The sequence below is a fragment of the Thalassophryne amazonica genome, chromosome 2 (assembly GCF_902500255.1).
Source record: "Thalassophryne amazonica chromosome 2, fThaAma1.1, whole genome shotgun sequence".
Lineage (NCBI taxonomy): Eukaryota > Metazoa > Chordata > Actinopteri > Batrachoidiformes > Batrachoididae > Thalassophryne > Thalassophryne amazonica.
This window is the reverse complement of record NC_047104.1, coordinates 70,177,324-70,430,707: the sequence shown is the minus strand read 5'-3', so window position 1 is coordinate 70,430,707 and position 253,384 is coordinate 70,177,324. Positions and strand designations below refer to the sequence as shown.

Here is a 253,384-nt window from a genome sequence, read left to right as displayed (position 1 = left end):
GGCGGTGGGTACAAGTTGTTGTACCATGGTGAGGACAGGAAGAGAAATGGTGTTGGGGTCATTTTAAAGGAAGATTATGTTAAAAGTGTGTTGGAGGTTAAGCTAGTGTCTGACAGGGTGATGAGTGTGAAGTTGGAAATTGAAGGGGTGATGATGAATATCATCAGTGCATATGCCCCACAGGTAGGTTGTGAGATGAAGGAAAAAGAAGATTTCTGGAGTGTGTTAGATGAGGTGGTGGAGAGTGTGCCCAAGCATGAAAGAGTGGTGATAGGAGCAGACTTCAATGGGCATGTTGGTGAAGGGAACAGAGGTGATGAGGAAGTAATGGGTAGATATGGTATCAAGGATCGGAATGGGGAAGGACAGATGGTAGTTGATTTTACAAAAAGGATGGAAATGGCTGTGGCGAATACCTACTTTAAGAAAAGGGAGGAGCACAAGGTAACATATAAGAGTGGAGAAAGGTGCACACAGGTGGACTACATTCTTTATAGGAGATGCAAGCTAAAAGAAATCATAGACTGTAGGTGGTAGCAGGAGAGAGTGTCACTAGACAGCATAGGATGGTTGTTTGTAGGATGACTTTAGAGGTAAAGAAGAAGAAGAGAGTGAGAGCTCAACAAAGGATCAGATGGTGGAAGCTGAAGGAGGAAGACTGTTGTGTGAAATTTAGCAAGCAGGTGAGAGAGGCACTAGTTGGAGGGGAAGCAATTTTGGACAACTGGAAAAGTACTGCAGATGTGGTGAGGGAGACAGCTAGGGCAGTACTGGGTATGACATCTGGACAGTGGAAGGAAGACAAGGAGACTTGGTGGTGGAATGAAGAGGTCCAGAAAAGCATAAGGAGAAAGAGGTTGGCGAAAAAGTTTTGGGATAGTCGGAGAGATGAAGAAAGTAGACAGGAGTACAAGGAGATGCGGCGTAAGGCGAGAAGAGAAGTGGCAAAAGCAAAGGAAAAGGCATATTGTGAGCTGTTCAAGAAGTTGAATAGTAAGGAAGGAGAAAAGGACTTGTACCGATTGGCCAGACAAAGGGACAGAGCTGGAAAGGATGTGCAGGAGGTTAGGGTGGTAAAAGATGCACATGGTAATGTGCTGACAAGTGAGGAGTGTGTGCTGAGAAGGTGGAGGGAATATTTTGAAGAGTTGATGAATAAAGAAAATGAGCGAGAGAAAAGGCTGGATGATGTGGTGAGAGTAAATCAGGAAGTAAAAGAGATTAGCAAGGAAGAAGTGAGGGCTGCTATGAAGAGGATGAAGAGTGGAAAGGCAGTTGGTCCAGATGACATTCCAATGGAGGCATGAAATGTCTAGGAGAGATGGCAGTAGAGTTTCTAACCAGATTGTTTAATAAAATCTTGGAAAGTGAGAGGATGCCTGAGGAGTGGAGACGAAGTGTGCTGGTTCCTATTTTCAAGAACAAGGGTGATGTGCAGAGCTGCAGTAACTACAGAGGCATAAAGCTGTTCAGCCACAGCATGAAGTTATGGGAAAGAGTAGTAGAAGCTAGGCTTAGAAAACAGGTGAAGATCTGTGAGCAGCAATATGGTTTCATGCCGAGAAAGAGCACTACAGATGCAATGTTTGCTCTGAGAATACTGTTGGAAAAGTACAGAGAAGGACAGAAAGAGTTACATTGTGTGTTTGTGGTCTTAGAAAAAGCTTATGATAGGGTGCCAAGAGAAGAGTTGTGGCATTGTATGAGGAAGTCTGGAGTGGCAGAGAAGTACACTCAACAAAAATATAAACGCAACACTTTTGGTTTTGCTCCCATTTTGTATGAGATGAACTCAAAGATCTAAAACTTTTTCCACATACACAATATCACCATTTCCCTCAAATATTGTTCACAAACCAGTCTAAATCTGTGATAGTGAGCACTTCTCCTTTGCTGAGATAATCCATCCCACCTCACAGGTGTGCCATACCAAGATGCTGATTAGACACCATGATTAGTGCACAGGTGTACCTTAGACTCTCCACAATAAAAGGCCACTCTGAAAGGTGCAGTTTTGTTTTATTGGGGGGGGGGGGGGGGGGATACCAGTCAGTATCTGGTGTGACCACCATTTGCCTCATGCAGTGCAACACATCTCCTTCGCATAGAGTTGATCAGGTTGTCAATTGTGGCCTGTACAATGAACACCACCCTAACTTGAACAAAACTGAAAAGCATACAGGAACGTGATAAGTGAATCATGGGAAATAATACAATAAACCTACTTAGAACAGACAGAAGAACTACAAGAAAACAAAACTGAAAACCAAAACCAGAAATACCCAAATACTTAACAGAAGAGAGAACAGTAACTAAGCAAACAAACACTAAATGCTGAAACATAAAGACAGACTGTGAATAACTAGAATGGAACTAAAACATAGCTGTAAAGTAACAAGAAAAGAAAGTGACAAAGCAATATGAGAACATTGAATAAACGTGAAGAAAGAGGCAATAACAAAACAAGACTAAAACATAAACTGAGGTGAAAGAGTAACAAAGGAAGAAGTGACAAAGCAAAAATCAGAACATGGAAAAAACCCCACATGAAGAAAAAGGTAATTAACAAAACGAGGCTGATGCCAAAGGAACAGAACTAAATGAAGAAGGGACATATGGGCTGAAGCCTGGAAAAGGCCGGGACATGACAGAGCCCAGTGGAATAGTGCAGTTACAAGGAGTAGAAGTGGTGAAAGTAGGTGAGTTTAAATATTTGGGGTCAACTGTTCAAAGTAATGGAGAGTGTGGTAGAGAGGTGAAGAAGAGAGTGCAGGCAGGGTGGAGTGGGTGGAGAAAGGTGGCAGGAGTGATTTGTGACCGAAGAATATCAGCAAGGGTGAAGGGGAAAGTTTACAAAACAGTAGTGAGACCAGCTATGTTGTATGGTTTAGAGACAGTGGCACTAACAAAAAGACAGGAGGCAGAGCTGGAGGTGGCAGAGCTGAAGATGTTGAGATTCTCTTTGGGAGTGACAAGAATGGACAGATTAGGAATGAACATATCAGAGGGACAGCTCAGGTGGGACGGTTTGGAGACAAAGTCAGAGAGGCGAGATTGAGATGGTTTGGACATGTGCAGAGGAGGGACCCAGGGTATATAGGGAGAAGGATGCTGAGGATGGAGCCACCAGGCAGGAGGAGAAGAGGGAGACCAAAGAGGAGTTTCATGGATGTGCTGAGAGAGGACATGCAGGTGGTTGGTGTGACAGAGGAAGATACAGAGGACAGGGTGAAATGGAAATGATTGATCTGCTGTGGCAACCCCTAACGGGAACAGCCGAAAGACAAAGAAGAAGAAAATGTTAGAAAGAATTTAATAGTTACATTTATTAACAATGTAGGTTAGAAATTACAAGTTTTACTGTTACAGTGCTGTCAACAGTTAAATATGAGGTCAAGAAAGAGGTCTTTATTTTACTTTTTATAAAACAAGTATATATTTTCATTTAAGTCAAGAAAGGGTGACTATCAAATGAGTTTTGGCAAAACAAGTATCATTGTCATGTTGAGGTGGCAGAGGGTTGTTGTGGGCAGCTGGGGAAAGTAACTAAAAAGTAGCTAGTAATCTAACTTAGTTACTTTTACATTTGAGTAATCCGTTAAGTAACTAAGTTACTTTTTCAAGAAGTAATCAGTAATCAGTAATTGGATTACTTTTTCAAAGTAACTATCAACACTGGATACCGGTATATAAACCCTCCTATTGGTGCATAAACTGGTAGATCGGCCCTTTAGTCATGATTGATTGTGGCCTGAACCAATGAGGTGAGGGGCAGGCCAATTACCCCTCCATCTTGGGCCTCGGTTGGGCTACACAGTGCGCCAGTGCCGGACAGAGCGATAACGAGCGATATGGATGGTGGCAAGAAGAGGAAAGGTGGCGCTGAAAGAGCCAGGGATCAGAAGAGAGTAGCCCTTCAGGCAGATGCTGCAAAATGTCTTAAAATAACAGACATGTTTGCTTCATGTGGACGCAGAGCATCCACATCTGCGGCAGGCAGCCTCAGCAAGTGGCAGAGAAGAACAGGTGGACGAGGCAGGGACCACTACGGCCATGACGGTAAGTGAAGGTTAACTTCAGCTATTAATTGATGAACAGCAACCTAACTTGTTCATAAATCAGACATCTGTGTGTGAGAGAGACATTCTGATCTTCTGGTCTGAAGTAAAGTGATGTCTAACTGGGTCACTCAGATATGAATTAAGGTTGGATATTATTTTCATTCGTGCTAACTCTGCCAGTCACGTAACCTAGCCTAGCAATGTAACCTGTGCAAATGGTGTGCATGGCTAGCTACCATGCTGCCGCCGCCAGGTTGTTTCTTTATTCTTTATTCTATTTGTGTGACGGTCGTGCGTCGGTCATACGAAGTATGCTGTTTTGCACAGTCTGCGGTGCAGTGGCATGGTAAAATGGCGTCCCTGTCTAAAATGTATTTTCCCAAGTTCTGGCATAATTTCACATACCTGACATTTTACTTTAAATTGAGAGTCATTCTCTAAGTTGATTATCAACACAAACTGGTAATAAAAGAAATCCTTGTTGTTACTTGTAGCTTGTAGTGAGACAGACAACTGTCTCCATCTTGTGGCCTTTTTGTGTACTGCAGTTTCAAAAGTTCAACCTTTGTATCCAGTCATTGGTCCAGTCATCCAGTCATTTCTTGCTTTATATGATGAATTGTATCACACAAGTAATGATATATTATTTATAGTATAGCCTACAGTATTTCTATAACAAATGTTTTTATATAATTTCTATTTCTAAATTTAAGTAACAAGGCTGAATGAAATGACGGCTTATTATGTCTAAAAAGTAATGTGACCTACTGTCAATAGATCGTACTTTTGATAAGCCTATAATAACTGTATTTCGGGAGAACTTTTCATAATGCTTCTTATAGTGTTAAAATGTATGTGTCTCCTGGTGCAGATTGATTGGTTAAGGGACCAAAAAAAAAAAAAAAAAACTGTCACAGCAGGCTTAATTTTTTTTCCCCTTCGATACCCGGTGGTGGCCTGGTCTTGGTTAAAAATGCCTGGCCCAGTCCAGCCCTGCTGATCATGTTGTGTGGGCCGCTGAAGAGGAGGTACTGCTGGCCCACCACCACCAGAGGGCGCCCTGCCTGGAGTGCGGGCTCCAGGCACCAGAGGGCGCTGCCGCCTTATGGGAGTAGCCTGGGTGACAGCTGTCACCCATCACCAGACTCAGCTGTTCCACTCAGCACAGAGGTATATCAGGAGGACGGCGTCTCCACCTCAGTGCCGAGATATCGCCTTACGTTAGAGGTAACGTTCTCTGCATTAATATTCTGATTAACTGGCTAAAAGATTTGTTAACCTTTGCAGGACAGCTGATTATTGTGAGCTAAAATTGCTTGGAGAAGTAACTCACCTTTCTGCAGTATTGACGTGAGGTGGAGTCAGCTTCTTCCTCTCTGTGTACTGGGTGCAGCCGCATCCACACCTGTGTGTTTGTTCTCTTGCCAGCATTACCGGATCCGACGAGCGGAGGCAGTGGCACCTGGGAATTCGGGACTTGGCGGTTCAGTATTTCCAGGGTTCGGTGGCAGGGGAAATCTGGGTGGTTCCGGCTCGACTCGGACGGACGTCTCCTACCTTCGAGCCTGCCCACACGACACCAGTGGAATTCGGTGTAAACCCAAATTGTCAATTGTTGTATTGGTTGTGCATTTTCACGACAGTAAAACTTGTTATTTACTTTCTCCATTGTCCGTTCATTGCGCCCCCTGTTGTGGGTCCGTGTTCCAACACTTTCACAACAGGATATCTCGGCCAGCGTCATGGACCCCGAGGGGCGTCAACCGGCTGTTGAACGGCCATGGAAGACCAAGGCGCGCGGAGGCTTCGTGAGGGGTAATCGGTGAGTTGCAGCGGATTCTCACCGCTTTCACCTCTCGGATCGATTTATGACCGAGCAGCACGTTCTCCTGAACCGCAGGGTGGAGGCTCTCGCAGCGCACAAGTGGAGGCGCGCCCTTCGGGCGCCGCTGCGGTCTCTCCTCCCCAGGACCCTGCGCGCGAAAGTGACGTTCCACTGGTCGTTCAACGGTCCCTTCCTCCGTCCCCAGAAGCATACATAGCCCTCCAGAGCCGTACGGAGGCTGTGTGGAGACGTGCGCGGACTTTCTGATGCAGTGTTCGCTATCGTCTTCGCACAGCGTCCATGATGTACGCGACTGATGCTAGCAACAGTAGCTTATGTGATAAATCTGCTATCGCCGGGGAGGCACGCCTTGGGCTACAGCGCTCTGGGAGCAGAACTCACGGCTCCTTCATACTACGATGGGTTTGTACTGGCAGCTCAGAACGGTGTTCGATCATCCCAATAGAGGAGAGTCCGCTTCAACCGCACTACTGTCAATAAGACAGGGGCGTCGGAGCGCAGCTGCCTAGCAGTCGCCTTCCGCATCGCGGGCGGCGAGATCCGGCTGGAATAGCACTGCCCTCCGGGCTGCCTTTGTAAACGGACTGTCACTGGTCCTAAAAGAGCACCTGGTGGCTAAGGATGAACCGCGGGATTTAGATGGGCTCATCGATCTAGTTATACGACTCGACAACCGGTTAGAAGAATGCCGTCGGGAACGAGGAGAAGGGCGTGGCCAGGCACGCGTCGTCCCTCTCCCTTCCGGGTCCGATCGAGCTCCGCCCTCCCCACGCTCCTCTGTTCCTGCGCTCCGTGCGCCTATGGCTCCCCCTGCTGACGAAGCTATGGACACGAGCAGGGCAACATTTAGGGCACCTGGAGCACAAAGGAGGCGGGCCCACGGAGCTTGTTATGTGTGTGGCTCGAGTGAGCATCTCGCCAACGACTGCCCCGAGCGGTTAAACTCCAACGCCCGCCCCTAGAGACTGGGCCAGGGGTGGGCCAAAATATTCACGTGGGACACACCCACATTGCTACACGACTCCCAGTCACGATCCTGTTTGAGGATTCAACCCTGAAGGCCCCAGCACTGGTGGACACGGGCTCTGAGGGGAATCTGCTTGACAGTAGATGGGCCAGGGAGATAGGGCTCCCTCTGGTGGCTCTTACCTCGCCTGTGCAGGTTCGGGGCCGCTAGATGGCTCCTACTCCCACCAATCACAACATAAGACACCTCCAGTAACTCTGGTGGTGTCAGGTAACCACCGGGAGGTGATCGGATTTCTTGTGACTCAGGCCACCTCCCGTGTGGTTTTGGGGTTTCCATGGATGCTAAAGCACAATCCCCGGAATCGATTGGCCGTCCGGGGTAGTGGTTCAGTGGAGCGAAACCTGCCATCGGGAGTGTCTAGGTTCCTCGTTCCTCCCGCTCCCAAGCTAAGGAGGAGGTCCGAGTCCCCCCATCTGAAGGCGGTGCCGGCGGAGTACCATGACCTCGCTGACGTGCTCAGCAAGGATCTGGCTCTCACGCTTCCTCCCCACCGCCCGTATGATTGTGCCATTGATTTGGTTCCAGGCAGTGAGTTTCCGTCCAGTAGGCTGTACAACCTCTCACCGGCCGGAGCGTGAATCAATGGAGACCTACATCCGGGACTCATTAGCTGCCGGGTTGATCCGGAATTCCACCTCTCCGATGGGTGCTGGTTTCTTTTTTGTGGGTAAAAAAGGATGGCGGGCTTCGTCCATGCATTGATTATAGGGGGTTGAACGAAATCACGGTTCGCAATCGATACCCTTTGCCCCTGTTGGATTCGGTGTTCACCCCCTTGCATGGAGCCAATATCTTCACCAAACTTGATCTTAGGAATGCGTATCATTTGGTTCGGATCCGGAAGGGAGACGAATGGAAGACGGCATTTAACACCCCGTTGGGCCATTTTGAGTACCTGGTCATGCCGTTCGGTCTCACTAATGCTCCCGCGACCTTCCAAGTGTTGGTAAACGATGTCCTGCGGGACTTCCTGCACCGGTTCGTCTTCGTGTATCTGGACGATATACTCATCTTTTCCCCGGATCCTGAGACTCATGTCCGGCATGTCCGTCAGGTTCTGCAGCGGTTGTTGGAGAACCGCCTGTTTGTGAAGGGCGAGAAGTGTGAATTCCACCGCACTTCTTGTCCTTCTTGGGGTTTATCATCTCCTCTAACTCCGTCGCCCCTGATCCGGCCAAGGTTGCGGCGGTGAGAGATTGGCCCCAACCACAAGCCGTAGGAAGCTGCAACAGTTCCTCGGTTTTGCTAATTTCTATAGGAGGTTCATTAAGGGCTATAGTCAGGTAGTTAGCCCCCTGACAGCCCTGACCTCACCAAAAGTTCCCTTCACCTGGTCGGATCGGTGCGAAGCCGCGTTCAAGGAGTTGAAACGGCGCTTCTCGTCTGCACCAGTTCTGGTGCAGCCCGATCCTAGCCGCCAGTTAGTGGTTGAAGTGGATGCCTCGGACTCAGGGATAGGAGCGGTGCTCTCCCAGAGCGGGAAGACCGATAAGGTCCTTCACCCGTGTGCCTATTTTTCTCGCAGGTTGACCCCCGCTGAACGGAACTATGACGTCGGCAATCGGGAACTCCTTGCTGTGAAAGAGGCCCTCGAAGAGTGGAGACATCTGTTGGAGGGAACAGCCGTGCCATTCACGGTTTTCACTGACCATCGGAACCTGGAGTACATCAGGACCGCCAAGCGGCTGAACCCCAGGCAAGCCCGCTGGTCACTGTTCTTTGGCCGTTTTGACTTCCGGATTACCTACCGTCCCGGGACCAAGAATCAGAGGTCGGATGCACTGTCCCGGGTGCACGAAGACGAAGTCAAAACGGAACCGTCGGATCCCCCGGATCCCATCATCCCGGAGTCCGCTATCGTGGCCGCCCTCACCTGGGACGTGGAGAAGACCGTCCGGGAGGCCCTGACCCGTGTCCCGGACCCCGGAAACGGACCAAAGGACAGACTATACGTCCCACCAGAGGCTAGGGCTGCAGTCCTGGACTTCTGTCACGGTTCTAAGCTCGCCTGTCACCCAGGGGTGCGAAGGACCGTGACAGTCGTCCGGCAACGCTTCTGGTGGGCATCCCTGGAGGCCGACGTCCGGGACTACGTCCAGGCCTGTACCACCTGCGCCAGGGGCAAGGCCGACCACAGAAAGACCTCAGGGCAGCTACAGCCACTGCCCGTGCCTCATCGCCCCTGGTCCCACATCGGTCTGGACTTCGTCACGGGTCTCCCGCCGTCCCAGGGAAACACCGTCGTCTTCACGATAGTGGACCGTTTCTCCAAGGCGGCCCACTTCGTGGCCCTCCCGAAGCTCCCAACGGCCCAGGAGACAGCGGACCTCCTGGTCCACCACGTCGTCCGTCTGCATGGCATACCATCAGACATCGTCTCCGATCGCGGTCCCCAGTTCACCTCACATGTCTGGAGGAGCTTCTGCCGGGAACTGGGGGCCACGGTCAGCCTCTCGTCTGGGTACCACCCCCAGACCAACGGGCAGGCAGAGCGGGCGAATCAGGAACTGGAGCAGACACTTCGCTGTGTGACAGCCGCGCACCCGACGGCCTGGAGTACCCACCTGGCCTGGATCGAGTACGCCCACAACAGCCAAGTGTCATCAGCCACCGGCCTCTCCCCGTTGAGGTGTGCTTGGGGTATCAGCCCCCCTTGTTTCCGGTGGTTGAGGGAGAGGTCGGTGTGCCCTCGGTCCAGGCCCACCTACGGAAGTGCCATCGGGTGTGGCGGGCCGCCCGCTCTGCCTTGTTGCAGGCCCGGACGAGGGCGAAGAGACATGCAGACTGGCGGCGAGCCCCGGCCCCCAAGTATCGTCCTGGGCAGGAGGTCTGGTTGTCCACCAAGGACATTCCTCTACAGGTTGACTCACCAAAACTACAAGAACGGTACATCGGACCTTATAAGATCCTCAAGGTCATCAACCCCGCCGCAGTGAGGCTCCAACTTCTGGCCTCACTGCGGATCCATCCAGTTTTTCATGTTTCCCGGATCAAGCCTCTTCACACCTCACCCCTCTGCACCCCGGGTCCGGCGCCACCTCCTGCCCGGATCATCGACGGAGCACCGGCTTGGACTGTCCGCCGGCTCCTTGATGTCCGTCGGATGGGCCGGGGTTTTCAGTATCTGGTGGACTGGGAGGGGTACGGACCCGAGGAGCGCTCCTGGGTGAAGAAGGGCTTCATCCTGGACCCGGCCCTCCTGGCCGACTTCTACCGTCGCCATCCGGACAAGCCCGGTCGTGCGCCAGGAGGCGCCCGTTGAGGGGGGGGTCCTGTTGTGTGGGCCGCTGAAGAGGAAGTACTGCTGGCCCACCACCACCAGAGGGTGCCCTGCCTGGAGTGCGGGCTCCAGGCACCAGAGGGCGCTGCCGCCTTATGGGAGTAGCCTGGGTGACAGCTGTCACCCATCACCAGACTCAGCTGTTCCACTCAGCACAGAGGTATATCAGGAGGACGGCGTCTCCACCTCAGTGCCGAGATATCGCCTTACGTTAGAGGTAACGTTCTCTGCATTAATATTCTGATTAACTGGCTAAAAGATTTGTTAAACCTTTGCAGGACAGCTGATTATTGTGAGCTAAATTGCTTGGATAAGTACTCACCTTTCTGCAGTATTGACGTGAGGTGGAGTCAGCTTCTTCCCTCTCTGTGTACTGGGTGCAGCCGCATCCACACCTGTGTGTTTGTTCTCTTGCCAGCAGTACCGGATCCGACGAGCGGAGGCAGTGGCCACCTGGGAATTCGGGACTTGGCGGTTCCAGTATTTCCAGGGTTCGGTGGCAGGGGAAATCTGGGTGGTTCCGGCTCGACTTGGACGGACGTCTCCTACCTTCGAGCCTGCCCACACGACACCAGTGGAATTCGGTGTAAACCCAAATTGTCAATTGTTGTATTGGTTGTGCATTTTCACGACAGTAAAACTTGTTATTTACTTTCTCCATTGTCCGTTCATTGCGCCCCCTGTTGTGGGTCCGTGTTCCAACACTTTCACAACAGATCAGGAATATCGATGGAGGTTCTCATGAATTTATGATGTGCAGTTGCTGAAAACGAGTGTTTTCCTCTGGTTCATCAAGTGTACTGTGGTCCACAGATCTTCAGATTGATGATTCAAATTATTTGAGAACATTGTGAAGTGCTGCAAGGTCTTTTCTTGCATCTGCAGGGGTGGGGTGGCAAATTTATACCATATATTTGATGAAAAATTATTATTAGCAGGAAATGTATCTAATTTGGAGGGGCAAAGTGAAGTAAACCATGTTGGAAAATAATTATAGATTACAATGTCTAAAAAACCCTCAATGGTAATGCTTAAAAAGCCAGAGGGTTGCTGGGATGAGGTCAATTATTAGATTAGATTAGACAGAACTTTATTGATCGCTTGGGAAGACTCCCTCAGGGAAATTGAGGTTCCAGCATTGTATAACAGCACACAGGGTAAGAAGCACAGAGAGTATCAAAAGTGAAAGTTAAAAATTTTTTTAAAAAATATAAATAAATATCAAATCAAATCAAATCAATTTTATTTATATAGCGCCAAATCACAACAAACAGTTGCCCCAAGGCGATTTATATTCTAAGGCAAAAGCCATACAATAATTACGTAAAAACCCCAACGGTCAAAACGACCCCCTGTGAGCAAGCACTTGGCGACAGTGGGAAGGAAAAACTCCCTTTTAACAGGAAGAAACCTCCAGCAGAACCAGGCTCAGGGAGGGGCAGTCTTCTGCTGGGACTGGTTGGGGCTGAGGGAGAGAACCAGGAAAAAGACATGTTGTGGAAGAGAGCAGAGATCAATCACTAATGATTAAATGCAGAGTGGTGCATACAGAGCAAAAAGAGAAAGAAACACTCAGTGCATCATGGGAACCCCCCAGCAGTCTAAGTCTATAGCAGCATAACTAAGGGATGGTTCAGGGTCACCTGATCCAGCCCTAACTATAAGCTTTAGCAAAAAGGAAAGTTTTAAGCCTAATCTTAAAAGTAGAGGAGGGTGTCTGTCTCCCTGATCCGAATTGGGAGCTGGTTCCACAGGAGAGGAGCCTGAAAGCTGAAGGCTCTGCCTCCCATTCTACTCTTACAAACCCTAGGAACTACAAGTAAGCCTGCAGTCTGAGAGTGAAGCGCTCTATTGGGGTGATATGGTACTATGAGGTCCCTAAGATAAGATGGGACCTGATTATTCAAAACCTTATAAGTAAGAAGAAGAATTTTAAATTCTATTCTAGAATTAACAGGAAGCCAATGAAGAGAGGCCAGTATGGGTGAGATATGCTCTCTCCTTCTAGCCCCTGTCAGTACTCTAGCTGCAGCATTTTGAATTAACTGAAGGCTTTTCAGGGAACTTTTAGGACAACCTGATAATAATGAATTACAAGAGTCCAGCCTAGAGGAAATAAATGCATGAATTAGTTTTTCAGCATCACTCTGAGACAAGACCTTTGTCATTTTAGAGATATTGCGCAAATGCAAAAAAGCAGTCCTACATATTTGCTTAATATGCGCATTGAATGACATATCCTGATCAAAAATGACTCCAAGATTTCTCACAGTATTACTAGAGGTCAGGGTAATGCCATCCAGAGTAAGGATCTGGTTAGACACCATGTTTCTAAGATTTGTGGGGCCAAGTACAATAACTTCAGTTTTATCTGAGTTTAAAAGCAGGAAATTAGAGGTCATCCATGTCTTTATGTCTGTAAGACAATCCTGCAGTTTAGCTAATTGGTGTGTGTCCTCTGGCTTCATGGATAGATAAAGCTGGGTATCATCTGCGTAACACTGAAAATTTAAGCAATGCTGTCTAATAATACTGCCTAAGGGAAGCATGTATAAAGTGAATAAAATTGGTCCTAGCACAGAACCTTGTGGAACTCCATAATTAACCTTAGTCTGTGAAGAAGATTCCCCATTTACATGAACAAATTGTAATCTATTAGATAAATATGATTCAAACCACCGCAGCGCAGTGCCTTTAGTACCTATGGCATGCTCTAATCTCTGTAATAAAATTTTATGGTCAACAGTATCAAAAGCAGCACTGAGGTCTAACAGAACAAGCACAGAGATGAGTCCACTGTCTGAGGCCATAAGAAGCTCATTTGTAACCTTCACTAATGCTGTTTCTGTACTATGATGAATTCTAAACCCTGACTGAAACTCTTCAAATAGACCATTCCTCTGCAGATGATCAGTTAGCTGTTTTACAACTACCCTTTCAAGAATTTTAGAGAGAAAAGGAAGGTTGGAGATTGGCCTATAATTAGCTAAGATAGCTGGGTCAAGTGATGGCTTTTTAAGTAATGGTTTAATTACTGCCACCTTAAAAGCCTGTGGTACATAGCCAACTAATAAAGATAGATTGATCATATTTAAGATTGAAGCATTAATTAATGATAGGGCTTCCTTGAGCAGCCTGGTAGGAATGGGGTCTAATAGACATGTTGATGGTTTGGATGAAGTAACTAATGAAAATAACTCAGACAGAACAATCGGAGAGAAAGAGTCTAACCAAATACCGGCATCACTGAAAGCAGCCAAAGAGAACGATATGTCTTTGGGATGGTTATGAGTAATTTTTTCTCTAATAGTGTTGGGAAAGTGTAGGAACACGGACCCACAACAGGGGGTGCAAATGAACGGACAATGGAGGAAGTGAAATAACAATGCTTTACTGTTGTGAAACACGCACAACAAACACAACCGATTACAATGTCAAAGAATAAGCCGAATTCCAACGGTGTCGTGTGGGCAGGCTCGAAGATAGGAGACGTCTGTCCAAGTCGAACCGGAACCACCCGATTTCCTCCGCCACCGAACCCCGGGAATACTGGAGCCGCCAAGTCCCGAACTCCCAGGTGGCCACTGCCTCCGCTTGTCGGATCCGGTACTGCTGGCGAGGAACAGAAACAGTCAGATGTGGGTGCGTCTGCACCCAGCAACACATAGGGTGGAAACACCACCTCCACCTCTTGTCAGAAAAATACTGTATTGTAGGAATGTGAGTACTTATCCAAAAAAGTCCAATACAGTCTCCAGCTGTCCTACACACAAGCAACAAAGTATTATTGTCAAGACGATAACACAATTGGTTGAGTACGTTACCTCCTTGGTAGAGCGATATCTCGGCAGAGAAGTGGAGATGACGTCTTGCAGATATACCGCGGCGGATCAGAAGATTGGTAACAGCTGTCGTAGGTGACAGCTGTCACCCCGGCTGCTCCTGTGAGATGGCAGCGCCCTCTGGTGCCTGGAGCCCGCACTCTAGGCAAGGTGCCCTCTGGTGGTGCTGGGCCAGCAGTACCTCCTCTTCAGCGGCCCACACAACAAATAGTTAAAATTTTATTAGCAAAGAAAGTCATGAAGTCATTACTAGTTAAAGTTAAAGGAATACTCGGCTCAATAGAGCTCTGACTCTTTGTCAGCCTGTGTTCGGGAAGTGTTGTGACACGGACCCACAACAGGGGGCGTTAATGAAGGGACAATGGAATAGCCAAAAAGTAACAATTTAATGTTGTGAAGGTGCACAACGTAGTACAGACAAATACAAATATGCGGTATATCAATCTGACACAAGGTGACGTGTGGCAGGCTCGAAGATAGGAGACGTCCGGTGCGAGAAGAGCCGGATCCCACACAGCTTCCACCACCAACGGATCTGAAGAACACCGGAGCCGCCAAGCCCTGCGCCCCAGGTGGCCACTGTCTTCAGCAGTCAGACCCGGTACTGCTGGCAGAAAACAGAAACAGTTCTGGATGAGTGTGAGTTCGCACACTCAGTAATCCCACAGTCTGTATACAGTTAGGAGGGAGAACCTCCACCTCCGAATCACACACTCGTGCACCTCCCGAGATAACCACTTATCTGGGTGGGGTGGGAGGCAAAGCCGTCGCAGTCCACACCAAACGCCAACTCAGCAGACAGGGTATCCGTCCCAGGAAAACGGCTGCAAAGAGATCAGACTAATGCTCGGATTAAGGTTCAGCAGAGAATTAATTACCTGTATGGTAGAAGATTTCTCGGCGAGGAGGTGGAGTTGCAGTCCGGCCTTTGTAGTGGTGGTGATGGGTGACAGCTGGTGTTGATAGGTGACAGCTGTCACCTCCAGCGGCTCCGACGCCCTCTCGTGCTTGGAGCCCGCACTCCAAGCAGGGCGCCATCTGGTGGTGGTGGGCCAGCAGTACCTCCTCTTCAGCGGCCCACACAACAAGCCTGGCTACAGTGCTGAAAAGAAACCTGGGGTTGTTCTTATTTTCTTCAATTAGTGATGAGTAGTAAGATGTCCTAGCTTTACGGAGGGCTTTTTTCTAGAGCAACAGACTCTTTTTCCAGGCTAAGTGAAGATCTTCTAAATTAGTGAGACGTCATTTCCTCTCCAACTTACGGGTTATCTGCTTTAAGCTGCGAGTTTGTGAGTTATACCATGGAGTCAGGCACTTCTGATTTAAGGCTCTCTTTTTCAGAGGAGCTACAGCATCCAAAGTTGTCCTCAATGAGGATATAAAACTATTGACGAGATAATCTATCTCACTCACAGAGTTTAGGTAGCTACTCTGCACTGTGTTGGTATATGGCATTGGAGAACATAAAGAAGGAATCATATCCTTAAACCTAGTTACAGCGCTTTCTGAAAGACTTCTACTGTAATGAAACTTATTCCCCACTGCTGGGTAGTCCATCAGAGTAAATGTAAATGTTATTAAGAAATGATCAGACAGAAGGGGGTTTTCAGGGAATACTGTTAAGTCTTCAATTTCCATACCATAAGTCAGAACAAGATCTAAGGTATGATTAAAGTGGTGGGTGGACTCATTTACATTTTGAGCAAAGCCAATCGAGTCTAACAATAGATTAAATGCTGTGTTGAGGCTGTCATTCTCAGCATCTGTGTGGATGTTAAAATCGAGTGCTTTAGTTAAGGCATGTGAAGATTACACTGTGAAACAAATCGTTATCTAGTTAACTAGATCAATCTAACTGCTCTGATTACACAGCTAACAGATACAGCAAAACACCGCTGTGCTCCGGAACAGGAAGTGATACAATACCGCAGTGAGAGCCAACCACCAGTAGAGGCAGTAGAGTCTAGACATACTAATTGCTACTGGTTTACTGGCTACTACTGTTCCTCTCCTTCCCATCCTCTGTCTTCCTGTTACTCCTCCTCCCTCCTGAGTGAGGAGTTGTACAGTCTGATGCCTTGTGTTGTGTGTTGGGGGTTTGGCTGGACATTTTGGTGTTGTTTTCTTTTCTTTGCTCTCCAGGTGGTATGCAAACTGGGTTTTTGTCTGTGGAGAAGGTGCTGGCAGAAGAGTCCTTCACCCTCATCAGCATTATTGGCTGCACTTGTGGAGGATGTTCACATGCAGGCCTAATGACTTGCAGCACCTGTGGATGATGCTCACGTGCAAACTTAAAGACTTTCAGCTGAAGCAGATAATGAGATGGTGTTCTGCATTTAAGCCATGAGTGATTCGAACAGAATTGCCAGGAATTCGACCTTGTGACGTTCGTTTGTGAGACGCTGAGGACCGCGCCAGGGTTTGACACATCGTGCCTGTGAAGGAGGACGGGTGAGGGACACATGCTGTCAGCACACATCAGAGGTGATGATTGTCTGAATAAGTGTTAACAGTAATTTGGTATTTTGTTACGCAGTATATTTGAACAGTGATGAGAATTGTGCAGTTTGCTTCTCACTGCCGTGGCGTACGGAATGATGATCCTCCACCTGTTGTGAGAAGCTGCTCATTTACATAAAGCTTAAATTCAGACCTGAATGTGTTGCTGATAGTGTGTGCCTCTGAAGGATATTTGTTGTAGCTCTGTTGACTTACCTCACCTTTTCCATCCTTCACAGAGTCAATTTGTCGTATCCACCTGGGGGGTGTTCGGCGGTGAGTCTGGGTCCAGAAGCGCCGAGCTTTGATTCATTTGGGCGCTGGAGAGCGTGCCGTCCTTCACCTCACCAGACAACCGCACATTTATGTTGTACACAAAGTATTGCACAAGAGGGAAATAAATTTGTTTTGTTTTTGGAACCGCTTTCTGGTTATTTAGCGTTGGGTTCGGTCAGACGTTGGTCCGCTCCTCAACCTGCGTCTGCACATAACACCCTGAGGGACAAAGGAGTTTTTCAGTCTGTTGGACCTGCATTTGGGAAGGAGTAGTCTGTGGCTGAAGAGGCTCCTCTGGTTGCTGATGACGGTGTGCAGAGGATGACTGGCATTGTCCATAATGTCCAGCAGTTTGTCCAGTGTTCTCTTCTCTGCCACCATCACCAGAGAGTCCAGCTTCATGTCAACCACAGAGCCAGCCTGCCTGATCAGTTTGTCCAGCCTGGATGTGTCCTTGTTGGATGTGCTGCCCCCCAGCACACCATAGTGTAAAAGAGGACACTGGCTACCACGGACTAGAACATCCACAGGAACTCCCTGCAGTTGTTAAACGACCACAACCTCCTCAGAAAGTACAGCCTGCTCTGTCCCTTCCTATACAGGTGGTTTGTGTGGGCTGTCCAGTTTGCTGTCCAGCCACAGACCAAGATAGTTGTAGGAATCCACAGCCTCCACCTCAACTCCCTCAATCAGAAATGATTGCGGACTTGGTCTGGACTTCTCAAAGCCAACAACCAGCTCCTTTGTCTTTGAGGTGTTGAGCTACAGATGGTTTGTGTAGCACCAGGTAGCAAAGTCTTTCACTTGACTCCTGTATTATTGTTATATACCTCCTTTGTATGAAATATAAAGTCCACAAATTTTACAGTATTATGTTTGACAAGACTGATCTATGTTTTACCTATTTGAAATGATCACAACTTCTCTTTGATGCAAGTGTCAGGACCCAAGGATAGGACAAGATCCCAGAACCTGACCCCAGGAGCCTTCCCCAAGGACCCCAGGGAATGGATGAGACCCCAGATTGAACAAGATCTTACAATGCACACAAACGCAAAACGCCAAATTTTCTCCATACTAGATATTTGCTTTTAGGCAGCTGCTACTGAAAAATAATGAAAATGCAATGGATTGAAATTGTAGAAACTGTCCTTTTATGTGCATTGTCATGTAAACAAAAACACAATATGTCTCTAATAATCAACACAGACAAGTTATATTGTTTAATAGTTTCTAATTCTCACCTTTTCATTCATATACAATGAGGTACCGTAGCTTGATCCATTTGGCACGTCCAAACATATTTTTGAATCATAAATTTTCCTAATTCTTTAAGCACCTTCAGTAATTTGGTGGATATGGATGCTGCATATAAAAATCAATTATTCATTGTACATAACCAAATTATTAAAGAATTAGACAAAAGATTTGTAAAAAATATTTTCTGATGTGCCAAATGGTGCGATTCTACAGTATTATATATTGTTTATTGCATTACATGGAACCCAGTTATGAAACATCCACGGGACAAGTAAATCCAATTTTTTATAATATCAGGGCTGCAAAAATAATGAATAATAAAGAATAAATAATCAACACTTGGATGTAAAAGTTACTTTATTTTATGAGGAATTCACTATTGTAATAGACTTCTTTATAACAGGTTTCCGCTGTATCATGTGCCATACAATCAGTTGTAAAGTATTATCAATTGCGCAGTATTATATTTTGCTGAGTAACAATAAATATTCTACAGATAAGTACATGTACAGATACTTGACAATTAACACTTGTATGGTGAAAATTGAGATGTTAATTTAAAAATGTCATATCTCATTATCCCGGACCTTTGTGGCAGAAAAGATTTCCATTTTTGACAAAACGTTTTGACACTCTACAAATTTAATGCAGACATTTTTGTCATAAATTTGATATAAAATAATTGGACAAGAAACATATTACTGTAATCCAACAAGCCCATGACAATCAGCCAGTTTCCTGAAGAAGACTATGCACTTGGGCTTTAAATGGATTCCATAAATATGGAGACCATGAAACGCTAAAAAAAGAATGTGTTATAGATTGGGATCTCAGAACGATATTACGGTGATCGTGATTGGTCTATGTGTCTAATACGATATCGCTGATTGGTTGGGCAATAGTGTTGGCCGTGAATTTTAAAGTGAAAATAATTGCTGAAATGATTCGTTGTCACGCTTTTGTGATCAGCGTTTTGATGTGGAGATACACATTTTCTGAACAATAATAATATTTTTTGAATTTCTGTTCAAGAATAAAGTTGCTCCCCGTGTTGCATCAAACAGAGCTTTAGATGGGCATGTGCTGTGGCCTGTTTCGAGATAAAGGTAAAAGATGAGCATATTTAGATACATATCCAGTTCCAAGTTGTAGACATACATACTCACTCACTCACTCACTCACTCACTCACTCACTCACTCACTCACTCAATGTTTGACTAATTCACTCGCTTGCTAACTCATTCTCACTGACTCACTCCGACAGTGAGTCTCTGCTAACTGACTGACTCACTCTAATTGAAATCTGACACATAACTCTTAAAATGGTGCACAGTCTCGGTTTCGGGCTGTCTGGAGTTAAATGTTTCTAATTTTGTTGAGCATGGAAAGTCAGAGGAAGTGGACTCCGAGGAGGACAACAAAAAAGTCAGCTGACAAGCTGTTTTCCAGCCCGGCAGATGACGGAAGAATGGGATATTTCAAACCGAGTTTGAATCCCAGCTGGTTCTGCTCCAGCTACATGTCACCCTTTTCTCCTCCGTGTCAGACGCCTTCTGGGGCCGATGGACTTCACAAGCCCGTGGCGACGTCTGCTGCTCCGCCTGTGCCGCCGAGGAGGCTGGGGAGCGGCGAGGGGAGGACCGGAGGCGCAGAGAGGCAGGTGAAGTGTGTGCTGGCCGGGGACGGAGCTGTGGGAAAAACCTGCCTGGTTGTCAGCTACACCACCAACGGCTATCCCACCGAATACGTCCCGACAGCGTTTGACAACTTCTCAGGTCAGTGCGCTATTGTTGGCAGAATTTTGACCTTCAACAAACCTGAAACAAAACATATAAGCGGCTATGTCAGGGGTGTAGCCAGAGGGGTGCTGCTGGGGGCAATTCCTACCCCCGTCATAGAATATAGAACACTAGTCTGCAGTTTAGAAACTAAACTTTAGAGCATTTTTATCAAATGCTGAAAACATTTTGGAAATTAACCACATGAGTTTTAAAAGAGGACTTCCCTTTTATTTCTACAACCCAGTCATATTAAAACATTATTAGTCCAGTATACTACACCCGAGTTCAATTACTTGAGATTGGGAAAACTACATTTTGGAAAATGTCATATATTGACAAATTAGGAATCTTTTATTCTTTTGGGTGTTTCCTGTCAGGATCACTAGAGTGGATTATCCATCTCTGTCTCACCCTGTCACCTGCATGCTCTCCCTCACCACATCCACAAACTTCCCCTTTGACCTTTATCTTGTTGCTTTCCAGTCATCAGTTGATAAAAACGATCAAAATGACACTACTTATTTTATAAGGAAAATAATAGATGTAACTATTGAAAATCTCAGAATGGATTTAATGCATCAAAATTGGTGTGATATTTATATTGAGGATATAGACAAATCATATGAATTATTTATTTATATTATTTCCAATTTATATGATAAACATTGTCCATTTGTGTCAAAAATTGGTACTAAGTGAAACATTAAAAACCATGGCTCACAAAGGGACTTCAGAATGCATGTAAAAAGAAAATATTTTTGTACAAGCAGTTTAAAAAAAAAACTCAGACCAAATTAAGCTGAAAGAAAAAAGATATACAAAACCCAATTAACTAACGTTATGAGATCTTGTAAGAAGCAGTACTATAGTGATTTATTGAAAAAAACAAAAACAAAACACAATATTAAAGGCACTTGGAAGCTTTTAAATGAAATCACCAAAAAGAAAAAAAGTTGTTAGACTATCCATCTTATTTTACACAAAGGAAAATAAAGCTATTGCAGATCGTTTTAATCACTATTTTGTTCATGTGGGTAAAAACCCTCAGAAAATTCAGTTGTATCCTCTGAAATGTGTTCTTTGACAACAGTAAAACAATTAATAAAATTCTGGAATCAATGTATATTAAAGATACAGATGAAAATGAAATAATTTATATAGTTCATAACATAAGGGGGAAAAAAAACTGTCAGTTGCAATTTTGTTGTTTTTGATAAAGAACATTATTGATTGCTGTTATGTGTCGGACGCGGTCGGAGCACCGACCCAGCGTTTGACAGGACCCAGCACGAAATAAGCAGAGCACGGTTCAAAAGATAACAGAATTTAATAATCATAAGTGCAGTGATAAACAACCAAAAATGTCCGCGGTCTGGTGAGGTGAAAACACGGCGCGCTCTCAGCAGCGCAAACGGTCCGGAGCCACAGCAGTTCGGACCCAGAGACCCCGCCGACACCCCCCAGGTGGCCGCGACAAACCCAGTCTGTGAAGAAAGAAAACATGAGGTGAGTCCAACACTCTCCACCCAGAGAGACACAGCTCAAAGGTGCACACAATCAGCAAACACTTCCTGGCTTAAATATATATCAGCTTCTCACCCTGCAGGCACGGAACAACTCAGTTCAAAACTCCACTGCAGCAGAAGCTGATTAGACAATTAGCATAACGTGACAGCTCACTAACACAAGGTGTGAGGGACACCAAATCCGCTGTCATTACTTCATAAAAGTCACCAAAACCAAATTACCTCAGGAAGTGTGCTGAAGAGCGTGAGACCTCACCCAATCCTCCTTCACAGACTGTGGCGTCAAACCTGGAGCGGTCTCTGCGTCCGTAATGGTGAGATTGTTCTCCTGACGTCGATCTCACACGTCTGCTCATAAGGTCGAGTCTCTGGCAATCACACACTGTGCATTCAAGGTTTAAATGCAGCAATCTCTGATCAAGACAGAATACACCACAGCTGTGAGTCCTGATGACCTGCACGTGAAAACAAGCCTCAGGTGTTCAGGGTGAGGTCCTAATGCTCAGCCACTCAGTCCTGAATGCATACCACCTGGTGGGAAAAACAGAAAACAAAAACCAAGCCAGCCAAACACCCCAGCACACAACAATTGCATTGTTAAACCTTTAACTTTTATTTGTAATTTGTCGTTAATGACTGGGAAATTTCCTTCCAAAATGAAATTAGATAAAGTGATAACGCTGTTCAAATCTAGTGACAAACATGTCTTTTCAAATTACAGGCCAATATCACGTTACCACAATTTACATTTTTTTTTGAAAAGGTATATGTAAAGACTTCAAATGACTTTATAGCTAACCATCATATACTCAGCAAACAGCAATATAGATTTAGAAAGAATCATACTACTTCATTGACTTTAATTAACTTTGTTGAAAAAAAATTACAAATGGAATCAAGAATAAGCAATACACTGTAGGGGTTTTCTTTGATTTACAAAAAGCATTTGACATTATAGATCATACTTTACTATTGGATAAATTACAGAAGTATGGTATCAGGATTGGCACATGAAGGGATAGCTCGCTATTTACACACCAGGTATCAATGTGTCCACATTGATGGTATAACTTCTGAATTCTTGAAGATTACATGTGGGGTGCCCCAGGGTTCAGTCCTTGGGCCGTTGTTGATTATTTCTCTCACTTTGTCTACAAGTATTCTACCTGTGATGTCCCTCTGATATGCTAATTCAAAATTACATCTGCATGATATTAGTGGAAAAAAAACTGTGATATGAAAAAAACATGGGCATTTTCACCAGATAACATGAATGTCTTTAATGGGAAAGACTGATTTATTCTAGAATAATTAGGGTCATTCTGTAGCGGAATGTATAGAGCTCAACACTGGCCGCCCATTTTTTTAAAGGTTCCAGTTCCGCTGTCGCAGGCTGAACGGTCCCCCTGCCTTCACTGCGCATGCATCAGCGATTAACAGATTATTGCCTTGTTTCTGCTTAAAACTGACTTTAGAATGATTTAAGAGGTTTTACTTTGTCATCTGATGGTTCACATTATTCCCATTGATCACTTTGGGTGTAGACAGTCAGACTCAGATAATCAGTCTCACATGCTCTGGTGTAGCGCTCTGATCAGTCTCCCATCGTTTATTATGAAATAGAGCTGAATTTATGTGGAAATGATTGTTATACAAAAGCTTCAGAGATCTGTCGCTGAGAAAGATGATGACTGGAGTGCAGTTTGAAGGAGAAACAAGGCGATAATGTTGTGAAAGTGTAGTGACACGGACCCACAACAGGGGGCGCAAATGAACGGCCAATAGATGAGCCAAAACGTAACAATTTAATGTTGTGAAACGTGCACAACGAAATGCAGACAATCTCAGAATATGATTACAGTCAAATCACAAAGGTGACGTGTGGGCAGGCCCGAGGATAGAAGACGTCTGTCCTGAGGAGAGCCGGAACCACACGATTTCCGCTGCCACAGAACCTGGTGAATACTGGAGCCGCCAAATCCCGAATTCCCAGGTGATCACCGTCCCCGACTGTCGGACCTGGTACTGCTGGCGAGAACAAAGACAGTCAAGTGTGGGTGTGTGTACACCCAGTAACAACAACGGTGGGAATGCCACCTCTCACTCAATATTCAGTAGAGTACCGCAGTGATTCCTCAGAGGAAAAGAGTGCTGTCCTGCACTCACTCAGCTTCCACAGAAAAAGGAACCGGTACTCCTGCAAACACTCACAATATACAGATATATTGCAAAAGAAACGGCTGAGGATATTACCTCCAAGGAAGTACGATATCTCGGCAACGAGGTGGAGATGACGTCTGGTCTTTATGGAGTGCGATGATGAAGAATGTGTGACAGCTGTCAGGAATTAATGAGTGACAGCTGTCACTCCCGGCTGTGTCCGTGGCGGCAGCGCCCTCTCGTGCCTGAAGCCCGCACTTCAGGCAGGGCGCCCTTTGGTGGTGGGCCAGCAGTACATCCTCTTCTGGCAGCCCACACAACAGATAATCTGTGAATCGCTGATGACAGTCAATTTCTATTTGAATGAATGAATGAATGAATTTATTCGGCACACACAGATCCAAAACAACAAGAAAATTACAAAGAAAGAAAACAATCCAACAACGCACCCATGCGCCTGAAAGCATGTACGCAGAAGCAAATGCCCACCTCTTTAAGAGCCAATTTTTATAAGACTCAGGCAGGCTGTGATAGTGACCAACTCAGATTTTGCTCAAACTTTGGTAACTGGATGCATCATCCACCAAACAAACATACACTAAAAATTTCGGCCAAATTCCCTAAGGTGACCTTGCCAGGGGTCATCAAAGTTCACACCCAGTATGGCCTAAAACTGGAATTTAGTGAACAGGGATGTTTTAGACAGCTCTTACATGAAATGCATTCAATCCCCCAAAGTACTTTTTTTTTACTGAATTTATTATGAAACACAACTATTTTTGCTTTGAAAATGAGTTTTATTTACAAACATCTGGTACAAGCATGGGTACCATTTATGCACCCAATTATGCAAATTTGTATGTTGGATTTTTTGAAAAGAAATTTGTGTTCAATCAGGAAAAAAATCTGTTTATGTGTAATATTCTTAAATGGTTTAGATACATTGATGATATTTTTTGTGTCTTTATTGGCAGCCCACAAGAGGCCAATGAATTTGTTAATTTGTTGAACAGCTTTGAATCAAGTTTATTTTTCACACCACAGTACGGTACTGAACAAGTCAGTTTTTTGGATATGCTGGTTATGAAAGCTAATACAGGAAGGAGACTGATAGAAATACTTTGCTATTAGCTTCTAGTTTTCACCCTACATTGCTCAAAAAGGGTCTCCCCATTAGCCAGTTTTACAGACTTAGGCGCATTTGCCACTCTGATGAAAATTTCATCGAACAGGCAGGGGAAATGAAAAAAATGATTCACAGAAAGGGGTTACCCATCCATTTGGGTCGAGAAGGCATATGATCTGGCTTTGAAGAAAACACGTTCAGAACTGTTTAAAAAGACTTAAACAGAAAAAAGAATTCTCTGTCACCTGCATTACACAGTATTCTCCTCACTCTGCTACCATCAAGGCCATTTTCAAAAAACACTGGCACATCTTCACATCTGATCCTGAGCTCTCTACAATTTTTAGAGACCCTCCCCTTTTTGTGAGTAGGAGGGGTAGGAATCTTACAGACTACCTTGTTCGTGCCAGTGTCCCCAAAATCACATCTATTCAGAGTTTACTAGCATCTATTCCCAATGGAATTTACCAGTGTGGGAATTGTGCACAATGTAATAATACTTATAAAACTACTTTTTTCCAGCACCCCCACAGCGGTAAAAAAAAAAAAAAAAAAAAAAAAATCCATTCGGAATGTAATAACTTGTCCTGTGTGCCAATAGCATTTCTTGTATATTCATTCGTGAATTGTTCTGTGAATTGTTCTGTAATTTTTGTTTTGTAGCATGGCCCAAGCAGAGGGTCACCCCTTTGAGTCTGGTCTGCTTGAGGTTTCTTCCTCAGAGGGAGTTTTTCCTTACCACTGTTGCTCTGGGGGTTGGTAAGGTTAGACCTTACCTGTGTGAAGCGCTTTGAGGCAACTCTGTTGTGATTTGGCGCTATATAAATGAAAATAAATTGAAATTGAAAAAAAAACATGCGCATCCACACATGTGATCTACCTGTTGCGCTGTCCTTGTGGTTTAGCATATGTGGGCAAGAGTATAAGACAATTAAAACAAAAAATAAGTGAACACAAAAGATCAATCTGCAGAAATGGCAGGGATTATCCAGTAGCTGCTCATTTCAACACATCATGACAACACAACATGACGCATATCACAAATGTAAGCACTCTTTGTTTTTGCGGCATTGAACAGGTCCCTCCTCCCTTTAGAGGGGGAGACCATGATAAACTTTTGAAAAAAGAGAGGCCTACTGGATTGAAACATTACGAACTTTGGCACCGAAGGGACTTAGTGATGAACTGATTCTAAACATCTTTCTATGACATTTTTCTATTACAGACCTATAGTACATGCTCCATTTCCTCTGCCTGTTTATTTATAGGTATGCTTATATTGAGGCGGGTCTCTTGATGTGTGTGCATGTGTGTGTGTGTGTGTGTATATATATATATATATATATATATATATATATATATATATATATATTAGGGGTGGGCAAACATAAAAAATCTTAATCGCATTAACTCAATGACTTTCTCTGATTAATCATGATTAATCGCATGGTATATGTGAAACCCAAAAATGAATTCAGAAGCCGCTTAAAAGCAGTTTTATTGAAAATGTGAACATTGCATAAATTTGAAAATGTAAATTTCAACTGAAACACACTAATGAAATCAAATATAAAACCACTGGCAGGTCATTTGTTATCCTGTTTCATATCAAAATAACAATATTCATGTCCATGACTAAATGTACTAAAACAAATACATCACAATTGTACACATATCAAATTGTGGTATGTGTACAATTGTGACGTATTTGTTTTAGTACATTTAGTCACCATTTCCCTCAAATATTGTTCACAAACCAGTCTAAATCTGTGATAGTGAGCACTTCTCCTTTGCTGAGATAATCCATCCCACCTCACAGGTGTGCCATATCAAGATGTTGATTAGACACCATGATTAGTGCACAGGTGTGCCTTAGACTGCCCACAATAAAAGGCCACTCTGAAAGGTGCAGTTTTATCACACAACACAATGCCACAGATGTCGCAAGATTTGAGGGAGCGTGCAATTGGCATGCTGACAGCAGGAATGTCAACCAGAGCTGTTGCTCGTGTATTGAATGTTCATTTCTCTACCAAAAGCCGTCTCCAAAGGCGTTCCTGTTGGGAAAGTGTAGTGACACGGACACACAACAGGGGGCGCAAATGAACGGTCAATAGATGAGCCAAAAAGTAACAATTTAATGTTGTGAAATATGCACAACGAAATACAGACAATCTCAGAATATAATTACAGTCAAATCACAGAGGTGACGTGTGGGCAGGCTCGAGGATAGAAGACGTCTGTCCTGAGAAGAGCCGGAACCACACGATTTCCGCCGCCACCGAACCTGGTGAATACTGGAGCCGCCAAGTCCCGAATTCCCAGGTGATCACCGTCCCCGACTGTCGGATCTGGTACTGCTGGCGAGAACAAAGACAGTCAAGTGTAGGTGTGTGCACACCCAGTAACAACAACGGTGGGAATGCCACCTCCACCTCTCACTCAGAAACTTGCAGCGTACCGCAGTGATTCCTCAGGGGAAAAGAGTGCCTTCCAGCGCTCTCTCAGCTTCCACCGACAGAGGTACCGGTACTCCTGCAAACACTCACAATATACAAATTATATTGTAACACAAACGGCTGAGGATATTACCTCCAATGAAGTACGATATCTCGGCAACGAGGTGGAGATGACGTCTGGTTTTTATGGAGTGAGATGATGTTGAGTAGATGGGTGACAGCTGTCAAGAGATAATGAGTGACAGCTGTCACCCCCGGCTGTGTCCGTGGCGGCAGCGCCCTCTCGTGCCTGAAGCCCGCACTTCAGGCAGGGCGCCCACTGGTGGTGGGCCAGCAGTACCTCCTCTTCTGGCGGCCCACACACACAACAGGACCCCCCCCTCAACGGGCGCCTCCTGGCGCCCGACCAGGCTTGTTCGGGTGACGGTGGTAGAAGTCGGCCAGGAGGGCCGGATCCAGGATGAAGCTCCTCTTCACCCACGAGCGTTCTTCGGATCCATACCCCTCCCAGTCCACCAAGTACTGGAACCCCCGGCCCATCCGACGGACGTCCAGGAGCCGGCGCACCGTCCAAGCCGGCTCCCCGTCGATGATCCGAGCAGGAGGCGGCGCCGGTCCGGGAGCACAGAGGGGTGAGGTGTGGTGAGGCTTGATATGTGACACGTGAAAAACCGGATGGATCCGCAGTGAAGCCGGAAGTTGGAGCTTCACTGCGGCAGGACTGAGGACTTTGAGGATCTTGAATGGTCCGATATATCTGTCCTGAAGTTTCGGGGAGTCCACCTGGAGGGGGATGTCCTTTGTGGAAAGCCACACCTCCTGCCCGGGCTGGTAAGCAGGGGCCGGGGATCGCCGGCGGTCTGCATGGGTCTTCGCCCTCGTCCGGGCCTTCAACAAGGCAGAACGGGCGGAGCGCCACACCCGACGGCACTTCCGCAGGTGGGCCTGGACCGAGGGCACACCGACCTCTCCCTCCACCACGGGAAACAACGGGGGCTGATACCCCAAACACACCTCAAATGGGGAGAGGCCGGTGGCAGAGGACACCTGGCTGTTATGCGCATACTCGATCCAGGCCAGATGTTTACTCCAGGCCGTCGGGTGTGCGGACGTCACACAGCGTAGAGCTTGCTCCAATTCCTGATTGGCCCGTTCTGCCTGTCCATTGGTCTGCGGATGATACCCGGACGAGAGGCTCACAGTAGCCCCCAGTTCCCGGCAGAAGCTCCTCCAGACGTGTGAGGAGAACTGGGGACCACGATCTGAGACGATGTCGGTGGGTATCCCATGCAGACGGACGACGTGGTGGACCAGGAGGTCTGCTGTCTCCTGGGCTGTTGGGAGCTTCGGGAGGGCCACGAAGTGGGCCGCCTTGGAGAATCGGTCCACTATCGTGAAGATGGTGGTGTTGCCCTGGGACAGCAGGAGGCCCGTGACGAAATCCAGGCCGAGGTGGGACCAGGGGCGATGAGGCACAGGTAATGGCTGGAGAAGTCCTTGGGACCTTTTATGGTCTGCCTTGCCCCTGGCACAGGTGGTGCAGGCCTGGATGTACTCCCGGACGTCGGCCTCCATAGACGCCCACCAGAAGCGCTGCCGGACAACTGCCACGGTCCTTCGCACCCCTGGATGACAGGAGAGCTTGGAACCGTGACAGAAGTCCAAGACTGCAGCTCTGGCCTCTGGTGGGACGTACAACCGGTTCTTCGGACCTGTTCCTGGGTCCGGGCTCCGTGCCAGGGCCTCCCGGACGATCTTCTCCACGTCCCAGGTGAGGGTGGCCACGATAGTGGACTCAGGCAGGATGGGCTCCGGTGGATCCGACAGTGCAGTCTTGACCTCCTCTTCGTGTACCCGGGACAAGGCATCCGACCTCTGGTTCTTGGTCCCGGGGCGATAGGTGATCCGGAAGTCAAAACGCCCGAAGAACAGTGACCAGCGGGCTTGCCTGGGGTTCAGCCGCTTGGCGGTCCTGATATACTCCAGGTTCCGATGGTCAGTGAAAACCATGAACGGCACAGACGCTCCCTCCAACAGATGTCTCCACTCCTCAAGGGCCTCTTTCACTGCCAGAAGTTCCCGATTGCCGACGTCATAGTTCCGTTCAGCCCGGGTCAACCTGCGTGAAAAGTAGGCACACGGGTGAAGAACCTTATCGGTCTCTCCGCTCTGGGATAGCACGGCTCCTATCCCTGAGTCAGAGGCGTCCACTTCAACCACGAACTGGCGGCTAGGGTCGGGCTGCACCAAAACTGGCGCAGTAGAGAACCGTCGTTTCAACTGCTTGAACGCAGCTTCGCACCGATCCGACCAGGTGAAGGGGACTTTTGGAGAGGTCAGGGCTGTCAGGGGGCTAACTACCTGACTGTAGCCCTTAATGAACCTCCTATAGAAATTAGCGAAGCCGAGGAACTGTTGCAGCTTCCTACGGCTTGTTGGTTGGGGCCAATGTCTCACCGCCGCATCCTTGGCCGGATCAGGGGCGACGGAGTTAGAGGATATGATTAACCCCAGGAAGGACAAAGACGTGCGGTGAAACTCGCACTTCTCGCCCTTCACAAACAGTCGGTTCTCTAATAACCGCTGCAGGACCTGACGTACATGCTGGACATGGGTCTCAGGATCTGGAGAAAAGATGAGAATATCGTCCAGATATACGAAGACGAATCGGTGCAGGAAGTCCCGCAAGACGTCGTTAACCAAGGCTTGGAACGTCGCGGGGGCGTTGGTGAGGCCGAACGGCATGACCAGGTACTCAAAGTGACCTAACGGGGTGTTAAATGCCGTCTTCCATTCGTCTCCCTTCCGGATCCGAACCAGGTGATACGCATTTTTAAGGTCCAGCTTAGTAAAGATTTTGGCTCCATGCAGGGGGGTGAACACGGAATCCAACAATGGCAACGGGTATCGGTTGCGAACCGTAATCTCATTCAGCCCCCTGTAATCAATGCATGGACGGAGTCCGCCATCTTTCTTGCCCACTAAATAGAAACCTGCCCCCATCGGGGAGGTGGAGTTCCGGATCAGCCCGGCAGCTAATGAGTCCCGGATGTAGGTCTCCATTGATTCGCGCTCAGGTCGTGAGAGGTTGTACAGCCTGCTGGACGGGAACTCAGCGCCTGGAACCAAATCAATGGCACAATCGTACGGACGGTGCGGGGGAAGGGTGAGTGCCAGATCCTTGCTGAAGACGTCAGCAAGATCGTGGTACTCAACCGGCACTGCCGTCAGATTGGGAGGGACTTTGACCTCCTCCTTAGCCTGTAAACCGGGAGGAACCGAGGATCCTAAACACACCCGATGGCAGGTTTCGCTCCACTGAACCACCACCCCAGACGGCCAATCAATCTGAGGATTGTGCTTCAACATCCATGGGAAGCCCAAAATCACACGGGAGGTAGAAGGAGTTACAAAAAACTCAATCTCCTCCTGATGGTTTCCAGACACCACCAGAGTTACTGGTTGTGTCTTGTGTGTGATTAAAGGGAGGAGGGTGCCATCTAGTGCCCGCACCTGCAATGGCGAAGGAAGCGCCACCAGAGGGAGCCCTACCTCCCTTGCCCATCTGCTGTCTAGCAAATTCCCTTCTGACCCCGTGTCCACCAGTGCTGGGGCTTGAAGAGTTAAATCCCCGCTCAGGATTGTAACTGGGAGTCGTGTGGCAATCTGTGTGTGTCTCACTTGAATGTTTTGACCCCCCCTTAGCCCAGTATCTGAGGGCGGTTGTTGTTGTGGCCGTTTGGGGCAGTTTTTCTGTGTGTGCTCCTTTGAGCTGCAGAGAAAACACTCCCCGCGGATCAGCCTCCTCATTTTGGCCCTGTGCGTTTCCCTAACAACGTCAGCAGGGGGAGCTGTTGCCCCACAGAGTGCTGCGGCTGTGGAGCGTGGGGAGGGCGGCCCCTTTTCGAACCCGGAAGGGAGAGGGACGGCGCGTATCCAGCCACGTCCTTCGCCTCGCTCCCGACGGCGTTCCTCCAACCGATTGTCTAACCCAGTGTTTTTCAACCTTTTTTGAGCTGCAGCACCCTTTTTATATTTACAAAATCCTGCGGCACACCACCAACTAAAATAATATTATAATGCTATTACCTGTGGTTTTGCGCAAAACCCAATTATCGCAATAGAAAATTGATACAGAAAACATCGCATTTCGAAAATCCTCAAGCATTTTGCGCTCTGATCTCAAGTAGGGCTGTCACGATTAGGAATTTCTGGAGACGATTAATTGTCAGACAAATAATTGCGATTGACGAACATATTGTCTATTTTTTTTTCTTTTTTTCCCCTTCTTTATATTCTACTATTGTAGTATAATTACACAACTCTGGAAGAACGTTTGGCTTCTGTGAGTGGAGAAACTGGGAATGGTGCAACATTTTTATTTTTATCTTCATTTTACATACAGTCCCAACTTTTTCTGATTTGTGGTTGTTTCTGTTGCATTTCTGAAATTGTTTCTCCTCATCAGTCACGTTTTGTGCTTAAACACTGCATTAAGCTTAAGATTGAACAAATAAATACCTTTGGAAAATAACAGCTGTTAAAGTTCAGCGTTCTCACCTGTTTTTTGTGATCTGTGCGTCTGAACATTTTTTTTTTGTGGCTCTCAGTTCATTCATATATTCTCATTTTTTTAAATATGTTTTTAAATATATTTGACCGTTTATTTCATCTCATGATCTCATAAATTCAGCATACGATGCGCACATGGTGTGAACAGGATGGTAACGGCAGAATCACACCTTTAGAGAAAGTTCAGAGAGAAGTAAAGGCAGCTTCATGTTTCCGTTCACTTGGGTTAAAATCCTCTCTCTGCTCCGCGCTCGCTGCGCACTGAACGTGTCGTGCCTGCATTCAGGAATCTCCCTCACTCACCCCCTCCCTCACCCACCCCCTCCCTCGCAGTCTGCAGCTTGTTAACTCCGCGCGCGCGCGCACAGACAGGCACAGACACACACACCGACAGCTCCGCATTTTAGACGGCTTTTGAAGAAGACGGTACTGTTTTAATGGGCCGTTAGCCTCCTTGTTATTGTCCCGCCTTAAGACGAGAGCGAGGCTGCAGCACAATGACGTCAGATTCTGAGTCGTTTTATGCTTTGTGGATAAAATAAATAATTCACGGTAATCGCGAATATGAAAAATAATCGCGAATATGAAAAATACCCACGGCACCCCTGACGATCGATCACGGCACCCTAGGGTGCCGCGGCACCCCGGTTGAGAATCACTGGTCTAACCGTATAACAAGATCGATAAGCCCATCTAAATCCCGCGGTTCCTCCTTAGCTACCAGATGCTCCTTCAGGACCAACGACAGTTCGTTTATGAAGGCGGCACGGAGCGCAATGTTATTCCAGCCGGACCTTGCAGCCGCGATGTGGAAGTCGACTGCATATTCAGCTGCACACCGGCGCCTCTGTCATTGACAGCAGCATTGTTGAAGCGGTCTCTCCTCTGTTAGGGTGATCAAACACTGTTCTGAACTCCCCCACAAACCCAGTGTATGCTGATAACAACCATGAGTTCTGTTCCCAGAGCGCCGTAGCCCAGGCGCGTGCCTTACCCCGAAGCAGAGCAATCACATAAGCTATTTTACTAGCATCTGACGCGTACATGACGGGACGTTGTGCGAAGACGAGCGAACACTGCATGAGAAAGTCCGCGCACGTCTCCACACAACCTCCGTATGGCTCAGGAGGGCCTATGTATGCTTCAGGGGATGGTGGGAGGGGTTGTTGAACCACCACTGGAACGTTCATATCCTGCACAGGGTCGGCAGGAGGAGGAGCTGCAGCAGCGCCCTGAGCGCTCGCCGCCACCTGCGTGGAGAGAGCCTCCACCCTGCGGTTCAGGAGGATGTTTTGCTCGGTCATTTGATCCAACCGAGCCGTAAAGGCGGTGAGAATGTGCTGCAGCTCACCAATCACGCCTCCTGCAGACGCCTGCGCTCCCTGCTCTCCCATTGGTCGTTCAACAGCCGGGTGACGCCCCTCGGAGTCCATGACGCTGGCCGAGATATCCTGTTGGGAAAGTGTAGTGACACGGACCCACAACAGGGGGCGCAAATGAACGGTCAATAGATGAGCCAAAAAGTAACAATTTAATGTTGTGAAATGTGCACAACGAAATACAGACAATCTCAGAATATAATTACAGTCAAATCACAGAGGTGACGTGTGGGCAGGCTCGAGGATAGAAGACGTCTGTCCTGAGAAGAGCCGGAACCACACGATTTCCGCCGCCACCGAACCTGGTGAATACTGGAGCCACCAAGTCCCGAATTCCCAGGTGATCACCGTCCCCGACTGTCGGATCTGGTACTGCTGGCGAGAACAAAGACAGTCAAGTGTAGGTGTGTGCACACCCAGTAACAACAATGGTGGGAATGCCACCTCCACCTCTCACTCATAAACTTGCAGAGTACCGCAGTGATTCCTCAGGGGAAAAGAGTGCCTTCCAGTGCTCTCTCAGCTTCCACCGACAGAGGTACCGGTACTCCTGCAAACACTCACAATATACAAATTATATTGTAACACAAACGGCTGAGGATATTACCTCCAATGAAGTACGATATCTCGACAACAAGGTGGAGATGACGTCTGGTTTTTATGGAGTGAGATGATGTTGAGTAGATGGGTGACAGCTGTCAAGAGATAATGAGTGACAGCTGTCACCCCCGGCTGTGTCCGTGGCGGCAGCGCTCTCTCGTGCCTGAAGCCCGCACTTCAGGCAGGGCGCCCACTGGTGGTGGGCCAGCAGTACCTCCTCTTCTGGCGGCCCACACACACAACAGTTTCAGAGAATTTGGCAGTACATCCAACCAGCCTCACAACCGCAGACCACGTGTAACCACACCAGCCCAGGACCTCCACATCCAGCATGTTCACCTCCAAGATCGTCTGAGACCAGCCACTCAGACAGCTGCTGAAACAATCGGTTTGCATAACCAAAGAATTTCTGCACAAACTGTCAGAAACCATCTCAGGGAAGCTCATCTGCATGCTCGTCGTCCTCATCGGGGTCTCGACCTGACTCCAGTTCGTCGTCATAACCGACTTGAGTGGGCAAATGCTCACATTCGCTGGTGTTTGGCACGTTGGAGAGGTGTTCTCTTCGTGGATGAATCCCGGTTCACACTGTCCAGGGCAGATGGCAGACAGCGTGTGTGGCGTCGTGTGGGTGAGCGGTTTTCTGATGTCAATGTTGTGGATCGAGTGGCCCATGGTGGCGGTGGGGTTATGGTATGGGCAGGCGTCTGTTATGGACGAAGAACACAGGTGCATTTTATTGATGGCATTTTGAATGCACAGAGATATTGTGACGAGATCCTGAGGCCCATTGTTGTGCCATACATCCAAGAACATCACCTCATGTTGCAGCAGGATAATGCACAGCCCCATGTTGCAAGGATCTGTACACAATTCTTGGAAGCTGAAAATGTCCCAGTCCTTGCATAGCCGGCATACTCACCGGACATGTCACCCATTGAGCATGTTTGGGATGCTCTGGACCGGCGTATACGACAGCGTGTACCAGTTCCTGCCAATATCCAGCAACTTCGCACAGCCATTGAAGAGGAGTGGACCAACATTCCACAGGCCACAATTGACAACCTGATCAACTCTATGCGAAGGAGATGTGTTGCACTGCATGAGGCAAATGGTGGTCACACCAGATACTGACTGGTATCCCCCCCCAATAAACAAACTGCACCTTTCAGAGTGGCCTTTTATTGTGGGCAGTCTAAGGCACACCTGTGCACTAATCATGGTGCCTAATCAGCATCTTGGTATGGCACACCCTGTGAGGTGGGATGGATTATCTCAGCAAAGGAGAAGTGCTCACTATCACAGATTTAGACTGGTTTGTGAACAATATTTGAGGGAAATGGTGATATTGTGTATGTGGAAAAAGTTTTAGATCTTGAGTTCATCTCATACAAATGGGAGCAAAACCAAGTGTTGCGTTTATATTTTTTTTGAGTATAAAAAATGTTTTGTGTGTGTTTTTGCCTTTAAGTAGATGGTAAACAATGTTGAGATTATTAATTACACTTTTTAACAAAAAATAGTAATTTTGGTATTTTGGTAATAATTTATGTTCAAATATTGTAGCATATATGCGACAATAGGCGTTAAGGGGTTAAGATTTTATCAGTATCGATGCCATTATCGATTCGCTTATCGATCCGATTCCTTATCAATGCCTCTTGTAAATTTTCTGTGTACTAAAAGTAGGCTTTACAGATTTCTATGTCAACAACATTTTAAATTGGTCACTGGATCCTTGATCTCTGGACATAAATAAAAATAATAAAATCTGTACTTTTGTCAAAAGTATTTCCTTTCAGACATTTTGGCAAGAATGTCTCTCCGTACGTCTGAGCTGAGCTCAGCCGATCAGCACAGGACATCTTATTTTGGAGGAAAAACGTTTTGATCGATTGTAGTTTGTTTGTATTACAATGTTTGGAAAGAGGTGTCATTTGATTTAAACAGCGTTTCGCTTTGAAGTTATTAATTCCGACTGGACTCTATCGTTCTAACTTGACTCGGCAGAGAGCCGCGCAGCATTTGGAACTGTGTGAACAGAACAGAGGACGATTCTTGTTTCTTTCTCGCAACAAGACAGGAGTCCCAGTTAATCCACACAAAATTGACTCACAGTTGACATATTCAGGGATGAAAGTGGTGAAGAAAAAAAAAGAAGCTGAAACCCAAAATTACCCCTCAACACCACCCCACACACCGCGTTTATATTTTTGTTGAGGGTATCTGAGCTGAGCTTACAGCTGCTGTGCTTCACTTCAGGATGTAATTTGAAAAGAAAACACAGCACGTTTCATTTTGGGAGGAAAAAAAAAACGTTTTAGTCGATTGTGGTTTCTTGTCTGTATTACATTTGGAAAGAGGTGTCATTTTATTTAAAGCGGCGATTCATTTTGAAGTTATTAATTCCGACCGGACACTGTCTCAGCCGTGCAGAGTTTCGAGCTGTGTGAACGGAACGGAGGACGATTCTCGTTTCTTGACAGCAACAAGACAAGAGTCCCAGTTAGTGACTTTAATCCACACAAAAGTGACTGACGATATTTTAATGGCTTTGCGAGGGGTTAAGAAGCGGCTTGCCGTTTCTGAAGAGCAGCGACTTAAAGAACCAACGAGCTACTGGATCGAAGCATTGCTTCAATGGTTCATGGTTTCAAAGTGGAGCCGCGCTGCAGAAATAGTTTATTACAGACCAAACCCTGAATATCCGACTTTATTTGTACGTCCGTATGACTCTGAAACTCGGAAAAATACGTATCATTTACGGACTATAGGTTGACATGAAAACCACCGAAAAGCTGTGTTCACCGCGGGGACACGTTCGGCTATTCGAGATTATTCAAGATTTTTTTTTTTTTTTTTTTTTACCGATGATGAACGATGCGTAAAAAAAAATCCGGGAGGATCCGGGCCTGATCCTGTAGAACTTTGTACCGAAAATGTCCATTCAAAAGTTCAGCGTCTTTTTGCATTTTGTTTTATGGTGCATTGCATAGCCTGTACTTTTCTCGATCCTCGTGTCATTTTCTGTGTGAAGTCAGCTATCAGCAGGAAGCAGCAGCATAAGCTCCGCCCCCAGACTGACGCTTTCAAAATAAAAGGCAACGAGCAACAGTCATAAAAGGCTAAAAAACAAACAAAAAAAAAAAAACGCAGCGCTTAAGGGAGGAACAAAATTGTCGGCGATAATGAACCTCAATAACGCGTTAACGTTGCCCAGCCCTAATATATATATATATATATATATATATGTATATATATATATATGTATGTGTGTGTGTGTGTGTGTATGTATATTGAGCTGTCTTATATATCCATGTCTTTTATGTATATAATACTTTCCACTGTGGTATATAGGTATACGAGGTCTATTAGAAAAGAAAACAACCTTTTTTATTTTTTCAAAAACTATATGGATTTGAATCACGTGTGATTGCGTCAGACAAGCTTGAACCCTCGTACGCATGCGTGAGTTTTTCCACGCCTGTCGGTTGCGTCATTCGCCTGTGAGCAGGCTTTGAGTGAGGAGTGGTCCACCCCCTCGGCGGATTTTCATTGTCAGGAAATGGCGGAATGATTTGGGCTTTTTTTCCATCAGAATTTTTTCAGAAACTGTTAGAGACTGGCAGCTGGAAACCATTAGAAAAAAGCCTCCGCTCCTCTTTCCATGACAAAAACTCCTGTAACAGTGGAATGTGCCGTTCATTTCCAAACTGGACGCTGTGTTTTATCCGGGACGTCGTCTGACTAGCACAGGAATTGTGAAAAGACGTGGACATCAGCACTTTTTCGGCACATTGAGACAGACGTGCGGAGGAATTCCACGCGTCGCGGCGGTGCCGCGTGGCGCAAAGCAACACCGTGATGAAGCCTCACGGGACATGTTCTGGCATGTCCAGGCACATCCACAATTTCTCGGATAATCACTCGATGGAAAAACCACCGACAGCTGTCTGAAAGCCATCTCAAAGCCATCCTGTGAGACCAAAACGGAGGTGTTCCTTTGTCTCGCTCCATCAGCAAATCGGTCGTGACGCGCGAAGCCTCCGCTCGGCTTTCCATGACAAAATCTCTTGTTAAAAGTGAAATCTGCCGGAAAATGGCTGATGTCCAGCTCTTGTGATAACCAGAGAAAGTGCACACGATGGTCTCGGATCCACAGAGCCATCCTTTTAGAAATGATCCGGTGGTTTGTGGCTCTCGATGGCAGCACGGAGCACGGCGCGCCGAGCGTCCTTAAAGCCGTCCTTAAAGCTGTAGTAACAGTCCTTATTCTCTGTGAAGCCCGTAAAATTTTCACCGAAAGCCAGATAAATTTTCTAATGGTTTCCAGCTGCCAGTCTCTAACAGTTTCTGAAAAAATTCTGATGGAAAAAAAAGCCCAAATCATTCCACCATTTCCTGAAATGAAAATCCGCCGAGGGGGTGGACCACTCCTCACTCAAAGCCTGCTCACAGGCGAATGACGCAACCGACAGGCGTGGAAAAACTCACGCATGCGCACGAGGGTTCAAGCTTGTCTTGTCGTGTGGGCCGCTGAAGAGGAGGTACTGCTGGCCCACCACACCAGAGGGCGCCCTGCTTGAAGTGCGGTCTTCAAGCACGAGGGGCGTCAGAGCAACAGAGAGTGCAGCTGTCAACTCATCCAACAGCACCAGCTGTCACTCATCTACTATCATCATCCACATCACCATAAAAGCCGGACTGCAACTCCACTCCCCGCCGAGAAATCAGCTACCACTCAGGTAACCTTCTCTGCTGTGATTTATCGAATATTGTTCTGTGTGCAGCGTTCGCCCTGGTCTTCTACTGGATGGCGTACAGTGTGGGTTGCGACGTCTTCGCCTCTCACTCCTTCCAGAGAAACGACTGACAGGAGCTGCACGGGTGTTTCTGTTTCTGGAGGTGAAGGTTCTCCCTCCCGGAGGAACTGAGTACGGAGAGATTACTGGGTGTGTATCCACACACCCACCATTAACTGTTTCTGTTTCTGCCAGCAGTACCAGGTTTGACTGCTGGAGACGGTGGCCACCTGGGACCCGGGACTTGGCGGCTCCGGTGTTCTTCAGATCCGTTGGCGGTGGAAGCCGTGTGGGATCCGACTCTTCTCTGGACAGACGTCTTCTATCCTCGAGCCTGCCCACACATCACCTTGTGTATGATTGACTGTACTCCTCAACTGCAATTGTCTGTATTCCGTTGTGCAATTCACAACATTAAATTGTTACTTTTTGGCTTAATCCATTGTCCGCTCATTACCGCCCCCTGTTGTGGGTCCGTGTCACTACACTTTCACAACATGTCTGACGCAATCACACATGATTCAAATCCATATGGTTTTTGAAAAAAATAATAAGGTCGGATACTTTTCTAATAGACCTCGTATATCTATTTAGTATACATTATTGTATGCATGAGATTTATGGATATGGATGTGTATATTGTGAAAGGGTTTTTATGTTTTTTCTATGACAACATCCTGTGATGTAACCAGCCACACCGTTGGCCACAAGGGGGCGCCAAAGTTGTATGAAAAACACAAATGTGATCACTTTGGCGCCGCCTGGTGGCCAACGCATACAATCCCTCACTGATTTTTTTTGTTGTTTTAAAGAGGGTAAGTCTTGTCCTTTCTTATACAATAAAAATTTGCTGGGGGATTAAACGCATATTGAGTAATAGCCTTCACAAATATGAGCATTTCTGAAAATTCGTCAACTTGAAGTGCCCCCTATAGTCAACGCGTTCAATTCCCCAACACAGATTAGTGATTATTTTGAATAACTGTCCTGCTATAATACTTAAATCACAACACTACTTTGTGGAATTGAACTCATTTCATGTAAGAGCTGTCCAAATCTTTCCTGTTCACCAAATTTCAGTTTAAGGCCATTCTGGGTGTGAACTTTGATGACCCCTGGTGGAGGTCACCGTATGGAATTTGGTCCAAATTTCTGGTGTATGTTTGTTTGGTGGTGGGTGCATACATTTACCAAAGTTTGAGCTAAATCTGAGTTGGTCACTATCACAGCCCCATGTAAACTGCCTGATTCTTATAAAAATTGGCTCTTAACCAAAAAATTTAAATTATACATATACCCATGATAACTAATGCAAAGTATAAATTAATCCCTGAGCTAAAATTTCAAAAACACAAACATGCAAATTCAAGGAGTCAAGGATTCAAAGGAATTTTATTGTCATATGCACAGAAGAACATGTTCCCTGCACAATGAAATGTGTCTACTGCATTTAACCCATCCTAATTGCCAGTAGGAGCAGAAGTCGCCATTAGGCGCCCGGGGACCAGCTCCAGATGTACATCCCTGCCTTGGTCAACAGCAGGGCTGAGCAAACCAACACCGACCCATAACAAACAACACACACACAACACACAACACATAGGCCGGCCCGGTACATAAACATATATATGAAAAGCAAAACACGAGGGAAAAGGAGAAAAAAAAACCCTCATAGCCGCTGCATTACACAGCAGCAATGAGGAAAAAAATCCTCATCAGCACAGAAAAACAATAATCACACAGACAAAAACAAGGACACAGGACGACAACTGAGATTTGAAAAAGTCCAGTTTATCAGAACACTCCGGAGGCAGCCTGTTTCGCGCCGTCAACGGCCTTGTCCGACAATCCTGGAGGGGGAGGGGCAGCCCTGAGCAGTCCTGAGCACAGTCAACGTCAGAGCTGGAGAAGCTGAGCGGAGGGGGGAAGACCAGGGAGCGAGGCTTAAGTGTTGATCTTCTGAGGAGGTTTTATCACAGCGACCTTGAAGTGCAGCTGTGTTTGGGGAAGCCAAATGAATAACCAGACTAGCAGACGCCTGAAAGATTCCACAGTTCTGAGAACAGAGTGGCTCTCAATGCATCTGAATGTAGAATGTGGTCTTCACAGACGGTCAGAGCGGGTTTCCAGGGCTGCGATTCTATTCGAGATGTTTTCCGACTGCGCAGCCACTGTCTTCCCAATCGAATCAATCATGTAGGGCAGCCTGGAAGGACCAATCAAAGCTGCTTCCACTTTCTTGATTTTCCGGTAAACCAGCACAGTGCCCGCTCCACACAGCAGAAAGCCGGTCACCAAATCAAATCAATTTCATTTATATAGCGCCAAATCACAACAAACAGTTGCCCCAAGGCGCTTCATATTGCAAGGCAAAGCCATACAATAATTACAGAAAAACCCCAACTGTCAAAACGACCCCCTGTGAGCAAGCACTTGGCGACAGTGGGAAGGAAAAACTCCCTTTTAACAGGAAGAAACCTCCAGCAGAACCAGGCTCAGGGAGGGGCAGTCTTCTGCTGGGACTGGTTGGGGCTGAGGGAGAGAACGAGGAAAAGACATGCTGTGGAGGGGAGCAGAGATCAATCATTAATGATTAAATGCAGAGTGGTGCATACAGAGCAAAAAGAGAAAGAAACACTCAGTGCATCATGGGAACCCCCCAGCAGTCTAAGTCTATAGCAGCATAACTAAGGGATGGTTCAGGGTCACCTGATCCAGCCCTAACTATAAGCTTTAGCAAAAAGGAAAGTTTTAAGCCTAATCTTAAAAGTAGAGAGGGTGTCTGTCTCCCTGATCCGAATTGGGAGCTGGTTCCAGAGGAGAGGAGCCTGAAAGCTGAAGGCTCTGCCTCCCATTCTACTCTTACAAACCCTAGGAACTACAAGTAAGCCTGCAGTCTGAGAGTGAAGTGCTCTATTGGGGTGATATGGTACTATGAGGTCCCTAAGATAAGATGGGACCTGATTATTCAAAACCTTATAAGTAAGAAGAAGAATTTTAAATTCTATTCTAGAATTAACAGGAAGCCAATGAAGAGAGGCCAGTATGGGTGAGATATGCTCTCTCCTTCTAGTCCCTGTCAGTACTCTAGCTGCAGCATTTTGAATTAACTGAAGGCTTTTCAGGAAACTTTTAGGACAACCTGATAATAATGAATTACAATAGTCCAGCCTAGAGGAAATAAATGCATGAATTAGTTTTTCAGCATCACTCTGAGACAAGACCTTTCTAATTTTAGAGATATTGCGCAAATGCAAAAAAGCAGTGCTACATATTTGCTTAATATGTGCATTGAAGGACATATCCTGATCAAAAATGACTCCAAGATTTCTCACAGTATTACTAGAGGTCAGGGTAATGCCATCCAGAGTAAGGATCTGGCTAGACACCATGTTTCTAAGATTTGTGGGGCCAAGTACAATAACTTCAGTTTTATCTGAGTTTAAAAGCAGGAATTAGAGGTCATCCATGTCTTTATGTCTGTAAGACAATCCTGCAGTTTAGCTAATTGGTGTGTGTCCTCTGGCTTCATGGATAGATAAAGCTGGGTATCATCTGCGTAACAATGAAAATTTAAGCAATGCTGTCTAATAACACTGCCTAAGGGAAGCATGTATAAAGTGAATAAAATTGGTCCTAGCACAGAACCTTGTGGAACTCCATAATTAACCTTAGTCTGTGAAGAAGATTCCCCATTTACATGAACAAATTGTAATCTATTAGATAAATATGATTCAAACGACCGCAGCGCAGTGCCTTTAATACCTATGGCATGCTCTAATCTCTAATAAAAATGTTATGGTCAACAGTATCAAAAGCAGCACTGAGGTCTAACAGAACAAGCACAGAGATGAGTCCACTGTCTGAGGCCATAAGAAGATCATTTGTAACCTTCACTAATGCTGTTTCTGTACTGTCACCACCAAGCCGAATATGTACACATCTTCGACGTCCTCCACAGAAAGCATGTAAAGGCACATGACCTGCCATCTCCTCCACGAGTCCATCACGTAACCCATCACATGTGTCCCGGCAGGACAGGTCGGGTCCTCCGCCCCCGAATGTCTTGTAGAAAAAATAGTGTCAATTGCATTCAGAGACCACTTTAACAGATCCATTTTTGTCGTTTTCCAGAAGAGCAAAGCTGCAGCCTCACAGACAACACGCCACAGAAGCAGGAAAGATAAGGAGGGAGGGAGAAGAGAAAAGTGCGTCCGTCTCGGCCGAGTGCAAGCTGGCAAAAAAAATAGCAGTGCACCAAAAACAAAACAAAATTGATAAACCTAATTCATCAAGCTATAGCAAGTAATCAAATAATTTTTGTAGAGCCTTTTTTAAGCCAACCAAGTTACAGAGTGATTTTATGTTATCTGAGCAATTATTCCAAATATTAACACCTTTAACAGAAGCACAATGACTTTTTACAGTAGTTCAAATCTTTGACTTCTGAAATAATAATGTTCCTGGCCAAATTATATCTGAAGTCTCATTTTAAACAGGTTTTGGATATGTTGTGGAAAAAGTTTTTTGTTTTACTTTAAACATAATTTGTATTATGATATAATCAATCAAGTCCAAAAATTTTAAAATATGCAAACAGACAAACTATGGATTTGTTGGCTCATGATATGGTTTCTTGCTAATAATTCTTATAGCTTTCTTTTGAAGTAGGATTTATGTTAGTTTTGTATTAGTTTTGTAGGTGTTTCCCAAAACGTCAATACACTAGGTCATGTATGGAACAAGTAATGAATGATAAAAGGCTGGGGTTTTTAAAGTGTGGGAGCGTGAGCCCCCCCTCAGAGAACAAATGAATAGCAGTGCCCCCCAACCGATACACATATACACATACACACATTTTCAATATCTTTGTGTGGTTCTTTTTATTTTTTTTTTACACATCTTAAACACATTTTAAAACTATTTGTGCATTTTTAAGGAACTGTCTATGCATTTACACATTTTACAGCCTTTAAATATTTTAAACATGTTTTTAAAGAACTTTATTCTTTCACACATTTTACACCCTTTTCAAACATTTTAAATGTGTTTTTAAAGAACTTTCTATTCTTCTATTTTTTATCTTTTGTCATATTTTAAACATAATAAAAAAAATGTAAACATCTGTGTATTTTTAAACATTTTTGGCATAACTAACACATTTTAACATAAATAATAAAGGATTCAAAGCGGAGTCGTTACGGAAGTAACCCTGCAGCAGGTCTGTAATCAGTGTAATCAGATCTGCTTATTCACTGCCTGTTGCCAGAGCGCTGCCATCTTGGTTAGCGTCTAACAACCAGACATACAGTAAATAGAAATCAATGGACATGATCAATGTTTTCAAGAGAGAGTTTCACCATAAATCTGCATTTTCTGTGCTGTTTCTGTACTGTTACCTTTATTCAAACTCAGTCCCGCATTTCTACAGCCACTATTTGTCAAAACAAATATAGAAGAAGATCAGACTATTTATATAATAGACTTGCATGAATGTGTTAGTACCAGTCCAGATCTTGTGAAGCAAGATAGAGAATAATAACATCAGTTTGTCAAATGCACTATGTCTGCCACCAGACACTAGATACTAGTCTGATCCTTAATTAATTTCATTGTGAAGTTAAGTTAACGATGGGAAATAATCAGGGGTGAAAGTAAGAGCTTTGCACACTCACATCATATTAAAGATATTAATATTAAAGACTGCTCTTAACTCACTTGCGGTGCCGCTTTTACTGAGCACTTCTCCGCAAAAATTTCAAATAAAATAAATAAAATGAAGCAGCCACGCCAGCCAGGGTGAAAGTAAGATTATTCTATCATTTCTGGACCAAGTTGAAAGAAATCTGAAAACACCTCACTGGAATATGGAGTATATCATAGAGAATTTAATCTCATTCTTGTATGTTCTTAAGCCCCTTTCACACCGGGGGTGCTCCCAGTTGCGCCGTGTGTCATTATGACGACGTCGAATGGAAGCAACTCATTGCTGAGACAATGCAGCTCGGTGCCACAGCAACACGAGAGGCGCAAAGGAGGAAGCAAGTCGGACGCCGAAAAATTAAACCTGTTTAATTTTTTTGGCGTCCTGTGCTCGACGCAGAAAGGAAGTGGTTCCAGTGCAAGTCGGGGCAAAGAGGCTTTACTCGACGTGACTTGGAAGCCACACCCTCACAAGACGATGTTACCTGATGCCAATTTATGATTCCCGCTGTGTTCCATTGTTCCCGCAGTATAAATCACACAGGATTGTTTTTATACCGTGTACTTAATGCAGTAACAACTACACGCTTAATAAAAAAGACCACAGAAAAAAAATGCTGATTGCAGCTCAGCTCCTTCTCTGTGTGGAGCTGTCTGGTGAAGAGAGGCACTGTGAGGCAGCAGCAGCTTCTTCTCTCACAAATGTGTTTAAATAAAATCCATAAATCCTGCTCACAGACTGATTGCCGGAGACATCCAGTAAAAAGTCCGGACATCTCTAGTCCACTCATGGACGGTTTGTTCACGCGTGCACATGTGAACAATTAAAAGAAAAAAAAAGTCTGGCTGCAGGCATTAGTTCCTTGTTCTGTGCTCAAACTCTCTTATCACAGTTAAAAAAGGACAAAAAAGGACATAAGTCCTGCTCACAGACTGATTGCCAGAGACAGGACATGTCAACATCAAGTAGAACTCCAGACATCTCCACATTTGCTTACAGACGGTTCGCTCGCGCATGCACGCGTGCACATCTCACAGTAAAAGGAGGAAAGATAAACATTTAGAACTCAGAGCGCAGCCCTGCAGCTCTGCACAAGAACAAATATAAAGTAGAAGAGAAGTCAGAGTGCACAGTCTGTCTGCAGCCAAACTGTGCACTTTGACTTCTCTGTGTAGAGAACCTAAAGGCTGCGTTCTCACCTCCTCTCTGCCCCCTGCTGCGCGCACCTGACGCAGAAATTCCTGCGTCGTCATGACACCACAGGAAGCAACTGGGAGCAGCCCCGGTGTGAAAGGGGCTTTATGTTAGTAGAATATACCGTGTCTGTCAGGGTTTGAATTTGGTTCTGTTTCTGCTTTTATTTTTTCTAGTCTGTTTGTTATTTTTTCTGTTTCATTGGTTTTCTCGGGGTTCATTTTCTTGTGGGGCTTTTCTGCTTGGGTCTGTCTGTCCCTATCTCTCTTGGTGCTTGGTGGTGGGTGTTTACCTCTCTCTGGCCACGCCCTTATTCTGGTGCTTTCCATGCAAGCCTGTTCATGATTTACTGCTCATCACCTGGGGTTATATAAGTTCACTGGATGTGTTTCTCCTTTGTCAGATTGTTGTGCCTTGTACCACTTTCCGGCTCTGTACCTGGGTTCCTTTGTCCTGCCTGCCTCATAGCGTGTTCCTATTCTCCTGCCTGTTGCAGCGACCACGTCTCAGGCCTGATGATTTTTGTACTGCTGCTTTTTCTGGACTGCCTACTTGTGTACCGACTTCTGCTATCCACCGGAGTAAAAGCCAGAGCTGTTTGTTTGAGCCGTGCATTTGTGTCCAACAATTCCTGATCCAGCCTGATAGTCAAAGTGACTGTCCTGTCACCCACCAAACTCAGAGAAAAAGCATTTCCATTCTTTGAATTTTCTCTTACAGATTATACCTCAAGATGGAACCTGATGTGAAGAAAAAACCCGAGGCTAATTAAAAAGGGATAAATTGAGTCTTACGAAAGTGAGACTTCTAATTGACTTTCTAAACAAATGGTGCAATATTTATCATGACAAAGCATTCAGGCAGTAAAACTGAAGTCACTACTTTACAGAATACAGGTCAACACAAAAAAATATTTTCTAACCTTTATTCAGCAATTTTAGTCATTTCCCCACATCATTAATATTACATATACAGTAATACACACTTATGAAAGCTCAATCCACAGTACTTTGTCAGCTTGTTACTGCACCTGAACGCTGCACAAAACAGCATTTTCAGATCACTTTAACCTAAGCTTAAGTCAGCACATCATCGATTTCTATTTAATCTCATGCTTGATGATAATACAATAACATGCTTTTGGAGGGTGGTATGCATTTTCAGAGGCCCGGCGGCGTTCATGATCAGTCGCACAAAATGACAGATAATATCTGTCATTACAGGTGACGGCATGGACAGAGGGACTCAGAAAATGCATACCGCACGACAACAGCATGCTATTTGCATTATTATCACTCACTGACAGTGGTGGGCACAGATAACCAAAAAATTGACTTTGATAACAGATAATCAGATAACTAAAAAGTTATCTTTGATAAAGATAAAATGATAAACCACCCAGAAATGTATCAGAAGTTACAGATAACCGTTAACTTCCAGTATTGTCTCTGGTACATTTGCAACTACTAATAAACTGAATTTGAGTTTTAACACCACGATCGCTTCTGGTAGCATCAAAAGCGACAACAGACCCAAACAACGAGCCCACACTTCTGTCTTTGAACATCCTGCTCCCTGCTGGAAGCTCTTGTTTACTACACAGCTTCCAGCACAGCCAGCAGCCAAAACCCAGCTCTCTATCCAATTGCAACGCTCCGGTCAGGCGGAGGTCTTGGAAAATAAAGGAGTGCTGACTTATGGTTTTGATGTAGAAATAACATTAATACCGATAGAATGACTCCATTAATGTCAATTCTGTCATTTGTACAAAGTTAAAATATAACATATATATTTTAATGATGAATAATGCACTAATTCTGAGGTTTTGTAACAAACACAGACAGATTGCAAAGGATTCTGGGTAAAATGTGCCTCTGCTAAACACTGATTGGTTCAGTCATTCATTATGTAAACCAACATGTTAATGTGACATGTGTCGTGTGTTGGTGTTTACAGATAAATGTGCTTTTGTAAAATATTCAATTTTTTTATTTGTAAAAACAGGCATTTTTACGGAGCCCTGGAAGTGTCATCGCAAAATGTTTTGCATGTGGAGGGAATGTGCGCTCATGTTATTATATTGTGCCGTGCGCACGTTTTATGATGTTGTGCGCAGGTTTTATTATATTGTAAAACGTGCACTCAATATTGTCTTGACACATAAATGTTGGCTTTACACTGTGTGAGTTTTGGCCCTTTTTCAGATGATTTTTCATTCGTGCGAGAATTTTTTGGACCAAGTTTCAGGTTAATTGCACGTCCTGCATTGTGTAGTGTACATGGAGTAACAAGCTGCGTTTAACATCTCACGACCACCTCCTGATCGCCAATCGTATGGTCAGACGAAAATCAAACTTGTTTGATATTATTCTGGTCGGCCATCGTGAGGGTATCCTGCTGCTGAAGAGCTACAAGCATCCAACCGCTTGCACTGTGCATGTGCAAACATTGCAGACCTGTCTTGTAATGTTTTTTGTTTTGTTTTTTTGTTTTGTTTTTAAACTTTGATGTCTCCCATTGAGAGTTTTTGTAAATTAAGTTTGGAAAAAAAGCTTATGTTTTGCTTCTGGAAACACAAGTCAGACCTCTGGTTTTTGAACGTACAATGTGTGTGAGAACATAAATCGGGCGCTCTGAATTTTTACACCATGCAGTTCTGTGGTACAGTTTGAACTGAAACTGAGTACAGTGATTAAAAATATCATACAGTGTCTGCCCAGCTTCAGGACGAATACTGCCATAAACTGCCATGAACACTACTGGCCAGTGGATGGCAGTAGAGACCGTGAAAACTTGCCAAAACAAAATTCCAGATAATCCGTGCCTGCTACATTTAAGATGCGTGGAATTTAACAAACGCAACAACGTCTATAAACCCAGAGAATATATTCACGAGACTTTTAGGCACTAGAGTTTAATGCTGTTGTCCGTGGAGCCTGAACAGAGTGTCTGAAATGCATTTGTCCTGTAGTGAACGTACTGAGATTACCCTAGCCTACACATAATGCACTGCTGGGCACAGCATGTGCTCACTAAAACCTTAAAAATTAGCGCATTACTTTAAAACTAAAACATATATCTGATATTTTCACTTTATAAAACTTCAGATGTGACAGTAATTTTAAATAACTTGTCTGAAATTAGTTTGGTTAAAATTTGAACCATAAGATAAAAATGTATGCCTCTGGATGACTTGGGTGATATTGCCAGCATATCAGTATGGTGTTAAAGGAAATGATTTGTCTTTCTTTCTTTCTCTTCTGCCTGGTTCTCCTTTGCCTGCAGAGGATAGAGCAGTTTCTCACAGAAGCAGCTCTCTTCTGTTTACAGGGGGTAGAACTATCTGTTAGGAAACTTTTAACAGGTAGGTGCTTAATGATTTTAAATTTTAAAAATGTTTGTTGCTGTACAGCTTTGTTTACTATGTTATCTGTCTAAACGTTATCAGAAGATAATTAGTCCTATAATGCTTTTTAAATTTATCTAATAAGATAATCAGATAATGAAAACATTATCTTTGATAATTATCTGTTATTGGATTATCGGAACTGTGCCAACTACTGCTTACTGAGATACACAACACGTAACACGTACATAAAAAGTTGGCTCACTTTAACTTTTGTCGTGTTGGCTGGTGCGTGCTGCTCTCCAAATCCGCCAGTGCGTCCTCATCTAGCTGGCTGCTTTGGCTGCTGTTCATTGTCGTACTATCCATGAGAAAATCATCTGGAATATCCATATTGGGACCAACACACACTTCTCGCCTTTTTATCTTTTCCTCTGCGGACAGTTTTTTTTTCCCCTCTGCGGACAGTTCTTGGGCTGCGCACTATGATGTCATTTGTTTACGCACAGCGGGTGGGTATAGCCAGGTAGCGTCGATGTAAATCTACGATACCGGCCTAGCAACGCCTCGGTAAAGTGATAATAATGCGCAATAACGCTAAGCAAGGAGGAGGCTGCCTGGCAACATCTCACAGGCTGCATCCGCCATCTCATGGATTAAATAGAAATTGATGCTGTTGATGTTCCGAAATGATACATGCACAGTGAAAGCAGGGGGATGATCTGTAGGGTGCAAAAAATCCCATTTGTTTTTTTCCATTGAGATTTAAAAAAAAAAAAAATCCTTATATAAAGTGTATTAAGCTGTGAACCAAGATGAGATGAATTATAGACATAATTTATTTATTCATAGATTTGAATAAAAAAATAAAATAAAGGAAAAGGGGGGAAAGACAGAGGTACAACACTGAAAATAATTACTTTTTAGTGTGAAGGATCTACTCATCCCATAATGCATTGCAAATCACAGAATCCATAGCAAACGACTTCCAACCTCGTTGATTTTCTTCTCAACCTTCTTCTAATCCTTTTCGTTATTGTTGTGCTTATATGGTTAATAATAGTTTTTTTTTTATATTTTGTAGTTTATGTTGTGTGTATCGTAAAATATGGCCCAGTTAACAATATGGTATGGTGCTGACTACAATCACCACTTGGGTGTACGCCAGTGCTGGTGTTGTACTGGTTTTTCAGGCAGATGATTCCTCATGAACTCACAAAGAAGTTTCTGTTCACTGCCAAGATATACGAGGTCTCTTAGATAATAAACCGACCCTTTTATTTTTTTTTTTAACTATATGGATTTGAATGACATGCGATTACACCAATCATGCTTGAACCCTCGTGCGCATGCGTGAGTTTTTTCACGCGTGTCGGTGACGTCATTTCCCTGTGGGCAGGCCTTGAGTGAGATGTGGTCCCGCCCTCTCGGCTGAATTCCTTTGTTTCACACGCTGCTCGAGACGGCGCGCGTTGCTTTATCAAAATTTTTTCTGGACCTGTGAGGAATATCCCAGTGGACACTATTCGAGAAATTAAGCTGGTTTTCTGTGAAACGTTTAACGGCTGATGAAAGATTATGGGGTGTTTCTGTCGGTGTAAGGACTTCCCACGGAGCGGGACGTCCTGCAGCGCTTCCAGGCGCTGTCGTCGGCCTGTTTCGAGCTGAAAACATCCTAATTTAAGGCTTAATTCACCCAGGACATCGTGAGAGAACAGAGAAGATTCAGAAGAGGCCGGCATGAGGAATTTATGCGGACATTCCACTGTTTAAGGACATTTTTTTAATGAAAGACGTACGCGCAAATTCGCCGAGTCGTTTCCGTGACGACTCGGCAAATCTGTGTGCGCCGCGACAGGAAAAACACCTCCGTGTTGAAAACCATTTGTAGAATTCAGGCGGCTTTTAATGGCTTTCAACAAGTGAGTAACTGAGAAATTGTTTAACAGCTTGGGCATGTTCCAACTTGCCCGTTAAGATTTCCAACGGAGGTGTTTTTCCTGCCGCGACCCCCCGCGGTCGGGTCCAGCCCGACATGCGACTCTGCCCGCACGTTCTTTCATTACAAAATGACCGTTAACAATGGAATGTCCGAATAAACTCCTCATGCCGACTTCTTCTGAAAGTTCTCTGTTCTCTGACGACTTACTGCGTCAACAGAGCCTGAAATGTGGAAGTTTTCAACTTGAAACGGCGAGACGCTGCCGCCTCGAAGCGCAGATCGCCGTCTGGCGCCGTGGACCGTCCTTAAAGCGACACTACCAGACCAAAATCTCTCATCAGCCGTTAAAATTTTTACCGAAAACCAGCTGAATTTATTGAATGGTGTCCACTCAGTTGTGCCTTACAGTTTTGAAAAATTTTTTATCAAACAAAGCAACAGTCTCTGAGCCATTCCTAAACAATGAAAAAAATCGACGAGCGGGTGGACGACTCCTCACTCAAAGACTGCCCACAGGCGAATGACGTAACCGACAGGCGTGAAAAAACTCTCGCATGCCCACGAGGGTTCAAGCATGTCTGATGTAATCACACGTGATTCAAATCCATATGGTTTTTGAAAAAAATAATAAGGTCGGATACTTTTCTAATAGACCTCGTATACCACATTTCCTGCACCTAATATGATTGTTTATAGTGAGTAGTAAATTAAAGCCACCCATGACAAAATATGTCAAAATGAACAAAAGGGCAAAAAAAAAAAAAAAAAAAATACATTAATTAATAATAATTTTTAAAAAAATTCTGTAAACTCCTGTCAAGATGGATTATAATTCAGTGCCGCAAAAACTCATACACACACATTGGGCCTCATGTATCAATGTTGCGCACTTGTGGCATAAATTTATGGCGTAAACTTGAAATACACCAAAGTCGCCGTGACATGTATCAAGCAGTGCGCACCTGCCCATTTCCGGCGTATGCCTGACGTGATCTTGATAAATGTGGCGGGTGGAAACGATCGTAATTATAATAAACACGCCCATAAATATTCAGACTCTGCTTCAGACACACCCTCATTTTACGACATGGAAGCCAGAAAGACGGCAATGAAAAAGAACTCCACCAATCACGACGCGTGCCAATAGAGCGTCAAAAGCGGCCGTCGTATTAATTGTTTTGTAGTATAATCAATAAAGTGTTACAGTGGTCCCTCATTAATCGCTGGAGTTACGTTCTAAAAAATAGCCTGTAATACGCGAAACCGCGACGTAGTCAGCATTATTTTTTACAATTATTATAGATGTTTCAAAGCTGTAAAACCCCTCACTACACAGTTTATACACTTTCTTAATCAGGCATGAACATTTTCTCACTTTTCTCTTGTGTGTAAACACTCTCAAAGTTCAAACCTTAGTAGGAAAATAATACCAAACTGTTTTCAGGCCCAAACATTTGTTTGAGAAATAAAAATAGAATGTTTTCCTATAAATAATTATGATGGCATTTAGAACTAACGAATTAATTTGAACGATTAACGAACGGGGTCGGACACATAAGAAATTATTAATAGTGACTCACCAGTATTTCACAGACTGGGCCTCTGTGTCCTGGCGCTGCACCTTTTTCCACTCACAGCTGGCTGCAGGTGTCTGTTTCCGAGTGACAAACAGTTATGAGTAGTTGTTGGCGCTCTTTTCTCTTCTGGGCAACAAGATTCTTATAAACAGATACGCAAAACACAGAACACTGTAAAAAAAAAGGCATGCAAAATTGGACTAAATACTCCGCGAGACTCCGAGACGACGACAGGTGAACGGCGTTATAGCGAGGGACCACTGTATTCTCTTTTCACATGTCAATAATTCTTGACATGTGGATATTTGCTCACTCAATTAATAAGACACGCCTAATCTGTCAGATTTCTTTATTTTTTAAATGTATTTCTGTATTTATTTTATTGTGACAACCGAATGGAGACGACAAAACCTGGTTGCGGCACGGGCGAATTAAGGGAATGACGAAACTACAGTTGTTATTATCAATTTCATTGTCTAAAACGATCACACCACATGAAGTTAAGCTCAGCGCTGCTCTGGCTCCAGGCTTGAAGTCTGGAGAAAAAGGTGTGCAGCGCTTTCCTTCCTGTCAGCACTGTGGCCACGGATCGTGCTCCATAACAATCCCGCAAAGGCGGGATTTGTATTGATTATTATGTAGTATAATCAGGAAAGTGTTATTTATGTAACATATGCATTGATTTGTATAATGGCACTGTTTATCATGTTGATCATCTTCATTTTTATGTGGATTCCAGCACTGGTTCATTTTGGTGTATAATTTACACCACCTCTCGACCTGGTGTATATTTTCAGCGCAGCGTACGCCAGCGACCACATTGATAAATGCCAAGTAGCGCAGCCGTTTTGGCGTACACCCCATATACGCTCAAATATCACCGTATGCAACGTTGATACATGAGGCCCATTAAGTGTGCTGCTCCACAGTGTGACTCACTGTGCTGCTTACTTCAGGAGCATTTCCCATGTCCTGTTAACTGAGTGGATCACCAGCAGCAAAGCAACTGGTTACCCTACAGTTCACAGGGTTTAGAAAAATGTACCTGGTAACAATGATGTCCACCAGTTACATCACTGGTTGAATGAATAGGGTTTTAAAAAGGAACGGTTTGCACCATGTGTCACGCTTAGTTATCCTGTTACAGGGTAACATATGTCATAGAATCCAATGCATGTCAAAATTGTTTGACCTTTACTTTGGACATCAAACGCTCAACACGGTCAAAACTAATCTATTTATTAATCCTATTAACCAATAATTTGCATCATTTTTTACCAAAAGGAGCAACTTTAACTTTTGACCCCTGTACAAACTGAAATTGACCCCTTTTTTGAAGTTTTTATCCTATAACTCCATAACATTCAGTCATAGATATTCCAATCTATATATTTGTGGAATATTTCTTATCAGACAAATAATGTAGTATACTTTTCAGTATGACTGGAGCATATTTAAATTTTGATCCCGTGTAGTTCTTCATTGACCCCTGCCTGGTAGTGTACTGAAAATTCAAGTGGCCTGTGCGCTTTTCAAGAGTAATGTCTAAGGAGTACTTGTGCTGAGTTTGGTGCTTGTGTCACCATTTGAAAGATTGTTTCATTTATCTGCTGCACTAAAAAAATATACAGTAGCAGTTAGTAGCTTAAGTTAAATGTTTAAGTGGTTTATTGGTTTAGCGTTATCATGGTTAACATTTCAGTTAGTGGATTAGTGGCCAAAGTTAAGTTCTCAGTTAGCTGTGTCTACCTCTGTGTCAGAGCATTATAAAAATCAGAAATTTTATATTATGCCGCAAGATTTTCAGTCTTGAACTTCGAACTGACTCATAAGTTTAAAATGCTTCAGAATAACGAACTGCCATAAGAACAACAGATAGTATATAGATATTTTTTCTTCTTATGGGAACTGGAAAGAAACTACTTTAACAACAACAACAACAACAAAAAAGCATTAAAAAAAATAACCGAGTGTGTGCACAGAGTCAAAATCTGGTCAGCACCTCTCCTTTTTAAAGAATTCTTGGCTACACCCCTTCATGCATGTTCTGGCTGCCATAAATATCTTTTGAGCTTGATATTTATTTAAGTATATCATGAACAGAAGCATCTGAATATCCTCAGTTACTTTAAAAAACACTCTTCCTCTTTTAAGATGATAACAGTGATTATATGTTTTAATAGTACTTTCTGTTGTTATAGGGTTAATCTGTTATTTTCCTATTCATATTAACTTTGTAGTCAAACAGCTGGTGTGACCATGTTTATGACTGTTGTGGTTATGTGTTTAGCAGTGGTATCAGTGGACGGGACACCAGTCAAACTACAGCTCTGTGACACAGCTGGACAGGTCAGTGAACTCATTCAGGCAACATCAGATTAAACATGGGGCCACAGTCCAACGTTGTCCATTGTCTGATTCCACACAAACCACTGCTGCCTCATGCCGTCTGTGTCTTTTTTTCTCTGAGAACAGACAGTAGCCAACTGTTGTACATGTTGTGTACCGCTCAGTTTAGGTTCGTAAGCCTTGAAGAAACAATGTAGCAGCATTGGAACTATTACACATTTCACTTATCAAATAAACAACCATCTTGTCTTACTGCTTGCCCTCTACTTCTGCGATTGTGGCTGAAGCAGCCACAATTTTATGTATTGTGCCTAGCGCCCCTGCAGGAAACCCATGTTACTGCAGTCACAGAATGTTCCAGATACTACAGTCCTCCCCTGTAGATATTAACTGCACTTGTTTTCTTTTCTTTTACATCCATTACATGTGCAGTGTTTTACACAATTATTAATGACTTTTTTTCACAAATCCAAGCATTGTGGTGGACACACATTTCTTCTTGGACGTTTCACACACTGTGTACCCCCAGGAGTGTCCACAGCTTGGTCCATTTTCACCAAAACCTCATATATCATTCTGATGATTTGGAGGACCGATGGGTATCAGTTCACTTTCACTGTCCTTTGACTCATTTCCTGCATCATTCCTTTCAATGTCAAAATCAAAAACACAATGATGATGATGATGATGATGATTATCATCATCATTTACATCATCAGGATTCACATGATTTCTCTTTTCTTTCAATTCAATTCAAGTTTATTACAGCCTCAAAGCCCAACAGATGACAAAACAATGACAATAAAAAAAAATCAATTAACATGATTAAAAATAATTGATTCACGTCATTTTATGCAATTTCCATTTAACGACACCAGGCACGTAACCGGACCTAAAACTTAGGTAATTTCACCATTCACCCATTTTCCCCCTCCCCTGTAGTTTCAAACCAGGACTGCTTGTACCACAGAAAACCTGAGTTTACACTTTGTATCGGACTGTTTCTGTACATGTCGATCCTGGATAGTCTGAGAGGAATTTGGTTTTAGCAAAGACAACCTGGTGCAAACATCTCTTTTCAAAAAGAGTTCTGCTGGTGTCTTCCCAGTTGTCACATGTGGTATATTTCGGTAACCAAACAAGAAATTTGCAATGTAATGTTGCAACGACATACTACCAAGTACTCTGCTTTTGGGTAAGGACATTTTAAAATTTTGCACCAGCCTTTCTACCAAACTATTTGAGGGTGGTGGTACGATGGGGTTTTGATATGCTTCATAACAATCAACTTCAGAAATGTCTCAAATTCACTTGCAGTGAATTGAGGTCAGTTATCAGTTACCTCCTCTTTAGGCAACCCATAAGCAAAAAACAAGTTCCTTAAAAGTTTGATTTATACGTGGTAGTAGTTTGCTTATGTATCTGTACCAATTTTATTCACTTTATACATGCTTCCCTTAGGCAGTATTATTAGACGGCATTGCTTAAATTTTCATTGTTACGCAGATGATACCCAGCTTTATCTATCCATGAAGCCAGAGGACACACACCAATTAGCTAAACTGCAGGATTGTCTTACAGACATAAAGACATGGATGACCTCTAATTTCCTGCTTTTAAACTCAGATAAAACTGAAGTTATTGTACTTGGCCCCACAAATCTTAGAAACATGGTGTCTAACCAGATCCTTACTCTGGATGGCATTACCCTGACCTCTAGTAATACTGTGAGAAATCTTGGAGTCATTTTTGATCAGGATATGTCATTCAAAGCGCATATTAAACAAATATGTAGGACTGCTTTTTTGCATTTACGCAATATCTCTAAAATTAGAAAGGTCTTGTCTCAGAGTGATGCTGAAAAACTAATTCATGCATTTATTTCCTCTAGGCTGGACTATTGTAATTCATTATTATCAGGTTGTCCTAAAAGTTCCCTAAAAAGCCTTCAGTTAATTCAAAGTGCTGCAGCTAGAGTACTAACGGGGACTAGAAGGAGAGAGCATATCTCACCCATATTGGCCTCTCTTCATTGGCTTCCTGTTAATTCTAGAATAGAATTTAAAATTCTTCTTCTTACTTATAAGGTTTTGAATAATCAGGTCCCATCTTATCTTAGGGACCTCGTAGTACCATATCACCCCAATAGAGCGCTTCGCTCTCAGACTGCAGGCTTACTTGTAGTTCCTAGGGTTTGTAAGAGTAGAATGGGAGGCAGAGCCTTCAGCTTTCAGGCTCCTCTCCTGTGGAACCAGCTCCCAATTCAGATCAGGGAGACAGACACCCTCTCTACTTTTAAGATTAGGCTTAAAACTTTCCTTTTTGCTAAAGCTTATAGTTAGGGCTGGATCAGGTGACCCTGAACCTTCCCTTAGTTATGCTGCTATAGACGTAGACTGCTGGGGGGTTCCCATGATGCACTGTTTCTTTCTCTTTTTGCTCTGTATGCACCACTCTGCATTTAATCATTAGTGATTGATCTCTGCTCCCCTCCACAGCATGTCTTTTTCCTGGTTCTCTCCCTCAGCCCCAACCAGTCCCAGCAGAAGACTGCCCCTCCCTGAGCCTGGTTCTGCTGGAGGTTTCTTCCTGTTAAAAGGCAGTTTTTCCTTCCCACTGTAGCCAAGTGCTTGCTCACAGGGGGTCGTTTTGACCGTTGGGGTTTTACATAATTATTGTATGGCCTTGCCTTACAATATAAAGCGCCTTGGGGCAACTGTTTGTTGTGATTTGGCGCTATATAAAAAAAAATTGATTGATTGATTGATTGATTATGTATGATGTCAGGCCATCGGGCGTACATATCCATCACTGCAAGAAACATTTGTTTTTGGACTCTGCAAAATCAAGGTATGTTCTTTCCCATGGACCTGATGCCCACTTCCATGTGTGTATTGGTGTTGTCGCAGGAACACTACACTGATGTTTGCAGATGTCGCAATGGTTTACTTTCTGTTTCAATATCCTGATCTAATGAAGGCCACCACATTAAGCTTCTAGCCAAAGACTTCATTTTTACCATGCCCCAGTGGCTCTCATTTAGCTCTGAAAGTAACCTGTGTTGCAGACTTTCTGGAGTTACTACTCTGAATCCCCAAAGTAGGCAATCATCTTCCACAGTCAAATCAAATTTTTGTCTCACATTGCGGCTGAAAAGCCTCATCTGACAGATGTTTTGGCCAACCTGAGAGAACATATTGTTTCACCTTTGCCAGTGTGGAATCTCTATTGGTTTCACGGGCAATCTGCTGAGTGGTTATAGGCAAACTGTCAAGGTAAGAGACTCGAAAACCTGGGTTTGACCTTGGAAAATCTTTATCTGCTATTGGCAGTCTGGATAACGCATCTGCATTCCCATGTTGTTCTGACGGTTTGTGCTTGATTTTGTAGGAGTATGGAGCTAAAATCAAGGACCATCTCTGCATCTGAGCTGCTGCTAATGGCGGTACTCCTGTCTCTGGACCTAAGATTTTTAACAATGGCTTGTGATCAGTGATCAAAGTAAACTTATGTCCAAACAAATACTCATTAAATTTCATTACTCCAAAAACTAAGCCTAAAGCTTCTTTTTCAATTTGTGAGTAGTTCTTCTTTGCTTTTGTGAGCATTCTAGAAGCAGAAGCAATTAGTTTTTCACTTCCATCTGGCATTTGTTGAGAAATCACTGCCTTGACACCTACTGGTGAAGCATCACATTCCAATAATAGTTTCAGAGCTGGGTTAAAGTGTACTAGCACCTTGTTTGAAATCAGCTTTTTTGCTTCCTCAAAAACCTTTTTACATGATTCTGTCCACTCCCACTTGACATCTTTGTGTAGAAATCCAGTCATTGGTGTGATCAATGTTGACAATTTTGGTATGAACTTTGCATAGTAGCTCAACAGAGAAAGAATTGATCTTAACTCAGTCACATTACTTGAGCTCGCGTTTTTTTGCAGTCGCCTCACATTTCTCTTGCATGGGATGAATTCTCACTGCATCAATCATGTGTCCTAAATATGACACACTGTCTTGAAAAAAAGCGTATTTATCTTTGTTTACTCGCAGATTATGAGTTTGCAGCCTTTTTAGAACTTCTTCCAAGTTTTTCATGTGTTCTTTTCTGTTCCGTCCAGTGATCAATCAGTGCCATCTAAATAACATATAACTGTTATGTGTCGGACGCAGCTCGGAGAACCGACCAGCGTTTGAAGGACCCAGTATGAAATAAGCAGAGCACGGTTCAAAGGCTAACTGAATTTAATACATAACAGTGATAATAACAAAAAGGTGCGGCCTGGCGTGGTGCGCTCCCAGCAGCGCTAACGGTCCGGAGCCAGAAGCTGTTTCGGACCCAAGGACCCCGCCGACACCCCCCAGGTGGCCGCAACAACCGAGTCTGTGAAAGAAGGAACCATTATGTGAGTCCACACTCTACACACAGAACACTTAAAGGTGTACAAACAGCAAACACTTCCTGGCTTGATTACTGATCAGCTTCCCAACCTGCAGGCATGGAACATCCAGTTCACAAAACTCCACCGCAGTGGAAGCTGATACATGACTAACAAACAGCTCAATACAATAAGGTGTGAGGGACACCACATTTACTGACTGTATAACTGTTAGTCACAAAATCTAACGTACCTCAGGAAGTGTGCTGACGAGCGTGAAACCTCACCCCCTCCTCTTTCACAGACTGTGCATCAAACCTGGACGTTCTCAGCATCCGCTGCTGATGAGATGGCTCCCGAGACGACGATCTCACCCGTCTGGTCACAAGGTCGAGTCTCTGGCAAATACACACTGTGCACTCCAGTCTTAAATGCCAACATGTTCCAATCCATCCAGATGCACCACAGCTGTGAGTCCTGACGAGTCGCAGGTGATCAGGGTGAGGTCCTGACAGCCTCAGCAACACAGCCACTCAGTCCCAAATGCACGCCACCTGGGAGGAAAACCAAAAGACAGAAACAAACCGGCAGCCAGGCCCCCCCAGCCATATAACAATAACCATGTAACCCCTGTAGAACTTGATCCATCAGTTTCTGGAAGATGGCATGTGCACTGGCAACTCCCTAAGGCAGTCTGTTAACTTTATACAGGTCTTTGTGTGTGTTAATTGTCAAGTACTGTTTGTACTGTTGATAAGCTTGTGACAAATCTAATTTTGTAAATCTGTCGCCTCCTGCCAAATTTGTGAACAAGTCTTGTGGTTTTGGAATGGGGTACTGATCTACCTTCAACCAAGAATTTATGGAAACTTTGTAATCTCCACATATCCTGACAGAATTATCCATTTTTGGTATGTTCACTGTGAGTGCAGCCCACTCACTATAGCTAACAGGTGTAATAACCCCTTTGGTTCCCATTTTACTTAACTGTGCTACTATTGCATCTTTTAGTGCATACGGCACAGGGTGAGGTTTACAAAATTTAGAAAATTTCCCAAAGCACTGTGCAGCCTTTTAATTTCTCAAGAATTCAAACGTACATTTCAGTAACCATGAACGGATAAAGTCAAGAACCATAAGTCTCTCAAAAATGTGCACACAAACCATCTTTAAACTTGTTTGGGACTGGTATGCATTTGAGAAACTTGGCAAATTTAATGTATGCAGCTAGTCAGCTCTGTGTATTCTAGAGCCTGTCAGTTCTCAGAAGCCAGGCAGAGTAGGTCCTGGCTAGGGTCCTATCTGACTGGGCTGCGGCAACCTGCGAACGGCAATTGCGAGGGGAAATCACTTGATTTTGTGCGATGTTTGCTGGGTGGCGCTCTTCCCTCACTTCACTCGCAGGGTGTCACCATGGTTGCGCCTGGATTCTGAATTTTTCAAAGTTGGCAAGGTGACAAGGCTCTTCCCAGTATGCTCCCAGAGGCATCGCTGGTGGCGTGGGACCCGCTGATTGTACTCGCTGCAACTCCTAACATGAGAGATTTATTAGAGAACTGTGGGAGGGGAGGCAAAGGGGAGCGAGGGGTTGAGCCACACACACAAGGTGTGGGGGAGCACTTCACAATAGCGAGGATGATCACAGAGGAACAACACTTCTGGAAGTGGCCAAGCTGCTGTCAGCCTGGCCACAGTTGCATCAGGACTCCTGTTTGAGCTTTCTGGACTTATGCATTTAATGTATTTTTTATTTGTATTGGGGAGCACAAGTCTACAAGAGCAGAGCTCACAGCCTTGTGTCGTTTTGAATCAATTTTTATTTTGAGCGTTCTCTCTCTCTCGCTCTCTCTCTCTCTCTCTCCTCCTCTCTTTCCTGATCTCTGTTTTTCTCTCTCTCTGAGGACGTACAGTGGGAGTTCTTTGATGTGCTCATTAGACTACATTAAATTAGATTAGATTAGATTAGATAGAACTTTATTGATCTCTTGGGAAGACTTTCTCAGGGAAATTGAGGTTCCAGCAGCATTGTATTGCAGCACACAGGGTAAGAAGCACACAGAGCATCAAAAATGAAAGTAAAAAAGAAAAACACCTTGAAAATAGAAATATAAATACACAATATAAATATCAGAAATACTGCTCAATACTGGTTTACTGGCTACTACTGTTCCTCTCATTCCCATCCTGTTGTGTGGGCTGCTGAAGAGGAGGTACTGCTGGCCAACCACCACCAGATGGCGCCCTGCTTGAAGTGCGGGCTTCAAGCAGGAGAGGGCGTCATAGCAACCGGGAGTGACAGCTATCACTCGTCATCAGCACCAGCTGTCACTCATCCACATCACCACCACCATAAAGGCCGGACTGCAACTCCACCTCCCCACGAGAAATCAGCTACCACTCAGGTAACCTTCTCTGCGATTATTTAGATTAAAATATTGTTCTGTGTGCAGCCGTGTTCCTGCGGGCTACAGTCTGAAGCTGGATTGGCGGAAAGTGTGAGTACGACGTCTTCGCCTCTCACTCCTTCCAGGGAAGTGACTGACAGGAGCTGCATAGGTGACTCTGTTTCTGGAGGTGGAGGTTCTCCCTCCCGGTGGAACTGAGTACGGAGAGATTACTGGGTGTGTATCCACGCACCCACCATTAACTGTTTCTGTTTCTGCCAGCAGTACCAGGTCTGACAGCTGGAGACGGTGGCCACCTGGGACCAGGACTTGGCGGCTCCGGTGTTCTTCAGATCCGTTGGCGGTGGAAGCCGTGTGGGATCCGGCTCTTCTCTGGACAGACGTCTTCTATCCTCGAGCCTGCCCACACGTCACCTTGTGTATGATTGACTGTACTCCTCAACTGCAATTGTCTGTATTCCTTTGTGCAATTCACAACATTAAATTGTTACTTTTTGGCTTAATCCATTGTCCGTTCATTACCGCCCCCTGTTGTGGGTCCGTGTCACTACACTTTCACAACAGGATTTCTCGGCCAGCGTCATGGATCCCGAGGGACGTCAACCATCGCTTGAACAGCCAATGGAAGAGAGAGGTGAACAGGCGTCAGCAGGAGGCGAGTTAGGTGAGCTGCAGCAAATCTTAACCGCTTTCACTGCTCGGTTGGACTTAGTCACTGAGCAGAATGTTATTCTCAATCGGAGGATGGAGGCTCTCACCGCCCAGGTGGAAGCGCGTGCTCAGGGCGCTGCTGCAGCACCACCTCCTGCTGACCGGAGGCCTGAAACAGACATTCCGCTGGTCGTTCAACGACCCCCCCCACCATCCCCTGAAGCTTACATAAGCCCTCCGGAGCTGTACGGAGGCTGTGTCGAGACGTGCGCGGACTTCTTAATGCAGTGCTCGCTCGTCTTTTCACAGCGTCCCGTCATGTACGAGTCAGACGCCAGCCGGGTGGCTTACGTAATAAATTTGCTTCGAGGAGAGGCATGCGCCTGGGCTACGGCGCTCTGGGAGCAGAATTCACGGCTCCTAACGACATATAATGGGTTTGTGAGGGAGTTCAGACAGGTGTTCGACCACCCTCATAGAGGCGAGACCGCTTCAAGCGTGCTGCTGTCGATAAGACAGGGGTGCCGGAGCGCGGCTAAGTATGCAGTTGACTTCCGCATCGCGGCAGCGCGAGCCGGCTGGAATGCTGTTGCGCTCCGCGCCGCCTTCATAAACGGACTGTCTCTGGTCCTTAAGGAGCACCTGGTGGCGAAGGACGAGCCGTGGGATTTAGACGGGCTTATCGACCTGGTTATACGGTTAGACAGCCGATTAACAGAACACCGACGGGAGCGAGACGAAGGGCGTGGTCAGGCACAAGCCGTCCCTCTTCCTCCCGGGTCCGAAAGGGAGCCGTCTTCCCCACGCTCCACAGCCAGGGTACTCCACGTGACGACAGCTCCCCCTGCTGCCGTTGTTAGAGAAACGAGCAGGACCAAAATAAGATCAGATCAGAGACAAAGGAGGCTGGTCCGTGGGGAGTGTTTTCTCTGCAGCTCAACCGAGCACACGCAGAGAAACTGCCCCAAACGGTCAAAACAGCAGCATTCATCCTTAGAGACTGGGCTAAGGGTGGGTTATAATACTCACACTGGGAAACCCCGACGATCTGCACACATCCCAGTTACGATCCTGAGTGGGGATCTAACCCTTCACGCCCCAGCACTGGTGGACACGGGGTCAGAGGGGAATCTGCTGGATAGCAGATGGGCAAAGGAGGTTGGGCACCCTCTAGTGGCCTTACCGTCACCATTGTCGGTACGGGCACTAGATGGCACCCATCTTCCACTAATCACACACCAGACACAGCCAGTGACATTAGTTGCGTCTGGAAATCACAGGGAGGAGATTGTGTTTTATGTAACACCTTCTACCTCCCGAGTGATTTTGGGTTTTCCATGGGTGTTAAAACACAATCCCCGGATTGATTGGCCGTCTGGGGTTGTGGTTCAGTGGAGCGAAACCTGCCATCGGGAATGTTTAGGATCCTCGGTTCCACCCGGTGTGACAGCTAAGGAGGAGGTTTTAGTCCCCCCCAATCTGGCGGCGGTGCCAGCCGAGTACCATGACCTTGCTGACGTCTTCAGCAAGGATCTGGCACTCACGCTGCCCCCGCACCGTCCGTACGATTGTGCCATTGATTTGATACCGGGCGCTGAGTACCCGTCCAGCAGGCTGTACAACCTCTCATGTCCGGAACGCGAATCAATGGAGACCTACATCCGGGACTCGTTAGCTGCCGGGTTGATCCGGAACTCCACCTCCCCGATGGGTGCTGGTTTCTTTTTTGTGGGCAAGAAGGACGGCGGACTCTGTCCATGCATTGATTACAGAGGGCTGAACGAGATCACGGTTCGCAACCGATACCCGTTACCTCTGTTGGATTCAGTGTTCACGTCCTTGCATGGAGCCCAAATTTTCACAAAATTGGATCTTAGGAATGCTTATTACCTGGTTTGGATCCGGGAGGGAGACGAGTGGAAGACGGCATTTAACACCCAGTTAGGTCACTTTGAGTACCTGGTCATGCCGTTCGGCCTCACCAATGCGCCTGCGACGTTCCAAGCGTTGGTTAATGACGTCTTGCGGGACTTCCTGCATCGGTTTGTCTTCGTATATCTGGATGATATACTCATCTTTTCTCTGGATCCTGAGACCCATGTCAAGCATGTACGTCAGGTCCTGCAGCGGTTGTTGGAGAACCGGCTGTTTGTGAAGGGCGAGAAGTGTGAGTTCCACCGCACTTCTTTGTCCTTCCTGGGGTTCATAATCTCCTCCAACTCCGTCGCCCCTGATCCGGCCAAGGTTGCAGAGGTGAGAGATTGGTCCCAACCAACAAACCGTAGGAAACTGCAACAGTTCCTCGGTTTTGCAAATTTCTACCGGAGGTTCATCAAGGGCTACAGTCAGGTAGTTAGCCCCCTGACAGCCTTGACCTCCACAAAAGTCCCCTTCACCTGGTCGGATCGGTGCGAAGCCACGTTTAGGGAGTTGAAACGCCGGTTCTCGATTGCACCAGTTCTGGTGCAGCCCGATCCCAATCGCCAGTTTATAGTTGAAGTGGACGCCTCTGACTCAGGGATAGGAGCGGGGACTCCGACAAGGTTCTCCATCCACGTGCCTACTTTTCCCGCAGGTTCACCCCGGCTGAAAGGAACTATAACGTCGGCAATCGGGAACCTCTTGCGGTGAAGGAGGCTCTTGAGGAGTGGAGACACCTGTTGGAGGGAGCATCGGTACCATTTACGGTTTTCACGGACCATCGGAACCTGGAGTACATGCGGACCGCCAGGCGTCTGAACCCCAGGCAAGCCCGCTGGTCACTGTTCTTCGGGCGTTTTGACTTTAGGATCACCTACCGCCCCGGGACGAAGAACAACGATCTGATGCCCTGTCCCGGGTGCACGAAGAGGAGGTCAAGACCGAGCTGTCAGACCCAACGGAAACCATCATCCTCGAGTCCACTGTCGTGGCCACCCTCACCTGGGACGTGGAGAAGACCATCCGGGAGGCCCTGACACGGAGCCCGGACCCGGGGACAGGTCCGAAGGACAAGTTGTACGTCCCACCAGAGGCCAGGGCTGCGGTCCTAGACTTCTGTCATGGTTCCAAGCTCTCCTGTCATCCAGGGGTGCGAAGGACCGTGGCAGAGGTCCGGCAGCACTTCTGGTGGGCGGCTATGGAAGCCGACGTCCGGGAGTATGTCTAGGCCTGCACCACCTGTGCCAGGGGCAAAGCCGACCACCACAAGACCCAAGGCCTCCTCCAGCCTCTGCCCCTGGTCTCACATCGGCCTGGACTTTGTCACGGGCCTCCCGCCATCCCAGGGCATGACTACCATCCTCACGATAGTGGACCGGTTCTCCAAGGCGGCCCACTTCGTGGCCCTCCCGAAGCTTCCGACGGCCCAGGAGACTGCAGACCTCCTGGTCTACCACGTCGTGTGTCTGCATGGGATTCCATCGGATATTGTCTCAGACCGTGGTCCTCAGTTCTGCTCTCAGGTCTGGAGGAGTTTCTGCAGGGAACTGGGGGCCACCGTGAGTCTCTCGTCCGGGTACCATCCTCAGACAAACGGACAGGCAGAGCGGGTGAACCAGGAATTGGAGCAGGCCCTCCACTGCGTGACCTCCGCGCACCCGACGGCCTGGAGTGGACCATCTGGACTGGATTGAGTACGCTCATAATAGCCAAGTATCTTCTGCTACCGGCCTCTCCCCGTTTGAGGTGTGTTTGGCGTACCAGCCCCCATTGTTCCCGCTAGTGGAGGGAGAGGTCGGGGTGCCCTCAGTCCAGGCCCATCTGAGAAGGTGCCGTCGGGTGTGGCGTTCCGCCCACTCTGCCCTGCTCAAAGCCCGGACGAGGGCCAACAACCATGCAGACCGCCGGCGTGCCCCGGCCCCTACGTATCAGCCTGGGCAGAAGGTTTGGCTTTCCACAAAAGACATTCCCCTGCAAGTGGAATCCCAGACGTTAAAGGACAGATACATTGGCCCTTTCACCATACTCAAAATCCTCAGTCCATACATCTGGTTTTCCATGTGTCACGCATCAAACCTCACCACGTTTCACCCCTCTGTACCCCCGGACAGGCGCCGCCTCCTGCCCGGATCATCAACGGGGAGCCGGCTTAGACAGTGCGCCGGCTCCTGGACGTCCGTCGGAAGGGCCGGGGGTTCCAGTATTTGGTGGACTGGGAGGGGTATGGACCCGAAGAACGCTCCTGGGTGAAGAGGAGCTTCATCCTGGACCCGGCCCTCCTGGCCGACTTCTACAGGCGGCACCTGGACAAGCCTGGGGTCCTGTTGTGTGGGCCGCTGAAGAGGAGGTACTGCTGGCCCACCACCACCAGATGGCGCCCTGCTTGAAGTGCGGGCTTCAAGCATGAGAGGGCGTCATAGCAACCGGGAGTGACAGCTGTCACTCGTCATCAGCACCAGCTGTCACTCATCCACATCACCACCACCATAAAGGCCGGACTGCAACTCCACCTCCCCACCGAGAAATCAGCTACCACTCAGGTAACCTTCTCTGTGATTATTTAGATTAAAATATTGTTCTGTGTGCAGCCGTGTTCCTGCGGGCTACAGTCTGAAGCTGGATTGGCGGAAAGTGTGAGCGCGACGTCTTCGCCTCTCACTCCTTCCAGGGAAGTGACTGACAGGAGCTGCATAGGTGACTCTGTTTCTGGAGGTGGAGGTTCTCCCTCCCGGAGGAACTGAGTACGGAGAGATTACTGGGTGTGTATCCACGCACCCACCATTAACTGTTTCTGTTTCTGCCAGCAGTACCAGGTCTGACAGCTGGAGACGGTGGCCACCTGGGACCAGGACCTGGCGGCTCCGGTGTTTTTCAGATCCGTTGGCGGTGGAAGCCGTTTGGGATCCGGCTCTTCTCTGGACAGACGTCTTCTATCCTCGAGCCTGCCCACACGTCACCTTGTGTATGATTGACTGTACTCCTCAACTGCAATTGTCTGTATTCCGTTGTGCAATTCACAACATTAAATTGTTACTTTTTGGCTTAATCCATTGTCCGTTCATTACCGCCCCCTGTTGTGGGTCTGTGTCACTACACTTTCACAACACATCCTCTGTCTTCCTGTTACTCCTCCTCCCCTGAGTGAGGAGTTGTACAGTCTGATGGCCTGAGAGACAAAGGAGTTTTTCAATCTGTTCTGCACTTGAGAAGGAGCAGTCTGTGGCTGAAGAGGCTCCTCTGGTGGCTGATGACGGTGTGCAGAGGGTGACTGGGATCGTCCATAATGACCAGCAGTTTGTCCAGTGTTCTCTTCTCTGCCACTGTCACCAGTGAGTGCAGCTTCATGCCAACCACGGAGCCAGTCTGATCAGTTTGTCCAGCCTGGATGTGTCCATCTTGGATGTGCTGCCCCACTCAGCACATGACGGTGTAAAAGAGGACGCTGGCTAATACGCACTGGTAGAACATCCACAAGAGTTTCCTGCAATCGACTGCATCCTCCTCAGAAAGTACAGTATGCTCCGTCCCTTCCTCTAAAGGTGGTAGCTGCTCAATCATGAAAACATTTCTTCAAAGGTGTCAAAAAAAAAAAAAAAAAAATCAGAGAGAATCAAAGTCTCAAAACAACAGACAACTTCAAAAAAGAGATAATGGACAAGCATTTTTATACACTTCAGCGGTCAGTAACTCCACCCAAAGTGGGTGGCCTTTCTAAACTTAGCACTTCTTACACCAATAAAAACAGTTATTAATGATATCATTATACAAATTCAAATTAGTTCATTTCTTGGAAATCCCCCAGCCAGTGAGTTTACTCTGTCAGGGTGGAGGTGTTAAAAAAACCTTCGTCATGGGAAATGATCAGGCTAGTGGGTTCATTTCTGGGTCAGCAGGCCCTGAGTCATGAAAATTTACTCCTCTGGTAAATGCCACATTTTTAATCCAATATTCATTTTCTTCACAGATTAAGTGTTTCACTCAAATGATACCTTTAACTCCAATTTCTGGTCTTCTAGTTTCCTTTGAAAAAAAACATACATTTTGTACAAAACATATTTTCTTTTAAACATCTATTCATTGTCATCAGAAATACACAACAAACCCATTTTCTGGCATTACATATTATCATAAGTTTTTCATTAGCACATAATCTTTCTTTAACAAAAAAATTACACGAGAGTATTTGTAGGAATCCACAGCCTCCACCTCAGCTCCCTCGATCAGAACTGGTTGCGGACTTGGTCTGGACTTCCCAAAGTCAATGACCAGGTCCTTTGTCTTCGAGGTGTTGAGCTGTAGATGGTTTGTGTAGCACCATGCAGCAAAGTCCTTCACTAGGCTCCTGTAGTCCTCTCTGTCATCCATGATGCATCCAACAGTGGGTGTGTCATCTGCAAATTTCTGGATGTGACACAGCTCAGAATTGTAGCAGAAGTCAGAGGTATACAGGGTGAAAAGAAGAGGGGCCAGCACCGTGCCCTGGGGTACTCCGGTGCTGCTGATCAGTGTCAGACACGGCAAGGGTCCACTCACATCCTGTTCAGGTTGTCCTGAAGCACATGGGGCTGGATGGTGTTGAAGGTGCTTGAGAAGTCCAGGAAGAGAATCCACACTGTGCCGTTTCTCTTATCCAGGTGCAAGTGGACTTGGTGTAGCAGGTAGAGGATGGCATCCTCCACACCAACATCTGCCCAGTATGCAAACTGCAGACAGTGTTAGGCGTGCTGCACCTGGGGTTTGAAGAAGTTGAGGAATTCAGTTCAATTCAAGTTTATTTATATAGCACATTTAAACACAGCTGCAGCTGACCAAAGTGCTTCACAATAATAGCAATACAAAACTGTAAAATATTGACAAAGGAAAAGAATAATACATCTAAAAATACAGAGCAACATAGCAGAGCAAAGCATATACCACTTAGCCAGTGTTGAAAGCCAGGGAGAAGAGATGGGTTTTCAGTCTGGACTTAAACTATCCCAACGACTCTGAGGACCTGACAGACAGAGGAAGATTGTTCCAGAATCGTGGCGCTGCCAAGGAGACTCTGGAACAGCTCAATGCTGGCGCAGCTCTTCCTCAGCAGAGGAAGAGCTGCATCTTCATCAGATGTGAAGTGACTGTCACTGGTCAGAAGTCATTCAGCTCACTGGGCCGGTTCTTTTTAGGGACTGTAACGATGCATGAAGTCTTCCAGAGGGTGGGCACTCTCCCTAGCTGCAGGATACGGTTGAAGATACATTGTAGTGGCTCTGCCAGTTCAGCTGCACAGGTCTTCAGTAGTTGGGGACCCACAATCATTGAGGAAATATGATGACATTCTTTCATTAAACGACACACTGCTCATATCCATCTCCAACAGCACACATCTGTGTCTTTAAACTGGGAAAATTTTTCTGCTAAATGGTGTAGCACCTGGCCTTGATTCGCCCTAATTAAAAAAATACATTAATGCTGTCTCAACAAAAACCTGAGTTTTGAACTGCAGACAAAGACTGTGCTCACTCACAGTTGAGAAATTCCTAAGTCATCTGGTGAGCTTCAGATAAGCTTGGAGAGATCCCCCCATGGGCCAACGCTGGGCTTCACAGCAAACCAGAATGGTAACTCAAAGTTCTTCAAAGGGAATCCTTTAAATTTCGGTCACTATGAATTGCATGACATTATAATGGCTTCACGTCAGAATCTGAGCTTCTACAGGCCAGGAGAACCCAAATTTTATGACTTCATCCAAGGCCAGAACCTCTCCACACTGCCAGAGGACCTTCCCCATGATAACACGTGGCCATAAAACTTTATCTTGACAATCAGCTTTTATCTTTAGGTCTAAGCAAAGGAAAAGACCTTTTGTTTAAAATAAAAAGAATTAGATCAGTATTCTCTTATCAGTATATATAAAAAACTTCTAATGTTGTCTGTATTGTTTAATCAAACGAAATGCTTTGCATATAATCCTTCCATTTTATTGATATGTGTTCCTTGTAACTGATGTGTGTTTAAGTGTGATCTTTCTCCATTATAAATATGTTGATGGTGAAGTACTGTGTTTATCCAAAGGATGTGTTTAAGTGATGATTAATAATGTGTATCCATTTGAGTGTCTTAGAACGATATTATACCAAAATAGTTAATGACAGGACTGAGCGGAGGCGAGACACAGACAGAGGCTGGACGCAAATGCAGGCTCACCACAGGACGTATGCGTAAAGGATGGTTTAATTCAGACCTGGGTTCAGTAACAGGAAGGCAGTGCGCGGAGCAAAAGTACCGGGCAGGGACAAGACAGAGGACGTGGTCAAAAACAAGCAGGGTCAGTACACGAGCAAACAGAGTTGTCAGGGCTGAGGCAAAAGGCAGGATCCGGTACACAGAGCAGAGTCAAAAAACACGGCAAAACAGGACTGAAACAAAGTGCTGGTGAGTGAATGAATCAACAAACGAGCAGGGAGGAAGTGAACTGAAGCAGTTTAAATAAGAACAGGTGTTAATAAGATAATGAGGTGCACGTGGAGGAGGAAGGGTCTGGAAGGGGGCGTGGTCAGGTGACAACTAAGAGGCAAAAGAGATACAGAAAGGCGGTGGCAAATGGGCAAGTAAATGACAGATGAAGGGGCGTGGCCAACAGTGATGACAAAGTGCAGGTGTGGGACATGAGTGATCAGAAAGAGACTGTGATAACAATGAAACTGGACATGACAACTTAGAGACCTGAGAGGAGTGCAGACAAAGAGAGAATAACAGGCAGGTGCAAGTGAGCGGTGAAGAGAAGAGACTGTGATAACAATGAAAACTGGACATGACAACTAAAGATCATACAAAGAAAACATGAGCACAAATCTAAACTTGATCAGGACTGAAAAGCATACCAGAACATGATAAACAGAATCATGGGAAATAACACATTGTGACAAAACCAAGTGGAACAGACAGACAAAACTATAAGAAAAACAGAAACTAAGTGATAACAAAACCTGGCATAACAGTACTACATAATAGAAATGAGAACAGCAAAAACAATAGGCAAACAATAACCAAATGACAAACCATGAAAACACAGACTGATAGAACAAACCAACATACAACAATGCATACCACCTGGTGGGATGCATTCAGGACTGAGTGGCTGAGCATTAGGACCTCACCCTGAACACCTGAGGCTTGTTTTCACATGCAGGTCATCAGGACTCACAGCTGTGGTGTATTTTGTCTTGATCAGAGATTGCTGCATTTAAACCTTGAATGCACAGTGTGTGATTGCCAGAGACTCGACCTTGTCCCATGTGAGATCAACGTCAGGAGAACAATCTCACCATCACGGACGCAGAGACCGCTCCAGGTTTGACGCCACAGTCTGTGAAGGAGGATTGGGTGAGGTCTCATGCTCTTCAGCACACTTCCTGAGGTAATTTGGTTTTGGTGACTTTTATGAAGTAATGACAGTGGATTTGGTGTCCCTCACACCTTGTGTTATTGAGCTGTCACGTTATGCTAATTGTCTAATCAGCTTCTGCTGCAGTGGAGATTTGAACTGAGTTGTTCTGTGCCTGCAGGGTGAGAAGCTGATGTATAGATTTAAGCCAGGAAGTGTTTGCTGATTGCGTGCACCTTTGAGTTGTGTCTCTCTGTGTGGAGTTGGACTCACCTCCATGTTTTCTTTCTTCACAGACTTGGTTTGTCGCGGCCACCTGGGGGGTGTCGGCGGGGTCCCTGGGTCCGAACTGCTGTGGCTCCAGACCGTTTGCGCTGTTGAGAGCGCGCCGTGTTTCCACCTCACCAGACCGCGGACATTTTAGTTGTTTAGCACGTCACTCACTGTTATGTTTATTAAATTCTGTTATCCTTTGAACTGTGCTCTGCTTATTTTATGCTGGGTCCTTTCAAACGCTGGGTCGGTGCTCCAACCGCGTCTGAAACATAACATGAAGCCTGGAACTGGGCGAGGCATGACAGTTAATGTGTTTAAATAGTTGAATCATTTGGGTCTGCCCTGTGAACACGTGAAGTTTTCTGTGAGATTACACACCCTAAATGGGCGGAGTTCGGTGACATCAGTCCCCCTTAAAAAGTTAGAACAGAGTGCTGCTCTCTCTCTTCACTTCTCTCTTTTGTCTCGCTTAACTCGCTCTCTTCCTTTCTAAAACGCTTAATTATTTTTGGGTCAACAAGGCCCCATGCTAAGCTAACCTAGCTGAAGCTACCACATGGCATTCATTCTTTGTTTTATTCTTGTCTCAATTTTTGAGAATTTGAACCTGACGCATTAAGGTGAGTCAAGTCTTTTGAAATTTTAAGAGAACTTCAGATTTTGAACTTTTCAAAATAATAGAGAATTTACAGAAAAGCGACTTTTCTGTCGGCTAATTTTCCAATGTTCTTAAAGTATTACCTTTTTTCTAAATTCACGAAGACTTTTAATCTGGCTCCAACAAATTTTTAAAGCTACCAGAAACCATTTTCAACAAACGCCTTCCACCTCGGGGGTCCAGCAAGCTGACGACCTGACTGCAAGCAGCCATCTTGTCAGTAAAGCCAGCCGACACAAGCCTTTTGGATCACCCTGGGAGACCACTGAGTTAACCCCTGACCCAAGTGAGCACGCTGCAGAACCTACATCAGTGACGGACGGACGGATCATCTGAACCATCTTTTCAATGGACCAGCTAAGTGACCCAGTTAAAGGTTCCAGAAAAAGGGTTTGCTGTCAATGGATACATAAGTGGCATCTCCTTATTATGCTCCTCCTTATGCTCCTCCTTTTTAACCATATTCATATGTTTGTTTAAAATTTTCTTAAAACAATTGGCTTCAAATTTCATCACTAAATTCTAATCAGATTTATTTACTTAAAGTCTTTAAGCTTCATTTCTCTTTCTTCCAACGTCTCATGAGTTAGTAAGAATTGTCCATAAATGAACTTATTTAATCACTGTCCACAAGAATGCCAGTAAACTGTTTATTTCTTGTACAATTGTAAATAAATTGTAAATATTTCTTCTGTGGTTCATTTTGTGTTCAGAAGGAAACCTTTGGTCAATCGTATCGTAGAATTCGGACTTCCAGACCGAGACTGATTAATCAAATTGTGACTGATTGATTAATTTGAGACTGATACATTAATGAATGTTTAAATTAAAGTACCTATGCTTCAAATAGGTGGTGCCCCGAGTAAATTAAATAATAATTGTTAAACCCTAAAATTGTTAATTATTTTGGTGACCCATTAAATGGTCTAGGCCAATCTAATTCAATTTGGGTACAATACCTAATTACATTTTATTTTGGTGCTCCCCTGTGAGCCAATCTAGAATTGACCAATTTGTTATATCTTTATGGTGCCACCTTGTGAGGTCTAGCAAATATTTGTTACAATGGCGTGCTACAGAAATGTGACGTCATATGTCCATCAGAGCCAAAACGCTGGAGGGCAGAGGAGGACACATCTGTGCCGAATCAGGGTGCGGATGCACCTCGGATCTGCTGTGGAGGCTCCAAGTGAAATACCAAGGGAACAGCCAAAAGGACTTACAATGTTATTGCAGAATTAATCAAATCAAAGAATGCACACCTCCAAAGTGCTGCTGGACATCGCTGCATCATGGAGAAAAGCTGTTCTAGCACATGTATGATCGTTGTCCATGGATCTTGAAGTGAAGGACAAAAGGATCATAAAGAGGTGAATAGGCTGGATGTATATACTGGTCATGAAAGAAAGGACACTAGATCCAGCAGGGACATCATTCTGCACATCGGTGAATGCACTGTATGTGCTTTATTATTATTTTATTTATTATTATTTTATTATTTATTTTATTTTATTTTGCCATTACTGGGAACAGTAATGGCAAACACAGAGCATTCATATGGATAATAGCAGGATAATAAGAGCTTAACACTTTGTCCGCAAACATGTCATTCGGCTTCAGCTGTGAGTGGCCACTTTAAGGCCCATTTACACGAGCATACCTTTGCATCACGCAATAGCATGAACTGGTGCACGTGTGCGCCTAACAAGCTTCAGAAAGCATTTTGAGCTGTCGAAAATGGTAATTATTTGTCTTGTTTACATTGTCATGGCTTGATAAAACAGTTGCGTGTTCTTTGCTTCTTGTGTGCAGCTGTTAAAGTATGTTTATAACAGATTTAACTTCTTGTTCTAATCATTCAGACGAGCTGCGCTCTGATGCGATACGCTGATGTCACCACTCGCTCTGTTCACTTCTCTACTCCACTTGACGAGCTGCACGTTGTGTTGAAGATTAGATCGTGCCACATAGCATGACATTTGTGCGTGAAAGATTTTTTGAACATTTCAAAATTCTCTGTGCACAATAGCACGCACCGGTGCCCCTCTGGTGTCCTGTCTGCACCCGTTAAAGACAAGTTTACTCTCCAGCACGACACATCATGACACAGGTCGTGAAAGCAAAGGAATGTTCGTGTAAATGCCCCTTCAGTGAGATACCAACTGCACCACTGTCGCTCATTCACGTTTGGTCGCTAATTTGTTTCTCCAACTGCTCTCCAACAGTTGCACCCAGTGAGATTGGACCATTAGTACTTGGCTGGGAAACCTCTGTGTGGGTTTCTGTTGTGTGTTGGGGGGGTTTGGCTGGACATTTTGGTGTTCTTTTCTTTTCTTTGCTCTCCAGGTGGTATGCAAACGGGTTTTTGTCTGTGGAGAAGGTGCTGGCAGAAGAGTCCTTCACCCTCATCAGCGTGATATGCAGCACCTGTGGATGATGCTCACGTGCAACCTTAAAGACTTTCAGCTGAAGCAGATAATGAGATGGCGTTCTGCATTTAAGCCATGAGTGATTCAAGCAGAATTGCCGGGAACTCGACCTTGTGATGTTCGTTTGTGAGATGCTGAGGACCGCGCCTGGGTTTGACACATCGTGCCTGTGAAGGAGGACGGGTGAGGGACACATGCTGTCAGCACATATCAGAGGTGATTTGATTGTCTGAATAATTGTTAACAGTAATTTGGTATTTTGTTACGCAGTATATGTGAATATTGATGAGAGTTGTGCAGCTTGCTTCTCACGGCCGTGGAGTGCGGACAGATGATCCTCCACCTGTTGTGAGAAGCTGCTCATTTACATAAAGCTTAAATTCAGACCTGAATGTGTTGCTGATAGTGTGTGCCTTTGAAGGATATTAGTTGTAGCTGCTGACTTACCTCACCTTTTCTATCCTTCACAGAGTCGGTTTGTCGTGTCCACCTGGGGGGTGTTTGGCGGTGAACGTGGGTCCAGAGGCGCCGGGCTTCGATCCCTTTGGGCGCTGGAGAGCGCGCCGTCCTTCACTCTGCCAGACAGACGCGTTTTATGTTTGTACACCGAGTATTGCACAAAAGGGGGAAAATAAATTGTTTTGTTATTGGAACCGCTTTCTAGTTATTTTAGCGCTGGGTTCAGTCAGACGCAGGTCCGCTCCTCAACCCGCGTCGACACATAACAGGTTTCTCCAGGTAAAGCTGGAGTCAGTGGCGGTTCTACACTGAAGTACTCCCGGGCGACTCGCCGTCTGAGCGCCCCCCCACCTAAAAAAACAGACAAGATTTTGCACAAACAGCCATTATTTATTATTATATTATTGATATTTTAGAAGTGCTTCTTCTTCTAAAGTGACTTTAGAAGAAGAATCTAAACTGAAATGTTACTAGTGTTCCCATGCCAATGAAATCAAATATGATTCTTTTTCTCACTTAACGTAGACCTGCATTGAAATAAATGTGGTCAGATCTCAGAAAGAAATAGCTGATATGTATTCATAAGACCCTTATGAATGCTGTAAAGTAAATCTGCAAGTCCAAATTTGTAATTCAGCGGAGAAATCTTCGTTTTAAAATGACAAATTTGCAGCTAAAATTTGGCCCTCCGCGAAAACTGTTTGTACATCCGGGACATTGCCGTGATGTAAGGGAGAAGACAGAGCGCTAGCACCTTCAGTCCGATCCCGCGCTTTGAGTGAATGCAGTACTAGCCATTTCTCAATTGAAATTGATTTTATCTGTTAGTAATGTTACTGTTATACACATCCTGGTTTCAACATCCAAAAGTAAGCTGTAATGAATGCGAAATACAGCTCTGCATGCTCAGATCAGCGGCGACATCGACAGCGGGCGACATTCTTCCCCAACCTTACTGCGCCAGCCCGCACACTAAGCGCAGCATGCGAGCGGGTCGTCGCGGTAACCCCGACCCCAGCCCTGCCCTGTGAGAAAATATTGGCTTGCATGGCGTGCCTCCGTCCGTTCACTCATACTGCAGCTGCATTGATCATGCAGATCCTACTTACTTTGCAAAACGTCCCGAAAATATCATTTTTATGCAGTCCACAAACATTCAGTCTTAGAACAAGACAATATAAAACTCACCAATAATTGTTTTTTACGGGGAAATATGATTGAATATAGATCTAGTCTAAAGGCAAAACAATCATGAACAACATCGAAACGGCTGTAGGCTAAAGACAGTAGATTTTCAATGCAACACCACTCAATCAAATGGGCGTATGAAAAAGTCCCCAAAAATAATTTTCAGGCAAAAATAAAAAATGTATACTCACCAAACGTACTGCAAGACAATATGAAGTTTAAAAAAAAGTTGATTCTTCCGTATAAGACAATAAAAAGGTGCTTTTGTAAGAGATGTAAACTGATGTAAATCCACAAATTACAGTTGGCGCATGCAATGCATGCTGGGATAATGTCTTCTTTCTTATGTCTTGGCAGCATCCCAGATGTGATGACAGTTTTGCAGAGGGCCAAATTTTAGCTGTAAATTTGTCATTTTTAAACAAAGATTTTGCTGTTGAATGACAGATCTGGGCTTGCAGATTTACTTTACTAGATTCAAAAGGATCTTATGTGTAAATATGTCATTTTTTGGTCCAAAGATCTGACTGCATTTATTTCAATGCAGGTCTACTTTAAAGAGACCAGTTAATTATAATAATAAGCCTAATTTTAAATTTCATTATTATTATTATTATTATTATTATTATGACAGTGTATATAACAACAAAAAGAGCTGCCAGTTGCTGGAAAATTGTTGTAAAAACAAACTTGCAGGCACACAAAAAAGGGTCAGATTCAGTCACTTCAGCTTGTAATGTGAACACAGCATAAGTTCTAAGCCGTCTTTACAAATAAGCAGGCTCTCCTTTTTGCAAACTTTTTCCACAAGTGGGCAGATTCAAACCTGTTCTTACACCCTGTCTGTCTGCTTTCAAATGCTTTTTATTTCATAAACTGGCTGCCTGCCTCGTTTGCTGCGTGATCCGCAGAGAAATGTGGCGCAAACTTCTGGTTCTGTGCTGCGTCCTCAGTGGCCAGAGCCAAAGCGGAGCAGACTGCATGGGAGGAGACCGCCTGTTCATGGTTTCCTGCCACACACGGAGGGATTCGGCTGTGCCCAGCTGGGGATAATGGTGAATCCTCTCCGTATGCGGCAGGACATGTTACACAATTCAGAAAGAAATGCAGGAATTATAAGCCTGTATTTACAATTTTATGAATGAGATGTGCGTTATTTGGAAGAAAGTCGAGGTGCAACTGACTTTAGCCCGCGACCCCCCCCCCCCCCCCCAAACTTGTCCCTGTCATTAGACAAACCCAGAGGTGAATTGTCCTCTGTGTGCGGTGCGCCCCTCCCCTTTCTTTCACCATCTCACTGCTTCAGCAAGCAGGGGTGCTTGCACCTGCCTGCAGGGGGTGCCAGTTTGCCAATTCTATACACAGTGACAAGAAAACCATTTATCAGTGGAGATGATTTTTTTTTTTAAGTGCTCGTCCCCACGGTGCCGCCCCTCCATAAATGCCGCCCAGGGTGACTGCCGCATGGCCTGTATCAAAACCCGCTGCTGGCTGGAGTTACATCAGGAAGGGTATTCAGTGTGAAACCTGTGCCATATCCCAACATGGATCTGCTGGGGTGACCCTGCAGAAAAACTGGGGCAGCCAAAGGACAACCGTGTAGTAGCTTGTCCCATATACAGACATCTTAGAAATTATTTTAAGTATTTACAGTAGATGTTGAACAAATGTCACTGTTGCTTTCTAACACTTCTGGGTGATGGGTTAAGTTCAGCCCAGTCTCACGTTTTTTTTTTCATGCTCCCAAATAATGAACAAAAATGATTCACATTTTTGTGAAGTATTTCTAATCCCCTAACCATAAGTTAAGCTTCGCCCTTGTTGGGAAGGTGTCGTAGCACGGACCCACAACAGGGGGCGCAAATGAACGGATAATGAGTAAGCCAAAAGGTAACAATTTAATGTTGTGATATTACACAACGAAACGTGTCTTAATCTCACAGTCAATAAACACCAGGTGAAGTGTGGGCAGGCTCGAAGATAGAAGACGCCCGACGAGAGAGAAGCCGCGTCCCACACGGCCTCCACCACCAACGGTCTGAAGAACACCGGAGCCGCCAAGTCCCGAGTCCCCAGGTGGCCTCTGTCTTCGGCTGTCGACCCTGGTACTGCTGGCAGAAAACAGAAATATGATGTGTGAGTGTGAGTCCGCACACTCAGTAATTTACAGTCCAGACACCGTTAGGAGGAAGCACCTCCACCTCTAAATCACACACACTCGTGCAGCTCCTGATCAACCACTTATCTGGGATGGGGTGTGAGGTGAAGCCGTCACTGTCACACCAAACGCCAATCCTCCAGACAAGGCAACACTTCAGGAAAACGGCTGCAACAGAAGTTCAGATTACTATTCAACGTATAAGTCAGCAGAGAAATTACCTTGGTACTGGTAGTCGATTTCTCGGCGGGGAGGTGGAGTTGCAGTCCGGCTTATATAGTGGTGTAGATGAGTGACAGCTGGAGTGATGAGTGACAGCTGTCACTTCCTCTGGGTCTGGCGCCCTCTCGTGCTTGGAGCCCGCACTCCAAGCAGGGCGCCCTCTGGTGGTAGTGGGCCAGCAGTACCTCCTCTTCAGCGGCCCACACAACAGCCCTAACCCTAACCATAACCCCCACAGACCCCCGCGTCGCCCTGCATTTTGTGATACAGTCACAAAATGAATTTGTGCTCCCGTCATGAAAAGCACCACATTTTCTTGACGGGAACATGAACTAATAGATTACTTTACTTTTCGCGATACCATAATGAAATGACGTGATATTGGGTTGATGAGGTACATTAACCACTGTTTCAGGACGCTCGGCAGTGCTTCAAGTTCTCATTATTGCAGCTGATGAGCCACTCGCCACGTATTTGTTTCACCTTCCAGTGTGTTAGGAAGCATCTCATTGTCTTTAACACTCATGAAGATTTTTTGCTGCCCCATTTCTAGGATGAGTTTGACAAGCTGAGGCCTCTATGCTACACCAGCGCTGACGTTTACCTGTTGTGCTTCAGCGTGGTTAGCCCCGCCTCCTTCCAGAATATTCCTGATAAGTGGATTCAGGAGATCCGTAGACACTCCCCCTTTACTCCGCTTGTCCTCGTTGGAACTCAGTGTGATCTGAGAGAAGATGTTAAGGTATCACTATGTTAAATGTGCTCTGTGCATTACAGTATTTATTGTACATAAATTATTAGGACCATATTTTTTGGAGTATAAGCCGCACCTTTTTTCTGAATTGTCATCTTTTTAATTTGGGATTTTTGTAAATTGTTGTACTGTACTTTTTATTATTATTATAAATAATTTGTTATTATTATATAAATAGTTATTATATTAATAATTATTAATACGGAATGGATGATTTTCATGATGATCAGTATTTAAGTAGTTGCAGGAAATCCCAACTAATAAATTAATAAATAAAAGTGGCATACAGAACATATGGCATGTTGCATCATTGTGAGTGATGAAGTAATTTCATCAATATATTATATGTTGCAATGCATCATATAGCAGATATATCAGTTGCTTTCTTTAACCCAATTTTACAATGTTTTATATCTTTGACTGTATACAGGTTTTGGAGCACTTTCATATAATTTCATTTCATTTTGCAACAAGGGAAAAGTACAGTGTGATCTCCTCTTTTTAGGTCCTCATCGACCTGGCTAAGTACGGGGAACGGCCTGTGGACCCAGCAGATGCCAGGAACTGTGCAATGGAGATTGGAGCTGTAGCCTATGTGGAGTGTTCATCCCTAACCCAAAAAAATCTGAAAGAAGTTTTTGATACTGCCATACTGGCCAGCTTGCAGAACTGCAGCTCCCATAATCCTCAGCAGCAACAAAAAATGCAAAGACAGACCCCAGACAAAATGAAGAGTATATCAAAATCATGGTGGAAAAGGTACTGCTGTGTGGCCTAGACACTGAACTGTGACTCTTTGAGGTCTTGTTGCTGGTCGGGCTTTAGGTTTGAAGCCTCTTTTAACTTTAGCCTGCTCTGGATTAATCTGGGTTCAGGATCTATATATTTGGATTGTTTTGTTTGTTTGTTTGTTTGCTTGTTTTTGCTTTTTTTTTCATGCAGATTCAGTCTGCTATTGGGCAGGGCCATAACCGAAGTAAGACAAATCCAAAACATTTTGCTTTATTTGGTGAGCTGTTAATTTCATCATGAATGAAAAATATATGCAGTGCTCTGAAACTACAGCAGAGGATGTAGTTTCCCTAACAGTGTATTAAAGATATTAGTCCATCGACTTGCAGTAGAAAGAAGATCATTTTAGACTTAAAATAACCTAAACTGAACCTGTTTCTTTTCTACTTAGATTTGTTTCAAAGTCAAAGCTGGCTTTATTGTCAGTTCTTCACATGTACTAGGCATACAAGGAATCAAAATTTTGTTTCTCACCTTCCCTCAGTGATGACAGGACAATACATTTCGACAATAAGGACAGTAAAGTGCACATGTATTTACAGTGTAGTGTCTGAGGTAATAGTAAAAGTGGAAAGTGCAGTAGTGCAAACCATTCAGTATTTGTAGCAGCAGCAGATTTTTGTTAAGACACTGTGCAAGTGGTGTGGTGGTGATAAAGTGAAACAGTGCAGGACATTGGTCATGGGCAACAGATTTATATATATATATATGTGTATATATATATATATATATATATATATATGTATATATATATATATATATATATATATATATATATATATATATATATATATATATATATCCATGTGTGTATGTGTGTGTGTGTGTGTGTGTGGGTGGGTGGGTTCACACACATTTATGTACAAAATAACTCAGAAACAGGTGAACAGTCATCAAATTAAATTATATCATTTTTGTGAAGTGATGCAATGATGATGTCACTATTGCCCAAAAACACATTCATTATGTGCATGTGCAGGGTATGTATTGCTCCGCTACACCTTTTTTATTTGTTTGTTTGCAGCAAGAATTTCGGGGCATACTGGCAATTGCAACTTTATTTTTTCCATTAGCTTTTGTTTATAATTGTGTCTCTGAGACTGTGGCATATTATTTATGTATATATATTCAGTGAAGTCTTTTTATTCCTTTTTGTAGCTTGAAACAGTTTAATTCACTACTTTGTTTCATCGAGATGTTTTTCTTAAGGCCCCTTCACAGATAACACAAAGTTGGGCGAAACAGGCTGAAACTGGCAGAAGGGGCGAAACCCGAAAAATTCCAGCCACAGTTGGAAGGGACAGACGGTCGGACACCCGTGTACAGATGCCATTCAATCCAGCGGTGTCGGTTTTGTGCACGATTGTGTGCATGAGCACAGTGGGACCACGGTGAGAAGTGTGATACCAAATCACTCTCTCACAGCAGCGGAAGCAATTAAATGTTGTACAAATGTTCATACATCGAAGAAAATGTTTAAGGACAAAATAATGAGTTATACGAGGTCTATTAGAAAAGTATCCGACCTTTTTATTTTTTTCAAAAACCTGATGGATTTGAATCACGTGTGCTTGCATGAGCCAACCTTGAACCTTCGTGCACATGCGTGAGTTTTTTCACGCCTGTCGATTGCATCATTTGCTTGTAAGCAGCCTTTGTGTGAGGATGGGTGTAGTCTCTTGTCGTTTTTTCTTTGTAAGGAAATGGCGGAACGACTGGAGCAGCGCGACTGCATCAAATTTTGCCAGAAACTGGACGATAGCCAGGTGGAAACCATTCGGATTATTCAGACGGCTTTTGGTGACGATCCGATGGGCATCACACGGATTAAGGAGCGGTACAGCCGGTTTAAAGACAGCCGCACAACGGTGGAGAGCGAGCCACGCTCCGGTCAGCCATCAACATGCTGAAATGACCAGATCATTTCCAAAGTGAACTCTGTGTGACTATCCGAGAAACTGTGGAAGAGGTGGACATCAGCACTTTTTCGGCACATTCCACTGTGACAGAAGATTTTGCCATGAAAAGAGTTGCAGCGAAATTCATGCCGATGGCTTTGGCATGAAGCTGATTGTGCAGAAAAGCGCCACCGTGTTGAAGACTCACAGGACATGCTGTGACATGCCCAGCTCTTCCACAATTTCTTGGATAGTCACACGACTGAAAAGCCACTGAAAGCCATCTGAATCTTCCGAATGGTGGTGTTTCTGGTTGCTTGGCGTGCACCGTGCCAGACACCATGTCATGTGGACTATAACTTACGTGGTGGATGTGACGTTAGCCTCGCCAGCTGGCTGATCACAAAGATCATTATTATGATCACTTCTGATGGCCCACCCTGGCTGCATGGTCATCGCCGTGTGCACTGAGACACGGCTGGGGGTGATCCAAAGGTAATTTCTTTTGTTTTTATTTTTTCCATGTCGTCATTGTTTGCACACATGCGTGCACCACCGTGCCTTGTACATGGGTGGTTGGAGCACATGTGACAATATGTGTTCCCCAGCTTTGCGCTGCCCTGATGTGGCGGCTGCGATGTGGAGTGGTGCAAAGAGCAGCGGGAATGCAGTCACTGGCCATGGTCAACTCCCTACCTGCTAGATTTTGAAAGACATCCAAACCATGACGCAATTACATGTCAACCATGGTCCCCTGACAAATGTATAACTGTAGTGGATGTGATCACATGAATGGACTCATTGTCACTGTCCACAATAGTACACTCGTGTGTCCAGATGACAGACGGACTGTGTGGACATTATGATCACGTGAGGCGCAAGGTAGGGTTTTTATTTTTTCTCTGTTGCTGCGCCTGGGCACACTGCTGGTCGGTAATTCCACCTCCAGAGGGACATGCTGTATATATCATGATGGGTGTTTGACAGCTCTCATATCCCGCTCAGCTGTGTCTGTTGGCAGCACACCGGCCCTGTCACATGCATCGACTTGCTGTGCGCACTGCACATAACATATTACAGCTGTGATGATCATGATGTCTCATATACATTGTGTAACTCACGGGAGGGAATGACAGTGTATGTGTTAAATGACATTCGTGCATTCGTGCTGACCATGCGAATGGGCCCGCATTTTCTAAGTGCCACGTGACTGTTGTTGGAAGTTTGTGGGTGGGACCTTGACTCTGGACGAGCGTGGGTCAAATTGGCATTCGTTTGCCATTCACCCTAATTTGGCCCCTGGTGTAAAGGCTGGCTTGATCACAACATTCGTCCAGGGTTCAACATGGCCGATCATTTTGTGCAGCCCCGCGACCGTGGTCCGAATGGTCCAACTTGTGTACGACATGCCACACCAAGGTTCCGACCATGGTCCGGTAGCAGTACGACCTCATCTTGACCGCCATTCGACTGAATTTCCAGCAGGAGCGCAATGCGAATGTGGAGTATGTGCTGTGGCGGAATGGTTGTGCTGACTACTGTACGAGGTGTTCAAGTATGGTTCGGATTTTTCACGAGTGCCATTTGAATCCTCCTTTGTGCACCATTCAGCCTGATTCGTGTTATGTGTGAAGGGGCCCTTAGAGGTGCCCAAAACTTAGAGCAACTCTTTAATACAGATGCATGATTCATTTCTACTGTTTTGCATCTGAATTGTTGTGTAAACAATTGGCAGCTGGGTGCTCGTTTTCTGCTAAAGGTTGTTACAATTATGAGTGAATGGTGTCTCTGTGTGGATGTTTTACTGTTGATAACAAATGCATTGTTTCTTACCGAGGGAATAATAAGAGTGTTGTCTTGCTACGTGCACGCTGGTGACAGCCATAGTGCATTTAAGTAGGCCAGAGTTCACAGATTCCCATGATAGCTGCCGTTTTAATTAATAGACTATTTATAATCATTTTAAAAGAGCATCTCTTTCACTTTTTTTAAACGTAGCATATGATATGAACCTAAATTCATACGGAAAAAAATCTTAATTTTCATGAATACGTGCTTAAATACCATAAAACTGTATTTATGATATCTTCACGATGCCCAGAGTGCACTGGCTCAGGGTCACACCTGATAGTTTGCAGCGTGTTGCTCAGCAATGTGTCAGCTACACGTCTTTTGTAAATTGAATCAGATGGACCTCTCTGAAAGTGAACTGTTACGTGTCGTTTGTTTGTTAGGTGCAGTTGACAGATATACGAGGTCTGTGAGAAAAGTAACGGACCTTTTTATTTTTTTCAAAAACTATATGAATTTGATTCATATGTTTTTATGTCAGCCAAGCTTGAACCTTTGTGCGCATGCGTGAGTTTTTCCATGCCTGTCGGTTGCGTCATTTGCCTGTGGGCAGACTTTGAGTGAGCACTGGAATAAGGAGTGTTACTACAGCTTTAAGGACGGCCCACAATGGCGCACAGCGTGCCACGCTCCGAGCTGCCATCGAGAGGCAGAAACCACCACATCATTTCTAAGTTCGGACAAGCCCAGCTCTCCACAATTTCTCTTATACTCACTCGACTGGTAAGCACTGAAAGCCGAGATAGGCATGTCCCAACTTGTCCTCTGGCACTCCGAAACGGAGGTGTTCCTTTGTCTCGCTTCATCAGCGAATCTGTCGTGAAGCGCGAAGCCTCCGCGTGGCTTTCCATGACAAAATCTCTTGTTAAAAGTGAAATCTGCCGGAAAATGGCTGATGTCCAGCTCTTGTGATAACCAGAGAAATTGCACACGACGGTCCCGGCTCCACACAGTGATCCGTTTAGAAATGATGTGGTGGTTTCTGCCTCTCGATGGCGGCTCAGAGCGCAGCGCGCCGTGCGCCATTGTGGGCCGTCCTTAAAGCTGTAGTAACAGTCCTTATTCTCTGTGAAGCCCGTAAAATTTTCACCGAAAGCCAGATACATTTTTCGAATGGTTTCCAGCTGCCTGTCTCTAACAGTTTCTGAAAAAATTCTGATGGAAAAAAAGCCCAAATCATTCTGTCATTTCCTCGCAATGAAACAACGACGACAGGGGTGGACCAGTGCTCACTCAAAGCCTGCCCACAGGTGAATGACGCAACCGACCGGCGTGGAAAAACTCACGCATGCTCACGAAGGTTCAAGCTTGGCTGATGTAAAAACATATTAATCAAATCTATATAGTTTTTGAAAAAAATAAAAAGGTCCATTACTTTTCTCACAGACCTCGTAGTCTTAGGGTCAACACTGATTTGCACGTACACATGGAGCTCGTCACCAACTGTTATGATAATGTCATCATGACAAAATGTGTGCATGGTATATGCTGTATGAATATGATGGAGATCTCAGAAACAGCGTCATTTGTTTCTTCCTTTTTTCTGCTTTGTTGTTTGTGTGGCTGTTCAAAATTGCTTTCTGTGACTTTGTGTATCATACATGATCATGGTTGTCTGCATACTAAGTACAATTTGTCATTGTTGAAGGTTATCAGATGGAAAAGCAGTAATGTTCATGTTGTTTATGTGGGACACGTGCAAATTCTGGATGTGTGCTTCGATTGACCATAAAGGATTTAAAGGACATTGTGGTGAGCTTCAGTTACAGTGATTAACTTGGTGTTGTGTGGACTTCTACAAAGGTAGAAATGTAAAGACCTTGGGCCTCATGTACAAAGACTTGGGTGGATTTCCTACTGAAACACGGCACACGCTAAAACCCAGAAACTGTTGTTTCTGTTGTTTTCACAAAAAGTCAGATGTATCAAAGTGTGCATATGCATGGATCCAAGCACATTCCTTTTGTACATCCCAATCAATGTGGAATTGAGTGCCAGTGGCGGTCCTAGAGTGATTTACTCCCCGGGTGAAAGCCCCTGCGTGCCCCCCCCCCCCGCGCACACTAACGTGGCCACCACCTCCGCCCCACCACCCATGAAAACATTAACTTCGTCCAGAACACCCACAATTCCACAAATTAACTCACAACAGCTGTTTTCAAGAACATATTTCCGGTTTTAATGTCTACTGCAATAACAAACACAAAGATAAACAATAATTACTTCAATAAAGTTTTTGAACATAAAAAAAACAAAAGACTCAGTGACTTCACATTACAACTATGTAGAATACAGGTATTTAAGAAAGCACAACTACACTACAGCACCACCCGATGGTCAAAATATTGCACGTCATTCAGTTTTACCAACAGAGTGCACTTTGCATTATCATAGAGTACCATTCACCATAATGAGCAAGACTTAAACCTCCATTAAAGTCGCACCATATAAATAACAAAAGAAGTTAAACAATCTGTATATTACAGAATACCATGAAGTGACAAAAAATGTACAAAAAAACCCCTATACATTAAAGTGGCAAAAATGGTAAAGCGCAATCATGTATCATAAATAAATGAACTAACGACAGAGGTAAATTCTATATCTATTACTGTACACATAAGAAGAAATAACAAACACTATTGTGTATCATAAGTAACAGGAAGCAACAAGTGAAGAAGTTAACACTCTTTAAAGGCAAAAATGGCAAACCACAATAATTTGTCATAAATAACAAGAAGTGCAAAAGAAGTAAGAGGAAAACAGTCTATATACAAAAGTTTTCAGGAGGGCATCATAATTGTTTGCCACAGTGCTCACTATCCATGATGTGAAATTCCATTGAGTAGGAGCATTTCTGGGCAACCTTGAGCAGCCTGCAGACTCAAGAAAAGACATCCTCTGTGGATTTTGAGAAAAATGTGGCAAACCCAGAGAGTGATGCAAAAAATATTCTGCACTCAGATAAGCATTTAGCCCCCTGAGACAGAACCAGATTCAGTCTGTGTGCATAGCAATGCACAAACATTGCACTGGGGGCTATTGCTTTAACTTTGGCCTGCAAACCATTGAGAGCTGAAGCCATGACAGCAGCCACGGCTTCTTCGTAAGGAAGACTATCAAATGGCTTCGCCAAAATCCGGTCCACAACATTCAAATTGTCTGCCATTATGTGCAGCTTGCTACCTAACTAGCTCGCTAGCTGGGACTGGCGCGAGGCTAGTGTGAAGTTTGTCCGCCTGTGAGTGCTTTGTGACGGTGGAGGAGCTCAGCAGCACCCGCTGCTCGGTAGGGACAGAAACTGCGATAGAAATCAGAAAGAGTGATAGAAGTCAGTCTCCAAACACAAGCAGCTACAAAAAAAACCCCACCAGAAATAGAAGCTCGATTTGTCGCTAGTAGTTTTTAACAAAGAAAATGCCGCTAAGAGGATTAGGAAAGTCTCCCGTTCAACTCAGAACAGAATGAAAATTAAAAAATGCTCCCACGGATGTTTACACCAAAAGATCGCTGATTCGCTCATTTCGCTGTCAATCAAAAAGGGATTCAGCCTCAGACAGATCATCCAATCATCATGCAGAAGCTGAGCGTCCGGGCCGGCTGTGGCCAGCCCACTGCCCCATAGACCCCCAGAGACGCTGAGCGTCCGATGAGCGGGACAAAGCCCAGCATTTATCCAATGACTCGTCTGGTTTCGCTGCACTCTTTGCTTCGCTATTAAACTCTGTGGACGCTCAGCGTCCACACTGTTTAAAGCACTGTGAAGCTGCGGGAATACGTAAATACATACCTTTTTCCTTTGCTCGTTTCTCCTTTTCTTCTTTCTTTTTCTTTCGAAATTGGGCACCTGATGGCTTTGATCGTTTCCTATCCATGATTATGTCTTACTCCGTTTCGACCACCTCCTCATCCAAACATTGAATGATTCCCCCCTCCCCCTGCACAAACTCTGCACTGTACAGCGTTGCTCACCTAACGCGAGAGGTGAGATGGGGAGGGGGGGGGCACTCTGCCGTAATGTAACCACGAACTCCCCCATCAGGACAACCCCCACAGGTTTTTTTTTTTTTTCTGCTCGCTCGTGCCGCCCCCCCCAGGCGATGCCGCCCTGGCTGCCCGGTCGGCCCGCCTCCAGGACCGCCCCTGTTGAGCGCACATGCAGAAGTACTAAACTTGTCCCTGTCCACACCCCCTTTAAATATGCAAATTTATTTAAATTGGCTCTGGGACCTGGGATTCCCCTTTCTGTCTGATCATTCAACATAGAGATAAAAGAAATTTTACAGAGACTATGCTAGAGATACTAGTAAATTTAGGTGGAGACACGCAGGGATATTTTATTTGGTACCCTGTCAACCGGGATGAATGTGAAGCGAAATAGAAGTGAGGGGGAGTGTGTGTGGGAGACCCAGAGCAGCGTGCACACACTGAAGTAAAAAAAAAAGGTCAGACATAAAGGCTGGCCGTTAAGTGGAGGATCATCCTAAAGGTAAATATGTTGAACTTATAAATGTTGTCATTGTACTGGTGATACAATAGGCTGCTCACAATACACATAGCTCATGCGTAAAGATGCCAGGATATTAAACACCGTTGACTCATGCTTAATTACTTCTTTCTTTCTTTTTTGTTTCTGAATAGACAGTGAGCTAGGACAGAGCACAGACTCCTCCGCCGGCTCTGCTGGTCCCAGCAGTGGTATGCCGTGGCGGTGTGCTACGTTGTGGAGGACGCCACAGGCCATCACAATGCAGCACACCTTCTCAGGTCAGTACAGCAGACCCTGACTTGTCCAGGCAGCGCCCCTGTCCCTTCAGCAGGCCAACTACCCTCTCCGCTACTGTCTGAGTGCGGAATGGAGTTCATTGTACCGCCTCTCTTGGTCGGTGTTGGGGTTCGTCAGAGTGGTCATCAGCCACGTTCTTAAGCCCCTGTCACAGTGGTGTGACAGGGGCATTAGCGGGTAGCCATTGTCCCCTGGGGTCAGATGAAAGCAGAATACAATACACCACTTAAATGAATGACACTGTTAATGAATGCTGAAGTGTGCCGTGGCTGATAGTGTGTGACATTCACAACTTTGACACTGAACACAGGAAGACAATCGGGCTTGTCGGGGGGTTGCAGCTCTAGCTTCACCAGAAAAACACACACACACAAAAATAATAAATAGCATATTTGAATGTGCACATGTCCAAATGTGCATCCACTGATTTTCACTCAGGACAATTAAACAAATTAACTATTTACTTACTGATGTGCACATCACTCTGATGACTCCTTGGTTTCACATTATTAACAGTTTCCCAGCCTCATCTCTAAGTGTCACCAAAGGAACAATAGCTGTAGAAAGGTGCGTATGCCAGCCATGAAGTTGGCGTGGGGCACCGCACATTTCCACGGTCATTTCACTTTTGATACATCTGGATGTTAGCGTGGAAAAGGATGTACACCATGTTTTTGTGCGTATGCAATCTCTGTACATGAGGCCTCTTGTGTTTGAATACTATCACATGTCACAGACATGCTGTTTTTTTATGTGCTGCAGAGCTGATGGACAGGTGAATGAGGGCAGAGCACAGACCTCATGATCCCGTCTGAGACATTATTATTCCATGAAGCCGTGCATGTTCAAAGAAGACGGGACAGTGTTAGAAAACAGACAGAAGAGGCCATTTGTGAAATGTAATTGTTTTATTTTGCTGGATGCAGCACATCTGAGCTCAGTCACATGCCCCTCCTCCCCCAGGACCATGTGACACATCACATTTTCATTTTTAATAAATGTCTGTAACACAGGCACAGTGGGCTCACTGAATTCTCTGCTGAAATGAGAGTGTGTCTGTCAGAATGTAAAGTGTCTGTGCAGGTTTAGTATTGTGAGAAATAAAGTACATTTGCTAAAATATGTGCTGCATGTTTGCTCTGTGGGGAGGTTGGAAATATACAGTTAGCTCCATAAGTGTTGTGACAGTCATGCAGTTTTTGTCATTTTGTCTCTGGACACACCACAATAGAGATGAAATGGAAATATCAAAATGTGCTTGTGTAAACTTTAAGATATAACACTATGTAACAAGTTTTTATTTTTGTTTTGTTCCTGGGTACACAGTGTGTTTTCCTAACCTATTATGCCTTAAATAAATAGAAAATAGCTGTTATTCCACAGAAACTTTGCTTCTGTGATCAGGACAATGATATTTTGAAATTTGTTTGTTTTCAAGAATATTCTCAATTCGCCTTCACTACTACTGAGTAGTCTTCTAGAATATTCTTGAACTGCTAGAACTGTCCAGAATTTTCTAGAAGTTTCCAGAATTATCTAGAAATTTCAAGAAACTTTTAGAACTTTCTAGAATGTTAAAAAAAATAAAATCAAAAGTTTGTGCTGAATGTAGTCATTTTTCCATAGACTTTAGACATAAGCAGTTGAAATATAACACTTAGAAGCCAGGAACAAAAATTGTGTTACATAGTGTAATTAAAGGGGTTTAGCAATAATATCGCATTAGCCATTCAGAAATTACAGCCTTTCTGATACAGTCCCTTTATTTTCAGACCCCATAAGTAATCAGACAAATTGTAAGTATTATGCAAACTCTGTTTTGTTTGTGTGTAACTATGACCTCTTTGTCATATATAATGCAAAATCTAGCAAGACAGACTGATTTTGTAACCTGATAACACCTCTGGAAGGATTTACAAAACATTTAGCAGTCGTTAGTATGGTGACATCATAGGCTGGTATCTAGCTGCAAGCTCTGTTTCATTTGTGTGTAAATACAAGGAGTGCCAAAAAAAAAAAAAAATTCCTAAAATTTCATCTTTAACAGAAACTCTTCCTCTCTTTAAGGCATTACAGAAGAGATCCAGGGAATTTGTTTGATGCATGTTACAAGTGATTTGAACCACTATGCCACTTACCACAGAACAAAGAGGGAAACTGGTGGAATTCTACCTTGAGATGACATCAATCATTAAAATGAGATGGGCATATTGTCATCATTTCAAATTACGTCCTACGCGCGTAGCCCTCAACATACTGCTGCGTATTGAGAAAAAAACTCCACGTGAAGTGGGTGGAGAGCTGCTCATTACAGTGTAGACGATACGCTGTAATGAGCAGCTCTACGAATACACCACTGTGACAGGGGCTTAAGGAATGCCCCTGACACATCAGCTGTTTGGAGAATTGCGAAGAACTTCAGAACTGAGAGAACTGTCCATAATGTTAATAAAAGCAGATCTGGTGGGCCTAAGTCAGTCCAAAACCATGACAACATCAATGCGGAACGCCAAAGAAATCAAGTCGACGACGATCACAACAATTGAGTTTCAGCAGGTCTAGCCTCTGCTGCATACTGAAATTGGACCTAAAACTGTTCACATATCACATTCAGGTCAAGCATAAACTGACAGCAGAGGACCAAAGGGCTCGGGTTCGCAGTGAGGCTGAATGAGTGTTTGAACTGTCATGGTGCCCACACTGAGCATGTCTTGTAAAGTGGTTGTAATTCATTAAATAAGACTTTGAAGTGAGAAAGAAAAATACCTAAAAAAAAAAAAAATCTCCTAGGCCTCTGCTTTATGATAGTATGTGACAGATTTCTCTTGGCTTACCAATAACGATCTCAGAGCAAAATGAAAGCGATGCGGTTTTTTGGCCCACTCAGTATAACCTCTGTATCATACATTATGTAAAAGCCAGCGAGAAATAAACACTTCTAAAACTGAAAACACTGTTTTTGGAACCTAATAACACCTCTGGAGTGATTTATAAAACAGTTACCGAATGCTAACGTTCGCTAACTCAAAGCTAACTTCCTATGGAGTCTCATTAATACCTGCAAATGCAGAGGGTGATCTACAAATATTCCTTTATTTGCACTGCTTGATAGAGGGGCGTTATTGCATATGTACAAATTGTACATAAGACAACTCAGCCACATGGGGTGTGCAGCCAATACATTTTGAGTGCTGGTCCCAAGCCCGGATAAATGAGGAGGGTTGTGTCAGGAAGGGCATCTGGCGTAAAACAAGCCAACCCAACTATGCAGACTAAGAATCGAATTTCCATACAGGATCGGTCAAGGCCTGGGTTAACGTCTGCCACTGGTGCTGTTGCCCAACAGGGTGCCAGTGGAAATTGGGCTACTGCTGGGCGAAGACGATGAAGAAGAGGAGGAGAACATTTCCACAAACAGCTGGAGAAGAAGAAAACTAGAAGGGTGGAAATGAGAGTGGGGACTTTGAATGTTGGTAGTATGACTGGTAAAGGGAGAGAGCTGGCTGATATGAGGGAGAGGAGAAAGGTAGAGATATTGTGTGTGCAAGAGACCAAGTGGAAGGGAAGTAAGAGCAGGCGCATCGGCAGTGGGTACAAGTTGTTGTACCATGGTGAGGACAGGAAGAGAAATGGTGTTTGGGTCATTTTAAAGGAAGAGTATGTTAAAAGTGTGTTGGAGGTTCAGCGAGTGTCTGACAGGGTGATGAGTGTGAAGTTGGAAATTGAAGGGGTGATGATGAATATCATCAGTGCATATGCCCCACAGGTAGGTTGTGAGATGAAGGACAAAGAAGATTTCTGGAGTGTGTTAGATGAGGTGGTGGAGAGTGTGCCCAAGCATGAAAGAGTGGTGATAGGAGCAGACTTCAATGGGCATGTTGGTGAAGGGAACAGAGGTGATTCAGAGGACAGGGTGAGATGGAAACGATTGATCTGCTGTGGCAACCCCTAACAGGAACAGTCGAAAGACGAAGAAGAAGAAGAAGACAAATTGTACATAAGACAGTAGGTTCTTAATAATTAAACAGCTGCAAATTATAAAGAACACAATGCTCATACGGCCGAGGATATTTTACCATTGCATTATATTTGTATCTTTCAAACTCGTTCCAGATCAGAGGGTTTGTCTTTATACAAACCCCCGTGTCAAAGGTTGTGATGTGATCTACTTCATATGCGGCCTCTTCTGCTTAGGGTTGTGGTGGTGGGGGGGTAGATGGTGCATGGAAGAACATGCCAGCCCACAGCCTAACGTCCTGTGACAGTATACAATCCAAAAATCACATTTTTCTCAGTAAACCTGAAACTGGAAAAGCTGAAGAATGTCTGAGAGTGCATATAAATCAGATTATTATATGGTATGGGATTTTGCCAACTTCTGATTGGCCCATTCGCCACTTTCTGAGCTGTACCACATGCTGAGTTGACCACTGGTTGAGCAGAGTAGACCATGCATGTGAAACAAGTACATCTCGTGTGCAGCGTAGCACTAGCTAATCGAGCGATGCCGTCTATCAATAACGACCAATCAGATAACACGATACAACTCCTACTTTGACTGTCAGTTGTTGACAAGATGGCAGAAGACAGGTTTGTGTCTGTTAGCGACGCTGACTTAAAACGAATTTTACACGAAAAAGATGCGAAGAACACCCGCAGAAATCACAACAATCCTGCCTCAAGACGCTAAACATGAGTAAGGTCTAACTTACCAACCCCCCCCCCCAAGCAAGCACACAGGTGACAGTGGTAAGGAAAAACTCCCCCCTTATAAGAATTTCTTAAACGGAAGAAACAGAAACAGGAAAAAAAAACAAAAAACAGAAGAGAGAGTCCTTAATTAACCTAAAAAGCAATCCATCTTGGGTCTTTAATCCATCAGTGTCTGTGTCCAGTTTTGGTTAGGTACAGAAGAAGTACGACTTCCTCATCGGAGCAACAGGCAGGACATCCTGAGGTCAGTCCGGCACCCGTGGGTGCAGGGCCAGCATCCATCAGGGGTGTCGTCAGTGTCTCAGACAGAGAAAAAAAGAGCGTAAGCGACTATAAACAAGTATTTCTTGAACTCTCTTCTTTTGATTCTGATTTGTTGTGAACAACTAAACTCATTGCTGCTACTGTGTTTGGAATATTTGCCATCAAGTCTGGTGGGGGGGGCAGAAATATAAAACTCCAGCTTCAGTGAGTAACAGTGAGTCCTACCATGTATTGTTTCTACCAGTGCACCTAAAACAGGCTAATTGGCTCATCAACCTGCCTGAAGAGTCAAACTACTGAGAATCAGCTGGTTTAGTAGCTGGATGGAACAAATATGTGGTAGGATGGTTTTCCATTTCTGGGAGATGGTTAGGGAACTATGATATTCTGAAGCTTAAGTAATGTGTTGGAACTGCACAGTAGACTTTGTGATAACTCGTGTGGCAGCCATACTCTGCTCAGCTGATCTGCATCAGGAACCAGGGGAAGGCAACAAGCACATAAACACACACACACACATTAACACACAGATGCCTTCACCCAGCTTCAGAATGGATCACTGTAAACAGGCTGTTTGCTTTCAGACCTCGTGGTTGTGCAAGACTTTTGTCTCGAAGGCCGTCTGTGACATTTGTTTAGTGGCATGTCTATTCCTGGAGCTCATGTTGGGGAGCGTGCACCGACTTGACTCAGAGTAGCAAAAATGTTTTGCTGGATGTGACGGTGTGAGATGAGTTGGCGTCATTCTGTAAGATCAGCTGCTCTGTGGGTTCGGCGCTGTCAGATCCTACGAAAGTGGACTGGACACTGACAGAGACGGTCAAAGGTTAACTTGTTTATCATTACAGAATTGTTAAATTTATAATCATTTGGAGAAATGAAACAAAGACTCTACAGGATGTGTACATGCTCTGATAATGTAGCCTTATAATTGATGGTCTAACAGAACATCATGGAGTATTTACTAGTGAACCATGCAGTAACACCTCACTAACACACTGACACTGAATACATTGATACAATGTTGTAACTGTTGAAAGCAAATGTTGCAGCAACACTAAAGTTGACACAAGCTGCAATCTGCAAACTTTTGTCCACCAAAAAACAAATGGATACAAATAACTGTAGTTCACATGAAACAGGTTCTGCATATAAACTAGAGTCTACAGCCAGGTCCTTAAGTATTTGGACAGTCGAAAGTTTTGAAATTGTGCCTCCACCATAATGGAACTGGAATGAAACAACCAACATTTGCTTGTGATGTAGACTCTTTAATTCAAGGGAATTAACAAAAGTATCATATTAACCATTTAGGAATTAAAGCCATTTTTTATACACAGTCCCTCCACTTTCAGAGCCTATATGTAGTTGGACAAATACAAAGAATCACTTTTACAGACAGTTTTCTTTTGACAAGTTAGGTGATGGATACATGCACATTTCCAAGTCACTGAATATGCCTTGGACTTCATTTACATCTGCAACTATGTTTACATGTGCAGTCATATTCCAAAAATAACTCAATTAAGACACTTTGAATAAGACACTGCCATGTAAACAGCATTTTTAAACACCATAATCAAATACTGGCTGTGTCCCTGGAACACTACCCCACATCTCACCAGTGCACTGCTGACTCTAGCTGATGCACCAACTGAAATTCCAGAGGAGGCAATGCAAGATATGTGGTCCTCCTCTATGCACCAGCAAACACAGCAAAGTGAACAAAGCCAGAAAAAAGATGTTTGGGAGGACGACTTCAGTGCAACGTATCCCACCCACCTATACTGCCCTGGAACAACATGTCAGAAGGGCAGCCTTCCAGGGTGGTCATGTCTGTGGTCAGATCTTGGCTGCACAGCCGCAGCTACCTCCACTAACAAACTGGGGTTGGACCAGGGATGAAGAAGATGGCTCCTATGAGCCACTCTAGTCTGGACCACACTTCCTGAAGCTGCAGAAACATGCCAGGAGATATCATGTGGCTATAAGAAGGGCTGCAGGCACCGATGCAAGTGCAAGGTAGTAGATTGCCTTCACAGAGGCAGAGTGCACTCAGCCTCTGTGAAGAAGAATGTGTGCAAGACTGACTCCTGAACAAACCACTTGTATATTAACTGCTGTCATTTTGTCACTTAACTGTATTGTAAGGTTTTGCTGCAACATGCTGTTTTCTATGACCTAAGGTGACCGTTTGTGAAGCAACTCTAAAATAACTTTTTTCTTCGTTTGAGCATTGTATGACTTGAAAATGTCAGTTTTGATCATGTAGAACTTCCATTATTATCACTTGTTCTTTATAAGAATACATTTTCCAGAAAAAAAACTTTCTTGTCTATAATTTGCAAATACATATGAAATACTCTGATACATTTCTGGTGAACATTTATCCAGAAAGAGCCTTATTACACACATGCACCGCTATTCCACAAATCTCACCAATGGTATATGGTGGCCATCTTGGAAAATGGCTGCCACAGCTGACACAGCACACTCTCACGAGCGCCACTAGCTTATGACAAGATAAAAGTGGGTGCTCTCGTTATGCCCAAACAACTTTCCACAGTTTCTGGGGATTCTGTGTTAGTACGCGCCCACAGCCGAAGTGCTTGATGAATTCCTGCGCAAAAAGTAGTTCCCAGATAATTGTGATATATTCCTGTGAGATAATGAGTATATCTCATCTAAATCAATTCTAAAATTTACCATCTAATAAAATTATAAAGAGAACAAGTTTTAAGAGTGGCCATAATAAATATTTAAGAAACTTAAAAGTTTATGAACATTGTAAACATTGACACGATGGAGTTTGATGCTTAAGAGTTCAGAAAGATACAATTGGAATGTTTTGATGACCATTTACAGTTGGCGATGAAAGACTTGGGTGTTAACTTCGTGTTAAAGTCAGAACTAGAAGCTGAACTGAAAGAGATCTATCTGGGAAGAGACACATTCTGTGTGTTGTCGCTCCAACGAGAGCGGCACGCTGAGAAGTTTTGCGAAAGTAGTCCGGCGAGCTAAATCTGTGGGCGAGCTATCCCACAATGCCAAAATAACAGAAATGTCGGTCCAATGAGAGCGGCACTTTGAGCAGGGTGCTGACACAGGCATAATCTCAAGTGCCCCAGTATCTGAAAATTTTCACAATATGCAACTCCAAATTTTTATGTGCCAAATTTCATGCTTTTATCTCAAAATGAACAATGTGACTATGCTCCCTGACTAACAGCAGGTAACAGAGCTGAAGGGATTTACAAGGTATTTTACAGATGTTAGCGTGCACACCCAGGGAACACAATTCACACAAGACCATTAAATCAAAGTTCATCTCAAACCCTCATGCATGTGCACATGTTCTTCCTCCTGTAGATGCTGCAAAATATTCTCTATAGAATGATCTGTTATTTCTGCAACATGTTACAAAAATAAACCTACATTATAATGCTCAAATTTCAAGTAGAAACTCATTTTTGTCAGTTTTGTGAAATTTGAAAAGTTGTACAACTTGAATTTTAGCCTTTAATTTTAACATGGCATCAAAGCGGCCAAATCCGTGTTGATCCCCAAAATGTGAATCTGCTGCAAACTGGATTATCCGCAAGCCATTCATGAAAACTTACACAAACCATGAATATCTGTGAACCATTATTAATTTTGCTGTAAACCATGAATAACATATCCCACAAAACGTGAACCCAGGTCTTGCAAAATGTTGCAGAACTTGAATATCATTCATGATATATATATTTTCTTTCAGTTTAAGTAATTTACAGCTTTCAGTTTATGGATGAATTACTTCAGGAAATCTTGATCACAAACCCTATCTCCGCAAAAATATATATATTTTTGGGGAAGGTTCAGTACATCCTGTGAGGCGGGAAGACGAGTCTCGAATGTGCTCTCACTTCTGGTGTCAAGCGCCCAGGCCCGCTGGGCGTGACCTGCTCTGGGGACAGTAACAGGTGGGGAGTTTGACTGGGGTGGTACACCTGTCAAACTGTAAAGCAGGTGTCAGGGAGGACAGAAACCATATATATATATATTATCTAACAATAGTGATGTCACTTTTTGATCCTTCGACATCAACTCTTCCCATCATCATGAAGCAGAATTCACCAAGTGTTGGACTGTTCACCCACTAATAGGAAACGTGAAAGAGCCTAACGCGTGTGCAGGTCGGGGGTGGTGCGAAGCCCTGTGGTGCAATGATCCCACACATGGTGACTTTGCACCACTGGCTCTCAGCCAAGAATATACACCAAATCGTCAAGAAATTCATGTTTTGCGAGATGTGCATTCACGTTTCGGGAGATATTTTTTCAGTATTCACATTTTGCGGATAATTCACGATTTGCAGCTGATTCACGTTTTGGGGGTTAACAACTACATTCAAGCAGAAATTATTTATTTCAATACACAGTAATAATAATAATAAAAAAAACTTACATTTAATTATTCAGTTTTGCAGATGATAATGTGTCACAACGCCACAATTTTTTTTTTTTTTTTTGCTCATGTTCAGAAACTTCAAGACTGGTCACAACATTTTACAACACCAATGTTACCATAGATTACACACTATAGCATGCCCCCATTGCGAAATTTGATTTTTTTATTTATTTTTTGAGTCACAGAAGAATAGAACAATGGAACAACCAGGTGCCAGAAATCAGTTGTGGCAGACTTGCTTCACATGAACTCACCCTGTTGACCTCAGGGAGGTACAAAAACATCTCCTGGGTACTATGGAAACTGTGGGCACTATCAGACAGAGAATTTGAGAAACTGGGGCAGAAAACATACTGTCAGATGTTTAATAGTAAATACATGGAGCAGCTGAGTGAGCTTTATTTCTGTCCCTTCACCTCTTGCACTTTCCCTCACTTCCTTCCTGTGCTTATCATTCTCTCTGAATTTCCCTCCTCTTCTTCCTCTTCCTCTCCTGTGTCATTTATCTGAATGTGTGTGTGTGTGTGTGTGTGTGTGTGTGTGTGTGTGTGTGTGTGTGTGTGTGCACGCACAGCACATCCATTTGCCCTTTTTCCATGTGCAACATTCAAAGTCTACAGACTGTGTTGTGACACATATGCACCTCACTTCCTCCCCACAATCCTCCTCTCTCCAAAGGACTGATGCAGCTGAGAGCTGATAACTGTGTTCACGTAATTACTGCAGATAATCACATTGTTACAGCTGGATCACATCTCTGCAAACAATCATTGCAGCACCACTGCAAAATGTGCCAATTCCACAAAGTGCACTAGTTACAAAATACACAAACGTATCCCAGCAGCCACGTGGGCTACTCGAGGTGAAGACACAAACCTTTTTAATGTTCCTGTAAAGAGGAAATATCACTTTCATATCAAGAATGTTACATCTGCCTTTGCTACAAGGTAGGATTTTTATATTTAGACAAATAATGTTAGACAGCATTTTGTTTTATTACTTACACTCCAAGTTACTGGAAAAGATCAAAATACTCAGGAATGACATCATCACACTGAGAAAGTGAGCAGCAGCAGCAGCAGCTGCTGACACCAGAGCTGGGAATCACCATTCATAGATCACACCAACTGAAGCCACAATAGCCTCACGCTTACTGAAGTAACTCTGCTGCTTATCCAGGCCCAGGTCATGGTGGCAGCACACAAGGCAGCTCTTCCCACACTTTCCTATCTTCTGCCAAGTCTTGTAACTCTTCCACGGGGATCCCAAGTCATTCCCAAGACAGCTGGACAATATAATCCCTCCAGCACCTGGAAGACCTCCCTCAGGAGTCAACCAGGGGACATCCTTACCAGATGCCCGAACCACCTCAACTGGTTCCTTTTGATGTGATGAAGCAGCGGGTCTACCACGAGTACCTCCCGGACAGTCAAGCTTCTCACCCTGTCCGGGAGTGTCAACCCAGATACTTGATGGAGGAATCTCATTCCCGCCGCTTGTATCCGCGGTCTTGGTCATTACCCAAAGTTCATGACCATAGAAGAGGATAGGAGCATACAGGCGCTGGACTGTGGTAGCCCACTGCTCCTCGTAGTTGGATTGTGTCTAACTGTAACTAGGTTTCTGTGTAGGCTCTCAGTTGTCCAGGTGGTTTCCATAGTAGAGAAGCTTGAATCTTTGAATGGACTGGGTTGCTTGACGCGAAAACGTCCTCGCGTCAAGCAACCCAGTCCTGTGTTCCACATTCGGTCCAAATTGGGATGAAATGCAACTTCTTTCATCTTTGCCAAAACCACTCATTTAAGGGGAACATAGGGTCAATGTTCACTGACATACCAAGTTTGGTGTAAATCAGCAAAAGGACCTGGGAGGAGCAGGTCAACAAACAAAGAAGCAGACATGATCTTGGCCCCAATGATTGATCGTTGGCAAATTTGACCTTTGTTAGGCAATTCCAGAACTCACGTCCTTATATGGTGAGGATCACAGTGAGGAAAAAAGCTAAATTTAAACCACTGACTTCAGTAACAATTGCAGTGTTAGTGTGTTTTTTTTTCCAGAGTGAAAGGTTCCTGACTCAAAACCAAATGAGGGTTCGGCTGCTCAGTACCAGAATCCATCATCATATGTGTGCCAAGTATGGTGGACATCAGAGTGGGAAGGGAATAACTTTCACCTTTGACCCCAATGACCTTGACATTTGTCAAAATAAGCCCTTTAAGGACAACTCTGGGCTTGACTGTCATCCACATATCAAGTTTGGTGGAAGTCAACTAAAGGACCTGGGAGGAGGAGAAGGGGAACAGAAAGACAAACATTACTCAAATATTATAATATGATGTTTATTTTTAACCCTGTCATTATTATTCACTTTAATTTAGATTTGTTTAAAGCTTTATTTATCCAGAGAAATTGCTTTCAGAGGGTCCGATGTTTGAGGGTCCCTCAGCTGTGGCAGTAAAAGTCGGACAAGTGCTATTCCTTCATATTCCCCTCCCACATAGATCCAACCACTTTGGGGCTCAAACCAACAACTGCAAATCAAATCAATGCAAATCAATCCCCAGTTTACATCTTGGTAGCCAACTCCTATCCCAGTGAGCTACCTGTTCCTGATCCGCACAAGAAAATCTGCAGTTCTGCATATAACTGCAAGTTTGAAAGCCTCATGAAACACACAGTTCCCAAAAACACTAAATTTGACAAAGTCTGAGTTCCACAGAAAAATTTCAGAAGTGTCAATTTCAATTCAGTTAATTTACATATAGAAACCAAATCACAGCATCAATCAATGAGGCACTTGTTGTCATGGACTGGATTACACTTAGAAATATTACTTTATATTTCCAAACCCAATATGTCTTTTTCTAATGGTGGCTTATGGATTTTTATTTATTTTATTTTTTTTAGGATAGTCAAGCAAAGAAGTGAGTGGAGTCATTTGAATCATATTTGATACAGTCACAGACAAAACAGCCACATTCACAAGCATGCAGGAATGGATTTCTGCAGTGTCCCACAGTGTCACCTTTTCAAAATTGACACTCGTTGAAACTGTTAATTACTCTGCAACAGTAAAAAACATCCTGGATAGTATTTTGAAGAGATTTGGAAATGTGTCTGCTGCTACATTTTTAGATTTCAAGGGCAGCTATTGCTTTCTATTGTTCATGCAGCACCAACGTTCCACGGGGAGCCAGTGACAGGGCAGAACATTTCAGCCCTGAGACTGATGGAAACAACTAAAATGTTTCCAATGGAAGATAAAATACAACTGAGGCATACAGTGGGGGAAATAAGTATTTGATCCACTGTCAATTTTGCAGGTTTTTCCACCTACAAAGAATGGAGAGGTCTGTATTTTTTATTGTAGGTACACTTCAACTGTGAGAGACAGAATCTAAAAAAAAGAAGAAAAAAAATACAGAAAATCACATTGTATGATTTTTAAATAATTCATTTACATTTTATTGCATGAAATAAGTATTTGATCCACTGTCAATTTTGCAGGTTTTTCCACCTACAAAGAATGGAGAGGTCTGTATTTTTTATTGTAGGTACACTTCAACTGTGAGAGACAGAATCTAAAAAAAAAAAAAAAGAAGAAGAAGAAAATCCAGAAAATCACATTGTATGATTTTTAAATAATTAATTTGCATTTTATCACATGAAATAAGTATTTGATCCACTGTCAATTTTGCAGGTTTTCCACCTACAAAGAATGGAGAGGTCTGTATTTTTTATTGTAGGTACACTTCAACTGTGAGAGACAGAATCTAAAAAAAAAAAAAAAAAAAAAGAAAAAAATCCAGAAAATCACATTGTATGATTTTTAAATAATTAATTTGCATTTTATCGCATGAAAAAAGTATTTGACCCCCTAGAAAAACAGACCTTAACAATTGGTACAGAAACATTTGTCTGCCATTACAGGGGTCAGATGTTTCCTGCAGATCTTGACCAAGTTTTCACACACTGCAGCAGGGATTTTGGTCCACTCCATCTTCTCCAGATGTTCCAGGTTTTGAGTTTCAGTTCCCTCCAAAGATTTTCTATTGAGTTCAGGTCTGGAGACTGGCTCAGCCACTCCAGGACCTTGAAATGCTTCTTATGGAGCCCCTCCTTAGTTGCCCTGGCTGTGTGTTTGGGGTCATTGTCATGCTGGAAGACCCAGTCACGACCCATCTTCAATGCTCTTACTTGCCAAAATCTTGCAATACACGACCCCATCCATCCTCCCTTCAATACGGTGCAGTCGTCCTGTCCCCTTTGCAGAAGAGCACCCCCAGAGTATGATGTTTCCACCCCCATGCTTCACGGTTGGGACGATGTTCTTGGGGTTGTTCTCATCCTCCAAACACAGCGAGTGGAGTTGATACCAAAAAGCTCTATTTGGTCTCATCTGACCACATAACCTTCTCCCGTGCCTCCTCTGGATCATCCAGATGGTCACTGGTGAACTTCAAACGGGCCTGGACATGTGCTGGCTTGAGCAGGGGGACCTTGCTGCTAGAGATGGGCGATACCGGGAATTTTGGTATTGAGCCGATACCAAGTAAATACAAGCCCAGTATCGCCGATATTGATACCGATACGTTTTCATATTTAAGCTTCATAGATCCAAAGAATACAAAAGACCTAGGATAGAATTTCACCAGACATTGTACATGACAACAAAATACTTTATTATCACAATCAACATTTTTGTTTAAAAAAATATCACTCAACACAACTTAAAACAAAATCTCCCGTGGTAGAGGACTGACAAACCACAAGGGTGCGCTGCTCTGTGTTGTGTGACACAGCGCAGCGCTGCTCTTACAGAGAGGAGACTTTGATGAATCCGCGTGCGCAGCACTCAGTGCGTGCAGGAGAGAGGAAAAAAAGCTTGAGTATCCATCTTTTTACACGAGGATTGTTCAATATCAATACCAGCTTTGGTATCGATATTAGGATCGATCCACCCACCTCTACTTGCTGCCCTGCAGGATTTTAAACCATGACAGCATCATGTGTTACTAATGTAATCTTTGTGACTGTGGTCCCAGCTCTCTTCAGGTCATTGACCGGGTCCTCCTGTGTAGTTCTGAGATTTCTCAGACTCATCCTTACCCCACAAAGTGAGAGCTTGCATGGAATCCCAGACCGAGGGAGATTGACAGTCACCTTGTGTTTCTTCCACTTTCTAATAAATAATCTTAACATTTGTTTTCTTCTCACCGAGCTGCTTGCCTGTTGTCCTGTAGTCCATCCCAGCCTTGTGCAGGTCTACAGTTTTGTCCTTGATGTCCTTGGACAGCTCTTTGGTCTTGGCTATGGTGGACAAGTTGGACTGTGATTGCTCGATTGTGTGGATGGGTGTATGTTATACAGGTAACAAGTTCAAACAGGTGCAATTAATACAGGTAAAGAGTGCAGAATAAGAGGGCTTCTTAAAGAAAAATTAACAGGTCTGTGAGAGCCAGAATTCTTGCAGGTTGGTCTTCTTTTTCTTCTTTGTCTTTCGGCTGTTCCCGTTAGGGGTCGCCACAGCAGATCAATCGTTTCCATCTCACCCTGTCCTCTGTATCTTCCTCTGTCACACCAACCACCTGCATGTCCTCTCTCAGCACATCCATGAACCTCCTCTTTGGTCTCCCTCTTCTCCTCCTGCCTGGTGGCTCCATCCTCAGCATCCTTCTCCCTATATACCCTGGGTGCCTCCTCTGCACATGTCCAAACCATCTCAATCTCGCCTCTCTGACTTTGTCTCCAAACCGTCCCACCTGAGCTGTCCCTCTGATATGTTCATTCCTAATGTTGTCCATTCTTGTCACTCCCAAAGAGAATCTCAACATCTTCAGCTCTACCACCTCCAGCTCTGCCTCCTGTCTTTTTGTTAGTGCCACTGTCTCTAAACCACACAACATAGCTGGTCTCACTACTGTTTTGTAAAGTTTCCCCTTCACCCTTGCTGATATTCTTCGGTCACAAATCACTCCTGCCACCTTTCTCCACCCACTCCACCCTGCCTGCACTCTCTTCTTCACCTCTCTACCACACTCTCCATTACTTTGAACAGTTGACCCCAAATATTTAAACTCATCTACTTTCACCACTTCTACTCCTTGTAACTGCACTATTCCACTGGGCTCCCTCCCATTCACACATGTACTCAGTCTTGCTTCTACTGACTTTCATTCCCCTTCTCTCCAAAACATATCTCCACTTCTCCAGACTAGACTCAACTTGCTCTCTACTCTCACTACAGATCACAATGTCATCTGCAAACATCATAGTCCATGGGGACTCCTGTCTGATCTCATCCGTCAACCTGTCCATCACCACTGCAAACAAGAAAGGACTCGGAGCTGATCCTTGGTGTAATCCCACCTCCACCTTGAATGAGTCTGTCATTCCGACTGCGCATCTCACTGCTGTCACACTATTCTTGTACATGTCCTGCACTACCCTAACATACTTCTCTGCCACTCCAGACTTCCTCATACAATACCACAACTCTTCTCTTGGCACCCTATCATAAGCTTTTTCTAAGTCCACAAACACACAATGTAACTCTTTCTGTCCTTCTCTGTACTTTTCAAACAGTATTCTCAGAGCAAACATTGCATCTGTAGTGCTCTTTCTCGGCATGAAACCATATTGCTGCTCACAGATCTTCACCTGTTTTCTAAGCCAAGCTTCTACTACTCTTTCCCATAACTTCATGCTGTGGCTGATCAGCTTTATGCCTCTGTAGTTACTGCAGCTCTGCACATCACCCTTGTTCTTGAAAATAGGAACCAGCACACTTCGTCGCCACTCCTCAGGCATGCTCTCACTTTCCAAGATTTTATTAAACAATCTGGTTAGAAACTCTACTGCCATCTCTCCTAGACATTTCCATGCCTCCACTGGAATGTCATCTGGACCGACTGCCTTTCCACTCTTCATCCTCTTCATAGCAGCCCTCACTTCTTCCTTGCTAATCTCTTGTACTTCCTGATTTACTCTCACCACATCATCCAGCCTTTTCTCTCGCTCATTTTCTTTATTCATCAACTCTTCAAAATATTCCCTCCACCTTCTCAGCACACACTCCTCACTCGTCAGCACATTACCATGTGCATCTTTTACCACCCTAACCTCCTGCACATCCTTTCCAGCTCTGTCCCTTTGTCTGGCCAATCGGTACAAGTCCTTTTCTCCTTCCTTACTATTCAACTTCTTGTACAGCTCGCAATATGCCTTTTACTTTGCTTTTGCCACTTCTCTTCTCGCCTTACGCAACATCTCCTTGTACTCCTGTCTACTTTCTTCATCTCTCCGACTATCCCAAAACTTTTTCGCCAACCTCTTTCTCCTTATGCTTTCCTGGACCTCTTCATTCCACCACCAAGTCTCCTTGTCTTCCTTCCACTGTTCAGATGTCATACCCAGTACTGCCCTAGCTGTCTCCCTCACCACATCTGCAGTACTTTTCCAGTTGTCCAAAATTGCTTTCCCTCCAACTAGTGCCTCTCTCACCTGCTTGCTAAATTTCACACAACAGTCTTCCTCCTTCAGCTTCCACCATCTGATCCTTTGTTGAGCTCTCACTCTCTTCTTCTTTACCTCTAAAGTCATCCTACAAACAACCATCCTATGCTGTCTAGTGACACTCTCTCCTGCTACCACCTTACAGTCTGTGATTTCTTTTAGCTTGCATCTCCTATAAAGAATGTAGTCCACCTGTGTGCACCTTCCTCCACTCTTATATGTTACCCTGTGCTCCTCCCTTTTCTTAAAGTAGGTATTCACCACAGCCATTTCCATCCTTTTTGCAAAATCAACTACCATCTGTCCTTCCCCATTCCTATCCTTGATACCATATCTACCCATTACTTCCTCATCACCTCTGTTCCCTTCACCAACATGCCCATTGAAGTCTGCTCCTATCACCACTCTTTCATGCTTGGGCACACTCTCCACCACCTCATCTAACACACTCCAGAAATCTTCTTTCTCCTTCATCTCACAACCTACTTGTGGGGCATATGCACTGATGATATTCATCATCACCCCTTCAATTTCCAACTTCACACTCATCACCCTGTCAGACACTCGCTTAACCTCCAACACACTTTTAACATACTCTTCCTTTAAAATGACCCCAACACCATTTCTCTTCCTGTCCTCACCATGGTACAACAACTTGTACCCACCGCCGATGCTCCTGCTCTTACTTCCCTTCCACTTGGTCTCTTGCACAAACAATATCTCTACCTTTCTCCTCTCCATCATATCAGCCAGCTCTCTCCCTTTACCAGTCATACTACCAACATTCAAAGTCCCCACTCTCATTTCCACCCTTCTAGTTTTCTTCTTCTCCCGCTGTTCGTGGCAACGTTTTCCTCCTCTTCTTCGTTGTCTTGGTAGGTGTTCAAATACTAATTTGCAGCAGTAACATACAAATAAATTATTAAAAAAAAAATCATACATTGTTATTTCCGGATTTTTTTTTAAATTACAGACCTCTCCATTCTTTGTAGGTGGGAAAACCTGCAAAACTGACAGTAGATCAAATACTTATTTCCCCCACTGCATCTCGTCTGTGGTTGTTGTGATCATGTGTGGAGGTTTAATTCAGTGATTTCACTGATGATCTTGTCCATTCATTTGGATTAAATCTTACAGACTGAATCTTTGTTGTTTTCAACAAATCTGTCTCCATCTGCTTTACTGTAGGATACTTGACCAGAAGTGTTACCAGCACAAATGTATTTGCTGCCATCTGCAGACAAACCTGCAAAATTAAGGCTCTAGACATTTGTTCACAGAGCTTGAGCAAAGAAATGGGAACCTCTTCTGCAGAAAAAGGCATCAGGATGTTCTCCAAACTGGCAGCTTCACTTTGGGGTAAAAATAAATTCCAAATCCATGAGCTAAAGCCACAAGGAAACATATCTGTTAGTTGATGAGTGTGAGACCTCTCTTTGACAACAGTAGCTAATAGATCTCAAAACACACTTTAAACAGTGAGATGCACCTTTGGTATCAGAAAAAGTGCATTTCCCTCAAACTTGTACCGTTTATCTCTATTCTGAGCATATGGTAGTATTCTTAAAAACGTCACTTCATTATGATTCATACGCTTATTTTGTTGGTGTCCGCAGCGGGAAAAGCCACATAGTGTCTGGTTACTGTCAGCATAGTGAAGGTTACAGTCAGCACATTGGCCTCAGTCATGTATAAATACAGAGTTGTAATTTAAAGAAGTAGAAATACTTTGTTATGTGGTTAAGTAGAATTTTTAAGTACTGTATTTGTACTTTATTTCGTTATTTACATTTCTGGCGACTTTCACTTTTACTCCACTACTTTTCCTCAATAAAATATACACTTTTACTCCGATACATTTTCTTTAACCACCTTCGTTACTACAATATGAAAGTAGAAGGAATTTAGAGGTGAAAGCAGCAGTGCGCCGTACTGGGAAGAGATAAAGTCCTCTTCAGCTGTGGCGGAGGTGTGTCCACCTTTCACCCCTGCAGCAATTGCAGTGTTGACATAAAACAAGTTTAAAAGACAAAAAATAAAAAATAAAGGTGACAGGTTGAATCTGGGCCCCCGCTGTGGAAGAGGAGACTGGAGGGTGAAAAGGGGGCCATCTGCGCTTTGGACTCCAATCCGTGCACACATGCACGGATTGGCTCCCGTTGGGCAAAACTGGCCGGCGTGGCTGTTTCGTCTCATTTATTTTATTTAGAAATTTCTGCAGAGATGCTGTGTGTGAAAGCAGCACGTTTTGGATTTGAGAGCACAAAGAGCGCTGCGTTTGGTTGCTTTGCAGTGGTTGGTGGTGATGACGCTTGCATTGTTTTTTTTTCCTACTTTTCTTTAAATTTGGCACAACTGTGTAGCTATAAATGATGGTTCTGTTTCACAAGAGCCTGGCTTTTGTGTTTAACGGAAAAGTGTGTGGGTCTTCCAGGAAAAAGAATGGCAGCTTTCTGTACATCTATCCACCTGTTGCTTACTCATCCTGTCACCAAGACCAACTGCTCCGTCAGAGGTGGATCCAGGCTTTTATAGGGGCTGAGGCCCCCTTCCTGGATTGTCCAGACACCACACAGACTTTCTTTTCGTGTCGCTGTTTCACGCTCCACTCGTTTTGGATTTTACTTTTACTCAATTGTTGAATATTGATATTAATCAGCGTTGTTATTTTGAATAGTGCTTCATCCACTCACATACTCCGGTGAGAGAGTAAATATGGGCACATGGTTCACAGTACAGCTCTTTTTATCTCTCTCTTCATAACAGCATTACAGCAACAGCAGGAGTGAAACAGTCACTGGTCAGCCTCTCAAATGTATGGGTTGAAAGTGTATGGTATTTTTCTTCATGAACGCATCACAGCCAACTTAAAAGATGTATTAATCTCTTTGAAATATTTGCAGTAAAACTCTGCTCTCATATGAGGTAAAGTCCACTCTCAGCCTATTAGGACCCGGGCTGCCCACTAAGGTGCCTGAACAAAACTACCTAGCTGCTTTTAGCAGTTTAGGGTTTAGGGTAAATTTCCTATGTAAATAAACATAGGAAATTTATAACAGCCGCCCCCAGAATAGTATGGCTATTATGTAAGAAACCATAAATTTCCTCAGGTCTTGTAAAGTCCCTGAGTCAGTTCAGTCATCCAGAAGAGCCGGTAACTGGGCCAGACGTGCCACTGGTCGCAGATAGGTCTTGTCTCCAACCTGGACCTCAGCTAAACGAATACATCCATCAGCACTTGCGTTCAGCTTCACAACTCTACCGACAGGCCAGTGAGCTCTTGGCAGCTGAGGGTCCACATTCATCACTACAGTGTTCTGAGTAATATTATCAGTAGATTGTTGCCACTTCTGACGTACTTGAAGAGATGGCAGGTAGTGCCGAAGAAACCGCGCCCAAAAGTGGTCCACCATCACTTGGCAGTGACACCAGAGTCTCTTTGTGAGCGTGTCCGCAGCATAAGACACTTGCGGGAGGGAGGCATCCCGCCGCCCCATCAAAAACATACTTGGCGTCACGGGGTCCGGGTCAGCGACATCTGACGACACATACCCCAAAGGTTTGGCACTGAGGTTGCCTTCCACCTCCATCAAGAGGATCAACAAGACTTCTTCAGGGAGGGGCAGTGCACCGATGACTACCTGCGGAGCATGCTTAACAGATCGGATCTCACGCTCCCAGGCGCCACTGAAATGAGGTGCTGCTGGTGGATTAAACCGAAACTTGATTTGCTGCTGCGCAAGTCTGTCTTGAAGCTGTGTCTCCATAGCAGCGAAGGCCTCACGGAGCTCCCTCTCTGAGCCTCAAAAATTTGTCCCTTGGTCTGAGAGAATCTCTGAGGGGGTTCCACGGCGAGCAATAAATCTTCTGAGTGCCAAAAGGAAGGAGTCTGCATCCAAGTTGACCAGTAAGTTCAGATGGATGCACCGTATTATGAGACATTTGAAGATGACTCTCCAACATTTCTCACTGTGCCAACCAACCTTAACGATATATGGTCCAAAACAATCAACGCCAGTAGAGAAAAGTGGAGGTTTAAGGATCCGCAGGCGGGCAAGAGGCAGGTTTGCCATCTTGGGCACAACTGGCTTCCCCCTCCACTTCCTACATTCAGTGCAAGATCTCTGATGATGTTTAATGGCCTGTCTCCCTTGCAGGACCCAATAATGCCGTCTGACCTCTGCATAGACCCTGTCAGGCCCTGGGTGGTGTAGGCGTCTGTCAAAATCCCCGATGAGGAGTCCTGTCACTGCATGGCAAGGATCAAGGACTATGGGGTGGATTTCCATGTCATAGGAGTCATTCATTTTCCAGAAATGTCCACCAACTCGGATGAGACCTGTGGTAGAATCCATCTCTGGGGACAGCATATGGAGCTTACTGCTAGGTGGCACCAACTTACCCACCTTGAGACATTTAATCTCCTCTTGAAAGCAGTCCTCTTGGCTGGCCTTAAGCAGGAGAATCTCTGCCTCACTGGGTTCAGGCTTAGGTGAGGCAGGGTCAACCACTGCTTCTTGAGTAGCTTTAACCAGGTTGGACCAACTACTGAACTTTGTGACATCTGGAATCTGGGGTCCTTGGCTTGTCTGTGAGAGACCACAGAAGATACTTTGCTTTAGCTCAGAAACATCTTCCGGCTCTGCCAAGGAAGTGACGGCCACCTGTCAGGTGAAGTATGCAGGAATGGTGGTTCCTGAATCCATCTACTTGACGCTGTCAGCTCAGCCAAAGTCTTGCCGCGGGTAAGATCGTCAGCAGGGTTGTTAGCAGTGTCAACATACCACCAGGTGTGCATGGCTGTCAACTCTTGGATCTCAGAGACCCACGTATCCACAAAGACCTTGAACCTGTATGACTCAGATGTCATCCAGGTAAGGACCGTAGTAGAGTCAGTCCATAGGAAGGTCTGGGTGATATTGAGGGTGAGTTCTTGATGGATGAGAGAGGACAACTGGGCTCCAGTCAATGCTGCACAGAGCTCCAGCTGTGGCATTGACTGCTGGCGCTTTGGGGCCATTCTAGACCTGGCCATCACAAATGAGATATGGACTTCATCATCAACCTCTGTGCTGAGGTAAGCAACTGAAGATGTGTAGAGTGTATTTTGTGATTTCAGTGGTGACCTCTGGTGGTGCATAAGCTCGTGGTAAAGTGATGTTCCCTAGCTCAGGAAGCTCTCGTTCCCAGCTAGACCACGCATCAATGATGCTGGGGGGAAGGTTTGGGTCATCCCAACCTCTCCTTTTTGCCCACAGCTTCTGGACAAGAATCTTAGCTTGTGTTGTGTAAGGGATAATCACTCCAAGAGGATCATACTGCCGGGCTAGTACCTTATATATGTGTCGCATAGTGGGGGTCTTACTCTCCATAACCTTGGATCGGAAACCAAGTCGATCAGTTGGACAATGCCACCTCAAACCCAGAGCTGACTCCTGAGGGTCGGTCTGCCTTTCGGCCAACCACAGTTCTGCACTCTCTGATCTGGCAATGGATGGTAGATGGGAGACAACCACTGGGATATTGCTCGCCCACTGCCTGATCTCAAATCCTCCAGATGCTAGGCACCACCTCATCTTATCCACGAATAGTTGGGCAGCTTCAGGTGAGGACAAACTCTGTAGGCAGTTGTCTACATAGAATGATTGCTCCAAGGACTGTAGGATGTCCTCATTGCCTTCTTTATTGTCTTTGACGTGTTTTTGCACTGCAAAGGTGGCACAGCAGGGGCTGCTGGTTATGCCAAAAGGTAAGACTTGCCACTGGTATACATCGGGCTCAGAATCTCGTTGTAGATTCCTCCAGATGAGCCTCATCAATGGCTGATCCTCTGGAAGTAGACAAACCTGATGGAACATTGCCCAAATATCTCCACTGATGGCAACTGGATACTGCCTGAACCGCAGAAGGACACCAATGAGTGAGGGTCCAAGGGTTGTGTTAGAAATTGTAAATATATGTTACCAATTATAATCTCTCTATCCTGATTTTTCATATACATATGTACATTTGTGTGATTTTACTTTCTAAATGAACCAATGAGCATTTCACACAGTAAAATGCCCTCTTGCTGCCTTGAGAAATGTCTGAAAGTGTAAAGCTTGCTTACTGAGCACAGTAGTAGCTGCAATCTCACTTTGGGCGAGTTGATGAGGCTGTCCATATTGGCGTTGGAGGGCCTGCATAGCAGCAGTGTAGGGCTGTGCATTGTGTCTGCAGGCTTGGGCTGTTAGCTTAGTCTCATCCAGGATCAAGTGTTCCATAAGAACACTGTATTTGTAATCAAATCAAATCAAATCAATTTTATTTATATAGTGCCAAATCACAACAACAGTTGCCCCAAGGCACTTTATATTGTAAGGCAAAAGCCATACAATAATCACAGAAAAACCCCAACGGTCAAAACCACCCCCTATGAGCAAGCACTTGGCGAGAGTGGGAAGGAAAAACTCCCTTTTAACAGGAAGAAACCTCCAGAAGAACCAGGCTCAGGGAGGGGCAGTCTTCTGCTGGGACTGGTTGGGGCTGAGGGGAGAGAATCAGGAAAAAGACATGCTGTGGAAGACAGCAGAGATCAATCACTAATGATTAAATGCAGAGTGGTGCATACAGAGCAAAAAGAGAAAGAAACACTCAGTGCATCATGGGAACCCCCCAGCAGTCTAAGTCTATAGCAGCATAACTAAGGGATGGTTCAGGGTCACCTGATCCAGCCCTAACTATAAGCTTTAGCAAAACGGAAAGTTTTAAGCCTAATCTTAAAAGTATAGAGGGTGTCTGTCTCCCTGATCTGAATTGGGAGCTGGTTCCACAGGAGAGGAGCCTGAAAGCTGAAGGCTCTGCCTTCGTAATGCTCAGAGAGTTCAGTGTGGGGGTCTAGTAGGTGGTCTAGTGCCATCTTAAGGTCAGCAAACTCTCTCTTGCTGTCGTGGACCAATTTAGGGAGCTCTGGTACCGGGACTGGCTGTCTTGGAGGCTGTGGATCTGGTAGTAGCTGTGGGGGTGTATACTGAGACTGAGCAGTATACTGTGTCTGCAGGGTTTGTGCAGGCTGATGTGCTGCTGGACCAGATGATGAAGGCACCAGCTGGTAGACTGGCTGAGTCAGTGGAGGTGGCTGAGGCTGGTGCAGTACCTGTGGTTGATGGCTCCATGGATATGCTGGTGGATGATATGCTGGCTGTGCAGAGACAACAGGTGGGGGTTGATGCACACTGACAGCTGGTAGTTGGTGTTTGAGATACGGAGCTGTTTGGGGGTGATATGTTGGTGGCAGCACAGCCGGAGGAAGCAGGTAAGTTTGATGTGCAGGTATCGTTGGTGCAGGCTGATATTGAGTCTGTATAACTGCAGGCATATTGCTGTGTATGGGACTCATATACAATAGCAGAGGCTGGTTTGGCAAATAGACAAGCCGGTACACAGGTACTGCCTGCTTTTGCTGGCCCATGTGGTTTACTACCTGTGTCGCCTAAAGACTAGTCTGTGGTGGGCTCACACTTGTCACTGTTGGAGGTGGCAGCCTTGAAGCTCCAGATAGTGTTGCTGATGCTAATGTTGCTGGTAAAGACTGTCAGCACATAGCTCTCCTGCCTCCTGCCTGGCATATAAGCTAGGGTTGTCTGTGACTGGAACACTGCAGTTGTTGTTTGTGATGACATTAGAGGCAGATTATCTTGGGGTTGGGAAGGGGATTCCCATTGGTGAGAGTGACAGCTGCTGCAGCAGAATGCTGGCATCTGTTGGGAAATTCAGACAAGGTGCGTGTTTCAACTGGGAACTCAAGTCGGTATGAGCCAGGCCATGGGGTGTAACGGGCCTCTCTCATTTATGCTGAAGCTATGTTCTGTTAGACACTGACTGTGACAGCTCTGTTGAGACCGGGTCGATGACTGAGGCTCCACACATATGGTTAGCAAACCAGGCTGGTGAATGTTGTGTCCCGTTGACTCACCCTATTGACTGCACCTAAGGAGGGGCAGGGATTGGACCCAAGCACAGTGTATGGTTAGTCATCTTTATCAGCAAACTCGGTCCACTGGTGGGAAGACTGCAGCCATTGCGCACTGGCACTTTCAATATCATCGTGGAGTTGGCCGAATAAGGCATGAGTGTTGGTGGCAAGCTTACATGGTAGCCTTGCAGGTGTGTTGGAAGCTGTCAGTCTTATGTCTCTTAAAGCTCTGCTTTCAGATGCTGTTGTTCACTGTGTATCCATGGCACTGTAGTGAGTGAAGTAATCCGGCTCGAAGGACCAGTGTTGAATATTGCAGGAGTGAAACAGTCACTGGTCAGCCTCTCAAATGTATGGGTTGACAGTGTATGGTATTTTTCTTCATGAACACATCACGGCCAACTTAAAAGATGTATTAATTTCTTCGAAACATTTGCAGTAAAACTCTGCTCTCATATGAGGTAAACACCACTCTCAGACTATTAGGACCCAGGCTCCCCACTAAGGTGCCTGAACAAAACTACCCAAACTGCTTTTATAGCAACAATGTAAATAAACATAGGAAATTTATAACATCAATAATTTTACTTAAAGTACATTTTATATGAGAAATTTACTTTTGATAATTAAGTACAGTAAATGTTAGATACTTTGACTTTTACTAGGGTAATTTCATTTTTTTAACCAAAGTAATTTTATGGTAAGATACTTCTACTTTCACTCAAGTATCACTTTGAGGTACTTCATACAACACTGCATAAATCGAAAAAGTTCAGATCCACCAGGACTCTTCCTAGAGCTGGCTGCCTGTCTAAACTCAGTGATCGGGGGAGAAGGGCCTTAGTCGGAATTTACCAAAGGGGCCCTGAAGGACTCTCACACCATGAGAAACAAAATTCTTTGGTTTGATGAGACAAAGATTGAACTCTTTGGTGTGAATGCCAGGCATCATGTTTGGAGGAAACCAGGCACTATCCCTACAGTGAAACATCGTGGTGGCAGCATCATGCTGTGGGGATGTTTTTCAGCAGCAGGAACTGGGAGACTAGTCAGGATAGAGGGAAAAATTAATACAGCAATGTACAGAGACATCCTGGATGAAAACCTGCTCCAGAGCGCTCTTGACCTTAGACTGGAGCAACAGTTCATCTTTCAGCAGGACAATGACCCTAAACACACAGACAAGATATCAAAGGCATGGGTGGTTTCAGGACAACTCTGTGAATGTCGTTGAGTGGACCAGCCAGAACCCGGACCTGAATGCAATTGAACATCTCTGGAGAGATCTGAAAAGTTAAATCTTCAAGCATTTTACAGTTTATGTGGTAAAAGTTTGTTTGTAAAGAAAAATGCAGACACTGCTATTTTTTGAACAGCCTAATATTCATTTTTCTTCACTTTCTGAAAAGTAATAAAAATGAAATTTTAGGGTTTTGAGCTTTACTCACAGTGAGTTACTTGTGTTAAACAAGTAACAGTAATAGTTGGGCCTTACACCCAAGAAGTCAACCATTATCCGCATTCTAACTTTCCAAGTAGCACAAGCACAAGTATCGCTGCTTCTTCGTCAGCTATGCAAATTTTTGCAAGGCATTTGATTCAGTTGATTAGGCTGCTTTCTGAGAGCCTGAGAATTTGTGGAGTCTCCAATACGTTGCTGGACATCATAACCAGACTGTACACAGGTGACTGCTGTGCAAAGAGGGGCAGAATCTCTGACTTCTTCCCGGTGAATTCTGGTGTTATTCAGGGATGTCTTCTGCCTGTACTCTGTTCAGTGCTCACATGGACTGGGTACTGGGTTGTGGAGACTTTGTTGGTGAGGAAAGGTTTCAGAATGGGACAGATGCTTAAAATAATACATAGTAGAATTGTTACACATATCTGCCCTGCTACCCTGGACTTCACTTTGTAGACATTTCTGTGATCTTTTCAGAATCAATGGATAGATACAGCACCTAAGAAAGTTGGTCATCAGAAGTGTATGAAGTCAAAGTGTGGGACTGCAGGTATTCTCTTATATTGTGAAATACATGTGACATCACTGCCTCTACTGGTGGTTGGCTCTCACTGCGGTATTGTATCACTTCCTGTTCCGGAGCACAGCGGTGTTTTGCTGTATCTGTTAGCTGTTTAATCTGCGCAGTTAGATTGATCTAGTTAACTAGATAACGATTTGTTTCACAGTGTAATCTTCACCTGTCTTAACTAAAGCACTCCCTCTGCTGAATCACCTCTAAATTATTTACACATTATTCACTTTGTGTGTTTTTAGGAATCTGCTAGCTTAGCGCAGCTACTAGCTCTTAGCCGGTTTAGCATGGTGGCTTCTCCTGTCTCTCCCGCACTTTTCTGCTCTGGGTGTGAAATGTTTAGTTAGTCCTCGGCCTCCTTTAGCAGTAATGGTACTTGTAATAAGTGTAGCTTATTCGTAGCTTTGGAGGCCAGGCTGGGCGAATTGGAGACTTGGCTCCGCACCTTGGAAAATCCTACAGCTAGCCAGGCCCCTGTAGTCGGTGCGGACCAAGGTAGCTTAGCCGCCGTTAGTTCCCCTCTAGCAGATCCTGAGCAGCCGGGAAAGCAGGCCGACTGGGTGACTGTGAGGAAGAAGCGTAGTTCTAAACAGAAGCCCTCTGTACACCGCCAACCTGTTCACATCTCTAACTGTTTTTCCCCACTCGGCGACACACCCGCCGAGGAACAAACTCTGGTTATTGGCGACTCTGTTTTGAGAAATGTGAAGTTAGCGACACCAGCAACCATAGTCAATTGTCTTCCGGGGGCCAGAGCAGGCAACATTGAAGGAAATTTGAAACTGCTGACTAAGGCTAAGCGTAAATTTGGTAAGATTGTAATTCACGTCGGCAGTAATGACACCCGGTTACGCCAATTGGAGGTCACTAAAATTAATATTGAATCGGTGTGTAACTTTGCAAAAACAATGTCGGACTCTGTAGTTTTCTCTGGGCCCCTCCCCAATCGGACTGGGAGTGACATGTTTAGCCGCATGTTCTCCCTGAATTGCTGGCTGTCTGAGTGGTGTCCAAAAAATGAGGTGGGCTTCATAGATAATTGGCAAAGCTTCTGGGGAAAACCTGGTCTTGTTAGGAGAGACGGCATCCATCCCACATTGGATGGAGCAGCTTTCATTTCTAGAAATCTGGCCAATTTTCTTAAATCCTCCAAACCGTGACTATCCAGGGTTGGGACCAGGAAGCAGAGTTGTAGTCTTACACACCTCTCTGCAGCTTCTCTCCCCCGCCATCCCCTCATTACCCCATCCCGGTAGAGACGGTGCCTGCTCCCAGACCACGAATAACCAGCAAAAATCTATTTAAGCATAAAAATTCAAAAAGAAAAAATAATATAGCACCTTCAACTGCACCACAGACTAAGTTAAATGTCATCTATTAAACATTAGATCTCTAAGTCCCTGTTAGTAAATGATATAATAATTGATCAACATATTGATTTATTCTGCCTTACAGAAACCTGGTTACAGCAGGATGAATATGTTAGTTTAAATGAGTCATCACCCCCGAGTCACACTAACTGCCAGAACGCTCGTAGCACGGGCCGAGGCGAAGGATTAACAGCAATCTTCCACTCCAGCTTATTAATTAATCAAAAACCCAGACAGAGCTTTAATTCATTTGAAAGCTTGACTCTGAGTCTTGTCCATCCAAATTGGAAGTCCCAAAAAACAGTTTTATTTGTTGTTATCTATCGTCCACCTGGTCGTTACTGTGAGTTTCTCTGTGAATTTTCGGACCTTTTGTCTGACTTAGTGCTTAGCTCATATAAGTAGTAGAGAAGCTTGAATCTTCGACTGGACTGGGTTGCTTAACGTGAGGATGTTTCGCTTCAAATCACAGAAGCTTCCTCAGCTAAAATTCTTGCTCTGGTAGTCTGAATTCTGTCTTGACTCTTGTAGAGAGACGGTTTATTCTTCTCTACAAGAGTCAAGACAGAATTCAGACTACCAGAGCAAGAATTTTAGCTGAGGAAGCTTCTGTGATTTGAAGTGAAACGTCCTCACGGCAAGCAACCCAGTCCAGTCGAAGATTCAAGCTTCTCTACTATGGAAACCACCTGGACAACTGAGAGCCTACACAGAAACATAGCTCAGATAAGATAATTATAGTGGGCGATTTTAACATCCACACAGATGCTGAGAATGACAGCCTCAACACTGCATTTAATCTATTGTTAGACTCGATTGACTTTGCTCAAAATGTAAATGAGTCCACCCACCACTTTAATCATACCTTAGATCTTGTTCTGACTTATGGTATGGAAATTGAAGACTTAACAGTATTCCCTGAAAACCCCCTTCTGTCTGATCATTTCTTAATAACATTTACATTTACTCTGATGGACTACCCAGCAGTGGGGAATAAGTTTCATTACAGTAGAAGTCTTTCAGAAAGCGCTGTAACTAGGTTTAAGGATATGATTCCTTCTTTATGTTCTCCAATGCCATATACCAACACAGGGCAGAGTAGCTACCTAAACTCTGTGAGTGAGATAGATTATCTCGTCAATAGTTTTATATCCTCATTGAGGGCAACTTTGGATGCTGTAGCTCCTCTGAAAAAGAGAGCCTTAAATCAGAAGTGCCTGACTCCGTGGTATAACTCACAAACCCGCAGCTTAAAGCAGATAACCCGTAAGTTGGAGAAGAAATGGTGTCTCACTAATTTAGAAGATCTTCACTTAGCCTGGAAAAAGAGTCTGTTGCTCTATAAAAAAAAGCCCTCTGTAAAGCTAGGACATCTTACTACTCATCACTAATTGAAGAAAATAAGAACAACCCCAGGTTTCTTTTCAGCACCGTAGCCAGGCTGACAAAGAGTCAGAGCTCTGCTGAACTTTGTTGGCAGTGAAGCTTCAAAATCCCCCAAAAAAGAAGAAGCGGTGTGCCAAAGCTTCACTCCAACTGATGCAGCCATTCCTGTGTAATAGATATGCAGCTCAATGCAACTCTACACAGTGTAAAAAGGGGCTTTTGCTGTAATATTACCAAGGTGCCAAAAATCACCACCAAATCTAAGACCAAATCTTAAATCTTTACAAAAAACAAAAAACAAGTGCTTTGGACTGTATAAAGGCACGCACACACACACAATAAAGGAAAATGCAGCGCAGTAATGGATGTTTACATGTTCTTATTTACATTTTCCTTCAGGTCCATAATAGTGGCACACATGGATTTACTTTTGGATTCTTCCTGCTGCATCAGTGGTCCCTCCCAACCCCCCACCACACCCCCTGCTGTGTTTCTTCCACTCCTAGGTGGCATTCCTGTGTTAATTCATGAATCATGACACTGACTGTTTTTTTTTCTTTTGCTCTTTTTCAAAGTGCTCCCTTTCTCACTCATCCTCTCATCTTCTGTCGTCTGCTCTCTCCCTTGTTCAGTAACGGTTTAATCATCCACATGTGAGCTTCTGTGGGGACTTCCTCTGAAGTGCTGATGGGTCACATGCATGACGACCAGGTTAATGGATCCCAAGACAGTGAGCGGCAGCACCAAAATGCTTGTCCCTTCATAAAGTCAGTGCACGAGTGGCTGGTTCTGTCTGTCTTTGTCCCTGCTGGCTATCAAAGTGTTGTAATTTGCTAAATAAATCTGCTGCCCATCACTTTTTGTAGAATCAAGCGTGGACACAATCAACATCTACTTCAATAAATTACAGAGAAACATGACACATTTGTATTCTTTTACATATTTTAATTTTTATGGCATTAACTTTCCGCCAGAAGCACTGGGAAAGAAACACAATGGATGTTTCTATGTTAAAACTCACAGTGAAAACAAATGTCCTCAGTATTTTATAAATTAAATAAAACCATCAAGGCCAAAATAGTGGAATGCATAAATATGGGCACAGATAAGTTACTAAATTTTCACTTTTACAGCCAATTTCCTACAAGTCAGGGCACGGATGCACGAATATGTTCAAGGTACTCAATATGTCTTTGGTTTTACTTACATCAATCATAAGAAAAATAAATATTATGGTTCTGTAGGGTAAATCTATCTAGCACAAGCAGTTCTCACCAGCTGAGTGACTGTGCAAGAATGAGACAGTAAGGGAAGCCACCAAATCAGGCACCCAAAACAAATCTGAAGGAGTTATAACCTTATGTGCCTGTAATTATAAAAACTAGTGCAACTTTTGTTTGTTGCTCACAGGAGCTAAAATCTGTAGTTATACAACTTCATGGCAGAATGGAACCAAGCAGGAGTGAAATTTCATTTAAGTTTTTTTAAGTTTCGAGCCCATATGTTTTATTTATTTTCTAGTGACAGTCTTTCTCTCTTCTATTTAACTATGAAACTAGAACTGGTGATGCAACAAACAAAAGTTGCATTATCATAGTTTCTACAATCACAACCACAAAAGCCTATAATTCCTTCAGAGTTGTCTCGAGTATCTTGGCGGCTTCCCTCATTAGTCTCTTTCTTACACAGTCATTCAGTTTTTGAGAACTGCCTCCTCCTCTTTCCAGTAACTTGGAAATGTTTATGTATCCATCCCCTGATTTGTGGAAAGAAAATTGGCTGTAAAAGTGATGACATATTTGTCAGTACCCATATTTATGCTTTGTATTATTTTCTTTGATGTTTTTATTTAATTTATTGCAAAGATTTATTATCTTGTGCATTGACAAAGTGTGTGTGTGTGTGTGTGTGTGTGTGTGTGTGTGTGTGTGTGTGTGTGTGTGTGTGTGTGTGTGTGTGTGTGTGTGTGTGTGTACGTGTACATACAAGATTGCTCAAATGCTGCTGGATGGATTAACTCCAAACTTAATGGAAATATTACACCAATAGATAGATTAGATAGATTAATATCTATAGGACTTACAGGTCTATAGTAGAGCTGGTTAGATTTTGGAGTAGGTTGACAAAGGTCATGTTTTCCTTGACACAATTGCATGTCATAACACAAAAATTCAGGTCCAAAAAAAACACACCTTTTTTGTATATCTCAACAACCAAGAAGGATAGATAGCTCAAACATGCTAAGAATATTACTTTGACAGATATTTTAGTGAGTAGATTTTGGAGCAGTTTACTCAAAGGTCAAAGTTGAGGAAAACATGGTCCATAAAACAGCTATTTGTGTATCTATCAACAACAAAAAAAACCCTAGAGAGATTATCTAAAACCAGCTCAGTCTCAGCTAATCAGAGCGTGCGTAGCATCACAGCCATATAAAATTAGGTTTTACTATAGAGCTGCAATGTTACACGCGCTCTGATTGGCTGATTTCCGGTCTGATAGTTTCTCATATCAGAACAGTTACCATGACAATCGGTCCAGAACAGGTATCACATTTGTTACAAGCGAAAAAGGTAAAAACATGATTAGAAAAACCAAGTAGGATATGAACACACTCCATAAACATCTAAACAGCATCAGAAAAAACTTACCAGCTAACGACGGGACCATCTGTCAGCAAGTTCTTCATGGAGCTGAAGCGAGCAGGTCATGTCTGACACTGTGATTAGCAGCACTGGAGCACCCCAGGGGCACAGTGCTGGCCCTTCTTCTCTTCACCCTATACACCTCTAACTTCTGCTGAGCTGTGTCACATCCAGAAGTTTGCAGATGACACAGCCATTGTTGGATGCATCAGAGATGACAGAGAGGAGGACTACAGGAGCCTATTGAAGGACTTTGATGCCTGGTGCCACACAAACCATCTACAGCTCAACACGCCTCAAAGACAAAGGAGCTGGTCATTGACTTTGGGAAGTCAAGACCAAGTCTTCGACCAGTTCTGATCGAGGGAGCTGTGGTGGAGGCTGTGAATTCATACAAGTACCTTGGGCTGTGGCTGGACAGCAAACTCCAGTCCTAACTATAAGCTTTTTCAAAAAGGAAAGTTTTAAGCCTAATCTTAAAAGTAGAGAGGGTGTCTGTCTCCCTAATCCGAATTGGGAGCTGGTTCCAGAGGAGAGGAGCCTGAAAGCTGAAGGCTCTGCCTCCCATTCTACTCTTACAAACCCTAGGAACTACAAGTAAGCCTGCAGTCTGAGAGCGAAGCTCTGTATTGGGGTGATATGGTACTATGAGGTCCCTAAGATAAGATGGGACCTGATTATTCAAAACCTTGTAAGTAAGAAGAAGAATTTTAAATTCTATTCTAGAATTAACAGGAAGCCAATGAAGAGAAGCCAGTATGGGTGAAATATGCTCTCTTCTTCTAGTGCCTGTCAGTACTCTAGCTGCAGCATTTTGAATTATCTGAAGGCCTCTCAGGGAACTTTTAGGACAACCTGATAATAATGAATTACAATAGTCCAGCCTAGAGGAAATAAATGTATGAATTAGCTTTTCAGCATCACTCTGAGACAAGACCTTTCTAATTTTAGAGATATTGCGCAAATGCAAAAAAGCAGTCCTACATATTTGCTTAATATGCACATTGAAGGACATATCCTGATCAAAAATGACTCCAAGATTTCTCACAGTATTACTAGAGGTCAGGGCAATGCCATCCAGAGTAAGGATCTGGTTAGACACCATGTTTCTAAGATTTGTGGGGCCAAGTACAATAACTTCAGTTTTATCTGAATTTAAAAGCAGGAAATTAGAGGTCATCCATGTCTTTATGTCTGAAAGACATTCCTACAGTTTAACTAATTGGTGTGTGTCCTCTGGCTTCATGGATAGATAAAGCTGGGTATCATCTGCGTAACAATGAAAATTTAAGCAATGCCATCTAATAATACTGCCTAAGGGAAACATGTATAAAGTGAATAAAATTGGTCCTAGCACAGAACCTTGTGGAACTCCATAATTAACCTTAGTCTGTGAAGAAGATTCCCCATTTACACGAACAAATTGTAATCTATTAGATAAATATGATATATGACAAGGTTCTGTGCTAGATGGGGAATCTTCTTCACAGACTAAGGTTAATTATGGAGTTCCACAAGGTTCTGTGCTAGGACCAATTTTATTCACTTTATACATGCTTCCCTTAGGCAGTATTATTAGACAGCATTGCTTAAATTTTCATTGTTACGCAGATGATACCCAGCTTTATCTATCCATGAAGCCAGAGGACACACACCAATTAGCTAAACTGCAGGATTGTCTTACAGACATAAAGACATGGATGACCTCTAATTTCCTGCTTTCAAACTCAGATAAAACTGAAGTTATTGTACTTGGCCCCACAAATCTTAGAAACATGGTGTCTAACCAGATCCTTACTCTGGATGGCATTACCCTGACCTCTAGTAATACTGTGAGAAATCTTGGAGTCATTTTTGATCAGGATATGTCATTCAATGTGCATATTAAACAAATATGTATGACTGCTTTTTTGCATTTGCACAATATCTCTAAAATTAGAAAGGTCTTGTCTCAGAGTGATGCTGAAAAACTAATTCATGCATTTATTTCCTCTAGGCTGGACTATTGTAATTCATTATTATTAGGTTGTCCTAAAAGTTCCCTGAAAAGCCTTCAGTTAATTCAAAATGCTGCAGCTACAGTACAGACAGGGACTAGAAGGAGAGAGCATATCTCACCCATACTGGCTTCTCTTCATTGGCTTCCTGTTAATTGTAGAATAGAATTTAAAATTCTTCTTCTTACTTATAAGGTTTTGAATAATCAGGTCCCATCTTATCTTAGGGACCTCATAGTTCCATATTACCCCAATAGAGTGCTTCGCTCTCAGACTGCAGGCTTACTTGTAGTTCCTAGGGTTTGTAAGAGTAGAATGGGGGGCAGAGCCTTCAGCTTTCAGGCTCCTCTCCTCTGGAACCAGCTCCCAATTCGGATCAGGGAGACAGACACCCTCTCTACTTTTAAGATTAGGCTTAAAACTTTCCTTTTTGCTAAAGCTTATAGTTAGGGCTGGATCAGGTGACCCTGAACCATCCCTTAGTTATGCTGCTATAGACGTAGACTGCTGGGGGGTTCCCATGATGTTTCTTTCTCTTTTTGCACCACTCTGCATTTAATCATTAGTGATTGCTCTCTGCTCCCCTCCACAGCATGTCTTTTTCCTGGTTCTCTCCCTCAGCCCCAACCAGTCCCAGCAGAAGACTGCCCCTCCCTGAGCCTGGTTCTGCTGGAGGTTTCTTCCTGTTAAAAGGGAGTTTTTCCTTCCCAGTCGCCAAGTGCTTGCTCACAGGGGGTCGTTTTGACCGCTGGGGTTTTTCCGTAATTATTGTATGGCTTTGCCTTACAATATATATATATATATAAAACGCATTGGGGCAACTGTTTGTTGTGATTTTGCGCTATATAAATAAAATTGATTTGATCTGGGTTCCTCGACCTTTGAGCTTCAGACGTTATGTACTGCTAATCCACTATTGTCTGACACCGCCCCCCGCCACACACACTTGTTTACTACAAGGAGTTTCTTGGAATGTTTCCCTAAATTTGTGATCGACCTTGTGGTCTGCTGAAGAAAGCCCTGAAAGTGATTTTATTCTCATTACTTGTACCTGTCTTCATCTAGTAGGTGCACATCCCCAACCTGTCCAACTTTCAACATATTACGCACAATGCACCGAGCAAAGCTATATCAAGCCTCACTTTTTCTTTAATGTTGGACTTCTGAATTCTCCTGCTGTGAAACAGCCCCAGAATTCCCCAAATAACTGAAACACTCATGAACCCCCAATTTTCTGGTTTGAAAATTGAAAATCTGATAAAACCACATTTAGCATTTGTAACTCCTTCCTCAGCCAGTAAATTGCAGCATACAACCTAAGGGCATAATTTAAACCCAAGTGTCAGAAGACTGTGCTTTACTGAGGTGCTAGCATTACTGTTCAAGAATCAGAGAGAATATACAGGTTTGTTATTTATAAAAATGTATTTGTATGTACTTACATACTGGTGTCAAAAGAGTATGCACCAAAAACGTCACACTGACTCACAATTACAAAGAAAGCATTTTCTTCATTACAATTTCTGAAAAAACTATGTACAGAAAAAAGGGTGTGGCAATATGATAGTACACTAGAAACAAAGTTACAGTCACAACCATTGTTTAAATGAGGCTTCAGCAAAAAGAAAATCTTTTCTAAACAGTTACACTGTCTCACTGATCTGAAGGTCTAATTGTATTTCCACTCAAAAATATCTTCCTCTCCCTCAGTCTGACACAAAAATTTACAATGCGGTCACAAAGACAATTCAATAAGATACCCAGATGTCTGAGTTATCAACAAATGAAAAGATAAGTGGAAACAGTCTTTATGTAAGACACAGATAACCTTAAAATATGCTACCATGGAAACAACTGGACAGACAGGGAGAAGGGTGGAGGAAGATTTAATAAAACTCAAGATGGACAAACAGCACCATGACTGTGTTTAAAAAAAAAAAAAAAAAAAGAAAAACTGGATGATATGGGTTAATCCATGCTGTCAAATTTGCCCAGTGACCAACAACAAAAAAGTCAGCTGCCCAGGCTTTAAATGCCACACACAGTCCAGCTTTATTCTTTTAAAAATACTTTGTGAAATTTCATATCTGCCCAGTGGGGGAACATTTTTAGTGTGATGCCATTACAATGTAAAGTTGACAGAGTGCTCAATGATACCAGGAGGTGTGGAACAAATGAAAGAGTGTATGGGACCACACGTGAAAACAAGCCAGAAAGTGGGCCGGTGGAGGGATTTAGCTTCTGTGCTGAAATTCAGAAGGTGTTATCTTAGGGTCTAATATGCAGTTTAAAAAAAACAAAACAAAACAAAAACACCAAAACAACAACAAAAAAACAAAACAAAAAACACCACCACCACCTGTTAAATCCCTCCCTACCTGGAAAATATGACTTAATGGCTGCAACAAAACCAAGCAGGAATGGAGAGAAAAGGCAGCAGATGTGATTTGTAGTTAAGGAATGCTTGTGGGAGGGCAAAAAGTGCAACTGGACTAGTACCCCAAATCCTTCAGTTCTTTCTTTTAGTTGTAGTCAAGTCCACTGTGACTCATTCATACGGCCCCTGAAAGAAACTCATACAGTGAACATCTGTTTTCACTGTGTTATGATTACTGTTTCAGATTCCTGGGACAACAGCACCTCCTCGTATTCACTCCCTTGATATACAGCGCTGTGAAAAGTTAGTGCCCCCTTGAACTTTGACATTTTTTTTTAGGACATCAAGGAAAAAAAAAAAAAAAAAATCCAGGCTTTATTAAAATTTCTAAAATGATGCCCTTTAATCTCACAGTGAAACGTAATCTCTACATTAATAAAAATCTAAAAGCCAAAATGATGGGTTGCAAAAGTTACGGGCCCCTTTGGTATAATACTTGTAAATAATCAATTTTATTCAGTTATCAGTTTTCTTCAGACAAGTCAGGGGATGGATACATGAACATTTCTAAGACACTGATTATGTCTTGTACTTTATTTACAGCAATTATGAAGAAATACAAACAGTATGTGGAGCAGATAGTTCTCAAAAACTAAGGGACCATGCAAGGAGGAGACAAGTAAGAAAAGTCACCAAGACAACCCTGAAGAAGTTAGAGGATTCTGTGGCTGCAAGTGGATAAATTGTGCATAGTGTGGAGTGGAGCAGAGAAGAATTTTCTTTCAAAAAACAAAACAAAAAACAACAAAAACAGATCAAACCTAGGATTGCATCTCTGATGTGCCTTCTGGCAAATTGTAGCTGAACTTTCAAGTTTTCTTTTTTTAATCCCTCTCAATACCACTTAATCATGAAACTGTATAGACGGTGATGTAAAATTCAAAACTGCACTACACACAATTTCTTCAATCACAGCCACAGAAGCCCATAACGTCTTCAGGGTTGTCTGCGCGTCTTTCGTCACTCTTCTCCTTGTATGGTCCCTTAGTTTTTGAGAACTGTCTGCTCCACACAGATTTACCATAGAGTACCATACTACTTGTATTTCTTAATAATTGGTGTACGTAAAGCCCAAGACATAATACATGTCTTGGAAATGTTCATGTATTCATCCCAACTTGTCTGAAGAAAACTGGATGTAAAAGAGATTGTTTGTATGTGTTATACTAAAGGGTGCACTTATTCACACCATTTTGGCTTTTAGATTTTTTTTTCCTTTTAATTCATAACGTAGAGATTACGTTTCACTGTGAGTTTAAAGGGCAAAATTTTAGATATTTTAATATAAAAAGCCTGGATTTTTGTTGTTTTGTGATGTCCTACAAAAAATTTCAAACATGTACAAGCTCAAGTGGGTTTTTCACAGTACTGTATGGATCAGGATTTCTAATGTTGCCCTTAAACCCGTGTTTGTCAGCCGTGAACCTCAGGGACCTGCAGCACTATATGATTTCCACATCTCCCTGCTTCTCATAGTTAATATAGTCAGGCGTGTTAAGTCAGTCAGGAGTTGGGAGATAGTACACTCTGCCCAATCAGGTGGAGGCAGAACAGTCAAGAAACACAGCAGGCTTAATGAAGCTTTTACAAGTTAAAATGTCACAGCAGAAAAACAAAATAATTCATAATTTTGTGGACTGGAACACTTGAGTGCAACTGTGTGTTACTTTTCCTGCTGTGACAAGTCAAAATGTTTTCTGTCAATAAGAATAACTAATTTGCAGAAGTGAACCAGTGTCTGGGAAAAGAACTGTTCTGCTTGTATGGCACTTCGAGTCAGTACACTGAATGCCTTCAAATGTGCTTAAGATACCCAGAAAGCATTGTGCAGTTTTCTCATGGAACGCAACACTAAATCCTCTAAAATCTTCAGGGGAAAATGCAAAGAAATGCTTTGAAATATGATCAGCAGTGAGACACTTGTCAGTACTATAGTTCTGCAAACCCCCACCCACGCTCCAAAAAGTAATTAACTTTTTGAAAACATAATGGAATGAAGCATGTGCAACAATGGCGACATCTTAAATCTGTTGAAAAATACTTTTGGTTTAAAGTAATGTCTACATCTTTCCTGCATCATCTTAGTTACCATCACACATGGTACTTATACTTGTGACTAGTCAGCCTCCTATGGATTTACCGTGCAGGTTCTTTCCAACAACACCAAACAAAAGAGAGGGGCCTTTAAGTGAAAATGAATCCAAAATAGAAAAACAACCTCATTAACTTAGTCTGACTGATCTTTTACCATATGTATACCATTTGAGAGGAAGGAGAAAAGAAAAGTTTTGAGAGAAATGTTTGTGAGGTAAAGAATCGATTTTGAGCAGAATGCGTCTCTGGTGTTTTGTGGGGTAGCTTGGGACCAGTTGCTTTCTCCACGACAGTTCCTTTCCTTCCCTTTAGTCACTTTTTGCCTTTTTGCTGTCATTTCCATTCTTTTCCACCTCTATCCCTTCATCCTCTTCCTGGTGCTTCCTCTTTTTTGTGTCATCAGATTGGCTCTGAGCAGGAGAGAGGTGTGGCCGGAAGGTAACTATGATGCAAGTCATGTTGTCGCATCCTGTTCCGTCTCCCGATGTATCAGGGGCCAAGCAGTGGTCCAAAAGCTGCTCACAAGACACATGATACTGCAGGTTAAAATAATGTAGGGTGCACATTATCATGTGCAGTTAAACACAACTAAACTGCACATAAAACAGTACTAATGAAATACAACATTTTGGAGACTTCTACAGCTTCAGGACACTTTACCACTGTTCCAATAATGCTAACCTAATTTTAAGGCACAAATTAAGATCCAAACAGGAAAAAATTATATACTTGGATTACTGAAGGACATGTACAAAAGAGCATATTTAAATTGTCTGAAATTCATTAGTCTGAAATTCATTCTTTCAAATTGTGTAGAATATACCCATTGTTTGATGATTTTCTTTTTAACCCCCGCTAAAGCAGCTATGTTTTTATTGCAGTTTGTCTCTGTCAGGACATTATAAAAGCTCATGAACATATGAATGAAACTTGGTGACGAGGGAGTCCTCGAGTCAAGTAAGAACCTCTTACATGTTGGTGCTGATTCAGATCAAGAGGCAGAAATTGCCATTGACCCTGATTTGAGCCTTTATACAGGATGAAACCAATCAAAAATCAGGACCCAACTTCAGCAATCAAGACTGAAGGTAAGAATCTGCCTCTTGATCCCGATTACGATTACAGGATCAAAGCTATCAGCAGTTCAGGATCAATCAGGATCTTTGGTTCTAATCGGGGATGAGTGATGAGGCTTAAATGACAGCAATCTGATCCAAGTTCAGCGATCAGGATCTAAGGTAAGTGTTCAGGATTTCATCACGACCTAAACACAGGTATCCTTTGATCTTGGTCCAGATAATGAGCCAGATCTGGTAGACAAAAATGTATTTTTAGACACAGGTAACTAGACTAGACTGATGAGTGGAATTAGATTTTTTGTTCAGCTCTGGGTGCCCTGTTATTTCATTAATATGCATATGTCGCGGACATGAATGAGCGAAGCTCGTCAGCATCTCACCATGTCATTTAGGTTCTTCAGACTTTATTTTGCGTAAATGCTTCAGAGGAGCATTAGCATGGCAAAAAACTTTCAGCTTCTGGGGGGCTCTGCTCCCCCAGATGCCCCGCCTTTTTAAGCATTTTTCTTTATTTGCCTCTCACATACTTTGAAAAGCTCCTCACCATCTAACCATGTCCTTTAGGTCCTTCAGACTTTTTTCAGTAAAATGGTTCTTGGGAGCATGAGCATGACTAAAACCTTTTAGCTTCTGGGGGAGTTCCCCCCCCCAAGATATACTTTACTGAATTTTCATATCAATACGATATACGATATGACTGTGATTTGACACAAGCTGCAGCAACAGTGAAAATTAAACATTCTTAAACAAAACAGTAATAATACCACTCATCATAAGGTTAGGATACTGTGCCCTCCAAAATGATTGGAACACTCGGAATTTCACACATTTTAATTTGTTTATGCCATTTTAAATACAAGAAATATATATATATAAAAATTAAAGTTTCAAAAATTATCTTCCTCAAACTCAAACTGAAAGCAAATCTCTAAAACTTGATAAAAACCTGTAAATAATAATCAGTTTTATTGCCAGTTTTCTTTAGACAAGTCAGGGGATGGAAACATGAACATTTCCAAGTCACTGAATATGTCTTGGACTTTATTTACATCAATTATGAAGAAATACAAAAGTTTCTTTCACCAAAACATCAAATCTTGGCTTTCATCTCAAATGTGCTTTCTGTCAAATTGTAGCTGAACTTTCAGGTTTTCTTTTAAAGAAAATCCTCCTTTACACCACTTCATCAGGAAGCTGGATTTTAGATTTTTACATAATTTATATCAAGTTGTAGAGATCTGCTTTCAGTATGAGTTAAGATAATTTTATAAAAAATGTATTTGAAGTGGAATAAACAAATTAAAATGTGTGAAATACCAAGTGTTTCAATACTTTTGAGGGCAATTGAGAAACAGTGAGGAGTAGCATCTTACATCTCATACGAGGTCTATTAGAAAAGTATCCGACCTTATTATTTTTTTCTAAAACCATATGGATTTGAATCACGTGTGATTGCGTCAGACAAGCTTGAACCCTCGTGCGCATGCATGAGTTTTTCCACGCCTGTCGGTTGCGTCATTTGCCTGTGAGCAGACTTTGAGTGAGGAGTGGTCCAGGCCCCTCTGCGGATTTTCATTGTCAGGAAATGGCAGAATGATTTGGGCTTTTTTTTCCCCATCAGATTTTTTTCAGAAACTGTTAGAGACTGGCAGCTGGAAACCATTCGAAAAATTTATCTGGCTTTCGGTGAAAATTTTACAGGCTTCACAGAGAATAAGGACTGTTACTACAGCTTTAAGGATGCTCGGCGCGCCGCGCTCCGTGCCGCCATCGAGAGCCACAAACCACCGGATCATTTCTAAACGGATGGCTCTGTGGAGCTGGACCATCGTGTGCACTTTCTCTGGTTATCACAAGAGCTGGACATCAACCATTTTCCGGCAGATTTCACTTTTAACAAGAGATTTTGTCATGGAAAGCCAAGCGGAGGCTTCGCGCGTCACGACCGATTTGCTGATGGAGCGAGACAAAGGAACACCTCCGTTTTGGTCTCACAGGACGGCTTTGAGATGGCGTTCAGACAGCTGTCGGTGGTTTTTCCATCGAGTGATTATCCGAGAAATTGTGGATGTGCCTGGACATGCCAGAACATGTCCCATGAGGCTTCATCACGGCGTTGCTGTGCGCCATGCGGCACCGCCGCAACGCACGAAGCCTCCGCTCCTCTTTCCATGACAAAAACTCCTGTAACTGTGGAATGTGCCGTTCATTTCCAAACTGGACGCTGTGTTTTATCCGGGACGTCGTCTGACTAGCACAGGAATTGTGAAAAGACGTGGACATCAGCACTTTTTCGGCACATTGAGACAGACGTGCGGAGGAATTCCGCGCGTCGCGGCGGTGCCACATGGCGCAAAGCAACGCCGTGATGAAGCCTCACGGGACATGTTCTGGCATGTCCAGGCACATCCACAATTTCTCGGATAATCACTCGATGGAAAAAACCACCGACAGCTGTCTGAACGCCATCTCAAAGCCGTCCTGTGAGACCAAAACGGAGGTGTTCCTTTGTCTCGCTCCATCAGCAAATCGGTCGTGACGCGTGAAGCCTCCGCTCGGCTTTCCATGACAAAATCTCTTGTTAAAAGTGAAATCTGCCGGAAAATGGCTGATGTCCAGCTCTTGTGATAACCAGAGAAAGTGCACACGACAGTCTCGGATCCACAGCCATCCGTTTAGAAATGATCCGGTGGTTTGTGGCTCTCGATGGCGGCACGGAGCGCGGCACGCCGAGCGTCAAAGCTGTAGTGACAGTCCTTATTCTCTGTGAAGCCCGTAAAATTTTCACCGAAAGCCAGATAAATTTTTCAAATGGTTTCCAGGTGCCAGTCTCTAACAGTTTATGAAAAAATTCTGATGGAAAAAAAAAAAGCCCAAATCATTCCGCCATTTCCTGACAATGAAAATCCGCCGAGGGGGTGGACCACTCTTCACTCAAAGCCTGCTCACAGGCGAATGACACAACCGACAGGCTTGGAAAAACGCATGCGCATGAGGGTTCAAGCTTGTCTGACGCAATCACACGTGATTCAAATCCATATGGTTTTTGAAAAAAATAAGAAGGTTGGATACTTTTTGTGTGCATGCGTGAGTTTTTTCACGCCTGTCGGTTGCGTCATTCGCCTGTGAGCAGGCTTTGTGTGAGCAGTGGTCCACCCCTCTTGTCGGATTTTTATTGTGAATAAATGTCTGAACGATTTGGAGCTTTGCTGCATCAAATTTTTCCAGAAACTGTGAGAGACCTCCAGGTGGACACCGTTCGGAAAATTCAGATGGCTTTCAAGGACGATTTTATGGGGATTACACAGATTAAGGAGTGCTCCAGCCGGTTTAAAGACCGCCCACAGCGTCTGAGAGCGCAGTGCACTCCGAGCGCCGATCGACAGGCTGAAACAACCAGAGCATTTCCAACGTGAAGGCTTTGTTGATCCGGGACGTCGTCTGACTTCCACAAAAGTGGCAGAAGACGTGGACGTCAAGACTTTTTCGGCACATTCCACTGTTACAGGAGTTTTTTTCATGGAAAGAGAAGCGGAGGGATGCGCCACGGAGCCGCTCATGGCGCGGGACAAAAGCACCTCCGTGTTGGTCTCACAGGACGGCTTTCGGTGGCTTTTCAGTCGTGTGACTATCCGAGAAATTGTGCATGAGCTGGACATGCCAGAACATGTCCTGTGAGGCTTCATCACGGCGTCGCTTTGCACCATGCGGCTCCACCGTGATGCGCGGAATTCCTCCGCTCCTCTTTCCATGACAAAAACTCCTGTAACAGTGAAATGTGCCGTTCATTTCCACACTGGACGCGGTGTTGATCCGGGACTTCGTCTGACTTCCACAGGAATTGCGGAAGACGTGGACATCTGCACTTTTTCAGCACACAGACAGATGTGCGGAGGAGTTCCGCGCGTCGCGGTGGAGCTGCATGGCGCAAAGCAATGCCGTGATGAAGCCTCACAGGACATGTTCTGGCATGTCCAGCTCATGCACAATTTCTCGGATAGTCACACGACTGAAAAGCCACCGAAAGCCGTCTGAAAGCCATCTGAAAGCCGTCCTGTGAGACCAACACGGAGGTGCTTTTGTCCCGCGCCATGAGCGGTTCTGTGGCGCATCCATCCGCTCCTCTTTCCATGAAAAAAACTCCTGTAACAGTGGAATGTGCCGAAAAAGTCTTGATGCCCACGTCTTCTGCCATTTTTGTGGAAGTCAGACGATGTCCCGGATCAACAAAGCCTTCACGTTGGAAATGATCTGGTTGTTTCAGCGGGTTGTCAGCCTGTTGATTGGCGCTCGGAGTGCGCCGCGCTCTCAGACGCTGTGGGTGGTCTTTAAACCGGCTGGAGCACTCCTTAATCTGTGTAATCTCCATAAAATCGTCCCTGAAAGCCATCTGAATTTTCCGAACGGTGTCCACCTGGAGGTCTCTCACAATTTCTGGAAAAATTTGATGCAGCAAAGCTCCAAATCGTTCAGACATTTATTCGCAATAAAAATCCGACGAGAGGGGTGGACCAGTGCCCACACAAAGCCTGCTCACAGGCGAATGACGCAACCGACAGGCATGAAAAAACTCACGCATGCGCACGAATGTTCAAGCTTGGCTGATGCAATCACACGTGATTCAAATCCATATGGTTTTTGCAAAAAATAAAAAGGTTGGATACTTTTCTAACAGACCTTGTACGAGGTCTGTCAATAAAGTAACGGTCCTTTTTATTTTTTCAAAAACAATATCGATTTGATTCATATGTTTTTACGTCAGACAAGCTTGAACCCTCATGCGCATGCGTGAGTTTTTCCACGCCTGTCGGTGACGTCATTCGCCTGTGAGCACGCCTTGTGGAAGGAGTGGTCCCGCCCCCTCATCGGATTTTCATTGTCTGGAAATGGCGGAATGATTTGGACTTTTTTTCCCCATCAGAATTTTTTCAGAAGCTGTTAGAGACTGGCACCTGGAAACCATTTGAAAAATTTATCTGGCTTTCAGTGAAAATTTTACGGGCTTCACAGAGAATAAGGACTGTTACTACAGCTTTAAGGACGGCTTTAGGGACGCTCGGCGCGCCGCGCTCCGACGACGAGGCAGAAAACGGCAGATCATTTCTAAGCTGATGGCCCTGTGGATATGAGACCGTCGTGTGCACTTTCTCTGGTTATCAAAAGAGCTGGACATCAGCCATATTCCGGCAGATTTCACTTTTAACAAGAGATTTTGTCATGGAAAGCCGCGCGGAGGCTTTGTGCATAACGACCGATTCACTGTTTGAGCAAGAGAAAGAACACCTCCGTTTCGGCGTGTCATGGGACAAGTTGGGACATGCCTATCCCGGCTTTCAATGCTTACCAGTCCAGTAAGTATCAGAGAAATTGTGGAGAGCTGGGCATGTCCTAACTTGTCCCATGACACGCCGAAACGGAGGTGTTCCTTTGTCTCGCTCAAACAGCGAATCGGTCTTTACGCACGAAGCCTCCGCAGCGGATTTCCATGACAAAATCTCTTGTTAAAAGTGAAATCTGCCAGAAAATGGCTTACATCCAGCTCTTGTGATAACCAGAGAAAGTGCACACGACGGTCTCGTATCCACAGAGCCATCAGCTTAGAAATGATCTGGCGTTTTCTGCCTCGTCGTCGCAGCTCGTAGCGCCGAGCGTCCTTAAAGCCGTCCTTAAAGCTGTAGTAACAGTCCTTATTGTCTGTGAAGCCTGTAAAATTTTCACCGAAAACCCGATAAATTTTTCAAATGGTTTCCAGGTGCCAGCCTCTAACAGCTTCTGAAAAAATTCTGATGGAAAAAAGTCCAAATCATTCCGCCATTTCCAGACAACGAAAATCTGATGAGGGGGCAGGACCACTCCTTCCACAAGGCGTGTTCACAGGCGAATGACGTCACCGACAGGCGTGGAAAAACTCACGCATGCGCACGAGGGTTCAAGCTTGTCTGATGTAAAAACATATGAATCAAATCCATATAGTTTAAAAAAAAATAATAAAAAGGGCCGTTACTTTACTGACAGACCTCGTATAGTGCAGCAGATAAGAGAATATTTAGAGTGGAATCCTGCAAATGGACATACAAACATCAAATTTAGCACAAATAATCCATAGACATTAACTCTTTAAAAAAACTGATTGGCCACTTGAATTTTCAAGAGGCAGCCAGGTAGGGGTCAACTGAAGAATTACACAGGGGTCTAAATCAGCGATGGGCAACTTGTTCCAGAAAGGACCAAGAGGGTGCAGGTTTTCATTGCAGGAACTGATTCCACCAGGTGATTTCATTGATTAATATCACTTTGAGCAGACAGAATCAGTTAATCAGGGAAATTACCTGGTGGAATCAGTGGCTGCAAAGAAATCTGCACCCTCTTGGCCCTTTCTGGAAGAAGTTGCCCACCCCTGGTCTAAATTAAAAGATGCTCCAATCATATAGAAAACTACACCACATTATTTGCCTGATCATAAAGATTCCAAAAAACTTATAGTTTGGATGATCTGTGACTGAATGTTATGGAGTTATGAGGTAAAAGCAGCAAGAATTGTGACAAAGGTCAGTTTCAGTTTGTACAGGGGTCGAAAGTTAAAGTTGCTCCATTAATTTTGCTCCAGCTGTATTTGTGCTGAATTTGATGCTTGTATCACCATTTGAAGGATAGTTTCAGTTATCTGCTGCACTAATAAGCCAACAACAATAAGCCACCCGAATTAAACAAGAAATGCCGCTTTTAACAACCTGGACCTCATTTCTGGCATAAAATAAGGTCGTTTACTCACTAATATAAGTTTGGTGTGATGAGAAGTTCATAGTTTAAACAACGTGTTCAGATCAAATCTGGAGCAAACATTTTTCTAAGGTGGATTAGAACTTTTTGTGGTACACAGCACAAACTACTGGACAGGAGGAACCGAGCAGTCAATGTGACTCACTGATTCGAAAACGCAGCTCTTTCAACCAGATGTGTGGTGCTGTGACATGTCAATCATCTGTGTCCAATCAGATTTCAGGAGAGTTCAGTGAAACCCCGGCCTCCGCTCTAGCTCCACCCATGCCAGGAAGTGTTTGACATTTGAACATTTCCTGTTTCACTGATTGAGAAATTGGCACTTCTGTTTAAGTGTGAGCTTGCCACTGAGTTCCCGCGAGATTCCATGGGATCTCGTCTGTCAATCCAGGAAGTGTTTGAATTTTCCTGTTTTACTGTGGATTTGAAAATTGGCACTTCCTGTTTAGGACGCCCTGTACCATGAGTGATACCTTTAATTGTCTACATAGAGACTTCCATGCTGCTTCGAATATAAGCAACACAATTTGGCTAAATATTTTGTCTGGTGCTGCAGTCTCATGCTTGAACACATATCATACATATGATGTGGGTGTTCCTTAAATTTCTGAGATTTAGCATTGCACTTCACATCTTCTTACTGCTTGTTCAGTGTCGTCTTGTTATGAAGTTTAGAGTGTCCATGGCAACACCACTCACCTCTTCCACTATGGATGACAGAGGTCTGGCTGTACTGCTATGATCTGGTTTGACCCTTTCAGTAATGAAATCCACCACTTCCTGGCTGCTTAACACATTCCTGCACAAACACACATGCATGGAAACAGCACATATAAAGTGGTTAAACAGTGATTAAGAAACAACCATCTACTAACACAGCATTTTCTCGATGTTTCATAGTTTCAATATTTTTCACTTCTTAAATTCCAAATATTACTGAAAGATTTTAAAGCATAAAATATTTTGATTACGAGCTATACTAAATTAACCCAATCAAAAGATCACAGACAACAACATAAGATTTCATGAGGTAGGGAAGGAGATGGCTATTAATGTTTTTAAAACCCTGTTATTAAAGTATGCGATGCAAGCAGCCAGTGCCTAAACTCGTCTGTTTGAGAACTTTGCTTGTGCACTGCAATCTCTGCTTTCACACTCTATGCTTGTGAGCAACTACCAGCATGGGGAGTAAATATAACAATAAGCTAATTAATATAACTAGAGCACTGCCCATGGTGTTCCACCACCACTAGATTGGTTAGTCTATAAAATAGATAGCTGACATTTTTTCCAAGGGTGGTAATAAATTATGCAAATTTTCTATAATGAGCTGGAATGTTATGTGAGTCCAGAATGGTTTTAGAACCTTCAGGTGTCCTGACACTTGCACGCACTTTGTTGTGACGATCCCACCTGCTGCGTTCCCAGATGGACGCCCTGCTTTGTTCCGCTGGATGCCACGGGTTGTGCACTGGACATTGCATATATAAAATAATTATTTCAGAGTGGATTAATGATTTTTCTCTCAAAGGTGGCTGTTGAAAACACCTCTAACTACTCACAGAGCTGCAGCTTTTCTCTCTCTCTCTCATGCACGCATTTAATGAGGCGGAGAACGTATTTGGAACTGTCTAAAAGGTAATTATTTGTAATGTTTATATTGTAATAGCTTGGTAAACAGTTGCATGTTCATTCCTTCTTATAAGTAGCTGTAAAAGTACATTTATGATAGATTTAATATCTCGTCATAATCGTTCAGACGAGCTGCGTTCTGATGCGGCGCACTGACGCAATCACTCGCTCTAACATGCAGTGTTTTTGAATTGTTTGCACAATGTTCACTTGAAGTTCACGTAATTAATGCGTGATGGAGATTTTGAACATTTTCTTTGCACACTTGCACAAAGCTGTGCAGAGTTTACAGCGGTTTACAATGAGTTTGAGATGAGTTTACTCCCCTGCACGGCATAGTGCGTGCAAGTGCACGGATCAAAGTCTTGCAAGTGTCAAGGCACCTTTTGACCTCAACAGCTTTGAGAAGAACTCATACATTTTTTCCCTGTCATTTTTTACATTAATTTACTGTCTTAACGTAATTGTAAATTGTTTAGGTTCTTGTTATCATATGCACAATTTTAATATTATCATTAGCTTTATTATTACCAGTATTATTATTGTTATTTTATTACTACTTCTATCTTATCATCTGATTTTAAATGGACCACAATGGAAATAAGTGTTTTCACTTCCTTATGCCATGCATGTATTATATGTATATTATAATATATATTATATGTACTTACAATCGGCATACTAAATAAACTCCCGCACGCACATGTGCCTTTAATATGTAGATAATCAGCATGTGAATAACGTATGTTCAAACATTTACAAGCTGTTTAACAAATAATTTAATTTTGCTGAGTTTCATCATCATGACATTAAGTTATCCTCACGATTACATGTCTTAGGGCCCCTTCACACATAACACGAAGTTGGGCGAAAGAAGCAGAAACTGGCCAAAAAACTGCAAACAAAATACGAAATGGGGAAATGTGAAACAAGCTGAAGCGAAGGATGGTGAGAACAGTCACAGTCAACCCACAGACCTGCTCCAAAGACCTACAACATGATCTTTCTGCAGATAGTGTCTCTGTGCATCATTCAACTATACAGCGCACTTTGCACAAGGAGATGCTGTATGATACTGTAATGCAGATGAAGCCTTTTCTGCGTACATGCCACAGAGTCAATTGGGGTATGCTAAAGCACATTTAGACAAGCCAGCTTCATTTTGCTGTGAACTGATGAAACTAAACTGAATTATTTGAACATAAGGGGTGGCGTGGCTGAAAAAGAACAGCATTCCAAGAAAAACACTTGCAACCTACAGTAAAAGGCACTGGGAATCATGTTAAAGTTGAGGGTCACATGGATTCCAGTCAATATCAGCAGATTCTTTTGAACAATGTTCATGAATCAGTGACAAAGTTGAAGTTGTGCTGGGGCTGGATCTTTCAACAAGACAACGATCCTAAACACTGCTCAAAATCTACTAAGGCATTCATGCAGAAGAACAAGTACAACATTCTGGAATGGCCAGCTCAGTTCCCAGACCTGAATATTATTGAAAATCTGTGGTGTGATTTTAAGCAGGCTGTCCATGTTCTAAACCAACAAACCTGAGAAGTTTTGTAAAGAAGAATGGTCCATTCAACCAGAATCCAGACTCTCATTGGAAGCTATAGGAAGTGTTTAGAGGCTGTTATTTCTGCAAAAGGAGGATCTACTAAATATTGATGTATTTTTTTCTGTTGGGGTGCCAAATTTATGCACCTGCTTAATTTTGTTTAAAGAATTATTGTACACTTTCTGTAAATCCTAGAAACTTCATTCACTTCTCAAACATCACTGTTTGTCTGCTATATGATATATTTAACTGAAATTGCTGATCCAAACAACCAATGATTTATAAAGGAAAATCATCAGGGGTGCCCAAACTTTTACATACAACTGTGTACACACACACACACACACACACACACACACACACACACACACACACACACACACACACACACCACACACACACACACACACACACACACACCACACCACACACACACACACACACACACACACACACACACACACACACACACACACAATGGGATACCAATTAAACAACTGCAAATTATAAAGAAGACAATGCTCATATGGCTGAGGGTATTTTAGCATTCTGTTCTATTTGTATCTACAAGGCAGTATCACTGAAGTATAACAGGTCAGTCCAGTACAGGACAGACTAAAGGCTTTACCACGAAATTAAAGAGAGAAAAAAAAAAGAAAACCTAACGCTTATCTATTAGTATCTGCAAAATCCAATTTTGTGCACTTTTAGTTGTGCGATGTATGCAGAAGTGCACAAACAGAATAAGATAAAAGTAGCTGGATCTACTTGGAGAATAAAGGCAGTGCATAGCATAGCAGGCAGTGTATCGTGGAATTGCGCTGCTGTCAGACAACTTCCTGTTTGATAAAATACTAAAAATAAGCTGATTAGCGCAGTGTCAAATGACTTCCACAAAAGTGGTTAACCCACAGAAAATTATGTGAGGCAAAATCACAGGCAAAGTGCTGTAGGTGAACAGGAATGAAGGACAGTCAAACTATTTGATAATTTACAATATTAACAAAAAACGTTTCTGGCTTGCCAGGGGTTTTTATTGGCCTGTAGGGGAAACACTGCAAATTTGACAAATATACCATGCATGACTTGGACATCATAAAAACTTACCAGATGCCATCGCAGGCAATGACCATAAAGTCGTGATCTTCATTGAGTGTGAGAACTTTGACGTCAGGCATCGCAGAAATCATCTGCTCTTCTGGACCGAGAGCCTTGTTCCTCTTATAGAAGTGGTCACCTGATGGTGAGAATCCAACTTAACAGCGTGCTAACCTTGTTTTTGTCACACATGTAGCCATCTCAGAAGATAACATCTCCAAAGATTACAATTCTGTCAGTTTTTAAAGAGATCATCTTGAGCTATGAGAAACATGTGCACGCGCGCGCACACACACACACACACCAAAAATAAAATCACTATCATGAATTACAACCAAAACAGAAGTACAAACGGGAGTGGTTGAAAAAAAGTAACATGGTGACATCCAATCACAAAAGAAAGGCACGGTGGTTTCAATTGGCTGCTCATTTGAACAAAATAAACAAAGGAGGCGGAAAATGCTCCAAAACGACTTATGATTCTTCATATATTTTGTAAAAGATAACACCTCTGAAGTGATTTACAAGACATCTTATGTAGATTAGCGTGCACACCCAGGGATCGTGCAAGGTCAAAGGTAATTTCAAAACCTCATGGATGTGCACACTTGCTTCTTTCTGTAGATGGAATTAAAAGAAAAACAAAATAACTGTTTGGAATTCCTCCTAGGTAAATATGTTCTCTTCATTGAAATTAACTGTAATTTTGCGATGGGTTACACAAAAATAAATGGACATCATAATGCTTGGATTTCAGTAGAAACTAAATTTTGCCAGCTTTGAGATATTTGAAAAGCTGTACAGCTTTAATCTAGCAGCTGAAGGCAGTCATGTTGACTCTCATACGGAATTTTGTGAACTTGCATTGAGTGTCATCTTTCTTACAGCCTTTTTATTTGTTATTTCACTTCTTCTAAACAGTTAATCATAACATAATCAGGTTTGTTAACAATAAAAGTAATCATTACATGCTACCCATCACAACAGCCTGGCTGACAGATTAAAGTTGTAGAATTCTGAAAAAAGTAGAATTTACATCTTCTACACAATTACTTGTCATTCCATGAAAAAATAAACAAGACTGTGACAGTTGCAGACTTTCCATGTGACCAAATGTCGCTTCATACAATGCACATTATATCACTCAAATCAATTTAGCCATACCAATAGCTCTGGAGAGGTTCAGTCCACCATTAACGCGGCCATCCATGGTAACTTTCCCCCCAGCATTCTTGATGCGAGCTAGTTCCACCTCGTCCTCTGGCTTGTGGTCATATGACATATCAACAGCTTTCCCTGAAGCCACACAGCAAGAAAGAGCTTATATTGTATGATTTGATATTAGAAAATGTATGCTACTCAGTTTCATGACCTGGACATATATTCAAATTATCGTACTCAAACTTCAGTCCGTATAGAATTTAATCTATTCAAAACATTAATAAAAATTAAACTTCACAAATGCCCTATAATGCTGCAAGGTCCTTCCTATTTGATTGCCATTTTGCCTCACACGACAGTCTTGTGCAATTTAACATTTCTGTCAGAAATGCTTATGATATAGTTTGAACGTACCACGCTCGGACACCACGCAGCGAGAGTCTCCAGCATTGGCCACAATTAGCTGCTTCCCTCGGATCAGAGCCACAACAGCTGTGGTGCCACTGTCTGAGCCGGGCTACAAATCAACAGTTAAAACTCCATGATGACTGACACAGATACAGCAGGACCAACTTTCCAAGTCAACATACAGCTACTAACTGGAAAGGCTGGATGCATGCCTTTAAAATCTTTGAATAATGTGAACACCAGTTTCAAATACCTCTGATATCACCAATGTACATTATTATTTATCAATCGATGGCTGGGTGTAAGAGTCCACTGTAGTACAGGCAAAACCTTGGGAGTCATGTTGAGACATTTAAAAGTAATCAAGAAATTCTGAAAACCTAGGGTCAATATTCCAATAACTTAACATGTTTTCCCCTTGTACCTCCTCCTTTCCATCCATCCCAGGTAGACGCATTTCCTCTTCATCTTCAGAATCTTCCTCACCCTCTTCTGTATCCTCTTCTTCCTCAAGCTCGCTACTATCTCCTTCTTCCTCTTCACTGCCATCCTGATTTGAAATAAATAAATAAAATAAAAATTATATACCCCACAGCTAAACAAAGCTGGTGGCGGTAATGCACTGTGTCGGTTTGCAAGCCATTAATAAACTCAAAAGACGACCCGTTGAGGTTCACTTCCGCCTGTCGTATATTTTGGTGGCTGTTGTTGGCAGGACAAAGCGCTGCCATTTCACACTGAGAAACAAACCCGGAGCAGATGAGCACTGAGGGACTTTTTAAAAACACTGCGTTTCTTCAGTAATTTCTGTAATGACGAATTAATTATTTCCCCAGGGCTGTGAAATGAAAATTGTGAAATCTGAGGAAAATTCGCAGGGGGTGGGGTGGGGGTAGCCCCCCCAGGAGCTGGGGTCTAGGGCCTTGTGGGGGCTCCAGAAACCAAATTAAATTTTTATCTAATGATACATTTTCAGCATCTCCTGGAAGAACAAATCTCAAAAGTGCATATTTAAATGATCCTAGATTCAACCTTTCATTTGAACTGTCAGTGATAATGTTGAAATAACAGATAAATTCATTAAAATGTCGTGTTTTCAATGAAAGAAAGTCTAGATTAATGAAAGAAAAAAAAGGTCACATAATCTTTTTTAAAATCCTGTTTGAACAGCATTTTTATTTCCCAGAGAATGAGGAAAATTCTTACCGGTTTCCTGAGGGCACAGTTCACTTTCCCGTTTATCTTTCAGGTGTGTTCATGAAGCCAGTGACAATTCCACGGTTTCTTGTCCTTATTAGACTTTTTCAAACAGTCTTTCTTGCCATCTTCTCTCTGTGCGATGTTGGTCCGTGACACAGACATGTTGCAAAATTCTTCGTTTAAAAACTTGAAAGCTCTAAAAGTTTGTGATGTCCACATGCTACGTTTAGCTTAAGTTTCGCACAGTAGTCACACAGCGTCACCGCTGTCATAACAGCCAGGCTTTGAGTGGCATTTATTCTCAAATCTCTGTGGATCTGAGGAAACTGATTTGTATCTGTAACACAGATCAGTGTCCGCAGATAATTATAAAACTTGCATGATGTTGGAAAACAAAAGAATTCGATCACGATTAAAGAGTACAATGCTAACACCCCTCCTCCTCCTTGTGATGAAATCCGCAGAATCCCGCGGAGTTTTCACAGCCCTGTTTCCCAGATATCGTCTTCCAAAACAAGAACGTCTTAACATCAAGCTGTGATATCACTCAGGGCCCTCGGGCAAGATCCTTAATACCTAAATTGCTCAAGGTGTGTAGTGAGCGCCTTGCATGGTAGCACCCTAACATCAGTGTTTCAGTGTGTGTGAGAATGGCCTTTGACCATGAAAGCGTTATATAAATGCAGTCCATTTACATTTACTGATAACTGTGCTAGGGTCTATTCTCTCTCTCACCTCTTCATCACTGCCTTCCTCTTCCTCTTCCCCCTCATCAGACTCCTCACTATCATCAAAGATTCTGGACTTGGTATCTCCTGGGACCTTTGAAGATGAGGATGAGCAGGAAGGACCAGCATCTCCTTCTGCCTTACCAGCTTTTTCTCCTCCATTCGAACTTTCTGAGTCTGCAGCAGCTGCAGCAAAAAAAAAAAAAAAAAAAAAAAAAAAAAAGGAACAATGGCAAGAACGGGTATTGACAGACAGAGAGCAAAAGAAATGCTACTTTCCTTGGAAACTAAACAGCAAATACAAGTGACACTGAAATGCTATTAGCCTGAACGTAAACTGCTGACACAGCTGCAACATTTGGAACTACATGAGCAGATGTTTTAATTTATATAATTATATAATTAAAATAAATGTGTTAAACTATAACCTCAAACCCCAAAAGTTGTGAAGGTATGGAATTTCATTAAATTTGATAATATATATACATTCTTGCATTTCAAGCATGAAACATTTTTAAAAAGTTGAGACAAAGTATTTACCAATGTTGCATCAAGCAGTACAGATTTTTCCCGTCTCATTTTCCTGCAAACACGTCTTAAGGTGTACAACAGCACATAATCAAAAAAATAAAAAATAAAAAAATCCAGAAATCACAATGTAACAATTTTTTAATAATTTATTTGCATGTTACTGCTGCAAATAAGTATTTGAAGACCTGTGAAAATCAATGCTAATATTTGGTACAATAGCCTTTGTTTGCAATTAGAGGTCAAACATTTCCTGTAGTTTTCACCAGGTTTGCACACACTGCAGCAAGGATTTTGGTCCACTCCTCCACACAGATCTTCTCTAGATCTTTCAGGTTTGGAGTTTCAGCTCCCTCCAAAGATTTTCTATTGAGTTCAGGTCTGGAGACTGGCCAGGCCACTCCAGGACCTTGAAATGCTTCTTACGGAGCCCCTCCTTAGTTGCCCTGGCTGTGTGTTTTGGATCATTGTCATGCTGGAAGACCCAGCCACGACCCATCTTCAAATGCTCTTACTGAGGGAAGGAGGTTGTTGCCAAAATCTCACAATACATGACCCCATCCATCCTCCCTTCAATACGGTGCAGTCGTCCTGTCCCCTTTGCAGAAGAGCACCCCCAGAGTATGATGTTTCCACCCCTAGCTTCACAGTTGGATGGTTTTCTTGGGGTTGTTCTCATCCTCTAAACATGGTAAGTGGAGTTGATTCCACAAAGGTCTATTCTGGTCTCATCTGACCACATGACCTTCTCCCATGCCTCCTCTAGATCATCCAGATGGTCACTGGTGAACTTCAAACGGGCCTGGACAAGTGCTGGCTTGAGCAGGGGGACCTTGCTGCTCTGCGGGATTTTAAACCATGACAGCATCATGTGTTAATAATGTAATCTTTGTGACTGTGGTCCCAGCTCCCTTCAGGTAGTCTGAGCTTTCTTAGACATCCTCCTACCCCACAAAGTGAGATCTTGCATGGAATCCCAGGACCGAGGGAGATTGACAGTCATCTTGTGTTTCTTCCACTTTCTAATAAATAATCATAACAGTTGTTGTCTTCTACTAAGCTGCTTGCCTGTTGTCCTGTAGTCCATCCCAGCCTTGTGCAGGTCTACGGCTTGTCCCTGGTGTCCTTAGACAGCTCTTTGGTCTTGACTATGGTGGACAGGTTGGAGTGTGATTGATTGAGTGTGTGAACAGGTGTCTTTTATACAGTTAACAAGTTCAAACAGGTGCAATTAATACAGGTAAAGAGTGCAGAATAAGAGGGCTTCTTAAAGAAAAATTAACAGGTATGTGAGAGCCAGAATTCTTGCTGGTTGGTAGGTGTTCAAATACTTATTTGCAGCAGTGACATACAAATAAATTATTAAAAAATCATACATTGTGATTTCCAGATTTTTTTTTTTAGATTATGTCTCTCACAGTGGACATGCACCTAAGATGAAAATGTCAGACCCCTCCATGATTTCTAAGTGGGAGAACTGGCAAAATCGCAAGGTGTTCAAATACTTATTTTCCTCACTGTTTTATGTTATATTTTAACTTTGTACAAATGACAGAATTGACATTAATGGAGTTATTCTATCCGTATTAATTTTATTTATAAATCAAACCATAAGTCAGCAGTACTTTATTTTCCAAGACCTCCGGCTCACAGCGACACTGCTATTGAGTAGAGTTGAGTTTCGAGGCTCCTCTCAACTGCTTCTCTGCTGGAAGCTATGTAATAAACAGGAGCTTCCAGCAGTGGGCAGGGTGCCCAGAGACAGAAGTGCTGACTCATTGTTTGGGTCTGTGGTCGCCTTTGATGCTAACAGAAGCAATCATGGTGTTAAAACTCAAAATCAGCTTGTTAGTAGTTGCAAGTGTACTGGAGACAATACTGAAAGCTATCGGTTAGCTGTAGCTTCCAATAAATTTTTGGGTGGTTTATCGGTTTAGCTTTATAAAAGATAACTGTTCAGTTAGCTGATTATCTGTTATCGAAGCTACCTTTTTGGTTAGCTGTGCCCACCACTGGTCATCTTGAAGGCAGCATATGTTGCAATAAAATCTTGATGTATTTTTCTGCATTACCTCTGTCATCATAGAAGTGTAAACTACCTTTGCCAAGGGCACTGACACAACCCATCACCACCACAGACCCCGGCTTTTGGACTTGTTGCCATAGTCTAGATGGTCCTTGTTGACTTTAGTTCAACACTGATTTTGCATTAATTTCTTCCAAAAATAAGGAATACTGATTTGTGTGACCATATTACATCTCTCTACTGTGTAATGGTCCAACCCAGATGCCTCTAAGCCTTAATAAGTAGACAACATTTCTGGAGGTTAACATTAGGCTTTTTTTGCACAGCAAAGTTTTAAGTGGCATTTGTGAATGTAACACAATATTGTAGTACTTGACAAACATTTCCCAGAGGAATCCCATGCCCATATTGTAATATCAGCTATTGATGAACGACTGGTCTTGACGTAGTGACATCGAAGGGATCGGAGATCAGAAGAGTTCAGGTTAGGCTTGTGCCCTTACGCCGCGTTCACACCGCACGCAACGCCACAAATTTGCTTCCTTCGCCTGGCGATGGACGCGCCACCATTGCCTGGTGTGTCGCTCTGCTTGGACGGAAACTTTCGCTGCGTCATCAAATAGGAGGAGCTTCCATTCCGCTCGCCGTTGAGTCAACATGGTGGACCTTGATCACATGGAGCGAGTTGCTGTGCTGTATTTGTTGTAGAAAGCCGACAAACGTTGCCAGCGGCGCTGCTGGGTTCACAATATCCTCATGAGACGTTCCCAATTTGGGGAGTTTCATTATTTGCTGCAGGAGCTGCGTCTGGATGACGGCCGCTTTCAGCGGTACTTCTGCCTCTCCAGGACCCAGTTTGAGGACCTCCTGTCCCGTTCGTGCGCGCACATGTAAAAAAACAAAAACAAAAAAAAACTGGCTGCCCCTGCAGTTCCTAACTCTCTCTCCCCTCAAACTCTCACAGTCACCATTTGTTTTTATCATACATCTGTGTAGTTAATAAAATTATCTTCACGGACGATTCGTTCACGCAGGCACGTGAAGAAACAAAAAATAAATAAATAAATAAATACATAAAAAAAAAAATAGCTGCTGCTACTGCTGCGGTGCTGCACGCTCTCCCCTCAAACTCTGTCATAAGTCCTGCTCACAGGCTGGCTGCCAGACACAGGACATGTCAAGATCAAGTATAAACTCCAGACAACTTCACGTCACTACATATCCAGTCCCTGATTGGTCATCGCGGCGCGACAAGACGAAAAACTGATGCGGTATCGCGCCACAAACGCGCCAATCGCTCAAAATCACTTCTTTCGCGTCACGTGGCTTGAACTTTTGTAGCGCCACAATCCGTCCTTCCACAGGGATTACATGGGCACCTTTTGCCGCCGTCGCTCGCGTGTGGTGTGAATGCAGCTTTACCCTTTACAGAATTGAATTCCTCCACATGAGTCACATAATGATTTTAAGCACTATGGAGGGAGGAATGTGCAAATCCCATCCAATCTTACTTTGACAACTGTTTAAAAAGTTTGTCATTTTCACATGCATTTGTTGACAAACTGGAGATCCTCTGCCCATTTTTGCTCCTCAAATACTCTGACTTTTGTGTATACAGCTTTTGTTCCAAACCATGATTGAAATCACCAGTTTACACTACCTGTTTGAAATAATTTTTGCCCTCATTGCTAGTCCTATATTTCTCCATCCCAACGCTTTATGGAATGTGCTGCAGGCTTGAAAGACAAGAATGAATGTATGTTAACAAATGAAATGAAGTTAACGACAAAAAACAAACATGAATTATCTTGGGCCGATACTGTCAGCAATGAAATAAAAGTCAAGCTAAAAGAAAGAAAAAAAAATCACTGCATTTGGCTTTTATTTGCATTTTCTATACTGCCCCAATTTTTTATGATTTGGGGTTGTCATGCTCCATTATAAAAACAAAAACACCCGTTTGAACACAGTGGTCCATACCGTCATCACTGCCTTCTCTTCCTTCTGTTCTCCGACAGGCACGTAGCTTTGACCCAACTGATGCTCCATCACCTTCTTTCATCTTTTCATTGCTCTCTTCTTCAACCTCTCCATTCACACCATCCTCTTTCTGTTCTTCACCCCCTCCCCTCCTCATCATCAACAAAGCCTTGGTATGTGGGCAGGGTGCTTTTTTAACTGCTGCACTAGGAGCAGAACACAAAGCAAACTAGAAGGGTATTCAGACTGGATACCTCTGTCAGAGAACTAATAGGCATCACCATTATTTCCACTGATACCTGACAGAGAAGACTGAATTTGACACCTCCTCACCTGAAGTCTAGACTACATAGAGGTGAATCCTCTATTTTCATTCTGTAGCTGACATCTATGTTCTCTTACATTGTCTCGAACATTAGGTAGGAATCCAGGGTCTACCTCTCAACTGTCTTCATTCATACGTCACCAACTGAACCATTCTGTTGCCCTTAGTAAGACATCATATTCTTAAGTCCGGATGAGTGCAGTGGACCTCATGGTTCTGTTCAGAGTCTGCTCCTGTTTTCCATTTACCTGCTCCCCCTCTGCCAGATCATTCAAACTTACAATATGCTCTACTGGGTCACGTGCTCAAAAAGGGGTGGAGTTTTCTCCCCATTTTAGGTCACTGAAAGCAGATATGATTTTCTTTTTTTTCCTGCAGGAAACCCATGTTAGTGTAAAGGAATAGCACAGACTCAAAGAGAACTGGATCTCTCAGGCCCATCAAGCCCCCTTTACTCATAAGGCTAGAGGGGTAGCAATCCTGTTCCTTTCGCCTTGAATCTATGACAGCAGCCCCTTATGGCAGATACCTATTGATCTCTGGTCATATAAATTCCTTGCCAATTAGTATGCTTAACATTTATGCTCCAAACTCCGACAACCCAGAGTTCTTTGAGAAAGTCTTTAACATGCTACCAGCCTCCTATGCAAACATTATAATTGGTGGTGATTTTAACTGCTACTTGGACCCGTTATTAGACAGAGCTTCTACAAAACCCGCACCTCAGATTGCTTCAGTACAAACCCTGAACGACTTAAGACGAGAAACTTAATAGACATTTGGCGGCTCCATCATTCAACTGACAAGGATTTCTCCTTTTACTCCCATGTCCATAAGTCTTACTCAAGGATAGATTATTTTTAATATCTTCTGAATTATTACATTGCGTGATCAACTCTTCTTATCACAACATTCGGATTTCGGATCATGGTCCTGCCTCACTCGAATTAATGGGTGTCCTACCCAGGCCTAAATATGGTTGGCGTTTCAATCCTCTGCTCATACAACATCCTTCATCTGTCAAGCACATCACCAAACGTATTGATGAGTTCCCGTCCTTTAATGACAATGGAGAGGTTTCTGACTCCACATTATGGGAGACTTTTAAGTTGTGGTCAGAGGTCATATCATCTCTTCTGAATCCACCAAGAAGAGTGAACTCAATTGGCGACTTGTTGAGATTGAAAAGCAGCCACCAATATTGGAAGAAGGCCTACAGAACCTCCTTATTACAGTCCAACTACAACAGGATGCTGAAGTTGAAATACAAGTATAATAATATTCTCAATAAACATGTAAGCCACCTATTAATGAAACTCAAAAACATTTTTTGAATTGCTTGAGAAACCTGAGAAACTGTTAGCAAGTGAACTAAGAGGTGAACAAGCCAAACAAGCAATTCACAAGATCAGAGATAAATCTGGCAACGTAGTGACCCGACCAGAGGAGATAACTGCTTCAGGTACTTTTACAAAGAACTACAACCCCTGGCAAAAAATATGGAATCACCGGCCTTGGAGAATGTTCATTCAGTTGTTTAATTTTGTAGAAAAAAAGCAGATCACAGACATGACACAAAACTAAAGTCATTTCAAATGGCAACTTTCTGGCTTTAAGAAACACTATAAGAATCAGGAAAAAAAAAAAATTGTGGGAGTCAGTAACGGTTACTTTTTTAGACCAAGCAGAGGGAAAATAATATGGAATCACTCAATTATGAGGATGGTCAAGGATTTGTTTGAAAACAAGAGACTTCCTAGCTTGTTATATGAAGCCAATATTTGTCTGCTATTAAAAAAGGGGGAAAGATCAGACTGAGCCAACTCGCTATGGACCAATTGTCACTTGTAAATTTTGATCAAAAAATAATATCAGAAGTCCTGGCTACGAAAGTGGGCAGGCATATTTCTAAAATTATGCATCCTAAACAGACGGGTTTTATTCCTGGGAGGTTCTCATTTAGTAATGTTCGTCTGCTGATAAACACCATGTACGCACAACAAAATAAGATGACAAGCTGCAATTATATCCCTTGACGCTCAAAAAGCTCTCGACCAAACTGAATGATGGTTTATGTTTGTGACTTTGATGCAATTTGGCTTTGGTGCTAAATTTATAGACTGGGTTAAAATAATTTACTCTAAAACAATTTCTTCAATTCTCACCAACTTGGATAAGTCACAACCTTTTAACCTGCAGCGGGGTGTAAGGCAAGGTGACCCCCCTTTCCTCTGTTCTTTTGATATCACATTAGAACCACTTGCAATTCTGATAAGGAGCCATCCTGGCATTCAGGGCATCACCTTCAGTAACGTTGAATGCCTTGTAAATTTGTATGCTGATGATTTACTGATTTGCATCCCAGACCCTGTAGTTTCAGTTCCTAACCTTTTAGATTGTATTAACGCTTAGTAAACTTTCAGGATATACAATCAACTGGACTAAAAGTGAATTTTTGCCTCTCACAGACAATCTGTGCCCCGTCTTCTTAAGCTCTCTGCCATTTAAACAAGCTACCACTCACATAAAGTATCTTGGTCTAAAGATTCCTAGAAACCCCAACCTTCTAGTCAAACTGAACTTTCTGGACATGGTATAAAACCTAAAAATTTTAGTCAGCAAGTGGGATCTGCTGCCCCTCTCTATGATTGGTCGTATCAATGCGATAAAAATGGTGGCGCTTCCTAGGTTCCTATATCTTTTTCAAAATCTTCCTGTCAGCCTACCATCTTGTTTTTAAACTACTTGACTCAGTAATTCTTTCATTCATTTGGGCAAAGAAATCGCCACACATTTCTAAATTGCATTTACAGAAAAATATTGCCAATGGTGGTCTTGGCCTCCCCAACTTCAGGCATTACTACTGGGCTGCAAATTTAAGGGCTCTTATGTTCTGGCAGCAGAGCCTCCCCGACGATGACTAGTTGAATATTTATCCTCTGGTTAAAAATTGAGACAGTTACCGTCAGGTCAGGAACTTTGTTCGGGAGTCCCATCCAGAATTTATGGTTAAACCAAAGGGTCACACTCTCTATGATTTACTTTTGCTACGTCCAGACACTAAATGCTTAATCTCCTGTTTCATGAATGTTTTTACCACACCTACAAATGCAGGCCATCTCAGAGAAGCTTGGGCCAGAGAGTCAGGATTTCCAGTGAGTGAGGAACTCTGGGAGAAGACCCTGTCAGGTGTACATAAATGCTCTATCAGTTCCATGTACAGATTGATTCAATCTGTACATGTCATTCACAGATTGTACTTTTCACGTCAAACTTAGTAAGATCTATGAATCGTGCTCCCTTTTGTGCGCTAGGTGTGGCACACAGGAGGGTTCACTATTCCATCTTTTCTGGCAATGTCCAGCAATATATAATTTCTGGTCCCATATATTTAACTGGTTTACAGTTCATCTTCAAAGGAACATCCAGCCCGACTGGAATCTAGCACTATTTGGCTGCTCAGATGAAACAGAGCCCCTCTCGGCCCATCAAAAGGTTCTTAGCACTGGTATGGTTGCTGCAAAAAAGCTGATATTGTTTCAGCAGATCAAACTCACATAGTCACTTCTTCAAAGTGTGGAAGGCCTTCATTTCATTTCTAGACAAAAGCTAACTTTTTTGTAGCTTGTCTTTGCTGCTGTAGTACGTCTCACGTTTATTACAGGTGAGCTCCAGCCTGTGTAACTCACACGTTTAACAGATTTTCACCCACCCTTTTTTCCCCCCTTCTCTCTCTTGGTTGATGTTTTTGCATATATAGGTATGTGTTCTGTTCACTTGTTTGACCTATACTCAATATTTTGCAGAGATTCCTTTCTTTCTGCTTCTCCAGAGGTTTTATTGGGGAAACTCCGCTCTCCCACGATGTCAAGAAGTCATCAAATCTGTGCACTATCCCTCTATGAAATATATGTCCTGTTTTCTACTAAGGAATTTGTGTAGCTTGTTTACTGTAATCTGCTTTCTATCGTCAAAAAACCCCCCCTCATAAATAAACCCCAAAAACAATAGGCTCTACCATTTTTATGCAGATGACAGATACTGTAACAATCTAACTAATCTCCTTTCTTACATGTCACTATTCGTCAGGGTTCCCTCCATTGTCTTCAGCTGGTCCAAATGCTGATTACAGATATCCGCAAAAATGCTGATTATTGGCACAGATAGCCAGCCAGGCCGATAATTGGTAGACCTCTACAAATTATGTCTCCGATTTCTTAATTTGGGATGTCTCTTGTTTTTGCAAGAATTTAAATAAAAGGAATGATTTTGAGACTGATCCAGAACCAAAACTTAATCAACACTTCCTTGACCCAAGGCAATTTCCCTGCAAAATCTTGTTAACATCTACTGATTACTTTGAGACATCTGGAAACAGACAAGGTAGAAAACGGGTCCTTCATGCTACTTAGGACCTGAAAGCCCACAGATTTGAACTCTGGCGAAATTCATAGCATAATCTCAACACAATGATCAAAGTGGGGCCATGGGAAAAAAAAAAAAACTTTTGTCAAAGGCCGAAGGCCCGAAGCCTCTGATGGGGGTGTGGGGGTTCTCTCCCAGAAAAATTTGAAATCTCAGATGCATTCTGGTGCATTTTCAGGCCTATTTACCCACACACACACAATAAAATTGTAATTTTGTGTTGGGTCAGGTCAGTTTTTCCACCCAAATCTTTCACACAACTTGTACTGTGCTACCAGTCATTAATCCAAAAAACATACATCGTGTTTCACAGTAAAGAGTAAAGGAAATGACAGTTCAAAGAACTGAAAAATAATTATTAATAATTCTCAGTATCAATTCAAATTGAACAATTGGAGTATTTATGGCACATTAATGCATGAACTTGTTCAACCTTCACTCACTTCTGAGTTTTTCTAGTTTTGGCAGAAGCTTTGGAGCTATTGATAATCAACATTTTCAAATTCTTGGCCACCTTAAAATCTGTATAAATGTGTATTTACGTCAACATTAATTCTTGATTACTGTACAGTTTGAAGTTAAACTTTTCTTAGATTAGAAAAGTTGTAATTAAAATCTTTTCAATTAAAAAATATTCTTTAGAAATCTTTTATGTTCATCTGTAAATTAAAACGATAACTTATCTGTTGTTGAGATAATTTCTTGATGAACATTATAAGGAATAGTGTGCATTTGTTTTTACACGAATAAAATAGCATGAAAAGTAATGTGTACATTTTTAAGTCCAGCGAATTCATTCGTTTGTTTCTGATGTGGGACAAGAAATATATTTCTTAAAGCAAAGAAATATACTCGATAGCAAAAAAAATTAAAATACAAAAAATCCTCTTGCATTTACGTAGTAACGATTAAAAAACTGTACCTTTATTTGATAAAAATAAAAATAGGTCAAACAATTTACAAATATAAAATGTTTACTCACCTAGACAGTGATTGATTCAACATCCTTCAGGTAAAAGCTAACGTTAGCTGATAAACTTCAGCAGAGCCCTAAGTCCATGTATTATTTTTAATTACTCACTCACCTCGGATAAATTTGTAGAAGCTTTGTTGCTCAAACCCATTAATCTTGTGGTTTTTGTGATTTTTGGCTTCACCCGTTAGCTCCACTTAATGTATGATTACTGGAGGAAAAACGCAGCACATAACTTTTAATGTCCACAACAAAGTAAACTGTTAGGGGAACCACTGCGGAGTACCCAAAAATATGACTTAATAAACTTCCAAAAACTAAAACAAAATAAACTTTGTTCTTCTTTGGAGCTTATTGACATCTTGCAAACCAACACAGAGCATTACCGCCACCAACGGTTTGGATGTTGAACTAAATGGAACTGAATGAATAGATTCTGACGTATGTTATCAAAAATAACCCGGAAATGTTTCCCATGTGAGTAAAACAGATTTTCTGTAATTTCCAGAAAACCTTCACTGTCAACAAAAGTTATACATTGTTAATGGGGAGTCGAAGCTAACTAAGTTTTTTTTTAATATCAAACAAATAAAAATAACCATAAGTCTCACTGTGGTACTACGATATTAAAATTGATGTCCTGAATACAGTTAGAACTTGAATGAAAAAGTAAAACACAAAATGATAAGGACTGCTACCTGCTGGGCGCATGTTTGACAGCGTTGCGGTTCTGGCCGTATCGTTCTAACAGCTCCTCTATGGTCATTGTGGCCTCCTCATGGAGTAATGCTGCCTCCTCTGTGTCCACTTGATCAAAATCAAAGGGAAAGACATGGATAGAAGTTGAGAGTCACTTGCAGAAATCGTCATTATTACAGTATTTGTTATGGCCTGGCATTTGAAATTTATTTACTACACTCTAGTCAAAATGAGTTCACGCATTTACCAATTTTTAATCGATTAGAACGCTCCAACTCACAGGTACAGTAAATGTAATTTAATCCCACTGTTACGTTTACTTTCTATACAACCATTTAAATATTTTTTCCCTCATGAAAATTATGGCGTATGCCATCAAGATGTACTCACAGTCATCCTCCTCTGCCACCTTTTCACTGAGCGGCTCCTCAATAGTACGTCCAGAAATTTGGACCAGCTCTTTGATGACGTCCTCAGTGGTCATTTTGCTGTCAATGGCCAAGAATGCATCCTCTAGAGCCTGGAAACAGACACCAAAGCATCATAAGAATTTTCTAACATTTATTCTGCTATGAAAAATGCCTATTTCTGTAAAACGGCACATTTAGCCTAAAAATACAAGACTGGTTACCATGGCAACCACTGAAAGATATGTTAAAATATTTTGTGACAGTTCTACACTAACAAATACTGTTCATACACTAATTTAATTGAAATCGGTGAGATGTCACTTTCCATGTTTTTGGCCCCCATGGCTGATTTTCTCAGTCAGTTGCTCTTAAGTTTGCTTGTGACTTTAAATGACAATATTTTCTATTTTTTTCTTTTTTGGGAGGGGGGGGTGTATTATTGGAGTGTGTATTATTTTGGTGGAGTATTCAGTGTGTGAGGTGTTTTTTTTTTGGTTTCTTTTTGTTTTGTAAAAGAGGCGTCTTATGAATGTTGAGCAAGCGCTTCAGTTTTTTTAAAAATTAGATTGTAAGACGGAACGCGCAGCGCATCATCAGTCTGAACCAGACAGTGAGGATTCGGATGATGAAGGAGATGATCATTCTTTAGTTCTGGAGGAGCAACCAGAGCAGGTGGATCCACAGATGTGTGCACAAACCTCCACAGTGGGTTGGATCTTTGCAGCTTCTCCAGGACTCAGGCACTACAGAGCTCTGTCCCAGCGCCATGTTCTGGAACGCAGAGCAGGATGCAGACACACACTGCTCCAGCAGTGACTCCAGGCGCGTTTCATTTAAAGGGTTGAGATCAATGTTAGCTTCAATTTTGCTTTGTTCCTGTTTTGTTCCTTTTGCACTCTGGATTCGCAGGTTATTCAGTGATGGGAAAAGTCAAAAGCTCATCGGTTTTCCTTTTCTCAACAATTTGTGACTTTTACTTTTTTCCCTTCATTCAGGAATCATCGTATGCCGCGTGAATGGGCCATAATGCGCAAATTCTGAAGGTATGGGTGTTAATCCGACACAAGCGCCAAAAAGCATTGCGGAAATTCAGACTTGTCTCATCACCTCTGTCAAACTGCACAGAACACTGCCATCTACTGGATGGGACTGTGAAAAGCGGCCAACATGCTGAGCCACACTTCAAACAGAATTTTCAGTTTTGCACATGCCTTTTTTATTTGTTAGAAATGGAAAAAAAGATGTACTTACAAATACACATCTATTTGTAAAAATTAACAGAAGGTTCAAACTGGAAATGTGCGTTTGTGGATCACAAAACACGTGTGCAAATCAAGGACTATTTGGAGATTACCCTCTGCATTTTCAGGTATTAATGAAACAAATTTAACTCCATAAATAAGTGTCTTTTCACTTATCTTAGCTTATCATAGCTTTCAGTATTGTCTCCAGTACACTTGAGACTAAGAGAAATTGTGGAGAGCTGACAAATTGGGACATGCCCAGCTCTCCACAATTTCTCTTATACTCACTCGACTGGTAAGCCACTGAAAGCTGAGATAGGCATGTCCCAACTTGTCCTCTGACACTCCAAAACGGAGGTGTTCATCTCGCTCCATCAACGAATCCGTCGTGACGCGCGAAGCCTCCGCGCAGCTTTCCATGACAAAATCTCTTCTTAAAAGTGAAATCTGCCGAAAAATGGCTGATGTCCAGCTCTTGTGATAACCAGAGAAATTGCACACGATGGTCCTGGATCCATACAGCCATCTGTTTAGAAATGAAATGGTCGTTTCTGCCTGTCGATCATGGCTTGGAGCGCGGCGCGCCGTGCGCCATTGTGGGCCGTCCTTAAAGCGGTAGTAACACTCCTTAATCTCTGAGAAGCCCATAAAATTTTCACCAAAAGCCATGTCAATTTTCCGAATGGTTTCCAGCTGCCTGTCTAACAGTTTCTGAAAAAATTCTGATGGAACAAAGCCCAAATCATTCCGCCATTTCCTCGCAATGAAAAAACAACGAGAGGGGTGGACCAGTGCTCACTCAAAGCCTGCCCACAAGCGAATGATGCAACCGACAGGCGTGGAAAAACTCACGCATGCGCACGAAGGTTCAAGCTTGGCTGACGTAAAAACATATGAATCAAATCCATATATTTTTTGCATAAAATAAAAAGGTCGGATACTTTTCTCACAGACCTCATACTTTGTGTCCCTAGGGTGAATAAGAAGTCTGCGGGTCACAGTACTTTCTCTTATGTTCCTGTTCTGTGGAATCATCTCCCTGTGTCAATAAAACAGTCAGATTCTGAGTCCAGACTTAAGACACACTTATTTTCCCTTTGGTATGGCTAGCATACTGGCGTAGGATGTTACTTTGCTTTTTTACTCTTTTAATTCATTTTATTAAGAAACAGAGCATGCCGCAGGCTAATTCTGGGTCTGTTAGTGAAGCTTAGGGCTAGTGGCCGGTGATCACCTCAGTATTTCCTCTGTTTTTCTTGTTGCTTAATGCTGACAAATTATACTGTATTTGTTGTCTTTCTGATGCCTGATTCTGTTTTTTTCCCCTCTGTTTGAGGTGCAGCTCCATCCAGAGATGGGTGTGGTGTCTGTTTCTGCAACCCTCCTGTGTACCGGCAACATTTCCTGTCTATTCATTTTGTGAATTGTTCTGTAATTTGTGTCAGTAGCATAGCCCAGGCAGAGGGTCACCCCTTTGAGTCTGGTCTGCTTAAGGTTTCTTTCTCAAATCATCAGAGGGAGTTTTTCGAATTTCCCGGACAGCATTCGTGTGGCACTTATGGAAACATGCCAAAGTGGTAGGCCAGCAAGAACGCAGAGAATAGTCACACTACTGCCGTGCTGCATTCGAACTGGGGAATATTCGTACAATTGTCATACTGCTGTGTGACTGCCAGCTCGAATGGCATACGAACTAGCATCCAAAATGGCAACCCACCAGCATTTGGAGCAGTCTGATCACGTAGGCACGTCCCGACGGTGCCCCTGATGAGCCGAACCCCCCGTGCATCCTGTTCGGGGTGCGCAAAGGAAATATTGGAATGTGCAAAGTCTGTGGCACACAATCATCATGTGTACTAGAAACAAATATTGCACAATCACACGGAATGCACCGTGTGTTACAGCAGCTCCGTGACACGCTGATGCCCACTGCGGCCGCCTGGACGGAGGCTACATAACAGCCAATCATACAGATAAATCCTCTGACACATGAAGTGGACTGACAATGGATGTGTGGTTACATGCTCATTCTGGATGTTATACCTTGATCACAGGTGCTGTGCATCAGTGCATCTCTGTGATGCGTTGACACGAACTGCAGCAGTCTGGACAGGGTCTAACAGCCATGATAATACAGATAAATCCTCTGACACACGAGGCGGTCCAACAATAGATGTGATTACATGCTCATTCTGAACGTTAAACCGCAATCACAGATGCAGAGTCAATGCGTCACTGTCCACGGCTGAACGGGCTGTTACAGCTGTATTATACATCACAGAACAGTTACATCTGACCGACAAGGAGGACTGACTTCGCAACTGTATTATTGAGCCATCACAATAAGAACATGATAAATAATCTCCTTTGGAATGCCACTGGATGGAACCGCTCAGCGCACGCCATTCAGCTTGCATATTAATATAAGGTGTTGGTCATGGTGATACCAAACAATTAAGATTAATGTGCTGTTTTAATCTTTGTAAATTCTGTTATTTATGATCCATTGATATTCAAAGAAATTAGAACAAACCCATACCTGATGTATCGGTTGACATCATGAAACATCCTCACACACAATCTTGCCATTTCTAATGATCTGACAATTCTAATTCATAGTAATACTATAGCGATTTTTTTAATGCACATTTTTAGTGACAGATGAGCTGCATGTCCACTTGTGCTGATTTGACACCGGAGCATTCAGAAGGCCAGAATGAACCATCAGCTGCATGAAAAGTATCTGTCTGATTGAACACGCACATTCATTCTGATGAACTCAGCAGACATCAACTAAAAAGGAAATGATTTTGTGCTTTATAAAATGAACTCTATTCATAAAAATCACAGCATGCCCGTTGGCTGATATTGAAATGACAGTTCTCTTTTTTCCTGAGTTCATGTCCAAACTAGCGTCACTCCAGTCATGTTACAGTGGAGAATCTGCTGTTGCTGCAGTGAAAATGCTGCAATGATTACATGCCTGTTGGGAGGTCACTGGGTGGTGTGTGAGGCGTTTTTGCATGGCTTGTGTGGTATGTGTGTCTTCCGGGCTTAGCAACTCTTCTGCGGAAATCAGCACATCCATACTTCATGGCGGTTTGTGAGAGGATGCCGAGCAGATCTTGCAAGGTCCTGATGGCAGCTGAGCATCTCTTTGGTGTTATGTGGTGATTGATGAGATTTCATGAAAGAACAAGGACCGCTGGACAGACCCTGCCCTTGTGTAAAGGGGGTTTAACATATAAAGAATGCAAAGATACCACATACAAAAATAAATCACTTGTTAAAAGTAAAACAGTATTTGTAATATTAGTGGCTCAACAGTCATGACAGAAAATATCATGATTGCAGTTCTGATGATGTCAAACCGGAAAAATGACTGCTGAATTTCCAAGCAAACACTCAAACACATAGATACTGTTTTGTCCAAGTTGAAGACTGTAATTTACAACATGTCATAGTACCTTGATTTGGATGACTTACAGAGAACAAGAGTGACAGCAGCAGGATACTGGACAAGGGGAGAACTATGGTGATACCTACTTCCTATGAAATTTTCATAAACATTTCCTTTTTTTGACATATCATCTGAAAGACAAAACATGAGTACTCTTCTCATTTAATACAGTGTTGCAAGTTATCATGACACACGGAGTTGTGACTGCAGATATCACAAACAAGCATTCAGATCCTTATTCGGGCTCTGCTCCTTTCTCTGCCCCTGACCAAGGTAGCATCTCTACAGCTGGAGCTCGTCCCTGGGCACCGAACTGTGGCTGCCCAATGCTCCTAGTGGTTGGATTGTGTCTAACTGTAATCAGGATGGGTTAAATGCAGAAGACAGATTTCATTGTATGTATGCACACTGCATCCAGAAAATATTCACAGCGCTTCACTTTTTCCACATTTTTTTAATGTTACAGCCTTATTCCAAAATGGATGAAATTCATTTTTTTCCCCTCAAAATTCTACACACAACACCCCATAATGACAATGTGAAAAAGGTTTTATGAGAATTTTGCAGATTTATAAAAAAAATAAAATTACATGTATACAAGTATTCACAGCCTTTGTCATGAAGTTCAAAATTGAGCTCAGGTGCATCCTGTTTCCACTGATCATCCTTGTGATGTTTCCTCAGCTTAATTGGAGTCCACCTGGGGTAAATTCAGTTGATTTAACATGATTTGGAAAGACACACACCTGTCTACATATAACGTTTCACAGTTAACAGTGCATACCAGAGCAAAAACCAAGTATAAAGTCAAAGGAATTGTCTGTTGACCTCCAAGACAGGATTGTGTTGAGGCACAAATCTGGGGAAGGACACAAACATTTCTGCTGGTTTGAATGTCCCAATGAGCACACTGGCCTCAATCATCGCTAAATGGAAGAAGTTCAGATCCACCAGGACTGTTCCTTTAGCTGGCTGCCCATCTAAACTGAGAGATCTGGGGTGAAGAGCCTTAGTCAAGGAGGTGACCAAGAACCCAATGGGTTACTCAGTCAGAGCTCCAGCATTCCTCTGTGGACAGCGGAGACCCTTCCAGAAGGACAACCATCTCTGCAGCAATCCACAAATCAGACCTATATGGTAGAGTGGCCAGATGGAAGCCACTCCTTAGTAAAAGGCACATGCCAACCCACCTGGAGTTTGCCAAAAAGCACCCGAAGGACTCTCAGACCATGAGAAACAAAATTCACTGATCTGATGAGACAAAGATTGAACTCTTTGGCATGAATGCCAGGCATCATGTTTGGAGGAAACCAGGCACCATTCCTACAGTGGGGATGTTTATCAGCAGCAGAAACTAAGAGACTAGTCGATATTGAGGGAAAGATGAATGCAGCAATGTACAGAGACATCCTGGATGAAAACCTGCTCCAGAGCACTCTTGGCCTCAGACTGGGGCAATGGTTCATCTTTCAGCAGGACAATGACCCTAAGCACACAGCCAAGATATCAAAGGAGTGGCTTCAGGACAACTCTGTGAATGTCCTTGAGTGGCCCAGCTAGAGCCTAGAGGTGCTGCAAAGAGGAATGGACAAAACTGGCCAAATATAGGTGCACCAAGCTTGTAAAATCATATTCAAAAGACTTGAGGCTGTGATTGCTGCCAAAGGTGCATCAACAAAGTAATGGGTGTGAATATGTATGTACATGTGATTTTGTAGTTTTGAATTTTAATAAATTTAAAAAAAAAAAAGTTATGGGGTGCTGTGAGTACAATCTTGAGGGGAAAAATAAATTTACTCCATTTTGGAATAAGGCTATAACATAACTGCGGAAAAAATGAAGCTCTGCGAATACTTTCCAGATGTACTGTAAGTATGTGTACAATGACAATGAAGGCTATATTATTATTATTATCATTATGTTACTATAGGAGTTCTACTCTGGTAAGTTTCTGCCCTTGTTGTTTAGCTCCACTTAAAGGCAAAGGGTCACTGAGCTCTTTAAGATTTAAGGCATAAAAAGAATTTCACTGGCACCACTATCATTTTATTTATTATCCTTTGAGTAGGGAATTCATAAGATAACATTGCCAAAACAATCAACATTCACATTGTCTAGAAAAAGGGAAAAATGTAAATAGACGTCTTGAACGACTTACGTCAGCGACGGTTGAAACCGACAGTGACGTCACAGATCATGTGGGGCTTCCCCAGACATGCACAAAGCATTATGGGTAGCACACGATGGCCAACCAGAGTAGAGAGGTACAGTGATGTCACTGGCTGGTCTCTCTCTGGCTCCTAGTCAAACATGGTGGAAAACATTCAGAAACCGTGGCGTTTCTGTGGAAATCCAAGATATTTCTCATATATTGTGTAAAAGTTAGCAAAAACACTTCTAAAATGAAAAATGCTGTTTATATAACCTGATGACACCTCTGGAGTGATTTACAAGACATTTCACAAACGTCAGCTTCACGCATCACATCAAGGTAACTTCCAGTCTGTTCAAAAGCTCATGCATGTGCACACACAGGCCATTCTGCAGATGGCGTTAAAAATAAAATTAAAATGTTCATTATGGAATTCCCCCCTAGATAAATTTATTCTCTCCATTTAAATGAACCGTAATTTTACAAGGCGCTTCTAAAATAAACCCGCATTATAATGTTTGGATTTCAGGAGAAACTAAATTTTGTCAGTTTAGTGAAATGTGGGTGGCCCTATAGCTTTAACATCACTGATCATTATCTTGAATTTACAACTGGTTATTAAAACTTTTTTTTTTTAAATCATCTGCTCAGTCATGTTTTAACTTCTGGCAAGTCTGTACTTTCAATTAAAAGATAGCTGTCCTCTGGTGAGCAACTGTTTGCCACAAGACCATTACCAGCATTACAAAATATGTCAGTGTACTGGAACACAGAGATTCACCATTAATGACGGGAAATCCACACCTACTACTCTTCTTACTGCCACATAACCTGTAAAAACACTGCAGTTGTACTGACAGCTCTTCTCATGAAGATGTTCTCTGCTTTGTCACTCATTTAAAACAAGTGGGTCACACTCTGGCTTCTACAGCATCTCACCTTTTGCAGTTTTCCATCTTTGTAGGTTTTCTGCTCCTTGATTGTGTCAGGAAGGTACTTTGAACAATACAATGCGACCTCCTCACCTAACAGCAACAATAGGTTACATAAATGTTCATTTGGTATTGATGTATACTATTAAGAGGTGTGCAAGACAAAAAGTTTGTAAACAAGGGAATATTTCACACCAAAGTTGTAGTGTGATCACAATGTGACATAAAATTAGCAAGTTAACACAGTAAATGTAATTCTTACAATTATTATAAATGCAAAATACTGGGTGCATTACCTCCATGACCATCATACACAGCAAACATTGCCGTCTCATCGTCAAACTCTGGGATACAATTGTGAGCATCCTACGACAGAAACATAATGTTAATATTATTATTATGTTAATTATACATTTAATTTTCTGGAAATTATAACCCAAGTATTGTATATAGGACATTCTTGGCAGAGTGGACAAAATACAGTGTTGGCACAGTTTAAAGCAAGGCTTGCATACAGTTGCGTTGTGATGCGTATGGAGTATGCTGGAAAATTGCGCACATTTGGCGTAGTCCCTGTGTAGGCTCATGTGTGATGGTGTATGTGGTTGCTTACTGCCATGTATGTAATTCCTGCTGCCATTTTTCTGCCTCACAGCCCACTCCTGCCAACGTTTTTTTTTTTTTTTTTTGCATTGTGAAAATGCTCTAAGTTCTCAAAGCGGTTCATGAAAAGCAAACGGCACTCACCTTTCCAGACATACAGAGGGACATACTGCTGTCTTGTCAGGAATTGTAACATCAGATCACAAAGTTTAGAGTCCGTTGTGTCCCCCCCCCCCCCCCAAGACAATTTTTCCATTTTAACTCACAAACATATTTACATCCCGCTTAGCATGCAAAAGAGAGAGGGAGAAAGAGAACGCACAGACAGCGCTGGCTATGTCTGCTCTTTTTTCAGGACCCGCTGCTTCTGTTCTTTGGATTTTGAAAGAAATCCGGTTCATGAATTGAAAGCATGTAACCATGGTTTGTGATTATCAGATTACTGAAGTGCATAAACGCATGCATCCCTGCCATAGACCGGCTCATGCACACGCAATGGCTCATTCAGCCAGTTTGATGAGCTGTTTTAAGCATGTACAGGCACTACACTCGCGCACCTGTTCCATCGTCTGTTTTGAGCACACACATGCGCTGCGGGTGTGGATCATTTCACCACACACTCGCACGCAGGTTAGATTACCCGTTCTGAGCATGCACACGTCCACCAGTTCAATCACCTGTTGTAGACAGGCACAGACGATGTGGGCTGTGTGGATCATGCAGTCATAAGCACATGTGCCAATTCGAATACTTGTTCTGAGCAGGCACACATACACCAGTGTGATCACCTGTTGTAAACCCGCACAGGCGCTGTGTGGATCATGCAGCAACACACCTGCGCAGCACCTGTTCTCCTCCAGTTAATTCACTCTGGATGCACGCACTTAGTTTTTGGATGTGTACAATTGCGCAGTGTTGTGTAGATTTGCATACAGTAGCACAGTTTTGCACAGACCTGCTTAAAAACTTCTGCTTTCTGCATCCAGTGCTCTACGCAGAAAAAATTAAACATGTTTAATTTCTTGCGTCCTCTTTGTGTACCCCTCAGCATACTGCCGTGTTGGGGAGCAAAAACTCGGCATAGAGGTGCTTAAACTCGGCATAGTTGGTACACTGCGATACGTAACACTACGTTGGCTCCGGTGTGAAAGGGGCTTTAGACTTTTTTCAATGCCAGTAAGAATGAAACTGAAGACCAACGTCACAATAAGTAGGTATACAGCCAACTGCTGTTCAAATATCTGCTCGCCGTGGTGACTGTATCTGAGGTGGAGGTATCAATCAATCAATCAAAATTTATTAATGTAGCCCTTTACAGCAGCCAGGTGATGCTCAAAATGTTTTACAGTAAAATCAAGAAACAACAATTCACAAAAATAAAACAACCATACAATAGAATTAAAGAAGCACATAAAAACAAAACACCACTAAGTATTAAAAGCCAGTTTAAATAAGTAAGTCTTGAGCTTTTATTCAAAATGTGCCATGTCAGGAGGTAACTTGTCCAACAGTCTGGGCCAACTACCGCAAAAGCACATTACTCCAATGTTTATATTTTGACCTCAGAACATCTAAATAAAGTTGACTAGATGGCGACAATCCGGGCTGTGAATAAAAATTGTGAAATTTCGAGGAAAATTCGCAGGGGGTCTGGGGGCTTTATGAGCCGGGGTTTAGAGCCCATTAATTTTGTATCTAATGATACATTGTCAGCATCTCCTGGAAGAAAAAAAAAATCTCAAAGGAACTGCACATTTAAATGATCCTAGAAGCAACCTTTCATTTGAACTGTCAATAATAATGTTGAAATAACAGAATATGACATGAAAGTAGGACCTCAAATTATTTTGCTTTTAATTGTACATCAACTCAGAACAACTAAACTACATGAAATTCATGAAGACTGAAAAGACTGTTAAAGTATTTCAAAAACCACAGCTAAAGCTTGTAGAATATTTTGAAAATCATTGAAAAATATCAATAACATACCTTATAGTAAAAAAGTCACTTATATGCCTTGTGTAAAATTCCTGTAAATCCATTCAAGCCACAATGTCTTTTTCCAATGAAAAATAAAATCTACATTAATAAAAAAAATTCTTATTGTGTTTCTTGAGGTCACAAGATGCAGTGAGCTTTTCCCATTTTTGTTTTTTCTGTGTTCATGACAATGAACTTTAAATTTAACCCAGCACCAATTCCGTGGATTCTTGTCCTTATAAAAATTTTTCAAACTGTGTTTCTCGCCATCTTCCCTCTCTCCGTGACACAGACATGCCACAAAATTCTTCTTTAAAAACTCGATGGCTCTTAAACTATGCGATGTCCACATGCTATGTTTAGCTTGGAGCAGCCACAAAGCATCACCGTAGCAACCAGTCCTGCTTTACGACAACTGTCGCAACAGCCACGCTTTGAGAGGGATTTTTCTCTGCAGACTCTGCAGACGAGGACACAGATTCGTATCTGTTATACAGGCCAGTGTCTGCAGACTTATAAAACTTGCACGATGTTGCTAAAAAAAAAAGAAAAAAAAGCTGCGTGATAGACATTTTAAAAACTCAGTGAAGATAACAATTATCGAGTACAATACTAACACCCCGCTAGGGTTGGGTATCAATCAAAATTTTCGATACCGGTTCCTGAAAGATACTTTTTTCGATACCAATTTTATAAGATCAATTCTAACAAAAAGAAAATTACATTACCCATAGTACAAATCGAGTTTTATTTTTCTGCTTTGGTAATTTTCCACTCCAAGCAGTTTTCTTACAGAAAAAATAAGCAACAAATAATTTCCAGTGCAAAAGAACACTTTAAAACACTGTAGTTTTTTTTTTGTCAAGAGCATTTCCTTTCAGACATTTTGGCATGAATGTCTCTCCATATGAGATCAGCTGGCTGCTGTACGTCAGCACATAACGTCTCATTTTGGGAGGAAGAAAAAAAAAAAAAAAAAAAAAAAACTTGATCGATTGCAGTTTATTGTTTGTATTACAACGTTTGGAAAGAGGAGCCATTTGATTTAAATGGCAATTTGCTTTGAAGTTACTAATTCCGACTGGACTCTAACGTGACTCGCTCGGCAGAGAGCTGTGCAATGTTTGGAGCTGTTTGAACGGAATGTTTCTTTCTCACAACAAGACAAGAGCCGCAGTTAGTGACTTTAATCCGCACAAAAGTGACTCATGATTGACATATTTTAATGGCTCTGAGAGGGGTTAAGAAGCAGATTTGCAGATTCTGAAAGGCAGCGAAGCAAAGAACCAAAGCAGCGGGTCGGAACTGTACTTCATTGCTTCAAGCTTCGAAACGATGCACGTATTAAGTTGCAGTTTAAGTGGAGTCCGATGGTGGAGATTTTGAATCAGGCTGCTTGTGCTCTGTAACGTCCACAGGCGGACTTGCATGCTGAGGGGAGGACAGCTGCAGACCGCTCTTCTTGCACGTGATTAACCTCTGGGTACCGAAACTTGGCACCGAAAGACAAGGCATGTTTCGATACTTGGTACTACCAAAGCATTTTGGTTGCTGCCACAAAAGAACTGAAGTTCGGCACCCCCCATGATGAAATCCACAGCAGAGTTTTCACAGCCTTGCACAATGTCCTACTGTAAGTGCGGAGAGTTCAAATTTCAGAGAAGCAGGATGGTGTGAGGCCATTAATAGCTTTAAAAACAAAGATTAAAATCTTAAAATAAATTCTAAAATGAACTGGAAGCCAGTAGTGTGAGTAAAGTACAGGCGTAATATGTTCATGTGTGGAAGTGTTTGCTAAAAGACGAGTAGCAGCATTCTGACAAGCTGGAGGCATACAAGAGAAGACTGGTTAACACCAGCATAAAGTGCATTACAGTAATCAAGTCTGTAGCTGATGAAATCATGAATGGCTGTCTCAAGATCACGTCGACTGAGAAAGGGCTTTACTCGTACTTTAGCCAGAAGATGTAGCTGGAAAAAACTTGCTTTGACAACAGTGTTTATCTGTTAACTGAACCTCAAACAGCTGTCAAACATCATCCCAAATTCTTGACAGCTGATTTTAAAGAATTATCCAGAACACCAAAGTTAGAGGGTACAACATTCGGAATGCCAGAATGTCCAAACACAATTGTTTCCATTTCATTCAGGTGTAGTGGAGACAAGTGCAGAACCAGAGCAAAACTGAGACTGGCATCTGCTGTTGCACTGATTTTGCAGTCTCGGGTTTCTCACTTTACATGTAAGATTCCACTGCCTTGATTCTCATTGTGCAAAGTTTGAAGGACTTCCTGCATAAAATGTGTTAACTTCCTACATTTGGAAACGTGTTATCGCGAGAGGCAGCGAGATGTGTTTTTTTTTCTCTCCCGCTCTCGAGAGAGGAGGAGGGGTGTGTGTGTGTGTATGTGTAGGAATGTAATGGCGGAATAAAGGAATGTGCTGTGGTACCAGAGATGTTGTGTTTTTGGCATTTACATGGTAGCAGAGGATGGTTACCAATTATAAAATACCGCCAAAGTTTGACGAAGCTCGGCTGTACGAGTGCTGGAAAAATGAAGTTAGTATTTGGAGACTTGTCACGGACTTAGACAAGAAGAAGCAGGCACTCGCAGTGGCGCTGGGGCTCAAAGGGAGAGCTAGAGAGACTGCCTTGGAAATATCAGCAGCCGACCTGAACAAGGATGATGGTATGGAAACCTTGCTTGCCAAATTGGACGCGGTATTCCTTAGAGGAAAAAGACTGTGCTTATGAAGCATACTCTCATTTTGACTCGATAGCCAAAGACAGTGCTTTGTCCACGGCGGACTACGTCATAGACTTTGAACAACGTTACAACCGCATGAAAAAGTACAACATGACGCTGCGTTGGCGTTTAAACTTCTGGATACAGCTTGTCTCGAGGAAAAGAGCAGGCAGCTGGCACTCACAGCGTGCATGGATCTATCATTTGCGTCGATGAAGTCTGCACTGAAGCAGATTTTCGGAGGCAAAAACAACGGAGCAAGCAATGGCGGCGAGACACAAGATGGAGTTTTTTTTTTTCACGGATCAAAGACCATCGGGTAAATTCAGATGGAGCAACGGCTCTTCTCAAAGGAGTCAGCGGCACCCGCAGCAGGGCACAAATCCGCTCGACAAATATGGTAAGCAAACAAAATGCGCCATTTGTCAGAGCACATACCATTGGGCCAAAGATTGTCCTCACCGACGAAATGAAGTAACGTTAACAGAAGATGAAAAAGTGGAGGAATGCAATATTACTCTGTTTACCAAAGTTATGACTGACTCTGAGATCTTCCTAACTGAGCCATTATTGACACTGCATGCACGTGTACTGTGTGTGATGAAAAGTGGCTGGTAGTTACGTTCAAGACTTGAGTGAAAATCAAATCAACAAAATGCTAAAAACAGAATCACCAAGCTGTAGACCATTCAGATTTGGAGATGGACAAGTGATAAACTCCAACAGAAAAGTGAAACTTCCTGCTAAGATCGGTCAAACAAAGTGCCACATTGAAACTGAAGTTTCTGCTGACATTCCCTTACTGTTGAGCAAAATGTCTCTAAAAACAGCAGGAACTATTTTAGATATGGAAAATGACAGAGTTATCATGTTCAAGCAACCAGTGCCTTTGGAGCTCACGAGTTCGGGACACTATTGTGTGGACATTAGAGATGAAGGTCCTCAACTGAGTGGCAATGAAAGTGAAGTTCTTGTCGTCACAGCAGAGATGTCAACAGAAGAGAAGCGTAAAGTTCTGCTGAAGCTTCACAAGCAGTTCGCCTCCGCAGACCGGCTGCAGCGGCTCATTCACAGCAATGGAAATACTGACAAAGAGTGTCCAGTCATTTTGCAGGAGATCATTCGTGACTGTGAGATATGTCAGAGGTACCAAGGAGGACCAAGCCCAAGCTAGCTGTCGGTTTGCCACTGGCCTCGGAGGATAATGAAACTGTGGCAATGGATCTGCATGAGTTGGAACCTGGTGTGTGGTACCTGCACATCATCGACCATTTCACACGCTTCAGCGCAGGAAACATTGTCAGGACCAAGAAACCCTCAGAGATTGTCAATTCCTTCATCCATTCATGGATAAGTGTCCACGGTTCACCCAAGCGTTTGTTTACTGACAACGGTGGAGAGTTTAACAATGAGGAAATACGAGACATGGCAGAAAACGTTAACATTGAGACCAAGACTACAGCAGGATACAGTCCCTGGAGCAATGGGCTACTGGAGAGACACAACATGACACTAACTGAAATCCTCCTGAAGGTAAAAAAGGAAAATGACTGGGTTCTGATGGCCAAAAACAGTATGATCAACGTGCATGGTTACAGTCCATACCAGCTTGTGTTTGGACACAGTCCTAATGTTCCTTCTGTTTTGGTTGATAAACTACCTGCTTTAGAGGGAACTTCTATGAGTACTAAAGTAGGGCAACATCTAGCAGCTTTACATGCTTTGAGGAGGGCTTTCACAGAGGTGGAATGCTCAGAAAGGATAAGAAGAGCATTGCGTAAGCAGCTCAGACCTACAGATGAAAAGTATGAGACAGGAGACAGTGTGTACTACAAGCGAGCAGACACTACAGAGTGGAAGGGTCCAGGTGTAGTTATTGGTCAGGACGGAGCTGTTGTGTTTATAAGACACGGTGGGATTCTGGTCAGAGTACATCAGTTCAGGCTCAATAAAGTGAATGGACAGGATGAGGATAAGCCAATACTGCCCAGTCTTCCAGAAAATGAGAAAGAAAATGAAAACGCTGTTCATACTGATGTAACAGAGAGTTCGGATGATGAGATGAGTCTTAATGGAGAAGAACGAGTCACTGAAAACAGAGACAGATGAGAGAGAAAATGTTAGTAGAACTAATGAAGCACACAGTGACACAGAGAGCAGTGTAACTAATACTCGTGGTTTTAGTAATGTCAAACTAAGAACAGGCCAGTTCGTCACATTTACAAACAGAGATGATGGTACTCAGCACACTGCCAGAGTTTTAGGCAGAGCAGGAGAAGCCAAGGGGCAATACAAAAACTGGTACAACCATGGAGCATCTTGAACTTGATGGCAGTGAAGGACAAAAGCTAGCGTTAGACATGTTACAGGTTGATAATCTTCACACTGCGTGTGATAACACAAATGCTGATGTACTCATTACAAAAGACGTCTCTTTTGACGCTGCTAAACAGCAAGAGATTGAAAACTGGAAAAATAACGTCTATGAAGAGGTTACCAACAAAGGTCAAAAATGTGTTTCAACCAGATGGGTTTGTACTTTGAAAGAAACCTCTAAAGGTATTGTTCCAAAGGCCTGCCTTGTGGCGAGAGGTTTTGAAGAACTCAATATCCATGAGTTACAGAAAGATTCATCCACATGTGCATCAGAGTCGCTCAGGCTGCTGTTAGCTGTGATCTGTCAAAACAAATGGAAAGTTCTTTCTATTGATGTTAAAGCTGCCTTTTTGCAAGGTATGGAACTCACAAGAGATGTTTACATTTGCCCCCCACCTGAAGCAGGTGTGGACAATGTTTTGTGGAAACTGAAGAAATGTGTCTGTGGACTTGCAGATGCCTCCCTCTACTGGTACAATAAGGTCAAAGAACTCATGCTGGACACTGGTGGTAAAAAGTCAAAAGTTGATCCAGCAGTGTTTTATTGGCAGAACGAGCATGCTGAGGTAACAGGAGTACTGGCATGCCATGTGGATGATTTTCTCTAGGCAGGATCAGAGCACTTCAGTACTAAAGCAATCCCAGTACTTAAGTCTGCTTTTCATGTGGGCCGTGAAGAACATGACCGTTTTTCTTACGTGGGCATGGACATTGTGACTGTGGCTGGAGGAGTGGAGGTGCATCAGCACAATTATATTGACAACTTACAACCAGTTCATTTACAAGCAGCACGGGCTGTACAGAGAGATGTACCGCTAAATGAGACAGAAAGAGAACTGAGGTCAAAAATAGGACAGATTTTGTGGGTTGTTAAACAAACTACACCAGATGTTATGTTTGACAATTAGTCCGGCATCCAACATTAGAAATGCCACTGTTCAGTCCATTCATGAAGTGAACAAAGCGATTCGCAAACTAAAATTAGAAAAGGTCACACTTAAATTTCAACACTTGGGAGACAGTAATGATTTGAGTTTCGTGGTCTTCAGTGATGCCTCTCTTGGCAATCTTCCAGATGGAGGTACACAGGGAGGAGCTTTAATTGTCCTCATGGTAAAAATGGGAAAGTTCTCACCACTGTTTTGGCAATCTAAGAAAATCAGACGTGTGGTTAAGAAGCACACTGGCTGGAGAAACCCTTGCCATGTCAGATGGTATTGACAATGCGATGTTCCTGGCTACGCTCTACTCTGAACTTACCTCTGGTAGAGCAGATCTCAACTCTCTTCCTGTTACCTGTGTTACGGACAATCATTCCCTGTTTGATGCACTTAAGAGTACAAAACAGGTGTCGGAAAAGAGACTCAGGTTAGAGATAAGTAGCATTAAATAGCTCATACAAACAAACAAAATCAAAGAGGTTTTCTGGTCAGAAGCCAAGTCACAACTCGCCGATTGACTAAAAAAGGTGCTTCCTCTCTTATGCTTTTTAAGGCGCTGGATGAGGGCATATGGATACTGTGATGCTATTTGCACTGTAAGTGTTTGCTGAAGAGCTGAATGAGGGCATGTGGATACTGAAATGCTGTTTGCCCTGTTAATGTTGTTTGCACTAATGAGAAATTAATTATCTGAGTGCTGTTTTTGTTTTGTTTTGTTTCATTATAATGGCTGTGTTCAGCCAAGGTAACCATTTGATAACTTTCATTGCCTCTTAAAAGAGAGAGTGAGATTGTTAACTTCCTACACTTGGAAACATGTTATCGCAAGAGGCAGCGAGATGTGTTTTTTTTTCTCTCCCGCTCTCGAGAGAGGAGGAGGGGTGTGTGTGTGTAGGAACGTAATGGCGGAATAAAGGAATGTGCTGTGGTACCAGAGATGTCGTGTTTTTGGCATTTACAAAATGCACTCCGTGTTCAAGGCACAGAGCCTTCCCCATATCATCAGGCAACATCGAGCGAGCTGGAAATGTGCCTGCTCTGAACATCCTAGCCAAAAATAAATTTTATTTTTTTTTTCGCAAGGCCCAGTCACACAGCATACGATAATTCCTGACCGAAAGTAAAAAGTAAAAAAGTCACAAATCGTCAAGAAAAGGTCAACAAAAGAGCTTTTGACTTTTCCCATCACCAAATAGCCGGCAAATCAAGGGTGCAAAAGGAACGAAAGAGGAACAAAACAAAACCGAAGCTAACACTGATCTCCATGCTTTAAATGAAACGCGCCTGGAACCACTGCTGGAGCAGTGTGCGTCTGCATCCTGCTCTGCATTCTAGAACTCGGTGCTGGGATGGAGCTCTGTAGCACCTGAGTCCTAGAGAAGCTGCAAAGAGAAGCGAGCAATCCGACCCACTGTAGAGATCTGTGAGCACACCGTTGGATCCACCTGCTCTGCTTGCTCGTCCAGAACAACAGAGGGATCATTTCCTTCATCATCAGAATCCTCAGTCTGGTTCAGACTGATGATGCGCTGTGTGCTCCATCTTGCTCCAATAATAATAATAATAATAAAAAAACAACTTAAAATCCAATTTAAAAAAAAACTGAAGCGCTTGCTCAACATTCATAAGACGCCTCATTTTTACAAAACAACAACAACAAATAACACCACCGGGTGATTCTCATGAAATCAGACTTACTAGGTGGCATGAAGCATTTTGACAAATAAAATAAATGCTATCACAATTATAAGGATACAGTTATAAACATATCATTATAGGCTATGTTGCACATGATTTAAAGTGAATATCATTAAAATATTTTTTGTTGTTTTTTCACATTTAATAGTATAATTCTCATTACCGCAACGAGTCCATTACTGAATTTAGGTTCTTCGAAATACTAATTTTAATACTTAATAAAATAAGCATGATAAACTTTCAGTGCATGTTATACTACAAATAGTTACAGTAAATAAACATGTGATATTTGGTATTCATTTGTAAAAAAAAGTGAAAATTTTAAGGAAAAGAACTTTGTCTACCACCAATTTTCTCATCCTCCGCAACAATTTTTAATGATTATTTAAGTCCACAAGGAACTTTTATAATCAAGGAATTCTGAGTGGGGGGACATAATTTCCAGTGACACCCAAGATAGCCACCAGGTAAGCACCTCATTTTATTTCTCTCCAGATAAAATTTGAAAGTTCATTTGTTAGAGTGCCTACACGACTTTTCATGTCTCATTACCGATATGCAAAGTTTTTAACATTTAAAATTTTAAATTTTTAAAAATTCTTGATTAATATTTACCTCATCATGGTCTAAATATAAACAGCTAGGTAAAGTTTAGCTAGGGCTCATAGTGCCTTGAAAGAGGGCAGGAAAGTTCAAGGTCACTCATACTCCGCAACAGCATTATCATACACCACAACACTTGAGGACAGGTTGTGGTAGAGAGATTCACAGTTTCGTTAATGAGAAATAGATGTATACATATATAAACTTGTGTGTATTTCTGATATAACATGATATTTGTCTAAAACTCTTAATAAAAAAAGTAAAAGGGAACACTAGTGACCACTGCTGGAGAGTCTGTAACTGCTATATATATATATAGTTTTTACAAACTCTCCAGCAGTGGTCACTAGTGTTCCCTTTTTATGTAGCACTGGCATTAAATGTAATACAGTATCAGGAATTGATTATATATTATTATATATTACATTATATTTTATTATGTTCTCCACTCAGATTGCAATAGCCATCACAGATTAGCCTTTCTGTCCATCATTTACCTGTATTTTGGCATGCTTGGCGCCAGAAAGTTATGTTGGATCCAAAAGGATCCAAAAAGGCTAGGACCAAAAGTTATATTGGATCAGTTCCCACTGACCAATAGCGTGAGAGCTTACTGCCAACAGCTAGCCAATCAGAGCGCGGCATACGAAGGTCAGGAACTAGCTGACAGACAGAAAATCATCTGCCAGCGAGGTTTGCTGAGTTCACAGAGGAGGTACTGGTGGAAATATTGAACTCCAAGGATGCCAAAAACACTAAGAAGGTAGACAAGCACACTACTGACGTTTTAGAAGCATTCATATGCTGTTCACAACAAAATAAATTGATCTAATTTACTTGACTCTTTGTTGTTTGCTTAATTTGGGAGGGGGGTGGAGAACATAACAACTGATGGATGGCAAGTCGTCCAACATAGAGAAATATTGGATTCAGAAAAGTTATTATTTGTATAATAGCAGATGGCCCAACCTCTCAATATAGAAACAAGACTTCATTCTATCTGGCCTCCACTGTGCCGTTCATGCATGGGTTTCAGTGGATAACATGGAATTTCACAGAGGCATCACATGGAAAAAGTGCACCAGACGGCATTGGTGGGGCCTTAAAAAACCTGGCAGATAGAGTTGTCTCTTATGAAGCCAGCATTCCAGATGCTGATTCTCTATTTAACCAACTACAAAATAATTCATCTGTGACTCTCTACAAGGTGTCAGAGGAAAAAAAAATTAAGGAGAGCAATGAATTGGTTCCTCCACAAATTAAAGCAGTTCCAAGAACCATGAAAATACATCAAGTAAGTCAAAGGTTGATAAGTTAAATATTACTATAAATAAATAAGTTTGATAAGTTAATAAATAAGTTAATTTCCCTTTTAGGACATTCTCACAAATCATCTTTGCCTACTTACATAGCCCTCTACATCCCATTGTTATCTAGTGCTAGATTGATAGACTCCCTTTGGAGGGAGAACAGGTCTGGTACTACAGTCGGGACATTAGGGACATAATTCCAGAACCACTTCCTGTCACCTCCTCTGCCCGCCATTTCTGTGTTTTGCCTGATATATGGGCAAAGCACAAAAGGCGTACATAAATGAACTGGTCTACTATTCCATTAAATCTATAGTTCTAAATAAAAAATGGGTTAAGATTCATTACTGTTCTATTTTACACTGTATGTTGTGTGTTTGTGATACACTGCAATTACTTGTTTACTTTTACTTAATTGTTGTATGTTGTGTGACTGACTCATTGTATGTTATACGAGGTCTGTCCATAAAGTATAGGTCCTTTTTATTTTTTTCAAAAACTATATGGATTTCATTCATATGTTTTTACGTCAGACATGCTTGAACCCTAGTGCGCATGCGTGAGTTTTTCCACGCCTGTCGGTGACGTCGTTCGCCTGTGAGCACTCCTTGTGGGAGGAGTCGTCCAGCCCCTCGTCGGAATTCCTTTGTCTGAGAAGTTGCTGAGAGACTGGCGCTTTGTTTGATCAAAATTTTTTCTAAACCTGAGACACATCGAAGTGGACATGGTTCGAAAAATTAAGCTGGTTTTCAGTGAAAATTTTAACGGCTGATGAGAGATTTTGAGGTGATACTGTCGCTTTAAGGACTTCCCACGGTGCTGGGATTGATCCAGGACGTCGTGAGAGAACAGAGACGTTTCAGAAGAAGTCGGTTTCAGCATTTTATCCGGATATTCCACTGTTAAAGGAGATTTTTTTAATGAAAGACGTGCAGGCGGATTGCAGCGTCGGCTCGCAGCCGCCGCGACGCTCCGTCACAGGAAAAACACCTCCGTTGGAAGCCTTAAGGACAAGTTGGAACATGTCCAGCTGATAAACAATTTCTCATATACTCACTCCACTGAAAGCCATCAAAAGCCACCTGGATTTTAACAAATGGTTATCAACACGGAGGTGTTTTTCCTGTGCCGCCGCGCTGCGTCGGCTGCATCCCGACGCGCGGACCCGTCTGCACGTCTTTCATTAAAAAAATCTCCTTTAACAGTGGAATATCCGGATAAAATGCTGAAACCGACTTCTTCTGAAACGTCTCTGTTCTCTCACGACGTCCTGGATCAATAGAGCCTGAAATGTGGAGGTTTTCAGCTTGACACAGACTGACGAGGGCGCCTGAGAGCGCTGCGCGACATCTCGCACCGTGGGAAGTCCTTAAAGCGACAGTATCACCTCAAAATCTCTCATCAGCCGTTAAAATTTTCACTGAAAACCAGCTTAATTTTTCGAACCATGTCCACTTCGATGTGTCTCACAGGTTTAGAAAAAACTTTGATCAAACAAAGCGCCAGTCTCTCAGCAACTTCTCAGACAAAGGAATTCCGACAAGGGGCTGGACGACTCCTCCCACAAGGAGTGCTCACAGGCGAATGACGTCACCGACAGGCGTGGAAAAACTCACGCATGCGCACGAGGGTTCAAGCATGTCTGACGTAAAAACATATGAATGAAATCCATATAGTTTTTGAAAAAAATAAAAAGGACCTATACTTTATGGACAGCCCTCGTACAACTGACTCATAATTGAATATACAACTAAATGAATTGAATGAATGAAATTAACTGAAATGTTTTTGTTTATAAAAATATATTCTATAAATAGTGCTATTGTGTGTTAAATATGAATCATTGCTGATCAATGAATGTGTCAATGCACTGAGTCTTATTTCCGAAACAGTGAATTTCATTTCCGAAACACTATATGTGTTTATTTGCAAATTATTTACTAATTAGAAAATTTTTAGTTTGTAATTCTGTTGATACAATTTATAGGATTACTTATTTAATCCCTTTAACAAAAAACATTATATTTGTCAGTTTTCAAAGAAATATCCTAAAAAAACGACATAAATCATTAGGTATGTTGCAGTAATGAGACAAATTATGATTTTTTTTTTTATTTAGAAATATAACAAAGTAATCTTTCCTGAGGCATATATACATCTTGACATAAGTGTTAATAACCTACTTTAAAAATAACCAAAAATAAAAGTATGTAACAATATATTTGATGTGATTTCATGTTGCGGTAATGATATTTTTCTCTGCACTGAATATCTAAAATACCTGTAATTTTATACAAAATTCCCAAAATAATATCTAATAATAATGTAGTTAAGTTCAGACATGAAGTTGGAACCCTTTTAAATCTGGATTTCGTGAGAATCACCCCACCACACTAACCACACACGCTAAATACCCCACCAAACTAATACACACTCCAAACACGCCAAATATTTCTCAAATACCAAAACTCTAATCGCTGTCTGTACACCCAAAATGCAGTGTACTCAAAGTTAAACGGTGCTAACGAAAGTCCAGATATCTTGTTTCGTTTGGACTTCGCTGCCCTTTGTCAAGTGCAGTGTGACTAGGCCTTCAAATTGCAATTTGACAGCACTGTGGCTTAGCTGTTTCACAGCATTGTTGCATCAAACAGAGACTGTCCTACGTTTACTTCCAACACGGTCCTTTTAGGCCATGGGCCAGCATGGCATAAAAAAGTGTTACGCTGGTATAATAAAAAAATTACACTGCAGTTGTGCCGTTACATTGTTTTTGTGGGTGTGTAATGGGAAAATAATAACATCTCGATGTTGATTGTGGAGCCGCTGGTTCTGATGTAGAAGCAGCATATCCACGATTTATTCATCAGCCTGTATCAAAGCCATTTCTGCCTTTTCTGCTGATTAAAGTTTCTAAACTGGACTCTTTTTCTGCGAGAACTGTCCCTTGCTTCACACAGACAGTTTTTTATTCATTCGTCATTAACGTGCCTTTTTTGTGGTACAGCTAAAGACATGGTTCTCTGCTGTGGACTGGAACCTTAATATCTCCCTCTTCTCTGGTTCGTAAACTAAAATTACTGTCCCTCATCATGAAAATATTAATACTAATGATAATATCCTCCGTGTCTGTGTGTGTTGCGGGATTTGCTGTGGCTCTTTGCCAAGGTGGAAAGACGGATCATTCCGCAATCAATAACTTCTTCAAAGCAAATCGCCGTTTTAAATCAAATGACACCTCTTTCCAAACGATGTAAAACAAACTACAACATCATCTGAAAAAAAGCTGTTTTTCCCCAAAATGAGACGTCCTTCATTCCTTCGGGGAGAACTTATCCCAGTGAGTCTCAGCGCTCCAGTCTGAGCACAGCAGCAGCGCTCCAGGTTCAAGTATTATAGGGGAGGCCGGGACCAAAGTAACATTTTACATTTATATCCCTCTGAAACACTGTTGCCTGCATTTTGAGAGCCAAAGTTTGTTAAGTAAAGCCACCGTTTTTGTTTTTTAAATCTTTGTTACATCCTTACTTTAAAGCCAAAAGAAAGAGGCATCACACCAAAACATGGAAGAATGTAGAAATGTGTGTCACTACACAGGAGCTAATTTATACACCACAATTTACTATAGAAAATCCTTACAAATGCTTTTGTTTGTTTTATTTTTAACTTCAAGATTAATTTCTGATTATTCTACATTTTGAAGAAGTAAAAAAAAAAAAGAAAAAAAAAAAAAAAAGAAAAAAAAAAACACCAAAGAAGGCCCTTTATAAACCCATAAAGCAAAAGCTTCAGCAGGGTCGATGCATAAGCAGTCCCCGAACCCCCGGCTTCTTAACGTGATTTTTACATCCCATTACGCTGAGAAAAAAATCCTACTGAGAACCCTGCTCAGTCGCACATCAGGGAACTCTGATGTGCGACTCTGTGAGGTCTTCGATTCGAAAGAAGCAGAGTTGATGCAGACGACCAATGACCACAAACAGCTGACAAAGTGTGCATTTTTTTTTGTTTGGACCCGGAAGTTGAAAATCGCGTGATGCGTTACGTCACACTTAACAACCGAATAGCAAGGCCTGAAAGAAGTTTCTGTAGGAAGTATTTTAGCCACAAGGTCAAGTGACAGGGGGAAGTTCTGGCTTTTTAAATACTTGACACTGGACTCATCAAGAGGATTTAGTACTGCTATAACAGACTGATGCAGCAGGTGGTAGCAATGCAACAATAAGCATGCCGGCTGTTATTATATTAGGGCTGAAACGATTAGTTAAGCTGAATAATTCGATTACAAAAAATATTTGAGGCAAATTCTGTGCCTCTTGAGCATGTGCATAAGCCCTGTAAGAGCTAATCAATGTAGCACCAAAAGCTACAGCTTTCCAATGCGACACACAGAGTAAAGTAAAGCCTTTTAAGAGAACAACAGTCCACGCTGATCATCTGAAATAGCTTACTGCGCATTTAAGGTGAAGCAGTGCGTTTGCCTGTTTTTAAAAAAAACACACAGTTTGGTCCGCTGGCTGCTCTCCGCTCTACGCGGGGAGTGGCTGTTCACCCGGAAGCCAGTTGCTGTTGCTGTCTCTCTCTGCCTGGTGTGAGGGGCTCAGCACTCTCCTCACACAGGGCGAGTCACAGCTTCATCCCCGGCCACACTGACAAACAGTCTCTGAAAGAAGATCCTTTCAGCAGAAGTCCACTCTTTCTTCTGTGTTTTGTTCAGACTCGCACTGAGTGTTTCAATTTTTAATTTTCATTTTTTTGAGTAACACACAATGCTTCACTGTAACTTAAATAAAATAATAATACTAAATAATAAAAAAGTCACTAACTGGGACTCCTGTCTTGTTGCAAGAAAGAGAATCATCCTCCGTTCTGTTCAAACAACTCTAAACGCTGCGTGGCTCTGTGCCAAGTCAAGTTGGAATTAATAAATTCAAAGCAAAATGGCGTTTAAACACCTCTTTCAAATGTTGTAATACAAAAATTGCCATCGATCAAAACTTTTTTTTCGTCCCAATATGAGACGTCCTGTGCTGACGTGCAGCAGCTGGCTGAGCTCAGCTCAGAAGTATGGAGAGATGTTCATGCCAAAATGTCTGAAAGGAAATGCTTTTAACAAACCACAGATTTTATTTATTTTTATTTATGTCCAGAGATCAAGGATACACTGACCAATTTCATATTTATTTACTTAATGAGGTGTGCAGGGAAAACAAATCAGACAGGGCCAAAATTATGCTAAGATAGTGTGCTTTTTTGTTTTGATCTTTGTTTTTAACCAAACTGCAATGACACAATATTTCGAGAGTGGACATCAAAGGGTCTTACTTCCTACTTTACATTTAACCACAAGGGGGAGCTAGCAGATTTTCAAACACTTAAGGAAAAACATGGTTTAAATAATCAATATTTGTTTTAGGTACCTACAAATGAGTCATAGATATAATGAAATAATGAGGCCCAATTCTGAGAAAAAGGACAGCGGAATTTTAAACATATTTGGCTTATAACACCAATAGTGGAAAGTGTAAAATAGTTGCAAGATTTTATCGAGGCTTCCAAATAAACAAATCTATCAATACTCTGTATGTAAAGGACAAATGGGAAAAAGAAATGATGATGATGAAGAATGGGAATTGTTATGTAAAACACAATGGAAAAGAACTTGCTTATCCAATTGGTGAGAATTTGGGTGGAAAAATGTAATGCGTTTCTTTATTACCTCAGCCCAAAAGAAATACAAAAACATAGGAACTGGTTGCTGGAGATTATGTGGCTGCGTTGAGGCCAATCATTATCATCTATTCTGGGCCTGTCTGAAAGTTACTCCATTCTGGAAGGATGTCCACAAATGTTTGAAGGTTTTCTGTACCCAAATACAATTTGATTTTTTGTTCATGTACTTGGGCTTGGAAATTCTTAACATGATTACCCTAGCAGATAAGTACCTAACTAGAATTATTTTATTGTCAGCAAAGAAAATTTTAACAAGGAAATGGCTCCAAGATGACATTCCACAAATTCAAGAACTGTACAATACTGTGTACCATATATTTGTAATGGAGAGACTTACAATGTCTTTGAGGCTTCAGATGGATAAATTTGACAAGTTTTAGTTTAAATGGACCAGGTATATTGGAGCTATAAAGGGTGATTTTGTTTAGCGCTCCCATCTATCCTTTGATTTCACTTAATAGACTAATTTAGGGGAGAATAATTACACTCGGTTATGTAACTGCTTACACTTGTCCAATTGTTCAGTTGTTGTTTTTCTTGAGTTTCTACTACATCTTGCTTAGAATTTTATGATTTGTAAGTACCTGCTGTAAATGCTAACCATGTTTAACAAGGTCTACGGGTATGGTTCAACATTGTATAATACTGTGCATATGAAATATTTTGCTACCCTGAATTGTTGTACTGCTCCAAATACTCTGTACAAGATATCAATAAAAATACAATTATAAAAAAAGAAAAACAAACATAACGTGCAGAGGGCTTTACTGGGAAGCTTGCAGACAAATTCAGAGTCTTGCCTTTGTCCCATCCATGTCCACCTCCCGCTCCAAACATGTCCACTTAAACCTTTTTTTTTTTAACACAACTATTGATGTCTTTAATGCTGTCATGGTCCTCCCTCTCTGTAATTTTGGCCATGTTAAAGACACAGCTCAACAGCCCAAACTTGCAGAAAATCAAAATGTCCACATCCTGGTAATTTCAGTGACTTTTGATATTACAGAGATTCTGATTGGCTGAAAGTTTGCTGTTGCAGAAAAAGTAACCAATGACACTATGTGTTTTAGCTTGCAGTTTCAGTAATGCGGTCCCCATGCATATGAGGAAAGGTTTAACAAGCATGGCTGGCCCCGCTGCACCTCCACCACCCCAATTTTTCTAAATTAATTTATGCTGATCTTAGAAATGGCCCAGAAATACAGAAAAGTCAGAAATCAACGGATCCGCAGAGAATTCTCATCCCTGCACTGATCATACCCACTGATTTCTATTTATGCCTGGTTGTTACACGCTAATGAAGATGGTGGTGCTCTAGCAACAGCCAGTGAAGGAACGGATCACCCTGGTCCTCCATCTAGTGATTCAAAAGAAATCGATGGTCAAGACAGTTGGCTTGTCATAGCACGTACTCCATAATGAACAATATAAAATAACCTGTATTTGTCCACAGAAAAGCACGGTATGGCCCCATTTGTACTGTAATTATAGTCATGACGTGATAGGTGGGTTTGGACCTAAATCAACAGCCATGCATTTATTTCTAACTCAGTGTTTTGTGGATCCACGAGTTTTCTAATGGATCCAGTACCCCTTATCTGTTGTAGTAGATCCATGTTGTGTGGAACTATTTTCTTCACTATTTCCGGTCGGTGCGTAATATGAATTTGTCATCTACTCACAAAGTAAAATGTTTTAAAGATTAATAATCTTGATTAACATATAATTTTTGAAAAAAATACAGCAATTTTCTGATGGATAAAAATAAAACACCCCCGTGTGGGGAGCAATATGACCGGATCTACTTCGTTGGGGATGGCAGACGGATCAGCTTTGCCTCCCGTTTTTCGAAAACGAATAATATTGTTTTACATATTTTTTTTCGAAAAAATAAATCAATTTTCTGAGGTATAAAAACAAATCACCCCTTGTCAAGTGATCTTTCCGCCATCCCCAACTCACTGGATCCGCTAACATTGCTCCCCAAACTCGGGATGTTTTGTCATTGAACAGAGTCACATCTGGCAAAGTGAAACTCTACAGATCACAAAGAGAAACGGTGACGTCAACTGACCACACTGCCAGGGTGATCTATGCAAACCGATGAGGAAATAAAACAGTATTGCATCCGGTACCGATGTCTTTATGGTCATCTTAGAGTGAAGTTATTATTTTTGAAACTCACCTCCATGGAGACCCGCCAACCCTGCATGGCAGAGAAGCCGTAGCTCATGCTGCTGTTGCCGCCATCTGAAGAAGTCTTGGTCGTGTTAGGCTGCGACAGATAAGCCCCCATGGTTGTCACTTTCTTCGGCTTTACACCTAGCGAAGGCGGCACAGGTAGAAACATAACATTTTAGGCTCACGCAGAAAGACAGACGAATTGTCCGGCGATAAACAGCAGTTGCTAGCTAGCTAACGTTAGCAACAGCACAACAAAAAAAGTGGTCGCATCGGTAAGCTAACATCACCAAGCTAACAAGAGCAACACCGGCTAAACTTCCAGCCGTAACCTCTACCCCCGACAAGGAAGCGGCTGCGCAGTTGTACTAAAGCCAAACGGACAACAAACTACTGTCAGTTTACCTGTCTGCCAAAGCGGAATAAGACTACAAACGGGTCTGAAAAAGCGGGATTCACATGAGAATAGTTACACGTGTGGAAGCAGAAGCCGCTATCAACAGAGACCAAAAAGCAGCACCAGGAGGAGGAAAAGCGTCTGCGCGTGCGCCTTTCGTTTGGAGAAGGGGGTGTGCCTTTTGCGTCATGATGTCACGAAGACGCAGAGTAACGTCTGGGATTCAACATGGCGCGGGAAGCAGTGGGAGAGACAATGGTGGAAGCCCGCGGAGAAAGCGAAGAGAAGGCGGACAACCTTCACCTGTATGAGGCCCAGTTTTTCGGTTTCACACCGGAAACGTGTATGTTGCGGGTCTACAGCGCCTTCCAGGACTGCCTGTACGACATTTTACCCGTCGTGGAGAAAGTGTGTGTGAGACAGCTGAGCAAAGGAGAGTCAGGGGAGGCCGAGGAGCTGCTCCTCTCCAGGGCCAGGGACTGCAGCCGCAAGCTGCAGTTCTTCCTCGAAGAACGCTTCAGGCAACTGTCGCAGCGGATGGACGCGCTGCTGGTGACCCGCTGTTTGTCCGTGCCGCCAAACGTCCTGCTGCCCGAAGACGAGCCGCACCGCAGCCGAGCTACAGACACACAGGCAGGTCAACAAAGTGCCAGAAAAATAGACACACCTGCCATTGTAACGACAGCATTACAGACACACAGGCAGGTCAACAAAGTAATAGACACACCTGTCATTGTAACGACAGCATTACAGACACACAGGCAGGTCAACAAAGTAATAGACACACCTGCCATTGTAACGACAGCATTACAGACACACAGGCAGGTCAACAAAGTAATAGACACACCTGTCATTGTAACGACAGCATTACAGACACACAGGCAGGTCAACAAAGTAATAGACACACCTGTCATTGTAACGACAGCATTACAGACACACAGGCAGGTCAACAAAGTAATAGACACACCTGTCATTGTAACGACAGCATTACAGACACACAGGCAGGTCAACAAAGTAATAGACACACCTGTCATTGTAACGACAGCATTACAGACACACAGGCAGGTCAACAAAGTAATAGACACACCTGTCATTGTAACGACAGCATTACAGACACACAGGCAGGTCAACAAAGTAATAGACACACCTGTCATTGTAACGACAGCATTACAGACACACAGGCAGGTCAACAAAGTAATAGACACACCTGTCATTGTAACGACAGCATTACAGACACACAGGCAGGTCAACAAAGTGCCAGAAAAATAGACACACCTGCCATTGTAACGACAGCATTACAGACACACAGGCAGGTCAACAAAGTAATAGACACACCTGTCATTGTAACGACAGCATTACAGACACACAGGCAGGTCAACAAAGTAATAGACACACCTGTCATTGTAACGACAGCATTACAGACACACAGGCAGGTCAACAAAGTAATAGACACACCTGTCATTGTAACGACAGCATTACAGACACACAGGCAGGTCAACAAAGTGCCAGAAAAATAGACACACCTGCCATTGTAACGACAGCATTACAGACACACAGGCAGGTCAAAAAAGTAATAGACACACCTGTCATTGTAACGACAGCATTACAGACACACAGGCAGGTCAAAAAAGTAATAGACACACCTGTCATTGTAACGACAGCATTACAGACACACAGGCAGGTCAAAAAAGTAATAGACACACCTGTCATTGTAACGACAGCATTACAGACACACAGGCAGGTCAAAAAAGTAATAGACACACCTGCCATTGTAACGACAGCATTACAGACACACAGCCAGGTCAACAAAATAATAGACACACCTGCCATTGTAACGACAGCATTACAGACACACAGGCAGGTCAACAAAGTAATAGACACCTGTCATTGTAACGACAGCATTACAGACACACAGGCAGGTCAACAAAGTAATAGACACACCTGTCATTGTAACGACAGCATTACAGACACACAGGCAGGTCAAAAAAGTAATAGACACACCTGCCATTGTAATGACAGCATTACAGACACACAGGCAGGTCAACAAAGTAATAGACACACCTGTCATTGTAACGACAGCATTACAGACACACAGCCAGGTCAACAAAATAATAGACACACCTGTCATTGTAACGACAGCATTACAGACACACAGCCAGGTCAACAAAATAATAGACACACCTGCCATTGTAACGACAGCATTACAGACACACAGCCAGGTCAACAAAATAATAGACACCTGTCATTGTAACGACAGCATTACAGACACACAGGCAGGTCAACAAAGTAATAGACACACCTGTCATTGTAACGACAGCATTACAGACACACAGGCAGGTCAACAAAGTACTAGACACCTGTCATTGTAACGACAGCATTACAGACACACAGGCAGGTCAACAAAGTAATAGACACACCTGTCATTGTAACGACAGCATTACAGACACACAGGCAGGTCAAAAAAGTAATAGACACACCTGCCATTGTAACGACAGCATTACAGACACACAGCCAGGTCAACAAAATAATAGACACACCTGCCATTGTAACGACAGCATTACAGACACACAGGCAGGTCAGCTTGTGTATCAGTATATCAGTATATTCATCTATCTTCTACCGCTTAGTCCAATTAAGGGTCGCGGGGGGCAGGAGCCTATCCCAGCAGCCATAGAGCGCGAGGCAGGGACACCAGTCTGTCGCAGGGCCACAAACAAATACAGACACATCCACACACACACACACCTACGGACAATTTAAAGATTCCAGTCCACCTAACCCGCATGTCTTTGGAAGTGGGAGGAAACCAGAGCACCTGGAGGAAACCCACGCAAACACGAGGAGAACATGCAAACTCCACACAGAAAGGCCACGGGAATTGAACCCACAACCTTCTCGCTGTGAGGCAACAGTGCTAACCACTAAGCCACCATGCTGCCCCCGGTATATAATACCATGTGTAAATATATAATAATGGTAACCAGTGCACTGTACTGTAGTGCCATAATATAGACATCAAATATTTGTCTGGGTTTATTTGGATATATAATAGATAAAAATAATAATTGGAACTTGCTAATTTAGTCCACTCAGCACGTCCTTCGGGATCTAATAATTCTGTTGAAAAACGCTCAAATGCAATGTGCGGCTTCCACTCCTGTGATGTAGACCATGAGCCAGGACCTCAAAATATGGAAAGCATTACCGAAAAAGTGGCAAAGGTTACCATGCATTTTCTGAAAGCCTGGAATCTCAGCTTTTCAATCATATATGATGGCCATCTGACAAGAGTAGCTGTTAGAAGTTATGGCACAAAACGTAATCTAAGGTTGAAAAATGTTTTGTCCACTAACCAAAGCAGGATAGTGAGATAGTTGAAAATCTAAAAATGGTATAACAACACGTGAGACATGGATTCCTATGTTTTTGGGTATGGCAAACCCGATTATGACATTAGCATTGCTCTAAAAGGTCAAAGTCATGACCTTTTGGCAAGGTCAGTGACATTTTTTGACATTTTTGTACAAATTATATAATTTTTCTTTCTATTTTCTCCATTCATAATTTTGTGAGGACACATGTAGATGTCTTTATATCCCAACAAAATGCTCTTTTAAATGGTATATAGCATTTGTATATTAGCCTAGAAGGAGGTAGACACCAGCTTTTTTTTTTTTTTTTTTTTTTTTTTCAACAACCAAAGATCAATGTTACAAGCTGAGCCAACAGGGAGTGCAAGAGGTAGCAGACCTGTCATCCACTCAAGAGGAAGCTGATACATGTATGCTGCTCCATGCTTGCCATGTCTCAAGGACTGGTCACAAATGTGTCATCCTTGTGTCTGATGATACTGATGTCTTGGTACTATGTCTAGCTACCAGTAATTCACTCACGTGTGACCTGTTCCTGAAGACAGGGACAAAAAAATCACACTAGTTATATAAGCATCTCTCAGCTTGCTAGTGGTCTAGGATCACAGTTGTGTCAGGCTTTGCCTGGTATACATGCATACACAGGTTGTGACACACTAAGTGCATTTGCAGGTCATGGTAAAGTGTCAGCCTTAAAATTGCTTCAGAGGAATGAAACCTTCTGTGAGACCTTCAAGAAGATGGGGAGAGACTGGACCTTGTCACCGGAGTTGTATGAAGGGTTACAAGAATTTACGTGTAAACTGTATAGCTCCAAGTCCAGAATCGCCAACATCAGTGAAATGAGGTATGCACTTTTCTGTGCAAAGAAAGGCATAGAATCCTGGCAGTTACCTCCTTGCTGAGATTCTCTCAGGAAGCACTGTCTCAGAGCTAACTATCAAAGTGCTATCTGGAGGAGATGCCTTGAGAACAACCCTGAGGTTCCTTCCCCAGTTGAGCATGGTTGGTCTAGAGCTGGTCAAGATGGTGACTTGCACCTCTCTGTAGACTGGTTCAATGTCCCCACTGGTCCACAAGCAGTACTTGAGTTTCTGTCCTGTTCATGCAGAAGGGACTGTGTCACTCAGTCATGTCAGTGTGTTGCCAACAACTTGGCCTGCACTGACCTATGCTATGCAAGACAGCGCAAAAATCAGAAGGATGACATTGCTGATGAGGATCAGTCCTATTCCTCTGATGATGATGATGATGATGAGGAATTTGATTAGTTTCATAGCCTTGACTGAATGTAAAGACAAGCGTGGCCATGTATTTTCAAACATGATTGTTTAGTAAGGTTGAGTAATTATTTGCTTATCTTGATGATCTATCTTAATTGTTAGTTGTCAGTCTGGTACACATTCCAGTAATGAAACTAGATTTAAGTGTTAAACTGTTTATGTAGATTTTTGCTTATTGAACAAGTAATTTAGTCATCAGTAAATGTGCAAGTTCCAAACTATTACTGATAAGATGAAGAATGATGAAATGCTGTCGAAGGTTATTAAAGGTTTAAACTGTCTAGTCTGTTGAAAAGTTGTAACGGCTCTGATTGAGGTATTTTCAATCATTGACATGTTTAATAATGTTCTCGTACTTTATCCAAGACTGTTTTAGATTTTTAAGATATTCTGAGTGTGTTTCCACTCCTTGACATGTTTGTTAATGCTTCATTGTTGTCCAACTTTGGTTTAAGGTTTTTTTGTGTGTTTATATTGATTGGCTTAAGGTTATTTGATTGTGGTCACTCTTTGCCCATATGCTATACAAGACTGATTCTTATCTGGTTGTGGCATATGAGTCTTTTCTTTGTGTGCTATGTACAGAAACCAAACACTGGCAACAAAGCACAAGATATTCCAATAAACATAGTTGTTATTTGTCACTACAAACATAGGGTCAAACCATTTGACCTTGTCAAAAGGTCATGACCTTAACCTTCTACAGCAGTGCTAATGTCATAATTGGGTTTGCCATACCCAAAAACATAGGAATCCATGTCTTACTTGTTATACAATTTTTAGATTTTCAACTGCTTCACTATTTTGCATTGGTTCGTCGGCAAAATTTTTCTCAACATTAGATTGTTATGTGCCATAACTTCTAACAGCTACTCTTGTCAGATGGCCATCATATATCATTGAAAAGCTGAGATTCCAGACTTTCAGAAAAGGTATGGTAGCCTTTGCCACTTTTTCGGTAACGACCAATCCCTCTGGCTCACATTCTAATGAGCAAATTTGCTAATTCCACTTTTGCATTTCCACCTACAAAAATGTAGAGGTCTGTAATTATTATCATAGGTACACTAACTGTTAAAGACAATCTAAAACAAACAAACAAACAAACAAAAAAAACAGAAAATTACATTGTATGATTTTTAAATAATTACTTTGCATTTTATTGCATGAAATAATTATTTGATCACCTACCAATCAGCAAGAATCCTGGCTCTCACAGACCTCTTAGCTTTTCTTTAAGAAGCCCTCCTATTCTGCACTCATTACCTGTATTAATTGCACCTGTTTGAACTCGTTACCTGTATAAAAGACACCTGTCCACACACTCAATCAATCACACTATGATTATGTTTATATTTAGGTTATGTTTTCTCACCTATTTGTTTGTCTGTTTGTGAACAGCCTTTAACCCACAATTTTTCAAATATAGTTATGACATTTTTAGAGAGGATTCATATCCTGATAGGCAAGAACTGATTCAATTTTCAAAGTCAGGAAAAATCATGGAAAACTGGAAAAGTCCCTGTTTAACATTGAATGAATTTTCAAAAATTCCTAACTGTCAAAAAAAGATTGAATTTCTTCCGTATTTGATAGCATTATGTAGGATTGATTCTTTTTCGACTGACAAAGTTTGATCTGGATCAGATCTGGATTACATATTTTGTGGCCAATTAAATTTATAATTAAAAACCAATTTTAATGTATATTTACATTATATATTAATCAAACATACCCTAGTCACTCTCATATTTGAAAGTTAGGTGGAGACTGGCACTCACTATCACCTGAAAAAGTTTGATCCGAATCTGATCCGGATTGTGGATTTTGTGGACATTTGAATTTAAAATTGAAAAGACCATTTGGTGTATATTTTGCATTATAACTCAATTAGAAGTGCTTCAGTCACTCTCATTTTTCTATGATAGATGAACCTACACCACCAAACTTGGATGGAGATTCCAATTTTATGCCTGTGTGTCTGTCTTCCAGTTATTAGTGGGAAACCAAGTGCCAAAAAGCAATGACAAATTGTGCATAGCAGAGATAACCAATGTTCTGTGAAAATCATCTTAAAAAGAATTCAGAATCTAAACAAGTTGAAGGAAAAAAAAACTTGACAACACCACAAAAACTTACAATACATACTCCTGACATTTGATTCTAATTTATGTTATGAAAAGCCACTTCTAACAGGACTTTGACATTGAAAATGTTTTCCAAGGTAAAAATTTGTGAAATTGGAAACTAGTGTTGGTGGAGGTTTGAGCTCTACAAGAGCTCTACCAGTGCGGTGTACAAACTGAGACATAAAATATGGCATGCAACCTTATTTGTTTGTATCCGAGAACAGTGTGACACACAACAATGTACAACAAACACAACGTACAACATTATCAGTAAAATTTACTGAATGTACAAACTGCACTGTGTGCTATCAAGACTGTAATTTCAATGCACCAGGGAACAAAATTGAGTAAATATATATCTGATTTTGCTGTGGGTCTGTCCTGTCCAGGAGGCGCTGAGGCTGGAGACATCCCTTGCAGAACTTCAAAGAGCCTACGACGCAGAGGTTTGTGCACGACAGGCTTTGCTGGCTGAGCTGGCTGAGCAGAAGGAGGTGCAGAAGCAGCTGGATGGGATCCTGGTGTGGGTCAGAGAGGTGCAGGCAGCCTGGGTAAAGGAAGGTATGGGCAGCTTCAACGAAAGTTTCCGATTGATGATGGAATCTGTAAATAAATTGCTGGTGGCTGTCAGAGAAGTCTGCAACAAGGCACCTTGTTGACCTGGACTCACCTACGATATGTAATCACTTTCCTTCAGACTTTTTTTTTTGTTGTTGTTTTTTGACATTGTAAATTAGATATATCCAAACAGAGTCATGTTAGCGGGAAGATGCAACAGTGGAAGTGGTACTCCACTCAATATTCATGAAATTGTACCAGTTTTCATTTTGTTTTGCAATAATAAATCGCTTTGTAATGCATGTAGTGTGACAATATTTTGACCAACATGAATCATTTTCTGCAGCATAAGGGGCTTATGCACTTTTATTCACTTTTGCACAAGTAAAATTTCATTTTTGCAGGGTAAAGCCCCTTTGACATGGGTCCTCTGTTAATATTGCACTCAGGTATTATATCTGAACAAAAGTGCGACAGGTAAAAGTTTGTCTTTTTACCCAGTTCGGACATAGTAACAAAGTTACACAGATTACTCTCACACGGGTTAGGCATGGAATAAAGATTTGTGACTTTCTGTTTACATTTTACATTATAAAGCCCTGGTCAGACTGAATAATGAACAATGAATAATGAGCCACCTAGCATGAATTTTTTGTACGAGTTGAGTTATTCAAGAAACATGGGAGAATAGTGGCTCTTAGAGGTAGATTATTCAGCTAACGAGGCTCATTTCTGAGCGTGGCACAAATTTCATGAAGTTCAAAATTGAGCAAAAATAAGGTGGGGCATTTTGTGTACGAGGTACTATATGGATAAACGAGGATGTTAGAGGCATGTTGGTGGTGAGTACGAGGCTGTTAGAGGCCCATTATCAGAGTTACCTAGGGGCTACGTGGATGAGTCTGCCTCGCTGTCTCTCGTATGTGCCACGTTCAAGCCTCGTATGGTACAGGAATGAACCCCATATGGGCCACGTATTGCAGCTGTCAATCTTAATTTTCGGGTATCCTTGTAGGCGCCACGTTGTGCCATGTTGCACCTCGTTAATGCAAACAACACATGGCCATGACGTGACCCACCTAAAAGCTCATTCGGCTTCACCCTGCCAACAGTTTATGGCGAACAACTCACGTATGGCACGGTAAGCATGGTCAGAGGGAATAAGACATAACCAGGAGGCAGGAAGACAGTAACCTGGGGGAGGGGTACAGCTTCATCTTCATCTCCTGCTGCATCCCCTGCTCTATCATCTGAACCCCAATCTCCAAGATCTCCAACACCACCGCTGGAGGAGGGCACTGAGATAGACACAGGGTTGACTTGACAAATACGTAAGTCCAAGGTGACAGTATAAGTGTTTGTTTATTCCCCTTACTGCTCTGCATGAGCAATGAACTGTGCAGCTTCACTGCAGAAATTTTACATAACAAAGATCATTTAATGTCAGATCTCTGCTGCTATAGGTCACTGCTCTTCTATAAATGTTACTAGGTCCATGGGTAAAAGGGGCTTTAGGTAGATGGTCATTCCTAAGTCCTGGTGATCATAAAGAACAACTTTGCCTGTTCCTAGGGAAAAAGCTCTACAAAATTATGCAACATACACCTTTTAAATAAATTTATGACTTTCTTTCAGAATGCTTTGTAGTTCTTCCATGGTAGTGAAACTTTAGATTAAAAATTCCATAGAACTACTGTATTAGCACACAGCTTGCCAGTTTTACCTTTATCTTTCCATAGCAATGAAATAAAGCAGATAGATATGACTATAATCTTTTACCTCATCTGCTCTACAAGGCATGGATGTGAAAAGTCAACACCCATGATGCATTGCAGTCTGCACAGCCTCAAAACCTGCTGTTCTGAAACCAGCTGAACAAAAAATTTATGCACAGTGGTGACACTTGATTCAAGGGTGTTAGTGATATTGTGCACACACAGAGCCCTAGAGAAGTAGTTGTTATCTCGATGAGTGGACTTCACTTGACATCACACTGTATACAGTGTAGAGCCACAATGTACCAAGAGAGGGCGCTCTCTACATATTGATGTTGCTCACCTAGTCCATACACAATGAAAAGAAAGCTTGTTTTGAGAACAGCCTATTCATTTTTAATTGTCCTGAAATGTATGTTTTATTATTTTATTATCAGCTTTAAGATGTGTGTGTGTGTGTGTGTGTGTGTGTGTGTGTGTGTGTGTGTGTGTGTGTGTGTGTGTGTGTGTGTGTGTGTGTGTGTGTGTGTGTGTGTGTGTGTGTGTGTGTGTGTGTGTGTGTGTGGTGTGTTGGGGGGGTGTAATTATAACACATTTTGTCTGTCTATGAATCTTTAGGGCAAAATGTGCATGGAGGACAATGATTGTGATCCGACATAAAGCAGTGATAATTGGACTTCTGTTGCTTAATACTTTTATGGGTGCAGCTATAGATGTTACTGTTGTCGGCCAAATGTGACCAGAACATGTGACTGATTCTCGCATAAGGGCAGCACAGCTGTGTGGCAGTGACCTGATTTTCAGCATTAATGTGATGATGTGAACAGCCAGTCTGGCAACATTAAAACCCATGTGCATCCCAAACCTGGCCAACAGTAAAAGCGTATTAAACTGTAGACTTAAGGCTTTTCTATGAGACAAAATGTCAATGTATTTAATTTTATATGGTGCCAGATCACAACAAAGCTGTTGGGAAAGTGTAGGAACACGGACCCACAACAGGGGGCGCAAATGAACGGACAATGGAGTAAGTCAAATAACAACGCTTTACTGTTGTGAATGTGCACAACGAATACAACCAATCACAGAAATGGACAACAGTCAATTTACAAAAGTGTCGTGTGGGCAGGCTCGAAGATAGGAGACGCCTCTCCAAGGTAAGACCGGTACCACACGGCTTCCTCCGCCACAGGACCCCGGGTATACTGGAGCCGCCAAGTCCCGAACTCCCAGGTGGCCACTGCCTCCGCGTGTCGGACCTGGTACTGCTGGCGAGGAACAAAAACACAATTAAAGGTGGGCGCGTTTGCACCCAGTAATCCACACAGCAGGAAAGCTACCTCCACCTCTCGTTGGAAAAAAGGTCTGTTATCACTCACAAAAGTCACAAAAGGTTACTGTCAAGCAGTCAGCTGAGAATATTACCTTCCAGGTAGAACGATATCTCGGCAATGAGGTGGAGATGCCGTCCTGCTGATATACCCCACTGATGATTGCCGTCAGCTGTCTCAGGTGATGGGTGACAGCTGTCACCGAGGCTGCTCCCGTGAGGCGGCGGCGCCCTCTGGTGCCTGGAGCCCGCACTCCAGGCAGGGCGCCCTCTGGTGGTGGTGGGCCAGCAGTACCTCCTCTTCAGCGGCCCACACAACAGGACCCCCCCCTCAACGGGCGCCTCCTGGCGCCCGACCGGGCTTGTCCGGGTGGCGACGGTAGAAGTCGGCCAGGAGGGCCGGGTCCAGGATGAAGCTCCTCTTCACCCAGGAGCGTTCTTCAGGGCCGTACCCCTCCCAGTCCACCAGATATTGAAAGCCCCGGCCCATCCGTCGGACGTCCAACAACCGGCGCACTGTCCAAGCCGGCTCGCCATCGATGATCCGGGCAGGAGGTGGCGCCGGACCGGGTGTACAGAGGGGCGAGGTGTGATGGGGCTTGATTTTCGACACATGGAACACTGGATGGATCCGCAGTGAGGCTGGAAGCTGAAGCCTCACTGCGGCGGGATTGATGACCTTGAGGATTTTAAACGGTCCTATGTACCTGTCCTGTAGTTTGGGGGAGGCCACTTGTAGTGGGATGTCCTTTGTGGACAACCACACTTCCTGCCCGGGGCGATACGTAGGGGCCGGGGTCCGCCGCCGGTCTGCATGGGTCTTCGCCCTCATCCGGGCCCTCAACAAAGCAGAACGGGCGGCACGCCACACCCGACGGCACCTCCGCAGGTGGGCCTGGACCGAGGGCACACCGACCTCTCCCTCAACCACCGGGAACAACGGGGGCTGATACCCCAAACACACCTCAAAGGGGGAGAGGCCGGTGGCTGATGACACTTGACTGTTGTGGGCGTACTCGATCCAGGCCAGATGAGTACTCCAGGCCGCCGGGTGCGCGGCTGTCACACAACGCAGTGTTTGCTCCATTTCTTGATTGGCCCGCTCTGCTTGCCCGTTGGTCTGGGGGTGATACCCGGACGAGAGACTGACCGTGGCCCCCAGCTCCCGGCAAAAGCTCCTCCAGACATGCGAGGAGAACTGGGGACCGCGATCGGAGACGATGTCTGATGGTATCCCATGCAGGCGGACGACGTGGTGGACCAGGACGTCCGCTGTCTCCTGGGCCGTTGGGAGCTTCGGGAGGGCCACGAAGTGGGCCGCCTTGGAGAATCGGTCCACTATCGTGAGGATCACGGTGTTGCCCTGGGACGGCGGGAGGCCCGTGACAAAATCCAGGCCGATGTGGGACCAGGGGCGATGAGGCACGGGCAGCGGCTGTAGCAGTCCCGGAGCCTTGCGATGGTCGGCCTTGCCCCTGGCACAGGTGGTACAGGCCTGGATGTAGTCCCGGACGTCGGCCTCCAGGGACGCCCACCAGAAGCGCTGCCGGACAACTGCCACGGTTCTTCGCACCCCTGGATGACAGGAGAGCTTGGAGCCGTGACAGAAGTCCAGGACTGCAGCCCTAGCCTCTGGTGGGACGTACAGTCTGTTCTTTGGTCCAGTCCCGGGGTCCGGGCTCCGTGCCAGGGCCTCCCGGACGGTTCTCTCTACGTCCCAGGTGAGGGTGGCCACGATAGTGGACTCCGGGATGATGGGTTCCGGTGGATCCGACAACTCCGCTTTGACCTTGTCTTCGTGTACCCGGGACAAGGCATCCGACTTCTGGTTCTTGGTCCCGGGCCGGTAGGTGATGCGGAAGTCAAAACGGCCGAAGAACAGTGACCAGCGGGCTTGCCTGGGATTCAGCCGCTTGGCGGTCCTGATATATTCCAGGTTCCGGTGGTCAGTGAAAACCGTGAACGGCACGGACGTTCCCTCCAACAGGTGTCTCCACTCTTCAAGAGCCTCTTTCACCGCTAGGAGTTCTCGGTTGCCGACGTGATAGTTCCGTTCAGCCGGGGTCAACCTGCGGGAAAAATAGGCACACGGATGAAGGACCTTATCGGTCTTCCCACTCTGGGACAGCACAGCTCCTATCCCTGAGTCCGAGGCGTCCACTTCAACCACTAACTGGCGGCTAGGATCGGGCTGCACCAGAACGGGTGCAGACGAGAAGCGCCGTTTCAACTCCTTGAACGCGGCATCGCAACGATCCGACCAGGTGAAGGGGACTTTTGGTGAGGTCAGGGCTGTCAGGGGGCTAGCAACCTGGCTGTAGCCCTTAATGAACCTCCTGTAGAAATTCGCAAAGCCGAGGAACTGTTGCAGCTTCCTACGGCTTGTGGGTTGGGGCCAGTCTCTCACCGCTGCAACCTTGGCCGGATCAGGAGCGACGGAGTCGGGGGAGATGATGAACCCCAGGAAGGACAAAGAGGTGCGGTGAAACTCACACTTCTCGCCCTTAACAAACAGCCGGTTCTCCAATAACCGCTGCAGGACCTGACGTACATGTCGGACATGGGTCTCAGGATCCGGAGAAAAGATGAGTATGTCGTCTAAATATACGAAGACGAATCGGTGCAGGAAGTCCCGCAAGACATCATTAACCAATGCTTGGAACGTCGCGGGAGCATTTGTAAGACCGAACGGCATGACCAGGTACTCAAAATGACCTAACGGGGTGTTAAATGCCGTCTTCCACTCGTCTCCCTTCCGGATCCGAACCAGGTGATACGCATTCCTAAGATCAAGCTTGGTGAATATCTTGGCTCCATGCAGGGGCGTGAACACCGAATCCAACAAGGGTAAGGGGTATCGGTTACGAACCGTGATTTCGTTCAGCCCCCTGTAATCAATGCATGGACGTAATCCGCCATCCTTTTTCCCCACAAAAAAGAAACCCGCACCCATCGGGGAGGTGGAATTCCGGATCAACCCGGCAGCCAAAGAGTCCCGGATGTAGGTCTCCATTGATTCGCGTTCAGGTCGTGAGAGGTTGTACAGCCTGCTGGACGGGAACTCAACGCCTGGAACCAAATCAATGGCACAATCATACGGGCGGTGCGGGGGAAGGGTGAGTGCCAGATCCTTGCTGAACACCTCCGCAAGGTCATGGTACTGCACCGACACCGTCCCTAGATTGGGCGGGGCTCTGACCTCCTCCCTGGCCTGGGAACCGGGAGGAACCGAGGAACCTAAACATACCCGATGGCAGGTCTCGCTCCACTGGACCACTACCCCGGACGGCCAATCGATCCGGGGATTATGCTTCAACATCCAGGGAAAACCTAAAATCACACGGGAGGTGGCCGGAGTTACAAAAAACTCTATCTCCTCCCGGTGATTCCCCGACACCACCAGAGTTACTGGTGGTGTCTTGTGGGTGATTGGAGGGAGTAGGGAGCCATCTAGTGCCCGTACCTGCACAGGCGAGGTAAGCGCCACCAGAGGGAACCCTATCTCCCTGGCCCATTTGCTATCAAGCAAATTCCCTTCTGAGCCCGTGTCCACCAGTGCTGGGGCCTTCAGGGTTAAATCCTCATAAAGGATTGTAACTGGGAGTCGTGTGGCGATGTGGGTGTGTCCCACGTGAACGTCTCGGCCCCCCCCTAGCCCAGTGTCTAGGGGCGGGCGTTGGTGTTTAACCATTCGGGGCAGTCTCGTACCTGATGCTCAATCGAGCCACAAACAAAACACGCTCCGCGGGCCAGCCTCCTTTGTGTGACCGGTGCCCTAAATGTTGCCCTACTCGTGTCCATAGCTTCGTCAGCAGGGGGAGCTGTGATCGCACGGAGCGCAGGGGCCGTGGAGCGTGGGGAGGGCGGAACGCGGTCGGAACCGGAAGGGAGAGGGACGACGCGTGCCTGGCCACGCCCTTCGTCTCGTTCCCGACGGCGCTCATTTAACCGATTGTCTAATCGTATGACAAGATCGATAAGCCCATCCAAATCCCGCGGTTCGTCCTTAGCCACCAGGTGCTCCTTGAGGACCAATGACAGTCCGTTTACGAAGGCGGCGCGGAGGGCAGTGTTATTCCAGCCGGACCTCGCAGCCGCGATGCGGAAGTCGACTGCATAGGCAGCTGCGCTCCGGCGCCCCTGTCTCATTGACAGCAGAACGGCTGAAGCGGTCTCTCCTCTATTAGGGTAATCGAACACTGTTCTGAGCTCCCTCACAAACCCATCGTATGTCTGAAGGAGCCGTGACTTTTGCTCCCAGAGCGCTGTAGCCCAAGCGCGTGCCTCACCACGAAGCAGATTTATCACATAAGCTACCTTGCTAGCGTCGGTCGCGTACATGACGGGACGCTGTGCGAAGACGAGCGAACACTGCATAAGGAAATCCGCGCACGTCTCCACACAGCCTCCGTACGGCTCTGGGGGGCTTATGTATGCTTCAGAGGATGGTGGGGGGGGTCGTTGGACAACCAGTGGAACGTCGCTATCACGCACAGGGTCTACGGGAGGGAGAGCCGCAGCGGCGCCCGGAGGGCGCGCTTCCACCTGCGCGGCGAGAGCCTCCACCCTGCGGTTCAGGAGGGCGTTCTGCTCGGCCATCGATTCTAACCGAGTCGTGAAAGTGGTGAGGATCCGCTGCAACTCACCGATTACCCCTCCTGCGGACGCCTGTGCGCTTTGTTCTTCCATTGGCCGTTCAACAGCCGGTTGACGCCCCTCGGGATCCATGACGCTGGCCGAGATATCCTGTTGGGAAAGTGTAGGAACACGGACCCACAACAGGGGGCGCAAATGAACGGACAATGGAGTAAGTCAAATAACAACGCTTTACTGTTGTGAATGTGCACAACGAATACAACCAATCACAGAAATGGACAACAGTCAATTTACAAAAGTGTCGTGTGGGCAGGCTCGAAGATAGGAGACGCCTCTCCAAGGTAAGACCGGTACCACACGGCTTCCTCCGCCACAGGACCCCGGGTATACTGGAGCCGCCAAGTCCCGAACTCCCAGGTGGCCACTGCCTCCGCGTGTCGGACCTGGTACTGCTGGCGAGGAACAAAAACACAATTAAAGGTGGGCGCGTTTGCACCCAGTAATCCACACGGCAGGAAAGCTACCTCCACCTCTCGTTGGAAAAAAGGTCTGTTATCACTCACAAAAGTCACAAAAGGTTACTGTCAAGCAGTCAGCTGAGAATATTACCTTCCAGGTAGAACGATATCTCGGCAATGAGGTGGAGATGCCGTCCTGCTGATATACCCCACTGATGATTGCAGTCAGCTGTCTCAGGTGATGGGTGACAGCTGTCACCGAGGCTGCTCCCGTGAGGCGGCGGCGCCCTCTGGTGCCTGGAGCCCGCACTCCAGGCAGGGCGCCCTCTGGTGGTGGTGGGCCAGCAGTACCTCCTCTTCAGCGGCCCACACAACAAAAGCTACCTCAAGGTGCTTCACACAAGCAAGGTCTAACCTTACCAACTCCTAGAATAAGCACACAGGCGACAGTGGTAAGGAAAAACTCCCTCTGATGATATTGAGGAAGAAACTTTAAGCAGACCAGACTGAGAGGGGTGACCAACTGCTTAGGAACATTGTAGTATTTTACAAGCTTTACACAGGTGAAGAAACAAAACAGGAAATCAAACAACATGATATAATAAAAGAATATCTATTTCATGAGAAGTCTGCGCAGGTGGTTATGCCACAGGCAGGGGCCATTCAGAATTCCTCATGCCGTCAGTGGGTCTGTTTCCACGGCAATGTCCATTCCCGTGGCATCTCATGGCCAGTCCAGCACCCTGTCTTCAGTAGCCGTCCCATTATCCGTGCCTTGGACAGAGAGAAAAAGGGCAAAATTGGTAGGCCACAAAAACTACACCTAAGGTATAATTCAGCAGTAAATCAACAGGAAAGCAGAGAAATCCAAAGGTGATCACCAGCCGCTAGCCCTAAGCTTCACTAACAGACCTAGAATTTAGATAAAGTTGAAACTCACCTATGGAGCAAGAGAACTGGGCTTAACAGAAATGTGATCATGAAATCTAGTGCAAAATTGCATAACTTCATCCACAGACAGGTTTTCACTGCAGCATGAATTTTAACTGCACGCAATAAATTAGTTTGTACCTATTTAATATTGTTCTCTTCAAAATAACATTTTTATGCTTTATTGCTGTTATTGTGTGTTTTCTTTGCATGTAAAATGACAAGTGTTGCATTCGGGGAGAGAAAAAAAAAATTCTTGCACTTTGCGCCCAGATGGAGGCAGCATCTTCATATCGGTTGTCTTTTTGCAGTCTTTCGTTAATGTTGCTGCAACGTACTTTGTCATCTTTTCCTGTTCTACCTGCTTAGAGAAACCAGATGATCCTCAGTTGGTGTCTTTCAGCACAGCATAAAATAACATCCAATGCCACAATTTATATGCTCAAAAGGAATAAAGTGAAGTACTTTTTGCCTGTATCTGTCAGAGCACCCCCCCATGCACACACACAACACATGACAAATTGTATAGTATCACATTGTTTCTCCAGCTTTAGTTAGACTACTGGACTATTTTATAAAATGTATATGGTGACTGTCCTGCACAACATGATGCAGCTCAGTGTTCCTCCACAGCATTTTAATATTTTACAAACAAAAGGAAAAGCATGTCTATAAGTTGGACTAGATTCTAGAATATTGTATTTATGAAAAAATGTCACAGAGAGGAAAAAAATACAAGTTTCACCAGTCTATAAGTCACATTTATTTTTAAAATGTGGTACAGTTATTAAATTCACGTGTTCTTCAATGCAAAGAATGTTGTTTTTCTTTCTTTCTTTTTTTCTCATGTCTGCCCGTGTCAAACAGTCCAGCTTCATCCCTGTATCAGCAGGCTTGGTGATAAAAGCTTGTCTATTTTATTATTATTAAAATTTGTCTTGTGAGATTTTATGATGCATTTAATTATTTCTCAAGAGCAATTCTCAGTTGAACTGATTTTCAGTATTGCAAGAACAAGAAAGCAAAATTGTTTTCTTCCTTAGGAGTAATATTTAAAATAAAATGCAGTGCTATAATACTCTCGGCAGTATGAGCATTACCTTCTTTATAATTTGCAGTTAATTGGTATCCCAGTGCAAAGCATATATATATATATATATATATATATATACGTGGTGTGTCCATAAAGTAACGGTCCTTTTTATGTTTTTTTAAAAACTATATGGATTTCATTCATATGTTTTTACGTCAGACATGCTTGAACCCTCGTGCGCATGCGTGAGTTTTTCCACGCCTGTCGGTGACGTCATTCTCCTGTGAGCACGCCTTGGGAAGGAGTGGTCCCGCCCCCTCGTCGGATTTTCATTGTTTGGAAATGGCGGAATGAAAAGGACTTTTTTTCCATCAGAATTTTTTCAGAAGCTGTTAGAGACTGGCACCTGGAAACCATTTGAAAAGGTTATCTGGCTTTTGGTGAAAATTTTACGGGCTTCACAGAGAATAAGGACTTTAACTACACAAGAGCTGGACATCAGCTATTTTCTGGTAGATTTCACTTTTAACAAGAGATTTTGTCATGGAAAGCCGTGTGGAGGCTTCGCTTGTCACGACCAATTCGCTGATGAAGCGAGACAAAGGAAGACCTCCATTTCGGAGTGTTAGAGGACAAGTTTGGACATGTCCAGCTCTCCACAAGTTCTCTTATACTCACTCGACTGGTAAGCACTGAAAGCCAAGATAGGCATGTCCACAATGAAAATCCGACGAGGGGGCAGGACCACTCCTTCCCAAGGCGTGCTCACAGGAGAATGACGTCACTGACAGGCGTGGAAAAGCTCACGCATGCGCACGAGGGTTCAAGCATGTCTGATGTAAAAACATATGAATGAAATCCATATAGTTTAAAAAAAAAAATAAAAAGGACCGTTACTTTATGGACACACCATGTATATATATATATATATATATATATATATATATATACACACACACACACACACAGTATGTATAATATGGGCTGTTTTACAGTCAGGGTGCATAAATGATTTTAAAGATAAAGTTGGTTTAATGACTGTCAGGATTTGTGTTCTGTCTGCTTTTATTTCTTTGCTTTGATTTGTTTGTTCAGTTACTTTCTGTTTTGTTTAGTCTCTTGCTGGGGTTTTTCCTGCTTGGGTCTGTCTGTCCCTTTCTCTCTTGTCTGTCTCTGCTGGCTCTTGGTGGTGGGTGTTTCCCTCTCTCTGGCCACACCCTCTTTCTGGAGCGTTCCAAGCACACCTGCTTTTAATCTGCACCTCATCCCCTGGGTGTATATAAGCTCCTCATTTTGGCTTGCTCCTTCGTCAGATTGATGTGCCTCCTCTCCCGCTCTGTTTTTGTATTCTCGAGCTGCTTGCCTTACATGTGTTATGATTACCTGCCTGTATCGACCACGTTTTTTGCCTGATGTATTTGGTTTTGTTACTCTTGTTGGACTGCCTCACTGTGTACTGGACCCCGTTTACTGCTTCAGTAAACTGCTTTTACTTACAGAGCTTGTTGTGAGTCTTGCATTTGTGTCCAGCCTAAAGGTGCGTTTACACATAACCAAGACGCGTTACGAATGTCATTTTTCTGTCATTCGTGACACATTCCTGACATTCTTAATGTGACTTAACGCATCTGAATAGGTTTCTTAATAGCGCGTGTTGGTGCGTGATATTATTGATATTCGTGGAGCATGTTTTTGCCTGTCAAAAAATCTTCCACGAATCTCACACACCACCCTCATTTTGTCTCACGTCGTGGAGGTCGCAACTGAGCGTATTGATCCATCTTGATGAGTAGTGATCCTTAACAGAACGTGACAACGTTCGTAGTGGTTCCTGTGATGGTTCTTGGAGCCCAAACTGTCACGCGTTATTACGAAGTGACACGGAAACTGTCAAGTTTTGACCCGACTTGTAACGCGGCGTCACATTTCACTGCGCGCCACGACGAATCAGTTTTCTGTCACGTGCGCACAATTAAACTCGGCTCCAAGTGTCTGTACACAGTTCCTGCTGAAGCTCCTCAGGACTCTCCTGCAGGTGTTCCACCTGCTGTAACCGATGAACGGGAGAACGAGTCTGAACCAGAGGAGTGAGAGGAGACTCACGTGCAGCCAGACATCTCTGCACCTCCTCCAGTTCGGCGGAGGAAGAAGCGCGCGCACAATTAAACCCTGCGCTGCACAACATTGTTTGATTGCTGACATCAAGTCGGCTAAAAGTCAAATTTCAGTGCTCTTCAGCGCGCTCCTGCAGGTGTTCCACCTGCTGCATGTGCCTGATGTTTGGGGAAATGCGCCAGACCAGAGCCGCATGAAGCCACACATCTGGCTCTGTCTGTCTCCTCCTCTGTGCGCCACTCCATGGCACAGAGGCCAACTACGCATGCAGTCACAAAGTTCTTAAAGACTGGAGCGATCTGAATTCGGTTGGATGAATATGGGAGTGTGTGTGGAGACAATTCACCTCGTTCACAACGTGACAGAACTTAACGATGCGCTGTTACGCGCAATAGCGCGCGATAGCGATTAACAACGCGGAACACTATTCTTGACCGTGCGTAATGGTTCCTGATAATTTTCCGGCAACATGTGCCATTAATCATAATGTGTGGTAACAGGTTGCAACAGTTCCTGAGGACACCTGATGCCTCTGCCCCGAATAATCACATTCGTGATCAGCGGCCAAGAATGTGTACTTCGTGGTATTCGTGACTTGTCGTCGTCATGTGTAAACGTAGCATAACCAGTCCAGTTACCTAGAACAGATGGTGGAAATGACCAAAAAAAAGTTTAGTTTGCTATACATGGATAACTACTACTGGTCTATCAGCAGCAATGGCCATTTGGTTTGATATCCCCATTAGTTTACAAGCAGAACTCTAATTATACCAGTTTTTATCAAAATATTTCTGTCATTTCCATGATGTCGAATTTTGATGGGCTGCCAGAACTATTATTTATTTAGTAGGTAACCACTAAATGGACTAATTTCCCTATCAAAGCCTTCTGTATAACAATCTAACTCCCAGGATCACTGCCCAGTGGGGAAACGACTTCAAACAGGCATTCAAAAATAAAATGACCTCTCTCGAAACAGAGTGCATTTCACACTCAAGCATCAGTGTTATGTGAATAATAATCTTTAGTTTGAAAGAGGTAATCACAATCTATGATGCCACAAAAGGGTGTGTGCCTAATTCACTCAAATGTCTTAAATATTAGGGTGTAACTCTCAGTCTGTCAAAAATGTCCTCTCTGGACATGCTTATCATCCATCACTATTTGAGAATGCAGAAACACAATAGCAGTTGTATACATACATAGTTATATACTATAGCTATGTATGTATAATGTCACTGCATGAACACGGAACAAGATAGGGAGTACTTTGAATGATTTTTTTTCTTGGGGTGGGGATTGTTTGTTTTTTGGTTTGTTTATTGAAATTGTATGGAGAGGTAGGTCTGAGTATAAACTCCAATATCAGATTGCTTGCAAAGAAATATTGGTTTGAAAACTGAGCAGCAAATAACTAGTGAGCAGACTGATGATTGTGAATACTCGTAATTAATCATGATAGTAGCAGTAATAATTTGGGTTATCTCATGATGCTTGGAGAGAATTTGAACATACTACATGTAACTTAAAATGATTTAACTGCTTTGATTTACTGGACAGGAGGGGCTTTAAAAATACACTTTTGTTTTTCTTTAAAAAAGTAAATTTAATGAGTTTTCAGTGAGGCAATATACTCATACATACAACCATAACACATTAAGACACACGCACACATACAGACAGGCTATTATTGGTAGAAGCACACAGTAAATTAACCTTTTCTATTTTCAGTATTTTTTTAATCAGTTAAATTTACCTACCTCACAAAGCTTTGAAGAGGAAGTCAGCTTCCATCTGACACGGCTGACTTTACCTTCCCAAAGTTTTCATCTGTTGGGATCTGAAGGGAATCTATACATTTTGAACCCCTTGTTATGTCTATTTGCGCACCCGAATGCACAACAACCCGGCATTTTCAGTGACTAAATAAACTCATTATACACACAGATAGGTTAACAGCGAATGCAAATTTGGCCCCAAGATGGCACCATGAGTCACGTGACCATTCTTTTTTATTTATTTATTTTAGCTCATGTCGCTACTCTGTGTATAAAGGGACTCTAGCTTGGACTAATCTTTGTATAATTTACACAACAATTATTTAGTCAAAAACAGTCCTCTCCGGAAATGTTGTACTTGTTATTTCCAATAGTACAAGCCCTGTTCTGGAAAAGAGGCCTAGAAAAGCGAGTAGGTGTACCCCAGCTCCCAGAAAAATTCCAGTGCCACCATGTATTTCCCCTGACCGTCATATATAACCAGTCTGGTGTCTGTAGTTGTCAAAAGTGGTGCAAATCTGTGGAAGGTTATATGACGCCCTCTCTGAGACTATTTTTTGTCCACGTGTACCATATATCATAGGATATAAACATTTATACTCACCAAAAGCTTACAATGTTTACAATATATGGTGATTTGGGGGTGATGAATTCAAATATGGCAATCTCATTTAAGTATAATGAATGGTAATTCAACACGGTGGCCGCTATGGCCACCAAAAAAATAAAAGTCATTATACAACCCCTGGCAAAAATTATGGAATCACCGGCCTCGGAGGATGTTCATTCAGATGTTTAATTTTGTAGAAAAAAAGCAGATCACAGACATGACACAAAACTAAAGTCATTTCAAATGGCAACTTCCTGGCTTTAAGAAACACTATAAGAAATCAAGAAAAAAAATTGTGGCAGTCAGTAACGGTTACTTTTTTAGACCAAGCAGAGGGAAAAAAATATGGAATCACTCAATTCTGTATAAGCTTCTATGAAACCTAAAATCACAGAAAAAGTCTGTCTGGAGTATTTGAAATACTCATTTGTATGAATACATCACATTAGAAAACTTAGACAATTTTTTAATTAATGTGTACTTTATATTAGAAACATGCAAAATTTGTTCTTAATTTTGTCAGGACAGTATGACTGCCACCAATTTTCATACTTATTACATTTTACAAATTCCTTCATGCAGCTGTACTATATTGCACATTATGTTTGAGGTTTAAGAGATTATTAAGGCTAGTATTGAATAATTATTAGGATATTGAGCTGGATGAGTCTTGTTTTGTTTACATTACAAAATACTGAAACAGCTTACTCCTGTAGAGATCTTTACAAAATTTGAAAACATTTGTACGAGGTCTGTCAGAAAAGAGGGCTCCGAGCGGCCATCGACAGGCTGAAACGACTAGATCATTTCCAAAGTGAAGGCTGTGTTGATCCGGGATGTCATCTGACTACCAGAGAAATTGTGGAGGTGTACATCAGCACTTTTGCGGCACATTCCACTGTTACAGGAAATTTTGTAATGAAAGACGTGCGGAGGAATTCCCGCGTCGGCACGGAACTGCAATGGCACACAACAAAAAGCACGTCCCTGTTGGAAGTCTCACAGGACAAGTTGTGACATGCCCAACGACAAGTTGTGACATGCCCAGCTGTTACACAATTTCTCGGATACTCACTCGACTGAAAAGCCACCGAAAGCCGTCTGAATCTTCCGAATGGTTTCCAACACGGACGTGCTTTTTGTTGTGCGCCATTAGCGGCTCCATCCCGACGCGTGAATTCCTCTGCACGTCTTTCATTACAAAATCTCCTGTAACAGTGGAATGTGCCGCAAAAGTGATGATGTACACCTCTTCCACAATTTCTCTGGTAGTCAGACAACGTCCCGGATCAACACAGCATTCACTTTGGAAATGATCTGGTTGTTTCAGCCTGTCAATGGCCGCTCGGAGCGCGGCGCGCCCTGCTGTCTTTAATCCGGTTGTAATGATCCTTAATCTGTATGACGCCCCGAGTATCTTCACCGAAAGCCGTCTGAATCTTCCGAATGGTTTCCACCTGGCTGTCTCTCACAGTTTCTGGAAAAATTTGATTCAGCACTGCTCCAATCGCTCAGCCTGACAATGAAAATCCGACAAGGGGGCTGGACCAGTGCTCACACAAAGCCTGCCCACAGGTGAATGACGCAACCGACAGGCGTGAAAAAACTCACGCATGCGCACGAAAGTTCAACCTTGGCTGATGCAAACGCACATGATTCAAATCCATATAGTTTTTTTAAAAAATAAAAAGGTTGGATAGTTTTCTAACAGACCTCGTATATTATAAATCCATGGAACCAATCAAAGTAAGTTAAGTACATTATTAATTTCGGCTGCAGTATATAGACATTTATTATATGCAGTATCTTGATCTCTATTTGTGGTCAGTTTTGAGAGCTTGATCGTTATCTTGTGGTGAGTAGTGACCCTGCTTTGTACCTCTGATGTACCAGGGGTGAAGACTGTGTTGGAGGTGCACCCTAGATCCTAGAACCTACAGATCTGTGATGATGAAAGGGTTCATTGTATTGTAGTCAGCATCAAACGTGGTTTTGCAGAACTGCATCACCACGACTGTCACTGGTCAGTTTTCAACTTGATTTCCCTTCACAAAGATGTTTACATACAGAAGTCCACGTGTGGATTACCATGACAGAATATTTCCGATTATGACCATTTACATATTTTGACTTTATGAAAAGTCTATCTTTGATTTAGATGCCCTGAGCACAAATACTTTGTGGACCAACTGATGAATAAAAACATGTTTTCAAGGTCATCATAAAATTGTATCATTAAGTATTCGTGTCGGTACTTTGTATCAACGAATATCAAAATGTATGTACTCGTACTTGTAATCAGTCTGGAAAAAAGTGTTTTTGGTGCATCCCTAGCTGTAATATAACAAAATGGTGGACAAAAGTTAAGTGCTGTGAATACTTTCCAGGTGCATTATATACGAGGTCTGTTAGAAAAGTATCTGACCTTTTTATTTTTTTGCAATAACCTTATGGATTTGAATCACGTGTGATTGCATCAGCCAAGCTTGAACCTTCGTACGCATGCGTGAGTTTTTTCACGCCTGTCGGTTGCGTCATTCACCTGTGAGCAGGCTTTGAGTGAGGAGTGGTCCACCCCCCTCGTCGGATTTTCATTGTGAGGAAAATGTCTGAACGGCTGGAGCAGCGCTGCATCAAATTTTTCCAGAAACTCTGAGAGAACGCCAGGTGGTCACCATTTGGAAATTCAGATGGCTTTCAGGGACGATTTTATGGGTATCACACAGATTAAGTTTTGCTTTGCTGTATCTGTTAGCTGTTTAATCTGCGTAGTTAGATTGATCTAGATAACGATTTATTTCACAGTGTAATCTTCACATGCCTTAATTAAAGCACTCTCTCTGCTGAATCACCTCTAAATTAGTCACACATTATTCACTTTGTGTGTTTTTAGGAATCCGCTAGCTTAGAGCAGCTATTAGCTCTTAGCCGATTTAGCATGGCGGCTTCTCCTGTCTCTCCCCCACTTTTCTGTGCTGGGTGTGAAATGCTTAGTTATTCCTCGGCCATCCTTAGGCAGTAACGGTACTTGTAATAAGTGTAGCTCATCCAGCCTGGCCTGGGCGAATTGCAGACTCCGGCTCTGCACCTTGGAAAATCCTACAGCTAGCCAGGCCCCTGTAGTTGGTGTGGACCAAGGTAACTTAGCCCGCCGTAGCTGTCCCCCAGCAGATCCCGAGCAGCCGGGAAAGCAGCCGGCTGGGTGACTGTGAGGAAGAAGCAAGTATTCTAAACAGAATCCCCCTGTAACACCACCAACCCGTTTCACATCTCTAACCGTTTTTCCCCACTTGGCGACACACCCGCCGAGGATCAACTCTGGTTATTGGCAACTCTGTTTTGAGAAATGTGAAGTTAGCGACAAAACCAGCAACCATAGTCAAATGTCTTCCGGGGCCAGAGCAGGCGACACTGAAGGAAATTTGTAAACTGCTGGCTAAGGCTAGCGTAAATTTGGTAAGATTGTAATTCCACGTCGGCAGTAATGACACCCGGTGACGCCAATCGGAGGTCACTAAAATTACATATTGAATCGGTGTGTAACTTTGCAAAAAACAATGTCGGACTCTGTAGTTTTCTCTGGGCCCCTCCCCAGTTGGACCAGGAGTGACATGTTTAGCCGCATGTTCTCCTTGAATTGCTGGCTTCCTGAGTGGTGTCCAAAAAAATGAGGTGGGCTTCATAGATAATTGGCAAAGTTTCTGGGGAAAACCTGGTCGTGTTAGGAGAGACGCATCCATCCCACTTTGGATGGAGCACTCTCATCTCTAGAAATCTGCCATTTTATTAAACCCTCCAATCGTGACTATCCAGGGTTGGGGACCAGGAAAACAGAGTTGTAGTCTTACACACCCTCTGCACCTTCTCTCCCCCTGCCATCCCCCCAATACCCCATCCCCGTAGAGACAGCGCCTGCTCTAGACCAGTAATAATAATTGATCAACATATTGACCTGGTTACAGCACGATGATATGTTAGTTAAATAGTCAACACCCCCGAGTCACACTAACTGTCAGAATGCTCGAAGCACGGGTCGAGGAGGAGGATTAGCAGCATCTTCCACTCCAGCTTATAATTAAGACCATACAGAGCTTTAATTCATTTGAAAGTTTCTGTGGTAGGCTCTCAGTTGTCCAGTTGGTTTCCATAGTAGAGAAGCTTGAATCTTCGACGGACTGGGTTGCTTGACGTGAGGACGTTTCGCTTCAAATCACAGAAGCTTACTCAGCTAAAATTCTTGCTCTGGTAGTCTGACTTCTGTCTTGACTCTTGTAGAGAGAATAAACCAGAAGCCAACAAAAGCTGGGAGTTTTAAACCTAACCAGACCCTTCATTTGAAAGCTGGACTCTTAGTCTTGTCCATCCAAATTGGAAGTCTCAAAAAAACATTTTATTTGTTATTATCTATCTCCACCTGGTCGTTACTGTGAGTTTCTCGTGTGAATTTCAGACCATTTGTCTGACTTAGTGCTTAGCTCAGATAAGATATTATAGTGGGTGATTTTAACATCACATAGATGCTGAGAAATTACAGCCTCAACACTGCATTTAATCTATTATTAGATTCAGTTGGCTTCACTCAAATGTAAATGAGACCCACCCACCATTTTAAACCGCACTTTAGATCTTTTTCTGACATATGGCATACAATTGAAGACTTAACAGTATTCCCTGAAAACCCCCTGTTGTCTGGATTCATTTCTTATAACATTTACATTTACTTTAATGGACTACCCAGCAGTGGGGAATAAGTTTCATTACAGTAGAAGTCTTTCTGAAAGGCGCTGTAACGCTGTAACTAGGTTAAGGATATGAGTCCTTCTTTATGTTCTTCAATGCCATATACCAACACAGTGCAGAGTAGCTACCTAAACTCTGTGAGTGAGATAGATTATCTCGTCAATAGCTTTACATCCTCATTGAGCACAACTTTGGATGCTGTAGCTCCTCTGAAAAAGAGAGCCTTAAATCAGAAATGCTTGACTCCCTGGTATAACCCACAAACTCGCAGCTTAAAGCAGATAACCCGTAAGCTTGAGAGGAAATGGCGTCTCACTAATTTAGAAGATCTTCATTTAGCCTGGAAAAAGAGTCTGTTGCTCTATAAAAAAGCCCTCCGTAAAGCTAGGACATCTTACTATTCATCACTAATTGAAGAAAATAAGAACAACCCCAGGTTTCTTTTCAGCACTGTAGCCAGACTGACAAAGAGTCAGAGTTCTATTGAGCCGAGTATTCCTTTAACTTTAACTAGTAATGACTTCATGACTTTCTTTGCAAATAAATTTTTAACTGTTAGAGAAAAAATTATTCATAACAATCCCAAAGACATATCTTTCTGTTCGGCTGCCTTCAGTAATGCTGGTATTTGGCTAGACTCTTTCTCTCCGATTGTTCTGTCTGAGTTATTTTCATTAGTTACTTCCTCCAAACCATCAACATGTCTATTAGACCCCATTCCTACCAGGCTGCTCAAGGAAGCCATACCATTAGTTAATGCTTCGATCTTAAATATGATCAATCTATCTTTATTAGTTGGCTATGTACCAGAGGCTTTTAAGGTGGCAGTAATTAAACCATTACTTAAAAAGCCATCACTTGACCCAGCTATCTTAGCTAATTATAGGCCAGGGGTAGGCAACCTGTTCCAGAAAGAGCCATGAGGGTGCAGGTTTTCTTTGCAGCCACTGACTCCACCAGGTGATTTCACTGATTAACTGATTCCATCTGCTCAAAGTGATATTAATCAGTAAAATCACCTGGTGGAGTCAGTGGCTGCAAAGAAAACCTGCACCCTCATGGCTCTTTCTGGAACAGGTTGCCTACCCCTGTTATAGGCCAATCTCCAACCTTCCTTTTCTCTCAAAAATTCTTGAAAGGGTAGTTGTAAAACAGCTAACTGATCATCTGCAGAGGAATGGTCTATTTGAAGAGTTTCAGTCAGGTTTCAGAATTCATCATAGTACAGAAACAGCATTAGTGAAGGTTACAAATTTTCTTCTTATGGCCTCAGACAGTGGACCCATCTCTGTGCTTGTCCTGTTAGACCTCAGTGCAGCTTTTGATACTGTTGACCATAAAATTTTATTACAGAGATTACAGCATGCCATAGGTATTAAAGGCACTGCGCTGCAGTGGTTTGAATCATATTTATCTAATAGATTACAATTTGTTCATGTAAATGGGGAGTCTTCTTCACAGACTAAGGTTAATATTGGAGTTCCACAAGGTTCTGTGCTAGGACCAATTTTATTCACTTTATACATGCTTCCCTTAGGCAGTTATTATGTAGAAAGCATTGCTTAAATTTTCATTGTTACGCAGATGATACCCAGCTTTATCTATCCATGAAGCCAGAGGACACACACCAATTAGTTAAACTGCAGGAATGTCTTTCAGACATAAGACATGGATGACCTCTAATTTCCTGCTTTTAAATTCAGATAAAACTGAAGTTATTGTACTTGGCCCCACAAATCTTAGAAAACATGTGTCCTAACCAGATCCTTACTCTGGATGGCATTACCCTGACCTCCAGTAATACTGTGAGAAATCTTGGAGTCATTTTGATCAGATATGTCCTTCAATGCGCATATTAGCAAATATGTAGGACTGCTTTTTGCATTTGTGCAGTATCCTCCAAAAGTAGAAAGGGTCTTGTCTCAGAGTGAGTGCTGAAAAGCTAATTCATGCATTTACAGTATTTCTTCTAGGCTGTACTACGTAATTCATTATTATCAGTTGTTCCTAAAGTTCCCTGTAAAAGCCTTCAGTTAATTCAAAATGCTGCAGCTAGATTGCTGACAGGGACTAGAAGGAGAGACATATTTCACCCATATTGGCCTCTCTTCATTAGCTCCCTGTAATTCCAGAATAGAATTTAAAAGTCTTCGTCTTACTTATAAGGTTTTGAAACAATCAGGTCCCATCTTATCTTAGGGGACATCATAGGACATACACCCCATAGAGCGCTTCGCTCTCAGACTGCAGGCTTACTTTAGTTCCTAGGGTTTTTAAGAGTAGAATGGAGGCAGAGCCTTCAGCTTTCAGGCTCCTCTCCTGTGGAACCAGCTCCCAATTCGGATTAGGGAGACAGACACCCTCTCTACTTTTAAGATTAAGCTGAAAACTTTCCTTTTTGAAAAAGCTTATAGTTAGGGCTGGATCAGGTGGACCCTGAACCATCCCTTAGTTATGCTGCTATAGACTTAGACTGCTGGGGGGTTTCCCATAATGCCACCCAGTGTTTCTTTTTATTCACCTCTTTTTGCTCTGTATGCACCATTCTGCATTAATCATTAGTGATTGATCTCTGCTCTCTTCCCAGCATGTCTTTTTCCTGATTCTCTCCCCTCAGCCCCAACCAGTCCCAGCAGAAGACTGCCCTCCCTGATCCTGGTTCTGCTGGAGGTTTCTTCCTGTTAAAAAGGGAGTTTTTCCTTCCCACTGTTGTCCAAGTGCTTGCTCATAGGGGGTCATTTTGACCGTTGGGGTTTTTCTGTAATTATGTAGGCTTGTGCCTTACAATATAAAGCGCCTTGGGGCAACTGTTTGTTGTGAAATTGATTTGATTTGATTAATGGAGTGTTACAGCCGGTTTTAAAGATGGTGCATAATGGCGGAGGGCGCGCCGCGCTCCGAGCGGCGATCGATAGGCTGAAACGACCAGATCATTTCCAAACTGAATGCTGTGTTGATCCGGGACGTCATCTGACTACCAGAGAAATGGCAGAAAAGGTGGACATAGCACTTTTCCGGCACATTCCACTGTTAAAGGAGATTTTGTCATGAAAACAGGAGCGGAGGAATTTGCCACAGAGCCGCTAATGGCGCGGAACGAAAGCACCTCCGTGTTGGTCTCACAGGACATGTTTTGGCATGCCCAGCTCTTCGACAATTTCTCGGATACTCACTCGACTGAAAAGCCACCCAAAGACGTCTGAATCTTCTGAATGGTGGAAGAGCTGGGCATGTCCCGTGAGACTTCCAACACGGAGGTGCTTTTTGTTCTGCGCCATTTCACGGCTCCATCCTGACGCGCAAATTCCGCCACACGTCTTTCATTACAAAATCTCCTGTAACAGTGTAATGTGCCGAAAAAGTACTATGTCCACCTGTCTTGCCATTTCTCTGGTAGTCAGACGATGTCCCGGATCAACACAGCCTTCACTTTGGAAATAATCTGGTTGTTTCAGCCTGTCGATGGCCGCTTGAAGCGGGGCGCCCTCAGCCGCTGTGGGCCGTCTTTAATCCGGTTGTAATGCTCCTTAATCTGTATGATGCCCATAAGATCTTCACCGAAAGCCATCTGAATTTTCCAAATGGTTTCCACCTGGCTGTCTCTCACAGTTTCTGAAAAAATTTTGATGCAGCAAAGCGGCAGTCGCTCAGCCATTTTCCTGACAATGAAAATCCGCCGAGGGGGCTGGACCACTCCTCCCACAAAGCGTGCTCACAGGCGAATGACGCAACCGACAGGCGTGAAAAAAGTCACGCCTGCGCACGAAGGTTCAAGCTTGGCTGATGCAATCACACGTGATTCAAATCCATATGGTTTTTGCAAAAAATAAAAAGGTCGGATACTTTTCTAACAGACCTCGTATGCAGCTTATACTGCGGTGCAACTTATATACTTTCAGAATGGCCATTTTGCAACAACAAGAGACAACGGTCGCTGTTCTGCAGCTGGGTGCAGCAAAAATAGACGAGAAGTCTGTCAGAGTTGCCAACTTTAGGACTTTGGCTGGAGTGAGACTCTGCGCGCACATAGCGTGCGCCAAAAATTTTTGATTACCCTAACCCTAATTTTTTTTAAAGAGTTCTCGTTTACTAATAAAAATAATAATAGAAGGGAAACTCTGCTTGATTTTTCTCCTCTACATCCTCCTTCCATTTTCTGAAATATTTCAGTAAGGTCATCTACAGGCATGTGAGAGGCAAATAAAGAAAAATGTTAAAATTGGCTGGGGATCAAATGAGCCCTGAAGCTGAAGGGTTTTAGCCATGCTAATGCTTCCCAGAACCATTTTCTGCAGTGAATTTGCAAGGACAGATAGGGAGGCAACTGTTTATCCAACTCTTTACAAGCTGGACAAAATCTATCTTCATATGCCAGCAACTCCTGTGCAGTGTGAGTCTTCTCCAAAATTGGAGAGGAGGACTCAAGCTTAACACCACTGAAATGATCTTATTTTTAAATAAAACCCATTTGAAGCCCCCAAATCAATATTTTATTATGGCACAATCAAATATAACACAAGTATACGAGGTCTGTTAGAAAAGTATCGGACCTTTTTATTTTTTTCAAAAACCTGATGGATTTGAATCACGTGTGCTTGCATGAGCCAACCTTGAACTTTCGTGCGCATGCATGATTTTTTTCACACCTGTCGGTTGCGTCATTCGCTTGCAAGCAGCCTTTGTGTGAGGATGGGTGGAGTCTCTCATCATTTTTTCTTTGCAAGGAAATGTCGGAACGACTGGAGCAGCGCGACTGCATGAAATTTTGCCACAAACTGGGCAATAGTCAGGTGGAAACCATTCAGATTATTCAGATGGCTTTCGGTGACGATCCTCTGGGCATCACACAGATTAAGGAGCCGTACAACCTCATCATTACATCATTACAACCGGTTTAAAGATGTCCGCACAACAGTGGAGAGCGCGCCGCGCTCCGATCGGCACCAACACGCTGAAATGACCGGATCATTTCCAAAGTGAACGCTGTGGTGATGCGGGACCGTCGTGTGATTATTCGTGCGAAATTCATCAGCACGAAGCTGATGGCGCAGCAACAGCGCCTCTGTGATGAAGTCTCACAGGACATGTTGTAACATGCCCTGACATGTCCAGCTTGTCCACAATTTCTCGGATAGTCACACGACTGAAAAGCCACCGAAAGCCGTCTGAATCTTCCGAATGGTTGACGAGCTGGGCATGTTACAACATGTCCTGTGAGACTTCAACACGGAGGCGCTGTTGCTGTGCCATCAGCTTCGTGCCAATGAATTTCGCCGCCACTCTTTTCATGGCAAAATCTTCTTTCACAGTGGAATGTGCCGAAAAAGTGCTGATGTCCACCTCTTCCGCAATTTCTCGGATAATCACACGAAGGTCCCACATCATCACAGTGTTCACTTTGGAAATGATCCGGTCGTTTCAGCGTGTTGATGCCGATCGGAGCGCGGCGCGCCCTCCACCGTTGTGCGGCCGTCTTTATACCGGTTGTACCGCTCCTTAATCTGTGTGATGCCCAGAGGATCATCACCGAAAGCCATCTGAATGGTTTCCACCTGGCTATTGCCCAGTTTGTGGCAAAATTTGATGCAGTCGTGCTGCTCCAGTCGTTCCACCATTTCCTTGCAAAGAAAAAACGAGAGACTACACCCATCCTCACACAAAGGCTGCTTACAAGCAAATGACGCAACCGACAGGCGTGAAAAAAATCACGCATGCGCACGAAGGTTCAAGGTTGGCTCATGCAAGCACACGTGATTCAAATCCATCAGGTTTTTGAAAAAAATAAGAAGGTCCGATACTTTTCTAACAGACCTCGTATTGCTAATGTCTTTAATTGAAAATGTAGTCAAAAATTTCAAGATGCACATAGAACCTTTATTATTTAACATACATAACAGTGCCCTCTTTAATTGTTCCATGCAAGATTGGCCAGTAGATGTCGCCATGCTTAACTGTATCAAATGCTCTAAACACTGAACCATTTCAACACAATTGCTTCATATTTATTCAGTGGTTCAAAGCACTTTGGTTTCTCTGTCAGTAATAATTTAGCTATAAACTACATCAGTAAGCACATTTTTTTTAGCGCATGTACACGGATAGACATAAAATCATGCTAACCAGGACATTAATGTATGACATGTCCTTTAAATTACCTAGTTTGCAACTAGTTAAACTCTGTAGCCTCTGTCTCAACACACAATTTACTGATTAGACTATGTCTGTGGTAACAATGGTCCCAAATTTATTAGACAATAGATTATGTTGGCTTACCTTGTCATCCAAAAAGTGGTTGAATCAGAAACAAGCTTCGAACCTACGCTAGATTCTCTCTGAACTCTTCATGCGCAGCTGACATATCAGGTGCCAGTTTTTCAGCAAATTAACAATCAGAGAATACTGCAGCGAGAACTTTGTGAGCAGATGTTAATAGCTGTTTCGGGTGTGCTTCTTAAACTCCTCTCCTTTCATTAAGAAACAATGTGCTGTGGTCTGGTCTACTCTAATCTAGTCATCAACAGAAAACTTAATGTGAGAAATTTTTATTTTGGCGTTACATTTCTTGTTTGTGTGAGAGCGTGAGATTGATGCTGAAAGTGTGAGTGTCATGCCAGACGTGTGAGAGTTGGCAACCCTGGTCAGTTCTATGCAAATGCTGATGAGATGAGATGCGACATGGTGAGTGCCAATCAGAGTAAAGAGGCAGCGTGACATCAACTGGCTGCTCACTTGAACAAAATAACTCAAGAATGCCGCATGCTCGGAAACACCTATATTTCTGTATAAATCTAATATGGCTGACATCTTTCATCTGAATTTTTTAAACATTTGCGAGAAATAAACACTTCTAAATCTAAAAACACTGCTTTTGTAACCAGATAACACCTCTAAAGTGCTTTGCAAGGCATCTGACAGAGATGGTAGCATGCTAACTAGTGATACAGTAACGTCACTGGGAAAGGTTTTGGACTGAAACAAATCAAGCAAACTTTGGTTCCATCAAGTAATCAAGCATGGAGGAAAAAACTCATCGTGACACTGTCGGGTTTTCCTATACTGGCTTGTTATCATTAAACATTGTACACATTAATGGCAAGTAACCATGAGCTGGCCACACTGCAGGAATACCCATCAAGCGATGATAACCATTATCACCACTAAACCTCGTCAACAGCTCCGTCAGCACTGCAGTCACATTTACATTTGTTTATCTAAAGAAGTATAAAAATGCAATGTGCATGTCTGTGAAAGCAGCTGCCCTTCTGTTGTATCCTTTAACGGTTTGTTTGAAGGTGCAATAAATTCAAAATGCTGTCTCCTTAACGTGCGTGCATGCTTTTGTAAAGCCTGTAAAAGAAGTCAAACCCTATAAAGCAGCCGCTTTGTGCAGCTGTGTTCTGGCTTCATGTGTCTGGATTCCACTGGCAGACGGAGTGTAAACACAAAGGGTTAATCAGTAAGCGAGAGCCAACTGTCAGTGAGTGTGCTTTCAAAAAAAAAAAGTGTTTGTATTTGAGGGAAAGTGAGAGAACTTGAGTAGAGGTGTCTTCATATGACACCATATTCCCAAGCCTTCACACCGCGGTCTTAAACAGCGTTAGTGCTGAGCCGCTGTGTGTTGTCGTGCATGTACGACTCCACGTGCATGAGAATGCGTTTGCGTGTGAGTGAAGACGGCATATGGACAGTACCTCCCTTCCTGTTGGGAGGGGAAAACATGGCACTCTGCGACCCATAGCATGACCTCTGACCTCTTAGGATCACACATAAACGCAGATACCTTCACATACCCAGATGTGTGTGTCAGTGCTCATCTGAAAGTGACAGTTAAGCAGGAAGATGGGATTGTTTTCTCAGGCTGTGCCTGTGTCTGGAATTCACTCAGATTTTCTTTTTTTTTAACCCATATGTCACCCCACATGAGGACTTAACAGTGAAGACCTACCGAATATGAAGTTACATTTGCATCCATTATCTAACCGATGTGTGTGTCTTGCATTGTGGGATTGCTGCCAGCATGGCTCCTTTTACAGACAAGGAAGAAATTTGCACACTGGTGTAGTTGTTCACCCAACAAAAGTATCATGTTTAGTATGATCTTCCCAGAATACATAATTGGGGAGGGGATAATGTGTTTTTTGGTGAATAGTATACAAATAATGAAAGTTTACAAGTTCAATTGTACGAATATTTAATTCGGTGAAATTCAATGAGGCGAAGCATAAGTCAGAAGAGTATTGCATTTGATGTCTTCTGCCACCATCTCTGTTTCTGCATGTCTGAAACTAGAAGCACCTGCTTGCAGCAGAATGCGGAAAAGACAAAAAAGCTCTCTGTGGGTGCGTGTGAACAACTACAGTCACTGAGAAACAGCGGAGAGCTGACATTTGCCGTTTGGTATGTTTATGTCTTTTGGGTCAAGGATGAACGGTGCCAAAACGGAACATTGACAGGACTAATATTTTTGGAGAAACTACGGATATTAGCTAAAATTGTTAACTACATTCGGACTCGCATGCTATTCCAGCAAGGGACAGTAAATCATCTTTGTGTGCATGTGTGATTTCATTTAGTAAGTTCAGGTACATAATATAATTGCAAATACATGGATGACACAAGAAAGTGAAAACACTTATTTCCATTGTGGTCCATTTCAAAATCAATTGACAAAATAGAAGTAATAATAAAATAACATAATAATAATAATACTGATAATAATAATAATAATAGTATGTATATGATAACAGCCTAAACAATTTCTAAAGACGAGGTCTGTCAATAAAGTAACGGTCCTTTTTTATTTTTTTCAAAAACTATATGGATTTCATTCATATGTTTTTACGTCAGACATGCTTGAACCCTCGTGCGCATGCGTGAGTTTTTCCACGCCTGTCGGTTACGTCATTCGCCTGTGAGCATGCCTTGGGAAGGAGTGGTCCCGCCCCCTCGTCGGATTTTCATTGTCTGGAAATGGCGGAATGAAAAGGACTTTTTTCCATCAGAATTTTTTCAGAAGCTGTTAGAGACTGGCACCTGGAAACCATTCAAAAAATTTATTTGGCTTTCGGTGAAAATTTTACGGGCTTCACAGAGAATAAGGACTGTTACTACAGCTTTAAGGACCCCTTTAAGGACATTCGGCGCGCCGCGCTCCGAGCTGCAACGACGCGGCACAAGCCACCGGACCATTTCTAAACAGATGGCTCTGTGGATATGAGACCGTTGTGTGCTCTTTCTCTGTCCAGAGACATGTCCAGCTCTCCACAATTTCTCTGATACTTACTGGACTGGTAAGCATTGAAAGCCGAGATAGACATGTCCAAACTTGTCCTCTGACACGCCGAAACGGAAGTGTTCCTTTGTCTCGCTTCCAAAGCAAATCGGTCTTTACGCGCGAAGCCTCCGCGCGGCTTTCCATGACAAAATCTCTTGTTAAAAGTGAAATCTGCCGGAAAATGGCTGATGTCCAGCTCTTGTGATAACCAGAGAAAGAGCACACAACGGTCTCGTATCCACAGAGCCATCCGTTTAGAAATGGTCCGGTGGCTTGTGCCGCGTCGTCGCAGCTCGGAGCGCGGCGCACCGAACGTCCTTAAAGGGGTCCTTAAAGCTGTAGTAACAGTCCTTATTCTCTGTGAAGCCCATAAAATTTTCACCGAAAGCCAGATAAATTTTTTTAATGGTTTCCAGGTGCCAGTTTCTAACAGCTTCTGAAAAAATTCTGATGGAAAAAAGTCCTTTTCATTCCGCCATTTCCAGACAATGAAAATCCGACGAGGGGGCGGGACCACTCCTTCCCAAGGCGTGCTCACAGGCGAATGACATAACCGTCAGGCGTGGAAAAACTCATGCATGCGCACGAGGGTTCAAGCATGTCTGACGTAAAAACATATGAATGAAATCCATATAGTTTTTAAAAAAAATAAAAAGGCCCGTTACTTTATTGACAGACCTCGTACATTAAGACAGTGAATTAACATTAAAAACTGTTATGTGCCGACGCGGGTTGAGGAGCGGACCTGCGTCTGACTGAACCCAGCGCTAAATAACCAGAACGCGGTTCCAGAAAAAACAAAACAATTTATTTTCCCCCTTTTGTGCAATACTCAGTGTACAAACAAAAAGTGCGTTTATCTGGCGGAGCGAAGGACGGCGCGCTCTCCAGCGCCCAAAGGGATCGAAGCCCGGCGCTTCTGGACCCACGTTCACCGCCAAACACCCCCCAGGTGGACACGACAAACCGACTCTGCGAAGGATAGAAAAGGTGAGGTAAGTCAGCAGCTACAACTAATATCCTTCAAAGGCACACACTATCAGCAACACATTCAGGTCTGAATTTAAGCTTTATGTAAATGAGCAGCTTCTCACAACAGGTGGAGGATCATCTGTCCGCACGCCACGGCCGTGAAAAGCGAGCTGGACAATTCTCATCAATATTCACATATACTGCGTAACAAAATACCAAATTACTGTTAATACTTATTCAGACAATCAATCACCTCTGATGTGTGCTGACAGCATGTGTCCCTCACCCGTCCTCCTTCACAGGCACGATGTGTCAAACCCAGGCGCGGTCCTCAGCGTCTCACAAACGAACATCACAAGGTCGAGTTCCCGGCAATTCTGCTTGAATCACACATGGCTTAAATGCAGAACGCCATCTCATTATCTGCTTCAGCTGAAAGTCTTTAAGGTTGCACGTGAGCATCATCCACAGGTGCTGCATATCACGTTGATGAGGGTGAAGGACTCTTCTGCCAGCACCTTCTCCACAGACAATAAATCAGTTTTCATACCACCTGGAGAGCAAAGAAAAGAAAAGAACACCAAAATGTCCAGCCAAACCCCCCCAACACACAACAAAAAACATTACATAATTAACAGAAAATAAAAAGGTTGTGTTCGTCTTCTAAAAATTGTTGAGGTCTAACATTCAAACATTCTGGACTCACACCCCATTCCAACTCATGATACAAGCTTTGCTTAATTTATTACCACCCTTCAAAAATGTCAGCTACCCATTTTATAAATACCATCCAATCTAGAGCCCATGGATCCCCAAATGCTTCAATTAAATTCATTTTGCTTCCTGCTTTATATATATATATATTATTTCTTTCATACTTTCATGTACAGTACTTTGCAAATGATTATAGGCACATTTAATGCATCATAAAAGCATTCAAAATTATGAAATCATGATACATTCATAAATAAATTAAATGTGTGATTTCAACTTTACTGATAATCGATGTGAAAAATGGGTTCTACTTATGTGTGATCCCCCCCCGTTATGTAAGTCGCACCAGACTATAAGTGAACTTAAAGTATGAGTAATTGTGCTTTACAATCATTTTAATGTTGCATGATCATTTGCAACTGTGTTTCTACTAGCCAGTACACTTACAAAGAAATTATTATTATGGAATAAAAAATACATACTCACTTTTGTTGGAACTGATTTTGTGTTGACATGCCAATAAAAATGGGTGGGAGCATGGGGGGAGACATCAAACACTATTTTTATTATAACTCTAGGATGTGTAATGCCTTTGGACAGTAACGTATTAATAAAATTTAACCCAGGTGGGCAGGACACACAGAAATATGCAACTTATTTATTAACCTTTGGAGACCCATATTGTAATTACACCAACACATTATCCACCCCCATGACTGAGGCCAGTGAAAAGTTTCTATGTTTCAGATTTGTTATTAGACCCACCAATGATGTTTTTGGGGGGGTAATATATTTGTCCATGTGATCTTCACTGACCTGCTGAATTGAATACATCTTATCCTGTTCCGTATTCAAGAAACCGTTTGATCTTCTAATGATTTCAGCGAATAGCAGCTAAAGGTTGAAGACAAAGAAATAAGTAAAGAATACAGCCGAAAAGGCGGAGGAGAATAGAAAGGAGAGCAAAAAGAAAGAAAAGGCAAAAGATGAGGTGAGAGGAGAATGGCATGGAAGAAAAGAGGTGAAGAGGAGCAAAGCAGCAGCTGGCAGGTGTCAGGAGTCACAAAAGACCATCTGCCCATTGAGTACCATCTACACACACACACACACACACAGATCCTGCTTTCCTTCCAGGAGCACAACAGTTCAGCAACAGTTGACTCACATTACATTTGTTTAAGCCACAAGTTTAATGCATCATAAAATTAATTTTGACTGCATTTGATAGTTGTAAAAAATGCAGTTTTAAATGTAAAAAGGGTCTATATGACCATTTAAATCATCTTATTTATTAGGCTTTTCTTAAACTGTTATTTAAATAGTATAGGATGATCACATACCATATAACTGATTTAAAAACTGAGTGAAATACTCATTAAAGCAAGAACATAACTATACAAGGACAATAATTTGATTGCTGGTTCAAACATTGATTGGAAATACGTGCAGAAAGATACTTAAGATTAAGGGTTTTTTATATACGTATATAAACTGTCACTGAGTGATCGCGGTGACTAACTTGTGGCCACTTCTCAATAATAAATGAATAATAGGAAGAAGAATAAGAACTATTTTATTAATCCCAAAGTAAACATTGCTATTTTTCTTTCTTTCTTTTTTTTTTTTACAGTGAGAACAGTGAGTACAACATATTTATGCAAAATGAATGAAGACACTTGCACAAGATGTTGACAGTATTGCACATAGCTCTGAGTACAGCCCCAATTCCAAGTTGAAGTTGGGACATTGTATAAAATGTAAATAAAAACAGAATACAGTGATTTGCAAATCCTCTTCAACCTATATTCAATTGAATACACAAAAAAAGACAAGATATTTAAAGTTCAAACTGATAGACTTTTTTGTTTTTGTGCAAATATTTGCTCATTTTGAAATGGATGCCTGCAACACATTTCAAAAAAGCTGGGACGGCAACAAAAGACTGGGAAAGTTGATGAATGCTCAAAGAACACCTAAATTGGAACAGATGAGTGTCATGATTAGATATAAAAGGAGTATTCCCAAAAGGCTCAGCCGTTCACAAAAAAAGATGGGACGAGGATCACCACTTTGTGAACAACTGCATGAAAAATACTCCAACACTTTAAGAACAATGTTTCTCAACATTCAATTACAAGGAATTTAGGGATTCCATCATCTACAGTCCATAATATAATCAGAAGATTCAGAGAATCTGGAGAACTTTCTACACGTAAGCGGCAAGGCCGAAAACCAACATTGAATGCCCGTGACCTTCGATCCCTCAGGCCGCACTGCATTAAAACCAACATCATTGTGTAAAGGATCTTACGCGTAGGCTCAGGAACACTTCAGAAAACCATTATCAGTTAACACAGTTCGTTGCTACATCTACAAGTGCAAGTTAAAACTCTACCATGCAAAGCGAAAACCATCCATCAACAACATCCAGAAACGCCGCCGCCTTCTCTGAGCTCATTTGAAATGGACAGACACAAACTGGAGAAGTGTGCTGTGGTCTGATGAGTCCACATTTGAAATTGTTTTTGGAAATCATGGACGTCATGTCCTCCGGACAAAAGAGGAAAAAGACCATCCAGATTGTTACCAGCACAAAGTTCAAAAAACCAGCATCTGTGATGGTATGGGGGTGTGTTAGTGCCCATGGCATGGGTAACTTACACATCTGTGATGGCACCATCAATGCTGAAAGGTACAACCAGGTTTTGGAGCAACACATGCTGCCATCCAAGCAACGTCTTTTTCAGGGACATCACTGCTTATTTCAGCAAGCCAGTGCCAAGCCACATTCTGCACGTGTTACAACAGCGTGGCTTCATAGTAAAAGAGTGCAGGTACTAGACTTGCCTGCCTGTTGTCCAGACCTGTCGCCCATTGAAAATATGTGGCTCATTATGAAGTGCAAAATATGACAACGGAGACCCTGAACTGTTGAACAACTAAAGTCATACATCAATCAAGAATGGGAAAGAATTCCACCTACAAAGCTTCAACAATTAGTGTCCTCAGTTCCCAAACGCTTATTGAGTGTTGTTAGAAGGAAAGATGATGTAACACAGTGGTAAACATACCACTGTCCCAGCTTTTTGAAACGTGTTGCAGACATCCATTTCAAAATGAGCAAATATTTGCACAAAAACAAAAAAGTCTATCAGTTTGAACATTAAATATCTTGTCTTTGTGGTGTATTCAATTGAATATTAGGTTGAAGAGGATTTGCAAATCATTGTATTCTGTTTTTATTTATATTTTACACAACATTCCACTTCATTGGAATTGGGGTTGTAACATAATAAATGTAAAGTAATATGATCTGTGTGTGAGTCTGTGCAGGTATGTCCACTATTGTCTACAATACTGCCTCTGTTTTAGGAAGTAGAAAAAAATGTACATTTAAGCAACACTCAGAACCATGCTGCTTTGTGTACACCTGATGGCATCACATCTCATAAGAGAAGCAGATTGGTCCTGATTAGTGCTTGGGTGTGAGACAACTTGGGAAACAGGAGTTGTATGTTGCTTCAGGGCCCCTTCACACATAGTACAAATAAGTACAATTCAGGGCAAATCACGGCGGAACAGCTCGTATTAATGAACCATGAAAACACAGAGCCAATGGGCAGGCGTGAATGATCCCGCTGCGATGGTTTTATGCACAACACCATCACCGCAGGAACACAGTATGAGCAGCTAGAGCATGTGTAACCACATTGTGCAGCTGTTGTGAAAAAAAAAAATACATGCCACCCACAGGATTCGAACCTGCAATTTACAAAAGCTCTAATTGCAAGCCAGACACTTTACCACTGTGCTACCATCACTGGCTTGTAAATGGTGCGGAAAAATGCCTGAAATCGATGCCTTTGCTGTGTGTGATCAGACCTCGCTTTCTGGCCCCCATGTGATCAGATCTGTACATACATATAAGCATTTTATGCAAGTGTGCCCCCCCCCCCCCCGACACACCACATATGTTGGAGGGAGCGGAAGGGAGGGGGGGTCGGGGGGTGGGAGGCACGACACGTGCGCATGTGTGAGACACATGCACCACATGTGTGTTTCTTTTTGCAACGCCACACTCGTGTGGGCACTTAGACAAATTTCACGCCCAGCTCGAAAGTGATCGTCTGCTGACTGTTTTCATGCTAATAGCACGAATGGCCACACATTATCTCAGTGCCAAGTGAGCGGTGTTAGATGTTCGTGTGTGTCACCTGGAATTTGGCCAACACCTGCCGCGAGAGGATTCAATGGGCTCTCACAGTGCACACTCTGTCTTTCAGCCGCTGGTGTGTGCAAATAGTTGTAGCAACAGGTGTATGAGGCGTTGGAGGCAGCTCCGATTTGACACGTATTGCATACGATTCTTGCATCATGCACAATTCAACCACATTTGTACTATGTATGAAAGGGCCCTCAGGAAGGGCATCCGTAGTAAAATTTTGTGCTAAATCCCCATGCAGATCTATGGTGTTTCTGGTGTGGGGACTCTGGACACCTAGGGGCAACCAAAAGACAACCACTGTTAAACTAAAGATTATGGATGGTGTACAAGCTGTTCCAGAGCAGACATGTGGAACTGGACTTGATGCTGTGCACTAATATTTTAAAATACTCTTAGAAACGATCTAGTTGAATCACTAATAATATAATGTCAGTGTTTGACAAGGATGTACTTGCATTTCAAACCACTAATTGAATGAATGAATGAATGGATAAATTAATATTTCTTTATTTAAAACACACAAAAAAGAAAAAAAAATACAATTTTATATGAGCAAATTTAACAAAAGACATAAACAATATCAAAGTTAACCATTTAAATTTTACAAATTACATGTCTGAAAAAGAATAGGAAGAAGTTTTCACTTATTTGTTCCTCTAGTCGTCATAATTCCTGTACTATTCAATGTCTATCAAATATAAATACTATCCCTATATACAACCCATACAATAACACTATAAGCATATATCCCACTCCCCTGTACAAAATGAATATGCAGTTGTGCTCAAATGTTTACATACACTGAAAGAATTTATTTATTTATTGGCCATTTTTCAGAGAATATGAATGATAACACAAAACTCTTTTGTTCCAACTGTGAAGTCATTCATTGTGAAACAACTGTGTTTACTCTTTTCAATAAAAATAGTAAACAGTTTTTAAATAAATGGCTTCACCCAACTACTAACCATGAGTGAAAAAAAAAAGTTTTTGTGTTATCATTCATATTCTCTGAAATATGGACAAAACAAAAAAAAAAAACTAAAGTTCTGCGGTAACTTTTGAGCACAACTGTACATATCTGTTCTTACACTATATACAACACGATATCAGCACCGGTAACACACATTCTCTTCCATATATCTCTTTAGCAAAACTTTTTGTACTTCTTTTTAACCAGCTTGATATTTTTATACTCTGTTTTAGCTCCAGCTCCAAATTGTTCACAAATTCACCCCACAGACTGATATACAAATGCTTTTTATTTTGTGTCATGCATCGAACGCTACCTACTTCATTCGTTATCATTAATGTTGTAGATAATTTCCTTTGTGACTGGCTGTCTGAAAGTCACACAGCTGACTTGGTTAATGAACTACGTGACTAAAGTCTATACCTACATATTGATGTAAAGACTGATGGAAATTTTGGGGACAAGTCTATTAGTCACCATGGTGATAGAACAGATGCAATATAGCAAAGCTGTATGTGGTATATTGCTCATTCTCACAGCTTTGGAAACGCCTCAACTAGTTACCATGACAGACAGGCCACAGAGCCAGACATACAGTGACGGCACCTGACCTTTCACTTCAGGCAAGCTCCCTCTTGGGACAGCTGTGATGACACATTAAAGCCTACATACATGCAGTCACTCACATCTTGAGTGAGTTGACACTTGAGTGAGAGATGATGGTGATGGGGTAAAATAATTTTTTTTTTTTATTAGCTGAGCATGTAATCAGGGGTGCCTGGTCACCAGAGCATGCTAAGGTGCTGCCTCCTCAAGATATTGAGAAAAAGAAACATATGACAATATAATTAAGAAATAAGTATGGTTTGCTCACTGTATGCAAGTGCCTGTTAGCGTCAGCGTGCATTTAAATCTGTTCCAACACTTCATTTCAGTGTCTTCATTTTTTTTTTTTCCTTCATTTCGGTTAGGACAATAAAGCCCACTTCCTGGTTGGGTGACTCGTCATACTGTTAAGTAAGTCCCTTTGGCATCTCCCTTGTTTTCTCTCTGGGTCACCACAGCAGATCTGAGGTGGATCTGCATGGTGTTTTGCGTTGGATGCCCTTCCTGAAGCAACTTCATATTGGAGAATGGGTGGGGGTGGGTTTGAACCGGGAATCTTTCGCACTGGAAGCAAGCGCACTTAACCACTTGACACCACCCAACACTGAGTTTTAAGTTGAGCATCAAACTTTATGTGCATCCTGGACTAACTGGCATGGTTTTTCACTTTTTGTTTTTTTTTAAGCAAATTTTATTGGACATTGAACAAATCACTTACGCCGTGTGCAGGAGTTTCACTCACCTGCTGTCAAACTGGCCCGAAATATTATCAGTACACCATTGACTGACACAGTTTTTGTGTTCCAAGCCGAACTTACAGCTGTTTTTGTCTTATTTTGTCTGTGTGCTTTTGCAATCATCACACAGCATCATTTGAAGCAAAGATCACTGTGAAGCACTCTTTGGAATCTTGAAGTGCACTGCAAAGCTGTGAATTTAAAGGTTTCGCTGGCTGTATTCAAAACAAGGAGCCAACTGTGGACTGAACTGTAATGTACTTACGGTGTGTAAGTACGAGAAGAAAAAAATGAGACCGGCCTTGCTCTAGCTGTGTTTACTTGAAGAACCAGGAAGTACGGGCAGCGGCCAGGGACATACAGCATATACGACTTTTCACATGCATACATTACATCCTCCTTTCTCAGTAATAAAAAATGAGAAAAGTAGTGCAATAGCTACCCAAATATTTACTTTACTTTAACAGTATGTAACCTTTATTTTAACTTTAGCTTTATGTTTCATTTACTTAGAACCTCTTATTTTATTCAGCAAATATTCTTAACTTATTTTAGTCAGCTTATGTTGTTGTAAACAACATAACTAACATTAACATTCTAACATTAACAATAACTTTATTATATTATATTAACTTTATTTATTATATTATGTATATATATATATATATATATATATATATATATATATATATATATATATATATATATATATATATATATAATAAGGTTATTGTTAATAATTATTGTTAATTATTGTATTGTTACATCACTTCCATCAGGCACTTGGCTCAGGCCTGCCCCTGACTACAAACTGCATTCAGATGTGAAGTTTATAAAGTCAGTTTGTCCTGGGGTTTCACAGCTCTGCCACGTCTGGTGCGATAGAGGTCACCTGCCTGGGGTTGAGAGCGCTGGGGTCTCACCAGAGGTGAAGTGGGTGGCTCTGGAGGGGCAGTGGGCTGCTGCACCTCAGCTACTGGTGTCTGGTGTTGTTCCTGCCAGGGCACTTCATCACCAGGGGTGTGACGTGACCGGTTGGCAGTTGCAGTGCTGGTGCAGAGATGCTGACTGGTGCGGCGATACAGCTTGGCTCTGCTGTCCACCACGTAGGACCGAGGAGCACTGTGTGGCTGTACGACGACTGCAGGGGTCCAGTTGTTGTTCCCAGGATATGGTTCCATCCTGACCTCATCTCCGGGCTGCAGATCTGGGCGTGGACGAGCTGCTGTCCTGTCGTGGTACAGTTTCTGTGTACTCTTGGTCTTGTCCAGTAGACGTTTAACTTGAAAGGGGACATAGTTCATTGGTTTGAGTAGTGCACGAGCTGTAGGCACTTTGTTGCGTGGCCTCCTGCCCATAAGCAACTGAGCGGGTGACAGTCCACCTGACTCAAGCGGTGTTGTTCTGTAATCTAACAGTGCAACATGTTTATGTGGTGCTTTGCTCCACAGTCTCCTGACCGTTTGCACTGCCCGCTCTGCTTCACCATTGGAGTGTGGTGTGTGTGGTGAAGATGTTTTATGCTGGATGCCATAACTCTCGCAAAACTCTCTGAATTCCTCTGATGCATATTGTGGACCATTGTCAGTCCTCAGAATGGCGGGGATTCCATGCATGCTGAACTGAGCTTTCAGAGTATCTATAGCTGTGCGGCTGCGTTGGTCCTTCAGCCTGTCAACTTGAATGAACTTAGAATAATAGTTCACTAATAGCATGTAGTGCTTGTCCTCAAACTCAAACAAATCAGAAGCTACTACTTCAAAGGGGAACTCAGGTGTTTCTGTTGACATTAGTGGGAGTTTGGGAAGTCTGTTTTGATGTTCAGCACACTTAGAACAGTCTCTGATCATGTTTTCAATCTCGGTGTTCATACCTGGCCAATACAACACTTCACGAGCGCGTTGTTTGCTTTTCACCATTCCCAGGTGGGACTGATGTATGAGGCTTAGCATGTGTTTTCTCATTGTGGGGGGAACTACAATTCGCATCCCTTTGTACACTATGCCATCAATGACCGCTAGTTGGCTTCTTGAGTCCCAGTATGGTTGTACTTGTGTGGGAACTTCTCTCCTGTATTCTGGCCAGCTTTTCTGAATGACCTGCTGGAGAATACTCAGTTCCCCATCGGTGCGTTTTTGTAACTCAGCATAGTTCTCATCACTCACAGATAGGAAGCTTAGCATAGAGACACACTCTAAAGTACCTGCCTCTGGCATTTTGTCAGACAGTTGTGCTCTGGACAGAGTGTCTGGAAGCGCCATGTCCTTTCCTCTTCTGTACTTGACCGAGATGTCGTACCACTGAAGCCGCAAATGCATTCTCTGGATGCGCATTGGAGTAGATAGCAATGGTTTCTAAATGTCCTCCAGTGGTTTGTGATCATTGAAGACTGTGACATGTTTTCCAAATATGTAGTGGTGAAACTTAGTGCATGCATGGACAATAGAGAGCATCTCCTTCTCAATCTGCACGTAGCGTGTCTCAGCATCAGTCATTGATCTCGAGGAGAAGGCAACAGGCCAGCTCCTAGGCCTGTGCTGCTAGCATCACAATAGATCTCCACTGGTTTGGATACATCATAAAACTTCAGCACTGGGTGATGACTGCAAAGGTGGTTGAGCTTGTCAAATGCTCGCTGTTGTGCAGGCTGCCATGCAAACTCTACATCACTTTTGATGAGCTGTCTGAGTGGGGCATCTATCTCACTTAGTTTGGGGATGAACTTCGACAATATGTTACAAATCCCAGGAAGCGACGTACCCCCTCTTTGTCCGTAGGTGGCGGCATGCACCTGACACCCTCTGTTTTAGCAGGGTCGGGTTTCAGTCCCTCAGATGTAATCAAATGTCCCACGTATGGCACTTCACTTTGTCGGATGTGGCATTTGTTGAAGTTAAGTTTCAGGTTGTAACTTGTAGTTCTCTCTACAACCTTTTTCAGGATTTCATTGTGTTCTTTCATTGTTGGCGCTGCAATCAGGATATCATCCATTATGCCAGTAGCTCCGCTGATGCCCTAGAGCATTTGGTCCATGAGCTCTGGTGCACATTTGACACCAAATGGCAATCTCGCCATCTGTATCTCCCTATTGGAGTGTTGAAGGTCGTCAGGAAAGATGAAGCCTCATCCAGTTCAATTTGTAGAAAACCTGACTTTGCATTGAGCACAGAGAATACTTCAGCATTAGGCACTGTGGACACGACTTCTTCTCTTGTGCACATTGGATAGTGTTCTCTTTTGATGGCATTATTCAGGTCACTAGATCAATGCAGATTCTGAGTTTGTCCTTGTTTGTGACCGCTACCATGGAAACTGACCCATGGTCATCCTTAACCATCTCGTTCAGCTTTTGATGATTTTGGCTCTGAGTGCAACTGGCTGCCGGCGCACAGGATGAACGACAGGTTTTACTTCAGGATCAATCTTGATGTGTATTTACCTGGCAATGTTCCTGTAGTACGCACGAGCTCTGGGAAAGTTTCTAGACCAGCAGGCGTGTTTGTGGAAGTTTGTTTACTTGGCTCACTTTAGACACAACATTGCTGTTTTGTAGAGAGTCCACTCTCAGGATCAGGCCTAAAGCCTCTGCCGTTGTGCCGCTGAGCACATTCTCTTGTGCAATGTCCACTATTTCTAACTCTGCTTTGGTTTTGCTCTCTTTGTACTGCAGTGGAGGTCGACTGCTGCAACTGGCTTTATTTTGTGGTTTGAGTAGGTTCTGAGCACTCTTTTAGATGACTTCAGCTCACCTGAGTGGTCGAGGAGACTGATAGCAGTTCAGAGTCAGTGTGTTGCACTTTGCACCTGTATCTATCCGAAACTGCACCATTTGAGACAATATGGCAATGTCTACTAACACTTATCATCACCCACTACTGCAGTTGGACTGCATCTGTTGTCAGATTTATGTCCAAATTTCCTCCTCACTGTGTCATTCGAATCAAGATTGACTGCTTTAACAGAGCGACTACGACATACTGACGCCCAGTGGTTTGGTTTGTGACAGCAGGAGCATATTGAGCCTTTAGCTGGACACTTTCCCTGATTCCACTTGTATTTGGGTCTTTTCCACATTTTGAGCAAGTTTTATTTTTGCAATGCACACCTTGTTTTGAATGTACGGGCTTTTGCTGACTGGATTTGTACGACTTGTTGTTTTGTACCGTTGAACTTTGGATGTTTGACACTGCGGAGACTGCACATCCTCATCCCGAACCAATTTTCATTTGCATTTGTGACAATTCAAACTGCTGGGGGATTTCTATTGCTTTGGCCAGTGTCAAATCTTACCTTTGTCAAGTAGCCTCTCTTGGACACGCTTTTCTCTGACGCCCTCTATTATCATGAAGCAGCAGGACCTTCATGGCCGGGACAACGGTGGGGATCGAACCCACGCGGCTCGCACAAAAGACAAGGTCAGCCAAAGGGGAACTCCCCGTTAGCCAAGCTAGCGGGAACGTCTTTTCAATTGGGACCCGGACTTTCATCCCGCTACACATCTCCCCACCATTTTTGACTTCGTCCCGAAAGTCACAGGTGCATGTTAGCATACTCTGTGAACCCACATCCTGTTCGTGACGCCAGATTGAAGCGCAGGACCTTCGTGGCCGGGACGATGGTGGGGATCGAACCCATGCGGCTCGCACAAAAGACCGTTCCTCTACCAGGTCAGCCAAAGGGAACTCCCCATTAGCCAAGCTAGTGGGAACGTCTTTCAATTGGGACCCGGGACTTTCATCCCGCTACAATCACATCAATCAGCACGTCATCGGGATCACTGTACTCACAATCCAGTAGAAGTAGCCTCAAATCCTTCAGAAAGTGATCAAAACTTTCACTTGGTCCCTGTTTCCTTTGCTTGAAACGGTGCCTGGCAATCCGCTTATTTTTCTGCGGTCTCACATAGCCAGCAAACTTATCCAGGGCTTCATTCGGGTCATCTTTTTCACCCTCAGCCCAGTCGAGCGTTGCGTAGATTTCTCTGCCCTGCTCACCGATCCATGTGCCGATCCAGCCTGCCTTGTGTTTCGGCTCGAGCGTGGCTAGTGGACCCACAAACACGAAGCTCACATGGCTGCGAAATCTCTGAAACTCCTGATACAAGATAGATAGATAAAAACTTATTAATCCCGAAGGAAATTACATTTGGCCTGCTGCTCACAAAACATCAGTCACACAGCAAATAAATGACTAAAATACAATAACATTACATTAAAAACAGTCTGTCAGTTGTAAAACTAACAGACTATAAAGTTATACAAACAAAAAGACACAGGACTCTCTTGCTAGGTCAGAGTATTGTGCAATCTAATGGCACGAGGCAGTCCGCTGCATCCCAGTCGATTTTTGGGCGGTCAAACTGCATTGTCACAGTTGCGTGGGTACTGTTCTTGACAGTTTTCTGACACCATGTAATGTACTTATGGTGTGTAAGTACGAGAAGACAAGAATGAGACCAGCTTTGCTCTAGCTGTGTTTACTTGAAGAACCAGGAATTACGGGCAGCGGCCAGGGACATACAGCATATATGACCTTTCATATGCATACATTACATGAACGACGATACTTAGTTATTGATTTATAACGTTTGGTATTAAGGTAGAATATCATAATTCCGGGCAACGATCACAGTCGAAGCACTCGAATATCCAAGCTTTGAACCGAAGCTAGTCTCACAGGCTGAATTCAAAACAAGAAGCTGGTGGTTAGCAGCATGCAGCCGAACAGCTTCATCAAATTTCACCGGCTTCATCAAATGGTGAGTTCTAAAGCATTTCATTGGTTCAAATATATTTGACATGCTCCTGTATAGTGTAACAGAGTAATAATTACATGAACAATTTATAGCGATTCTATGCCGTGATTGTTAAATTATTATTATTATGATTATTATATATTATAATAAATAATAATTATTTATTATTATATATAATGATTATTATTATATAATTATTGTTGATTATTAATGTTACTGTATTTGGCTACAAATACAAGGTCTGTGAGAAAAGAATCCGACCTTTTATTTTATGCAAAAAATATATGGATTTGATTCATATGTTTTACGTCAGCCAAGCTTGAACCTTCGTGCGCATGCGTGACTTTTTCCACGCCTGTCGGTTGCGTCATTCGCCTGTGGGCAGGCTTTGAGTGAGCACTGGTCCACCCCTCTCGTCGTTGTTTCATTGCGAGGAAATGGCGGAATGATTTGGGCTTTTTTTCCATCAGAATTTTTTCAGAAACTGTTAGAGACAGGCAGCTGGAAACCATTCGAAAAATTTATCTGGCTTTCGGTGAAAATTTTACGGGCTTCACAGAGAATAAGGACTGTTACTACAGCTTTAAGGACTGCCCACAATGGCGCACGGCACACCGCGCTCCGAGCCGCCATCGAGAGGCAGAACCCACCACATCATTTCTAAACGGATCGCTGTGTGGAGCCGGGACCGTCGTGAGCAATTTCTCTGGTTATCACAAGAGCTGGACATCAGCCATTTCCGGCAGATTTCACTTTTAACAAGAGATTTTGTCATGGAAAGCCGTGCGGAGGCTTCGCGCATCACGACCGATTCACTGTTGAAGCGAGACAAAGGAACACCTCCGTTTCGGAGTGTTAAAGGACAAGTTGGGACAAGCCCAGCTCTCCACAATTTCTCTTATACTCACTTGACTGGTAAGCACTGAAAGCCGAGATAGGCATGTCCCAACTTGTCCTTTAGCACTCCGAAACGGAGGTGTTCCTTTGTCTATTTGACCTTTACTTCTCACAGAAGTATTTTTAGTTTTGAGTGTTGTTTATGCACCAATTACTTCGTACATAAGTATTGTTTCTTTTCTTTTTAACTGTTGCTTATGCACCAATGGCACCAGAATTCATTGTATGTCAGAACTTACTTTGAAATAAATTTGATTCTTATTCTGAAATGTAATGCAGCCCATGAAGAAGCAAACGTGTTAAAAATCAATACCAGCTGGACCAGTGCATGTTACAACTGTAAAAGGTTGTTCATGCTGTCTCACATGACTGTTTGGTGTTCTACCTTTCTATGTTAAAGGTTCTCACACTGTGGCATGAGTACTACCTGTGGTACTTGAACCACCCCTTGGTATTTTTCACAATCTCAAATGAAACATCTGCAGATGTGATCCAGTTTGCTGAATTTATTTGGGAAAGCTTGTGACAAGAATTCTTAATAAAAATAATTGAGAAGAGTAAAATATCAAGATGAGTGTTTTTTAAAGATGTTGGACATCATCTGGGTGGCTCATCTAAACTTTCTTTCTTCTTCCTGATCCACTTCTCCATTTCTTTCTCTCTGTTATTCTGTTGTTCTCCTTTTCACTCTCTCTCAGATTCCTCTATCCCCTCTTCCTTCCCCATCCAGTGCACAGAGGGTGGATACTGGTAAACACTTCCTTTCTCCACGAAGTTACTTCCTGTCTCTGGAAATCCATTTTCCTCTTCACAGCTGCTAAATGGGGCAGCACAGCGGATTAGTGGTCAGCACAGTTGCCTCACAGCAAGAAGGTCATGAGATCTATTCCCAACTGTGGAATTTGCATGTTCTGCCTGTGTTTGCGTGGGTTCCCTCCAGGTGCTTCGGCTTCCTCCCACATCCAAATACATGCAAGTTAGGTGGAATGGAAACTTTTAATTGTCCGTAGGTGGGTGTGAATGCATTTGTTTATCTGTATGTGATCCTGCGACAGACTGGCATCTTGCCCAGGGTGTACCCTGCTGGGATAGGCTCCAGCCCCTGTGACCTTTAATTGGAGTAAACAGTTGAGTGAGAGTGAGTGAGCTTCTACAAACGACACTGAGAATTTCTTACGTCTGTCACAAGACATATTTCATATGTGGCAGCAAGCTTTTAAAAAACTGAACACTATTTCCATCTTTTTGCCTTCTCTCTTGACACAAAACATTCAAGTCTTCCACAACATTTGCAAATCATTACAGTCTGAGCAGTGTTGGTTCATTATTATGGTGACCTTTGCCCTGGAGGTCATAAAACCAGTGAAGGGGAGCATGAGCTGGTGAGGTGAGGTCCAGGGGTGTGTGCGCATACCCCATCTACTAAACTGTGGAGCTGCCCTATGTCCTGATTGGCATCCACCCAGGTAGACCACCGGTCCGTCTCCATCTGTTTGCTGCAACCAGGTGATATGTAGGCATCCCCTTTGACCTTTTCCAGCTGCTGTGGTCTGATTCATGCCAGAATAGTTACACAATGCCTGTTTAGTTTATTTCAACATATTCTGTGTACACTGTTTTTGTTCTGTGTGTGCCCGGAAGCAGACAGACCAGATGCCCCTTTAATTTTTAGAAGAGTGCTCCCACGCCCAAAAAAATAAAATAGATGTATAAAATTTCAACTCTAACTGTAAAAGCATGCATCAAGTATCTTTTTCGTCACTTTGGTTCAGAGGTCCAGCTCTGTGATCTCCAAGAAAATGAGTTTTTCACCAGTGCTCCCTCTACGACTCAGGCTCACGTGTGTGGTGTGTCATGCACCTCAGGCACTAGCGATTTTTAGATACCTTTAAGTAACTTCTGCTGTTAAAGTCATTACAATTAAAATAATAAACGCTACCTTAAAAGCTCTGCTGAACAGGTAGAAATAAAAGGCAGAGTGTTGTGATGCATTAAAAGGTTAGTTAAAGTCCTCCAGGCAGAAACCTCTTTTTGTGTTGTTAATAATTCCATTAATACCAGCGGTGGATTGGCTATTGAGAGTACTAGGATTTTTCCCGGTGGGCCAATCAATACATAGGCCGATGGCTGCCCTTTTTTTCTTGGTAACTCTCCCGGCCTGCAATATTTTTGTAGGATACTTCTGGCAATATGTACATTTCTCAACCAATCAGAAATACACAAAGGGGTGGAACATGCATGGCTCTACATGTGACGAAAGATGCCTGAACATGACTCTATGAAGTCTGAACCACCTAACCTGGGTTTCGGGTGTTTATTAAGTCATATTTGTAGGGACGGCGCAGTGATCTCCTAATGGTTTACTTTGTTGTGGACATTATAAGTTATGAGCTGCGTATTTTTCCAGTAATGATAATTAAGTGGAGCTAATGGGTGAAGGTACCGAGAGCTGCTAAAAGTGCAAATGCCATTACCATGCAACATTAACCCTCTGGAGTCCAGGGTATATTGGGCATTTTTGACTTTTGGTTTTACCTTTATAATTTACCTTTAAAAAGTGTTTACCTGGTCTTGTTTGGTGTCATTTTTTTTTCAGCACAACCTCACCTGTTTGACTTTACAGTTTGTCATTCATTCTGACCTACTGTATTAACACAGTGAACCTAAAATCATACAAAATCATAAAATCCAAGTAGAAAAAAGTTTGTTTTTTGACTGAAAACCACAAACTTGTTTAACAAATCACTTTCATAACTTAAAATGTAAATATAAATTGTAAATTTCAAAACATATGTACAAATGTAGCAAAAAAACAAAGTTAAATACAACTATTTACATAAATGCATGTAACATGCATTTATGTAAATCGTTGGCATTTCAGGCATTTTTTGTACAATTATTTACAAAACAGTCAGATTGTTGTGTGGGCCGCTGAAGAGGAGGTACTGCTGGCCCACCACCACCAGATGGCGCCCTGCTTGGAGTGCGGGCTTCAAGCACAAGAGGGCGCCAGAGCCACTGGGAGTGACAGCTGTCACTCATCCTCAACACCAGCTGTCACTCATTCATCTCATCACCATCACCATAAAGGCCGGACGGCAACTCCACCTCCTCGCCGAGAAATCTTCTACGACTAGAGGTAACCTTCTCTGCTGTGATTACTGTTAATCTAATATTGTTCTGTGTGCAGTCGCATGCCCGTGAAGACCCAGGAGAGGGACAAACGGGAGCTGCACGAGTAAAGACGTTCCTGGAGGTGGAGGTTATCCCCCGGAGGAATTACTTATAAAGGTTGCTGGGTGTGAGGACTCACACTCACCACCTTCTGTTTCTGTCTGCCAGCAGTACCAGGGCCGACAACGGAGGACAGAGACCACCTGGGGACTCAGGGCTTGGCGGCTTCGGTGTTCTTCAGGCCGTTGGTGGTAGAAGCAGTGTGGCCCCCGGCTCTTCGTTCATCCGAGGTCTCCTATCTTCAAGCCTGCCCGCAGTCCTCCTGTGTATGATTGGCATCATTATTCTTGTTTATATTCCGTTGTGTTCTTTCGCAACATTAAATTGTTACTTTTCTTATCCATTGTCCGTTCATTTGCGCCCCTGTTGTGGGTCCGTGTTACGACACCTTCCCAACACAGATATCACAATAAGATTTAGAATGTAAATATAAATTGTACATTTCAAAAACATATAGTACAGGAAATGCTAATGCTAATCTATTTACAAAACAATCAGATGTAAAAATAAGATGCAACACAAATTATTTGTGCCATTCAGAAAAACAATTCCTGTCCAACACAACACAGAGGGGCACATCGCAGGCCTGACACTTCCACAGTGTGTCACTCCTCTTGTTGTCCACCTGAAGACCTGTTGGTGATCAAACACACGTAGGGTTAGAGAACAACGTGTGGTTAGTGACTTCTGATTGGTGGAAAATTCACGAGCCAGCCAACCAATGAGGAAGAAGGAGGCATATTTCTTCCCACCACGGTCGCTGCTACAGTAGAGAAGGAAATGATGCTTTTGGCTGCGTGTGGAGAGGGAGTTTTTCCTTACCACTGTCACCTGTGTGCTTGATCTTGGGGATGGTAAGGTTAGATTACTTGTGTGAAGTGCCTTGAGACACATTTGTTGAGATTTGGTGCTATTAAATGAAATATTCAACTATTTAGCCAGTCAGCCAGCATCCTCCTTGTAAGAGCAATACATTTACTTTCTCTTTTCTTGGCTACCACACTCACTCATCTTCAACCACTTACTCCAGTTAAGGGTCGCGGGGGGATGGAGTCGATCCTAGCAGACATAGGGTGTGAGGGGGGTACACACATACAGTTAGTTGTATGCAAAGGTTTGGGCACCCCTGATGATTTCCATGATTTTCCTTTATAAATCATTGGTTGTTTGGTTCAGCAATTTCAGTTAAATATATCATATAGCAGACGAACACAGTGATATTTGAGAAGTTAAAGTTTATAGGATTTAGAGAAAGTGTGCAATAATTCTTTAAACAAAATTAGGCAGGTGCATAAATTTGGGCACAGAAAAGATACATCAATATTTAATAGATCCTGCTTTTGCAGAAATAACAGCCTCTAAGTGCTTCCTTTAGCTTTCAATGAGAGTCTGGATTCTGGTTGAAGGTATTTTGGACGATTCTTCTTTAAAAAACATCTCCAGTTCAGTCAGATTTGTTGGTTTCCGAGCATGGACAGCCCGCTTAAAATCACACCACAGATTTTCAACAATATTCAGGTCTGGGGACTGAGCTGGCCATTGCAGAACATTGTACTTGTTCCTCTGCATGAATGCCTTAGTAGATTTATAGTTTTTTTAAAAAATAAAAGGTTGGATAGTTTTCTAACAGACCTCGTATATTATAATCCATGGACCAATCAAAGTAAGTTAAGTACATTTTAATTTCGGCTGCAGTATATAGACATTTATTATATGCAGTATCTTGATCTCTATTTGTGGTCAGTTTTGAGAGCTTGATCGTTATCTTGTGGTGAGTAGTGACCCTGCTTTGTACCTCTGATGTACCAGGGTGAAGACTGTGTTGGAGGTGCACCCTAGATCCTAGAACCTACAGATCTGTGATGATGAAAGGGTTCATTGTATTGTAGTCAGCATCAAACGTGGTTTTGCAGAACTGCATCACCACGACTGTCACTGGTCAGTTTTCAACTTGATTTCCCTTCACAAAGATGTTTACATACAGAAGTCCACGTGTGGATTACCATGACAGAATATTTCCGATTATGACCATTTACATATTTTGACTTTATGAAAAGTCTATCTTTGATTTAGATGCCCTGAGCACAAATACTTTGTGGACCAACTGATGAATAAAACATGTTTTCAAGGTCATCATAAAATTGTATCATTAAGTATTCGTGTCGGTACTTTGTATCAACGAATATCAAAATGTATGTACTCGTACTTGTAATCAGTCTGGAAAAAAGTGTTTTTGGTGCATCCCTAGCTGTAATATAACAAAATGTGGACAAAAGTTAAGTGCTGTGAATACTTTCCAGGTGCATTATATACGAGGTCTGTTAGAAAAGTATCTGACCTTTTTATTTTTTGCAATAACCTTATGGATTTGAATCACGTGTGATTGCATCAGCCAAGCTTGAACCTTCGTACGCATGCGTGAGTTTTTTCACGCCTGTCGGTTGCGTCATTCACCTGTGAGCAGGCTTTGAGTGAGGAGTGGTCCACCCCCCTCGTCGGATTTTCATTGTGAGGAAAATGTCTGAACGGCTGGAGCAGCGCTGCATCAAATTTTTCCAGAAACTCTGAGAGACAGCCAGGTGGTCACCATTTGGAAAATTCAGATGGCTTTCAGGGACGATTTTATGGGTATCACACAGATTAAGTTTTGCTTTGCTGTATCTGTTAGCTGTTTAATCTGCGTAGTTAGATTGATCTAGATAACGATTTATTTCACAGTGTAATCTTCACATGCCTTAATTAAAGCACTCTCTCTGCTGAATCACCTCTAAATTAGTCACACATTATTCACTTTGTGTGTTTTTAGGAATCCGCTAGCTTAGAGCAGCTATTAGCTCTTAGCCGATTTAGCATGGCGGCTTCTCCTGTCTCTCCCCCACTTTTCTGTGCTGGGTGTGAAATGCTTAGTTATTCCTCGGCCTCCTTTAGCAGTAACGGTACTTGTAATAAGTGTAGCTCATCCAGCCTGGCCTGGGCGAATTGCAGACTCGGCTCCGCACCTTGGAAAATCCTACAGCTAGCCAGGCCCCTGTAGTTGGTGTGGACCAAGGTAACTTAGCCGCCGTTAGCTGTCCCCCAGCAGATCCCGAGCAGCCGGGAAAGCAGGCCGGCTGGGTGACTGTGAGGAAGAAGCATAGTTCTAAACAGAATCCCCCTGTACACCACCAACCCGTTCACATCTCTAACCGTTTTTCCCCACTTGGCGACACACCCGCCGAGGATCAAACTCTGGTTATTGGCAACTCTGTTTTGAGAAATGTGAAGTTAGCGACACCAGCAACCATAGTCAAATGTCTTCCGGGGGCCAGAGCAGGCGACACTGAAGGAAATTTGAAACTGCTGGCTAAGGCTAAGCGTAAATTTGGTAAGATTGTAATTCACGTCGGCAGTAATGACACCCGGTTACGCCAATCGGAGGTCACTAAAATTAATATTGAATCGGTGTGTAACTTTGCAAAAACAATGTCGGACTCTGTAGTTTTCTCTGGGCCCCTCCCCAGTTGGACCAGGAGTGACATGTTTAGCCGCATGTTCTCCTTGAATTGCTGGCTGTCTGAGTGGTGTCCAAAAAATGAGGTGGGCTTCATAGATAATTGGCAAAGTTTCTGGGGAAAACCTGGTCTTGTTAGGAGAGACGGCATCCATCCCACTTTGGATGGAGCAGCTCTCATCTCTAGAAATCTGGCCAATTTTATTAAACCCTCCAAATCGTGACTATCCAGGGTTGGGACCAGGAAACAGAGTTGTAGTCTTACACACCCCTCTGCACCTTCTCTCCCCCTGCCATCCCCCCAATACCCCATCCCCGTAGAGACAGCGCCTGCTCCTAGACCAGTAATAATAATTGATCAACATATTGACCTGGTTACAGCACGATGAATATGTTAGTTTAAATAAGTCAACACCCCCGAGTCACACTAACTGTCAGAATGCTCGAAGCACGGGTCGAGGAGGAGGATTAGCAGCAATCTTCCACTCCAGCTTATTAATTAAAGACCATACAGAGCTTTAATTCATTTGAAAGTTTCTGTGTAGGCTCTCAGTTGTCCAGTTGGTTTCCATAGTAGAGAAGCTTGAATCTTCGACTGGACTGGGTTGCTTGACGTGAGGACGTTTCGCTTCAAATCACAGAAGCTTACTCAGCTAAAATTCTTGCTCTGGTAGTCTGACTTCTGTCTTGACTCTTGTAGAGAAGAATAAACCAGAAGCCAACAAAAGCTGGAGTTTTTAACCTAACCAGACCCCTTCATTTGAAAGCTTGACTCTTAGTCTTGTCCATCCAAATTGGAAGTCTCAAAAAACAGTTTTATTTGTTATTATCTATCATCCACCTGGTCGTTACTGTGAGTTTCTCTGTGAATTTTCAGACCATTTGTCTGACTTAGTGCTTAGCTCAGATAAGATAATTATAGTGGGTGATTTTAACATCCACATAGATGCTGAGAATTACAGCCTCAACACTGCATTTAATCTATTATTAGATTCAGTTGGCTTCACTCAAAATGTAAATGAGACCACCCACCATTTTAACCGCACTTTAGATCTTTTTCTGACATATGGCATACAAATTGAAGACTTAACAGTATTCCCTGAAAACCCCCTGTTGTCTGATCATTTCTTAATAACATTTACATTTACTTTAATGGACTACCCAGCAGTGGGGAATAAGTTTCATTACAGTAGAAGTCTTTCTGAAAGCGCTGTAACGCTGTAACTAGGTTTAAGGATATGATTCCTTCTTTATGTTCTTCAATGCCATATACCAACACAGTGCAGAGTAGCTACCTAAACTCTGTGAGTGAGATAGATTATCTCGTCAATAGCTTTACATCCTCATTGAGCACAACTTTGGATGCTGTAGCTCCTCTGAAAAAGAGAGCCTTAAATCAGAAATGCTTGACTCCCTGGTATAACCCACAAACTCGCAGCTTAAAGCAGATAACCCGTAAGCTTGAGAGGAAATGGCGTCTCACTAATTTAGAAGATCTTCATTTAGCCTGGAAAAAGAGTCTGTTGCTCTATAAAAAAGCCCTCCGTAAAGCTAGGACATCTTACTATTCATCACTAATTGAAGAAAATAAGAACAACCCCAGGTTTCTTTTCAGCACTGTAGCCAGACTGACAAAGAGTCAGAGTTCTATTGAGCCGAGTATTCCTTTAACTTTAACTAGTAATGACTTCATGACTTTCTTTGCAAATAATTTTTAACTGTTAGAGAAAAAATTATTCATAACAATCCCAAAGACATATCTTTCTGTTCGGCTGCCTTCAGTAATGCTGGTATTTGGCTAGACTCTTTCTCTCCGATTGTTCTGTCTGAGTTATTTTCATTAGTTACTTCCTCCAAACCATCAACATGTCTATTAGACCCCATTCCTACCAGGCTGCTCAAGGAAGCCATACCATTAGTTAATGCTTCGATCTTAAATATGATCAATCTATCTTTATTAGTTGGCTATGTACCAGAGGCTTTTAAGGTGGCAGTAATTAAACCATTACTTAAAAAGCCATCACTTGACCCAGCTATCTTAGCTAATTATAGGCCAGGGGTAGGCAACCTGTTCCAGAAAGAGCCATGAGGGTGCAGGTTTTCTTTGCAGCCACTGACTCCACCAGGTGATTTCACTGATTAACTGATTCCATCTGCTCAAAGTGATATTAATCAGTAAAATCACCTGGTGGAGTCAGTGGCTGCAAAGAAAACCTGCACCCTCATGGCTCTTTCTGGAACAGGTTGCCTACCCCTGTTATAGGCCAATCTCCAACCTTCCTTTTCTCTCAAAAATTCTTGAAAGGGTAGTTGTAAAACAGCTAACTGATCATCTGCAGAGAATGGTCTATTTGAAGAGTTTCAGTCAGGTTTCAGAATTCATCATAGTACAGAAACAGCATTAGTGAAGGTTACAAATTTTCTTCTTATGGCCTCAGACAGTGGACCCATCTCTGTGCTTGTCCTGTTAGACCTCAGTGCAGCTTTTGATACTGTTGACCATAAAATTTTATTACAGAGATTACAGCATGCCATAGGTATTAAAGGCACTGCGCTGCAGTGGTTTGAATCATATTTATCTAATAGATTACAATTTGTTCATGTAAATGGGGAGTCTTCTTCACAGACTAAGGTTAATATTGGAGTTCCACAAGGTTCTGTGCTAGGACCAATTTTATTCACTTTATACATGCTTCCCTTAGGCAGTTATTATGTAGAAAGCATTGCTTAAATTTTCATTGTTACGCAGATGATACCCAGCTTTATCTATCCATGAAGCCAGAGGACACACACCAATTAGTTAAACTGCAGGAATGTCTTTCAGACATAAAGACATGGATGACCTCTAATTTCCTGCTTTTAAATTCAGATAAAACTGAAGTTATTGTACTTGGCCCCACAAATCTTAGAAACATGGTGTCTAACCAGATCCTTACTCTGGATGGCATTACCCTGACCTCCAGTAATACTGTGAGAAATCTTGGAGTCATTTTTGATCAGGATATGTCCTTCAATGCGCATATTAAGCAAATATGTAGGACTGCTTTTTTGCATTTGTGCAGTATCTCCAAAAGTAGAAAGGTCTTGTCTCAGAGTGATGCTGAAAAGCTAATTCATGCATTTACAGTATTTCTTCTAGGCTGTACTACTGTAATTCATTATTATCAGGTTGTCCTAAAAGTTCCCTTAAAAGCCTTCAGTTAATTCAAAATGCTGCAGCTAGATTGCTGACAGGGACTAGAAGGAGAGAGCATATTTCACCCATATTGGCCTCTCTTCATTAGCTCCCTGTTAATTCCAGAATAGAATTTAAAATTCTTCTTCTTACTTATAAGGTTTTGAACAATCAGGTCCCATCTTATCTTAGGGACCTCATAGGACCATATCACCCCAATAGAGCGCTTCGCTCTCAGACTGCAGGCTTACTTTTAGTTCCTAGGGTTTTTAAGAGTAGAATGGGAGGCAGAGCCTTCAGCTTCAGGCTCCTCTCCTGTGGAACCAGCTCCCAATTCGGATTAGGGAGACAGACACCCTCTCTACTTTTAAGATTAAGCTTAAAACTTTCCTTTTTGAAAAAGCTTATAGTTAGGGCTGGATCAGGTGACCCTGAACCATCCCTTAGTTATGCTGCTATAGACTTAGACTGCTGGGGGGTTTCCCATAATGCACCCAGTGTTTCTTTTTATTCACCTCTTTTTGCTCTGTATGCACCATTCTGCATTTAATCATTAGTGATTGATCTCTGCTCTCTTCCACAGCATGTCTTTTTCCTGATTCTCTCCCCTCAGCCCCAACCAGTCCCAGCAGAAGACTGCCCCTCCCTGAGCCTGGTTCTGCTGGAGGTTTCTTCCTGTTAAAAGGGAGTTTTTCCTTCCCACTGTTGCCAAGTGCTTGCTCATAGGGGGTCATTTTGACCGTTGGGGTTTTTCTGTAATTATTGTATGGCTTTTGCCTTACAATATAAAGCGCCTTGGGGCAACTGTTTGTTGTGAAATTGATTTGATTTGATTAAGGAGTGTTACAGCCGGTTTAAAGATGGTGCATAATGGCGGAGGGCGCGCCGCGCTCCGAGCGGCGATCGATAGGCTGAAACGACCAGATCATTTCCAAACTGAATGCTGTGTTGATCCGGGACGTCATCTGACTACCAGAGAAATGGCAGAAAAGGTGGACATAGCACTTTTCCGGCACATTCCACTGTTAAAGGAGATTTTGTCATGAAAACAGGAGCGGAGGAATTTGCCACAGAGCCGCTAATGGCGCGGAACGAAAGCACCTCCGTGTTGGTCTCACAGGACATGTTGTGGCATGCCCAGCTCTTCGACAATTTCTCGGATACTCACTCGACTGAAAAGCCACCCAAAGACGTCTGAATCTTCTGAATGGTGGAAGAGCTGGGCATGTCCCGTGAGACTTCCAACACGGAGGTGCTTTTTGTTCTGCGCCATTTCACGGCTCCATCCTGACGCGCAAATTCCGCCACACGTCTTTCATTACAAAATCTCCTGTAACAGTGTAATGTGCCGAAAAAGTACTATGTCCACCTGTCTTGCCATTTCTCTGGTAGTCAGACGATGTCCCGGATCAACACAGCCTTCACTTTGGAAATAATCTGGTTGTTTCAGCCTGTCGATGGCCGCTTGAAGCGGGCGCCCTCAGCCGCTGTGGGCCGTCTTTAATCCGGTTGTAATGCTCCTTAATCTGTATGATGCCCATAAGATCTTCACCGAAAGCCATCTGAATTTTCCAAATGGTTTCCACCTGGCTGTCTCTCACAGTTTCTGAAAAAATTTTGATGCAGCAAAGCGGCAGTCGCTCAGCCATTTTCCTGACAATGAAAATCCGCCGAGGGGGCTGGACCACTCCTCCCACAAAGCGTGCTCACAGGCGAATGACGCAACCGACAGGCGTGAAAAAAGTCACGCCTGCGCACGAAGGTTCAAGCTTGGCTGATGCAATCACACGTGATTCAAATCCATATGGTTTTGCAAAAAATAAAAAGGTCGGATACTTTTCTAACAGACCTCGTATGCAGCTTATACTGCGGTGCAACTTATACTTTCAGAATGGCCATTTTGCAACAACAAGAGACAACGGTCGCTGTTCTGCAGCTGGGTGCAGCAAAAATAGACGAGAAGTCTGTCAGAGTTGCCAACTTTAGGACTTTGGCTGGAGTGAGACTCTGCGCGCACATAGCGTGCGCCAAAAATTTTTGATTACCCTAACCCTAATTTTTTTTAAAGAGTTCTCGTTTACTAATAAAAATAATAATAGAAGGGAAACTCTGCTTGATTTTTCTCCTCTACATCCTCCTTCCATTTTCTGAAATATTTCAGTAAGGTCATCTACAGGCATGTGAGAGGCAAATAAAGAAAATGTTAAAATTGGCTGGGGATCAAATGAGCCCTGAAGCTGAAGGGTTTTAGCCATGCTAATGCTTCCCAGAACCATTTTCTGCAGTGAATTTGCAAGGACAGATAGGGAGGCAACTGTTTATCCAACTCTTTACAAGCTGGACAAAATCTATCTTCATATGCCCAACTCCTGTGCAGTGTGAGTCTTCTCCAAATTGGAGAGGAGGACTCAAGCTTAACACCACTGAAATGATCTTATTTTTAAATAAAACCCATTTGAAGCCCCCAAATCAATATTTTATTATGGCACAATCAAATATAACACAAGTATACGAGGTCTGTTAGAAAAGTATCGGACCTTTTTATTTTTTTCAAAAACCTGATGGATTTGAATCACGTGTGCTTGCATGAGCCAACCTTGAACTTTCGTGCGCATGCATGATTTTTTTCACACCTGTCGTTGCGTCATTCGCTTGCAAGCAGCCTTTGTGTGAGGATGGGTGGAGTCTCTCATCATTTTTTCTTTGCAAGGAAATGTCGGAACGACTGGAGCAGCGCGACTGCATGAAATTTTGCCACAAACTGGGCAATAGTCAGGTGGAAACCATTCAGATTATTCAGATGGCTTTCGGTGACGATCCTCTGGGCATCACAAGATTAAGGAGCCGTACAACCTCATCATTACATCATTACAACCGGTTTAAAGATGTCCGCACAACAGTGGAGAGCGCGCCGCGCTCCGATCGGCACCAACACGCTGAAATGACCGGATCATTTCCAAAGTGAACGCTGTGGTGATGCGGGACCGTCGTGTGATTATTCGTGCGAAATTCATCAGCACGAAGCTGATGGCGCAGCAACAGCGCCTCTGTGATGAAGTCTCACACATGTTGTAACATGCCCTGACATGTCCAGCTTGTCCACAATTTCTCGGATAGTCACACGACTGAAAAGCCACCGAAAGCCGTCTGAATCTTCCGAATGGTTGACGAGCTGGGCATGTTACAACATGTCCTGTGAGACTTCAACACGGAGGCGCTGTTGCTGTGCCATCAGCTTCGTGCCAATGAATTTCGCCGCCACTCTTTTCATGGCAAAATCTTCTTTCACAGTGGAATGTGCCGAAAAAGTGCTGATGTCCACCTCTTCCGCAATTTCTCGGATAATCACACGAAGGTCCCACATCATCACAGTGTTCACTTTGGAAATGATCCGGTCGTTTCAGCGTGTTGATGCCGATCGGAGCGCGGCGCGCCCTCCACCGTTGTGCGGCCGTCTTTATACCGGTTGTACCGCTCCTTAATCTGTGTGATGCCCAGAGGATCATCACCGAAAGCCATCTGAATGGTTTCCACCTGGCTATTGCCCAGTTTGTGGCAAAATTTGATGCAGTCGTGCTGCTCCAGTCGTTCCACCATTTCCTTGCAAAGAAAAAACGAGAGACTACACCATCCTCACACAAAGGCTGCTTACAAGCAAATGACGCAACCGACAGGCGTGAAAAAAATCACGCATGCGCACGAAGGTTCAAGGTTGGCTCATGCAAGCACACGTGATTCAAATCCATCAGGTTTTTGAAAAAAATAGAAGGTCCGATACTTTTCTAACAGACCTCGTATTGCTAATGTCTTTAATTGAAATGTAGTCAAAAATTTCAAGATGCACATAGAACCTTTATTATTTAACATACATAACAGTGCCCTCTTTAATTGTTCCATGCAAGATTGGCCAGTAGATGTCGCCATGCTTAACTGTATCAAATGCTCTAAACACTGAACCATTTCAACACAATTGCTTCATATTTATTCAGTGGTTCAAAGCACTTTGGTTTCTCTGTCAGTAATAATTTAGCTATAAACTACATCAGTAAGCACATTTTTTTTAGCGCATGTACACGGATAGACATAAAATCATGCTAACCAGGACATTAATGTATGACATGTCCTTTAAATTACCTAGTTTGCAACTAGTTAAACTCTGTAGCCTCTGTCTCAACACACAATTTACTGATTAGACTATGTCTGTGGTAACAATGGTCCCAAATTTATTAGACAATAGATTATGTTGGCTTACCTTGTCATCCAAAAAGTGGTTGAATCAGAAACAAGCTTCGAACCTACGCTAGATTCTCTCTGAACTCTTCATGCGCAGCTGACATATCAGGTGCCAGTTTTTCAGCAAATTAACAATCAGAGAATACTGCAGCGAGAACTTTGTGAGCAGATGTTAATAGCTGTTTCGGGTGTGCTTCTTAAACTCCTCTCCTTTCATTAAGAAACAATGTGCTGTGGTCTGGTCTACTCTAATCTAGTCATCAACAGAAAACTTAATGTGAGAAATTTTTATTTTGGCGTTACATTTCTTGTTTGTGTGAGAGCGTGAGATTGATGCTGAAAGTGTGAGTGTCATGCCAGACGTGTGAGAGTTGGCAACCCTGGTCAGTTCTATGCAAATGCTGATGAGATGAGATGCGACATGGTGAGTGCCAATCAGAGTAAAGAGGCAGCGTGACATCAACTGGCTGCTCACTTGAACAAATAATCAAGAATGCCGCATGCTCGGAAACACCTATATTTCTGTATAAATCTAATATGGCTGACATCTTTCATCTGAATTTTTAAACATTTGCGAGAAATAAACACTTCTAAATCTAAAAACACTGCTTTTGTAACCAGATAACACCTCTAAAGTGCTTTGCAAGGCATCTGACAGATGGTAGCATGCTAACTAGTGATACAGTAACGTCACTGGGAAAGGTTTTGGACTGAAACAAATCAAGCAAACTTTGGTTCCATCAAGTAATCAAGCATGGAGGAAAAAACTCATCGTGACACTGTCGGGTTTTCCTATACTGGCTTGTTATCATTAAACATTGTACACATTAATGGCAAGTAACCATGAGCTGGCCACACTGCAGGAATACCCATCAAGCGATGATAACCATTATCACCACTAAACCTCGTCAACAGCTCCGTCAGCACTGCAGTCACATTTACATTTGTTTATCTAAAAAGTATAAAAATGCAATGTGCATGTCTGTGAAAGCAGCTGCCCTTCTGTTGTATCCTTTAACGGTTTGTTTGAAGGTGCAATAAATTCAAAATGCTGTCTCCTTAACGTGCGTGCATGCTTTTGTAAAGCCTGTAAAAGAAGTCAAACCCTATAAAGCAGCCGCTTTGTGCAGCTGTGTTCTGGCTTCATGTGTCTGGATTCCACTGGCAGACGGAGTGTAAACACAAAGGGTTAATCAGTAAGCGAGAGCCAACTGTCAGTGAGTGTGCTTTCAAAAAAAAAAGTGTTTGTATTTGAGGGAAAGTGAGAGAACTTGAGTAGAGTGTCTTCATATGACACCATATTCCCAAGCCTTCACACCGCGGTCTTAAACAGCGTTAGTGCTGAGCCGCTGTGTGTTGTCGTGCATGTACGACTCCACGTGCATGAGAATGCGTTTGCGTGTGAGTGAAGACGGCATATGGACAGTACCTCCCTTCCTGTTGGGAGGGGAAAACATGGCACTCTGCGACCCATAGCATGACCTCTGACCTCTTAGGATCACACATAAACGCAGATACCTTCACATACCCAGATGTGTGTGTCAGTGCTCATCTGAAAGTGACAGTTAAGCAGGAAGATGGGATTGTTTTCTCAGGCTGTGCCTGTGTCTGGAATTCACTCAGATTTTCTTTTTTTTAACCCATATGTCACCCCACATGGACTTAACAGTGAAGACCTACCGAATATGAAGTTACATTTGCATCCATTATCTAACCGATGTGTGTCTTGCATTGTGGGATTGCTGCCAGCATGGCTCCTTTTACAGACAAGGAAGAAATTTGCACACTGGTGTAGTTGTTCACCCAACAAAAGTATCATGTTTAGTATGATCTTCCCAGAATACATAATTGGGGAGGGGATAATGTGTTTTTTGGTGAATAGTATACAAATAATGAAAGTTTACAAGTTCAATTGTACGAATATTTAATTCGGTGAAATTCAATGAGGCGAAGCATAAGTCAGAAGAGTATTGCATTTGATGTCTTCTGCCACCATCTCTGTTTCTGCATGTCTGAAACTAGAAGCACCTGCTTGCAGCAGAATGCGGAAAAGACAAAAAAGCTCTCTGTGGGTGCGTGTGAACAACTACAGTCACTGAGAAACAGCGGAGAGCTGACATTTGCCGTTTGGTATGTTTATGTCTTTTGGGTCAAGGATGAACGGTGCCAAAACGGAACATTGACAGGACTAATATTTTTGGAGAAACTACGGATATTAGCTAAAATTGTTAACTACATTCGGACTCGCATGCTATTCCAGCAAGGGACAGTAAATCATCTTTGTGCATGTGTGATTTCATTTAGTAAGTTCAGGTAATAATATAATTGCAAATACATGGATGACACAAGAAAGTGAAAACACTTATTTCCATTGTGGTCCATTTCAAAATCAATTGACAAAATAGAAGTAATAATAAAATAACATAATAATAATAATACTGATAATAATAATAATATATATGTATATGATAACAGCCTAAACAATTTCTAAAGACGAGGTCTGTCAATAAAGTAACGGTCCTTTTTTATTTTTTTCAAAAACTTATGGATTTCATTCATATGTTTTTACGTCAGACATGCTTGAACCCTCGTGCGCATGCGTGAGTTTTTCCACGCCTGTCGGTTACGTCATTCGCCTGTGAGCATGCCTTGGGAAGGAGTGGTCCCGCCCCCTCGTCGGATTTTCATTGTCTGGAAATGGCGGAATGAAAAGGACTTTTTTCCATCAGAATTTTTCAGAAGCTGTTAGAGACTGGCACCTGGAAACCATTCAAAAAATTTATTTGGCTTTCGGTGAAAATTTTACGGGCTTCACAGAGAATAAGGACTGTTACTACAGCTTTAAGGACCCCTTTAAGGACATTCGGCGCGCCGCGCTCCGAGCTGCAACGACGCGGCACAAGCCACCGGACCATTTCTAAACAGATGGCTCTGTGGATATGAGACCGTTGTGTGCTCTTTCTCTGTCCAGAGACATGTCCAGCTCTCCACAATTTCTCTGATACTTACTGGACTGGTAAGCATTGAAAGCCGAGATAGACATGTCCAAACTTGTCCTCTGACACGCCGAAACGGAAGTGTTCCTTTGTCTCGCTTCCAAAGCAAATCGGTCTTTACGCGCGAAGCCTCCGCGCGGCTTTCCATGACAAAATCTCTTGTTAAAAGTGAAATCTGCCGGAAAATGGCTGATGTCCAGCTCTTGTGATAACCAGAGAAAGAGCACACAATGGTCTCGTATCCACAGCCATCCGTTTAGAAATGGTCCGGTGGCTTGTGCCGTCGTCGCAGCTCGGAGCGCGGCGCACCGAACGTCCTTAAAGGGGTCCTTAAAGCTGTAGTAACAGTCCTTATTCTCTGTGAAGCCCATAAAATTTTCACCGAAAGCCAGATAAATTTTTTTAATGGTTTCCAGGTGCCAGTTTCTAACAGCTTCTGAAAAATTCTGATGGAAAAAAGTCCTTTTCATTCCGCCATTTCCAGACAATGAAAATCCGACGAGGGGGCGGGACCACTCCTTCCCAAGGCGTGCTCACAGGCGAATGACATAACCGTCAGGCGTGGAAAAACTCATGCATGCGCACGAGGGTTCAAGCATGTCTGACGTAAAAACATATGAATGAAATCCATATAGTTTTTAAAAAAATAAAAAGGCCCGTTACTTTATTGACAGACCTCGTACATTAAGACAGTGAATTAACATTAAAAACTGTTATGTGCCGACGCGGGTTGAGGAGCGGACCTGCGTCTGACTGAACCCAGCGCTAAATAACCAGAACGCGGTTCCAGAAAAAACAAAACAATTTATTTTCCCCCTTTTGTGCAATACTCAGTGTACAAACAAAAAGTGCGTTTATCTGGCGGAGCGAAGGACGGCGCGCTCTCCAGCGCCCAAAGGGATCGAAGCCCGGCGCTTCTGGACCCACGTTCACCGCCAAACACCCCCCAGGTGGACACGACAAACCGACTCTGCGAAGGATAGAAAAGGTGAGGTAAGTCAGCAGCTACAACTAATATCCTTCAAAGGCACACACTATCAGCAACACATTCAGGTCTGAATTTAAGCTTTATGTAAATGAGCAGCTTCTCACAACAGGTGGAGGATCATCTGTCCGCACGCCACGGCCGTGAAAAGCGAGCTGGACAATTCTCATCAATATTCACATATACTGCGTAACAAAATACCAAATTACTGTTAATACTTATTCAGACAATCAATCACCTCTGATGTGTGCTGACAGCATGTGTCCCTCACCCGTCCTCCTTCACAGGCACATGTGTCAAACCCAGGCGCGGTCCTCAGCGTCTCACAAACGAACATCACAAGGTCGAGTTCCCGGCAATTCTGCTTGAATCACACATGGCTTAAATGCAGAACGCCATCTCATTATCTGCTTCAGCTGAAGTCTTTAAGGTTGCACTGTGAGCATCATCCACAGGTGCTGCATATCACGTTGATGAGGGTGAAGGACTCTTCTGCCAGCACCTTCTCCACAGACAATAAATCAGTTTTCATACCACCTGGAGAGCAAAGAAAAGAAAAGAACACCCAAAATGTCCAGCCAAACCCCCCAACACACAACAAAAAACATTACATAATTAACGAAAATAAAAAGGTTGTGTTCGTCTTCTAAAAATTGTTGAGGTCTAACATTCAAACATTCTGGACTCACACCCCATTCCAACTCATGATACAAGCTTTGCTTAATTTATTACCACCCTTCAAAAATGTCAGCTACCCATTTTATAATACCATCCAATCTAGAGCCCATGGATCCCCAAATGCTTCAATTAAATTCATTTTGCTTCCTGCTTTATATATATAATATTATTTCTTTCATACTTTCATGTACAGTACTTTGCAAATGATTATAGGCACATTTAATGCATCATAAAAGCATTCAAAATTATGAAATCATGATACATTCATAAATAAATTAAATGTGTGATTTCAACTTTACTGATAATCGATGTGAAAAATGGGTTCTACTTATGTGTGATCCCCCCCGTTATGTAAGTCGCACCAGACTATAAGTGAACTTAAAGTATGAGTAATTGTGCTTTACAATCATTTTAATGTTGCATGATCATTGCAACTGTGTTTCTACTAGCCAGTACACTTACAAAGAAATTATTATTATGGAATAAAAAATACATACTCACTTTGTTGGAACTGATTTTGTGTTGACATGCCAATAAAATGGGTGGAGGCATGGGGGGAGACATCAAACACTATTTTTATTATAACTCTAGGATGTGTAATGCCTTTGGACAGTAACGTATTAATAAAATTTAACCCAGGTGGGCAGGACACACAGAAATATGCAACTTATTTATTAACCTTTGGAGGACCCATATTGTAATTACACCAACACATTATCCACCCCCATGACTGAGGCCAGTGAAAAGTTTCTATGTTTCAGATTTGTTAT

General features: G+C 43.2%; 3 protein-coding genes and 2 long non-coding RNA genes across 7 annotated transcripts; 2 read left to right on the top strand and 3 right to left on the bottom strand.

The window, feature by feature from the left end:
* The first annotated feature begins 19,460 nt into the window (after nt 1–19,460).
* On the top strand, nt 19,461–80,532 carry rhoua (ras homolog family member Ua). Of its 2 annotated transcripts, none has more exons than XM_034187539.1 (4): nt 19,461–19,869; nt 54,532–54,611; nt 79,270–79,458; nt 79,976–80,532. In XM_034187539.1, the coding sequence occupies exons 1-4, from the start codon at nt 19,476–19,478 to the stop codon at nt 80,246–80,248; spliced, it is 936 nt and encodes a 311-aa protein (XP_034043430.1). In that variant the 5' UTR covers nt 19,461–19,475; the 3' UTR covers nt 80,249–80,532. The 2 variants fall into 2 exon arrangements, with proteins under 2 accessions (XP_034043430.1, XP_034043437.1); XM_034187546.1 differs by having other exon boundaries at nt 54,553–54,611; nt 79,976–80,528.
* Nucleotides 80,533–123,602: 43,070 nt separating this feature from the next.
* Nucleotides 123,603–125,056, bottom strand: LOC117525627. Its single transcript, XR_004565109.1, has 3 exons — nt 124,462–125,056; nt 124,410–124,411; nt 123,603–123,614 (listed from the first exon to the last, which is right to left on the bottom strand). It is a non-coding gene; the product is annotated as an uncharacterized LOC117525627 (long non-coding RNA).
* Nucleotides 125,057–127,151: 2,095 nt separating this feature from the next.
* On the bottom strand, nt 127,152–183,193 carry ppm1g (protein phosphatase, Mg2+/Mn2+ dependent, 1G). Of its 2 annotated transcripts, none has more exons than XM_034187510.1 (14): nt 183,033–183,193; nt 182,632–182,768; nt 162,752–162,821; nt 162,463–162,548; nt 154,648–154,777; nt 154,257–154,365; nt 147,836–148,041; nt 143,309–143,487; nt 141,798–141,923; nt 141,380–141,482; nt 140,969–141,100; nt 139,814–139,943; nt 136,216–136,315; nt 127,152–128,172 (listed from the first exon to the last, which is right to left on the bottom strand). In XM_034187510.1, exons 2-14 carry the CDS (start codon nt 182,740–182,742, stop codon nt 127,966–127,968), a joined length of 1,689 nt encoding a protein of 562 aa, XP_034043401.1. In that variant the 5' UTR covers nt 182,743–182,768; nt 183,033–183,193; the 3' UTR covers nt 127,152–127,965. The 2 variants fall into 2 exon arrangements, with proteins under 2 accessions (XP_034043401.1, XP_034043394.1); XM_034187503.1 differs by having other exon boundaries at nt 143,309–143,492; nt 147,838–148,041.
* On the top strand, nt 183,194–190,759 carry mis12 (MIS12 kinetochore complex component). The gene is made up of 2 exons (XM_034187520.1): nt 183,194–183,657; nt 190,197–190,759. The coding sequence occupies exons 1-2, from the start codon at nt 183,253–183,255 to the stop codon at nt 190,464–190,466; spliced, it is 675 nt and encodes a 224-aa protein (XP_034043411.1). The 5' UTR covers nt 183,194–183,252; the 3' UTR covers nt 190,467–190,759.
* Nucleotides 190,760–203,987: 13,228 nt separating this feature from the next.
* LOC117502355 lies at nt 203,988–224,463 on the bottom strand. Its single transcript, XR_004558277.1, has 3 exons — nt 224,452–224,463; nt 220,133–220,139; nt 203,988–204,066 (listed from the first exon to the last, which is right to left on the bottom strand). It is a non-coding gene; the product is annotated as an uncharacterized LOC117502355 (long non-coding RNA).
* Nucleotides 224,464–253,384: the final 28,921 nt, after the last annotated feature.

What these genes read in the sequence shown, in the direction of transcription:
- rhoua (XM_034187539.1), top strand. Translation starts at nt 19,476, where the DNA reads ATGGAAAGTCAGAGGAAGTGGACTCCGAGGAGGACAACAAAAAAGTCA. An exon ending in TCTGTGACACAGCTGGACAG is followed by an intron (nt 54,612 to 79,269) that starts GTCAGTGAACTC and finishes CCCCATTTCTAG; the next exon opens with GATGAGTTTGACAAGCTGAG. An exon ending in ATCTGAGAGAAGATGTTAAG is followed by an intron (nt 79,459 to 79,975) that starts GTATCACTATGT and finishes TCCTCTTTTTAG; the next exon opens with GTCCTCATCGACCTGGCTAA.
- mis12 (XM_034187520.1), top strand. Translation starts at nt 183,253, where the DNA reads ATGGCGCGGGAAGCAGTGGGAGAGACAATGGTGGAAGCCCGCGGAGAA. An exon ending in GCCGAGCTACAGACACACAG is followed by an intron (nt 183,658 to 190,196) that starts GCAGGTCAACAA and finishes TGTCCTGTCCAG; the next exon opens with GAGGCGCTGAGGCTGGAGAC.
- ppm1g (XM_034187503.1), bottom strand. Translation starts at nt 182,742, where the DNA reads ATGGGGGCTTATCTGTCGCAGCCTAACACGACCAAGACTTCTTCAGAT. An exon ending in GGATGGATGGAAAGGAGGAG is followed by an intron (nt 141,483 to 141,797) that starts GTACAAGGGGAA and finishes GTTGATTTGTAG; the next exon opens with CCCGGCTCAGACAGTGGCAC. An exon ending in TGTCATCCATAGTGGAAGAG is followed by an intron (nt 128,173 to 136,215) that starts GTGAGTGGTGTT and finishes TCTTGTGAGCAG; the next exon opens with CTTTTGGACCACTGCTTGGC.